This window comes from Tetrahymena thermophila (genome assembly GCF_000189635.1).
Source record: "Tetrahymena thermophila SB210 genomic scaffold scf_8254460, whole genome shotgun sequence".
Lineage (NCBI taxonomy): Eukaryota > Ciliophora > Oligohymenophorea > Hymenostomatida > Tetrahymenidae > Tetrahymena > Tetrahymena thermophila.
The window spans coordinates 1-247,133 of NW_002476237.1; the positions used below are offsets into that span (position 1 = coordinate 1).

Here is a 247,133-nt window from a genome sequence, read left to right on the forward strand (position 1 = left end):
CCCCAACCCCAACCCCAACCCCAACCCCAACCCCAACCCCCCTAAAAATAATGAAAATTTTAATAATGACTTAAAAGTAATTTAATATTACCAATTTTTTGAAGTAAATATTTAATCTGCTTTACTTTGCTAAATAAAATATTAACTTCACATAAAAAGGTAAAAAATTTTAATTTAACTAAATAAAAAAAGAATAATTTATTTATTTCATCTTATCTTTTGCTACATTTATTAATAAAAAATAATTAAATTTTAAATTTTCTATTAGGGAAATATATTATGAATAAAGGATATTCTCATTTAGTAAAATATAGGAAATAATTTCGACTCTTTTTGAATAAAAATATTTTTCAAATTATCAAAAAGCTTTGAAATTTATAAAATATAGTAAAAATTAAAATATTCTACTATCAGAAGAAATATTTTCAAAGAAAAGGTAATTAGAACTAATAAGCAATATCTTAAATTATTAACTACTTGACCATAATAAATAAAATGAATAAAAATGAAATCCAAAAGTAACTCAAGTTGCAGTAAGAAGTTGGTAAGTGGTAAGATATCTGTCTGATCATAATAAAATAAACTAATAAAATTTAACTTTAACTATACAATAAAATAAAGCTATTATGTATGTATTGATAAGGTATTTGTAGTGTGCTAGAAGAAAAATTACAAATTAATTGTTTTTTAAGCAGTGTGAGGATATATTCTTTAGAATCTAACTAAGATTATTGAAATTTATTAAAAATAAAGTAAGTAAGAAAAATTAAGCATCAATCATTTTATCAACTGTATTTAAAATTGAAATGTACTTTGTTATAAAAAGAATTTTTTAAAATAAATTAGAATTGATAGTATTATAATAATTTAATTTGTAAGGCTATAATTAGTATTTAAAAGTATTAAGTTTCTTCAAGATGATTGGTAGTTGGTCGTTTTTCTGAAACATTTGATGAACCAGCAAAATTATTTTTTTTATAACTTAGAAGTAAGGTGATTGATTTTTCAGACTTACTTTTTACTTATGTAGAAAAAACTTAAGAAGTTACCCAAATAGCTGAGTAAGAATAGAGAAAATTGTTAGGAAATTTTTATTAATTTGTAGTAGAAGAAAAATTAAAAAAATTAATGAGATTATATATTAAAATGAAATAGCATTTTAGTTTTGAAATATTATTCAGATTGCTAGCTACCTATTTATATATTAATAAGTTTCTCTTAAAAGTAGTTTAAAAGAGTTAGATAATTAATATTTAAGATGAGAGAAGAATCAGAAATTAATTCAAAAAGGTTAAGAAGGCTCTTTGATTTATTTTTTTAGTTATGAAAATTTTGAATGGGGTAGGGTGATTAAAAAATAAACAGCGAATCGGCTAAATTTTGATATCCTTTGATTTTCTTGTGTTATTTTAAGAATTTTATCATGAATTTTTGAAAGAATTATTTAATACATCAAATTAATCAAAAGAAAAGAGCTTTAAAGAAATCACATTTCTGAAGAATTAAGTTTATAATTAATAATTCAATCAAAAAAATAATTGATATCCAAAAACCCAAATAATTTAAGAAAAAGCTTAGAAATATTCTTAGTCATCAAATATCATTTATTTGATCCATTCAACCTAAATAATTTAAACTCATAAATATCCAAGTACTCCTATTACTACAATTATTTTATTGAAAATCATTGAAAATGTGCCTCTTAGACGCTAGATGTAGATGTGAAAATGGCTAATGCAGCCATATTGGTAACTAAATGCCATTCAACTAATTGTTTAATCCTCAATTCCTTAATCAAGATGCCTTCTAGGTCCTTGATTAAACTAAGAAGTTACTTAGCCAAAAGACCGAAATTATCAATCCTATTGTAAAAAAAGTGAAGCGCGAAAATGACTTTATTCAATAAGGTAAGCATTATTCTTTTAAAAATTTTATTTGTTCTCTTTTTAAGGGAATTTATGAATTGGAATCATTTTTATTTTTATTTGTTTTTTTTACAAGTAAAAAAAATTTTTAATTAATTTACTTGGCTAAATCAAACGACAATCAAAAAAATGATTCTAATTAAACAAACAATTTATATTCAAAATTGAGTGAAAATATTTTAAAATTGAAAATAACATATTCTAATAAATATTTTTTAAAAAATAAATAGCTGAACAAAACGAAAATGTTAACAATCTCAACAGTATGGTTGCTGAAAATGTTGATAATTCCAACTTCTAATTCTAATAGAATTTGCTTCCTTTACTCAATTAATTCTAACCCATCAAGCCTGTTAACTATGGAATTGCAAATACTTCCGCTGTTGCTGCTAACTAAACTCAATAAAACAACAATTCTATCCAAAACAGCTCTTTCCTTATCAAGCCTTCACCTTTCTAGGCTTCTAATAATGGATTACCTACTGTTTCAAATAATTTAGAAACTCTTTTGAAAGATATGTAAGCTAGAGTTATGGGTATGTTCGCTTTCCAAAGCAAAATGTTAACTGAATTGTAAGAAAAGAGCAACATGCAAGCTTAAACAATCAATTTATTGTTCGATGAAGTCAAACAATTAAAGTAATATTTTAAATTCTCTTACTTATTAAACAATTTATGGGATATAATTTGATAACTTTGAATAATTAATTTTTACTAGAGTTTTATGAGAAAAATACTTAAATTTGCAAAAATCAAAAAATGTTGGCTTTCTTATTTTATACAAAAACTTTAATTAGCAAAATGAAAAAAAAAATATGAAAAATTCATGAAAAATATAAATGAAATTTCATAGCAATTTACTTCTTTGTCTTTCAAAATATGAACAATTTCTAGAAAAATAAAATTCCCCAGTTGAATTTCCTTTTTTACTATTCCTTTAATTAATTAATTTTGGGAATAGTTAGGTTGAATTTACTATTTTCTCTTAAATTAATAAAAACTGATTGGATTTTTCACTTATCCATCCCTTTCAAAATATTATTCGCATTAAGCTGGCATTATTTATCATTCAAAGCAAATGGAAAGACAAAATCTTTTGAAGTATGTCTACTCCAAAAATATCAACCCTAAGCTCAATTTAGCATCTAAAACAGCTAATATTGATAGCGAATTAGATGCCAGGGTGTGAATTTTTTAACATATAAAAATGAATCAGCTGAAATTGAAGCATTTTTAAAACGCTACACCCATACATTTTTAAACAATTTTGATTACAATTTACTAACCTTTACTTATTTAAAAAAAGGAATATTGTCCAAAATTAGAAAACTGATTAACCAGCAGAAGTCACTTGCTAGCCTATATATACTTAAATTGCTGCTTCAAGCGATACCTGCTCATTGGGCGGTCCTATTTCACCTTAAGGATTAATTTAATACCTTTTCAAGAAGAAAGAATCTGACTACAAGTACAAGCTTATCTTGAACAATCCTCTTGAATAACCCCTCTATAGAGAAAGAAATTTCAACATTAATGTCAGCTTGGTAGACAGAGACGATAATGCCGTTTCTAATAACAATCGTATTCCTCTCAATATTTCAATATACACCTCTGAAAATCCCCCAAAATTCATTGATACCAACACTTCTGGTAATAAAATATTGAAGGGATTCACTGAAAAGGATTTATAACAAGGCTAAATAACATTTGACAAAATATAGATTAAGGAAGTTACTAGCCACTTCCGTAATGGCTGGGTTTTTATCGTTATATTCCCCAAATAACTTAATTACGAAAGTGGAAAATCTATCCACCGTAAGGACGATATTGATATCAATGAAATTAGACCTCTCATTATTGAAAAAGTTGTTGTCAAAGCCAAAAAGCTTAAAGAAGGAAAGAAATAAAAGGATGGTAACAATAGTAATGACGACTCTAAAGAATAATCAAATGAAAAGATCGAAGATAATTGAAAAATCTGAATAACTGACACAAATATCCCTGAAAAGTCTGCGTGCATGAATGCATGCATCTTTTCAGAACTACTTAACTCTCTTTACTATCTATCAATCTATACTCTTCTAAAAAACTTATTTATAATAATTTCATTTCCGACAAACTCTTCATTAAAAAATTGTCTTAAATTATTCTGAGTTAATTAAATGATTTGAATGAATTTATTCTAAGAAGAAAAAAAAAAAAAAGCTAACTAACTAAACATGATCATTTATTATTTTCAATCTTGCACTGTTATTCTTAAAAGAATTTATCATTCATTTTTCCATTAAAAAATACAAAGAATCTCAATATGAGCTTAACTCTTATTCTATTCTGCAATGAAATTAATTAAAATTAACTAAGTATACAAACAAAAGAGCATTACTTTCTTTCTTTCATGCTTGCTTGTTTACTTGCATGTTTATTTGCTAGCTTGCTTGCTTGAATGAGAGTGAAACTCATTCTTATCAATTAACAAAAATAAATATCTTTAGATAAATATTTTTGAGCTATAAATATATTATAATCAACAACCATAAAACAAATATAAAACTAAAATTCTTCAACCTATAATCTCTATATATTTAAATTAAATATGTCTTTATTATTTATATGTATTGTATAAGAGTCGAATTCTCTTTAAGTTATTATCTTCATAAAAAGCTAATTATAGTTCTATTTACTCTTTTTATATTAATCAATCAAAGAGGTTGCTTTATTTTTTAATTTGATTTTGATTTTATGTATTTTTTACATGCAATATTTTACTCTATATTATCTTAAAAATAGATAGGCTGGTAGATGAAAAGACGATCAATCAATGATGGTATAATTTAACCAATGTACAGAAAATTAAAAAATTGTTAAGTGTGAAGAAATTTCAATTAATTACTAAATAACTTTTTAGTAAACTTAATTAATAATTTATTAGAAATTTCCTATCACAATCAAGAGAAAAATTCTTTATTTATATTTTTTTCATGTTAATTTCACATGCAGAGTTATGAACCATGGAATGGAGCTATCTGAGGCGGAGTTAAATTTTGTTGATTCCTCTAAATTAAATAATTTCTACTGATTTTGAATCCTCATAGGCATATTTATTTAAATTAATTTTAAAATTGATAACTTTTGTATTAAAGGAATGCTTGCTTATTGTAAGTATTTAAAATATCAATAATCGGTCGGAAAGCTCATTAAGAAAATCAATTACAATAAAAAAAGATCCTTAGAATCAAAAAGTCGCATGATATAAATTCTTTATTGATGATACTGGAGTATTTATCGAAATCTTAATTGATTACTACCTTTGAATTTTTTTCAAAAAATTGCAAATAGATTTATAACATTTATATTTGATAGAATTTATTAATACATTAATATTCTATGCAAAATAAAACACAAATAATTTAAGCAATATAATACAGATATTAAAAATTCGCTGTTCATTTTTTATTGTCTTTGAGGAAAATTTTTTCATTTCTGATAAAAGTAAACAAAATTTTGTTTAATAAATATGGTTAATATAATATGTCTAACATAAAACAAATAATATTCCTAGCAAAAAAGCAAGAAGTTTAAAACATAATTTTTTACACTATTTCCATGCTGTGAATAATCAAGTGCGATCTGTTTTGGTAAATTTAGCGTTAAGGAATATCATAATTTTGTGTTGGGAAGAAGGACAAAATATATTTGACATAGATAAGTTTTATTAACTTGGCTTATATGCAAAAAGAGGATAAATTAAATTTTAAAATATTAAATTAAGAATGTAAATAATTATTTATATTGTAAATGTAACATGTTGTTGTGAGACTTTGGGCAATTTAGAAAAAATTTTAAAATGTCCCATTCTTCTCAGTATCGTCTGTATATAAATAAAAAGTCCTTGAAATTACTTAAAAAAAATGAAATAAATGATTATCTGTATAAATAATAATATAAATGTACTGATTTTATTTAATTAACTCTTTGAGGTTTCTGGACTCCTAAATTTTATTTTGCAGAAGATTACCCACTTTTTCCATCCATATAGCGTCATATTCTTTAGCTTTCAATAGACTTGTTAAGGCATAATTTATTGATTAAAATAACAAACCATTTATTTTGGCCATAGAAATGTCTAATAAACTTAAAAGATACATTCTTAGATCTCAAGTTTTCAGATAGTCAATTTCAATTCTTCGCTTTTATTTAACTCTATTTCCCAATAAACTGATGAACGTATTAATAAAATGATTTTATTCTTTCAAAACTTTCTATACAGATTTGACACATGAATTTTCCAAACAATTCTCTTGAAAAAGGAATAAGGAGTACCAGAAATTTATACACATTTATCCCTAATTAAATTGAAAAGAAAATTATATATTTGCTAAGTAGCAGCTTCAAAATTATTTCTAAATTTACTGAAAGAAGCAATATGCTTATCGATAAATCTTCTTGCACAAATGAAAAAACAAAAAAAAATATTTTCAAAATTTGGTTTAAAATAAAGTTTAAAATTTTAAATACTGCAACTAAACTAATTATCTTTGGAGCTAAAAGAATGATTTAAATATTTTTTATCTTTATTTTAGTAATAGAAAGCGCATTTTAGATAATTAATTACCCACTTTTGAATTAAAAAAATCCTACCCGTTTCTATTGATAAATTTAATTATATTCAAAATAAGTTTATACTAAGATCCTAACAAATAAAACGGAATATGTGATTCTGATAAAATCATTTCTACTTTATCTAAAAAAGAAATCTGTAAGTAGGGAAACAGAAATAATTTGAATTCAAAAACAATTGCAGCATTGCAGTATAGTCTTGCAATACAAAATTGAGGAATGAGATGATCTTAAATTAAATGTTTTAGCCAAATGTATTTGTTTATTTATTTATTTATTTGTTAATATTTTGCTTATGCTCCCTAAAAATAAGTAAAAACGAAAGAATATATGCGAATATTACAAATATCACTTTTGCTTAATTTGAGTGATATTTGTAATACAATAACTATTCCAAATATACTTGAATGGAATCTTAAATTACACTACATTTTCATAGCTCTTTGTAAAAGAAAAAAATTATATATAGAACAGAGATAAATAGAAAATTATTAGCACAAAAGCATTAGTAAGTAAATCTTAGCTCAAATAAATTGATTAAGTATAAACAAATACAGCTAGGAAATACATTAAAAAATTATAGAGATCTGCAGAGTTATAAAATATATGCTAAAATAAAATGTTTTTCAAATAAAATGATATTTTTTTATTCAAAAAGCATACCTTTAATAAACTAAATTAAGAAACAGATTGATAAAACCTGATAATAAAACGAATAAGAAAAAACAAAATAAAGTAATCAAGAAAGCTACCAAATAAAATAAAGCAAAATTTATTTATCCATATTAAAAAAGGTTCTTAATTAAAATATAAATTAAATAGTTGTTTTTAGTGAAATTATATTTTATATATAAAAATGATTTATTCTTTAAGCCTATAAAGTTGCATTAAAAAATTAAATGAAGAGTAAATAATTGATTTTGTATATAAAAATGGAATGTCCATCAATTTTAGATAACATGTCTAAATTACTGAATCAATTTAATTTAGTAAAAGAATTAATTATAGTCAACACAAATTTCTTTCAATTAATTAATTAGGTGTAAGTTGTATTCTTTAAGAATTTATCAATTTATATTCTTTGTTGGCATGAATTCTGTGAAAACTGTTTTATTTTATAAATAAGACTCATGAGCTATTTCAATGCTTTCGTTCAACATCGAGTTCTTTTCAGGACTTATCTCATATAAAGTAGGTTTTGATACATTATTTAATCTGGATTCTTCTACTAAGTTGTCTTGAGAAATCCTAAAAAGGCTTTTATTTTATTCAATTTTCAAATTTGATTTCACTTTAGAAACTTACTCTAAATTGTCATTTGATGCTTGTTAAATATTTTAAATAGATGCATCTTTTTACAAATTTTCTATTGGCTGTTAAATGTATTGATTACTGACAGTTTAAAAATTATTATTTTAATCTGCAAGATTACGAAATCCTCCATTTGCAGGAGAATTCTCATTCATCCTTAAATAATACTTTTACTATCTTGTTTTTTCGAAGTAGCTCAATATTTAAGGATCCAGCATACTCAGCAGCTTTTCATCTATTTCAGAGATATCTTTTGAGTCATCCTTTATTTTGTTAAAAGCCAAATAGGCTTCATGGGCTTTCATCAAAGTTGTCTTTTCTAATTTGAGATTATATAATTAAAATAGTTAATAAATTTACTTTCAAAACAAAAATATTATATTATAAATATATTTAAAAGACATTTTATTAATACTAAATTTTATTTATTATGTTGATAATCTTTAGTAAAGCTTCAAAAACCATTTAAAAATGAAAACCAAATTAATAATCTTTTTTGAAAATACTTCTAAAAATCAAAGAAACATTGTAAATTAAATATGAAATTTTTTAGAATTATTTCTTATTGATCTTTGCAAAATAATTTTTTACTGTTTATTTTTCTTTAATTAATATTTAAAAATATAAATTGTTTAGTTGGAACATCACATGATCATCATTTGGTAATTAAAACAATAGATTTTTAATATATAAAAATATTAATTAAAAAAAATAAGTATTTCTTTAATATTTTAAAACTCTTTATTCATGATCAATAAATATTTTGTGGGTGTAAAAATTATAAAAACTTAATATGAAAAAGAAATTAAATAAAGAAGCATTAATTAATTAATTACCTGAGTCTAATATACTCCAAGTTGATTTGAATTTACTCTCTTCTGGTTAATTGGTTGGTTTTAATTTAAGGGAAAGTCCTTTTTAAGTACTCATGTTCATATTTTCTAGCTGTAATTCTTGTTAGGTTTTTAGTTGATGCTGATACTAAGTTTTATTGTTTATAACTGGCTTTGGCATGTAATCAAATAACTTGAGCTAGTTTTCATTTAAAATTAACATCTTTAACTTATCTATTTCTATTAACTTATTGATTATAAATACAGCATCCAATCTATCATTTATTTTGTCTAACGTGTATCGTAACTATTATCTTTTCTTTTTTATTTTACCAAACGGTAAGAAGTATAAGATATATTCATAGGCTTTAAAAATTAAACCACCTGTTTTTGGTGTAAATATTTTCTTGAAAAACCAATCTCCTTACTTTCTCAGCGATTTTCTTTTTTTCAATTTTGCTGAGTCCGGATCTTAGTTTTCTTGGTAAACATGAAGTAAAGAAGAAATGTAATTTTAATCAGCAGTAAAATTTCTCTTCATCTTTTTAGATATTGATTATTTTTTAATAGGACTTTACTCTTAAGGTAAGGTAGAATTGTTCAAATCTTAATTGACATTTTATAAATTAATTAAAGGAGCTTAGTTAGTTTTTACATCTCTTTAACCAATATTATTGATATTATTTTCATTATTTTCTGTATGAGTGACTATCTAGTTATAATTTATTTACTATGTAAAATTATTTAAATTTCCTTTTTAAGTAAGAGTACTGCAATTAAATTTATTTTTTTAGTTTTCTATTTAATCTTCATCATTGTTTGTATTAATTTAAATATTGTTAAAGTTAAATTTAATTTCTTAATTTTCAATAGCTTCTTCATTATTTATATTGTTCTAAATTGTTTCATTTTCGAAATTTTCTTTTTTATTTTATTAAATCTCGTTAATGTTCTCCGTTTAAATCTGCCTATTAGAGCTTATAAGATTATTGCTTCCGTTTAATTTATATGGTGTTTCAAATTCAGCTGGTAATCCTGGAAGATCACTTTTTCTGATTTTATTGATTGAAGCAGATTATGTTGTTTCATTCGGTAATTCTTGAGTATTTACAGTCTATTTTTTTAGCGAAGACCTTTTAATTCCCATAAAATTAAACCCCAACATCTTTTTAAAATCATGAACTGAGTTATTATTTTCTTGTTTTATAATTTAATTCGATGCTAATTAAGCAAATCCCAGTTATTATTTCATGTCATTTATTGAAGGGTTCAGAGATTATAATCTATGGATCTAAGAATTAGGAATGATTATCTATCCTCCAGAGTCTCTTTTTTATCCAAATATTTATGGTATTTGGCTATTAAAAGGAGCAATATAATTTTTTGGATCATTCTATCTATTTTTATGTTTGTTCGAAAGTACTGGTGAAGCTAAGTCAGGCTGCTAGATAATTTATTATTCTTCAGATTCAGACTTTTATTTTTCTAATTCTTCATCGTCTTCAAAGCAAAATATTTCATTCATTAACGATGTTTAAAAGTTAATCTTAGCAAAAGGGGTAACAACCATACCAAAAATATATATAAGAGCTTTTGCTAAACCACCTATTTCAGCAACGACAGCAGACAGTTTAGTATATTATCTTCTATACTAAGATGCTTTTTCTTCTAATTAAAATTGAACTGTTAGTAAAACCTGTCTGCTTTAGTCTATTTCTTCTATGTCAAGAATTTTATTTGTGTTAGTTAATGCTTAATCTAACTAAGTAACTCCATTAAAAAATAAATTATCTTAAGTTTCTATTTCTGTGTATTAAAAATAGAGAGACACTTACTTTTAGTAACCAGATATAAACGAATGAGATTACACTGAAACAGTTTATAGCAAAGGTTTTTCAAAATCTGAAAAATTTTAATTATGATCGAGGAATATAGTATCCAAATTGAGTTAACTAAGTTAGTACTATTTATCAATACAATTAGTAGAGATACAATTCAGAACTTCAATAGTAAAAACACTCTTATTATCTGCTTAACTTTGCAATAAGAAATTACTAGCATAAGAATTATTTTTATCGAACTAAATACAGTACAAATTTTCATATTACATGTTAAGCTAAATATAATCTAAAAAAAATTTTTATTAAAGTGAAAAATTATCTTTGCTTGAGTCTTAGAATAAAGTGCTGCATTCAACAAAACTTACTGGTATATTTTGTTCGTTAATATTATGAGCATTCGAATAAGTACTCTTAATAGACACTTATGCATTAAAAGAAGTACTTAAATCAGATTTTATGTACTGTAAATTACTTTTAGTTCGTAAGCCAAATGCAATAGGTAATTAACCCTCAGCCAGATTTAATATCGGAGACTAAATAGCATTTGTATTAAAATTAATGTTTGGATTATTTTTATAAATAACATCTTGAGCCTCTATCCAAAAAGCAACAGCGAATATAGCAACTAAAAATAAAGTGAAAATACTTCCACAGCATGTCTTATGATGTGTGTCATGCTAAAAGCTCAACTAAACGCTAGTACCAAATATATCTATCTTTTTAAACATGGACTTCATTTCTTATCTTCTAATTTTTATAAATTATCTTTTTTCTAAAAATTAGATAAAAAGTAGAGTGTAATATTTATTACTTGTTACTTTTTGTACAAATATTTATCATTAATTTGCACACTTAAAATGAGAAGATAATAATTAATTTTGAGTGCTTTTAATAATTAAAAGAACTAAATTTTCATAATAATTGAGATGATGTTTATGATTAATTTTTATTATATATTTAGTGTTTTTATATCTTATCTTTTAGGATAAATAAGCTAAATTTATTATAATTTATAAAAAATTCTACCAATTCAACAATTAAATACATCCTTAAAATATGTTTTTAATTATTTTTAGTATTTAAGTAAGAAGATATAGACATCTTCTATACATTTTCAGATATGTTTGAATTTCATTTCGATCCAAATATCTTATTAAGTCTTAATGTAAATAGATTATTTTTTAAATAAATGTTATTAGATTCATATGATGCTCTAAAATATGTGGCAAATAAATTTTACTTAATAAAAATTATAATAATATTGCTAAAAACAAATTTAAAGCCGCTCATTAATATATTTGGTTACTTATTTCTAAATAAATTAGAAATTTTTCTTCAATTTTCCATCATTTAGCTTCATCTATAAATAAAAAATAAATTTCTTACACATTATGTAAAGATAATAAACCAAATTGTTTTCTTCATTAATTTTTTTCATAATTAGAAGTCCAACAACAAATAGAGTCACTTCATTTTAGCAAAGATCAATCCCCATTCCTTTTTTTTATATTTTGAATTTTTTGCTTTTAATTATTAATATTTTATATACCAATTATTAAATAAATAAATAGATTTTGCAAATAATAAATTGATTTTATTTAAAGAAATTTAATGTTTATCTATCATAATATGAAACATATTTAAATATTAAAAAGGCTTATTTTCTTTCAAACTTAAATTAATTTTAATATTAAATTTAATTAATTTTGTAACCACTTTATTAAATTCTTGACTCCGAATATATTTTTATAATTTGAGATATTAATGAGAGAAAAAAAATGAAAAATATAAAGTCTCTCTCTACCCCTCTTTATAAATTTAAAATATTAATCAATAGGACTAAATGATTTATTTAATATAATAGAACTATTGAAACACTACCTATATTATCCTAGTACTCTATCAATTCAGTTGTATCAAAAGATAATCTAAAAATAAATAATTCATTGAATATTAATTAAATCATTCTAATTCATATTAAACTGACACCCAAAATAATTAAGATTTGTGGAATTTACCAAAATAAACAAAAAAAAGAGCCCAAAAATATTAAAGCAATAAATAATAATTTTATAATTTTTGAAGTAAAATTTATACCTCATAAGTTTATGCAATCAAAACTAATAAAACTTCTTGGTACATTGTAGCCTAGCCTAGTTTAGATATGTTTCAGTATATTTAATTAGGAGAGATTTATGAAAAACAATTTTAATAACTCAAATTCCTTAACTATTTGATTAAATAAATTGTTATAAAATATTTTTTTAATTTTTTCTATAAATTGATAAAACCACAAATTAATTAATTGTTTAAAACTATTAATTTGCTTAAATAAGTGAAGAAAAGAAAATAAGAAATGACAAAATTAATTCGAAAAAATACCAAACAAAAAAAATCTAGTTTTAATTTGTTTATTAAGTAATTCATTATTTTATTTTGATTTATTTAGTTATTGTAAAATTGAAAATTATTTAAATTAAAAAACTATTAAAATAGTTCTTAAATTTGGAAATAATTTTATTTAGTTTAAAATAAAAAAAATTACCGTTTTTTAACACACAATAGTAAAGAAAGAAATAAATAAATAAAGTAATTCAAATTATTGTAAAACAAAAGTAAAATAAAAATTTTGTCTATACACTCGATACATTATTTAAAAAGTTTGTTATTTTTTCATGTTTAACATTTTAATTATAAACTCACTCTCATAACATTTTGCATACAAAGAAATTAAGAAAAGTATAAATGACGAAGAAACTAAAAAAGTGAATAAATTATTCTTCGCATTATATATTTCCTTTTTTAATGGTTCTTCCATTAACAGATTACAAAGGCCTGTTGTTTCCAGCTCCTTTAGCAAATTATAAATCTCCCTTAAAGAAAATACTAATATTTGAAAGTTGAGCTGAAGTTATAGGCTACACTGCTGAATAGACATACCAATTTACACTTTCTGTGCAGGGAGGTATTGTGAGAGATCCTTAATATAGATAATAAGAGGATGTTAAGTCCAGAGAACTTAAAGCTTAAGTCATATTTAAACTTATTTATGGAGCACTAGCTGCTTAAGCACTAGCCTTAGTAGGATCATATGATGAAAAAAATGTACTTGTAGATGAATCACTAACAGAAAACATAATTGAAACAATTGCATATTATGTGATAGGTTCAGTACTTGAGCTTGGAGCTGTCTAGGCGAAATTTGGATTTATAGTATGCAATATTTGTAATTCAACATCAGCTTAACTTCCATTTAAGTAATTCTCTGCAGGAGAGTGAATACTAAAATAGTTAGATTAATAACCACTAATAACACCATCCAAATTACTGGCATACAAGTAACTCCAATATTAATTAGCAGGAGCTGTACTGCTCAAAACTTAAGACTTTAATATCTGAGTACTTAAATTCTAATTTGAGAGTTACATTGTCAAATTCATCTATTTAATTAAATTTAATTGCAATAATTCATTTATATTTGAAAATCTTTAGATAAAATTCAAATATGTTCAAATAAAAGCTTTAAGTTTTATAAAATAAATTAATTTTATTTGATTGTAGCTTGAAGATTTTTGTTTTTTAGAAACAAATTTAATTATTTATAGTTGAAACATATATTAAATATAAATTTGTTAATATATTTTACTGTATTATCGCATGATCCTTAAACATCTGAAATATCAATAGGGGATTAAAGACTACCTGATAAACAAGTGCCAGTCCAATCAGAGCCTTTATTTATATAATTGAAGTCTTATGCCTAAATTTAAGCTATTATTAAGATAACTACTAAAGTTAGGTTTTTAAAATTGCTTTTTCTATAATTTTGCATACTTATTATTTATTTCCTACGCTATTCTTTTTTAATTAATTTATTTGTAGATCAAAATATTATTTGTCTTGCTTATAATCGATAAATTTTCTTTTTCTTAACAGAAAGACTCTGACTTGCTTACTTACTTACGTAAAATTGTAATTATTTTTAAAGTATAAATAACTTTTAGAAATTAATATAACTAAATTTAAGAAACAGCAATATTTTAAAAATTATTAAATTTGAAAAGTAGAAGATTAATTTTTTTGGTAATTAAAAAACATTAATTTTTTAAGTTATCTTGAATGCTTTTTTTAAATAAATTTTATAAAGCATACATGACTATTCAAATTCCTAAATCAACTTAATTTATAAATGTAATTTAAAATTTTAGATAATATTTATTAATTTAAGATGCACTTTATTACTTATTTTGATTAAAAACAAATATTAAAATGAAAATAACATGTATATAAAATGCTAAGTTGACATATATTTTAAACAAAAGTATTTAAAAATCTTAAGAATCTCAATTTTTAATTTAATTTTAAATCTATTTTATTATATATAGTTTTTAATTAATAAATTTTAAACTTTTACACATATATTCTTTAATTTAATTTTTATAACTTAATTTTCTGAAAATTAAATATTATCACTTCACTTTGTTAGGAGAAAACAATTTATTTTTTATTAAATTAACCTGCTATTGTAAAAGTTTTATTTTATTTGGTTTTTATTTTACATAAACAGAATAATTCGGAAATAGATTATTATTTATATATATTAAATAGATTATACAGAATTCTAAGACTTATAACTAAAGATATGGAAAAAAAAAACATTTATATTTATAATTATAATGAGATTTATTTTGGAAAATAGAATCATTTTTTAAATGTTTAACTAAGTTTTGTTTTTTTTTGGTTACATTTTATAAATATAATATTATAATTAAACTATTAATTGATGAGTTTAGATATAACATAATATAATTTTTACTTACAAATTTTTTATGAAATTATAGTTTTTTTTTATGTTTTTTTTTTTGTGTTTAATGAATAAAAATAAATCTATTTTCTTTAATTATAATATTTAATTATATAGGATTCAACTAATGCTTTTAGTTTTCACTATGTTTTTGGTTATGATGATTCTTGTTATTGTTGTGGTTGTTGCTATTGTTGTTAAGGGTTATAACAATTATCTTACAGTTCAATTACTGCATCCAAAGCATTTGAAGTGAAAAGATCGATTATGAATTTTTATTTACGGTGGTTGATTAACCTTTCCATAGCTAAAAATGAATCTAAGGGAGATTAGAATTGGCATACAAAGAAGTTAGAGCCTTGTTGAGTGATTTAAAACTTAAAGTTATTTAGTAGCTGTTTAAATGAATCTTAACCTCTATGAGAATTCTTTAAACTTTTAACTATGATATTTGAACTTGAAAATCCTTTCTTGATAATATCTGAAAGGAAACACTGCTAGAATTGTTTGTTGGAAGAACTAAACTTTTCAAATTCTTTGTATTTATTTATAACAAATACATGTTGGTGATATAAATTTACTCTTTCAAGTACATTTTTCTATAGTAACTGAGTTATTTGAGAAGTAAAATTGTTTTTGTTTTTCACATTTTAGAAGCATAGCCATTGGTTGCTCTCCTCAGTATAATAGTCTGTTCCATCAATTACAAGTTTTTTGAAAATTCTCTCTTTTTAGATTAGTTATTTCCAATAATCTCCTGTTATTAGGTAGCTGTAGAGCTTCTCCATCCACTCATATTGCTTTTCTACATAAGAGAGATTAGATGAGTTGTTGTTGTTTACAAAGATAGCGTTTTCTAAATTATTGTTGAGGTTGTTTACACCATATATGTTATTATTAAGAAATCCGGTATTGGTGCTAAGGTTGATATTATTGTTTCCATTACCTCCAAACATAGCATTATTGTATTAATTAGATTTTTTGCTTAATTGTTATTGCTTTTGAGAGTTTTGTTTAATCAAGATATCAGCTTAATCTTTATTTTATTGGTTAGAAGAAAAGGAATCATTAACCTTAAAAAATAAAGTATCATATTTTGCAATACCACACTCAACTTAGCAAGCTCCTATTTGTCTTTCTATTTAATCTCTAAAAGCTTTAGCATTATCAGAATGTTCAAAACCTATAAATTCTATTAAATTATACTTAACAATAGGAATTATTTTACTATCATCTGATAAATTTGAATAGCTTTCTCTTGAATTTGATTTACTAGAAAGATTTTACTAACTTTTTTTCTAATTTTTTTCTTTTATTTATCTCTTTTTAGAATCGTTCAAAATTTTTAATCCTCTCTTTTGTTTGATGTATTCTTAAGTTAAGGGAGGGCTGTTAGAGTTGTTTAATTCTTTTTAGCATTCTTCAACCTTAAAAGTTTCACTAACAATAGAGGAACATTCTTCGTTTAAGTTAGATTCTTTGGTGCACTTTACACTTAAACCTGGAGGGTTTATAGGAGATGCCAAATTAATTTATTATGGAACTTTTGATTGCATTTAATTATTGCTAATGTAAGTAGAAAGTAAGTTGAAAGGTTTTTCTAAACTACTGTTTTGATAATTTGCTGCTTGCTATTACTATTGCTATGCTTACAACTGTTATTACTAAGCAAATGGGCAACTTGCTTACAAGCCTTCTTTATCTGGTTCAGCTAGATTCAGCTTTTATGCCTGAATGCTAGGATTCTAAGCTTTAGAAAGTATCTTATTGAGTAAAGGCTCCCCGTAAATAGGTTTGAAAATTTTTAGCTTTTTGTCATAAATAGCACTAGTGATTTCTTTGTTTTTTATATAAACATATGTTGCATCAAGTTTTTAACCTTAATCTACAAACACTCTAATAATATATTTATCGGGAATCCATTGCTTAGTATCTCCAGAGCACTTTCTTTTGCTATTTTAGCTTGTTTCAAGAGACCAATTTGATGTTTAAAAGTTCCAGCTCTATTAAAATGAAGACTCTGCATTTGAACCAGGTTTATTATTAATATCATTTTAGCCGCCGTAATAAAAATTAGTGCCTGCGTTTGATGCATATATATTCTTTTTAGGGTCTATTGATGAGTAAAATGGAGTAAAAAGAATATCTTGCTCATTTTGACTATCAGAATCAAAGAGAAGAAGAGGAGGATAATTATTACTGCTACTATTGGGGTTTTCACTAAATAAAGAGAAATCAGCTGGGGGAGCTTAATCAAATAGCTTAAAATGAGTAGTTGTATTAGTGGTGGGGGCTTATGGCTTAATATTTTATTGCTAATTAAAGGGAGACTACAAATTTTCTTTTTAATTTGAGTTATTTGTGTTTAAAGGTTAAGGTTGTGAATTTAAACGATAGATGGGAAAGTAAGACACCTTACAAAATAACTGCTTAGAATTATGGATACTATTTTTTATGTTTGTCATAAATTTTATAAAGTCTTACTTTTCTTTTTAACTAAGAGTTATTCCTTGGACTAGCTTATTCTTTCCTAGCCCAAACATTATCAAACCTCCGTAGTTATTTGACATAGTCATGATAATATTGCGCACATTTTCGCAGTGTTGTTCAAAAGATGGACTACGCTCGTTCAAAATCTCATTAAAATCCTCTGTTTTGTAATAGTGAATGCGCTAGCTTGCCATGAAATTAAGCTTCTCTCCCTCCTAAAAACTTTCCCTTTAGCCAACAACATCTAAATTAGAATTATAAGTTTCATCTTCTTCATCATATTCATCATAATCACTCTCATTGATGAATTCTTCATCTTATTAAAGCCCTTTTTCTTCTGAATCATTTTTTTCCAGCTTCTAATTTTCTTCACACTAGATATAATTTTAGAGCTCTGAGTTGAGGTTCGTTTGTAGTTAATTTAATTATGATTAAGTATTAAACTAGCCTGTTTAAGAGATATTTTTTTAATCTGGAGTGTAATTCGATAAAGAATTCTATTAAAATTAAAATTAACGGATGCCTTATCCACTACCAGTTAATTTTGCTCCAAAATTGTCTTCTTATTCTAATTTTTCTACTCCATCATTTTTTAAATCTTCATAATTAAAACCCCCTCCTCCAACGCTAGAGAAACTTATCTTTTGATTGAGTGAATCAAATAATTTTGGATCAAATTAATTGGCTGAATTTGGATTATTTCTTGTTGGGCTTTCTAAAAAGTTAGAGTGTTCATTTACATTGTTGTTGGCTTTTGAGCTTTTCTAATTTTCTTCTATTTTTTGAACTTAAAACATCTTGTCATTACCCTAGTGATTCAATTTCTCACCATTATTATTCCCTGTATCTCCTTAGTGAAAGTATTCTTGGTATTCTTCATACTCTTCTTCGTCTTCGTCCTCATCGTCATTAGTATCGAAGTTACAACAGTTTGTTTTTTTAAGTTAATTTTTTAAATTGTGCATTAGATTCGCTTTTTTTCCTTTTTTAATGTTTGTAATTGAGGAAGAAACTGCGTTATTAGTTGTAATAATTCCTTTCAAAGAATTTGAAGAATAAGTTTTTGTGCCTATTGGAGGCATTTATTAATCATTTTATTCTTCGTCATCATCTTCATCAAAGAATTCTTCTGCTGATGCATCTCCAAAGTTATTAATGGGACTTCTGTCTTTGCTTTAGTAGCCAGCTGAACCATTATTTTGACATATATTTTCAACATTATTTGCAAAAGTAGAAATGATATTATTTTTAGCAATAACTTCACTGTTATTGCCAATCTATCTTTATTCATTAAGGATATCTCCCCATAAACTGTTTTATTAACTGGCACTGAATTAGTTGATGATAGGAAACTGTTTATTTGTGCGATTGTTATTTTAATTAGCCAAATCAATGCTATAGATTTAGTTGTAATTATTACTATATGAATTACTTCCGCTGGTATTTAATTTTTGGTTATAGCTGTCGGAGTTATGCTCATCTTCAAAAAATCCATGAAAAAGATGTTCATCCCCTGTCTCAGCTTTAGCTTCATCATGGAAATAGGAGACCGTGCTTCCTGAATCAAAGGAATGCTTATCTCCCTCCCAAATGTTATTCGAAAATAAATTAAAACTTGCAGAATTATTGTTGCATACCTACTTAGAAGATTATTATGCATTTTAATTAGTGGGATTGCATGTTTGGTAAGGTATCTATTGTTAAATTGCGCTAACTTGTTACGAAATTTCTTAAAACAACTTGAATAAATGGGAATCTACATCCAATTAGCACTAGTTGCTTGAACTGGAAGATCCTACTTAATTTTGAGTTTATTAATTGCTGTAATTGTTATTGTTATTTAGGCGACGGGTTAAAAGAGTCTTAGCTTAAAGTTTGAGTTGTTCAAAAGCTGCTACTACGCAATGGCGAGGAAATTATTAACTCTCTATTTTTTACCTAATCTGAAGCAGTTATTCTTCAAACTGAGACTTCGAAAGAGTTAATTGAATGCTGTCGTTCATCATGATCTAATTTTCCTTTCGAGCCATTTTGAGCTTTTTAAATTTCGCACTTACAATTCTTATCAAAATTAAATTATTATCAAAAGCATTGATATTTTTGTATTCTTAATTAATCATCTCAAGCCCTTCTAAAAATCAATTAGATCAATCAATCAATAATAATAATAATAATCAATGTATGACCTTTGTATCCAAATTTAATATTTTGTTTCTTTCTCTTTAATTTTTGTTAGTAATTTATAATTATTGTGGACCCTTCTTTTTTTAGTTAATGTTGATTATTTTTTTTTCTTTGTGCATTTAGAAATATTTAGATTTTGCTTAAGTTAATATTTTTTTTTCTTTATTTAATGAACTCTTTGTTTTACACTTCCATTTTAATTAATCTATTGATTTCATAATACCTGAATTATACTAAATGCTCTATTTCATTAGTCTTTCTATCAGATACCTTAACTTTTTAATATTATTTTTGCTTCAAATTCCTATGTATTTATTCTACCAACGATTTTTAATTTTTGTCTGATTAAATCATCCTATTTTTGATAATATTTCTTCTTACATTTTAAAGTATTTCTTAATTTTCTTACAAATTTGCTAATAAAAAATTAAAAAAATCTCATAACTTGATTTTTTAATTTTTATTCACTATTATTAATCTTCTGAAAGACCTTCAAAAGGTGTTTATATCAAGTTAAATTTAGCGAAATCTTAGATAAGAACTTAAGTAATAAATATTCATAGGAGATCTTATCTTAATTTATCTATTCTTACTATTCAAATGTAGATAATATATTTTTAAATCATAAAAATTTTTAAGGCTCATTAATTATGTTATATTAAAAATGCTAGCTTGGTCATTTAAACTATTTGAATTTATATTTAGAAAAATATGTTTAATTTTAAATTCTTTTATAAAAATTTCTTGTGATTATAAAAATCTAATGATATTATAATAGAAAAAATGAGTGTAAAATTATCCTTATTATAATTTGATATATAATATTCCAAAATATTTAAATAATTCAAACAAGTTTAAATAGGATTTATTTTATCTAAAAGTTTTTAAAAGTATATTTATTACTATTAATTCATAATTTTATTGCTAATGAAATTATATTAATTAAATTATTAACTTGTATTGTTAAGGTTCGTTTTTTATATCATATTATATGGTTTTAGCAATTTAAATTATTTAGTAAATTAAAGCAGTTAATAAAAATCTAATTATTGTAAAATGATTTTGTCTGCTTACAAATAAATTTAGCAAAAATTTAGATAACGTTTTTAGCAATAAATAAATATTTAATATAAGATTTAATTATATTAAATATAGTACAAATTTAATACAGTCAATCAAAGGTTTTATTGAACAATAATAAGGAGGGAATAATATCCTTATGTCTAGTGGCAGTAATTAAAAAAAAGTAGGTAATTATTAATGGTCTGAGTAAGACTTTTTAGGCAAAGGGGCTTTTGGTTCAGTCTTCAAAGGAAAAAATATTGAAACAGGAGAATAAGTTGCAGTAAAAGTGCTTTAAATGCAACATTTCAAAAATGAATAAGCAAAAATTTAGCTTGATGAAGAAATAAATGTCATGAAAAAACTTGATTCACCCTACATAGTGAAATTATTAGGATTGCAAGAAGAAAATGAGTAGACAGTTATTATTTTGGAGCTATGCCCTGAAGGGGATTTGAATAATTTATTAAAAAGCAAAGGCGGATCACTAAATGAATAAGAAGCAATCAATATATTGTGCCAATTACTTCTTGGATTTAAAAAAATGGTTGAGTAAGGTTATATTCATAGAGATATAAAACCAGCAAATATTTTAATAAAAGACGGATTTTATAAAGTTAGTGACTTTGGATTTGCTACTGGAGTTGATATTAAATCCTAATAACTTTTAAAAGAATGTGTAGGAACACCTTTGTTTATGGCACCTTAGCTTTTAAGAAGTAAAGAGTATTCTTCAAAGTCAGATATATGGTCAATTGGGATGATGTATTATTTAATGCTATTTGGTAAAACGTAATTAAATATTTTTGAGAACTAATTAATTTAAAATTATTTACTTTATCTATTAGAATGTTTTAAATTAATCAGTTATATTGACAAAAATTTATGAATACTTTTTATAAAAATTAAAAAATTTTAAATAGACCATGGCCTGCTAGAGACTTGAACTCATTCATTACTAATATAGAATTACTTCCATTAAGATTCCCTTACGATAAGCCAATATCTTAGGAAAGCAAAGATTTCTTAAGTTAATGTTTACAAGTAGAAGAGGAAAGTAGAATAGACTGGAGTAAACTATTTGAGCATCCTTTAACAAAAAAAGCTTTAGGGCCAGCTTAAGATCCTAATATCAGATTGGACGAAAGAGCTAAACGAATTATTAGAGATATCTAAGAGCTTGTTTAAATTAAAAATCTTGACATTAAACAGTAATTTGGAGAGTTTGCAAAAAATAAAAAATCTCTCAACCTAGATGAATTTCACTCCCTTATATGTAAAATAGATTAAAGATTAACCTCGGTCGATACAGATTATTTGTTCAAATAAATTGATGAAAATGGTGACGGTTCTTTGAGTATTCATGAATTTACTAAATTTTTCCTTGAATACGATTTTTCTGATCTAACTGACAAGGCTGCACATGTAAATCGAATAGTTTTTGATATAAAAATTCATTTTTAATTTATAAAAAATAGATAATAACTGATCTAAAGGAAATCATTAAGGCTAATAAAATGAATTTATTTGAAATATTTGAAAAATATGATGAAAATAAAGGTGGGACACTAGATTTGCAAGAGTTTACAAAAATGCTTAAATAAGTAGCAAACGGATTAAAAGATTATGAGATTCTAGTAATATTCAGGAAGTTTGACAGCAATAATGACTAAAATATTGATTTTTAAGAGTTTGTAAAAGTAATGACATATGGTTTATAGAGTGATGTGGGATAATTTGATTTTTCAGGTGAAAAGGCTTTAAGGGTTATTACTGAATTGAAAAGAGTTATAATAGAAAATAATTTAAACGAATAAAACATTTTTCAAAAATTTGATGTGGATTTCGATAAGCATTTAAATAGAAGAGAGTTTAGAGATTTAATTAGAATTATAGATCATCGTCTTACAAACCAAGAAATTCATTTTATATTTGATATTTTTGATATGGATTCCAAAAATTTGGTAAGCTTAGAAAATTTCGTTTAAACCCTAAAAGAAAAATCATTTAAATTAAGAAAAAATTGATATAATTTATTTATTTGTATTCAAAGTTAATTCTTTGTTATATTTTAAGTTATTTTTTATTTTAAGCCAAAAAGTATTATTTATTTTACTTATATAAAAGGCTGTATCAAATTTGTGTGCAATAAATAGATATTTTCAAATTGAAAATGAGAAAATATAAAATAAAATAATAAAAATTAAAAAAATTTTAATTAATTTAAAATTATATAAATTCTTTGGATAGGATCTAAAGTATCTATAAACATATTCTATTAATAAGAATTATGGGCTATTCAAAATATAATATTAATTTGTTTAATTAACTAAATAAATCTTTCAGATAACTAAATTATAAAATAAAATTGTAAAGATTGTTTAAAAATCTATTAAAATATGACATTATTAATAATTTTGATGGTTTTAAATTTATTTGATTAAATTTTTTATTTTATTTTATAGTATTTTGAATTCTGGATTTTGAATTTTGAAAATAATAAAAACAACATTGATTTAGAATACTTCAAAATGGATATAAAAGTAAATGTTGAATTTACTTTCAACAAATTTAATTATATTTGATATTAATCAAACTAATTATTTTCTTAAGTAAGTAAAAATGATATAAAATGTAATAAAACGATTTGCAATTGAATAAAAAAATTGATATCAAAAAAAGGATAAAAGATTTTCTACTTATTTTAGCAGATATTCTAAATTTAAAACAAAAATTGATTAAATACTTTAGTTTCTGATCTGTTTCTCTTACTAGAATTTTCAGTTGCAGAAATAAATGCCAATCATTTAAATTTAGCTTAAATTATAAAACAATTGTATTAGATAAATTAATGCAAAATAAAATCAATCCCTATATATTAAGTAATAAAATTACCTTTACGAATTAAAGTGACGAAATAATTCTCACAAATTCGCATAATTAAAATCAGATATGTGAATAATTAGAGATTTTTAAATTATTTATTTTGCTTGATTTAAAAAAAAAGAAGATTCTCGTATTTCTATTTCATTTATAGCAAGGAATATTAAACGAAGTGATTGTAGATTCTTAAATTATGATTTCTACTATGGAAAAAAAAAATTATACTTCAGCCTAAGTAGAACTTAAGAATTTGAGGTAGATTTAGTAAGAAAATATCTGCAAATATACTTAAAGACAATAAATTTTATGGATTTGAAAAAACAAATTCAGACAATAAGTAAAATATATAATTAAATATCAAATTTCTTGTAATAGTCATTAAGCTGTCATTTATATACAAAAATTAGAATTATTTAGAAGACAATAATGATGAATGAATGAATGAATTTGATTAAATATGCAGTTATTAAATGTCAATCAATTCTTGCTCATACAAAATAATTAAAAGCAAGCAAACATAAAGCAGACTTATTTTGTTAAAAACAAAAGATAAATAAAAGAATCATTAGGCTTTAATTAAACAACAAAAATTAAAAGAAAAAAAGACTCTCTATTTCTTAGTTTTTTATAGTTTATTCTGAGTAAATACGAAGCAAAAGAAAAAATAAGAAAAGGATTCTAAGGCAAATTAAATATTTAAAAATAAATAATAGCTAGTATATCATGGGTTCTTAGAGTTCAAAGTTAGTTAATGGATAGGAGATGATGCAATAGAGTTCTGGGGTAGTTAGAAACCAGTATATGAATTAATCTGGGTAATATTTTAAAAAAATTATCATCTAATAAAATGCTCTTTTTGCAAATTCTAACTAAAAAATTCTTCTTTAAAAAAGCTATTAAATTGATTTTTTTGTATTAATTTACATTTTATAGGAATTCTATTGGAAGTATGACAGATACTTAATAACGTGGGAATTGTAAAATTAACATTTTAAATATAGATTATTATTTAGCATTAAAATTCAATAACAATTTTTTATTTATTTATTGTTATTTTTTAGCAATATAAATAAATATCAAATGAAAACCAAGTAGTTAAAAAAAAGAGGATACTTAATGATAAAAAAGCATTTATTTTTTTTTATATAAAATTTTAAATATGTTAAAGGATATCTATGAACCTATTTGATTTTATTTTTAATGAAAAGTCATCAATACGATATTTTAGTGGACAAATGGTGCGAATTCTGTATAGTTAACAGGTACATTTAACAATTGGGTTAATCCCATACCATTAGAAAAAGTAGAGAATAACTGTTTTCAAGTGATTCTGGTAATATGAGATTCAATCAATGATTATTTATCAACAAAAAATATTTTTACCTTTATTACAAAGTAATCTTAATAAATAGAAATTAAGACCAGGAGTATACTAGTATAAATATATAGTAGATGGATAGTGGAGATTCTCTCCCGACGATCCTACTTGCAATGATGAAAACGGAAATATTAATAACTTAATTGATACAACAAACATTGAAAGAAGCATTTCCTTAATAGGTTAAAATAATGGTTCCACCAAATTTCTTACAATGGGTTCTCAAAATAACTCAGTTAATTTCATTTAGACAAACGCACGTATAATGAATTCCAACGGAAATGTTGCAATGCAGTAGCAATAAAATGCTTAAAATTAATAAAATATTATGGGAGTTAATGCTAGTAGTAGGAATAACTAACAATTTTAGTATTAAGCTTAGCAATAATAGTTGTTACACTAACTTTAATATTAAAATTTATTATAGCAGCAATAGTAGTAATAACCCTAATAACAATATAATGTATAAAATGCATTTAATTAGTAATAATAAAATCTATAAATGTTTTAGCAATTAGGTAACAATCCATAAAACATTTCACCTAATATTATTGGTTCATAGCAAGGTGGAACTATTCCTTAGCAAGAATTTTAAAAAATGATGCAACAAGGTGGGTAAGGTTAATATGCAAACTCCTTACATCCCTCTTCAAATATTAGCAATATGCAAGCTATGTACATAAGAGCTTCTTAAAATTCCAATTTCGATAAATCTTAGCTACTAATTAAAGCTCATATCACTCAGTAAAATCAAACTAATTTCGAAGTAGCTTTTAAAGATCAAGCTCCTGTTCTTCCTCCACACTTATTAGAAGTACCAACAATCAAAAGGAGAAGTGCTAAATATGTTTCTATGTGGAGAGAGAAAAAACCTAGACTAAAAAGTAATGTAAAATCTGTATTTGGAGGTTAAAATAGTGTGCACAATACTAATAATATGAATATTGAAGAGGAAAATACAGATATAAGTATGAATGGATAATAATTAACTTTGAGTAATACACCTGAAGACGATGCAGAGGTTTTAATGCACGTATTTTAGCCTGGACACGGCATTACACCAGTAGATCATGTTACACTGTATATTTAAAAAAATTTTTTAACTAATTTAAAACGAATTAAATATTTATTTTATGAAATTAGGAACCATGTTGGTATAGACAATTTAAATCATAATGACAAATACAATGTTTACTGCATAACCTAAAGATTTAAAACAAAATACACAACCTATAAATTTTATACATCCAAATATGATACTTAGATTATAATTTGAGTTTATATCTTATTTAGTGCTTGAAATTAATTATCTAATTTATGGAGTGAGCCATAGTAATCAAATAAAAAACTAAAATATATTAAGGCATAATAAGTTTTGAATCTTACCTAAATATAGTAAAAATATAAAATAATTAAGTAAAAGATCAATTCAATTTTAAAGAAATAGCTAATTAAATAAATAAATAAATATCTTTAAAAATATACTAAAATAGTTTTAAAATTAATTAATATGTAATTATATCCTTCTATAAAAATTAAATATAGAATATTATCTATTTATTTATCTATCTATCTGTTAATCGATCTATCTTTCTTTCTTTCTTTCTTTCTATCTATCTATCTATCTATCTATCTATCTATCTATCTATCTATCTATCTATCTATCTATCTATCTATCTATCTATCTATCTATCTATCTATCTATCTATCTATCTATCTATCTATCTATCTATCTTCTTACCTACCTACTTTCCTTCCTTCCTTTTTTTGAATACAAATTAAAAAACTAAATCACTCTCAAATGAACTTATGCTAATTTTGATTAAATTATTCATTTTTATTTAAAATTTTTCAAATATAATTTGCCTCTTTCTTCATCTTCTAAATATTTGCTTAATACTTTTACTAATTGTTTTTCTAATGATATTGATAGTAAATTTATTTTTTAAATTATTTTTTAATGCTAAATTAATTAAAAACGAAATTTATTTTAATGATACAATACATATTAAAAATGAACAAATGAAAGAAATTTTTTATTTTCTAAATATATTAATATTCAAATTCAATTTGCAGTTATTCTCCAAACTAAAATTGAGTTATCTTCTCCTCCAGTAGTGATAAGGTATTTATCATCATATGAGAAGCGGACATTAGTAATGTGTGAGCAATGACCATTTGATTCAATACATTAAGCATTTGAGTTGACACAAGGCCATCTAAATAGATTAACAGTGGAATAATCATCACCATTTGCTAATAAATAATAGCCGTTAATTTTAGTATGAGAGCGGTCACACCAGTTGATATCTGTATAGTCATTGTAAGATTTCTTCCACATTTTTTACACTGGCCAAGAGAATATACAAGAATGAGTATCCCATTCTTCATCTCTCAGTTAGGTAGCACCTGCAGTAAGCTAAGCACCAGTATTAACATCCCAGAAGAGAAGATCATAAGCACCACAAACAGATCTTAAATGACTACCATCTTATGAGAAATCTAAATGAGTAATAAACGAAGTATGCTTGTTTAGTTTATGAACATTTTTAAATTCAGGATAGCTGTAAACATAAATCATATTGTCATGAGAACCAACTGCTACAAGGTTGCCTTTTGGTGAGAATTTGATTGTTGAAACCCATTCTTTTGCATGCTTAAATACCTTCTTTACATGCAAATTAGCATCACAGAAACGAAGGGTGCCGTCTTTGAAACCAACTAAGAAACCCTCTCCATTAGGTGCAGCTGCTACAGCACGAGCCTTTGATGAATCAAAGTAATCATTATTGTTCTTAGTATCTAAAGGTAATTACTCACCTTATTCATTTACATTCAAGCTAGCTCCTTTAAGTTGCTTGTGTTGGGAAATACTCCATACACGAATAGTTGAATCATCAGATACTGTAACAAAGAGATCATGATTATCACGGAAGAGATCAAGACCCCAGACTTCATTAGTCCAAGAGCCATTAGGTGAATAATGACCAGCCATAGATTACTTGAAAGCTTATACTACAAAACCTTCTCCTGCACGCTAAAGTTTTAATTGATAGATTTCAGAACCAAAAGTAGAAACAAATAAGAAAGAGCAATCGCTGTTAAATTAAGCTGAACGAACCTTGGCACAAAGAGATGTATTTAAAAGTTTACCTAAATCAATTTTTTAAATAACTTTGTAGGTCTTTGCATCTAAAATACATAAATTTGAGTCACGACCACCGGTAACTATATAGCCTTCGCTAAATGTAAGAGCATCTAAAATTTTAGCTTCATGAAGTTGAATTACTTTTTCGCAGGTGTTCATCTTGAAAACCTGAAGAGTACCATCTGCAGCACCTACTAGAATATCTTTGTTGAGAGGGTTGATTGCAACACTAATAAGACGAGTTGAGCATTTGTGGGCACCCCAAATACCTCTCTTATAAGTAAAATCAGTAGCATTCCATAATCTAAAGTGCTTTTCACCAGCAGTGACGATAATATTATCATCACGCCACTCGCAAGCAAAGAGTTTATCTTAACCTCCTGAATTGCTTTTAATTACTGCTCCAGTTTTTACATTAATGACAGTAATATCGTGACCATCATTGCATGACAATGAGACTAGCTTAGAACCATCAGGAGAAAAAGATAGTAAACTGCAACCTTTAGTAGCTCCATTTTTTATTTCTTAGACTATCTCAAGGGTTTCAGGATTCCAAATATAAATTGGACAATTCTTTTTTGTATCAGATACTTATCCTGTAGCGACTAAAGTCTAAGTACTGTTCACAGCTATTGCTGTTACATCGTCAGTGTGCTTCAAAAAGAACTTTTGGGTGTTAGTTTAAATATCGAAGACAACAGCAGCACCAGCAGCATTGTATACCATCTTACCTCCTTTTAAATACTTAACATTATTACGGCAGTCTTTTGAACGATATCCGTGAAGATATTCTAATTGGATTTTAACATCAGGCTTCTTGCTAAGGTTTGGATCTTTCTTATACCAAGTAGGAGCCTTGATAGCACCAACCCATGGTCTGCAGCCATTAGCCTGTGTATTATCGTTGAAATTATCTTCTTCTCCTGCCTCTGGAGCGTCTCCATCTTCACCCTTTTTGAGTAATTCATGAGTAGCTTAACTACGTTTTAGCATAGCCTCTGCCTCACCAGGTTTAAGCTTGTATTTAGAAGCTGCATCTTTGGCTTTCTTCTCTTATATTCCTGAATCTTTTACCTTCTTACCATCATCACCTTAGAGCTGTTTAAGCATTTCTTCTTAATCAGCGTCTTGAATTGTATTCCAGTCGTCTCCTCCGTCCATTTATTTATTTAGCTATTTTGCTTTATTTTTCTTTGTTTTCCTTCTACTTTTACCTAATTTTTATAATTAAAATTTGCAAATTTTATTACTTATTTATAAATTTTTGTTAAGCCTGATTTTAAAAAATATATATATGAATGTATATCTTTGTGTTTATCTTCTATAGTCAATTTGTGTAATAATTTATACAAATTTAAACAAAAGATTTGCATACGTTTTTACTAAATATCTATCTATTTTAATTGAAGCGAAAAATCTCCTACTCTCTAATCTCTCAATCAAAAATCTGCTTATCTAAATAAAACCTATAAATTTATAAATTCATCAACAAAAATGCAAAGGCACAAACAAACCTGTCATTTTTAATATATTTTCTCTAAAACAAATCTTTTTAACTGATTTAACTTAACCTAATAAGAAAATATGAGAAGTATTTTTGAAATATGATTGCTATTTGTTTGTTTAAGTGAATTTTTGAGCAAATTTTTGTTGCAATAGAAAATAAATAGCTTATAGACCTACAAGAAAAAAAAATCTTTAACCAATTCTTATTATAAATTTATCAAAAAAATATGATTGGAACTATATTTAGAATTTACTTTACATTTTTTAGAATGTTAGACAAAAAAATGATAAAAAAATAATTAAAATCTATAAAAATATCGTCTTAAAAAATGTATTTTATAATTTTTCTTTACTCAATAACTTGATATTAATTAATAATATTTATTTATTTTCAAATATTATTTTTTTTTTTATGTATCTTATTACATTTTCATTTTTATTGATTCAAATATTTTAAAAAAATTACATAAAATTAAATATTTCAAATAAATTTAGAAGTCTTTTTGTTTACTAAAAATGTTTGGCTAATTACATTTTATTAATTATTTATCTTAATATTTTTTTATAAAAAAATCAAAAAAAATAAAAATAAAAATATTTTTTTCTTATGATAATTTTAAACAATTTTTTGTAATAGAGTTAGTTATTTAAACACATTTTGAATCAAAAAATTAATCTAATTGATGTAACGAATTAATTTCAGTCAATATTTAATTTTATAAAAAATATTATGCAAATTAATTTTAATTTGATAAAAATAGTATTCCCTAAACTGTAGTAGATTACTAGAATATGAATCTGTAAAGATACACAACATTGATCTGTTTTTATATACCTTACTAATCTTTTTGTTCTCCTTTAATATGAATATCTTGATAGCTTTCTGATCTTACCAAAGGAATACGATATCAATAAATAATATTTCAATTAAGGATATATCTTTTGTATAATAATTTCTGTTCAAAAATTTAATAAAAAAAAGTATTTATTGAAAAGCTATAGTTTAAATGTGCATAACTCATAAGGAAGTAGCTGATAGAATAATTCAATGTCTTACTGAAAAATAAGCTTAATTAAGATCCTCTATAGTATTAGCTGGTAGTGTAAACTACCATTTACGTATAAAGCTTCTTAAAGGACCTAACTATTAGGGTTTAATAACTGTTAGGTTCTTCGCATTAAAGCATACTGATGAAGTTTTTCTTGATTTTACTGGAAAAACTATTTTGGGTATGAGTATCAACAATAATTAGGTAGAAAATATAGATTGGGATGGTAACTTCCTAAAGCTTAAAGGAGTAAAGTAGGGAAGAAATGAAATTTTAGTACACTACGAAAATAAATATGACAATGATGGAAACGGCTTGCATAGTTTTATTGATGAAGACAAAAAGCAATATATTTACACAAATCTTGCTGTTATCTACTGTCGTCGTGTTTTCCCTTGCTTTGACTAACCTGACCTTAAGGGTAGCTTCTAGCTTACTGCAATTTCTCCTAAAGATTGGATAGTCCTTTCTAACGAAATACCCTCTGAAAAGCTTGATGTTTCTACTCATTTTAATTAAAAAGAAACTATTTACTCATTAGAATTCATAAAGCAAATTATTGAAGACAACTCAAGCTACGACTTACGCGAATTTCCTGAATCTAAGCCATTAGCTTCTTACTTATTTGGTATTATGGCTGGGCCATATGCCGAAGTAAAGTGCAAATAAACCTATAAAGTAATTAAGTAATTTATATTTTTATTTAATTAAATCTAGGAGATTCGCCTAAAATAAAAAAAATCTTAATATGAACTAAAATTTACTTTTATTTTGAATATTTTATTTAATTCAATATTTACTTTAAACTATTTATAGAATATTCCAATGAGTTTGTTTACAAGAGAGTCTATTATGCCTCATTTACTTAGAATTTCAGATTTTCTTTTTGAAGTAACAAATAAGTCCATGGAAGTATATGAAAGAATATTCGGATATGACTTCCCATTCAACAAATATGATCAAATCTATGTACCTGAATTCAATTGGGGTGCTATGGAAAACGCAGGTATTGTTACTTTTAATGATTTATATGTTTATCGTGAAGAAGTTGACAGTGTTAAGCTAACTAAACTTGCTAACACCACTTCTCATGAACTCTCTCATCATTGGTTCGGAAACCTAGTAACTATGAAATGGTGGAATGATGTTTGGTTGAATGAATCTTTTGCAGACTTTATTTCTCATTATTGTCTCTCTTAATTTTAAACTACCACTCGTCCTATGAGTGACATTTGGGTTGCTTTTAATGCTCGTAAGGCTTGGGGGTAATTATTATTATTATTTTAAACCAATTTAATTTTTCTAACAAAAATTTACAAATTTAGATATAGAACTGACGAGCAAGTTACTACCCATCCTATTGCTGGAAGTGTTCCTGATACCAACACTGCAGAAAATGTTTTTGATGGTATTACTTATGCTAAAGGTGCTGCCACTCTAAGATAGCTATTTTCTCTAGTTTCTGTAGAGAATTTTAGCAAGGCTATGAAAGAATATTTCCATAAGTTTGAATGGAGAAGTGCTACACTTTCTGATTTAATTAATACTGTTGATGAGCAATTCTAGTAATCAGGCTCTTCATTCTCTCTTTCTAGCTGGTAAAAGACATGGATTTGCAAAGCAGGATTAAATAAATGCATACCGTTATTTGATCCTTCTAGTAGAGACGTTAATTCTAAGTTAGTTATTAAGCAAACATACACATTGGAAATGCACCCAACATTAAGAAATCATAAAATGAAAATAGCTTTCTTTGATGAAAATGCTAAAATAGTTCACTAATAAGACATCCTTTTATAAGATTAACCTGAAACAGTTATAACATATGACGGTTCAAAGGGAAACTATAAAGCTCTGCTTTTAAATTACTAAGACGAAACTTTTATTAAAATTGCTTTCGATAGCCACTCTATTTAATTCTTTAAAGAAAATTTAAATAAAGTTGACTGCGAATTATCAAGGACTCTCATTTGGCAAGCTTTTTACAATATGGTAAATACTAAATTGAATAAATATATTATTCTGAATGTGAATATTTAAAATATAGGTTAGGGATGGTGATTTATCTTCTGAAGAGTACATCGAGTTATTTATTAACCACATTAATTTAGAAAAGTCAGATGGCTTAATCAGCAATCAATTATAATTTTTGGAAACAGCCTTCCTTTCTTTTACTCCAGGAAAATACTCAAAAATTTTAGGTAACAAAATCTTTGACTTTTTATGGAGTATGATTGAAGGATCAGATGATAGCTAAGTCAATAAAAAGCTGGCATTGATAGGTTACTTACCCTCATTTGCTAAGAGTGAAGAGAAGGTAAGAAAACTTTTAGAATGGTATAACCGAAAAGCCCTCACTAAGGAAACTATGGGAATAAAAACTCAATGGTAAATAGTGTAGGCTGTTTATAGAATTAAGGATATTTCAAAAGAAGAAAAGGAAGAATTATTTTAAACTTAATCTCAAAAAGATAAATCTGACTAAGTTCCTCTTTATGAGTAATATTGCAAGTCACTATTAGCTTCACCAGAAGAAAAAGAAAAACTATGGTAGAGCTATCTAGACCCTAATAATCCTCTCTCTACAAGACTTTTAGAATACTCATTAATGGGTTTTAAATCTCACTCTACTACAGAGTTAACCTAAAAATACTAACTTTTATGGTTATAGAACTTATCTTATGTTTTCAAGACCTGCAAGAGAGAATTATTTAAAGCATATGTTCTTTATTTATAACCATCATAAGAAACTTTAGATGAAGAATTTAATAATAGCTTGCTAAAAATAAAGTCTGAAATTACTGAAGATGTTTTACATAAGGTGCTCTTGGAGTGTTAAGATAACAATTCAAGAAAGCAAAAGGCTATTTCAACCTTTTTAGCAAATACAAAATTAACTGTATGATAAATATTTTAATATCGTTATTTAAGTTAGATGCTTGTGTTTATTTATGTTAATTCCTTATTTGTTTTGAAAAAATTTGGAAATGAAAATTTATTAAAAAGAGTCAAAATAAAATCAATAATTAAAAAAGTTAGCCCGCCGTGGGGCTCGAACCCACGACCACAAGATTAAGAGTCTTGCGCTCTACCGACTGAGCTAGGCGGGCAGCTCATAGTATTAAATCTCTTAATTAGTAGTTTTGCTAATCTTTTCTTATTTGACTTTTATTTAATGAATAAATTAATTTGATTGTATGCCATAAAGATATAGTATAGTATATTAAATCATTTATCTGCTTTAATTAATTTTTCAAACTAAAAAGAATGGCTAAAAAACCTAGTTTATATCTTTTTATAAAAAATGAGCTTCTCCTTTTATTTTTAAAGGGTATTAGAGGACTATTTGAAAACAAGTCATTCTTAATATTCATAACCTTTATTAGCCCTTTTATTTATTATATGTTTTAAAATTAGGGCTAGGGAGAGATCTTATAATTTTTATCCAAAATTATTCGGATTTGGAGCAACATTTTTTGGTTACTTTTGGCTGAAGCAGCAACTCAAATTTGTAAAAAACAAAAATTTATCGTTATTTTTTATGATTGAGTATTTTTAAAAATAGGAATTTGACTAAAGACCTCAAATAAATATTTTAATTCCTGAATTTATTTATAAATCAAGAAGAGAACATCATGTTTATTGGGAAATGTCAAGGTAGAATAAATAGCTTGATATAGTTTTTATGAATTTATATATTAATGTAATTAAAAAAGATTGGCAAGAGGTAAATCAACAACTTTCACTCATTACATTTGGGATGATGAATCTGTAACTAATTCAAAATTTATCAAAATTATTTTTAAAATTTAAATTATTTTCAAACAAACAAACAAACATATTTACAGAAATTTCTTATTTATGTTAGAATTTTTTATTTAATTTGAATAATTTATAGAAAATGGTGTACTACATAGACAAAAAAGGAAAGCAATCATTTGAAAAAAATATATTTTCAAGAGAAAGATTAGATGTTTCAGATAACCCACTCTTTGAAAAAATACTAAGAGCACCTTCAATAACTCCTGAGCTATTTAAAAGAGGAAACGAACTTATTGCTTATACTAAACATATGGATAATAGATATGACTTAGATGTAAAATATTTTCTCAAAACTTTATTTTAAAAAATTTGAAAAAAAAAAATGAATAGAACTATTTGCACTAGAAGAGTATAACTATAAGTGATTGGATTAGGGCTATATATTACTAAATTTGGCTAACATTCTAAATTTCTAATAGATATCGTTATGACCACTTTATAGGGAAATATGATTTTATTTACGATTTTGAAAAAGTGAAGCTTGCTCTAAATATTCAAGGAAAAAACTAAGTTTCTTAAACCACTGATTACTTAAAAGTTTTCATTAATTTTACTGATTATATTATAAATAGCATATAAGAACATGTTAATTAGAAGGAATAAACTAATAAATCAAATTGAAAAAAAACTAATATTCTAAAAAATATTTACTAAAGTTTAAAACAAAACCAATAATAAATCGATATAAGCTAATCATATCTTCTCAAAATTTTATAAATGTTTACTTTTAATAATAAATAACTTGATTAAAACTTCTTAAAATTAATTTAAGTTAATTATTTATAAAACTTGAACTATTAAATTTATTTTTTATAAGTAAATTTGATGTTTTATAAAAAAATTGTGATATTATTGTAACTATCATTAATATTTTTACTTTTAATATAGTTACCTATTTATTTTATTTTTAATTTAATTAAATTATTATGAATTTCATAAAGATTTTTTAACATAGTTTTTATACTTAAATATATTTTAGTCAAAGAGCATATTTGCAGTATACATTTCTTTTATTTTCTGTTTAAATTGTATTAAAAATACTCAAAATATCTATAAATAAATATGAATTCTAAATTTTAGGCTCTAAATTTTTATTATTTTGGCTTTGATTTAAATATAAAAATTTTCAAATTCATATATTACTTCTTTTACTTAAATTTATGGTTTTATTTTTTTTGTTAACATAAAGGAAAACTTATTTAAACTTTTAGCTTGTTTCAAAAAAAACTAATATCTTGCTTAGTATTTATGATTCAAATGTTTTCAAACCCTTTAAAATATTTAATTCTATCTCTAAAAACTTTAATTTTATTAAAATTCCTAAATATTAAGAGAGGGGAGTTAGAATTGATTAATAATGTCTAGCTGTATTTACCCATCAAGTAAGAAAATTATTTATTCTATGCTCATAAACAGTGTATTAAAATATGAGTCTTAAATTTGTTTATGTGTTTGAAATAATAGATAGTCTTAAAATAATAAATATAAGAGTTTATTAACAAGTTGCAACTTTAATAGTTTCCTCCATCACTCTTAATTAATTTATCTCCTTAAGTATATAAATTAATTTTTTTAAGTTATTTAATGACTTGAAATATTTCAAATTATGTAAGCAGTATTTAACTCATTAGGTTAATTAGTTATCATTTAAATAAGGCAGTTGGGTATATATGTTCTATATTAATTGCTCTTATGCTTGATTTTCAAAATTTTTAAATTTTTTTGAGTTTTATTTTTGTAATTTAATAAGGATGCTCAAATTATCAAAAAATATATTGCCAAAGAAATAATATTTAAATTATTAAATTATTATTTAACAACTTAATTTTTTAGAATATCTATTGTTGAATATTGTTTTAGATAAATTATTACAAATATTTTATTATTTTTTATCAAAATTTATCATAATTAATTCGTTTGTTTTTATTATTAAAACTAACTGAAAAATTTTTGTTATTTTTTAGATTTTTTAAATTAATAGTTTTCCAAAAAAACAATAATAACTTTTGACTATATTTAAAAAAATAATAAAATTTAAAATATTTATTTAAAGCAACTGATAAATTAATTTTCAAATATCTTACAAAATGCAAAGAGATGAAACAAAAATTACAAGGATAGATATTAAGTAGTTAAAATTAATTAATAAGTAAATATTATTCTAAAATGAATCTTAAAAATATACATAAGAATAAGATATTAAAATTGAAGGATTATATAAGGTTAAGTTAGTATTTATTTTTGTTATATTTAGCAAATAAATAAAAAGTGAGATGTAGCTTAATTGTTCATTTAAATACAGGATTTATTAGTACTCCATCCAATTTCCTTTGATTTATAATAACTAAATATTAACATTTCATCATTTTTTACTGAATCTACTACTTACAGCGCTGCTAAAACCGCTTTTATTATCAACTAATTTACAATAAAAAAATATTTTAATAATAAATTAAAAATAAATAAATAAATTATTTAAATTACCTGGTTTTTTAACTTATCCTGCTTATGGTGTTAAACTTCCTTTAGGATTAGTAGAAACAGTTGGTTTTTTAGCTGCACCTGATTTAGTGCTACCACTTCCAGAATTACTTTATGAAATTACATTTTTTGTTCCTACAATTACAGAATTGGTTTTTTAAATAACTGGTTTTTCAATAGGTGTATTAACTTTTGAAGGTTATTTAGTGGAAGCATTATCACTACCAGCCTAAGATTTATTCTCTTCTTCAATAAACTTTATAGTGATGTTTGTTTCTGATATGAAAGGATGATTCATCAAATCTACTGTGCTTATTCTATTTGCTGGATCAACTTAAAGAGTTTTTTCAATTACATCTAAACACTCCTTTGAAAGTTTCTTTTTTATGTCTTTTGGTATTTCATACACGCCTTCTGTAATTTTTTCCATTATTACATTATTATTTGGTCCATTAAAAGGGAACTCACCTACTATCATCATGTATAGGATGACACCCATAGCCCAAACATCTATAGCTGGAGTTATTTGTTTAGTTTTACCATTTAAAACCTCAGGAGCCATGTATCTTAAGCTACCTGCATCTATATTCTCTACGCTTTGCTTAGAAGCTACCCCTGCAATACCAAAGTCTACAACCTTTAAAATAAAATAAATTAATTATTAGCTTTAAAAATAAAATTTATTATCAATTATTGATTAAGATGTTTAAAATGATATTATTATCATTTTTATTTACTATATCTGAATAAAATTAATCTTTGTCTCTTATTAGTTCATTAAGCTAATATATCTCTTGAATATTAATTTAAAAATTAGAGTAGAAAAAACAAATTTGTAAATTTAATCTATGATATAAAACCATTTTATTTTTCTCTGTTGTAAGAAATAATTCAGCTATTAATTGTAGGAGTAATTGAAACTCTTAATTACAGTATTAGGATTTATATAAACTTTTAAGACTATGTCATAGTATATTTTTTTTGAGTATACTTCTCCCATAAAATATATAAAAATAAAAATAATGGCAGAATAACAAAAGAAATAAATTTATTAATTAATTACTTTTATTTGATCGGAACTTTCAGATACAAGGAGAAGATTTTCTAATTTTAAATCTCTATGTATTAATTTGTTCTTATGACAGTAATTCATGGCATCTACAATTTATTTAAAGTAAACTTTGGCTTATTCTTCAGTAAAGTGACCTACTTTATCAACTCTATCTAATAGCTCTCCACCTTCTAAATACTCCATAATAAAAACTACTTTCATATCTGATAATGTATAGCAATTCTTAATCTTAACTATATTTTTATGATTTAAAGACTTTAAAATTTCAGCTTCTCTAAAGACCATATCAATATCTGAGGCGTTTCCTATATTTAATTAAATTTTGGTTATTTAACAGAATTAGTTGTAGAAATTTCAGAGTCCAAAAATGAGAATTAAAAACAAAATTGATGCTTTTCTCATAGTTTTTTTTTAAAATAAGAACACAAAATGTTTAAGTTAAAGAATTATTACCTATAATATTCGTTTTAACTATTTTAATTGCAACCTTTTCTTGAGTTATCTTATGAAGTCCTAATTATACTTATCCAAAACCTCCTTCACCTAACACCTTTACAAGATTATATTCTGAAAAACTTGAGTTGGCATCAAAATCTTCACCTAAATATACCAATATATAATTACTTTTACTTATAAAAAACAAGAATACTTTTAAAAAAAGAATAAATTAGATAAGACAATATGGGGTTAATTAATAATAAAATCAATATTTTACATTCATACTTTTTTTTAAAAATGTATCAAAAGTAAATTTTAATCATATAAATGCTATCAATATATATTTTAGAAAGTTATACCTTTAGAAGCATAAACTATAGCTTTATCTTTCAAATATAAAAGATCATCATCATACAATTCAACCCCTTCTTAGTTAAATAGTCTAATTTCTCTAATATTCTTCATATCTGTCTTTTGTTCTAATGTATTTGCTATCTTATTTAAAGTTAATCCTTTTTGTATCTTGATTTCAATCGGCTTCATCATAGGATCACCATTTTTATAGACTTTCATCTAATAAAAATAGAATATTTTTTATTTTATAATGCAATATTAAGCACTTCTGGCTTTAAAAAATAAAGTCATTCATACAAATTTTTCTTTGACAACAAAATCTTCATCGAATTCCATTTTCTGCTACTACTTACTTACTTATATCTTAATGCAATTTAAAATCTAAATTTTTTGTTCACTATTTGATATACCAAATTTTTTCTTTTTAATGATTTATATTGTGAATTCAAACCAATTAAGTTGTTTTCTTTATTGATTTATTGATCGATTAAATAATTAATTTATTGATAGATAAATTGTAATATTGAGATACATATATATACACACTTAGGAATATAAAAAAGCTATTTATTTGAATTGAATCAATCAATTTTATTATGTGTGTGTGATTAATAAGATTTATCAAATTTAATTTGATATAACAAGCTATCTATATTACTTTATTTACTCACAAAAAATAGGGTACAAAAGCAATATTATTTACTTGTTAATTTTTATTAATTCTCCTGTGTTTTTATTTACACTTATTTAAATATCTTTCTTAAAATTTATAAATAGATACACTAAAAAATCTATAAACTAGTAAATTTTGTAGTAAGATCAAATATATTCATTTCTATAAGAATTATAAGGCTATTAAAAATTGTCGAGTAACAAACATTTTTTTTCTTAAGTGTATTCCAAAGGCTGATCAATATTTAAAATAATTATTAGTGTATTTTACTTCTTAATATAATCATCATATATGATCAGAAAAAAGTATTCAATAGTTATATGGATCATCATCATAGTATTAATTTTATTATTCATATTAATCATAATTATTATTATCGTTTATATGATTTTATGGAGGAATAAAATTTTGCAAATTATTTTAGAATTAATTTTGCTAATTATTATTCTACTATTGATTGTAAATCAATTTAGCTTCTTTTATTATCAATTAATTTCTAATAAAGGATATTAATTAATATGTATCATAGCTAGGATCCATTCCTAAATCGTCAAATAAATATAAGCATGTGTCGTAAATCCTAATTTTATGAGAAATAAATTTATAAATTACATATTTCAATAAACTTATCGATAAATTAGATATGAAAAAAACCTTGTAACATCTCTAATGTTATTATACTCTCTATTGTGTGCATAATCATTTCTAGCCTATTTTAGCTCAAAAAGTCTACTTCTAATTAATCTTTTATCACCCAAATTGAAAAAAACTAAAGTTTTATTTTATAATCTTAAAAAATAAAAAGTAGCTATAATCATTTACCTATTATATCTTCATAATTCTATATAAAAAAGGACAGCATTCCCAAAAGATCTTTATTATAACTCTTAATTATTAAAAATTTATTAAATTATAAATCATATATTTAGAATACCTTTTTCAAATCGTTTAGTGCCTACTAATTTGTAGTTTTTTGCATTTATCCATCAATAAATGCTTACATCGCTTTCTTAATTATATCATATAATTTTTCTAAGCAACCTTCAACCAATTACCTGTTAGTGTAAATATCTAAATTTATATCTTGATTCATTATCTATTTTACTAATATGTTCTAAATAATAATTCAGAATAATTTCTTCTGTTATCAATTCAAGAATTAATCAAATTTATTATACTCTAAAACTCGAAAAAATCTAAGATCTCATCCAAATAATTTCTAATAAAAATTAGCTATAAAAAATGAATTATACCAAATTTAAGTGTTTAAACTAATAGTATCATCAATATTTTATTAAAACTAACTAACTTATAAGAGAGGGGAGTGGGGCATATAAAAGCTATAAAATTTGGTCAGGAAACTTACTTATAATGATTTTAGAAAGGTTTACAAAATTAAAAATTGTTTATTCCTACAACTAAATATTTTAAAATTATTTTTGGCATTATAGATTTTTTTTATTTTTATTAAATTATTTAACCAAACAAAAGATCTGTAAGATTTCATAAAAATTTTGATAAAAAATATACCTTTAAATGATAATTATACTAGTTTAAAAAGTATTATATTATTTATAAAAAGATAGACCCTTTTTTTGTTTCATGATAAGCAAAATATGAAAACCATAAGAAAATATAATTGATAAAAAATTATTAAATTACTTAAAATTTATTTTAAGAAAGTAGAATAAAAAATTAAAAATGAATACTTAATTAAGTACAATAAGTTAAATTACTATCTTAAAACAACCTAATTAAGCCTAATAAGTGGAGATAGATAGATGGTATTTCTGAAATAACTATTTTACGATACAAATTTTATACTGTTTTTAAGATTTTATAAATATATAGGAGTTGTTTGTTGTGTAAAAAATTATTGAGTCAGTCATTGATGAAACAAAATTTAAGATTACCTTTTTTTTAAAATATAGACAAAAAACTTACTATTTTAGCAATTATAAATGTTTTTGATTTTTCAACCTTATAATTTATAATGCTAAAGAAAAAATAAAATACCTTTTTTGAAAAAATTTTATTAGTAATAAATATTAAATATGTAGGGGAAAAAAATGAAATTTAATATTATTAAAATAAAATATATTTATTTTTTAGAGAAATTTAAGATATTTTTTTTTTAAATAATGATTAAAAATACAAATTTTTTCATTAGCATTAAAATAATTAGTTAAAACCTTCTTTAAAAACATGCATAGTAAATTATTTTTTATAAATAATATTTTACATCTAAATACAAAAATAAAATGAAAAACAAATTTTATAATAAATAACTTCAAAACAGAATCCAAAGTTAATAAATTATATACTATATCAGTCATCTTCTTTTGATTTTTCTTTTCTTTTTTTATCTTTTTTAATCTTATTGCTTTTTTTGGATTTTTTATCTGATTTTTCACTGTCATTTTTTTTGTCCTTCTTTTTCTTTTTATCTTTTTTATCTTTTTTATCTTTTTTATCTTTAGTAACTTTTATAATACCTTTGAGTAATTGTTCTTACTCCTTTTTAACATCCTCTAGCTTCTTTTCTAATTTATTATCTTCATTTTCCTCCATAAAGAACTACTCCCACTATATTTAATTTAAATAATATTTTAATAAAAATTTATTCAAAAAATTAAATAAATACTCTTTCATCTTCATCTAAGAAGTATTTTTTATCCTTCATTGTTTAGATATTTTCATAAGCTTTTTCAGTTCTCTCTTAAGCTATTTAAGTTAATCTTTTTTCTTCTTCAATCATTAGTAATTCTTCTTCAGTGAAATCTCTGAATTCCCCCCATCCTCTGCCATCAGGACCTGAAGGTTTATACAAATTATCCTCTAAAAAGTCTGTTCCTTCTTCTTTTAGCTCTAAATATTCTCTAGGAGGTTTATATTTGGATACATGATTTACTCCAATAATTCTACCACAAAGATTTATTTAATTAAAATTTTCTACAGCTAAAATTGTGCTTCTTTAATCTTCATATGCTAGAAAGCAGTAACCCTTACTCCTACCTGTCTTCTTATCTCTAACAAGGCGTAGGTCTACTATCTGACCCCATCTATTTAATATCATAATATTCTAATTTTAAAAAGAATTAAGTTTGTTTATGAAAATAGTAAAATTTAGTTGGAAAATTAATTTATGATAAAACTTTTATTAAAATGAAATTACTGAGAAAAAACTGTTGATATATCTCCTTCATTTAAATCATAGTTTAATCCTCCTATAAAAATATAAGCACTATCTTTATACTTTAAAAAAAATAAATAATTATTTAGAAAACTTAATGTAATAGAGACTAAAATAAGTTATTGAATATTCTATAATTAAATAAACTTACATCATTATGCCATGATTAGCCAGTTTCAACTCCTTGTTTTAATTCCTTTTCTATATATTACTTTACTTTTGTTGAATTGTTCATTTACTAACTAACTAACTAACTAAATAATATTTGTTTATTTTGTATTTCTTCAGATTTATTTTAATAAAAATATAAAAATAATATTTATAATAGATGTCTAACAATTTAATTATTAAGATTTCTTAAGCTTAAAAAACTACTGAAATAGGATTTAGGATTAGAATTAAATAAATCATAGCCAATTTATTGACTAATTGAAGATATTTTATTTTTTTCAGAGGTAATTAAAATTAAAATAAAAAACCATTAAATTTTATAAATCTACAAACACAATCCAGTAAATAAATAGCCTATAAACATTTAATTTAGTAAGAGAATTTAAATTGGAAAAAATGATACATTTTTAAAATAAAATAAAATAAAATTAAGGAAACAATCAATATCCTTTTATAAAATAGAATGATCAAAATAATCTTTCACAATATTTATATGACTCAGATTCATTTTTAGTATTGATTATTTAAAAAACGCTTCCAATAGATTTAGATCTGATGTGCATAGAGTTATTGAATTATTATTTAGGCTAGATAGTTAATTTACTTCTCTTTGGAAATTTATTAAGTTGATTAATAGATTTTTTTTATCCAAATTATGGAAGATCATAATCTTCATCTTCACTTTGATGAAATTGATCATAATTATAATGTTGACTAACAAAACTTAGTTATTCATGGTTTTCATTATTATCAGTTTCACTATTTTAAAAGCTACACATACTGAGAGTGTTTCTTTGATTTTACCTTTTTTTTTCTTAACTGACCTGCTTTTATTTATTTAAATAATTTAGCTATTGAAGTAGTTGATTTTTTTTCTATTCTAGTATTTCTTTTTTTATCAACTCTTCATGCTATCTTTTTAAAATATATTCTTTTTACTAGTTGAAAATGTCCATGAACTTTTGCTCTTTTACCATTTTTTACTATTAAAATATCTATGAAATCTATTGAGGATCAACTATTTTAGGTTTATCTTAATTTTACTGAGAGATTTTAGCTTGGTTTAAGTACTACTTTTGCAATTCTATATTTAATCCTTAAAATAAGGGCATAGGTCTTATTTTATTATGAGAAAAGTGGTAAAATAGTGCTTTGAATAGACTCAGCAGTAAAGAAAGTACTCCAAAAATAAAAGAAAATTTTAGCTTGATTTATCTATTTAGCAATGATTAAATTATCCCAAAATCTTTGTGCCTTTTTATTTTTTCATAGAGAGCATGTTTTTGTTTTAAAATCTAATACAAAGCTTCACTTTCGTTTTCATACCTTAACCTAAACTCATCCAAAGTCTTCTTTTCTATTATGATTTCTTGATACTAGTTCCATAAATTGTATCCAAACATAACTAGTCCTAAAATAAGAAACACCATAATTTGTTTTTGATTTATATATGAATAAACTTCTTTCATTCTAGTTCTTAAATCCTTTTTTTGTAGGCATAAGTTATTTCCCTACACACACTAGCTGAAATCTAACTAGTTTATTTGGCTAAATAGGCAGTGTTTTAAAAATTTAATTGCATTTAAATCATTTTTATATTTGATGTAAAATGCCTTTTCTCTTCCAATAAAAGCTTTTTTATATTCATCTTAGTAGTTTTTGAATTCTTACTGTGAGACTAATTGTTTCTTACTACTGAAGTATGATTTGTTCTTTGAATCAATTTTATGCTTTAAGCAACTCCTGGTGTTTATTGAATCTTCATCAGAGTTATTTAAAGGACTCTGATATTCTTACTTTATGCTTTTACTTTCTCTCTTGAGCTACAGGTATCTTTTAGATACTAAGTTATAAATTGCCTAAAGGTCATTCTAATTTTTTTCCATTTCAATCAAGGAATTTTTTATTGTAATTAAAATTTATTTAAATAGTTTGAAATTAATTAAAAGTGTGCCTGTAATTTAAAAGATTGGAGTAAGAAAGAAAGAAGTTTTTATAATAAATATACAGGCTATATATAATTTGGAATATGAATATAAAAATGAATAAATAAATATTAAATTAAAATTTATTTTCATTTTAACACCATGCTATTATTTTATATTTATAAATCATCAAATTCCTTTTTATAATCCTTTAAGATAGGATTGTCTTCTTTTATTTATAGTAGAAATTCTAAAATTTAGTATTTGTGATTTAAAAATTAATGTAAAAGATTTTCACTACTAATTTTCGGTGAAAAATTTTGAGAGACTATTTTTTTAAGGATATTTAGATCTTTTTTCATATACTTTCCTGAATATTGCACTTTTGATAGCATTTCTATTTCGTTTTCAGAAAATTAAAGTCTATTTTTCTCTTTCTTTTTTTTATTCTATTTATTACTTCTTTTTTCCTCTTTTTCACTGCCACTTTGACTCTGGTTTTCTTAAATTTCTAGTTCCATTTAATCTTAACTACCTTATTATTCAATACTTTGTTACAAATTTTCATCATATTCTTCTTCTTAACCATACTCAATTGATTTTTCTTCATCTACACTATTAACTAATCTCAAGAGTTTTCCCCATAAATAATTATTTCCATAGCTAAACTCAAAAATTTTCAAAATTATTTCCTTTACAAAAGATTTTGAATCATCTATGAAGAACTCTACGTAGCTAATAATTTGCTGAACATATTCCAAATCAAATAAATCAGCGTTAAGTAAATCAAGTATCTCTTCTTTTTCTAGTTGATCACCATTTTCATATGCTAACTAGAAATATTTCTTCTTAATTAAGAAGCTATCAGCTCCATGAAAATCATTTTTATAGTTCTTTAAAATACTTAATACTTCTTCAATAGTCTTATTAAATGGATAAAGTTATATATATTGTCAACAATTTAAAATAAAATATACTTCTTCATTCTAAGTTTATTGTGCTAAATCTAGAATAATGTCTGTTGTAACATTTTTTTCTTTTAATATTTTTTCTTTGTATTATTTCAGCTAAAATTAATCTATTTTTAACAAACAAAAATATTTTAAAATATTCAATAAGTAAAAGTAATATGATTAGAAAGTTAAGGTAATTACTAGGGAGAGTATTGAATGTGTTGAGCAAGAGGGAAAATTTAATATTATTCATGTGATCTGAGTTAGAACTATATTGACTAATTAAAAAATCTGGAATTTATTTTATCTTATTAGTCATAAGCATGAGGCCAACTATTCTTTAAATTTGCATAAATACATTAGCATATTTTTGCTTACGTCTTGAAATTTTAGTTAAATGATTAAAAAACTAAGTGAATATTTCGTCTTCTTGAGTATAAAGGTAAATGATGAAAGTTAAATCCTCTAAATATTAAAGAAGCTAGGACTCAACTTTTTGAGTTTCTGGATTATACGATATCATTAAATAGTTAATAATTCCTATACATAAATCTAAAATTTTTGCATCAGATTCAACACTATACACAAATTTTTTCATTTTTTTCAAGTAGAATGCCAAGATACGTTTCCTCCTTAACTCAATAGGAGTTATGGAGTAATTTGTATGGTATAATAAAAAATTAGAATGAGGTTAAACCTTAGAATATCTATCTAAATATGCGTAACTTTTAGAATTCATTAAGCTCTATCAATCTTTAAATTAAAATTTTTAGATATCTAAATTAAAGAAATTAATAAATAAAAGAATCATTAATTTCATAAAACTTATAAAATATTAGCCCTTTATTTTTGTATATAAAATCTTCGCTCAAAATGAAAATTTAAGACATGCTTCTTAAAATTATATAAAACAAATACTTCTACTTTTTTAATTAATTTAATTACTGTTTATGTCTTACACTGTAAAACCCATTAATTTTGCTATATTTACTCATCAAAATTCATTTTGACAAATTTTATACTAGCTAAATATTTAAATATCAAGAAAAAAATAAATAGTTTTTCATCAAAAATTTAAAAAAACTTTCAAATTAAACCAATAATTCCTCACTTTAAAATAATAATCCTAAATTAAATTTACATAAACTATATATAAATTATATATTTTCAAATTGCATTATTAGATGATTACATATGTTTGAACACAAGAAGTCAGAAATGAAGATATTTTTATTGGTAATTTTTTTAATTATTTCCAAGATTTTTAATATTTATTTTTCTCTTTTTGTAGAAAAGTCAAAAAGGAATTTTACGATATTTTATGCATTTTAATAAAGATTTTACTATTTTAATCATTCAATTATTTGTTAATGTGTGATAGTTTAGCAAAAATTTTTATCTAACTAAAAGAAATCTAGTATCTTGAAAATAGGTAGGACAAAAATTTATTTCTTTGTTTCAAATGATTTATTTTTAAAAATAGTTTAAAGTTAACTACTTATTTAATATGTTTCAATTAAAAGAAATTTCAAAATAATTTAAATTGATTTTTGAGTATTTTTTAAAGAAATAAATTAAGATATTAATAATAAATTGTATTAAATATTTCAGTAAATATTTTACTAAAACAATTAATATCCTAATTAAAATTTAAAATGATTCACGTGTTAAATTTTAATAGTGCTAATTAAGCTTTTTCAATCTGTAAATTAAAAGAAATACAACTAAATAATATATTAAACTTATTATAAGATATAATTTATAGAATAAATAAGATGAAATAAATAATTTAAATAATATTTATTTTTATTCAGTTAATCCTCTTTATTGAATGCAAAAAATATAATTTATTCCTAGATTAGGAAGTACATGATATAGACCCGTTAAGCTTAGCAGATGAAGATATCGGTTAAGAATACAATCATCTAAATATTACAAGAACAAGATAATATTTAGTAGTAGAAAATATTGATGATTCATAGGATATGTGCTGGAGTTTCTTTTTAGAAGATTTTATAGATTTAGATTTAGAAACTGAAAATAGATTTGTCAGAGCACATTTTTAAAAACTGAATAACACTTCTACATTTAATGTTATAGGATTAGAATCTATTGAGCATAACAAATTTAAAAGAATATTTATTAAATAAGATGGATAAATTGGATATGCATATTCCGATGAGAAATTGATTAGCAAATCAGATGAGAAAATACTGATTGCTAATACAATTCCTATAGACTTCACTTTTAAATGGAGTTAAGGTGATACAATTTAAATATTTTATTTTGCAGAAGAAAAGTAAATATTGCTTTACAATTAGAATAAAGACAATTTATTTAAATTCTCAGAAAGCCTTATAGATAAGCTTGGTAGAAAATTTAAAATATTTATTGGTATATCTTCTTTCAATAATTAAGTAATATTAAGTAATTATTTGTCATGACAAAATTTTATATTTGTAATTAATTTTTAAAAAAATAATTTAAAATGGTAAAATAAATATCTATTTTATTTTTGAGAATGGGCATAACGAATGAGTGATAATTAAAATATTTTTTGTTGTATTTTATTATAAAAACGAAGTGAAATTATATTGGTGCAAAACTGCTAGCATTAAATTTTTTGTAACTATTGTTACGTTTCGAGTAAGTTAATATTTGAAAATTAAGATATAAATAAAAATTTCTGATAAAAGGTGAGAGCGATCGATATGATGGTTTGGGATCTTAATGATTTTTAACGGTATTTAATTTGAGAAATTGATTTATTTCCTTTATGGAAGTATTAATTAATTTATTTAGTTATTTAATTAATTAATAAATTGAAAAAGAAAGAATCAAAAGAAGCAATATTATTATTATTATAAATAAAGATGAAATTATCAAAAAAAAAAATAGTGGTGGTGTTTGTTTCATGACTATCTATCTTTCTTTACTTTATACAATAATTTGAATGATAAAAAATAATTAATTAAGTATAAGGTATTTGAGTTATTTAATTTACTAAATGTTTAGAATTTATATTTGTAAATTTCAATTTAGTTAATTTAGTAAATTAATTTAGGCAAGTATTAGTGTTAATAAGGAAACTAACAAATTAATTTATTATTCAACCAATAAGCTTATTGCTTAATAGTTGTAAAGTTAAGAAAAAATATTAAAAACAATATCAAAAGAAATAATTTATTCATAAATTAATCAATAGTTAATAGGAATCTGAGGTGTCTAAGTCTATAAGAAATTAGCAAAAACAACCAACATCTGTTCCTCAACTTTCTTCAAATAGATATAAATTACTTAAAATAGCATTAAAAATTAGCAATTTAACTTAAATATGCAATTTTATAATCCTAACTCATCATCATCTGCATCTAAAAATTCTAACATAAAGGTGCAATAAAACCTCAATAACTCTCAACTGAATAATGCACTGTCTCCAAAGGTAAATCTTAGTTTGTTTCATAAAATCAAAGCTTACATAAAATATTTTAAGTTGCAGATTAATTACTATTAATACTTTATAATAGTTGATCTTATTAGCGGTTGCCTTTTCTTATTAAAGAGGAAATTTTTATCAATAATCGTTAAAATACATTTTAATCTGAAATAGCAAATTAATGCATTGATTTATATGTAATAATTTTTGATTTTTTTTGTTTAAAGAAATATAAATAGAAGAACATATCGTTGGATTTAGGTTCTAGAAAAATATCTCCATTGGATAATAGTTTAAGAAAAAGGATAGAATATTAGCGTGATAGTAAATAAAGCATTAAGCAGCCAAAGTTAACATTAAACACAAGCTCTCATAATAACACATGTAATTTAAGTAATAATTAAAGTTTTGCTTAAAGTACAAAGCACTACTAAGGTAATTCTTCGATTCACATATCTGGTGAAAAGACTCTAACCTAGCCTAATGTGAATCCATCTGGCGGAATAAATACAAATACAGCAAGCAATGTGAATAATAGCAACAGTTTAATCATAAACCATATCCTTGACTCCACTAAAAGTCAAGGTGGGACAATCAATATAAATGCAAACAATATATCGTTTCATAATTAATACAACATAACTAATTTAGTGTCTTAAATGAATAGAAAAAGATAGCCTATTGGAGGAAATGTGATAGTAAATAATAGTGTTGGATAAAATACAATGATTTCGAATAATATAAATTAATTAAGTGCAAATGTATAAAATCTTAACAACATCCTAAATTATTAAAACAGTGGAGCTTCTACTGCAACTAACAGCAACGCACCTAGAAGCATATAATTTCATTAATATGGTGCACCAAATTCTACAAATAAAGTTAATAGCAGTTTTAATTAGTTCAATTAAGGAGGTTAAACAAATAATTTTATGAATTTGAGTTCTGTTTCTACCAGTTAGAATGCTTAAGTAAATAACTCGTAACATATCAACAATAATAATAATGGAAGCAATCCAATAAGAAGATCTAAATATAAAATAAACACTGAAACAATTAATACACAAAATGATTATTCTCTAACGATAGACCACTCTGGAGGTTCTATCCCTCGCTATCCTCAAACGGTAAAAATTAAATTTTTGATTTACAAATAAAAAGCAGCAATTTTTTTTTGCTAATAAGATAGAAAGATATAACTAAAAACTAAATAATTTTATTGGTAATTTTTATAGTACTAAATAAATTTGATTCTTAATATGTTAAGATAGTGTAAAAGAAAAACAAACTAAGAAAATATTACTCTAACGAATAAACTATTTACTTCAATAATCATTATTTATTAAAATAATAAAATATATATAAAAATATTTAAATTAAAAAACTATCAATTAATTTCTATCTGCTGTAAATTTGATATAAGATTATTTATTTTTTTGATTAATTTTAACGAATTTCTCTTATTAATTTAAATAGGAAACTCACAAAACAGGGACAAAAGAAATAATTATCCCTTAATCAAATAAAATAGAGTAAATTTCTAATAGATATAATCTAACTTCTACAAATAAGCCTAACTCTAGAATGCATCTTATGATAGGTACAGAAAACGATCAATCTTAAAATTAAATGGGAGGATTAAAAGGTAGTTTATGATTTAAACATTTTATAGCTATTACTATTCCAAATTAATTTAAAATTTCATTACAAAGATAAGTATTTTTTGATATTTTAAGTGAATTAAATAATACTTTAATTTAATTAAATTAAACAAACAATAAAATTTTAATAAAAAATTATATTATAATATAGACTTCCTTTCTCCACAAGGTGCAGCTTTCATAAAATCAAATGTATCAAGTAAGAGCACTTAAAGAAATTACTCAAATAAAAATAGATACTTAGGTTTAAATAAAATACAAGCTCAATAATAAAACTCATCTCAATCAAGAGTTAGAAGTAATATAAAATAAATGAGCAAAGATAAAGCACTTTCAGTAGATAAAACCTCTAATTACATAAATCGTCGTGACTCTACTTAAAATTAAAATGGAAATTATATTCAAGATAAGTCTTCATTATTGTAAACATTATAGCCTCCAGCATCTCAAAGCTATGACCAAGGAGGAGATAATGCTTACTATAAACATAATACTTTGTAAGATGAGCAACTAGGAAGCACATATTATACAATAGATAATTAAAACTTGCAATAACCTACAATTTAGTCTTCAGGTAGCTCTAAATTAGAAGAAAAGCATTTAACTTGGGAAGATCTTAAACTCCCTGTAGGTCCTGATGATGTCTTAAACAAGTATGGACATGAATTCCTCACAGATTATGAAAAAAAAGAAATATTATAATACATGAATATTTATTATGTAGGTCACAAGGCCAAAAAACCAGCTAGATCAGAAATCTAATAAGCTAATTCATACAATTTCGGATATGATGATGAAAAGTAAAATAAAATAAAATTCAAGTTTTTACTTTTTTACAATAAATTTGTATTTGAATTTCTAATTTATTGTAAATTTATTTTATTAACTTCCAAATAAATAAATGAGCTCAATTACTATTAAAATTGAATTATAAAATTTAAAATATCAACATTTTATTTACTTCATCAAATCGATAATAAAAAATATTTAATTAATTAATTTCGTAAAATTTAGTTTATTTTGTTAGATTAAAAATACTAAAAATATTTGATAAGAGTATGATTTAATAATGAGTCTTTAAAAATATTATTTAATAATAAAAAGAGGAGACTATCTTTATACATTAAATGATCACATTGCTTACAGATATGAGCTGATTGAGGCTTTGGGTAAGGGATCTTTTGGACAGGTTATAAAAGTGTTTGATCATAAAAGAAAAGAATACTCAGCTTTGAAAATTATAAGAAATAAAAAGAATTTTTATAATTAAGCAATTGTAGAACTAAATATATTAAAATATATAAAAGACAACGACCCTTAAAATTAAACGAATATTGTTAAAATTAAAGACTTTGTGATATTTAGGAGCCATGTGGTAATCAATCAATCATTTATTTTATTAAAATTATTTATTTAGAGATTTATTTAGTGACATATATAGATTAATTTTAACTTCTACTTTGAATAAATCTAAATTTTTTATTTTTAAATAAAGTGTATTGTTTTCGAGCTACTTAGTATCAATCTTTATGAATTTTTGAAGAATAATAAATTTAATGGGGTTTCTTTAGAACTGATCAGGAGGTTTGCTATTTAAATTTTATAGGGATTGCTTTTTTTAACAAAAGCGAATATTATTCATTGTGATTTGAAACCAGAAAATATTTTACTTAAGCAGGAAAATAAATCAGGTATTAAGATTGTTGATTTTGGATCAAGCTGCTTTGAGAACTAGAGAGTTTATACTTATATTCAAAGCAGGTTTTATAGAGCTCCCGAAATTATTTTAGGCTTACCCTATGGAAAGGCTATAGACATGTGGAGCTTTGGGTGTATTATGGCTGAGCTGTATATTGGTAATTAAACCATTTAAAAATCAAACCATTTTTTAAATTAAAAAATTAATACTTCAAAAGGTTATCCTTTATTTCCTGGGGAGAACGAAGCTGAATAATTTTAAATGTTTATGGAGATACTAGGAATACCAGAAGAAGAATTTGTTGAAGTAAATTTTTATTTGATAAAAGTCAAGTAAATATATAAGTTATTTAATTAAATAAACATTTTTTAAAAATAAGAATTGTCCTAGGAGAAATGTGTTTTTTGAAAATAATAAAACACCTAAAGTTGTCAAAAATTCTAGAGGTAAAATAAGAACTCCAGCTACTAAGCACATAAATTACTATCTCCGCTGTCCTGATGAAAATTTTATTGATTTTGTTTCAAAGTGCTTTACTTGGAAAAATCACGAAAGAATGTCGCCTGCTGAAGCCCTCGTTCACGATTGGATTTTAGAAGGATTGCCAGAGGAAATCAGGGCTTAGCATCTATAATAAATGCAACAAACATCTCCTGAAATAGACATGAGAGCTAAATTTAAAAAATATAAAATTGCATGGATTCCTCCTCCAAATCTCCAAGTATTTAAAGGAAAAATTCCCTCAGCTCCTCCTTAACAACAATATTCAAATAAAGTAAATATAAAATAATTTTTTATTCAATATTAATGTATTTTCATAACTATATTAGCAAGCAAAATCACAATCCAGTAATAAAGCAAATACGATTGAAGATTAACCTTAAAATAATGAAAATACAAGTGGAGTTGGATAAGGGAGAAATAGCTTTAAAAAGGCTGAAATGAATAACTCAAGCAGCTTTGGACCTTCAGTGGTAAGCGTAAATACTGGCCTTTAAGAGAGAAATAAAAATATAATTAATTCGCAGTCTCATCAAATATAAGATGTAAAGATAAATCCATAATCTTAAGCGAGTAATCCTTCTTCATCTTCTTGCTAAAATGCGATAAATAAATATGGATAAAAATAAAATAATGCAAAAAATTATGTTTTTAAAAATTAAAATCCACTAAATAGTGTTACAAATAATTAACCTCTATCTCAATCTAAGATCGAATAAGCTGAAAACCCTTCTTCAAATAATCTTTCATAAATTCCATTAAATTAAGGAATATCTTTATAAAATAATAAAAAGAAGACAGACATGATACACTTAAGTGATTTTAATCCATATGAATCTGATCAATTTTCAAATACATTTTCTGCAGCGACAACAACAAATGCCAAAAAAAGTAAAATCACTAGTATTATTTATAATTTATCAAATTAAATCTTCCATTTTATTTAAAAGCTTAACAATAATTTGGATTTGTGCAAAATAACACTCCTTAGCATCAAAATTTAAACGGAATTAAAGCAAATAATTTCCTTTAGCAAGGAAATTCTTAGAACCAATCAATTTACCCAAATTAAATTAAAATAAGAAGACCTGATTCTTCCAAAAAAAATAAAATAGAATAAAATTTTGTTGCTAATGAAGATCTGTAAAAAAACTCAAATCTCCAAATACAAAGTGGGGAAAATTGAAAAACGCATTCTAAATATCGTGATAATTGTAATATTTTTTACGAATTTAAAGAATGAAACATATTTAAGCTGTAATTAATTATCTCTGTGCTTTAAATTTTGTTGGTCGAGTAAGAAAATTAAATTTTTTTCTTAAATTAAAAAAGAAAAAAAGCATGAAAAATATCTATTAATAAAGTCTTTAAAAAAATAAATTAACTATCTATTTATATTTAAAAAAACAAAATCTTAATCCTTAAAAATAAAAAAACTCTTGTATTATTTTTTGTAATTATATTTACTTAAGTGTAGATCTTTCCTTTAATTCTAATTAATTAATAAATTAGCAAATGAATCTCGATAGATATAGTAAGATTGAAATTTTTAAAAATATGAAAAAATTTATATTTTTTTAATTAAAATATGATTACTTGACATAAATTGTAATCTGTGCTAATTAAATTCATGTCTATAGATATAAAAAATTAATATTTGATTAATATTGTGGCTTAATATTAAAAATACAAAAAAAAAAAACACATAAAAAAATATTTATTAAATAATTAAATTATTGATTTTAAGACTAATGTCTGACTCAAATAGGTACTAATAATAGCACTCATTCCAAGCCCTAGATACTCGTAATAGCAATACATTTAGTATTGATGGGACTTTTAGGAACTATTATCAAGCTTAATCTTACAACGGTCAAAACAACATAGTAGACATTGGATCTATGTAAAAAAATATATAGCAAAATAAGTAAAAATCATAGATAGACAACAGCTTTGTTGGAGAAGGTTTTAGCAGTTTCAACCCTTATTAGATTCCTCCTAACTGGAAATTAGCTGATATTCATAGAGTACTTTTTTTAAAATGAATTCTAATAAAAAATTTATTAGATAAAAGTAGAAATAATTAAAATATATATTTATTAATTTATTAGGATGCTACATCTGTAGGCAAGCCTAAGAAACAATTCAATCAGCCATTCAAAAACAATTAAGTTTGTCCTTGTTGCGGTTTTTAAATAGTAATTTTTTATATTATTTATTATGAAATTCATTTCACTTATGATAAATAAATAGAACAAGAAATAAATCAATATGATGGATAACTACACTATTCTCTCTTTCTTAGGTTCTGGCTATCCTTTATTTTTTAGTTTTACTAAATATTGTTTGTATATCTTAGCTACAATATTGTTTACTTCTGGAGCATACAATTTATATACCAATTATAAAGGCACTTATTGTCTTACAAAAAAACAGATAAAGTAGGGATTACCTTTATACTGTGAAGCAGATTATGTGTCAACTCTTACTATCATTAATAAAGCAAATGACGAGTAAGCGATGACTATGCAAAATATTTTGAATTTATTTACAACTATTTTACTCATTGTGCTGTGCTTGTTTTACAGAAATGAGTAAAAATAAATTGACTATGATGTCGATGCTGAAGAAATTACACCTGCAGATTACACGATTATGGTAATTATTTTCCAAAGAATTTAAAAATAAATAATGAGGATATATAAATAATGTAGATCAAAGGTATTCCACAAAATATGAGTGAATAGGAATTAAAAGAGTAGCTTGTTTCTTTTAGAGAACACGATGAAGAAAATAATGATCCCCTAGTTGTTTCTGATATTACATATATCTATAATGTGAAGCACGTTAAGGATATAGACAAAAAAGTGCATCTTTTAGTAAAATAGAAATAGGAAGCCCTTAAAAATTTAGATGAATACTCAGAAGAATTCAGGTTAAAAAAATTAATTTACTTTTGATTAAAATTATTAAAAAGTAAGCTGCAAATAAATAACTAAAAATAATTTTTATCAAATTAGAAATATTTAAAATGACTGGGATGATAAAATTTACTATGTCTTGCTTTAAAGTTTAAGTTACTTGAAATGTGTATAAGATGATAAAACTTAATTCACTGGATATGCATTTGTTTCTTTCGAGCAAGAGGATGACAAGCAGTTTGTGTTGTAAAGTATAGATAAGACTTTATGGGAAGCAATAAAAGATTATTTTTTTTCACTTGCTCCAGAATATAAAGAATTAACTCTTAAAAAAACTAATACAGTTGTTTAGTAAATATTTAACATATAAAATAAGAATTTATACTAATCTATTATATTTTTTAAATAAATTAAAGAATGACAGAATCTCCTGAACCTTTAGATATTATTTGGGATAATCTAACAATGAAGGATAGTGAAAAATCAGGAATAAGAAAAATAACTTTTTACTCAACTTTGGCCATTACTATATTTTGTGCATACATCATTTACTTGTTAAATTAATATCAAAATGCAAATAGTAATGAAGGTGATAATAATGCTGATGACCTGTCAATTTATACTTAAATTATGGAATAACTTTCATTTAATAACTTAATCACTTCAACAGCAATTATCTTTATAAACAGTTTTATAATAAATCTCTCTTTCGCTTATTTTGTGAATCTAGAGTGCTACAATACACGTACTATATACAATGTTTAACTTGCAAAAAAACTCACAATAGCTCTGTTTATTAATAGTGCTTTGGTCATTACTTTCATCAGCTTTTTTGTTACAAGTAAATCATATATTTTAATTTGTAAATAATAATTTTTTATTAAAATAATTAAAAAAATTAGAAAATGTCTACAAAAAGGGAGGACTTATTTATACTACTTTTTACTATTTTGTGATAGATATATTTCTTTCTTTTATATCAACTCTCATAGATGAAGAATATTACTATTACCTCGTCAAGAGATGGTGGTATAGCAGAAAAGGTTCTAAAAGTAGATTAACTTAAGAAGAAGCAAACAAGTAATTGATTTACTATTATTAATTGACAATTCTTTTTTATATTTTTTACTTTTGATTATTAAAAGATTTTAATATATTAAATCGTAAATATAATTTAATGAATAAAAAACACAAAATAAAACTTAAAATTTTTTGATTTAAAATTGACAAATAAAAAATATCATCTAAAAATAATAATTTTAAAAAAATATATTTAATTTGCTTAACATATTCTACAGCACAAAATAGAAAATTACTCTTGATAAATCTAGTTTTTTAATAAAAAAAATATTTTTACAATTTTCTAAAAAATTTAATAAAACAAATGTTTTTTTGTTAATAGGATTTATTAATACCCTAAACACGAAGTTGAAATGTGCTATGCTGAATTGATGAATAATATGTATATTTGTGTGTTCTTTTCTTCAGCTATTCCTATTGGTTTAGCTTTCTAACTAGTGAGTATATTCCTTTATTATTGGATTACAAAGGTAAATAAATTTAACTCATAATTTGCTAATTTTATATTGATTTCTTCTTTAGTATATATTAATAAGGTAGAAAAGAGTTGATTATTAAATTAGTGCTGCTCTTTCTCTTGAAATGACTAATTTCTTAGAAATGCTCATTCCTTTGTATGCTATTTCTAATGCTCTCTTTGAGTATTCAGCAACTGGTGAGATTTAAGTAATATAAATGGTCACAATTTTTATTAGTGTCTTATTCTCTGCAGTCCCTGTTTAAGTTATTCTCGAAAATATAGTTAACTTTGATATATAAGTTGAGGAAATTAGCTATTCAAAAGCTATTTTCTAATTCGCTTCTACTTACAAAAAAGAAGACCCTTTTTCTTCATTTGAAAGAAGACACTTTAGTAGAAAATTCAGAAATGAGTCTTTTGTTGAATTAAATTGATGGGAAATACTATTTTTTCTTACTAAAAATATATTAAATTTTAATTTAAAATAAAATTATTTATTTAATAATTAGTTTAAAACTAATTTTTTTATAGTTTATCCATTTATTGTAAATATATAAGTTAAAATATTAATAAAATTCAGGTTGATTAATATGTTTGATTTTTCCAAAGAGAAGAAAAAAACTTTACTTGCACACACACATACAGTTTTATAATATTATAAAATATTCTTTTATAAAAGAAAAAATAAAAAATTGGATAAATTTAATGTACTTTATTTCAAAATACATGTGAAAAATGATATCCTCAACTTCCTAATTTCTGTATTTTTTCTTTTAATTTCTTTGATTTACAGCATTTCAAAAGAATTTAGATTATTAAAAATACGAGCTTTAATAATATTATTAGATTAGGTATGAAAAAAGAAAAACAGACTTTCAAAAATTTAATAATATTATTAAAAAAAAAATCTAATAAAAGCGAAATAAATTAAAAACCAGATTAACAATGAAAAAGTATTTATTTCTATTCATTTTTATGTCACTGACTTTCTGCGCATAAAGTTCTAATTTAAGAAAATTCTTGCTTAGAGCTATACCATGGGAATTCAAGAACTGTGGCTCAGAGAACGATCCTATGGTCGTAACTGCTATTACTTTAGATGCAGTACCTGAGAAAAGTGTCAGTGATGAAATTACTATTGTAATTTATTTTGTAATATTATTTTATGTTATATTAAATATTTAATATTATAGGTTGGTGTTAGCAACGTACATGATAAAATAGTTTAGGCTAAGATCGATGTATTTTTATAAAATGTTAAAATTACATCTCTTAGTTAGCCATTTGCTCAAGAAGCAGATCCTGGTGATTAGTGGATCTTCAAGTATGGTTCCTTCATACCTAACATAGCACCAACAGGAAGATATACAATTTAATTTACTTTTGTAAATTCTCGTTAATAGTAACTAACATGTGCTTCACTTTAAATGGATCTTTGATGAATCCTTTCTAAGTTTAATATGGCAAACATATTTTTACCTTCTCTTACAAATTTCTACTTATAATAAAATTATTAATAATGTTCTTAAATATAAAATTTCAAATTTAAATTATTCTATGTGATATATAAGACTTTGTTTGCATTCTATTTTATTCTAAAATTTAAAATATTTTTTTAATTATTCATAATAAAACACAATAAAAAATTTTATGTATTATAATTTAATAACAAAGTAGTTCAAACTACTTTCTACAAAATAATTTGTAATCCCCTATAGTCTAGCAGGTTAGGATAGAAGGTTTTCACCCTTCAGACCCGGGTTCAAGTCCCGGTGGGGGAATTATTTTTTATTTAAATATTTTTAAAATCTATTATTCTATTTTGCTACATATAAAAATCAATCATTAAAAAAACCATAAATAAATTTAACTGATATTTTTTGAATGATAAAAATAAGAATCTCAGTGAAAAAACTAATAAAAATAACTCTTACTATTTTAAAAGATAAAAATAAAAGCCCTTATTTAATAATCACTGATCACAAACAAAGATACTAAAGAAATGTAATATTTCATAGAAAAAATTTTAATAAAAAGTGCTAAAATATTAAGTATCATAAATGAACATTTTCATTAATTTTTAATATGGCAAATAAATTCACTTTTATAAATTATTAATATAGCTTTCATAGATATTAAATTTCAAATTTATATTTATTCTGTGTGATGTATAAAATGGACTTAGATTTTATAAAGTAATAAATATTTTAAAAAAAACTTAAAAAAATGTTTGATGTAATATCATATTCAATTGATGTTTCTTCTTCATCATTAATTTTCTTATTTCACTATTCAAGTAATTCACGCTGTTTTTGACAAAATAATTTGTAATCCCCTATAGTCTAGCAGGTTAGGATAGAAGGTTTTCACCCTTCAGACCCGGGTTCAAGTCCCGGTGGGGGAATTATTTTTTATTGAACTTTTTTAATTATTTTATATCAAATAATTTAACTAATGAAGAAAATAGATAATTAAGATTAAAAAGATATTTTTGACTTAGAAATAATTTAAAATATAAAATTAATTTATTATTTTATATTTTAACTTTTATTTAATGTTAAAATTTATTTTTTTTTCAGATATTTTTGATAATTAATGAATGCATTTAAAGATTTTAAATAATAAAATACTTCAAAAACTTTTAACAATAACAATTTTTTTTTCCACTAAATATGAAATTTATTTTTGAATGTTTGTTAAATATTAATAACAAAAATAAATTTTAATTTTTTTAAAATAATTATTTTTCATTAAAAAGCATGTTTATTAATGTCTTTAAAGTGTAATTTTATACATTAATAATAAAATAAAATCTTAAATTGAATATATTTATTTTATTACAAAAATAAAAATTAAATTTATTTGTTCCTATTATAAATCTATAATAAATATATTTAAGCCTTAAAAATATATAAAAATAAATAAAAAAGCATTTAGAGATTTAGTTGTTTAGATTTTATTAGTGTATTAAGGAAATAGTTAAGAAAAGTATTTGTTGGTTGCTTTATAAATATTTTGATAATAATTAATAGAAATTTTAAGATATGTATGATTTCAATAAAAAATTGAAATAAAAAAAGAGTTGTTAAATTTTCTTTGATCTTATCAGCTGTAATAACTAATTTATTAAATAATTAATTCGTTTGGTAAATTAAGTTAAACTTCCAAAAATATCAAAGAAAATAATATCAAAAGTTAATTAAGGAAAAGTTAAAATAATAAAAAATGAACTTTAACATTTCGAACATTTAGTTGGCTTCACTTTAACTGTAGAAGCTACAAGAATAATAAATTAATAGTTCTAGATTCAATTCTACATAAAAATACAATTCAAGCTCAAAATATAATAGCAATTCAAAGTAGGCTTATAATTAAGAGTATAATTCAGTATCAAAATATAACTCTGCATCAAATTACAGCAGCTTATTGAGCGATGCCAAATCACCTTGCCCAGCTAGAATGCATACTTTAGAAAATGAAAACAAATAAATTAATGGAATTTATAAAAGAAGAGCTTTTATTAATCATTAAAAAGAGCTTATTTTGAAAGACTTGATTAGAAAGGACTACAACCCATATTAGATTCCTCCTGATTGGAAAGCAGCAGAAAAACATGGAGTAATTAATTCATAGAAATACAAAAAAAAATATATTTTAAAATATACAAATTAAAAAGTAAGCAAGAAAAGTTGGAATAGATAGGAGACCTTCCCCAAATGTCCCTTTAGAATATGATATTTGTCCATGCTGTAAATATCAAATAGTAAAAAAAAATAATAAATATATTAAATAATAAAGTTATTTTTAATTAGTAAAAAGAAATGATTAGCATATGGGAAGACCCTGCAAAATTATCATTTTTAGGTTCAGGATATCCTCTATTTTTTAATTATATGGAATACTGCATTTATATCTTAGTAGTTATCATTATTTCTTCTGGAGCTTTTAACATTTTTACTAATTTTTATGGCCACAGCTGTGATAAAGTAAGCGAAAATAGAGCTTCAAACGACCATACTTGTCAAGCAGATTGGATTTCTATATTTTCTCTTGCTAATAAAAGCTAACAAACTGCAGATATTTAAGAGCTCCTAAACTTCTTTACAATATTCACTTTGATGATACTGCTTATTTTCTTTAGAAAAAATTAAAAAGAGATTGATCTAAAATGTGATGAAAAAGAACTCACACCATCAGATTTTACTATTATGGTAGCATAAAATTATAAACACATAATTTAAAAAGAGCTCATTTAACTATTAAAAAATTAGATTAAAGATATACCTCAAAATGTGAGTAAGGAAGAGTTAATAGAGTTCTTTGAAAGCAATGTCGAAGGCTAAGAAAAAATCGAAGTCATGGAAATCAGCTATGTCTATGATACTAGAGACGTAGATGTTTTAAATGAGGAAATCGATAATATAGTAGAAGAAAAGAAAAAAGCATTATCAAAATTAGATCCATATTCCTAAGAATTCAGGTTTCTTATTTTATTATTTAAAAAATTTTTAAATTAATTAAAATCATTTTTTAAAGATTTAAATTTTAATTTCAAAAAAAATTTCTAATAATTATTTAAAAAATAATTTCTTGAAAAAATTTTAAAAAGTTTTTTGTTATTATTTCTCTAATAATTTATACTATATATAATTAGAGATACTGCTGATAAGTTTGATATGGAGATTAAAATGCAGCACAAAGAAATTTAAGAAAAAATGATGGAACTTTCATAAGATTAAACAAAGTTTAGTGGATATGCTTTTGTTTCATTTTAAACAGAATCTTAAAAATCTTAGATTTTAGATACCGCAGATAAATCATTCTGTGATGAACTTTATGAATCTATATTTTCATAATCATCCGAATTCAAAAATTTACCTTTTAAGGATACAGTCATAAAGTAATTAATTAATTCATATTTCAATTTAATAGATTAATGTAATTTAAAATTTCTATTAAAGAGTTTCTGAAGCTCCAGAACCTCTAGATATAATATGGGAAAATATGAACAAAACAGATAATGAAAAGGCAAATATTAGAATGTTTAGCTTCTTTGTTACAGTTACTTTGCTTATTACTTGTGCTTATGCAATTTACCAACTTACTATTTACTAAGAAAACTAAGCAAATTAATAAGACCAGTCTTAGACTAAGGATTCCACAGAATCATCAGAAATTGAGAAATTTTTACAAGACCAGTATCAAAGTTTAATGATAACTATTGCAATTATGGTTATCAACTCAGGTATCATTGGTTATGTCTTTAGGTATTTAGTTACAATAGAGAGCTACAATACACATACTCTCTATAATATTAATCTTGCCTAGAAGTTATCTCTTGCACTCTTTACAAATAGTGCTTTGATTACATGCCTTATTAGTGTTATTTATACAGGTATGCTTATTTTTTATATGAAATACATGAATTAAATAACTTAATTTTAAAAAATTAGAAAATGTGTTTGGAAAAGGTGGATTAATTTATACAATATTTTATTACTTCACTATTGATACTTTAACTTCTGTAATTTCTTGTTTCCTTGACTACTCAATCATATGGAATAAATTTTTAAAGTGGTGGTATATTAACGTCTAGGGCAAAAAGTGTTTGATGACCTAAAAAGAAGCAAACGAGTAAATAATTATTACATTTTATTAAAAAAAGTTTTTTTTTATTTTTTATATTTATTTATTTATTTTAATAAAGGCTTTGCTAGTTACCTGATCATGAGATAGAAGGTTGTTATGCTGAAATTATGAATACAATGTATATAACTATTTTTTACTCACCTGCAGTTCCTTTGGGCTTATTCTTTTCCCTTATTGGAATTTTCCTTTATTTCTGGGTATAAAAGGTATTTATTTACTCTTTAATATTAATTAATCAAATTTTACTGGACTAAGTTAAAATAAATTATTATTTAAAAATTAAATGTTTAAGCATTGAAAAATCAATAAAATCATTTTTTTTTTCAAATTTACAATAAAAAAAATGAAATAATAAATATTTATTTTGAAGAAATTTACTTTAATAACAAAAACTTACTTTTAGTTTTCATTTTTAAAACGTAAATTAAAAACAATAAATCTATTTATATGTAAAAAATTAATTTGAAATTGAATTTCTTTATAAAAAACTATAGTATATCTTACTCAGAATGAAATCGGTTGAGAAGTAAATTAGTGTAAAGCTCTCTATTGAAATGACTGAATATCTTGAATACGTTATTTCAATTTATGCAGTATCTAATGCTTTATTCAAGTGGTAAACAGTAGGAGGCTTCCCAACTTTACAAATAGTTGGAGCTGTTATTGGATTTGTATACTCAGTCTTGCCCATCTAGTTGTTTGTTGATAAAGTTTTTGACGCTGATAACGATGATGAAGAGTGTCCTTATTATAAAGCTAAGCACTAGTTTGTTACAACTTACTCCAGAACTAATCCCGTTACTGCATATAATTATATTGACAATGATAACGAAGAATTATAAGATTAAAACCTTTGAGAAATACAAACTTTGTGGCATAAATAAATAAATTAATTAATTAAACAGAAATAAATATAAAAATTGCATTTCAAAACAAATAATTAAAATATATAGATAGATAAATAGATAAAACAATTTATATCATGTAAATAAGTTTCTAATTTTAAATTTAAAATAGAAAAGTGATTCTAATTTATATAGATCGTATTTGATATATTATATTTCTAAAAGATAGATCTAATTATAAATCCTAATTTGATATAGAAAATATAAATAAGAAAATTTATTTTAAAGATAAATTGAATATTTATTATACACCAACACTCCATTATTTATGTATTATATATACTATTTAAAAAAGTAACAAAATTATTCTTAATTTAAAACTGTTTTTAAGTATCCATATTAATATATTTATCATCTAATCATTTTAATTTATAGATATTCTTTATTTTAAGGTTGATATTTGCTCTTTTTTCAGAGTTTTAATATAAATTCAGGACTATAAAATTATTAAAGTTGTATGTTTCATACAAAGTAATTTATTTGTTGATCAATTTATTTATCTTTTGAAAAAGATTGCTTAAGGAAAGTAGAGAGGGAAACAAATATTTATTCATAATTAAAAAATAAATATTCATTTTTCCTCTAAATTCCTTTTTTACTTTGACTAAATTATTTTTTTATTTTATTAAACAATAATTTAAAAGTAAGTTGAGCTTTGATTGGACATTATTTCATTCTTTACTTTCATCTACAAACTATGTAAGCATTATGGTATAAAATTTTCTATTACAAATAGGACATATGTCTTCATATAAATTTTCTTAAGTACAAGATTAGCTATTAATAAAAAATGTAAGTAAATAGATTAAAAACAAAAGAAAAATAAATTACCAATATCCTGCATGACCACAAGGCATAAATACTGTATTCACTTAATTTTAGTTGCAAATTAAGCAATAATTTGTGTTTTAAAAATATAAATTTAAATCGTTTTACAAGGCTTAAGAAACAAGATATTCATTTGCTTTTGTGGTAGAGTTTTAAATAGTAATTATCGGCTCCATTTCTTCATTTATTTATTAATCCTATTACTAATTTTATAGTTTCATTTTTTATTAATTTTATTATTTTTTTAAAGCAAATTATTTCTTCTTTTTATTTCTTTTTCTCTTCAAGTCTGAATCTGAACTATCACAATCAGAATCTGATACACTTGTTAATTCTTTGTTTATTTGTTCCTCATCTTATTATTTTTTTTCATTTTAGAAAGCATTTTTTTGGAACAGAAAATTGCTTGTTGATGAGTTTGAGTGGCTTCTTCTAACTTTAATTTGCTAGTTGTAGAATTTTTCTTAAAATAAAATTAAAATATATTTTTAAATTTTGGTAAATGTCTTACATGGGTCGTGCTAAATTTAAATACTTTGAATGAATATTTGTTATACTGAACTGATTTCTTTCTTTTTTCTTTTCATAATCAGATCAAGCTGATTGTTTGCATCCACTTGAAATACTCTTTAACCAACTTTTTCTTTACTTGACATGCTATTTTTTTAAACAGCTTTGTTTACTTTTTAGGGAATAGCTACTCTAGTTGAAAGTTAATTTTTATGGTTGTAATTGTCTTTCATTTCTAATTTTTTTTTTAATTTTAAATCTTCTTTTCTAAGACTTAGCATTTCTATGAATAAATTAAGATCTGGAGCAGGAATATTTTCATATTCAATTAAATAATTCACATTCTCTTCGTCGTACCCTAATTGCAACAATTTTTCTTTGAACTCATCTTTCATAGCAGTTTGCCACTTTTCAGGTATAATTTTAGCTGCTGTGTTTTGTGATTTTTATTTATCTCTTTTTTTATGCTAGTCTATTTTTAAACGCATATACTCAGTTCTAGCTGTTTTGAGATCTCTTTTTGTATCAATTGGGATAATACCTCTTTTATCCATATATTGTAAAAATTGCTAAGGTAGATATCTCATGCATTCTCTAGCTAACTTTAATTAATCCTAACAATATTCACTAAAAGTAAAAAAATGAATGTTGTTTCTTTCAGAAGATTTATTTAATCTTTTAGAATGTATTTTATAATCATTTCCTGTTCCTTTTAGTCTATTTAAAATATATTTATCGTTATATACAACAAATATGTTTCTACAATAATTTTACTCTTGCTGCATCTTAGGAAATGGGTTATCGCCGAGACCAACTATCAAATAACTAATTGGATAGGCACTTGCTTCCACTAACTCGTCTATCATAGAATCTAAATCGTTTGGATCACTATCTGTCACAATAAGCATTACATAATACTTTTAACTTTATTAATTAGTAAATTTAATTTAGAAAATTTTATCTTAAAAAATTACTTTTTTTAACTGACTGCTTCTGCTTTTGCATAATGAGCACCTAGCTTTATAATTTCAGAGAATATCGTTGGTCCATGAAACTAAAGATACATAAATTTTTCTTTATAAGTTTAGACAACTCCATCACTTCCATTAATTAATGGATTAAAGTAATTTCCATTCAGTGCAAAGCAATTAGAAACCACATTATAAAATGGTGGCAATTTTGCACCAAATCCATAAAGAGGAATTAAATTATCATGATCAAACTATTCCAAAATGTCATTCAATTACCTTAAAGCCTTGCAGTACTAATTTTCATCTAAGAAAAATCAACATTAAATAAAGTTTTTAAGAAAAAAAAAGTTTACCATTTGGATTATCAGGGTCTATACTTCGATGAAAAGAATCCTAAGATGTTTAAGGCTTGTTTGAGTTAGTAAAATCAATAGCAGTTAGCAGACATATTTGAGCATTAGAGAGAAGATAATTTATAAAACTCACTCTCTTAAAGCTGACTATATTTTAAAAGATGATTTCTCCTTTAAATAGAGAATTAATTATAATTCTCTGCCTTTTTTTAGTGTTTTCTTTAAAATAGCTGAGAGTATTTTCAAATTCTCCTAGAATCTATTCAGGTTTATCCTTGTAAAATTCCACTACTTCTAATTTGCAATAAGCTTTATCATCCATACCGAATTTAGATAAAGGGATTTCAAACTCATTCCAAAGAACTAAATTTTTTTTATTCTTTAAATTTTCAGTACGGTAAATAGGCTAATAGGTTCTACCGTCAATTTAAGAAGATACTCTAATGAATAATTCATTTTTAGATTAAAATTGTGAGCACCCTAATAATTATTTATTACAAATTAAAGTAAAAAACATTTAATTTAATAATGATTGTTACCAAGGTGAAATAACATCTTTTCTCCACCTGCATCATATTCATTACATCTAATAGTAAGGAAACCTCTGTTATCTTTTTTTTCATGAAAAATGGGTTTCTAGAGTTGGTAATTTGAGCTACACATTACTTCTCTTAATACAAATTCTACTGAACCAATATAATCTTATTTATATCTATTATTGTCATCAATATACTCTTCAATATCATCAAAATTGTCTATATCATAAGCAAGAAGCCTAAACTTTAATTTTATTTAAAAAAATTTGTTTCTAAATAGAATTATTCTTTAATTTTTTTCATTCTTACTGTCTAAACTTTTTCTACGTTGTAAGGAAAGATAAAATATTTAAGGAATTTAGGATTTAAATTTTCAGGAATGACTTCAGTTCTACCTTTAGGAATCCATTAGTCACTTATTTTATAATAAATAAATATTAACTAAGTTTTCTTTTTCATATTTCAAATTGTAAGAGCATTCATTCATTAAATAATAATTTTACCCAACTTTTTCTTCAACATAAATTACTGCATCTGTTTTACCAAGTAGATCCATAGCTGGTAACTGCTCACAAGAAAAATGCATTTCTACATTAATGGATTCATCCTTATTGCAAATAGCTTATTTTTGTGTAAATAAAATTTACTAAATATTCCACATTTAAATTTATTTATTGGATAAAATAAATTACCAATTGCTAAGTTAGCAGCATCATTTGTATCTTCATGGTAATCATCTTTTAGCTAATTTGCTTAGTCGTCTTTTATGTAATAAAAAGTAAGGATTAAATTTATTTATGTATTTAATAATAATATCTATTTAATTTACTAAGCTTATTAATGTTGCTTTTTGTTTTATCCTTCTTTTTCTTTTTACCTATGATAGCTCCCATCTATGATTGCTAAAATCTAAACTATAAAATATTAATTTTTAATTATCTAGTCCTCCTTCCTGCTTCTACTTATTGTAAAACTGCAAAATCACTTAAAGCTAATTTTTTTTGTTGTGATAATTTTTTTAATTAACTTTTACACAAGATTTGTTGTTTGTAACGTTATAATTAAAAAATTAAGCAAATTTGTATAAATTTTAAAGCAATTTCTTAAATTAACTAATAAATTAATGAATAAATTATTTCTTAATTCTACATCAAAAATGCAAGTAAGTATCCATCCAATTAATATTTATAAAAAGAAAGTAAAAAACATTTTTTATGAATTTTAGATGAATTATTTCTAAACACAAAGATTTATTAATTGATTTAATTTTAAGCTATTTTATTAAACTTTAAATCATTTAATTGAGTATTATTTAAAAAATACCATCCATTATATGAGCAAAAAAATGCTTTACAGTTTTTCTAACATATATAATAATAAATCTCTCTTTTTAATACTTATTTACAAATCATTTTAGGATTTTTTAAATACGAATAAATTTGTTTATATTTTAAACGTTTGAAAAAATTGATCATACTCATATAATTTACTCAAAGTAATTATCCTTTTTCAATAGATAATATGTGATATACTATTTAAAACAATTTATGAGCATTTTTGATTGATTAAGAATTTTTTAAATAATCGAATTTTGATAGCTATTTTCATAATTATCAATTAATTACACACTTTAAAAGTTAAAAAAAACAAAGATTACTTCTATTAAAAACAAAGTTACCAAGTATTTTAAAAAGATTAAAAATATTTGAATTCTAAATTGAAAAGAATTCAATGGATCCAATTGCTAAAAAAGAGCCTTAGAACCCTGGCTATGTCCATAGGACGCAAGAAGAAAGATCAAAAAGTTAAAATAAAAAACCTTATTCATAAAGGATAAAAAGCAGTCATCCAGCATTCAGCAGCAAAAAAGAAAATTTGAATTAAGAAGGAATTAGCTAGGAGCTCAGAGAATTAAATAAATTAAAATAGCTAAGTAAAGATGTTAATTAGAGTTCAGCATCAGAAATAATTGAAGTCTCTAGTGTAAAAATAAAAAAGGCAAACCAAAACAGCTAAAGTTATCTAAATGATTTTAACCATAATATGCAAGTCAATAATAGCTTAAATGGGAAAAAAATAAATGAAGATAAAAATAGCATTTAAACAATACAAGAGTAAAAAAATGAAGAAACACAAAAATTATTTGGCAATCAAAAAAAGAATAACTTCCTTAAGAATAATCAAATTTTAGATTAAAGACTGTAAAATGTAAATATTAACAACCAATAAAACAACCCAAACGTAAGCAAAGTGACAAAGTAAATTGCGATCAAGATACGATAAAGAAGTAACAGCCCAACAATCTTGAAAACCTAGGGCTAGCAGCAAAGTCACCAAAATAGAATCATTTCTGCTAATCTTTAATCAAAGGCTATAGCAGCGGCAAATATGCAGAATTTTAATGAATACAAAATAAACATGTAAAGTAATAAAAAGAGAGAATTCGAAGATGTTACAATAAATAGCAATGAAGAAAGTATTAACTCTATCTAGTAAAAAGAAAAGTTTAAATAACTACAAGGAGCTGTTAAACCTATTTCCTAACTCTAATAATAATTGAACAAAAAAAAATTTGATGACTCAATTTTATCTTCAAATAATTCTTCAGATGTTGAGAATAATGGGGATAAAATCTAAGATAAAAGAGTTAAATCGATCAGCCTAACGCCAGGAATAGCTCTCCACAATTAATTTAATCTTAAGGAAAGTCAAAACACTTTCGATCCTTTAGAGGCAACTAACAACTCTAATTTAACATAAAAGAGAAAATCATTGGATAATGAAAATAAACTTCCAAGAATTAATAAAGTGATTGCTAAGACAAAAGAAACAACTCTTTACAACTAATTAAGAGAAAGTAACTAAAAAAACGCATTAGAACTACCATCTATAATTGATAGTAATATATTATTCAATTATTAATTTAAGACATTCATTTTCTTTATCTAATAAATTATTGGATGAATTGATTGATCTAGACTATAATGTTAATAGGAACAAATAAATTTAAGAAATGAATTATTTATTAATTTTATAGAAATTTAATATTTTTATTGAAATAAATAGATATTAAGCAGAATGTCAATTCTTGTGAGAATTTGTTTAAAAATAGATTTAAAGACAAGTAAGGAGGGTTTTAAGGCTAGTTTTAATAGGCAAGTGTAAATCAAATGAGTAATATTAAAGAAACAGAAATTAATTATGATTTTGAAACTGAAAACTAAAATATTCATGAGCAATTTGATAAGGTAATTATGAAGTAAATCAAAATAAAAAATGATTAGGGTTTATTGAAAAAGAATAAACGCTAGGTAGAAAGTGCTAAAAAACGTGATTCAACTGTGATTATATAAAATAAAAACAAAATTAAAGATGACTCATCAATAAGCAAAGAATCTCCAAATCAAATATTCAAATACATAAGATAGTCTTAACACGGTGAATAGAGAGAATCTGTGAATAGGAGAGATTCATCAATCTCTCATAAGCAAAATGGAGCATCTATTTAATAGTTTATATAAGCTAGGAATAGAATTAAATCAGAAAATAATGTAATGCAGAATAACAGTAACAGCAATTACCAAGACAAATCCTTCAAAGATGATAGTGAAGGTGAATCTTTCTCTACTGCAGATAGAAAAAAATTAAAAAAGCTTAATTAAATTTAATCTTATTTAAAAAATAAAATAGAAAGCAATCAAAAATAAAATTTAAATGGCTAAAATTAAGGTTAAAGCTCAAATAGCAACCAAATTAATAATAGTTTAATATCTAATAATAATAATAATAATAACAATAACAATTAAAATAATCCATAAAAATCATAGCCCCACAACAAAATTCAAATGTAAATTCAGTAATAACAACTTTTGTAGATTTCCAAAAATTAGTAGCAAGCTATGTCAAACCAAAAGCAGCAAAACAATCTAGTACTAGAAAGTTATAATGATTAAAAGCAAGGAGCTTCTCCTAAACAATAAGATATGCAAGAGTTGCTGAACTAATAAAATTAAAAAATGTTATAATAAAAAGGAGTAATTGAAGTGTTAGATTAAGCACTTTGCAAAAGGAAAGAGGATAAAATTAGTAAATCAATTTCATAACAGATAGAAAAGGAGATTGATAAATTAAATGTGTTAACATCAAAAAGTTAAAATGCAAGAGATTAGCAGCTTAAAATTTAAGAAGAACTAATTAAATATAATTTAAAGGTAAATCAATAAATTAAAATAAGGTTTTTTAATTTAATTTTTATTATTTAATTAATAGATTAAACTTAACAAAATGAAAGTTGTGGACATAGTATAAGAAAATGAGTAAGAGGAGAATTTTTGAAGTTTATAAAAATAAAAAATTATAATTAGAATAATTATTTTTTCTATAAAATTGAAATTAATTCTATTCAATCAAACAAACATAATAAAAAATACTAAATATAAAATTTTCCTAAAATAAATAAATAAATAATTAATTAATTAATTTTGATTGATAAAATTTAAAAAGTAAAAAGTGTAAATTAAATTATATAAATAAGTAATTAAAATAAAATAAATTTTTTAAGAGTATTGAACAGAATAAAGAAAATCTAATTATCTATTTTTCAATTATTTTGTTTTTAGTAAAAAATTATTTATATTGTACATATTTTAATTCTTACATATTCAAAATTCAAAATTTTTTTGTACATATAATAAATTTATTTTTAAATTAATTTTTTTGAAAAATATTTGTTTGACAATAAAATTACTAACTTATTTAATATCAGTTTTTAAAAGATAATTACTTCATATTTTATTAAATTATAAATTATTTTATAATACATTATTGATTATATTCTTACCAAATGAGTGGTGGGATTTTCAAACAAAGAGAAATATATTATCAAATAAATTATTGATTATATAGATTATTAAAATATCCTATTGCTCTATTAAAATCAAAGTCTTATTATTCTGGGCCATTAATATCCGCCATCATAATTATCTTTGTTTTAGTTAAAAATAGAATAGATTATTAATTGATAAAAAGAAAATAAAAATTATTTTGTCAGCAAAATTATTGTCATCACCTTATCCATTTCTACTATTTAACTATTTATTCAGTTTTTTTAATAATAAAAATATTTTAAAAATTATTAAGACCTTAATATTTCATTTCTTTATATTAAACATTTTGTTAATTTATTAGTTAATTATTTGCTTCAATTTATATACCTGAATTAATTTTAAATTATTATAAATTTTCACAAAAAAACTTATTATTAATTAGTCATAAAAATTTTTTCCTTAAATTAAATTTCTCATTTAGAAAAAATTTAATTAGAATGTTTACAGCATATAATCAATTAAAGAAATATAAGGTAAGTTTCTGAATAGTAAAATATTATCAATTTTAAAATTAAACCATTATTTTTATCAATTTAATTTAATTTATTTTAAGATGCATTTTATTTAGGTTTGATTTTTTTTAACTTCAAATGTTTTAAATTAATGAGTGTGTTTGTTTAAAATTAAATAGTAAATTAACTAAATTACAAATGATTAAACGATTTGCTGATAAAACATATCTTTTTTATTTTTAATATTCATGATACTTCTTATTGCTTTTTCATAAAATAAAATCAAATTTTATAAATCTATCATAATTAATAAATAACAGTTTTGTTATGAAATTGAAATTTTCTGTTTTTTCATTAAAATATTCTACCAACTAACTTCTCAGTAAGTTTTAAAAAAATTTAAGTATTATTAATCCCTTATTTGATTTTTAATAAAAAATTAAATATAAATATTTTTAAAAGATTTGTAAAAATTATTAAATTTTACTATAACATATATAATTATAAAATTGCAAAATTAATAAAAATAAAAAGAGAATTTATATATACTTATTATTTATTTATTTATTTATTTTAATCAATATTCATTTGTAATTAACAGATTTGATGATACCTATTGCAACCACTACTTTCATGTCTCTAATGATGAAACGACCAAGTGGAGCATTGTTGGCAAATGTTTCAACACAAACAGCCTTTCTAGGTTTGAGCTTTACTATTGCACACTCACCATTCTTGATGAAACTGGGATTTTCTTCAATACTTGCTACTGTTTTTCTATCTATCTTTTTCACGATCTCTTCGAATTCGCAAGAAACAGAGGCCTAGTGAACATTCACAACTGGACAATAACCCTTCTTAATACTTCCAGGGTGATTGATCACAATAACTTGAGCTTCGAAGCTTTCACACTCTCTTGGAGCTCTCTCACCAACATAACCACAAACTGATCCTTTAGAGATATCCTTATATTCTAAGTTTTTTACATTGAAGCCGATGTTATCTCCTGGCATTCCTTCACTCAACTTTGTGTGGTGAGCTTCAATAGATCTAACTTCTAATTTAGTGTTTGCCTTTCCTTCATAGGGTGCAAAGCATATTGACTTGTTTGTTTGAAGAACTCCTGATTCAACTCTTCCTGATACAACAATACCAATACCATCAACCTTGTAAATACCTTGAATAGGAATTCTGAGATCCTTTTCAACAGGCCTGGCGGGAGGAGTAACTGAGTCCAAAGCTTCAAGAACAGTGTTACCCTTATACCAAGGCATACTCTCACTCTTCTCAGTAAGGTTGTGACCAATATATCCAGAAATAGGAATGAAAGAGACATTTTTGAGATTGAAACCTATCTTTTAGAGATAGAGAGAGACTTCAGATTTGATGTTTTCAAATCTCTCCTCGCTAAAGTTGACTAACTTGTCATCCATTTTATTGACACAGACTATGATTTGTCTAAGTCCAAGAGTATAAGCGAGAAGGACATGCTCTTTTGTTTGACCTCCTTGACAGAAACCAGCTTCGAATCCTCCCTTTTCTGCTGTGACGATAAGGATACCAACATCAGCTTGAGCTGTACCAGTGATCATATTTTTAACAAAGTCTTTGTGACCTGGAGTATCTATGATGGTGTAGTTGTACTTGTTAGTGTTAAACTTAAGCATGGTAACATCGATAGTGATACCTCTGGATCTTTCTGCCTTTGTACGATCCATGACATAAGCGAATCCGAATGATGACTTACCTTCCTTTTCAGCAAGAGCCTTAAGTTCATCGATTTTTCTTTAGTTGACTTCACCTAATTTGAAGACAAGGTGACCACAGGTAGTTGATTTACCAGAATCAACATCACCAAAAACAGCAACAGATAAATGCTACTTGGTAGTCATTGTTTAATATAGTTATTTTTATTTGCTAATTTTTTTTTAGTAATTTATTGTTAATTAATTTAATTACTTAAATAGAATGAATTGAAAAAATATTTTTAAAGAAACTTAGATGTAATAAATCTATTTGATTTATGAATAAGTTTAAGTATATTTTAAAATAGAATAGAATAAGCTGATGAATCATATAGTTTGAAAAAATTTAAGGATATCTTTATAGAATAATTAAATAATTAAGAAATACTAACAAAATCTGATAATCATTAATAAAAACATTTAATCAATAAGAAAATTTGTCTATTTTTAGGTTAATAGAGTCTATATTAATTTAAAAAAGCTTAAATTTTTTCAAAGCTTGCTTAAACAATAATGAAAGTATTGAAAAAGTTTAAAGAACATTTGAATATCTAAATTTTCAAAAATATATTAAATAAATTTTATTTATTCATTTAATAAAATGTTATAAAAGTATTAAAATATTTTTAAGGATAATTTTTTTAATAAAGCAAATTATTATTTAATAAATCTAATTATATCATTTTTTACTAGTCCATCTTGCATGTAATTTAGATGTAATCCATATTAATTTTTAAAAATGTTTGATATTTTAAAAATACAAAAAGATTATATATTTTATTCTTGATTTTTTCTAAAAAATTTTGATTAAATAAAAAAAAATTGTTTATTTTAAATGCTAATATTAAATTTTAAACCATTTTTAAATAAATGAATTTTATTTTTTTCAAAACTTTAAGAGAGTAATCTCTTCAAATTAAAATTTTAATATTTATTTTTGATGAATAAAAAAAAGAGACAACATTTATTTTTTATTTATTTGATTAACAAAAAAAATCTAGTAAAATTTGATTTCAAGATCTATATTTATTTATATATTTACTCATTTAATTTTGTTTTACTCTTAAAAATGCCCAAACTTGCTAAAAGCAAGAGGTATTTAAGTATATATAAGTTTAAAAACTAGAAATATAGCTATTTTAATCAAACATTTAGTTTTTTTTTAGCAAGCAAGTCCAATTCCACTTGTTGCCATTTTTTAAATAATTTACAAAGTTATCATTTAAATTAAAAAATATTAGCTGACCATTAAAAATTTTTCCGACAATAAAAAATAAGAAAAAGATAACAAAGAAGATGGATTTAGATATTGCAGTATTGATACTCTGTCAGAAACCTTGATTTTGCTGATAATTAGTATTAGAAAACTTGATTTAAATAAGAAGAAAAAGAAAATATCATCCCATTTACACATTTGAATAAGATTGACATTTAAAAAAATAAATTAAAAAAAAATCTAATTATTAAATATTCATCATATATCTATTAGATAAATCATATTTATGTTCAATGCAAAAACATTAAAAGGTTGAATTATTTATTTAAATTAAATTTAGCATTTTATAAATAAGATTTTATTTTTTTTAACATAAGTTTATGTGATCTAAATCTTTTAAAAATATATTAAGTTAGATTTAATAAAATTTAATTGATTTTGAATTATTAATAGTTTTGAAAAATTATAAGAAATTAATAGTTATTTATTAAATAATAATTCATCCTATAACTTTTTAATAACGAATTTTTACATAAAATATACAAATTAAAAACATTAATTAAGCTTAAGATTTATTTTAATTTTTATAATTATTTTATGGAGTTTCAACACCAAAAATAAAATTTAAATCAACTACATCTAGTAAATCTGAAATACAAAAGATTATTCAAAAAAAAATTTTTTTTTTTGCTTTTGATAATTTTTAGTCAAAATTTAAAATAAATTAAAGAATTTTGTTATAATTTTTTTATACTTTTTTAAATAATGTTTATTTATTTATTTTATTTTATCTAAAAATCATTAAAACTTTATTAAAAATATTTATTTATTTATTATTTACTTCCTTAAAATATCCAAAATCAAAACTGTCACTTTTTATCTATATCAGTTAAGATCTTATGAACATTATTTAATGCAGAATCATTTAGCTGCTTTTTCTTTTGTGAATTATAGCTGCTTAAATTTTTCAAAAATTACTAAGCCCTCTGCACTACTTTAATATTGTTTCGAGAAATACAACCAATACGACCTTCAAAATGAACTTCACATATTTTTTCATTCAAAAATTTAAATATCACACAGTCATCCTATTTCAAATTGAATTTTTCTCCTTAGAGTGTTTAGCAGGGCTAAATTATAATTCCAATATAAGAATCTATATTTTAAAAAATAATTAATTGAATATTTGATAATATTATAAAATACCTTAATCATAGATTTCCATTGACTAAGTCACATTTATAGGAGATATATAATTAGACTCATAAAGGAATTATGAAATATTTCTTGAATCTGCATCAGTGAATTCATTTTCAACATAACACTATGAATCTACTCTACTATCTTTCATAATCTTTGAAGAATTTGAATGCTAACTTTGCTGAGACTGATATTTTTTTAAGTTTTCTTTCTTTTTTTGTATCATCTCGTTTTGTTTTTAGGCTCTAAGTTATGCAGATGAAGTCATCTAGGGTTATACAGAATTCTATGGTTATTTAATAAACTAGGCATTTAAGTTTGAAGGAGTTTAAAAATTTCTATTTGATGTATAATCATCTACATATACATTCTATATTCTATTTGATGATTATGATATTTCACGAGTTTAACTTATTTCATGATTGGTATTTTAATATTCTTTACTTTATTAAATATTTTACTTTTATTGTGATTAAACAGTAACTATATTGTTAATATCTTATTATGGCTTCTATTGCTGCTTTTTATCATTTTATTATGATAAATTTATTTGATTTGATTATGTATTTTATTATTATTCTAAAAATTACTTTTTTTCTTCAAATTAGAATTTTTAATCAACTTATTTGACTGTTATTTTTTAATCTAAATTATCATTTGGTTATATCTTAGAAGAGCTTTAATTTTAATGTAAGTTTTGGTGGTTTTTTTAATTTTCTGTTTATTTTGAAGAGTTTTTGTTTTGCTATATTTATAATTAGTTGCTTGACAATTATGAGTTATTAAGATTTAAATTACCTTATGAAATATTTTGTTGTGGTGTATCAAATATTTTTTGTTTTAATAATGAAGCGTTTTACTTATTAATTTTATTTTCATAAAGTATCGGCTACTAATTAATATCCTGCATAACTTATGAATTTAATATTCTACTATTATTTTAGCTATGTGACAATTGATTATTACTGGCAGATTTTATTTAATCTTCTACAATTGCAATATTTAACTTCGAACCTTGGCTTGGTAACTAACCTTAAATTCCCATCTATTCTTAAGCTACTGGAATCTCATCTTCGATTTAATATTAGTCAGATCTTTCGCTTGGAAATATTTCAATATTTTTACTACCTTCTTGATATCTTTCCTTATAAACAGGCAATGGTAATTCTCCTAATTAATTTGAATCATAATTCAAGAAATTATTTTAGTTAACGTCATCCTATTGTTAATTTCCAATGAGCTCACAAGCTTTTTAAAATTCATCTTAATTAAGACGAACTTATTCCAGTCTTTTTTATAGATCTTGTTAAAATTTTAAATCTATCAGCGTTTACTCGTTACTTCTCTAATATTATGTTTTTTGCTTAAATGAGTTATTTTTATGTGAGTCGCGACTAAATTAATTTTGTAGATTATTTGCTGATTAAACATAAGTTTGATTATTTTAGTACTGTTACTTGCTTCCTAAATCTGAATAGGACAAATTAATATTGTTTAAAGATTTTTATTTAGTTGATTCATTTTTCTAGCCTTGCTAATACTAAATTCCATTTGAGTGTTGAACTTCTTGAGGATTGTTAAAACCTTATTAAATATTCTGAAAATCAGTCGTTTTGCATTTAAAATTAGATGCTTTATTTGGAGTTGCTGTATTAGATTTTTAGCTTGAATAGTAACTTAGAGGTTAGTTAACCTTTAGCTAGGAATTTCTTTAAAATGGAGAAGGTGATCTACTTTTTGTTGCTGATTGAATTGTAGAAAGTTAAAGTTATAGGGTTTTAATGCCATTACCAGTTTAAAAGGGGTTTTCTTCATCTTCTATATCTTGGATTATATTGTATGCTGATTCGTTATTTGCTGTTACTGACATTTGTAAAGGAATTTATCTTAAGTCTATTTACTAGTTTTAAGTTATTGCCTATGGATGATAAAGTCCTGATGACTTTTAATTGGTTTTGATATCAGAATAATTCATAGGAGTTATAATTCCTTAATTTGTAACATTTAGCTGATTCATAGCTTTCTGATGAGTTATCAAATTATTATTAAAAGGAATTTGGTTGTTTTATATATTGCCATTGTATGAATTGCTGTTATAATGGTTATTTTATTAAGCAAATTAGTTATACTAATTCTCTATATTTTAATGATTTCTGTTAAATTATTCCACTTGTTCTTGATATAAGAGTTACTAATATTAAGTTCTTTCTGACTCTATTTGTTCGAAAATTTCATTATCCAATTATTATTAATATATAGATGATTAGTCATGATTTATGTTTATACTATTATTTTTATGAGAAAGTTTAGTACTACTTCTTACTCCTTATTTTAAATCTTCTTCCTAGATAATGTGAAGCTATTTCATATTTGACTGAGAAATATTCATATTTTTAGTTTATTAACTGCTGCTTTTTTAATCTACTTAATTGTTATCTTGAGATTATTTTCTAAAAGTCCCTGTTTAATCAAAGTTATTTATAATCAATATTTATTTAGCCTAACTATTGAAATCATCTTAGACATGATTTATTCCTTCCAAAGTGTTAAATTTACCAGTTTCTGGTTAATTTTCATTTAAAACTTTTAATTCAAATAGCTTTTCTTGCTGGCTTTAACCAACAAATTAGTCTTCATATGATAGAGTTGGTTATTTCATAAATTATTTAGTTTATGGAGATTTTTAATGTGTTACAACCCCTCTATCTCTATCAGCATCTAAAGGTTCTAAATTTTAGTCAATTGAATGACTTTAATTAAGTTTTTCAATAATTAAAGAATTATCTTTAGAAATATTTTTTTATTTGATATTTGAATTTATCAACTAATTTTTTACTTGCTCTTCAAAAATTTTTTATTAAAACTCATCGACGTTGATTTTATTTTATGAAACATTAGGAGATTTTTATGGAGATATTGCTATGTGATTTACACTTTTCCTTGGTGACTGAATAGACTAAATTTATAAAGCAAGCAATCCTTTGGGAATCAAAGAATATATAAGGTTTTTAATTTTATTTATAGATTAGTGCTTTTTGATGTAGTCTTACTTTCTAAATATATAATACAAAGATTAAGCACTATCAGATAATTAAGAGTAAGGAATTTAGTTTATCAAATCTGTTTTTTGTAGAGGATCATAGATCACAGAAAGCGACTTTAGTAATGGGTATCTTATTGAATAAACATAATTTTAGTAATTATCTCTCTTTTCGAATGAAAAATTTGGATTATATGGCTCAGCTTACAAGTAGATTAGGGCTGTATAAAAGGTGTTGTATGCCTGTTAGGATGGGAAAGTTAATGCTAAAGCTTTGTTTTACGTTTTTTTGTCTCCTATAGATTAATGCTTTGTCATGTGGTAAACGTAAATTTTTATCATTAGCTTTTCAGGTATGAGCTCATAAGTATAATCGTATTTGCTTATTGACCATATTGATCTAATATTTTAGAATCTAGCAGTTGAGAGCATCAAATCAGCTTTGATTTAATTTATTGTGTCTTAAAATTTTGTTTAAGTTTTATCTTTGTTCACAGAAGAAGTGTCTAAATCCTTCTTTTCTGGTGAATAATTCTCGAATTAATCAAATTAATCTCTTTGGTCTTCTTTGTAAATATACAGCATTTGTGAGTTCATTTTTATTTAGCATTTAGCCATTCCTTGAATTGTAGAAGAAAATTTTTAAACCTAGCCTTGGTAATAAATTCTCTTTCTAAATAAGTATGTGATTTAAGGAGATATTTTTTTAAGTAGTGTGTCATTCTTTTCTGGCTAATACTGTGAATTGTGATGTATTAGCTCCATATATAATTCTGCGAAATCTAAGGTGTTTGTAGCTCCATTTTGATACAATTTCTAAAGTAGCTCACTCATGCAATCAAAATAAGATTTATGAAGTAGCAGCTTTAACCTTAAGCTTAATTTATACTTTAATGACTATTTAAGAAGGAAAAAAAGGTTATCATTCCAATAAAATTGAAGCGTTTTGTTTTGCTTTTATTTTTCCAAATGAGATAAATTTAATTTGTTTTCTTCTATATTAACAAAGTTCTAAGAGTTTTGTTAGGATATAAAACTGGAGTTTAGTGATTTCTTTTTTCGTTATTAGTTAGTTTAATTTTAGTTCTATCCTTCATTTTCGTTAGACTATAAACAAATCAACCTAAACAAATACATTTCAGTAATGGTTTCTGTAATTTACTCTTCAGGCAGATAGAAATAATTTTGTAAGAAGAATCTTAATTTTTCATAGTTAAGTTTTTATCCTTGCAGTGATAAGACTAACCAAATTAAATTACTTCTATTTTTCAGTGAAACTTCCTTTGAGTCTTTTAAATAGTTTTATGAACTGCTTACTGAGAAGTCTTCGTTCAAGCTAATTTATGATTAATTAACTTGATTACTAAAATATTTCTATTTGGGTAATAGAATCATTTAACTTTGTCTTTCAAATAACAAATTAAAAAAAATTGAATTATTTAAATTCATGAAATATAAAGGGCAATCAAAAGGACTTTCAAATATGTTGTCTTCTAAATTTTAAAAATTTTCATTTATTTCAAATGCTGCTACTTATATCTTTGGATCATTTGCCTCTTTAATATTATTGCTTGAAGGCTAATTTTAAAGTATTTAATCTAAATTGTTATCTTGCTATTTATTCGACTTGAGTGACTCGCTCATTTAAGAAATTCTCTTCTTTTCGTAGCTTTAATCTTAATTTTAATTTGTTTAAAAAACAATTATTAAAGCACATTTACACATGGTGTGAAGTAATAACAATATTTTTTGAGGAGTATTGCACTAATATCTTCTAAATAAGTAAATTAAAATGAAGTCTAAGGCCTTTTTTGATTCATTTTCATCTATCTTAACAGTATAAAAGTTTTCGATAGCAGAAATAACAAGCTTCTTCTATTCTTAGAACCCAATTTGGTTAATATTTAATCTTATTGAATTATTTTGAGTAGTAAGTTTATTTATTTACTAATTAAGAAACTCGTTATTTTTGTAGAGCTGTTAGCTTGTTCTTATCATTGGGATTATTTAAGGTTCTAATTATGTATAAGTAGCTATATCTTCATTGATCTCAGTTGGTAAATGGAACCTAAAAGTTCCAATAATTATTATTTTATAACTATTCTAAATGCTTGATTAAATTTTCTGCAATATACTCCAAGACCATTTATCTTAATATTAGAGATCATCTATCATAAAAATAATTAGTTTAGTATTCAAACTCAACAGATATTCTTAAAGCATAGCAAAAATTATTTAAATTATCTCATTCTGCATATTTTCTTGATACAATAATTTTTGTTCTTGCTATAAATCTCCTAAATTCAAGGAAGCATTTTGAAGAACGAGCGATTTTAATTACATTTTAGATGTGTCTCTTGTTAAAAATGTTTATAAAATAAGCGTTTGATTAATCTATTAAGCAATTTACTATTTATAATCTTAATTTTGTAATTGTAAATATGATTCTTCTAATTTTTATATATATTTCTAGCATTGCATAATTAAAATATCGTTAAAAGTATTAAGAAGGATTCTTCTTTAAGGTTATCTGATCACTACTTGGCTTGGCGGAGCATTTCTTTATTTTATTTCATTCATTAGACTTCCTCTTAAAGACTTTGTAAATACTACACACTGTCCTATTTTGAATGAATTAGCTATATCATTGCTTAAAAGTTGCATAAAACTACTTTTTCCAGATCCAAAATCACCTTCAATCAAAATCATTTGATTTTGATAACCATTTGAAGTGTTGATTGGCTAATTCAAATACTCTTTTAATTTAATAATAATTGTACTTCTTTTTTCTAAAAAAATCGAAGCATTTTAGTAGCATTAAGTGTGATTCAAAATAGGATTCCAATGAGTTTTAAAGGAAAGCTAGTTATTTGGGTTTTCACGAAAGTATTAGTTAACTATATCTAAATTATACTGCACTACACCTTCTTATTTCGAAATATATTAAACTTTTTTGTCTCTCAGACTATGATTTGAAAAAGAAGTAAAAAGCAAATCTTTAGAATTACTCTGCTATTCTTGTGAGGGGAATTAATGAAAAAATATAGTATAAAAAAAAGCTAACTAAGAAGAAGCTCTCAATTTTTTTATATTTTAAATCTACAATTGCTATAAAACACTAACGAATAAAGCAGCTCTTGAATAATAATCAATTTTATTTCTTACGATCAATCTAATTGTGAGTAAATTTTAAAACGCGCAGTAGAAAACACTATCATACTATAAGCTTAGTGTTTCAACTAATTCTTATATTTTGTTCATAATTTAATTTAAATTAACAGCCACATTTCTTCTCTCAATATCCCAATTAATTCCTTCTAAGCAACTTTTTCTGTAATGCTTCTCTGTGTTTTAAATTGGCTCTTTCTTAGTTGAGCTTAACTTACTTTAACTAATGTTATTGTCAAAACTATTAGAGTGTAAGTGTTCTGGCTAAATTGAAAAAACCAATTTTATAAAGCTAACTGCCTCAAAGCCTTCTTGATTTTCAGTTAGAATCTTTACTTTTTTCATAATTTTCTCTTAGTCTCCATCATTTATATCAGCAGATTATATAGATTGTATGTATTATTAATCACATGAGAATTAAGTACTCTTGTTATCTTTTATTGACGAGTAGGGCACTATATAAAAAGAACTCAGAATAGTAGCATCAGTAATTTTAACATTTGAAGAGTCTTTCTTTTTCAACATATATTTCATAAGATTTGTTTTATGCTCAAAATTGATAGCGAAATCTTAATGCAAAAGGAGATTTAATTGCAAGTCCAGTGCTTTACTTAATTTGCATCCTCTAATAGATCCATTTATTGCAGACCCAAAAAAGTAATAATCAAATTAATTTTCTTCATTTTCATAAAAGCTAACACATATATTACCGAAATATATGCTTGATAATGTAGCTATTTTATACTTTTATAGTACTTGTTATAAATTTGTAATCATAGATTTCCAAAAAATTATTCCGTTTTGCATTAAAGGCTTATTCTATGTTTTCATCACTAAAGTAAAAGTATCTGATCCATTAAAATCTAAAAGATGCAAAGGTATATCTGAATTAAAATTCACAAAAAACATTGAAAATTTTTGATTAAATTACTCAATGAATATTTATAAAAAGTCATTCACGTATTATAATATCTATCTATGAATCTCATACACTTTTTAAACACTTTCATCTCTCAAAACTATCTTTTCATCCTATTGCTTTGTAGTATTCTCTATGATATTGTTAATATCCTTTAAGTATATACTAAATGATGTACATTCATCTATTGTAAAACCAGTAGGAATTACATTAGCTTCTATTTCTTTAATAGGAGTAAACTTCTGTACAATCAATGGAATATACTTCTTTTTAGCTAATTATTTCTACATTCTTAATAACCTAAAATTTTAATGTAAAAGCTTATTTATTTCTATTTGCTAATAGAATATATTATATCTAATGTTTGCTTTCCCTTTGTAAATATATATATTAAAATAATTAATCTAGTTTTTAATTTGATTAAATTATCCTTACTCTTCACTTTTTTTCGATATATCTATTAAGTTTAACAATCTCTATTATTCAATTTCATTCATCCAAAACAAAAGTATTACTCTTTTTATTTGATTATCAACTTTAAAAAATGTATGTTTAAAAGTAATCTTTTGTTAATGATATTTTAGATAATACAAAAAAACCCTTGCTTTTTATTTAATTAATTACAAAACTTTTTAATCTTTCATTCATGGATAAAAGCATTTGAAGGTTTCTGTAACATTATTTATTTTCATCTTTAGAAAATTAGTAAATAAATACATGCAAACACTTAAAATACTAAACTTAAAATTTATTAATTTATTTATTTTTACTTTTGTTTTACTCACTTACTTATTATATTTATTATGATATTTTACTCATTTTTTTAGAATAAATTTTATGCAATAAAAAAGTATTATTTGTTAAATTTTAAACGATTAATTATTTCATTTAGAATTTAACTTTGTAGAAATAAAAATAAATAGTTTTTACTCAATAAATTTTAATGTTTGTTTCTCAAAAATTAAATATTTTGTAAGAATTATTGAATAAAAGAATTTGACTTTGTAGAAATAATTTTAATGTTTGTTTCTCAAAAATAAAATATTTTTTAAGAATTATTGATCATTTATTTTTTTTACAATGAAAAATGAATAAAAATTTTAATAAATATTAAAAAAATCAGTAATAAATTAAATAAATTTCAAGGATTTTAAACCCACTTGTTAGGTCTTTCTTTTTAATTTGCTGTAGAAGGATATCTTATTGTGTAATTAGTATTTGAAAGGAAAGAGTGAGGAGTAGTAGTAGTACTGTCTTGAAATAAATAAAAGTTTTAGAAAAATGTATTTCTAAAATTATCGTCATTGTTTTTGTTTGGTTGTTATTGCTGTCTGTCTTATTAAATTTAGCTTCTGTATTTAACTTCTGATGTTTTAGCTTATTCACGTCTTACAAGAAAATTCATATTGTTAACAGGTACGGTGCTAAAATTATTTTATTGATTGTATTTTAATTGTTTGTTCTGCTAAAATGCTATGTTTAGAATAGGGTTCTTATGGTGAGCATTTAAAATTAATCTTTGCTGCTTTTCTAACCACATCTGTCTTTCTTTTTCTTGTATTAATAGAGGCTCAGTAAGATAAAAATGTGATAAACTCTTTGTGCTTTATATTTTTTATTCTGTTTTTTCTTTGAAATCTAAATTGCTAAGCAGGTTAGAATCTCTTTTAGCAGGTCTTGCTCCATGAGAAGTCTGAGCTTTAGGTTATATTTTGAGCTTATTTTTTTAATTTTTGTGTTTATTTGACTACTCGAGTAGTTGATCCCAATAATTTTAATTTTATTCTACTCCTAGTCTCTTAATTTAATTCATTTTATCTTCGTGCTCTTCTTCCATTAATTTCATTTATATTTCTTGATTAATTTTCATTACTTTTTGCAGGGTATTTTCTTTTTTTTATTAGGTAGGAGCTATATTTTAAGTAGGACTATTTATGGGTTCTATTTCTTGATTGAAATCAATATCAAAGAAATTAATTGAGTCCATACTTTTGGCTCTTTCTAAATTTTCTATTTTTTTACTGTTTTAATTTGAGTCAAACAATTTGCATTTCTCATCAAAGTCTTTCAAAAATTTTTGCAATCTAGTACCTCCTAAATAGAGTTAGGACAGTTATTTTCTTTCTATTCATAATTAAATAGTTAGTTAATTACTTTGATTAAATATTAAATAGATAAATAAATATGTAAATAACATAATATTACCTTCAAAATATCTATTAATATTCTTGTATTTGTGGTCAAAGTCTACATGAGCTCCTTGAATATTATTAACTTTTTCTACAATCTATTCTACCTTTTATCTTTGATTATCGAATCTAGCAGCAGTTAAAGCAAACTCATTTTTTTATACAATCTCTTAATCCATCTTTAAATATTTCTATTAATCTTATTTGTTAGGTTTTTACTTTAAATCCTACTGAGAGGCTTTTAGGTCTTATTTCTCTTACTGTTCTTTTTCTATATATTTTTATTTTATTTCATTTTCAGCCTTCTCAAAATCAGAGAGAATTTATTATATTTCCATAGACCTTTCATTATCATTTTTGAAATATTGCAATTCTTCAAATTTTATGTCATCATCGTAGGGATATTTTTTCCTGAGTTTCAAATACTCATTTAGAATTTTAGACCTTTCTGCTAACTTTTACTTTTCATAATTTGATTTTTATTTCTATAATAGATGATCTAAGCTATTTCCAATACGAACTTTTTCAAGGCGTTCAGTACTATTTTTTATTTCTTTTAGCAGCTATTTGCTTCTTAGCTATCTTAACTTTTTTAAAAAATCAAAATCCTGGGCAAATAGTTTTTATATCTATGTAATTTAGACACACTCCATAATAGAATATAAATCCTTAAGACTCTATCTAAATTATTTTGCTATTAACAAACCTTCTCTTGTAGATTACAAAGATTTTTTATCAGGCATCTAAAGTCTAGACATCATAGCCTCAGTTTCCTCCATTTGATGTCCAAGGACTTCCTTAAATTTTTTTTATTATTCTGGATTCAAAATTGCTTAATTAGATTGCTGGCTTTTGATTATTTTTGTGAGTTCTTCATGTATTTTATCATATATTTCCTAGAGATCAAGCATCCACTCTTCTTTGTCTTATCTATTTTCCTTTTCTTGTTCAGGATTAAAGACTATTTAGTATGGTTTTTTTTACACTTCATGGATTTTAGCCTTATATCTTTATTCTATTTTTTTTCTTGACTGCTTATCTGCCCTTATAAGCGCAATTCTAGGTCTAATTGGCTAAAAAGGCTTATTTTCTTCTTTTGCTAAATCATTGTAACTTTTGAAATCTTTTATATTTAATTATAAATTAGCTACATTAACCTGATTTCCTATCCTTTTAACAAAATCATTAAACTAAAATTTTTTGTCTAAGTTTTTTTAAGAATTCATTTCGCTAAAATATTTTCGAAGGCCTTTGGAAATAATTATTTTATGCCAAGCCAGTGCAGTTTTTAAGAAAATTTAGATGTTATATTTTTTTGATTAGGATATTTTGCTACTTAAATTTAATGATTAGCAATAATATTAAATGAAATTAATTAAATTTTTAATAATAATGTTAAATGCAATTGATTAAATTATTAGCAATAATAGTGTAATAATATCAAATAGCTTTTTGAATTGGTATATAATATAACACATATAATCAATCATATTAATATATTTAATGATACTTAGCTTTAATCGAATAAGCCATATTTATTTATCACATAAAAAATTATTTAATTTATTTGAAACTGAATATTTATTTTAATACTTTTATTACTATTCATTCATTTTTTCATGAAAAAAATGGTTATTAATTAATAAAAAATCTTATTATTTTGTGAAACTTAAATTAATTTGATTTTTGGAATTACTTTTTTATTCTCAAGGATATTTTTTATTAATATTTTTTGCTATTATAATCTCTTTTCTATTATTTTCTAAAGCTGAGATTGCTTCCATGTATTCTACAACATTAGGGTTCTATTTTTTGTATTGTTCATAGAATTAGATCCCTTAAATCAAAAACAACTCAATTTTTTTTACTACTAAAGGTATGTATTAGATTTTATTTATAAAGTCGAATCTAATTTGTTGCAATTCTTTCTTAAAATAATCAATATCAACTAAATTAAATAATCTCAAAAATTTTCTGATTGTATATTATTTTGTTATCCTTAAAGGAAGAATTACTTTATCTAAAAAGACTTAAACATATCCCATTCTCCAGTCTTAGGAATCAGTAAGCGAGAGATACCTAGGTGTTTTTAAAAGCTGAAATTATATTGTCAGCTTGAACAACAAATTTATAATTGGATAAACATCGCTTTGGCAACATTCATATATGTCATCAGGAGTAATAGAATCGAAATTTTTATATATTTCTATTAGCTCTTGAGGGACTTATAGTATTTCTTCTTCAATAACTTTCTTATCATAAAGATCTTCCAGATCATTTTTCTTCTTCATATAAGGATTAAATTTTGTTTATAATTTAATATGAGATATTATTCCTTAATTCCACATTTTACATGTTAATCTTATTATTAACAAGTCTTAACATGAAAAAAATTAGAAAATACAAGACAAAACATTTTTATTCAACTTATCATTAATGCAAACGATTTTTTATTTTACAACTTTTAAACTACTCTGCTTTGTCACACTAAATTTTTTTATTTATTACTTTTATTATGATGTTTTAATTGCTGTTGTTGTTGTTTTGGATGTTTACTTATTAATCATAGATGTGTATTTATTATTTCTTCTTAAAATTACAAACTATTTAAATTATGAATTTTTAGATTTTATTACACTAATTGACTGATAAATACCAATTTCATTTTTCTACTAAAAAATTTCAACTTCATTTTTATTTTTTACAGACACTATCTAACAGATAGGAATAAAGCATATTCGCTAATAAAATAAAATTAGGTAAGCATTTTTAAGTTAAGTTTAACATTACAAAAATCCAAACATTACTGCAAATAAAAATCTATTTCTCTTTAACAATTTAATTCAATAAATTTTCATTTAAAACTTAAGCTAAAAAAAAGTAAAGAAATGGATTATATTTAATCATACATATTATGTTTTATTTGATCCAAAGAAAATTCTATTGGTTGATAACAAATATGTGGCTAAAATTTGGTATTAATCAATTTGCATTATCAAATAAATGTTTATATAAAAAATGAAGATTTTGTAGGAAAGTATTGCAAAAATAGCTGAAAAAATTTGAATTTATGATGAATAAAAAGAATATTAAAATATAAAAATGATGATTATAGTCTAAACATTTAGGTTTTCAAGTAAACTATTATCACAAAATATAATTTCACCAAAGAATTTAATTAAGCTACAATTAAAACCACTACTTAACAGGTTTGATTAGTGTTATAGATATTAAGCATAAATTATAATAAGCGTATTAAGGTAAGCAAACCAAGTTTTAGATATAATAATTTCTAATTAATAGAAATATCAAACTTCAAAATATTTATCAAAGCAAAGATTTCGATGAGCTCTTTTTATCAAGACTTATTTGGCATAAATAACACTTCTATAGCTCTATTAATAGGATTAGGCATAGGTGTATTTGGTTTTAACTTAAATGAAAAGATCATTAATAAGATAAAAAGCACCAAATAGAAAAAGGCAGCTGAATTATTGAAAAAAAAATATGAAAATTTGAAAGATAAAGAACTATCTTTGGAATTTAAAAATGTACTACATTAATATATCAAGGAATTTGAAGAATCATAAATATTAGAAAAAATTATAGAAAAGAAAGTTGATGATTAAAGCTAGATTAGAAAGCTCTCTAAAGGATTTACCTACACTTAAGAAGACGAGTAATAGCATGATTTGATCAAGGTATGTTCATTTTTAATTTATCCATTTTCATATCTTTACTAAAATATATTTATTTTTTCAAGTGTCTTTCTGAGCCAATATGGGAAATGTTAAAAAGAGGAGGTAAAAGAATTAGACCTATTTTTTGTGCACTAATCGCTGAAGCATATAATCATAAACTAGTAATTTATTTTATTTTAGCATAGCTATTTAAATTTTATAACATTTTTGCACAATTAAAAAAATAAATAGTCAGATGTAATTGAAATTGCAGGATTTATAGAAGTTTTGCACAATTGCTCTCTTATTATAGACGATATAGAAGATGATAGGTAATATATTTAAAATGAATTATTTGATAGTTTAATAAATTGCCAATTTAAAAAGCTTAAAAAGAAGAGAAAAAGACGCAGTACATATTATTTACGGTGTAGATATAAGTATAAACGCTGCTAATTATGGTTACTACGCACCTTTAAATTATTTGTTGAATTTGAAAAAATATAATTAAAAGACAATCAGCTAATTATCTCTTATATACGCCTATGAAATGTCTTAAATTCATCTTGGACAAGGCTGGGATCTTTTGTGGCACAATTAAAAAAAGGAATCGTTAAAAATTCCAACTGAATAGCAATATCTTTAAATGGTAGTTAATAAAACAGGAGCCCTATTTAGAATGATGATCAGAATGTTAGGGGTAGTTCTTAATCTTGAAGAGAGAAATGTTAAGATGCTTTCATTATTTACTGAAAAAGTGGGAGCTGTATTTTAAATATAAGATGATATAATTAACTTAGACTCTCCTGATTATACAACTAAAGGGAAAAGAGGAGAAGACATAACCGAGGTATTCAAAATAGCTTTTTAATTAAATTGAATATTTTATGCTAATAAATAATATAAATAAATAGGGTAAAATTACTGTAATTGCAATTCACGCATTAAACAACAATACTGAGGATAAAAAATAAAGATTATTTGAAATATTATGCATGAAAACTTAAGATTAAACTTTAGTAGATGAAGCAATAGAAATTATGTAATAATCTGGAAGTATTTAATATGCCAAAGAGTTAGCTAGCTAGATAATGGAGTAAGCTTGGCAAGAATTAGATAAATCTTTACCTGAATCAGAATCAAAATACAAATTAAAATTAATTTGCCAATTTATTCTCAAGCGTTAAAGCTGAGTTTTTGCAATAAATATTTTTATATAATAAGTTAACAAATTTAATTAATTATTCTATTAGTATAAAAATTTAAATTAAAAAAATCATTTAAATATTTAATTAAACTATAAAAAATATAATTACTAAATAGAAAAAAATTATTTTTAGCTTGTTTGATAATTGAAAAACGCTAATAATTTTTTTTCTTCTCAATTTGTAAAATTAAATAAAATATTTATGAATTTAAGTAAAAATTTAAAAGTATAAAAAAAGATAAAAATATGTTCCTAATGTAATAAATAGATCTAATAAATTTTGGTTTATTAAATAAAAAATTGTTTAGATTATATAGTGCTTAATTTTTATATTAATTTTAGTGACATTTTTTTATATGGGATAACAAATAAGCTGTGTTTTATTTCATAGATTGGCAACAAATAGGTGATTTATAGTTGTATTTAAACTTTTCTTAAAATAATAATTATATATATTAATAACTGCCAAAAACTAAAAATGTTTTGATCAGAATAATATTTTTTTAAATAGAATTTATGAGTATAGAGAGTAATCAAAAGAATTATTTTGATACCTCTTATTAGGACTAATTATTATTTTCAATCTACTAGAATCAACTATTTGTCCTTAAATTTTGTTAGCATTTCTTGCCTAAAATCTATGTTGTACAAAATACTTGTAACATTTGACATAAATGGAAGGTGGCCATCAATTTAATGAGTAAAATCAAGATTAATTATTTTAGATTGACTGCTTTGATTATTTAAATCTTCTATAGGATTTAAACCTATCGGGACACTCTTAAATTAAACAACTTTTAGCAAGTATTTTAAGACTGAATCTTTTTTTGAGTAGCAATTAAACACTCTATGAGATACTACCTCTGTTAGATAAGTTCTTTTTATGTAGTTGATGTCAACAACTCCCCCCATAAACACAACTGATGCTATCATGCTTGGCTACTAAGAAAAGGTTATCAATTTTTTATATTCATGCAAGCAACTAGCAATTACCTGTGTTCCTAAACTAAATCCAATTAATGAAATGGAACAATTAGGAAATAGATTTCCTTTATGTAAAAAGTGTGCTAAATATTAACCTGAAAGTTCTGCCTGAGAAAATGCTTTACTGAAAGGATTATCCAGCACAGAAGATGCCACAAATTGAAATAATTTTAAAATTTTTCCACCAGGAATAATTAAAGATGAAAAAGCGTTTGATTTTACAGAATCAAATACATATTAAACAGTTAAAGACTCATATTCTAATGCATAAATTTCAGAATCAGGATATAAATCATCTAATTCTTTCCACTTTATCTATTTATCTTCATCTTAAGAAGTAAACCCACTAATTGCAATAATCACATTTCTGCTTCGTTTTTAGCAATGGCTAACTTTTTAAAGTTGGAACATATTCGGTAAAGGTTGCTTTATACACTCTATTTTAAAATATTTCATGGCTGCTTGAAACTTTTGTTAAACTCTTTCATTAAAGTCTTAGCCTTGCTTACTTATCTCAGTTCTTAATAAATGAAGTATTTCATAATCTTGGCTATCGTGACTTAATTTGACTAAATAACCTGAATTTTATGCAATGTTTTCAAATTATGAGTAAGTGCCTAGCTGATAAATCATTTTCTTTTCTAAATAGGAATCAAGGAAATTAAAAAAGAAGGTGATTTTGTGTTATGGAAATTATTTGTTTAAGGGCTTAAGTATTTCATACCTCAATTCATACAAATAACCATAGTAAGGCTAGACTTCAACAATTTTTTTAGAATCGTTAACTTAAATGTTGGAAATTATCATGTAAAACTAAGTGAGTAATAAAAAAAATTCATCTTTGCTGCCTATTGATAAATTAATTTTTTAAATTTTGAATAAAAAAATAAATAAATAATTTTAAAAAAAATAAATTTACTATTTAACATTATCTAAACAAATTTTCCAGCTCCTTCTTTAATTATATTTGCATTGTTTTCTTTAAAATCTTAATAATTATTTAGATTGTTTAGTGCCAACTAAATGCTTTAAGAACTTTCATTATTTACAAGATTGCACAAATAGTCTAAAATTGATTTTATAATATTTAATGGCAAAATACTTTATACATGAGCATAGTAGATAATATAATAAACTACATATATTATTTCTTGCTAATTCTAAAAACTTTTAAAAGGCTTTCCTATTAATAAATTTTTTATATTCTACATTTACTATTCAAATTCTGCATTTCTAATGTTTGTTTATTGCTTTTTCATCTAAATAATTGCTTCACTATATTAGATATCAATTTTGTGTTGAAGATCTTGGAGTTCGTTCTTGTAAAATAAATCACTTATTTCTTCTACTTAATACTCTTTGCACAAAAAAATCTTGATATCTTAAGATAATCCTTTTTAATATTCTAATTTAAGCTTAATAAGAGTTCTTATGTTGTTTTAGCTTTCAATTGTATCTTCTTAAACTTTTTATTTAATATAAGGGGAAATACTATCTATAAAAGCTTTCAATAAATAGCTATTATTTTGATATAAGTTTTTATATTTTTATTTAAATTATTCTAAAACAATATCACTTAGATTATTGTTCAACTCTTCAAGCTCATATTGATAATCATTCTGAAAATTATATTCTCTAAAATCATTCAAAGTATAAAAGTAAATCAGCTTTAATCTTAACGTTTCAATAAATGAGTTTGCCAATTAAAATTGTACTATATCACTCATTTTAAATTATTCTTTCTCTTTTGGTTTTTTATCTAAGGCTGTTAAAATCTGTTTAGTTGTAGGCTAATTATCTTCTTATTATTATGAAATCCAACTCTCTAAATCCATAAAATAGCTAATATTTTTAAGGATATTAGTTAATTGGTTTACCCATTAATCTTTTATCTATTTGATTATACTATTTACCTTCTAATTTATGATCGTTTTTTCAATTACTTCCAGTTTTTCTTTCTGTTTACTATAAATAATATTTTTGCTATTCCTATTTTAAGTTACGTAAGCGGCACATTCCCTAATTATTTACAAATTTATAAATGTTTAAAATCCTATAACCTAATCAAATTCTTTTTAGCAGATTGCTAATTCTTCGTTGAAAAGCTATTCTAGCTTTTCAAGATTTTCCATTTAAGGAGTTTCTTATAAAATTAAAGATTAATTTAGGTTTTATTAATGATTTATTCTTTCCATTTTTTTAATTACAGGCAAATAATTAATTTTTTTTAGATTATTTTTTTGAGAGCTAGCTATTTTTTTAATAAAAAAAAAAATAAATAACATAAAAAATATTTAAATTGATGTAAAAAAGCTTAATATTCTATTTAAGATAATAGTATAATCATATTTATCAATCTATAACATATCAAATAAGTATTTTTTTACTGATATTTTTTTTGTTAAATATCAGGTTTATTTCATTAGAAGAATATTTCTTTATTTATCATTTTCATTTATTTTTATTAATAAAATAAAATTCTTAATTAGAATATTTTTTAATTCATTATGTATAAAACCAAACTTTTAATTCAAAGAAGAATAAATATGAAAAGAAGATCCTAAGAGATGTGACATTTTTAATTTTAAATAATTTAACTAGTATAAAAACATAATAAATATCCATTTTACTTTTAAGCAGTTTTTATCAATTAGTAAGGCATTTAATTAAAAATAAAAATATTTTATTTTAACAAACTTAATAAATGAATTAAATTAAAGTCAATATTGATTAAAGAATTAATGTTTATTCAATAAAAATTATCGCTAATATAACGATAAAACCCATAGACAAAGCAATGAGGAGAGCTTTTTCGCACAGAAGTGATCATGGATAACTTAAATCCAAATTTCTAAAAGTCTTGCAGTTGACTAATTTTAAAAATGCTTGATCACTGGTAATGAGTGATCAAGTGAATAGTTTTTTTAATAAATTTTCTTATAAATTTATATTTAGATTTTAAATAGTGAATGAATTTAAAAAAACTAATAAAAATTACAAAAATTCTACTCAAAATTTTAAATTTGGAAACATTTCCAATATTTAAAAAGAAAAATTTAATTAAACATAGAGTTTACGTTTTTATTCAATAGAATGAAAATCTATCAAATTTTGAAAATTCAGAGAAATATATTATATTTATTTATTTTACTATTACAAACATTTTTAATAAAATAGTTTTTATGATATATCTTCCAGAATTTATAAATTCATATTTGATACTTATTATAATTTATTAGTTCATTTTATTTAAGTTAATTTGAAATATAAGTAAATTAATTTTTTAATATTGCTATACAATTTTTCAAAAAAAATAAATAAATGATTTAATAGAAAAAATATTTTAACAATTAAGAAGAAGTAAATAATTATTTTTTTATTAATATTGTTTAAATATATTTTTATTAATAAAAAAAGTTTTTAAACTCTTCGCTTTTATCTCATTAGGTTCTCCATATAGCTCTGAGGTACATTTAATTTATTAATATTATTATTATCAATGTTTTTTATATATTTAATTTTCAAGTTACTTAGAATATTAGCTTTCTAATAGAAATTCTCATAAATAATCATTCATTTTTATTTACACAAATATTTTTTTAATTATTTAAACTTTTAATTTTTATTTTGATCATTAATTACTCATTTTTTATTATTTGATATATTTTCTTCATTTTGGCATCTATCTATCTAACTAACTAACTAACTAACTAATTAATTAAATATGTTTCTTCAATATATAAAAAGCTTCAAAGAAATTGATAAAGAAGGTGCATCATGTTTAGGTTCTGCATTAGCAAATTGCACTAATCTCACAACTTTGGATTTTGATCTTAGGTAAAAACAGGTTATTTATTTTGATTATTATATTTTTTAATTTTAAAAATAATTTAAAATAATATAACTCTTTTAGTTATTAATTTGCTTTTTATTTAATTTATTTTCCTAATTTTTTAATTTTCATTGTGTGTGTGCTTTTTTTCTTTGCTAATTTAACTTGTTTTTTTCATTTTTAAGTTTTATTTTGATTATCAAATTAATTTGTTTCTTATTATTTCATTTTTTTCTTTTATTTTTTTCCTTCTAACTAACCAATTAATTATTTATTTTTTATTTAATATATAAAAAGTTGTAATTAGATTGGTGTAATCGGTACATAAGACTTAGGTTCTGGATTAGCAAACTGCAAAAATCTCTCAAGTTTGATATTTTATCTTATGTAAAAACAATTTATTTATATAGGATTATGATATTTTGAAATTTAAAAATTAGATTAAAATCATATAACTCTTTTAATTTTTTTATTAGCTTTTAATTTGATTTATTTTTCTTATTTTTATTTTGTTTGTGCATTTCAATATTTCTTTCTTTGTTAATTTAACTTATTTTTAATTTCAACTTTTGCTTTTACTATTAATTACCTATTGTTTCATATTTTTTTTCAAAATTTAAAAAGTGAAAATTAAATTGGTGATGAAGGTTCATTATACTTAGGTTCTGCTTTAGCAAATTGCACTAATCTCTCAAATTTGGCACTTTTCCTTTCGTAAAAAACAGTTTATTTGCTTTGAATTATGATATTTTTTTATAAAAAAATTAATTTAATATATTTATTAGCTTTTGATTTTATTTATTTTCCATTTTTATTATTCTGCTTGTATGTTTTTTTTTTCTCTTAGTTTATTAATTTAATTTATTTTAAACTTTTTAATTTTTTATTATTTGATATTTTTTGTTCATTTTTTCCTTCTAATTAACTAACTATTAATTATATATTTATTCTTCAATATTTAAAAAGTTCCAATCAAATTGGTAATAAAGGTTTGTCAAGCTTAATATCTGCTTTAGCAAATTGCACTAATCTATCAAATTTAACACTTGATTTGAGGTAAAAATAGTTTGTTTATTTTGAATTATTATATTTTTTAATATAAAAAATAATTTAAACAATATTACTATTTTAATTTATTTATTTGCTTTTTAATTCATTTTTTTTATTTTATTCTAAACTTATTTTATTTCTTCTGTTAATTAAACTAATTTTTTATTTTTCAATTTTTGCTTTTATTATTACTTAATTAGATTTTTATTATTTCATATATTTTCTTTCTAAATTTCTTATTAATTCCATATTTTTTTATCAATATTTAAAAAGTTAGAATGAAATTGGTGATGAAGGTGTAATAGGCTTAGGTTCTGCCTTAGCTAATTTCACTAACCTCTCCAATTTAACACTATATTTTAGGTAAATACAGTTTATTTGTTTTGGAGTGTGATATTATTTTAATATAAAAAAGAATTTAAAATAATATTACTCTTTTAATTTAGTTTTTAGTTTTTTTTTATTTAATTATTATTTTTTTTATTCGGCTTATGTTTTTTTTCTTATTTACTTATTTTATATTTTTTTTTCTTCGATATTTAAAAAGTTGCAATAAAATTTATGATGGAGGTCTATCAGGCTTAGATTTTGCTTTAGCAAATCACACTAATCTCTCAAATTTGACACTTGATTTTAGGTAAAAAAAGTTTATTGGTTTTGGATTATGATATTTTTAAAATAAAAATAAATTTAAATCAATATTACTCTTTTAATGTGCTTTTTAGTATGTTTTTTTTTTATTATTTTTTTATACATATAATGCTTTTTTTTTAATTTGACTTATTTTTTTATTTTCAATTTTTGCTTTTATTATTAATTATTTTCTTATTATTTATTTATAATTTTTTCTAAAAGCTAATTAATTATATATTTTATATTTAATAATTAAATAGTTCCAATAAAATTAGCGCAATTGGTGCATCAGGCTTAAGTTTTGCTCTAGCAAATTTTACCAATCTCCTAAATTTAACAATTTATCTCAGGTAAAATATTTTCCATTTTCATTTTCAACTTTAACTTTTATTATTAATTATTTTCTATCTTGTTTTTTTTTATCTTCATTTTTTTCTTCAAACTAACTAATTAACTCTTTATTTTTTCTTCAATATTTAAAAAGTTGTAATAAAATTGGTGATAAATATGAATCCGATTTATGTTTTGGTTTTAAAAATTGCACTAATCTCTCAAATTTGAAACTTTATTTTAGGTAAAAACAAACAGTTTTTTGTTTTGATTATGATATTTTTTAATATAAAAATTAATTTAATACAATATGATTTTTTTATTACCTTTTTATTTTAATTAATTATTTTTTTTATTTTATTCTGTTTGTGTTTTTTTTTCTTTATTTTTAAAATAATTTATTTTTTCATTTTCATCTTTTACTTTTATTATTAATTTCTTATTATTAGATATTTTTTTTTCATCATTTTTTCCTGATAATTAACTAATTTAATGTATATTTTTTCTTTAATATTTAAAAAGCTCCAGTCAAATTGATGATGAATGTGCATCAGCCTTAAGTTATTCTTTAGGAAATTTTACCAATCTCACTAATTTAGAACTTTATCTCAGGTAAAAATAATTTATTTGATTTTGATTTTGATAATTTTAAAATAAATTTAAAATAATATAACTATTTTAATTTATTTGTTAGCTTTATATTTTATTATTATTCTTCTTCTTCTTCTTCTTATGTTTTTGTTTCTTTCCTAAATCATTTATCTCATTTTTCATTTTCAACTAAGTTTTTATTTTTTTATTAATTTTATATTTTTTCTTCATTTTTTTCTATAAAAAACTAGTAAATTATATATTTTTTCTTCAATATTTAAAAGTTACAATAAAATTGGTTCAACAGGTGCATCAGGTTTAGGCTCTGCTTTAAGAAATTTCACTAAGCTTACAAGTTTGTCACTTGATTTATGGTATAAACAGTTTATTTGTTTTTGACTGTGATATATTTAATATAAAAATTAATTTAAAACAATATAACTTATGAATTTTTATTTATAGATATTAATTGATTCATTTTTCTTTTTTTATTTTTTATGTGTTTTTTGTTTGTTTTTTTGTTAATTTAACTTATTTTAACATTAAAAGTTCCAATGAAATTGGTGCAATAGGTGCATCAGACTTAGGTACTGGTTTAGCAAATTGCACTAATCTCTCAAATTTGACAATTGATTTTAGGTAAAATAGTTTAGTTGTTTTGGTTTGTGATTATTTTTTTTATAAAAATCAATTTTAAAACAAAAAAAATATTTTTATTTTTTTGCTTTTTTACTTTATTTATTTTTTTTATTCTAATCATTTTTTTTCTTCCTTTGTTAATTTAAATCATTTTTTATTTTTACTTTTATTATTACTTAATTTCTTTCTTATTATTTCATTTTCTTTCTTCATTTTTTCCTTCTACGAACAATTCAATTAACTATTTTTTCTTCAATATTTCAAAAAGTGGCAATAAAATTGGTGATGAAGGTGTATCAAACTTATGTTATGCTTTAGCAAATTGTACTAATCTTTCAAATTTGAATCTTAATCTTTGGTAAAAATTATTTATTTTAGATTGTGATCATTTTTAAAATATAAAAATGAATTTACAACAATATAACTCTTTTAATTTATTTATTATCTTTTTATTTTATTTATTTATTTATTTATTTTTTTTTTCATTCTTTTTAAGTTTTTTATTACCTTCTTTATTAATTTAGCTCATTTTTATTTTCAATTTTTACTTTTATTAATTTATTTACTATCATTTCATATTTTTTCTTCATTTTTTCCTTCCATGTAAATAACGAATTATTATATAGTTTTTTCTTAAATTTTTAAATATTATTCGTTTTTTCTTCAATATTTAAAAAGTTCCAACGAGATAGCTGATACAGGTGCATCAGGCTTAAGTTCCGGTTTAGTAAATTGCACTAATCTGTCAAATTTAAAACTTAATCTTCGGTAAAACAGTTTATTTGTTATATTGTGATACTTTTTAATATAAAAATGAATTTATTTATTAGCTTTTTTTTGGTTTATTCTTTCTTTTTTTATTATTTTTTCTTCTTCTTCTTACTTTATAAATTTAACTTAAATTTTCATTTCCAACTTTTGCTTTTATTATTAAATATTTTTTCTTCATGTCTTTATTCTATTTAACTATTGAATTCAATATTTTTTGTTCAATATTAAAAAGTGGTAATAAAATTGGTGATAATGGTGGATCAGACTTACTTTTTAATTTAGCAAATTGCACTATTCTTTCAAGTTTGATACTTTATCTTATGTAATAATTGCTAATTTATAATGGATTGTGATATTTTTTAATATAAAAATAAATTTAAAAATATAACTCTTTTAATTAGTTATTTTATTTATTAGATTTTACATGATTTATTTATCTTATTCTTTTTTATTCTGCTTATTATTATTTATTTATTGATTTAAAATATAAATATAATTTAATGATTTAATTTATTTTGGTAATTTAAATTTATTTATATTAATAGAAAAAACGAAATCAATGAATCATAATAATTGAAATTAAAAAGCAGGTGTCTTAAATTAAAAAGATTAGTTGTCTTTAAAATATATTTAAAATGATAATAAAAAAGGTGATAAAGGATGAATAAATATAAAAATGTTTGAATAATAGAAAATAATAAATATGTTTTGTTTGTTTAATAATATTTTGTAATTGGATAATTTAACTCAAAATATTGATATATTTATTATTACTTATATATATAAATATCATAAAACTCTTACAGGTTTTAAAATTCCACTGATTTTGATGCATTTAGATATGGTATTTTTAAAATTTTATTTAAAAATTAAAAATTATTTTATTTATATTTCAAATAAATATTTAGTAGCTACAATATAAATAAATTCAATAAAATTATTAATTGTCTTTTTTAATAAATTTTGAATTCAAAAATCGATTTATCTTCACAATATCTAAAAATCAATAATTAAAATGCAGATGTATGTAGATTTTTGATATTTGCCTATTAAAAGTTAAATAAAATGACACTATGCAGAAGATATTATAAAATACTTAAGTATATTTTTAAAAATATTTTTATTTATTTATTTATTTCAAGTGTTATAAAATTTTCTTAAAAATTTCTTAACAACAAAGACCTAATTTAAAGCTAAGACAATAAGATAAATAAAAAAAATATTCATTAAGTAACTTTTTATAATACAAAACATTATGAAAAACTAGAAAAAGATATGATATGTTTCTAGTTTTTTACTATAAAACAATATGTATTATTCCTTATAATTTTAGAATGAAAATAATAACAATAAACAAATAATAAATATTACCATAATTCAAAATTTAAACAAACTATTATTTACTAGGTCTATAACTATATGATATAAAAGAAATTATTCCTTTTTAACTTCCTCTAAATTATATTTTTCTCGAAACATTACAGAAATAACAATTGTTTAATATAGAGTTTTTTTGATTAGTTGGCAGAACAATTGTTTATTTCTACCTATTTGTCTATAACTTTGATTTTTTATTAAAATACTCCTCTCTTTTATTTAAATTATGTATTTTTGATTATAAAATAGTTAAAAAAAAACTAATTAAAGGTTGATTTTATAATTCAATACTTATATTTTTAATTTTCTTACATTTTAATTCCTTGTTTATTACAATTGTTCAAAAATCTTTTATTAAATCAAATTTGCTTTGTATCTAAATTATTGGCAAAATTGACAAAGAAAATTGTTTTTGATTAATCAAAGTTAAGCTTAAAAATAAAAAACACTCATGCAATATAATTCAATTATGGTTTGTATATTTATAACATTTTAAGATAATGTCTAGAACTATTTTTAGAACAAATCTAGAATTATTTACGCAAAAAGCCAGATTATTACAAATCAATAAATCATGTTATAAAGTTGGAAATACTTTTTGAGAGCTCATTATTTAAAATATATTTTTTATATTATTACATTTGTTTATATACAAACACCTTTTTTAGGTTTAATAAATGGAAATGAAGAACATATTATCAAATGTACGCTTTAATTTTTTGTATATTTTATCATGAAAATTCTTCTTTGCTTAAACTTTTTGGTTTTCTATGCAAATAATGCCACTGAATTAATCAATAATTGTTCATTTTCAGATGTACAGATTTCTTCTTCAAAAATAATTTCAGTATGATGATGAATCAAAAATGATAAAAATCAATACAAATATACAAATTTTGAGTATTTTATTATTTTTTAACATAGAGATTATACTAGGCGCTTAGAGAGTAAAATTGTACAGAAGAAGATTCGATTTTTGGCTTTATAATTTTTAAGAGTAAAAATCAAATTTTTGATCGAACAATTGTCAAAGATTTACCACGTAAATAATTGTTTCAATCTTATGAAATCTTCAAATGTTAGTAAAATAAATTGTAAATTAGAAATTAAAAAGAAAATTTACAGAAAACTCAATCAAACAATTATTAATTTTCAGATAATATATAATAGAAGTTTTGAGGAATATATATCGCTCAAGCCTCTTTCTTCATTCAAAAAAAGCAAAAAAATAAACTCCCCACCCACACAGCTGCTTCTTTAAAAAATTTGTTGTAAACATTTCAAATTATATTGTTTCCAAATCGTAATTACAAACATATGGACTTATTATTGTAAAAAATGTAGAACTTTTAGAATAGATTTAGTCTAAAATATAATATTAGCCATTTCATTTTTTAGGAAGGAATATAAAAATAGTGTCTTTCTGAAAAGATTTGAATTGAAAGGAAACAAATAAATCAATAAATAAAGATAAGACGTATCTTTTATACTCTGCTACTTTTAAAAACAAAAAAAGACGAAACTAAATATTTTTCATGAATAGCTTTAATTTTATTAATAATTGTTTTTTTTAAAAGGGGGTCTCTCTTATGTTTGTATGTTTAAGTTAATCAAAAGTGCTATAAAAAGAAGCAATAATTATCAAATAGTCAAACAAATAATAATTAATTAACAAACAATTTATTAAATTAAAAAAATAAAGCAACAAATAAATACAATAAATAAAGATGAGTCTTTGGGAAGGTAACAGAATTAAGGATATTAACGAAGCTGATTTCGGTAGAAAGGAAATTGAAATCGCTGAAGTTGAAATGCCTGGTTTGATGGCTTGCAGAGAAGAATTCGGACCCAGCCAAATTTTGAAGGGTGCTAGAATTACTGGTTCTTTACATATGACCATCTAAACTGCTGTCCTCATCGAAACCTTACACAAGTTGGGTGCTGACCTCAGATGGTGCTCTTGCAACATTTTCTCCACTCAAGATCACGCTGCTGCCGCTATTGCTAAGGCTGGTTCTGCTAAGGTCTTCGCCTGGAAGGGTGAAAACCTCCAAGAATATTGGGAACTCACCTTTGAAGCTTTGAACTTCCCTAATAACCAAGGTCCTACCATCCTCGTCGATGATGGTGGTGATGCCACTATGATGATCTTAGAAGGTGCTAAGTGGGAAAAGATCTACGAAGAAAGAAAGGAATTACCCGATCCCGCTAGATACGAAACTGAAGATGAAAAGAACCTCTACGCTGTCCTCAAGAGAACCATCCCTGAAGATCCTACCAGATGGAGAAGATGCATCAAGGACTTAGCTGGTGTTTCTGAAGAAACCACCACCGGTGTCCACAGACTCTACCAAATCGCCAAGAAGGGTGAACTCCCCTTCCCCGCCATCAACGTTAACGACTCTGTCACCAAGTCTAAGTTCGATAACGTCTATGGTTGCAGACACTCTCTCCCCGATGGTATCTTCAGAGCCACTGATGTTATGATTGCTGGTAAGAAGGTCGTTATCTGCGGTTTTGGTGATGTCGGTAAAGGTTGCGCTGAAGCTATGGTTGGATGCGGTGCTAGAGTCTACGTTACTGAAATCGATCCCATCTGTGCCTTACAAGCTTGCATGAAGGGTCTCTAAGTCGTTAGACTTGAATCCGTCCTCAAGGAAGCTGATATCTTCATTACCACCACTGGTAACAAGAACATCATCATGGCTGAACACATGGCTTAAATGAAGAACAACGCCATCGTCGGTAACATTGGTCACTTCGATAACGAAATCGACTACCACGGTCTCTGCAACTGGCCTGAAATCAAGAAGGTTGAAATCAAGCCTTAAGTCGAAAGATTCTAATTCCCCGATGGTCACGGTGTTATCATGTTAGCTCAAGGTAGACTCCTCAACTTAGGTTGTGCCACTGGTCACCCTTCTTTCGTTATGTCTAACTCTTTCACTAACTAAACCCTCGCTTAAATCGAACTATGGACCAACAGAAACACTGGTAAATACAAAAACGAAGTTTACAAGCTCCCCAAGGAACTCGACGAAAAGGTCGCTAGACTCCACTTGAAGTCTCTTGGTGCTGAACTCACTGTTCTCTCTAAGGAACAAGCTGACTACATTCACGTTCCCGTTGAAGGTCCTTACAAGAACGAAGACTACAAATATTGATTTAAATAAATCCTTTTCAAAAATTGTCCTTAAAAACAAACATAAATCTTTAAATAAAAAACTCCAATTTGTAATTAGTAAAAATAAATATTAGGAATAAATCTTAGGGAGATAAGCAAGTAAAAAAGCAAGCTCTTAAAAGAGTAAAAAATAGATTTCACAATTTCAATAAAATAAATAAAAGATATTTGTAAATTTATGTTTATTTCTCGTAAAACCCTTAGAATACTAACTAATGTTTTGATTTACACAATTTAATTCTTTCGCATTTCCTATTTCTATTTTATCATTATTTTGTTGGTTGTTAAAATGGATACCAAATTAATTTTAAAAGTCCAAATATATGTGAAACCTTTCTTTGTTTTTTAGATATAAAATTAACAGATAAATTTTTAGATCCCAATTCACAAAAATTAATTCTGTGTTTTACTTTTTATTAAATTTTCTAGAAAACAGAATACAATTAAACATACTTGATTACATTTCACACTAAATGGATAAATAAAAGAAAATTAAAATTCATAAATATTACCCAAAAATAAAAATTAGTTGTACAAGCATAGATCAAAAGTATTTATTAACATTTATTAATTTATAAAAAAGAATATTCTAAATCTTTTTTTACAGTTTTTTAGTATCAAATACTATAAAAAAAGATTTTTCATTTTTATAAAGTTTCATTCATATAAAATCAATTAAGTTACAAATTTTATAAAATATTTTTTCTTAAAGAAATAAAAATTAATTGTACAAGCTTAGATCAAAAGTATTTATTAACATTTATTAATTTTTAAAAAAGAATATTCTAAATCTGTTTTTACAATTTTTCAATATCAAACTTTATTTTTTAAAAGATTTTTCTTTTTATAAAGTTTCATTCTAATTTTATAGCATAAAATCAATTAAGTTACAAATTTTATAAAATATTTTAATTAAAGTAATACAGATGAATCTTGAATTTTATTTAATAAGGAAATTTGAATTATATTTTAAGAGTTTTAATAATTATTTAGTAAAAATCTATTTAGGAAATTAGGAATTTTAATAAGGAAATTTAGATATGCTGTTTATGATTTGATTTCAGATAAATTTTTAATATAATTGGGAATGAATATTTTTTAGTTGAATAATTTTGATATGGTTTATTTTTTTAAAAGGAAAACTCACTCTTAAACTTTTAGCAAAATTGTTTTAATAAAATATAAATATATGTTTTACATTACTCTCAAAATTTTATTGTATTTAAATAGCTTCTTTTCATATTTTTTGGTTGATAAAATAGTTTGTTTTTATTTGGAAAATAAATATTCAATCAAATTTTTCTTTCTGAGTTATTTTCTTTTGTAAATGAGTTATTAGTATTGAATTATTAAACATTTTAATTTAAGTAGCTATTTGAAGAGGAATATATTTAAGGATTAACAAAATAGTTCATATACTACTATTATTACTATTACTAAGAATTGGGTGTTGAGCTTAACACATTTTAATAACTAGGTAACCCACCTTGTTGTTAATAATTAGGAAGAAGATTTATACCATTATTTTTAATTCCATTGTTATTTCCTCCTGAAGTGGTTATTCTTTCATTCATTGCAGAGCTTACAAGATTTTAATAACCACCACTCCCACTACCTCCACCTTTGTTTGTGATTTTGCTTAGATCACATGGGAACTGTTCAAATTCTGTTGAAATTTCTCTTTGCCTGTCACTTTAATAATGAGGATTTAAAATGCTTATACTCCAATTAAAGCTTGTCAGATTATCATCACCCATGAAAGTTCTATCTGTCTAAGTTCTAAATGAATAATTTTCTTCTGTATCTTATAAAATATCTTCCAATAATCCTATATTTTCCTTTATGTCCATTGATGATTATTCCCCTTTTTACCTACTCTTTGAAGGGTTTCTACTGTGAGTAGATTAATATTATGACACATCCACTTAATAGAATGGTGTAAAATACCCGTTATTGCTATTAAATTGTGTTCCATGCTGTTATAAGTATTGTGGATGATGAGGGTGATAATGAAAAATGTGGTTTTAATTATTATTTATATAGTTATTGTTGTTAGTTGGTTAGTTTGTTGTCATGCTTGTATTATTTTATCTAACTGCGCTACCTATAGTTAAATTTGGATTGCTATTAGTGTTTTTGTTATTACTGTGCTAAGAAAGACTTCTTACGTGCTAAGGAGTTTCAGATTATCCAAATGGATTTGTTTGCATATTTGGAGATATCTGAGGATTATTGGGATAAGGTGCATATCCAAAAAGCTAATATTGCTAAGCTAGTTATGTTTAAATATACTGTTATTGTAGAATGCTAGGGTTTTGTAAAAATTGCTGTTATTAGTTAATGAAGAATTGTTATTAAGGAGACTATTAAGGACCAACTTGCATACTATTAAACTGTGTTGGAGGTTAAATAAAATTTGTAGAACTTGTGCTATTATTTGGGTTATTATTACTGTTTTACGAAGAACTTCCATTATTGAATATATTAGAAGCACTCTGAGAAATAGCCATGCTTCTTTTTTTGGCGTTGCTTGTTCCTGTGCTCTGCTGAGTTTAAGCAGATTGCTTTTACTATTGCTACTGTTAAGTCAATTACTAAACTTAGTTATTTCCTCCTTATTTATTCTGCTACAAAAAATTCATCATATTTTAAGATGCTAAGTTCATGTAATTATTTTAAAAATTGATTAGATTTGGATTTTAAGAAAACTCTTAGAAAAATGGAGGATGCTAAAATTGCTGAGCATTTCCAGTCAAGCTATTCATTTAAATCATATGTGCCTAAAAGTTAGTATTGTAGTTTAATTTACTATTATTTGTTGTGTTCGCTGGATTTCCAGTACTTCCATTTATTTTTCCTATTATTCAATTAATTAAATTAATAAAAAATTTTAGCTTAATTCCTTACCTTCCGTTCCAAATCTATGATTTTTTTGGTAAATTACATAGTAATTTTACTTACACTCTATATCAATAATTGATTCAGCATAAGAAGTTAAAAATCCTAAAAAGTCCATTGATCCAAAAAGCCCAAACTAGAAATTTACTCCCATTGATTTACTTAATGCACTGTAAAGATCCTTAATATGTATTCCATTTGGATTCTGTTTAAGGATAGCTTCTATATTTTATTTTACCTTTTCTAAAAGCTCGTTAAGCTTCTCTAATACAATAGCAGCTTATTTTTAGTTTTACTCACTGTTAGAACCACACTGAGTCTAAAGAATTGCATTTTAAAAGTCTTGGCAATATTATTGGCTTTATTGATTTACATATGATTACTGATTATTTTACCCTATTCCACCATAGCCTTAGCTAAATCCAAATACTTGTCTATTTATTTAGTTTGATGCTCCACTTTAATCATTTTATTAAACTAAGTTTCCTTGATTATTTGTTGATAAAGGAGAAGATGTACAAGATTAATCTGATATATTATTTTCTGGTAAAAAAGAAGGAGCACATTTGCTTTTAGAAGCATTACATTTTAAAATAGCATATGAATTGTTTGTACCAGCTAATTCTATTTGAACCTTATCATTCATAGTCTGAATAAAATTTTTTAATTTTGGAAAACCTAGATCTTGCAGATTAAATTAGAAGTATACTTTTTTCTTAAGATACTATGGTATTTACACTAGAGATACACCTTTTGGATATTCTTAAAGAATTTCTAATAAGGCATCTTGTAAGTGTTTAACAGTAACATCTCTTTAAAGTCCATAAGCAGATTTTTCTAAAATATGCACAGAATTTTCTAATGAAAACACAGAGCTGGATTCATTCAAAACACTATTTTCTTCATTGTATGTATGTTTAACTAATAAAGTTCTATGATATCTAATGATTCCTGTATTGATAGCTTCCTAAACAAACAAACTCAATCTACCCAACGAAAGCTCCTACAGTTCTCTTGGTCCACAATACTTTACTTTATTTTTTACAAAAAATTCATAAATTTTAATCTTATAAAATAGTTTCTTTTAAAATATATTACCATATTATACACATCCATATCTTCCACCTGGAATTGCTCTTAACTCTTATTAAGATTGCGTGTTAATTGAAGCATTATTGACATTTGCAATGTTAGCAGAATTCACCTGAGAGTTGAGCTAACTTTATTGATTAGCTGAACTACTTTGGTTATTGGCCTATTACTTTTTACTTGATTTTGTGATTTTTGTAGTAAAATAAGAATTCTTTTTGCTTGAGGCAGAAGAATTTGATTTATTATCATCGCTTCCTTCGTTTTATATAGGTTGTTTAAAGTATTAGTCTAGAAATTCTTTAAAAAGTTTCCACATTTTATCGTTATCAAAATCTATCCTTCCCTTGTCTTCTGGAATCCATTCTTACTCTTTAATATAAATTACAGTAGTATCTGCTCCCATCAACGGATCGTTTACTTTTTGTACTACTAATTAAGGGAGATCTAATCCATTTTATCCATTTTAATAATTTTGAATGTAACTTGGGTGCTACAAGTGATTTAAAATCATATCCCAACTTTTTGGAGTTAGCTTTAATCCAAAACATTCTTTTATACGACTTAAAATGAGTTTATCAGTAGGAGTCATGAGGTCTTACTTAATTGATTTTATAATCCAAATTAGACTTTATAATGAAATATATTCTAGCTTTAAACTAACAAAATGCAATTCGGTGGAATTAGCAAATGTTCTTGTGGTCTGATGTATGATTCCAGCATTTTCTGCTTCATTGAAAATTTCAACACAGTCTTTTTCAGTGCAACCAGGAATATTGTTTTAAACCATCTTCAAGAATACTTCTTTGTGTATCATTAATTCTCCTTTATTTTAAAATAAAAATGAATAAAATAAATAAAATTTTAATATTTTACCTTTCTCAGCTAAGAAAGATAGCTGCTTTTATATGCCAATTGCTATTTGCTAGTTTTTAACTGACACAGTTTTTGGGTTTTAAAATTGCTGGAATGGCATCCCACAAGTGTAAGTGTTATGGCTATTCTTTGACTTTACCTCCAAAGCTCCTGATGAAGCATTTTTGTTTAGACCCTAGTTTAAGCTGTTATTTAATATGTTATTAGTACCTCCATCAATACTTCCTTTACTTGTGTTTAAATTTCTAATACTTCCACTACTTGTGTTTCGTGATAAGCGGTTACAGCTGGTATTACTACTGCCTTTGCTTGCTTTTTTGGATTTTTTTTACTTTTATTAAGTTCCAGCTCCACTACTGCTATTCTTATTATTATTAGCACTTGTATTAGTTTAAGGTTATTTTGTGCTATGTATACTACTTCTGCTTGTGTTTTCTGTATTTTTAGAAAGTACTTGATTTGTTATATTAGTAATTTAATTGGTTAAAATATTGTTATTGTTTGAGTTGTTATGATGAAATTAATTTAAGCTATTGTTTGTATTGTTAATACTGCTATTTATATTGCCATAATCTAGCTAGGGGTTCGTTACATTGTTACTATTTGTTTACTGACTATGTTTATGGTTTGAAGAGTTATTTCTTGGTCTTTAAGACGCCTATTTAGTCATGATATTAGAATTTGGGCTGTTTGTGTTATTGTTTATATTCAAAGTATTGCTATTATTAGTATTTCCTATCGTATTCTAAATGTTTAAATTGCTATTTTATTAGTTATTTCTGAGAAGACTGTTATTGCCAATACCGCTATTATCTCCTATTATATTTTACTAGTTTATTTGTTAAACACTGTTGCTTAAACTTCCTTACTGAATTTAATTATATAAGCTATTCGAATTGCATGCTTTTCCAGTTATAATATTATTGTTATTATTAAATATGTTGTTGTTGCTTAAATTGCTGTTATTTTAGCTATTGTTCATGTTGCTATTATTTATTAACAGGAATTTACTGTTTAAATTAGAAGGTGGATTGCCCTCGTTTGAGTGAGACTCGGAAGAGCTATAAATTTAGAATCCATCGTCAAACGACTAATTTTTATGTTGATATTATGAGTTTTTTTTATCTATATTTTATGAGTTACAAGGATTCAAAATTGTATTTAAACTTTTATTTCCATATTTCTTTTTGCAAATTTAAGATCCATTAACACTTTTAGAATCCACTTTTTGTGCTTATTCATCTATTATTAGTTAAATAAAAAATGTCATTTCATATTTATTAATTTTAAATTACCTTCTATTTGATTATAGACTGCACTGTTATTTTAAGAATTTTTAGATTCCTCGATGTTTGCTTTTACTTAGATTTATATGTTTCCGTTTGAATTTAAATTTGTGTTGTTTTTATCTGCTGTTGAACAATATTAAATAGGCTGATTACATTGAGCTTGCTATTAAGTGAAGGAATTGTTTCCAATAAATTATGTATTTTACTATGGAGCAAGAATGCTTTATGGCTGCTATTGAATTTAAACTAATTACTGTTATTGATCTTGCTAATTCTAGTTACTCCATGTAGCTTGCTAAATTTATTATTACTGTGCCTTTGAATTGATAGAACTTTATTTCATTTAAATTTGATTTATTGGAAAAATGTGCTATATTTGCTATTAAACTTAGTGAAGATGCTAGATTTGCTACTATTTTTGTTATAATATTATTTACTAATCAGTTGACACTGCAGGTGAGGAAATCGGTAGCTTTGTAAATATAACTTGAACGTTAGGAAACAATTATGAGAGAGAAGATTTCTCAGCAGCATAGCTTTCTTATTAAGTTTGAAAGAAAACGCATGTTGCTAACTGAGGCATGAATTTAAGCGTATTAAGAAACTTTTCAGATAGCCCGTTCGAGCGCTCAAATTATTCCCATTAATAATTCAAATCAAAGTTTAAAATTTCTTCACAAGTATTTCTAAAAACTACAACCAAAGAGCTTCTATCGCATTTTATTCTCTTTTTCTGTAATTTATCTATAAATCCATCATAAACCACTTTTTTACTATTAATTACTTCTGCTAAATTCTCATCAATGATAATAATTATTTCAATTAAAAGATCTCTTTGAAGATTCAGCTATTGTCGAGTATGCTTAGCTCTTTTACATTTATTGTGAATTCTTTAGTCGCATTTTGTGCATAGATTTTATCCACAGCTCCCACAGTAAAAAGTTGCTTCTATTTCGACTTCCTCGCATTCTTGACAAAAAATTGCCATCCCTGATGAATGATCTGGGCTTTCTTTCAAGTGTTTTCTGCAACATTATTTACAAAATTGTTTGATTTTTTCTCCTTCGCATGCTCTGCAACTTATTAAATATTCTATTTCATCTCCTCCACATTTACAGACACAACATTATAGATCTTCTTCACTCATTTCAAAGATTTTTAATATTCTATTCTAATAATGTTTTCAGTGATATTCCTTCAATCCAATATAAACCTATTAAACAAAAATGCTTTTGTAAGACTGTTAGAGATACAATTAACTACTAATTTACCTATTATTTAAAGATTGCTGTCTTTAATTCGTTTCTCTAAAGTTCAGCAATATTTAAACTTAACTATATTTTATGAAATTGTATGTTATTAATTAATTATTATTAATAATAAATGATGTCTCAAAAAATGTATTTTATTTAAATAATTTGAAGCATTTGCTTTGAAAATTGCAGATGGATTGAGCAAATATTTGAACTTAGTTAAAATTATATAAAAAATTACTATTTAGTGCTTTTCTATTAGTATGTACTTTATAAATGTTTAGTTTATTATAAATAGTAATGCTTAGAATACTATAAATCAGCTTATAAATTTCAATTGTTATTAGTAATTATTTAATTTGATTATATATCTAGAATCTATAAAAAAAAACAAAAGAAAAACATAAAGCTTCTAAATAATTAACTTTGTAATAGTAAATATAGTTTTTATTAAAATTTAAAATAGAAATAATTTAAAAATATCATGCTATTTATGATGGTCTTATTTGACTTTTAAATTAAGTAACAATTTAGTTATTTCTAATAAAATGTAGTATTTTTATTTAAATAAAAAATTCTGATTATCAATTTTTATCAAAAATTAAATCTTTTATAATAAGTAATAACTCCGAAACAATCATACAAAAATTATCAAATTTACTTTTCAATAAACAAAGTAAATAATTAGTACTTATACTAATTGACTAATTTAATTATAATAAATATTGCTTAAAATTGCGTTAAATTATACTAATTATTATCAATTTAAAAAAAAAAAATTATTTTTTTTTATTTAAAAAGTTAGCTGAATAAAAGAATTAAATAAAATTATTATAAATATTAAAATTGGAAATTAATATTTAAAATCAATCAAATATTTTTATTAATAAAATTTCACTTATTTATATGAGTAAGTTTGAATGAAAATAATTAAAAATAAATAAAACTATTTTAGAAAACAGAAGAAAATAAATTATTCCTTTTTCAATATTTTTATTTATGTAGGTTTTTATTTATAATCCTAAAGCATTGTCACTATAAAAGGATATGGGAGAAGATTTTTAATCAGCAGATATTATAAAATAAAATTTCAAACTTATAAATTGTACTGAGTTTGAAATATTTTTTGATTTAAGATAGATACCGAATTTAATAATAAGAGATAAAATAAAAAGATTTATAATCCAATTGTAAGGTCTATCATTTTAACATATCTTTAAACAATTACTAAGAATTTTACCTCAATAAAGTTCAAAAAAAATTAATATCAATCTAAAGATAATTTAAAATGACTCATACTTTAATATGATTTCTTAAGAAGTTATAGTATTTATTAGGATTATATTTTAAAAGAATAAGAATCAAATAATATCCTTTTAGATTTTTTGGATTTAAGAAAATCAAAAAAGAAACTATTTTTAGACAACATATTTAACATTGAGGATTTAAAATATAAAAAAGATTTGTGCATTGATTATATAAAAATTAAATGTTGTGAAAACTTTTAATTCTCAAATATCCTTTAAAATTGGTCTTTTTAATCTATTCTTTTACTGATGATGAAAATACATTAAAATTATGGTTATAAAAATTAAATGAAGGATAGTTACAAATATCATAAATGAGAATATTAAAAATAACTATAAAAGAAGAAAAAATAAAATTAATAAATTTAATAAGACAGTCAAAAAGACTAATCATATGTTGATTGATTAACTCATCTTTAAAATAAATATTGAAAAATTTCAATATAACTAATGATTTTAATATTAATGAATATTTATTTTATATTATATACGAGTTGATGATATATTATTGGTCTATTAGAAACATAAGAGAATCAGTAAATATAATGTATATATTCTCAATTAGGCTTATCAACTTGTCAAAAACTATTTATTTTGTGGAAAATTAAAAGAAATCAATTCTTTTGTATATTAAAAACATTATAAGATATTAGAATATAAAAAATAGTCAGTATATACTATTCTTCAATCAATAAATATTATTGATGGAAAAAACAATTTAAATTTAGATATTATCAATAAAAGTAGATAAAATTGTTAGTTAAAAATATTTATTTAACACATTTATAATTTCCTTTTTATATTTTTAATCTAAAAAAAGCTTCTTTTTCTCTTTTTTATATGCTTGTATTTTTTGAAACACAAAATATTAGATAATTAAATTAATATATTAGAAATTATATTATCCATAACCCTTTTACAATTATTTTTTTGTTTTAATCAAATGATGGAATAAAACTATTTATTAGATTCATTATTTAAATAAAATTAGAAGTTTGTAATATTCAATTCAAAAAATAAAATACTTTTATTTATACTTAAAAATAAATTACTTTTATTTCTACTTATTTAAGCTCTGGTTTTTGTTTAATTATTTATAATCAATTAATTTTACAAAAAAAATAAAAAAAATGCTTTCAATTTAGAAAAGTAATAACAAACTAATCTATACTCAAAAAGCTTTGGTAATTTTAGACTAAAAGCACTTATAAAATTTTATAAAAGAAATAAATTATAGTGCTACCTCCTTTAAAGAGATCAGTATAAGCTTGGAAGGTGATAACATTAGAAATAAATCTGTTTTAATCAGTTTAATAAACTAGATAAAGTTATTTACTACTGCTTAAAGCCTTGAAATTAATTTCGGCTATTTAAATATATTAGAAGTTGATGATCTTAAAGCGCTTTTTAAAAATATTTTGGAATTGAAGTAATTAAATAAGCTTTCTCTAGTCTTTGATACATATGTTGTTGGCATAAGAAAATTAGAAGAATATTAATTAATATCTTTGCTTTATAACGAAATGCCTCAATTAGATACTTTAGAATTAAAATTATGGAAAGATACTCTAATCGATTTTGGAGATTCTAAAAATTTCGTATCTTTATTTATTTAGTAGACATAAATAAAAACTTTAAAATTAGAACTAAAAGATAATAACTTAAATAATACTTTTATGGCTAATATAACAAACGACTTCTGTAAATTAATCTAACTAAAGTAATTAGATCTAACTCTAAAAGATAGCGAGAGTGCAATTGACCTTAAATCAATTATTTAGAATTTATTTTTGTTGAATTTAGAATATCTTTTTTTAACAGTAGAAAGGTGTTAGATTGACGAAAGTGAAAGTAATATTTGCCTAATAAATAATAAATCGTAAAATTTAATAAAAAGTATTGGCATAAGATTTGTAGAAATTGAAAATATTGGCAATACTATAAAAAGTATTTTAAGCAACATAAATAGCTTTCTTAATTTAGAGAAATTCTATTTTTATTTAGATAAAATTAAAGACTTAGAAAACTTACAAATAGAGAGGCAAACATACAGCGATGAGCTATCTAATTTAAAACATCTTAATGTCGAAATTTTAAATACAATTGTTTCTCAGTCATTAATTAGCCATATTAATAGAACTTTACTAAATGTGTTCTAAGATATTAAATAATTAACAATTTCCTAAAATAAATATAAAATACAATTAGAAAGTTTTGATGAAGATACTAAAAACTATAAATTTGTTTATGATTCTTTTAAAAATGAGAAATTTTTAAATTAAATCTAAGAATTAAGCTTCTACTAAAAATAGAATTAATACTTTAAAAAACTATAATTATCAGAATTAAGTAACATTTAATATGCTCATTTACCAAAAAATATTTCTTTAGATGAAGTTTATATTGAGTAAACTATCAATTAGGATTCTTTAAATGGTTTAGCAAAATACTTGAATTCATTAGATACAATTGGTCTTAAAATGTTTTAACTTGAAATACTCAACAATGAATACTAATAACTCAACGTAGACTAACTTGTAAAAGTTTTAATAAAATTTAGAGACATACTTAATATTACTGAGTTTGAAGTATTTTTTGATTTAAAATAGATGCCGAAAATATTAAAAATAAGTGATAAAGAAAAAAAATTTATTATCTAATTGAATAGTCTATATTATTAATATATTTTTAAACAATTACTAAGAATTTTACCTAAAGAAAGTTAGAAATTCGATATGAATCTAATGATAATTTAAAATGACTCATACTTTAATATGAATACTTAAGAATTTATTAGCATTTAATAAGATAATATTTTAAAAGAATAAGAATCAAATAATATACTTTTTGATTTTTTGCATTTATGGTCATAAAAAAAGGAGCTCCATTTAGGCTAGAAGTTTAGCTTTAACAATTTAAAATATAAAAGTGATATACCAATTAATAATTTAAAAATTAATTGTTGTGAAAACTTTTAACTCTCAAATATCCTTTAAAAATTTACAAATATTTAATGCTTAGTAGTAAGCAAGTAAAGCTATGAGGAAATTTATGATATTTAACTATTTTTATTAGAAATTTTAAATTTGAATTCATTAACTAGCTTCATCTTTTCAATTAATTGCACAACTGATGACAAAGATACATTAAAATTATGGTTAAAACATTTAAATGAAGGAGAGTTACAAATAAAATAAATGAGAATATTAAAAATAACTATAAAAGAAGAAAAAATAAGATTAACAAATTTAATAAAATAGTCAAAAAACCTAATCATATGTTGATTGATTAATTGATTTTTAAAATAAATATTAAAAATTACAACATAATTAATTATACATAATTTTAATTTGTGTGTGTGTATTTTATATTATATAATATATGCAGTTGAGGATAAATTACTATCTTTTTTAATTAATTTTTTCTTAAAAAAAATATTATAACAGCAAATTCTAAAAATTTTCCAATATTTCAGAAAACCTCCCATCTATTTTAGATATTATATTTAACATATTAATAATATCTTTTTTATAAAACTTTTAATCAAAATAAAAGTTTTTTTTTCCCTTTAATTTACTTTTTGAAACTCAAAACATTAGTTAATCAAATTATTAGATTAGAAATTATATTATCTATAATTATTTTATAATTATTTTTTGCCTTAATCGCATCATGGCGTAACATTGTTTGTTTGATTCATTATTTAAAGAAAGCTAAATATTTCAGAAATTGAATACAAAAAATTAAATACTTTTTTATTCAAAAAATAAAACACTTTTATTCTAAAACAAAACACTTTTATTCAAAAAACAAAACACTTTCATTCAAAAAAGAAAACACTTTTATTAAAAAAACAAAACACTTTCAAAAATAAAACCCTTTATTCAAAAAACTTGTTTATACTACCTATTTATGTTTTTATTTTTGTTTAAATTATTTATAATTAATTAATTAATTATACGAAAAATTAAAAAAAATGCTTTCAATTTAAAAAATTAATAAAAAACTAATCTATACACAAAAAGCTTGGGAAATTTTAGACTAAAAGTGCTTATTAGACTTTATATAAAAAATTAAAAATAGTGCTAAATCCTTTTAAGAGATCTGTATAAGCTTGGAAGGTAGTAATATTAGAGATAAATATGTTTTAATTAGTTTAATAAACTAATTAAAATTATTTACTTCTGCTCAAAGTCTTGAAATCAATTTCGGCTACTTAAATATATTAGAAGTTGATGTTCTTAAAGCGCTTTATAAAAATATTTTGGAATTGAAGGAATTAAATAAGCTTTCTCTATTCTTTGACACATAAGTTGTTGGCATAAGAAAATTAGAAGAATATTAATTAATATCTTTGCTTTATTAAGAAATGCCTCAATTAAATATTTTAGAATTAAAATTACAAAAAGATAATCTAATCGATTTTGGAGATTCTAATAATCTCGTATCGTTATTTATTTAGTAGACATAAATAAAAACTTTGAAATTAGAATTAAAAGAAAATAACTTAAAAAATACTTTTATGGTTAATCTAACAAAAAATTTAAATAAATTAATCTAATTAAAGTAATTAGATCTAACTCTAAAGGATAGTGAGAGTGCAATTGACCTTAAATCAATTATTTAGAATTTATTTGTGTTGAATTTAGATGATCTTTCTTTAACAGTAGAAAGGTGTTAGATTGACCAAAATGAAAATAATATTGGTCTAATAAATAATTAATCATAAAACTTTATGAAAAATATTGGTTTAAGATTTGTAGAAATCGAAAATATTGACAATGTTATAAAAGATGTTTTAAGCAACATAAACCGCTTTCTAAATTTAGAAAAATTCTATTTTCATTTAGATAGAATTAAAGGATTAGAAAACTTACAAATAGAAAGGCAAACATGGAGAGATGAAATATCTAATTCAATAAATGTTAATGTCGAAATATTAAAAACAATTGTTTCTCAATCATTAATTGACCATATTAACAACAATTTACTTTAAGATCATAAAAAATTAATAATTTCCTTAAATAAATATACATTTCAAGTAGAAAGATTTGATGAAATTGCTAAAAATTACAATTATAATTATGAGTTTTAATATAGAAATAAGGACTATTAAATCTAAGAATTGATCTTCTAATAAATTTAAAATTAAGACTTTAAAAAACTATAATTATATGAATTAAGTCAAACTTAATTAGCTTATTTACCAAAAAATATCTCTATTGATGAAATTGATATAAAGTAAACTATCAATGAGAATTCTTTAGAAAGCATAACTTAATTTTTGGATTCATTAGATACAGTTACTCTCAAAATATTTTAACTTGAACTATATAATCATGAGCACTAATAACTCAATACAGACTAACTTGTAAAAATTTTAATAAAATTAAGAGACTCTATGAATTGTACAACATTTGAAATATTCATTGATATAAGATCGTTTACGAAAATATTAAAAATAAGTGATTAATCAAAAAGATTTATGATCTAATTGAATTGTCAACTATTTTAATATCTTTTTAAACCATTACTAAGAATTTTACCTCAAGACTAAAAATTCAATATGAATCTAGATATATCGTAAAATGACTCATAAATTAATACCTTTTCTTAAGTAGTTATTAATACTTAATAAGATAATGTTTTAATCGAATAAGAACCAAATATTATACTATTTGATTTTTTGCATTTAAGGAAATCAAAAAAGGAACTACATTTAGTCTAGAAATTTAAGTTTGAGGATTTGCCAGTTCATACTTTAAAAATTAATTGCTATGATTACTTTTAAAACTCAAAACTTACAAATATTCGATACTTAGATGTAAGAAGTAATAGAAGATTTGAAAAAATTAATATTTAACTATTTTTATTGGAAGTTTTAAATTTGAACTCATTAATTAGCTTCATTTATTCAGTATAATGTTCAGAATAAGATTAAAATCAATTAAAATTATGGTTAAAAATTTTAAATGATGAAGATTTACAAATAAAATAAATGAGAATAATAAAATTAATTATTAATAATGAAAAAATAAAATCAGCAAATTTAGTAAGACTAAAAAAAATAATCATATGTTGATTGATTAACTCATTTTTTTAAATAAATATTGAAAAACTATAATATAATTAATAATATTTTATTTTTATGCATACGTGTTTTATATAATATATGAAGTTGAGGATAAATTACTATTATATTTGATTAATTCTTAAAAAAAATATATTCAAACCAAGCAATTTAGATTTAAAATACCAATTTTATAAAATAAGGCAATTTATTGCAATTTTAAAGCAATAAGTTAAATTTTTATATGAAATAAAAATCAAAGTTTTAATTATATATTTACTGTTATAAAAAATGTTTATTTGTAATGATTTTCTTGAATATATACGGAATATTCAAAATATTTTAAAGTTTCGAACTAGAATATTAGAATAATAGTTTTTTTAGAATATTGAAATAATTAGGATAAAGTTAGTTTATTTTTTTTTCTAAGTAGCGTAATGGGTAAAATTGTTTATTAGATTAATTATTTAAATAAAACTAAATTTTTCTGATATTCAATTCAAAAAAAAATACTTTTATATTAAAAAAATAAAATACTTTTATATTAAAAAAATAAAATTCTTTTATATCCAAAAAATAAAATACTTTTATTCTATATATTTAAACTCTAGTTTTTGTTTAAACTATTTATAATTAATTAATCATACAAAAGATAAATAAAAAAATGACTTCAATTTAGAAAATTAGTAACAAGCTAAGCTTTAAACATAATGCTTGGGAAATTTTAGATTAAAAGCATTTATAAAACTTTATTTAAATAATTAAAACTTGTGCTGCCTCCTTTAAAGAGATCAGTATAAGCTTGGATGGTGATAACATTAGAGATAAATCTGTTTTAATCAGTTTAATAAACTAGATAAAATTTTTTACTTCTGCTTAAAATCTTGAAATTAATTTCGGCTATTTAAATATATTAGAAGTTGATGCTTTTAAAACTCTTTTTTCAAATATTTTAGAATTGAAGTAATTAAATAAGCTTTCTCTAGTCTTTGACACAAAAGTTGTTGGTATAAGAAAATTTGAAGAATATTAATTAATATCTTCACTTTTTAAATAATTGCCTCAATTAGATATTTTAGAATTAAAATTACATAAAGATAATTTAATCGATTTTGGAAATTCAGGCAATTTAGTATCTTTATTTATTTAGTAAACATAAATAAAAATTTTGAAATTAGAACTAAAAGATAATAACTTAAAAAATACTTTTATGGTTAATCTAACAAAAGACTTTAGTAAATTATTCTAACTTTAGCAATTAGATCTAACTCTAAAGAATAGCGAGAGTCCAATTGACCTTAAATTAATTATTTAGAATCTATTATTGTTAAATTTAGAAACTCTTTTTTTAACAGTAGAAAGATGTTAGATTTATGAAATTGAAAGTAATATCTGCGAAATAAATAATTAATCATAAAACTTAATAAAATATACTAGCATAAGATTTGTTGAAATCGAAAATATTGACAATGTTATTAAATATGTTTTAAGCAATATAAATCGCTTTGAAAATTTCTATTTTTATTTAGATAAAATTAAGGTCTTAGAAAACTTATAAACAGAGAGTCAAACATGCAGAGATGAACTATCTAATTTAATACATTTTAATTTCGAAATTTTAAATACAATTGTTTCTCAGTCATTTATTAGCAATATTAATAGAACTTTACTAAATGTGTTCAAAGATATTAAATAATTAAAAATTTCTTTAAATAAATATAAAATGCAATTAGAAAATTTTGATGAAAGTACTAAAAACTTCAAATTTGTTTATGATTATTTTAATAATGAGGAATTCTTAAATTAAATCTAAGAATTAAACTTCTACTAAAAATAAAATTAATGTTTTAAAATACTATAAATATCAGAATTAAGTAGCATTTAATTTGCTCATATACCAAAAATTATCTCTTTAGATGAAATTTATATTAAGTAAACTATCAATTAGGAGTGTTTAAATGGATTAGATAAATTCTTGGATTCATTAGATGGAGTTGATCTTAAAATATTTTAACTTGAACTACATAATAATTAATACTAATAATTCAACATAGACTAACTTGTAAAAGTTTTAACAAAATTTAGAGGCGTCACGAATTACACGGTATTTGAAGTATTTTTTGATTTAAGATAGATACCGAAAATATTAGAAATAACAGATAAAACAAAAAGATTTATTATCTAATTGAAAAGTCCAAATGACTTATACTTTAATATGCTTTCTTAAGAAGTTATTAGAATTTAACAAGATAATATTTTAAAAGAATAAGAATCAAATAATACACTCTTTGATTTTTTGCATTTAAGGAAATCAAAAATGGAACAGCAATTAGGCTAAAAATTCAACTTTAATGACTTAAAATATCAAAAAGATATGCAAGTTAATACTTTAAAAATTTATTGTTGTGAAAACTTTTAACGTTCAAATATCCTTTAAAAATTTACAAATATTCAATGCTTAGATATAAGAAATTATAGGTTCAAAACAATTTAAGATATTTAATTATTGTTATTTGAAGTAACAAATTTGAATTCATTAATTAGCTTTATCTTTCAAATCAATTATTTTTATTTTCTTAGAGATGAATTATTCTAATAATTGTTAAAAAGTTTAAATGAAACAGAGTTTAAAATAAAATAAATAAGAATATTCAAAATAATTATTAATAATTATAAAATAAAATTATTAAATTTAATAAGACAGTCAAAGAGGTTAGTCATATGTTGATTCATTGACTCTTTTTAAATAAATATTGTAAAATTAAAATATAATTATTGATATTTAATTTTAATGTATATGTGCTTTATACATCCATTTCTGGTTTTAAAATCCCTCTGAATGGATGGATATATGTAAGTAAATCAACATAATTTGTAAAAATATTGATATATAAATGACTAAATGGAAGATTACATATTTATTTTTTTTAAATCAGAATTTATCTGACAGATATATATACTTTGACTTAAAAACCAATCAGAGTATTTTAATTTTTGGTGCAAAAAATTAAATTTTTACAGTAAAGTGTTATTCTCTGATAATTGAAAAACATAAAAAGATATTAGAATATAAAAAAAAGTCAGTATATATATATATATATACTATTCTTTAATCAATAAATTTTTACAATTATTATTTTTTTTTAATCAAGTGATGGAAAAAATCTATTTATTAGATTCATTATTTAAATAAAATTATACGTTTGTAATATTCAATTCAAAAAATAAAATACTTTTATTTATACTTTTATTTCTACTTTTCAATTCAAAAAATAAAATACTTTTATTTATACTTTTATTTCTACTTATTTAAGCTCTGGTTTTTGTTTAATTATTTATAATCAATTAATTTTACAAAAAAATTAAAAAAATGGTCTCAATTTAGAAAAGTAATAACAAACTAAGCTTTAAACATAATGCTTGGTAAATCTTAGATTAAATAAGCTTATAAAAATTTATAAAAGAAATTTATTATAGTGCTACCTCCTTTAAAGAGATCAGTATAAGCTTGGATGGTGATAACATTAGAGATAAATCTGTTTTAATCAGTTTAATAAACTAGATAAAGTTATTTACTACTGCTTAAAGCCTTGAAATTAATTTCGGCTATTTAAATATATTAGAAATTGATGTCCTTAAAGCGCTTTTTAAAAATATTTTGGAATTGAAGTAATTAAATAAGCTTTCTCTAGTCTTTGATACATAAGTTGTTGGCATAAGTAAATTAGAAGAATATTAATTAATATCTTTGCTTTATAACGAAATACCTCAATTAGATATTTTAGAATTAAAATTATGGAAAGATACTCTAATCGATTTTGGAGATTCTAATAATTTCGTATCTTTATTTCTTTAGTAGACATAAATAAAAACTTTAAAATTAGAACTAAAAGATAATAACTTAAATAATACTTTTATGGATAATATAACAAAAGACTTAGGTAAATTAATCTAATTAAAGTAATTAGATCTATCTCTAAAAGATAGCGAGAGTGCAATTGACCTTACATCAATTATTTAGAATTTATTTTTGTTGAATTTAGAATCTCTTTTTTTAACAGTAGAAGGGTGTTAGATTGACGAAATTTGCCTAATAAATAATAAATCGTAAAATTTAATAAAAAGTATTGGCATAAGATTTGTAGAAATTGAAAATATTGGCAATGCTATAATAAGTATTTTAAGCAACATAAATAGCTTTCTTAATTTAGAGAAATTCTATTTTTATTTAGATAAAATTAAAGGCTTAGAAAACTTTTAAATAGAGAGGCAAACATGCAGTGATGAGCTATCTAATTTAAAACATCTTAATGTCGAAATTTTAAATACAATTATTTCTCAGTCATTAATTAGCCTTATTAATAGAACTTTACTAAATGTGTTCTAAGATGTTAAATAATTAAAAATTTCTTTAAACAAATATAAAATGCAAATAGAAAATTTTGATGAAAGTACTAAAAACTACAAATTTGTTTATGATTATTTTAATCACGAGAAATTTTAAAATTAAATTTATTAATTTAGGTTACCAAAAAATATTTCTTTAGATGAAGTTTATATTGAGTAAACTATCAATTAGGATTATTTAAATGGATTAGCTAAATTCTTGGATTCATTAGATATTTTTGCTCTTAAAATATTTTAACTTAAATTACATAATAATGAATACAAATAACTCAATATAGACTAACTTTTAAAAGTTTTAACAAAATTTAGATGCATCATGAATTGCACGGTATTTGAAGTATTTTTTGATTTAAGATAGATACCGAAAATATTAAAAATAAGAGATAAAACAAAAAGATTTATTATCTAATTTTAAAGTCCAAATTATGTAGATAATATTTTAAAAGAATAAGAATCTAATAATATACTCCTTGATTTTGTTTAGCAATTAGGCTAGAAATTTAACTTTAACGATTTAAAATATCAAAGAGATATGCAAGTTAATACTTTATAAATTAATTGTTCTGAAATCTTTTAACTTTCAAATATCCTTTACAAAATTACAAATATTCAATGCTTTGAAATAAGAAATTATAGGTTCAAGGAAATTTAAGATATTTAATTATTTTTATTTGAAGTTTCAAATTTGAATTCATTATTTAGCTTTATCTTTGAAATCAATTCTTCTTCTTCTCATTTTAATGATTAATTAACATTATTGTTAAAAATTTTAAATAAAACTGAGCTTAAAATAAAATAAATAAGAATATTCAAAATAATATTTAATCATTAAAAATTAAAATTATTAAATTTAATAAGACAGTCAAAGAGGCTAGTCATATATTGATTGATTGACTCTTTATAAATATATATTGTAAAATTAAAATAAAATTATTGATATTTAATTTTAATTCATATGTGCTTTATACAGACTTAATCAACTAGCTCTGAGAGCGAGAGTATATTTCTAAAATTGGTCAGATCTTAACATTTACAATAAATAAATGAGGAGATGATATAATTAAATCAATTATATATTTACTGATATAAAAAATGTTTATTTGTAATGATTTTTCTTGAATATATTATTCAAATAATAAAATACTTTTACATTCAAAAAATAAAAAACTTAAATATCCAAAAAATAAAATACTTTTATTCTTTGTATTTAAACTCTAGTTTTTGTTTAAATTGTTTATAATTAATTAATCATACAAAAAATAAAATAAAAAATGACTTCAATTTAGAAAATTAGTAACAAAATAAGCTTTCAAAAAAAAGCTTGGGAAATTTTAGATTAAAAGCATGTATAAAACTTTATTTAAAATAGTAAAACTTGTGCTGCCTCCTTTAAAGAGATCAGTATAAGCTTGGATGGTGATAATATTAGAGATAAATCTGTTTTAATCAGTTTAATAAACTAGATAAAGTTATTTACTACTGCGTAAAGCCTTGAAATTAATTTCGGCTACTTAAATATATTAGAAGTTGATGCTCTTAAAACGCTCTTTTAAAATATTTTGGAATTGAAGTAATTAAATAAGCTTTCTCTAGTCTTTGACACATGGGTTGTTAGAATAACAAAATTAGAAGAATATTTATTAATATCTTCGCTTTATAACTAAATGCCTCAATTAGATATTTTAGAATTAAAATTACATAAAAATAATCTAATCGATTTTGGAGATTCTAATAATTTCGTATCTTTATTTATTTAGTAGACATAATTAAAAATTTTAAAATTAGAATTAGAAGATAATAACTTAAAAAATACTTTTATGGCTAATATAACAAAAGATTTAGGTAAATTAATCTAACTAAAGTAATTAGATCTAAGTCTAATGGATAATGAGAGTCCAATTGACCTTAAATCAATTATTTAGAATCTATTATTGTTAAATTTAGATTCTCTTTTTTTAACAGTAGAAAGATGTTAGATTTATGAAATTGAAAGTAATATCTGCGAAATAAATAATTAATCATAAAACTTAATAAAAAATACTAGCATAAGATTTGTTGAAATCGAAAATATTGACAATGTTATAAAATATGTTTTAAGCAATATAAATCGCTTTGAAAAATTCTATTTTTATTTAGATAAAATTAAAGTCTTAGAAAACTTACAAATTGAGAGGCAAACATGCAGAGATGAACTATCTAATTTAACACATTTTAATTGCGAAATTTTAAATACAATGAATGTTTCTCAGTCATTAATTAGCCATATTAATAGAATTTTACTAAATGTGTAATTAGATGTTAAATAATTAAAAATTTCTTTAAATAAATACAAAATACAATTTGAAAATTTTGCTAAAAGTACTAAAAACTACAAATTAGTTTATGATTGTTTTAATAACGAAGAATTCTTAAATTAAATCTAATAACTCTAGATAGATTTTGTAAAAGCTATCATGGATTGTAAGGTATTTGAAGTATTTTTTGATTTAAGATAGTTACCGAAAATATTAGAAATAAGAGATAAAACAAAAAGATTTAATCTAGTTGTTAGTATTTAATAAGATAATATTTTAAAAGAATAAGAATTATTTTATATACTCTTAAATTTTATTCATTTAAGGAAATCAAAAATGGAACAGCAATTAGGTTAGAAATTTAACTTTAACGATTTAAAATATCAAAAAGATATGCACATTAATACTTTAAAAATTAATTGTTGTGAAAACTTTTAACTTTCAAAGATCCCTTAAAATTTTACAAATATACAATGTTTAGATATAAGAAATTATAGTCTTGAAGGAATTTAAGATATTTAATTATTTTTATTTGAAATTTTAAATTTGAATTCATTAATTAGCTTCATCTTTTCTATTAATTGTTCAACTTATGATAAAAATATATTAAAATTATGGTTAAAAAGTTTAAATGAAGCAGAGTTACAAATAAAATAAGTAAGAATATTAAAAATAATTATTTAATAAGAAAAAATAAAATTAACAAATTTAATAAGATAGTCAAAAAGGCTAATCATATGTTGATTAATTAACTCATTTTTAAAATAAATATTGAAAAATTAAAATAAATATTTTGATATTTAATTTTAATGCATATGTGCTTTTTTATATTATATAATATATGCAGTTGAGGATAAATTACTATCATTTTTAATTTATTAGTTCTTAAAAAATAAAAATAAATATTCAAACCAAGCATTTTAAATTTAAAATACTAATTTTATAAAATAAGTCCATTTTCGCTTAGTGTGGTTAATATCTGAAACCAATTTTTTTGAAATGGATATATTTTTAATTTAATCTTAAAACTAAAATTTTGTAGTTATAAATTAATAAACTAATTCATTTTTTAAATACTGAAATTCAAGATTAAATATTTTTTATTTTTTTTATCTATCAGGTTAGAAACCTGCTTCAAAGCCTTTTTTTTATTTCTTTTATTTTTTTAAAATATTTATTAAATAATATTTATTATTTTACTAAATGAATATTTCTTACTCAAGAAATAATTATCAGAGAATAGCTTTTATATTTTTATTAGATTAAGATCTTGTTGAATATTAATATCTTTAAACTTTTCAATCAAAAATGAAGAAAACAATCAAAATGAAATTAAATTAATTAATATTTATTTAACTTTGAATCAATAGTAGTATTTTTGAAGAAATAATACTAATATTGAATTTATAATATTTAAAAATTATTTTAAATGAAAATTATTTTGAAATAATGATTATTTTTATATTTCTTTTTGAGCATATATTTTTAAATCAGTAACGTTTTGGTAAGCTAAAATATAATCATTTGATATTTGAGCAAAATGAGATTATGTTATTAATCAAATATTTTTAAAGCGTTATTCAATTAATAATGTTAAACATATTAAGTAATGTGCTATAATTATTAAAATATATTACTTTTAATTGTACTAATCATAAGAAAAATATAAACTACAGTAACTTTTTTAATCTACTTTATAATATCCTATCTATTCTATCTATTTGATAGTAATAACTAAAATAATATTTTCAAAAATTTAATAATTCAGAGTAATCACTGCAATAAAAATCATAACTTTTTGATAGAATTTTATACAAAACATATTTTTATAATACAAATAATATATTTATCATCAAAAAATTAATATTGATTAAATTTGAGAAATCATCAAAAAGTGAGTTCTTTAATATTTTTAAATTCTTTACCTTTTTAATAATTTAATCTTATGGATTTTGATTATAATGCTTTAGATTAATAACTTATTGAATATGTTTGTATTTTTTAACTTCCAAATCAAAAAATGATTAAATAAAAGAAAATTGAATTAAGTAAATATTTAATTAATTCAAAATAAATAAGTATCAATATAATTACTTGCAAATAATACTTAAAAATTATTTAAATCATTTACTAATTTTAAAAAAATCTATTCAGATAAATATCTTTTTATATTTTTATACTATTTTATTTGTAAGAAACAATACCTTTTGAATACTTAATCATTCCATATTTAAATAAAATCAAATTGCATTAATAAAAAAATTCTTATTAAATATAAAATCCCTTTAATCTAAAGATACAATTAATTACTTTACGTTTAGAACAACTCACCAAAAAATTAAATAATATTAAAGATATCAACTAAAGTAATTTTTCAGCTCGCTCTTGTGATAAACAGCAAATCCAAAGAATTTAAAAAGATAAAACAAGCTGTAATGTTTTAAATTTAACAATCAAGTGTAATTCCCACAATAAGAATCATCAATTTTAATTGTAAATATGTTCAAGTACAATTGATTTTAGATAATAAATAAATATTATTTTTATTTAAATATTGATTAAAACTTGAGAAACAAAATCAAAGATAAATAAAATGAATTCATTAATTTCATTTATAAAATTTGCTGACATTTTTGGACAAGGAGTTCAAATGAATTTTTAAAAAAGTCCTGCTTATAAGACAGTGTATGGAGGTTTAGTTACAATTATTATTGGTTGCTGTTTTATTTCAGGCTGCTACTTTTTTGGATCTATCCTTATTAATAGACTTGATCCTACAATTATCACTTAGGAAAGATCAGTTACTTCAGCAGCAAGAATAAATATTACTAATAATAATATTGTTGCAATGTTTGGCGTTTCTAACGGTGCTTCTGAAATTTGGTCAGACCCCACCATATTTAGGATGTATGCTGTTTAGTAAATTATGCAGATATAAAAAAACTCAGACTCAGGAATGGAGTTAAGATAGCTGATTTCCCATAACAAAACTATGAAGATCTGTGAAGAAAAAGATATAGGAATACCAAGTGTTAAGCCTTATTTTAACAAATTAAATTTAACAAACCTATATTGCTTAGATTAAGGTTAAGATATCTACATTGAAGGAGACTTTGATGCTTAGAGTTTTGCTTAAGTTTTTGTTTATGTAGAAAAGTGTTCAAATGGAACTGACCCTAATATTATTTGCAAACCTATGGATGTTATCAATTAGAAATTATAGTTGAGTAAAATACAAATATTTTTATCAAATACAATAGTAGATCCTTTAAATCATGAGGATCCCTTTTCCTCTAAGGGCATGAATTTATATACTTAGACTTCATCGAGCTTTCCAAAAGAAGTTCAACTCTATTTTACAAATCAATATATCTAAGACGATGTTGGATTCATGTTTAGGGAGATTAAAAATAAGCACAGTTTTGTTTTTACAATATAGTAAGAGACATCCTTCTTTAGTAATTATAATGTGCTTGTTCGAGTTTTAATTAGGCTTTAAAAATAAAAAGAAAATCTGATGTAAAGACGCTATTAAAAGTTTTAAGATATTGTGGCTTAAATTGGAGGGCTTATGAAATTATTAACAACCGTTGGCTCTATAATTACATACCGCTTTACTTAGCTTTATCTACATAAAGCTATAGGTGATGAGGTATTAATTTATGATGATAGGAATATTAAAAAATTTGAGACTGAAAAAGTTACAACAAAAAACAAGAAAAACAAAACAAAGCATATTAAACCTAAGCAATCTGTAATCTAAGAAATAATAAACTCAGATAAAATCCTTTCAAACAATAATATATAATAAATAAAAAGCTTTACCAATTATGAAGAAGGTGAATAAAGAAATGGTGGAGATTCTAATTAAGCAGATAATAACTTAGAAACCAAAAAAAACAAGCTTGAAAAAATAGACATATATGAGTAACCCAACTTTTCTTAAATAATTTTTTAAAAATCAAAACATTTATTAACGACAATTTAGTATTAAAAATTCTTTAATATTATTAAAAATAAAATAAAATACAACTTTTATGATTATTTTAAGCAACTTTTTGCTAAGAGTTTGCAAAATAATGATAATCGAGCTAAACTGGTTTAAAAAGGAATGTAAATGATAGAATAATAACTAGATATTACCTATATTATTAATAAACTAAATGAAATAGATAAGCTTAAAGCTGTAATTTTTAATAAAGATTAATTAAAAATATTTGATTGTATCCCAAAACCCATTGTGTCTGATGAATAATTATTCAATAAATAATAAAAGGGGAATATATATTTAGACAAAAATAGAATTAGAGAATAAATTACTGATATTTAAATGTAAAGTCCGAAGTAGTTTGTATATTATGATATTCATACTTAAAGAAGCGAGCAGTCAAAAGTTGATGATGCTATTTAGGGGCTTTAAAATATAATTAATAATAAATATCTAACAAAAATAGATAAAAATTTAATCTAAATTATAGATCCAAATATTTTAAATAGCTACTAATATTAATAATAAAATAAATTACCAAGATTTTAAAATATTGATATTTACTCAAAAAGCTAAAACGATTCTATTTTCATAGATTATTAAGAATGTATTGATGAAAAAATAGTCAGCTAATCACCAGAAACTGTTAAAAATTTAAATATAAATACTCAATAATTAAATCAGTAGTTTACAATATCACTAAGTAATGTTAAATCCCAAAGTAAAACTATTTATTCATAAAATAAACTCAAGTAAATTATTTTATTGTATTTTTCTTTTAGCAATATCTTTATTTAATAAATAGGTAACCTGATAGGACTGAAGAGTGATCAACAACCCAATCATTATCCTAACCCATACTATATACATTTCTTAAGTTTTATATGTTATACAATTTATTTAAAATTGAAGTTTATCTTAATAAAAGTTTTATTCAAGTAACCAAAATATTCTTTCATTTTGTAAAAGATATTTTGTTTAAACTATGATAATTCAAATAAAAAAAATAATTTAGGTAATTGTTTTGAAAAATAATATTATTTTACTATTTATTTTATAAAGTTTCTTATCAAATACAAGTTATTTTTAATTAGTCTCTTTTATTAAATTAAATTGATAGATTTTTCATTTTAAAATATTAAAAAATTAATAATTTAAAATATTTTTAAATAAAATCTCTCATTCAAAAATAAATGAAAAAAAATTATAAAAATTCATCAAATTTTGTTACTTTTTGAATAAAAAATTTTGAAAAGTCCTAAAAGATTATACTAATTAAGGTTTTAAATAAATTAAAATTTAACCAAGTTTTATAAAAACTTTTCTTTTGTTTCTCTTTTATTGTATATAAAAATAAATAATTAATATGATAAAATATTTTGAATAAGAAAATGTTTTTAAATGAATGATAAATTACTAATATCTTCAATTTAAATATGAATAATATCAAAAATAAATTTAGTACACCAGCATGAAAAAATATGAATAAAGGTGAAACTTAAGTGATTCGTATATTAATATATCTAATTTTATATTGGTTAAATTAAAAATTTTTCTTTATATTTTTTGAAGGACAAGTTATAATTTAATGTTTTTAAAGGTTCGTTACTTTACTCCAATTAAAATAGTTTGAATAATTCTACTTTAATAATGACAAATTTTTACAAGAATAAAAAAGCAAAATAAATAACATTTATCTTTACTAGTGATTAGCAAAGATTTAAGATTTGACGTTATAAGTTTTTAATTTATTTATAAATATTCTTTCATACATTTTTATTTAGAATAAATACATGGCTAAATTGTACAAAATACTATCAAAAGTTATTTGATTTAATTAAAATTTAAGAAGAAGATATATTAATATATGAAAGAAATAAATTCCAAGCAATTGATTTTATTTTAAATTAGTTAACTAACATCAAATTATATGAAATTGTTTTACATTTTAAATAATTTGAAAAAAGCCAATTTTATATCTAAAGCTTTAAATAAAGTATTTTAAATTTTTTTATGAAATAATAAAAAGCTTAAAGATGAATCTGATTGATTGTATTTTAGTGAATAAAGAGGCAAAAGTATATAAAAATGAGCTATTTTAAATATAATTAAGGTTTTTTATTGCATAAAAGATTTTTGGAAAGACAAGAAATTTTCTGTTCGTGTTCAAAGAAATACATTGATAAAATATAAATAAGTATGTAGACCTACCTAAATTGACTGTACTATTTTTAATTCTTTTATTATTGTGAATTTTAATTTTGTTCTTTAATATTTAAAATTATGTAAAAACTTAAAGAAAAAATTTTAGGATTGTATGACAACTTTTGTACTTATGAAATAGTGATACATTTTTTAACTTGTTGGATATAAATATGCCCATCAACAAATAGAAATAGAATTTATTAAATTTTTAAAAATTTAATAGAAAATACAGTAGCTTAATTTATTCATAATGGAATTATAACAGTTTTACCTGCAAAAAATTTCAAAATACAAAATAAATTATTTAAAGATTTTATTCATCTTTTAAATACCTTCAATCTTAAATACATAATTATTTTTTAAAAATATTTTTTTAAGGTTTCTTATCTTTATATTAATTCTGATATTTAAAAATGTTTGATAAAGTGTTGAAAATCCAATAATTTCACTAAACCAGATCAAAAAAATACCTTCAGGAAAATGGCAGATATCAAAAACATTAAGAAAATTTAAGTTTTAAATTTTGATAGACTAAAATAAGAATATTAATTCAACTTATAAGAGGGAAAATACAAAATTATTTAGAAGCTTACTTCATGTAACCAAATAAAATTAGATAGAAAAAATTGTTATAATTCTAAAAAGTAAATACCTTTAATTACAATTTTCTGCTCAATTAATTTGTAAGATAAGAATGGTAAAAAGGATAATGTGGTAATTAATAAGTAGCTCATAAAAGTATGTTAATAATTTTTAATTTCTTATCGCACTTACAGTTTTTAATAAATGAAAGATTTAAATCTGTCTTATCTCAAACTAAATTTATAAACATTAGTAATTCGAAAAAATATTTAAAAAAAATTCAAATGATAAAAATTGTTATCTTTGCTTTTTGTTTGGGATTAGTACTTTCAAATACTATCTCACTACCTTTGACATTCAATTCACATGGTCTTGGAATTGAAGTCAGATATGGTACTTAATAGTGTCCAACATTCATGGTTATTGATACTTTTTCCTGTGATTTCCAAGTCTTTGATAAAGAATCTAGTCAATGTGGAATAAATGAGCTGAAAATAAAGGACAAGAACTATTATAACGCTCCTTTCTAAATTGGATAAATTAGTACTGAACTTAATTTCACTATTCCTAATAGTGATAAAGGTCTAAGTTTGTTTTGTCTTGCACCAGTTGCTTAATCATTTAATGTAATTTAAGAATTATATGACTAAAAGCTTATCAACAACAGGACTTTCTTTTTCAATGTGACAAATTTAGACAATTCAATTGCATAAGAAAGTATTGATGTTGGCTTTCTTAATATTGGTGAACCTGATTATTCACTCATTAAATCTGGAACTAAAGCCAATTAATTGAAAAGTTATGATTATGAGCATAGATATTCTATTCGTGGATCTAATAAATTCAGATATGATGGTGAATCTATTCCTCTACATTCAATTTAAACAGACTAATATTTCCCATTTGAGTTTTCCTATATTTAAAATTGCATCACATTAAATAAAAAGTCTATTAAAGCTATGCTCAAAGCATTTGAATTAAAAGCAATCAAATATAGCAAATACAATGAAGGAGATATTTATGTGGATAAAATCGAAGGAATGGGTGATTTTGAATTTGATTTATATTAAGAAGATGGATAAATTTTTACTGTTTCTTTGGCTCCTCAAGAATATTCTGAAAGACAATCTGATGGAACATACTATTTAAGATTTTGTGAACCTTTTGGTAAAGTTGGCTAATAAGTTGTATTAGGATAGTAGATCTTTAATAAATATTATGTAGGATATAACTTAGATCATAACTCTAACTTTATTGCTGAAAAAGCTCAAATTTAAATTGAATAAATTTGATTTAAAAAAGTGATATAGTAATAAAACAAGTATTTTTATATAAATTTAATTCATGTAAAGGTATTAAATAAATGGTTTAATTTGAATACATTTATTTAAGTTTTATTCTCAGTATATGATTGATTAATATATTTTTAGCTTTCTTTATAAATAAGATATTAAAATTATTTTTAAAATTGTTTTTATTAATTTCAACAAAACTATATGTAATAAAATAAATAATCAATTACAATATTTCCAAAGACATACTTTATATAAAAGATACTACAATTCAAATTGTCTTATTTGGGCACTTTTTTCTAGTGGACACCTCTCTACAGTGCTAAATTATTTTATCCAAAAAACTAATTTTTATTTAAATTTGTATATTATGGGTACATTTTTATGTAGGTACGTTTTAAAAGTCTCTCCTTATTGGGCTAATTTTTTGGCCTCAAGATGACAAGTATAGATAGACAAATGGTACTTTATTACCATTTTCTTAATATCTTAATTAAAAACTTTTAGTTTCTTCATTTACACATTATAAATTTTAAAAAACAATTATAAATACTCACTCAATGATTAGGTTCAATTTATTTCAAATACTTATGACAAAATTTATTTAAAAAATTTTTGTTTCTAATAGCACAATACAGACCTCTTTAAAAAAAATAATTTTTTTTAGCAAATGAATTTCTTTGATAAAGAGAGAAAGTAATTAAATTTAATCATATATTAAAATTTTTCTTTAAACAAGAAGGTTTAATTCCATATTTTACCATTTTTTTAATAATTTATTAAATCGCTTATTTATGAAATAAATTATTTAAATTTAATTAAAAACTAGTAAATAGCCATCAAAATTCTTTTTTGGCTAATAGTATTTATACTTTTTTATGAATAAATATCACCAAATATTTGTAAGGAAGCTTTAAAAGCTATTTTTATTGATTAGCTTTTAGTAATTTAATTTTTGTTAATTGTGGATTGATAATTTTTAAGTATTAATTTGAATCATTGCTTATGCGATCTTAATGTACTTTAAGATATTGCTAAATTTTTAAAAATTTATAAAGGTATTTCATTTTTTGATAAGAAAATTAAGTACAAAAAAAAGATTTAATAAGCTAAATAAAATAAAAAACTCTCTTCTCAATTAAATTTGATAATATAAATAATTGAATCTTTTTTTAGTATTCTTAAACGATAGGAAATAAAATTAATAATTTATTTTGCTAAAATTTTATTAAAAATAAAATATTATTTTAATTTGTAATCATATTCTTTTTAAATAAACGAAGTATTTAAAATAAAAAAATACATTCGAAATATCTTTTTTGGGTTTCAAAAGAAAGATTAATTAAGTACTTTAGATAGAAATTAAAATTTTAAACGAATAATTACTCATTTTTTGACGAGAGTACGCCAAATTAAATACTCTGAATTAAAAAGATCCGAATATTTTATTAAAATCAATTAAAAAATTATAAATTGTTAAATCAAAAACTTTGAAAAATATCTTTTATTAGCAAGGAACAAAAGTTAAAATGGAAATTGAGAAACCCAATTTTATGACTTAAGAACAAGCTGAAAAGCGTTATAGTATGATCAAGTAAGGATCTATTAACTATAACCTTCATTTGGCATTAGAAAAAGGAACAACTTTTAGAGGATTAGGTAATATGATAGTTTCTTAGTTCATAATTAAAAGATTAGAAAAACATTTAATATTCGCTTTGGCAAAAAATTGAGCATAGTTAAATTAACAATATTTGTAACTATGTAAATGAACTAATTTATTTTAATAAAAAAGTTGAGGCAAGCTTCGAAACTTTGAATCTCACTGAAGATTTATTCATCGATTTCAGAGGAAACGATTTGTTTAAAATAGTCATCAATGGAAACGAGATCAGCTAAGACAAGCCTAATTTTGCTCACGTTTTTGATGGGTTATTCATTAAGCTCCCACTCAATCACCTTAAAAGCAACGAAAAGAACACTGTCACTATTGTATATTAAAATAAATATGCTGATGATGGTCTAGGCTTACACTCTTTCACAGATACTGATGGAAAACAATATATCTATTCTTAATGTGAGTCTTTCTGGTGTAATCGTATCTTCCCTAATTTTGACTAACCTAATCTCAAAGCAACTATGAAATTAACTGCAGTTTATCCAAATGATTGGATTATGCTTTCTAACTAATTTGCTGAATAATAAGGGGCTTTTAATAAGGAAAGTTTCACTTCTGCTGGAAGCAATGCAGATATACTTCTCTAAGGAATGTCATTAGAAAATAAGAATATTTCTTACTTCAAGACCACTTAAATTCTTCCTACTTATCTTTTCGGCTTCGCTGCTGGTCCTTATGTGGTCATCAAAGGACCTAATTCATATAACGTAAAAAAAAATATTTTTTTTTTATAAACTTATTGAGGTTTTTAAATATAATTATTTGGAAGTTAAATATTATAAAAAAAAGATAATATTTATATGCTTATTAAATATATTTAAATTAGAATATCCCTATGAATGTCTACTGCAGAGAATCATCACTTCCTTATTTGTAGAAATATTCTGATTTCATTTTCGAAATTACTAATGAATGCATGAGATTCTTTGTTGAATTTTTCGGATACCCTTATCCATTTGAAAAATATGACTAAATTTTCTGTCCTGAATTCAATTGTGGTGCAATGGGTAAATAAATAAATAAATAAATAAATAAATAAAGATATTTTGATTTTTTTTAAATATCCATCAAAAATAAAAAAGTTTTTACTTAGATTAATTGCAAATTTGCTATTTTAATTATAGATGTTTACTAGTATTTTATTAGAATTTAGTGTTTTATAAATTAAAAATAAATTAATTAATTAATGAATGTAAATGTATTTAATTAATTATTCAATTTTCATATAAATTAGAAAACGCTGGTTTGGTTACTTTTAATGATACTAGATTCGTATTCAAAGAGGAAATTTCAGACACAAGAATGACTGTTTTCTTGAATGTTATTGCCCATGAATTATGTCACCATTGGTTTGGTAATCTTGTTACCATGAAGTGGTGGAATGACTTGTGGCTTAATGAATCATTCGCCGATTTTATGGGTCACTTTGTTTTGACTAAAATTTCATCAAAAATTAGACGTATTGCTGATGGTTTTGTGCTATTCAATAACAGAAAAGTTTGGGGGTAAAAAGAATCTTTTTTAATTCTTTAATTAAAATTAAATTTTTTTGATATCTAATTAGTTATAACACTGATCAACAAATAACAACACATCCAATTGCTGGTGATGTTCCAAACACAGAAGTAGCTGAAAATATCTTCGATGGTATTACCTATGCCAAGGGTGCTTCCACTCTTAGATAACTTCTTTCATTAATCGGAGAATAAAACTTTTCTTCTGCTATGAAGCGTTACTTCAATAAGTTTGCTTTCAAAAACGCAGACTTAAATGATTTCATTGAAAACCTTGATGTCGAATTCCAAACATTGAATTTAGGTTTCAGTTTGAAGGAATGGTAATAAGAATGGATTTCCACTGCTGGTTTGAATGAATGCTAGCCTGAATTCGATCCTAACAACTAGAATTCACACGCTTGTCTCTGCATCCACTAAACATGTGCCCTTGAAATGCATCCTACTCTCAGAAGACACAATATGAAGGTTGCATTCTTCGATGAAAATTGCAATATCACTGAATAGACTGTTATCTTAAAGCCTGCTGAAAAGACAACCATTGAATACGATGGCTCAAAGAATTTCAAAGCTGTCCTCTTGAACTATGGAGACTATGCTTTCATAAAGACAATTTTAGATCCTGTTTCTCTTACTTTCTTATAACACAATCTTCACAAAATATCTGATGTTCTTACTCGTACTCTTATATGGAAGGCTTTCTATGATATGGTAAAAATAAAAAAAACAAAATTTCTTCATAAATTTTTTAATATTAATTGTAATAAAGGCTAGAGATGGCAAGATATCTTCTGAATAATATGTTGATATCTTTATTAGCTGTATCAAAAACGAAGTAAGTGAAGAAATAGTAGCTCCTTAATTTACTTACTTATCTAATATTGTTAGCTTATTTACTCCTCTTAAATATAAATCAATTTTGAAATAAAAATTATTTTCTTTCTGTTACAATTTCCTCTTATCTACTTCTAAGGAACAAAAGAATAAAATTATTACAATCAAGACTGCTCTTATTTAATATGCTGATTCTTAAGAATAAATATCTTCACTAGTCTAATGGTTTAAAGGATAAAATAAAGAGCTTGAAGGATTCGAAATTGGAAATGAAGGCGAATGGCAAATTGTATGCCTTGCTCACTAATCTTCACAATATACCTTATAAGAAAAGAAGCAAGTAAATTTTTATACAATTATTATAATTACTTAACTTAATTACTAAATTTAATAGATCTTTGATGAATAACTGAAGAAAGATTCTTCTGATACCTCTAAGAATATGGAACAAAAATGCAGAGCAATTGTAGCTTCTGCTGAAGAGAGATAAGTTTTATGGAATTAATATATTAATAAGCTAGAATTCTCTTAAAGAATTCTTTAAAATTCTATGGAAGGATTTGTTAGCACCAAGGATTCTGATTTAATCAAACCTTACAATGAAAAATTCTTCGCAGACATTAAAGTTGTTTATGCAAACCAAATTCCTGAATATGCAAGTATTGTATATGATAGCTTACAACCTCAAAGCGATGATCTTGATTGGCTTATTGCTTAATACACTAATGTGTTATCTAGTGTCCCCTCCACTCAAGTATTCTTTACTCGTCGTCTTAAAGAAACCCTTGACTTACTCCAAAGAAAGAAGAGAGCATTTACATGTTTCTACTAAAGAACTCAACTTCAAGTATGATTAAGAAAAATACAATTTATTTTTTAAACTCAATCCTTGTATTCAAAATCTATTAATAAAAAAGTGTTGTTTTTTTAATGTTTTAAATGTATAGTTAGTTATTAAATAAGCTTGATAATAAAGTTGGAATCATACTTTTTTTTTATTTTTGTTTTGTACCAAGAATTAATATATTAATATATTTTAATGTAAGTTCTAAAATTTATTTTAAATTTTTAACTAATTTAACCATTAATAATAAATATTATTAGATTTGAAAATGAAATACTTAAATATATAGCCGTTCCTAGTTTTAAAATTCTGCTGATAGGATATATGTAATAAGCGGAGTTTGTAAAAATAATAAAAAATTTGTTAAAATTTGATAAAAAATGTATGATATAATTAATGAAAATATTGCATTAATAAAATTAATTTAAAAACATAAAAATTAAATGAAATATTGCCTTCTGCACCTACACAGTTAGCAATATTTTAATTCTAGGATTAATTATATAATGGACTTTTTTTTAATTTTACAAAATTGAAACAAAATAAAATAAATAAATAAATTTATTTTAAGTTGAAGCTTAATTATTTATTTGAAAGGTCAAAAAATTTAGTTTAAATTAAGAAAAATTAATTTCCAACTCAAAAATAGTTTGTTAAAATAAAATCTAATTATTTTATTAATTAATTTATTTTAATTGTTTTTTAACAAAAATTTAATTTTTTAGAAGTTAAATTTAATTACTAATTATATAATAAAAATACCAAAAAAGGTTTAATTTAGAATTTAAATGATTATAAAATAATTATTATTAGAATATTTTAATCTTAAAACATATTTTATTTATTTCACAAAAGAATAAACTAGTATTAATTTAAATGTTATAATAAATACATGATTAAGTTAAAAATAATTATATTTTCATAGAATTCAGTTCTTCTTGTAAATATATCCAACAGCTTTGGTAATTGGAACAAGTTCATAGAAATTCGAAAGCCTAAATCTTAGAAAATCGTAGGCCATAACTGTATTGTTTTAAGCAAAATCAATAAATTCTTTTGTTTATCCTTCTTCATGTATTTTCAAGAGTTTATGTCTCTTTGAGATATGAGTCAAGAGAATATTTTTTGATAGTGACTGCAATGCTACATCAATAGCCTCAGTAACTGTGCTATGCAAAGCCTTTTCAGCTAAATCAACTTCATCATGTTAGTAAGTAGATTCGTGAATAATAAGCGATGAGTTATTAGCTGCTTCTATGAACTTTTTGCAAGGACGAGTATCTCCTGTATAAGAAATTTTAGTTTGATAAGGATCATCTGCCTCTAAAACATATCCATAAGCTTACTAGCAATGAATAACTGGTATCATTTTCAAAGAAGAATACCCTACTTCTTTAAGTTTTAATTTCAACCCTTCAATATTTTAATTAAGGCGTTCTGCGTTAGAAGTTAAGATTTCTCCTATTCTTTTATTTCTAATTATAGCTTTATCTTCCTCATATGTGTTGTATTGTGCTTTTTGGCAATCAAATTCTAACTTTTTAAATCCATGAGTGGCATATTCAGAGAAATCATCATTATTATATGATTAAATATAAACTTCATTAAATAAAATATCTCCTTCCATGTGTCTTAAAGCATCTACCCATGTAGCCATGTCCCAAGGTAATACTATATAAATAGGATCATCACTATATTTGATACCTCTCTTTCTTTAAACCTCTTGCCTTCTCCAAATTACCTCTTAAAACCCCATGTAGTGGTCAGCATGGAAATGAGAAATCAAAATAATTTTAATTTTTAAAAGTTCTTCATCTATTTTTTTATTTCCGTATATTCCTAATAATTAGAAATAGGTTCCATCACCTGCATCTAACATTATACCTATTTTTTTAAATATTTTAGAGTTATATAGATTTGTCTATTAATATTATATATAACTTTTCTTTTTTTGATATAAAAATTTGAAGAAAAAAAAATTACTTGTATCATTTTTTTCATTTTTAACAAGGATAGAGCTGTTGTTTCTATATTTTGATGGCAAAGCACATGTTGTGCCTAAAAGAATTATTTCAGGATCAAATCTTTTATCGTCAATTTGTTTTTTTTAAGCTTCCATATTTTATTATGCATTTAGTGAGTTTTGTTTGAGCTCATTCACTAAATTTAAATAATTTTAATTATAGACAATAGTTTTATTTAACTCATTAGAAACTACAGCGTCTAAAGGAATGTAATCATTATTTGAACCACTTACAGTAAATTCAAAATTTCTTTTAGATAATTAAAGATTCTTTATATCAGGAAACAATTGATTCAAAGTAAGAAGCTAATTATCCTGTTTATTGTCTTACTACTTAATAAACTGGCTTTAAACAGTTGAAATATTTAAGAAATGTTCACTAAAGTCTTCATAAAGTTTAGATACTACCTTTTGATGTCTGTAAGGAACATTTATAATATCATAATGATTATCTTGAATTACTTCTTAAAAGCCTGGACTAATAAAAATGTGCTGGACATTAGCCTCAAATTTGCTTAAGAATTCTTTGTATTTTGGTAAAGAAACAACTTCTTAAGGAGCCATATGAACAACAAGAATTAATTGATTATCTTAAGAAGGTGCATATAAAATCTTATTGTTAGAAATAGCTTCATCTAAAATCGATTCTTTTTAGCAGTCAAACAAAAGTACACTATTACCTCTTTTATCCTCACTTTTAACATCATCTAGCTTGACTGTTTCTCCTGTTTCTAACTAAACTTCTCCATTTTACATTAGATTTTTCATTTAATTTTTAGGAATTTTAAACTTATCAAGTTTTTCTTTATCTAATTTTCCTTTAACTGGAGGAAGATTTATTTAGTAAGCAAGACATTTTTAATCATCAAAGGCTATGTAATCAAGTGTAATTTATTCTTGGCCTTTAATTACTCTATTGTGAGCATCAACAATAGAAGCGGGATCAGTGATGAGTTTTTCATTAAGGTTTTGTTTTATAAATTCATTCCATTTTTCAACATAATAATGCTAATTGAATTCTTAAGGCTTTCCATACTTTAACTTCCTAGAAGCAGTTATATCATTAACTCCTACAATTTTTTCATTAGTTGAAAGATCATAGAAGCTATAACTTACAAATCTAGTATAAGGGCATCTAAATTTGTCAAATATTTTTACTAAATTTTTTGGCCCAAAAATTTTAGTCCCAAAGGAGGCATCACTTCCATACATAGACGTTATTAAGTTTTAAATACCATTCATACAATCAAAAGTATTTCTAGTGAAAAAAATGTTCATATTAGTAACTAACTTAACATTGTGCTATTTGTAATATCTCAGAAACGGTTCTCCCATATTAAACAAGAACTTATGTTTCCCATGAGAAATAATAATGCAGGGGTTTCTTTCATCACTATAATTCTAGAGGATTTGCAAGGTTACGCGAGTCATTTTTTAAATCTTTATTGTATTATTTGAAAGCAATTTTATTTGTTTTAATTTTAATTCAATAAAAATCAGTAATTTAATAGCAAATAAATCTTATGAATACTAATTATTTATACTTAAAAGAATTTTTTTTATTTTATAGATAGATACTTTAAGAAACTTATAATTTATCTATCATCAATTCTTTTGTTTGATCTTTCTTTCTTATTTCGAAGACACTTTAATTCTACTTTGATAATTATTAAACTAAAAAATATAATGAAGAATGATTTATTTGTTAACTTGAATACAATTAACTTTTTTATCCAAATATAAAATGGTTTTTTAAAAAGATAATTTTGAAAATAATTACTTAAAACTAAGAATAATTTATTAAATATTTTGAATAATTAATTTATTTATAATCAAATTAATTTAGAATTATTTTTGTTACATTCCTAAAAAATGAAATATTTTAATAATGATTGATTTATTTAATATTTTTATGAGATTTGATTTACTTATTATTTTAATTCTAATTTTTAAAATGAAAAAATTTATTATAAAAAGATTAGAGTTTCTTTCTTTCTTTATAAAAAAATTTAGGATTAAATTTTTTAAAAAAATTTTTAATAATAATTTTATTTTAGGTTTTTAATTATTATGAAATAAATATGTTTTTATCAAAATATTTCAATAATTAAAATTTATTTGCTTACAATTACCATTATTCCTGTCATAAAGTTAATAATTCTTAATAGTTCTCCTTAAACGTGTAATCTCAATTTTTCTAAAAAAAACATTCTAGATCTGTTAAGAATTTAAGAAATATATAGACCTAAATTAAATCTTTTATTAATCTTAATTTTCTTCTAGAACTAAAATTTATATTTTGCTATGTACTCTGGTTGAAATTATAAATATAATTTTTTATAAATTTAAAGCTTATAAATTAATCAAGATTCCGCTAACTTAAGCTAACTTAAGCCTTTTAAAAAATTAAAATAATAAAAATTTTATGGTTATTCAAAAAGAAGCAATTTAATGGCTGAGATATTTTATTTTCAGCTAAATATTTACAAATTTCAAACATATGAAATTAAAAAAATATTTAATTTTTAATTTTAGTTTTATTTTAAAATTAACTCTTTAATATCAAGTGAAATGAAATTTATCAATTAGATATTTTTAGATAAATTTAAAAATTAATAGATTAAAGTATTACACATTGCTAATAAATAATGTGTAAGTTTTTAAAAGCAAAATTAGCATATCAATATTAAAAACAAAAATTTATGGTAATATCTTCTTTTTATTTAAAGTAAACTGAATACTTACATATAATAAAAGGAAAAAAATTTAAGAAGATGAAATCCATTTATATATTTTATTTAATTTTAAAAGTGCAAGTTTACTTTATCAAACATAAACAATCTACCCTACTTACTAATGTAAAAATAAATATGTATTTATTTTTAGTTCATTTTAATTAGAGATCTATCTATCATTTTATTATTGAAATCATACTAGCCTTTGTTAATTAAATATATTTCAAAAACATTTAAGTTACTTATTGAAAAGAAATTCTGACTTTTTAAAATAAAAATTAGTATTTTTTTAACTTCGCTTTATAATATAAGATAAATGTTAGTAAAAGAAATATCTGGCTTTGGTTGAGGTAAAATTGGTTATTGGTGTGAAATTTACAGTGTTTAATGCTTATCTATGGTGGTAGTGGACTTAACTTAATCTTTAATTTGTAAAGGTGGAAGCTTATTATCTATATTACGTCAAATGAATACTTATTGAGATATTGAAATTTTTTATAAAACAGGTATTTTCATTTCGATATTACAAATCTTTACAAAATCAATAAGTGTTTTAAAAGTTTTTATCAAGCAATCCTTTATTTTAATTTAATATTACAGATAATAAATACAATATCGCAAAAAAGAAGTATATTCAAAATGTTAGATACTAAATAAATTGCTTTTATAGCATTAACTGCTATTACTATTGCTGGGCTTAGCACATAAGCATATTACTTATATACAACACCTTCTTTCGATCCTTAGCTAGCAATCGATATCGATTACTACTCAAAGGTATCTTATTGTGATGTTGATGCTATTTAAAAATGGAATTGCGGTGACTCTTGTAATTATCACTCTGGAATGACTGATGTCTAAGCTTTCAATAAAAAAACTAAAGAAGCATAAGGTTACTGTGGGTATGATGCCTCAAATAAGCGTATTGTTGTTGCTTACCGTGGTAGCAGTAATATATAAAACTGGATAGCTAACTTCTAAGCAATTCCTGTTAAATATGCTGGATGTTAAGGATGTCTCGTTCATGATGGTTTCTAATTAACTCTTAAGGAAATCTCTGATAATATAAATACCTGTGTTTAAGGTTTAGCTAACAAATATTAAGACGCACAAGTATTTGTCACTGGTCACTCTCTTGGTGGTGCTCTTGCTACACTCTCCGTTCTTGAAATAGCTAAGATTGTCGATCCTTCTAAAATTGTCTTTATGAATTTCGGCTCTCCTCGTGTTGGTAATCAATAATTCGTTGAATATTTCGACTCAGTAATCACAAACGGAATTAGAGTTGTGAACTTTAAAGATATTGTTCCTCACTTACCATTAAAAATAATGGATTTTAAGCACGTAAATACTGAAGTATGGATGCTTTCAAATGGTGCTGTTAATGATTATAAGGTATGTCCAACTGAAGAAGACCCCTAATGCTCTGACTCAGTCAAGCTTCCTAATGCTGCTGACCACACTAATTACTTTGGATTCTATACAGGATGTTGATTAATTGAGAATACATTAAATTAATTTAACAAAATGGTTTTTCATATAAAAAATAAATTTAACTAATAAATATAAGAAATCACATTTAGTATATATTAATTCAATAAATTTTCTTTTATAAAAGTAAAAAATTTTTAATGAATCTTTAACTTTCTTTGTTAATTAAAATTGCAAGAAAGAGAGATACATAAATAGTTATTAATAACTATAAATTCCATTTCATTATTTATACTTTTTTTTACTGAATTAAATGACATATAAAAAATTAAATGGATTAATTACTAAATAGCCTTCTTTTTATTAAATTTAAATTTACGAAATCTAACAAAAAAGAATATAATATGTATGTTAGTCTGCAAAAATTTAAAAACACAATTAGATTTTTTTCAATCATATCAAAAACTTTAGTTTAAATCTATTTACAAAAAAAAAATAATTATTTATTATTGTTGAAAAGTAATTTAGTTTAAAAAATAAAAATTTTTAATCAATTCACTTTAATAATAACTCTTCAAAATTTTAAATTAGAATTATTCATATTTATTTTTTAACAATAAAGTTTATATTAAAAAATAGAAATTGCTGCACATAAAATACGCTAAAAAAGATAGAACAATATTATTTGTTTAATTCTTAGCTTATTTATTATCAATATATATTAAAAAGGATAATGAATGCAAAGTGTTCAAAAAAATGAAGCTAATTATAATAAATATATTTATTTGCATAATTAGCTAATGCTTCGATTAAAATACCAAAAAAATAAAATTTAACAAAATTTAAAATGATAAAATAATTATTACAATAACATTAGCTATTATTTTTATTAAAAATGTTATTTATTTTTTGATATAAATAATATATATGATTGCTTTATAAATATATGTGTTTATGATTGGTTATTTCTATATTCATAAACAAATAATTAATATTTATATCATAGCAATTAATAAAAATTTCAAATAAGTTAGCAAATACAAGAAACAAGTTAGGATTTTGTTTTAGAATTAATTTAAAAATAATTTATATTCTTAAAAATAGAGTGTAAATAAGGTTATAAATGCAATTCAAAGAGGACACTCCTTTATCAAAAAAAGGGAGTTTGAATAAGATGTATATAAGTTAAAGAAGCATGATTTAAGTAAACACATTTTCATTCTAATTAAAGCTAATTATGATTGATTCCTATTCTAAATAAAATGTTGAAAATAGCAAAGCATAGCAGATAAAATAAATAATTAAAAATCATAATTTGTTTTATTATATGATGAGAATATTTATTAATTTTACAAACAATTAGTCATGCACAATTGAATCACCGCGTAACTAGGAAGGTAGAATTCTTAGAAAAAATATAGATAACTCTATGGTCTACTCAGATATAGTAATTATTTTACAATGACTTTAAATTAGAATTATAAAATTAGTATGTAATTTGTTCATATCTGATTATTTAAATAATTAGTTTAAAATTAACCATAATGATTATTCTACAATCACTATGGAGGGAATCGCATCAAATCAAAGAGACATTCCTTAGATAAACTTTAAGACAGACTTATAAAATAACAATCCTCTCTCGCAAAGAGAAGCTGAATAGTAAAAAAAAATTTTTTGGTTCAACAATAAAATTATTTCAAATTGCATTAAAAAATAAGAATTATTTTAGCTCATCAAGTATATAAACACTATTTCATGTTAAAAGATAATTTGTCAGCTAGAATATGATGATTATGATGATGAATAGCTCTGATAACAGCAAGTTAGCAAATAATATTCTTTACTCTTAAGGAGTTTTAGATAACAACTAGCAACCTCCTAAAATAACTAAAAGTATTTCTCTTAGATAAAAAATGGATTTTACCTTTAATGTATCTCTTTCTATAAACTCAAAACAGATACAAGACGCATTCTTTGCTCTTGCAAGAAAAAAGTAATTATTCAAACAATTTTTAGTTCTATATATAGAAATATTGGGCTAGTATATTTATTTAGTTTAGAGCAATGGAATTTTTTATTAAAAAGTGAAGAACTTAAAATTTATTTAATGAATTTAATAATATTAATAGAGGATTTGAAGTTCTTGAAAGTGGTACAGACGAAGGGTTAGTAATAAAGAGAGAAAAGGTATCTATTATTTCTTAGATATGTAGAGAGTTATTTAACAGATAAAATAAGTCCATCAACTATGCTAAAGAAGAGAATCCTCCTTTAATTATAAAAATAAAAATAGAAAATAATACAAGAAAGTGTCTAAAGGTTGTTTATCTGCAGAGACTTTGTGGTGTAAAATTATTTTATTATTTTAAACATTTAGAAAATAAATAAATTATTTTGTAAAATAAGTATCTGAAATAGGGAGATAACTTAATAGCTAGTTTTTAATAACAGATTTAAAAAATCATTAAAAAAGAAAGTAAATTGGAGTAAATAGATGAAGAAATAGTTTTCGATGCAGCTTTTTCAAAACCCAAAACAACAAATTAAAGTATTTAAAATGCAGAAACTCCCTTTGAGTTAGAACCCACCTCTTACTTTATGTTTTATAGAATACTCTCTGCAGATAATTACAGCGTAGGATAGAAAATAAAAGAATTCATTTCTTCATTTAAAAATTGCTACTCCTAAATGAATAAAAAAATGAGGCATTTAACTGACCCAGTGAGTTAATTAATTAACATATTTAATCATATTCGAATAAAAGCTTGATTAATAAAGAAATAATTTTATTTTTAAATTAAAATAGATCCAGAATATTTAGATGTTTACAAATGAAATAGTTTTAAGCTTATTTAACGAGTTTAATTATGGGAAAAACGATACAAAGAAAGTCATGCCATTTTGTAGAATAGCTGTAGAGACCTATCTTTACTCCAAACTATACTATTTAATTTTTAACATTTATAAAATAGCTGTAAGCATAGAATAAGAAAAATTTAATAACATAAATACTAAGTTAAAAAAATAACATCCAACAATTTAATCGTTAGTAGAAAGAACAGAATTCAAAAAATATTAAAAATTAGATATTTCCTAGATGGTTTTCTACTTAGATCAAATAAATATTGTTAATAGCCCTAGTGAGGCATTAAAATATGTTAGTATGTGCTTTAATGCAGCTAAAATAGCTTTAATGGAAAATTAATAAGGTAACATGATAACATTTTTTATTTATAACTTTTAAATATAAATCATAATAAATGTCAGAACGCAAACCAGAAGATGAATTTTCATTAGATCAGTAAGACGCGTTATTGCTTATTATTCTTGCAATAACATAAACTGAATGTAAGGATTTCGTTGTCAAGATTTACTTACTTTTTGATATAGTGCTAAATGACTCTTACTATACATCAAGAGAACACAAATGCATAAACTAATTAAAAGTAAAAATTATTATAATTCAGTCTTATTCAATATTAATTTATTATTTAAAAAACAGTTTTGCTTGTAATATATGCTAAAAAATTATTGAATTAAAGGTAAAATCATAAAAATCAAATATTATAACAATAATCAAATACTAATTTAAATAAAAGAATCACAATTCAGCAGAAAACTAAATAAATAAATATATAATCAAATATCTAATTAATTTAAAATTATTTATTATAAAGTAATTACACTATAGTATATGTAGAAATATGATAAGTATGCTTTAATCCTTCAAAAATACTCAAAATTTCTTCTTTGCTTGATTGATTTACTATTATTGAATAAAATTAATTAATCTTTGTATTTCATCAATAGAATACTGTTTACACAAAAAAAATAATATAGAAATAGCTTATTACCTTTAACTTATTGATAATATAACTGTTTAATAAATTGACAAAAAAAAAAAATATTAATTTTTAAAATTTAATAAAATTTCTTAATTAATTAATTTAAGAATTATCTTCTATTTTAATACATTTTTAAAGATTTATAAAATAAATTACTTTTTTTTATATTTTCACAAAAAAATATTAATGAATTAATTGAAGTTTAAATTAAAATATATTCATTTAATATTTTAGTTTAGATTTAATTTATTAAATTAAGAAATTTTTAGATTAATTTTTTTCGTTTTTGCTTTAAAGAAACTATTTAATTTAATAAATATTTAATAAAATATAAAATTAAATAATTAATACATTCATTTAAGATGTGGTACATTAAATTTGAATTGTTAATTGATTCAAAAGTTTTATTTTTTTCACTAATTTAAAAACATCCTTTTTTTTACTTTTTACTAAAAATCAAACATAACTAAAAATGTGAAATATCTTATTTGAAACAATTTTTTATTAAATTTTTTATCTAGTTAAAATAATTTTTATTCTTTAGATAAATTTAAAATGAAATTGTTCTTATTGCTTTTTATAAATTATTTAAATGAGTAAATATTTTATAAAAATATAAAATTAAATATTAACTATTTATTATGTTAATTATTTATTTTCAAGATTCATTTCTATAAATCTAAATTAAAATAAATCAAAGTGCATGGAAAGGATTTTTAACTCCATTTGAAATTTATCTAATAATGTGGTCTCTATATTTTTGAAGTGCCCATCTTACATCAGTGGGATTGCTTTCTGCTAATCCTGTTATAAATTTTTGAGGTTAAATTAATTTTAATAAGAGTTTAGTAAATTACTTATAAGAACCTTCTTTAAATCAAAAAGTTCAGTGTCTGACATATCACTGTACCATGTAGTTACAAATATAGCATTTTCTTATTGATATTGAAAATTATATTAATTATTATCCAGTATTATAGTTTTTGACAAATCTCTCCCCAGATTATTTAAGTCCTATAAATATATTTTTGTCTCTCTTAAGAATGTTTAAAATAAATAAAATAATTTACTTTTATATGAACTAGACCTTAAAGATTACAATGCTATCTATACAAGCGATAACTAATTAATCCCTTTTAGTCAAATGTCGGAATTATTGAATCAGCATACTTTTTATTTTTATAAATTTTATGTGTTTGTTTGGATTTTATAATTTAAATTTACATCTTTCAATCCTGCTGTAAATATGACTAACTCATAATAATTATACATAGATTCTAAAAACTCATTTAAACCTGGTCTTTATAAGAAGCATTATTTATCTTAATCCTATTCATAAAAAATTATATAAAATACATTTTCTATCAATCAAACTTTTACATAATGTCCTAATGTTTCATCTAAATCAAGAACTAAGGTGTAAGGCTTGTTTTTAATATCTTATTAATTTCTAGGTGGCAAAAAAGGAATATCTAAAACGGGCTCTTCTCCAGGAGGTAAGCCAATGAGATCTATGGGAGAAAAGGGTTAAGCAGGTTCTAGGGGATGATAAATTGTTTTCATTATAGAGTCTTCGTGCTAATTTTATTATCTAATCTGTTATTTTATTCATAAAATCTATTTTAAAATTATTAATATTGTAGAAAATGATTACTGATAAAAATGTTCCATTGATGATGTTTTCTCTTAACTTCGTTACTTTGTAGTTTCATATTAATAATTAATGTAATTTTTTCATTTTTTAATAAGTCTATTTTACATTGTATATTATTTCTTTCTCTCAAGCAAAAGCTAATGACTGAGAAAATTGGTTTTATTCTTTCGATTTCACTATTTTCTAGTAAAAATTGCTTCTAAAATTCCCTGTTTTTTCATTTAATATGATAAATTATTTTGAAGAATCTTAATGCAAATCTAAAAATACCTTAAAACTGACTTTAAATAAGATTCAACAAGTTAATTATTTTTTTTAATGTCAAACAAATCATCCTTTTTTATATTTCTTATTTTTTTAATCTTAATAGTTTTTTCTATGCTTTGATACCACATCTTATTTTTTAATTTGAAAATAATTTTTAATTTTAATATCTTTTTAAATAACTTACATTGCCTCTGTTTTCTTAGGGAACTTTGCCTAAAATTTAGCTCATAAGGATTAGGAGAGTTTAATAAATTTGCTCTAAGATGTTTCTCATATCACTCAATACTTTCGAGAAGAGAACAGTTTAAATAAGCATAGGATTTTCGTGAAGTTTTAAAGAAATACATTAGAAAAATGCAATGCTCGAAATCTAATTTTATATGAAATTCATTTGTTAAATTTAGAAAACCCTAAGTTTTTACATTAAGGAGTAATGCAAAATCTATATTTTCTTTCCACTCTGGGTTACTGAATAATGTCTAAATATAAATTTAAAATTTATTTTAATTGAATTTGTCATAATCATTTTTAAAGCAGCTCTTACATGAAGTTTTTCAAGTTTTAATTCAAAGAGGATTTCCCAATAACTTTAAAAACTAGGATAACCTACTTCATCTCCCTTAAATGCAAACTTTTTTATTAAATTTATAAATTATTTAACACTTTTAAGTGAAATTTTAATAATTCATTTATATAATTAAGCAGTACATCAACTATCCATAAAAGCTTCTCTTCAAGTTCAGAGAGTTTTATCAAATCTATCTTAATTTTTTTAAAAAAACATTAATTTTTCTTTCCATCTGTATTGATTATTTACAAGAAAAGGTTCATAGTTCATGTCTTATCCTTCATATATGCTAGAAGTTTGAAATGAGCCTTCAGTATCCTAAAATTTAAAATATTTAGCAAATTAAATAAACATCTAATAAAAAAGAGACCTTTATTGTGTTTAAATAGTGGTTTGTTTTCATTGAGATGCTAGCTTTTGTTTGATTTCTTTTTAAACTTTATCCAGCTAAATTAGAATCAGATTAATTTTTGCCACTTCTTAATTCTTATTCCACAATGAATCTTAAACTTTTTTGAGCATTGATAAAAGGAGTATTTACTTATTCTTTTTCGTATTATATTTATTTTATTAGTGGAAGCGAGTCATTATATTTCTACGAGAAATGCTCTTTTTTAAAATTAATTTATAATAAGAATTGCTAAATAATATATTCAATTTTATTTTATTTTAATTTGCAATTTACTGTTAAATCTATGTTCAGGATCAGGGTCATTTTTTTAAAAATTATTTACAAACTTAGGAAGTTATCCAGGTTTATTGCTAGCCTAACTTGTAACTGATTAATTATCTTTTTAATTGTCTTTTTTTGACTAAGCTCTTGGTTTCTTCATAGTTAAACTTTATATTTTAAGCTTACTTTGCTAATGCAAAAAAAAAAAGATTATATAAAATTAATGATACTTATTACAATAAAAATAATACTTATTATTAATTAGATAAACAAGCTTTTTATAGTTATCTTTTTTGATAACCACTAGTAACTAGCTAAGTTATAATTTTAAGCTTAAAATATTTATTTGTTATAAATCAGTTTTAAACTACCTAAACAAAAAAAGTTAATATGAATATTCTACTTTTATTTTTTTATAAAAAAATTCATTCATTCATAATTAATTTGTTATTATTTATTATTTTATTTATAAATATTTACAAGATAAAAATATCTTATTCTAAATAAAACTTTCTCTTAAATAGAAAAATTAAAGTTTAAGTTGTTGGATATTTGATTAAGTTTTATGGAAATTCATTAGTAATTTAAATAATATTTTTATATTTGTTTATAAAATTAGAAAATAAAAAATATTTTATTTATTTTAGACATTATATTTTTATTTCTTTATTAATTAATTAAATGAATTAATATAAATTTTATTGATAGAATAAAAGATAGATTTCAATGAATTTAACTTTTAGATTAATAAAATAAATTACATTTTAAATACATTTAATTAATTCAAAAATTATTATCTAAAATGAATCAAAGCATTCTATCTTCATTATCAAATTACGTATTCATTTCTTCTTCATATCTTTGTAGATTATAACGTATTTTATCCATTACTTGCAAGAAATCTTATCTTTGAATCTATCTTGTATTGTTACGATCATAGAAATTAATAAGAAGTTCTTAAAAACCTTTGATTGTTGAGTCTTTAAATTCAAGTTGAAGAAGAACAGCATCTATTTCAGTAGCATCAATAATGTTATTCTAGTCTACATCTAATATTTTGAAAATATTGTCGCAAATAATTTGCCATCTTGTTGTATCTCCCAAAACCCATAACAAAAATTTATTAGTTTCTTTTTTGTCTGAACATTTTTCATTAAATTCTGCATCTAAATCTTATCCTTACTTTGCTTTACGGTGACAGTCGTTATACAAGTCCATTTCAAAAGCTACATAATTATAAATAGATCTACCTGTTTTTAAATCTGATTTTCCTACTACTGTTGAAGTAAACACTTTTTACAAGAATTAATTAAATTCATCCATACCCTTTTTATACTAAGCTAGTGTTATAGTGTCTGAACCTTTGTTAGCTATTTTAGAAAATATTAATTTTTGGTCTTTTATTGCCTTTTGTCTATCTGCTTCTGATAAAGAATAAGAGAAGTATTCTATAGTGTCTTCCCACTCTTTTTTAGTCAAAACATCTCCACCAGTTTTGCTTCTCAGACGGAAGGAGATAGTAACTAATGCATCCCAAATTCTTTTTTCATTAATTATATGGCTAACTGAATTTAATCCTTCTTCAGATAAGTCTTCAATTACCTCAGAGTGATATTTTTGAGTTTCAACAAGCATTAAAGAAAGAAATGTATCTCTCATAGATAATGCCTTTCTTAAATTATATTCTAAATTGATTTTCTCTGTAATCAATTTTTTTGATAATTCTTCTTCATTCCACTATTAAATATCTTCTTTTACTCTTTTAACTGTTGTTTCACCAAAATAAATAATAGTTAAGGTAAACATAAGTAGAATGCATGAAGAGCATATCTTAAATTTTCTTCCTTCTTTTCCCATACGAGATGTCGTATGATATGTATTTAAAAATTCCTTAATTTCCTAAAATAACTTTTGATTGCTCTTGTTGGATTTTAGTTTACTAAAAACCTAAAACAAAAATTTTCTTTTTTTAAATTAATTAATTAATTACAAATATTTTAAAATTCAATAATTCAATAAAAACTACACGCTTAAATATTCATATTATTTTCAAAACTAATATTTTCCTATAGCATTTTTTTTGAAAACAAATCAATTATATTTATTGGATAAAACCATCAATTTTATTTTAAAATTAAATGAATATATATCTATAATAAGAATACTTTTAAGCTAATTTTAAATTTTAAGAAAAATTGTTGAAATAAAAATGTAAATTTATAGCAAAATTTAGAAATTTTAAAAATATTTTATAAACAAATTCAATATAATTTTAATAAAAATTGAAAAGATTATAATATATTTTCTAACAAAGGGCATTTATTTTTTTCTAAAATTTAATATCCTATGTTATAATTGAGTAGTAAGTTGTATAAAAAATTAAACTTTTAAGAAGAATAAAGAACATTAATTGAGAAATTATAGTTTGTGTTTGTCAACAAAAAATAAAATCCTCTAAATATAAAATTAAATCCAAAAAAAGAGCATTTTCAAATTGAATTAATTTAATTTACAAAATTAATAAGTAAAAAATAAAAATATTTTATGTTAATTGAGGAAATAAAAACTTATTATAATATTTAAAATAATAAATTTTAAATGTTAAATTATATCTTATAAAGATTGAAAGTATGTTGTATTCTATAATATTAATAATTTATCAAGAATTTTAGATATGAACTACATTAAAATCAATATATTAATTAATTTAAAATTAGATATTTTATATATTTTAAAAAGAAAAACTGAATTATTTTGTTAAGCTATTAAAATGATAATTTTAGATTTGAGATTTGTGTAAAATAGCAAATTTAATTTTTTTAAATCTACTAAAATATCTCTCAATTAATTCAGAGTAAGAAAAAAAAGATTTTAGCAATTGAATGAAAGAAATTATGGATAAATAATAAATCATTTAGTAAAAAAGTAAACTAAATTGTATTATTTAAAAGAATAGAATTTAAATAATAATATTTTGATTTTATTTGATAAAATTATGATTAATTTTAATTGCTAATATTAAAAAAATTATACTTTTAACTAAGGCAAGAGTGTTAATTTTTAAATTGCTATTTATTTGTGATTATTATAAATTTATAAATTATAAATAAATCAATACAAAATATTTTAATTAAAAAAATAATATTTTTATACTAGAAACATTTATTTAAAACCTTTATAGGCTTTTAAATTTTAGAAGATAAATTTTTTGAATACTTAAAAAATAAATAATGATAAAAATTGTAAAGAAGTATTAAATCAAATTAATTTTTTCATGTCATAAAGCTAATATTTAAGTTTAAAACTTATCCTAAATGATTAATATATTGTTTTGATAATAAAATGTTTTAATTAAAATTTAACATTTCAAATTTTAAATTAAAGATGAAGTAAAGAAAAAAAAAATTTGGTTTACAGAAATTTATTTAGAGATAATGAGTAAAGCTAAATAAGTAAGACTATTTCAAAATTTATAGATAGAAGAAAGAAATGATAATGTCGATGAAAATTCTTAAAAGAACTAAAAATAATTAGTTTTATAAATAGCGAGCAAGAAGAACCACAAATTAACTGTCGAGAACATGAATTTATAAAGTATACGAAATGTGATTAACGAAGAGATAAAAAGGAACAGTATTTTTATTATATTATTAATTTACTCAATTAATATGCAAATTTTGAAAATTCAAGGTTATTCCAATCAATTATATATTAGCATTGCTATAATTCAATTATTCAGTGAGCACTTTAATTTATGATTGAATATAAGAGATAGAAATTTAGGTGAATATAATAAATGATTGCAATATTAAATAATAATTTAACTAAAATCAATAAATAATAATTATTATTATTATTTAGTATATTTTACAATTTATTAGTCACAAAGCATAATAAATAAGTAAGAAAAAGGACCAAGCAAAAACAATAAAAAAAAAACTAATATTATTAAATTTCTAAAGGATTAATCACTAACTTAAAATAATACAAAATAGTAATAAATAAATAAAATAAGTCTGTTTAGTTTTTGACAAAATATCAGATCTACTTTTTATTTAGTATAGCAGAGCAATTTTACATTAGTCAATTAAAATTTTTGCAACCTCCGCACTTATTCTCAAACACTTTAGAGAAAAACTTTCAGCTATTTTATATTACTCGAGACCTATTTTCGCAGTTAAAAAATGGGTAATTGTTTTGTTTCTAAAGCTAAGGGCAAAACAGAAAAGTAGTCTACAGTAGATGGCGAAAATGATGCATAAAATGAAAATAATCAAAATAAAGATTAATAAAATAAAGAAGCTGAAGAATTTAAGAAAGCGCCAAAGACTGATGTTTCTGAAACGCCTTAAAAGGATTTAGGAGGGCAAGCTAATCCTAATGAAAATAAAAAAAAGGAAGAATATCCTAAAGAAGATCCTGAAGAAAAAAAGAATATAGAAAATTAAAGAAGCTCGTTGAAAGAGTTTTAAGGTTTACAAAATAATGGAATTTAGTTAAAAGTCGATGATAAAGATGAATCTAGTATGAATCATATGTCAAATAGACAAATAGATACTTATGATTTAGAATCGCGCATGGATTCTGTAATAATTTAGATTTTATTAGATTCATAAGCATTTAACTAATTAAATTAAATTAACTTAAATATAAATAAATATGAGAGATATGATTAAAATATTTTTTATTATTTCATAGGAGCAATATAGATTGCGCAAGCGTTTTGGTAACAAAAAAGTCAAAAAGGTTAGAGCAGAAACAGTTGATGATAAGATTGTTATAAGCGAAAAGATTACTTAGAGATAAAGGCAAATGACTCCTGCCGATTAGCAATTTATTATAAAATCGTTGGGGAAACACTTTGTTTTTTCTTTGCTTAATGAGGTGAATAGGTAGGATTGTTTTTTTGCTAAAATATTCATTTTTTTGCTTAATAATCGATTTAGCGAACCAAATATTTTTGTAATTCTTTTTTGCATTCATTAATTAATAGGGATAAAGTTATAGGCAAAATGTTTTATTGCGAAAACTCAGAAGAATATATATTTAAGCAAGGCGATGCAGCATCTACTTATTTTATTATTGGTATTTATAGTTCTTTTGCAGAAATTATTGCTAAAATTTTGATTATTTAATTCCTTTCTTTGAAAACTTCTCTCAAGATTTTTAAAATTAAAAACAGAGAAAGGTGAATGCTTTGTAGAAATAAATGGCGAAGTAAAGAAAAAGCTTAATATGGGTGATGCTTTTGGTGAGCTTGCACTTCTGTATGGAGCTCCTAGAAGTGCTTCCGTCAAGGCTGATGGAATCTGTGGTCTTTGGGGTATTGATAGAAGCACATTTAGGAAGGCCGTTGAGGAGATAGTGAGAACTGAATTTGAAGAAAATAGAAATTTTATTGAAAAAGTAAAATTCTTCAGTAAGCTAATTTGAAATTGAAATATTTTTTAATTTAAAAATAATCATTTCATTAATAATTAAACTTATTTATAATAAAAAGCTACAATGACAACTGCTCAAAAAGATGCCATTACTAACGTTCTAATTACTCAAGTATTTAAAAAAGGAGATTGTATAGTAAACGAAGGCGATATGGCCTCATCTTATTACATCATTAAAAAAGGAAAAGTTGGAATTTTTTAGGGCAATAATGAAAAACCAATTCGTACAATGGGACCAGAAGATTCTTTTGGAGAACAAGCTTTATACGAAAATTCTAAAAGAGGAGCTACAGTAAAGGCTTTAGATGATGAAGTTAGGTGCATTGCATTAGGTAGAGATACAATATAAAAAGTTCTTGGAGATAAAATATAAGTAGTCATGTATAACAATGTTATGAGATGGGCATTTGAAAAAAATAATATCTTAGCTAGGTTTACAAAAATATAAATTGAGAAGATAATAAATGCTTCTTCACAAATTTAGTATAAAAAGGGTGATCTTATCTTTAAAAAAGAGTAGCCTTGCAAAAAGCTAATTTTCGTACTTGAAAGTTGTTTGGTCAATAAAGTAATTAAGAAATAAAATTCAAATAAAATTAATTTATTTACAAATTTATAATAAAGAGCAATCAGAAAAAAGTTGTTGATAAAGGTCATGCTTTCGGTGAATAGTGGCTATTTGAATAAAATAAAAATAAAGTGCTTGACGATGACTTAATTATGGAAGATAAAGGTTTGTTGGGAGAAATCAGTCACGAATAATTAGTCGAATGCATAGGAGGACCAATAGAAGCTATTTTAAAGAAAAATTTACAATCTCACGAAGTAAGATACATGAAAAAATACGATGCATCATCAAATTCAAAGTATGCCGAATTAAAGCTTGAAGAAATGATTTACATAAAAAAACTAGGTAAATAAATAAATAAATTTTTTTTCTCTTTTTGATAATTGAATCTTTTTTTAAATTAGGTTTTGGATAGTTTGGTAGTGTTTACTTGGTTAAAAACAAGCATGATAGCTAATTTTATGCTTTAAAGGTTATTTAGAAAGCTTAGGTCATACAACAAAATTTAGAAAAGCACTTGATAGTATTTATTTATTTATTATTTAATTAATTTATTTATTTTCTATGTTATTCATATCTATTTTCTAATATTCAAAATTTAAATATTTTTCATTATCAATCAATTAAAAGTAAGAGAAAAAAGTATTAGAAGTTGCTTAATTCCCTTTTATGATGAAATTTATCAAAACTTTTAAAGATAATTAAAATGTCTATTTTCTTCTTGAGTACGTGAAGGGTATGGAGCTTTTCGATGTTATCAGAGAAATAGGTAAAATTTTGTATGTTCTAATTTGAAATTTAAAATGTTTTAATAAAAAATATAGGATTGCTAAATACATATGATTCTTAATTTTATATTGCGTCTTTATTGCTAAATATTGAGTATTTGCATACGAATTCTATCATTTACAGAGATATAAAACCAGAGAATATTATAATTGATTACAAGGTAAAATTCACTCCTATAATTCTATAATCCAATTATTATTTTCTATCATAGGGATATATGAAATTAATAGATATGGGTACTGCTAAATTCTTGAAGGGATCAAGCGGAAAGACATTCACAATTATTGGTAATAATTTTATTAATTCAGTTTAATATTTAAAAATCATTTTAATAAATTTAGGAACCCCTCATTATATGGCGCCTGAAATCTTGACAGGAGCTGGTTATACTTATAGTGTGGATCTGTGGTCAATAGGTATATGCTTATATGAATTTATGTGCGGTGGTGTTCCATTTGCTGAAGATGTTGAAGATCCTTATGAAATATATGAAGATATTATCCATAAAAATCTTGATTTTCCAAGTTTCTTGAAAGATAAGCTCGCTAAAAATATAATGAATCAGCTTCTAAACAAGTAACCTTAATTGAGATTAGGAGGGTCCTTTGCCGCTCTTAAAGCTAATTAATGGTTTACTACTTTTGATTGGGTAATATTTAATCAACTTAAAATCATTTTATCAATTAAAATGTCTTTTAATTAATAGGATAAATTAATTGATAGAGAATTAAAAGCTCCATATATTCCTCCAAAAGATAAATTAATTTCAGATTAAGAAATTATGAAAATGGAAAATGCTGCCAAATCTGTAATCTAAGAAATCAAAGTAAATTTAAATTTTATTGATTCCAAAATTAACACAAACTTAAACACAATCAGATTGAGCAAGGAAATGTAAAATACGATAAAGATAAAGCTAAAGACCCTGAATGGGATAGAGATTTCTGAAGAAGTAAATCAAAGCATAAACTCGAAAAAATTAACAGATTTTTTAACATCAACCAACCTATTTGGCAAATAATTACAGAAATAAAATAAAACCATAGGCAAAAACAAATATAAAATATAATAACACCACATATACATACATATAAATAATAGATAGATAGATAAAAGTAATCTTAATTTCATTTATTCTCAATTTATAAATAATAAACAAATAAATTAATATAAACACAAACCATCACCATCTAAAAATAACACATAAAACACTCACTAACCAAATAACTCACTAACTAACTATTTATCTATAAAAAAATATTTTAGATGACATTATTGTCTAATGTCACTTCATATCTAGTTCACTTGATCAACAAGAATAATAAATATAAAAAATTAATGATAATAAAATAATAATAGTAATAATAATAATCTCTTCATAAATTCTTATTTTTGATTTTGTAAATATATTGTTTATTAGCTCTATAAAAGATTAAAATAAAAGAGGTAAAATTTATTACTTTGAAAAAAAATAACAATAAGAAATATCTCTCAATTTAAAAAATTATTTGGTTGCAAAAAGATGTTAATTATGATGTTTTTATTTATTTATTTATAGTTAAACTTTCTTACATAAAAATAAATAAATAAATATCTAATATTAAAAATAATACTTGTTTCTTCTGCAAATAAAAATTATAATCAGCATTTTTATCCAACATTTTTATGATAAAAAAAATATTTTTATAGATTTTTTTTGTGTATTCAATATCATTTATATTTTCTTATTTTATTGATTCTAATAACTGAAAACTTAGGCAGCAATTTTATCGACCTAACTCACTAATTAATTAATTTCTTTTTCTAAAAACTTACAGTCTCTCTAATTTAGGCAAAAAGCAAAAGTTAAATAGCAAAAAAAACTAGTAACAACGCATTTTTCTCTTAAATTTAAACACCTTGATTTGGCAAATAACATTTATGCTAATAATCTATCTTTTAATGCTTGTTATTGTATTACGCAAATAAGGAGTGAAGAAGAAAGAAATATTTTTATAAGTAACTGCGAATAATTTTTTTAACAGAAAACTTTTTTTTATTCAGCTTCTATTTATAATAGATTGATATTGAATTTAATTTTAATGATAAATATTTTAGTATTTTTATAGTAAGTATAGAATAAGAAATAGAAATTTATTATATAAAATATAGATAAATACATTAATTAAATTAGAAATTGTTTCAATCAATTTATTTTATTAGATATTATTTAATATTGCGACTTAGGTTTGAAGGTAAAATTTTATTCAGATTATGAAAAAGTCATCAAAACTAAGTTTAATTTAACTATTTAGGTATAGAAAAGGAAAAAAAATAAGTAAATAAACAAATTATTTATTATCTATCTATCTATCTATCTATCTATCTATCAAGCATATAGAACAATAAAATTTCAAGATTTGGATTTTTCAATCAATTGATTGTATAAGTGAAAATTTTTTCTGCAAAACTTATGAAAGCTTATAATTTCTGTAGCTGTTTGTGTAGCAAGTTTATAAATGTGCTTCGTCTTAATTCTACTCACTTGTGTGAGATCTGTAAGTATTTTGAGGTGATTTATCATTAAGTGTGGGCTTTTTAAAGTAAGCAACTATGCAAGTTCTTTTAAGTTATCCTTCTTGGATAAGAGTTTCAGTTCTTTTACTTATACTTTTTTTTCTAGCATCAAGTAATACTTTATTACTGCTCTTTAGAAATGGAGCTAACTTTGCCTACATCTCTTTAATTTTTTTAAGACTTTATTTTAGATTTGTGAAGGTTTATTAGTACAATTCCTCACTATATATTTCTTTCATTTCTTTAAGCCTCTCAAACAAAAGATTTTCATCTATATTTACACAGGAGAGTTCTTGTTGCTCATCAATTAAATGAGGGATTTCTAAATCATCATAAAGTTTAAATCTTATTTTGTATATTTCTTCATAGTATATATCAAACTACTCTACTAAATGTTAGAGTATTGCATCATTTATTTATATTTTTTTTTTGTTAGTATTACAAGAATTAGTGCATCCCATTATGTTAATTGCTTTTTTGCAATTATTTATTGGGAAATCTTTTTTTTAAATTTTTTTTTTTCCAAAGATTATTTTATTTAGTAATTATGATTATGAGTTAAATGAAATAAATATATTTCAAACCAAAGACTAATCTCAAAGAATAAATAAATAAATGTTAGTCTATTGTAAATTTTTTAATGAACAAAAATTTTTTGTATCAGAAAGTTAAGGTGAATTTAAAAATACAAAAATTGTAAGCCTATAAGTCAGTCTTTATTATTTAATTATAACTAAGGTTTATTCAATCCTAGCTAGTAAATAACAAAAAAAAATAGATAAATAATTCCTTATTTAATCTCTACTTTAATTATTAAGTAGAAAATGTACCAAAAGAATTAAAATTTAACAAATTTCTGACAAATATTTTTTAATTGCTGGTTAAATTTTAAGAACATAGTCATTTGTTTTTCAAAATTTATGTTTATTTAATCTCAATAATGCTAAGATCAAATAAATAAATAAATACTTAATCAATAATTTGTTTTTAATCACTTGAAGCATAATAAATATTATTTATTAAATGTTTAAATATTTTAGAAAATAAAAATACCTCTTATCATAAATTAAATTAACTAATTTTTTATAAAAAAAATAATAGATAAATATAATTAATTGATTATCTAATATTAAAAAATATATTTATATTTATCACTTTTAATAAATAATAAAGCAAAAATTTTTAAAAACTAATGCTTAAGGTATATTTATTTATTAATTTATTAGTTTTTGTTTGCCTTTTTAATTAACATGTAAGTAATTATAATATTTAAAAATAAAAAAATGTATTAATTTTGTTTTTGAAATATTTTTTCATTCAATATTTTGTTAAATATCGTAAAAAGAATAATTTAATTTGCTTATTGATTGTTTAAATTTTAACATAAATATTTCCTAATAGATAGATTTGAGTAATTTTTGATCAAATAAATTATTAATTGAGCTAAATTTATTAATTCAAACAATATAAAAGAATATTTAAATTTGATTGAGATATAGAAGAAATAAATTAGCTAAAAATTGGTATCCTCTATAATTTTTAACGTGTATTAATCTGCTTAATCCAAAAAATAGTTTAAATTATGCACGTATAATAAATATCTATATTTTTAATAATTTATACTTAAAAAGAATATAATATTCAATTTAATTCAAACATATAAATATGAACTCTAAATTACTATTTTTGACAATTATAATTCTATAATTTTATTTCATAAATTCATAGGATTTAAAAGATAATATTATTAATTATAATATTTAAAAATAAAAAAATGTATTAATTTTGTTTTTGAAATATTTTTTCATTCAATATTTTGTTAAATATCGTAAAAAGAATAATTTAATTTGCTTATTGATTGTTTAAATTTTAACATTAATATTTCCTAATAGATAGATAGATTTGAATAATTTTTGATCAAACAAATTATTAATTGAGCTAAATTTATTAATTCAAACAATATAAAAGAATATTTAAATTTGATTAAGATATAGAAGAAATAAATTTGCTAAAAATTGGTATCCTCTATAATTTTCAACGTGTATTAATCTGCTTAATCCAAAAAATAGTTTAAATTATGCACGTATAATAAATATCTATATTTTTAATAATTTATACTTAAAAAGAAAATAATATTCAATTTAATTCAAACATATAAATATGAACTCTAAATTACTATTTTTGACAATTATAATTCTATAATTTTATTTCATAAATTCATTGGATTTAAAAGATAATATTATTGGGATAGACTTTGGCAATACATATTCTTCTGTAGCTATTGTATAAGAAGGTTAATTAATAATCATTCCAAATGAATATGGTAATTATTTATTCTCATTTATAATTCTAAAATGAAACAAATTTAATTGATATATCTAGCTTATGATTCTGATTCATTATTTTTATTCTAATTATTAAATTAATTTTATTCTTCTAATTTATAATCTTAATAACAAAAGGTAATACAGAAACTCCCTCTGTTGTGTCCTTTGCAGAAGATAAAATATTTGTTGGAGAATAAGCTATTCATTAATATTAAAATAATCCATCTAGATCAGTTTAAAAAATTAAGAAACTGATAGCACAGGATTAAAAAGATATTGTTCTACAAAATAGTCAGGATTTTCTGTCTTAAAACATAACTAAAAATAATACAATTTCTGAAATCATAGATAAAGAAGGAAGTGAAGCCCATACAACTGAAGAAGTTACTGCTAAGATACTATCTAAGATGAAGGTAATTAAATTAAGTGTTGCAATAATATAAATTAAAATAAAAGTAAACCCCCCAAAATAAAAAACAATTAAAAATTTATTTTGGATACCCCATATTAAATATAGAGTGGGTAAGAAACAGTGTAACTAGAGAGAGTTCAATTAATTTACTAAAAAAAAATTAGCAAATTAATTATTTTTTCAAAATCAAACTAAATAATTAATTAATATATAAATTTTAGGAAAGTTTAATTCTTTAAAATAAATTTAATAAAGCTTATTTTTTGAATTAATTATTATTTTTAAGTAAATAGCAGAAAATTTCTTAGGAACTGAAATTAAGTATGCTATTTTATCTATTCCTGCTTATTTAAGCTATTCCCAAAAATAATCTATAGTTAATGCTGCTTCAATAGCTGGCTTAGAAGTTTAATTTGTTTTAAATGATTATAAAGCAGCTATTCACTCTTATGATCTTGAAGACTAAAATGATAAAAATGCTTTGGTTTTTCATTTGGGTGGAGCTACAATGGAAGTTTCAATTTTAAATATTGATGAAGGTGTTATTGATAATATTGCTTCTTGTAGTGACATAAACTTCGGTGGTGAAGTTTTTGATCAAAGAGTTGTAGAATATTTCATTAAGCTTATTCTTTAGAAATATGGCAAAGATATTTCTATTGATTAAATAGCTCTCTAAAAATTAAGAATAGAAGTTGAAGCTGCAAAAAAATAGCTTTCTTCTTTATTAAAATCTTAAATAAAAATTTAAAATTTAGTTGATGGTTTAGATTTTAGTGAAGAACTGACTAGAGAAAAATTTGAAGAAATAAATACAGATTTATTTTAGAAAGTGACGAATACGATATAAGAAGTTTTGAATCAATCAGGTCTCAATAAGATCGATATAGATAACATCATCTTGATAGGTGGTTCTACTTATATTCCGAAAATTAGAAAATCTATTTAAGAATTTTTTGGTAAAGAACCCAAAGTAAGTATTAAACCAAATGAAGTTGTTGCAATAGGCTTAGCCAGTAAAATTAACTCAATTTACAATCGAGATAATTATTTGTGCAGCATGTGTCTTTATAACAGTCATATCTCTCTAGGTATTGAAATGGATGATGGTGTTATGTCTATACTAATCCCAAGAGACTCATATTTACCTAGCTAAAGAACAAAAAAATTTATATTTAATCAAGACAACCAATAGCAGAAACTTAGATTAAAATTTTTCTAAGGTGAAAGATTACTTACTAAGGATAATTTTTTCATAGATGAATTAGAACTTAAAATTCCTTAGATACAGCAAGGTAAAATCGAAGTTGAAATTACAGCTTAAATGATTTGTGATGGTACAGTACAAGTAACAGCAGTAGAAAAATCTACAAATGTAATGAATTCAATAACATTTGAATCTATTCCTATAGAATTTGGAACTTTAGATTTTGAGGAGAGTAATTTTTTAATTAGATATTATAACTTGAATTTAAAGTAATTAAAAAATTATAAAATATATTTTTAACAAATAGATATCAATTATGAAGCTATGCTTTTTTAATTTAAAGATTAGATCACTAAAGAAAATATCTAATCAAAAAAATCCTTGAAAACTTATCTGAACTTTGTAAAAAGTATATTAGATACAGAAGAGTAGAAGCATGTTTATAAAATCAGTAATTGTGATAAAAAAATTATCAATTAGACAATAAAAGAAATTTAGAACTGGCTAACTACTAATCCTGAAGCTGATAAAACAGAATATGAATTAAGAAAAAAAAATCTAGAAAAGTAATTAATTAATTAGAAATTTAATATCTTTATACTGATTATTTTAAAATTATATAGTATTTTTAAGCCTATATTTAGTAAGAAATAGCAAAATAATGAGGATTTGTAATACAAATTAGAATATTAAAGGTTTTTGATCTCTGAATATGATTATAATTTATATTATTGAATTTCTTCAAATAATTATAAAATAAAATTAAATATTTAATTAAATATTCATCATTGATTTTCTCAATAAAAAATAAATGCTATTTAGCTTATTTTATTTAGAATAATACTATTATCTTTTAATGTATTTTAATATAATATTTATATTTAGTAATTAACTTTTATTAAAACATAACCTAATTCATTAGACTTTTCATTAATATACCTTAAATTTTTATATATATTGTGGAATATTAGATTAGTTTTTTTAAAATTAATAATAAACATAACACTTTTAATAAATAAATAAATAAATAATTCAAAAATTTTTAAAAAATAATAAATAAGGTATATTTATTTATTTATTTATTAATTTATTACTTTTTGTTTACCATTTTAATTAATATATAAGTAATTAGAATATTTAAAATTAAAAAAACTACTATTTTGTTTTTGAAATATTTTTTCATCTCAATATTTTGTTAAACATTTGAAAAAGAATAATTTTATTTTCTAATAGCTTGTTTAAATTTTAACATAAATATTTCCTAATAGATCAGTTTTAACAATTTTTTGATGAATTTATTAATTTAAACAATATAAAAGAATGTTTAAATTTATTGGGATATAGAACAAATAAATTTGCCTAAAATTAGTAATATTTTTTATTAATTTAAAAACTTCTATAATTTTCAACGTGTCGATTGTCTGCTAAATCCAAAAAACTGTTTTAATTTATGCACGTGTAATAAATATCTATATTTTTAAGAATTTAGACTTAAATTGGTAGCCTATATAATTCATATAAAAATTTCTATAATTTTCAATTTGTCTATAGTCTGCTAAATCCAAAAACTGTGCACGTGTAATAAATATCCATATTTTTATGAATTTAGATTTAAATAAAAAAAAAGAATAAAAAAGTAATAAATTAATATAATACAATATCCAATTTAATTCAAACATAAAAATGAACTCTAAATTGCTATTTTTGACAATTATAATCCTATAATTTTATTTTATAAATTCAGAGGATTTAAAAGATCATATTGCGATAGACTTTGGCAATACATATTCTTCTGTAGTTATTGTATAAGGAGGTAAAGTAATAATCATTCCAAATGAATTTGGTAATTATTTATAAAATGATAAATATTTTTTTATTTAATTCTATTTATAATTCTAAAACTTAACAAATTTAATTGATATATCTAGCTTATGATTCATTATTTAACAATTAAGGTTTTATATTTTATGTTTTATTCTAATTATTTGATTAATTTTATTCTTCTTATTTAAAACTAATCTAATTTATAATTTTAACTATAAAAGGTAATACAGAAACTCCCTCTGTTGTGTCCTTTGCAGAGGATAAAATATTTGTTGGAGAATAAGCTATTCATTAATATAAAAATAATCCATCTAGATCAGTTTAAAAAATTAAGAAACTGATAGCACAGGATTAAAAAGATATTGTTCTACAAAATAGTCAGGATTTTCTGTCTTAAAACATAACTAAAAATAATCGAATTTATGATATCATAGATATAGAAGGAAGTGAAGTCCATAAAACTGAAGAAGTCACTGCTATGATACTATCAAAGATGAAGGTAATTAAATTAAGTGCTGCAATAAAATAAATTAAGATAAAAAAGTAAATCCCCAAAATAAAAAAACAATTTAATAATTTAGTTTTGATTAAAAAAATTTATGGAATAGTTTCTCAAAAATTTTACTCTTTCATAAAACTCAAACTAAATTATGAATATAATGTAATATAACTTAGAGTTTCAAAAGTTATTTTTATTAATAACTTAATTTTTATTTTAATTTTCAATCAACAATATTTTTTAATTTTATGGACTTTTTGATCCCCGTAGTAAAATATATAGTGAGTAAGTAACAGTGTTACTAGAGTTCAATTAATTTACTAAAAAAAAGTTAACAAATTAATTATTTTTTCATATTCAAACTAAATAATTAATTAAAATATAAATTTTAGCAAAGTTTAATTCTTTAAAACCTTTAATCAATTTAATATAGCTTATTGTAGAATAAATTTTATTATTTTAAGTAAATAGCAGAAAATTTCCTAGGAAATGAAATTAAGTATGCAATTTTATCTTTTCCTACTTATTTAAGCGATGCCCAAAAATAAACTATGGTTAATGCCGCTTCAATAGCTGGCTTGGAAGTTAAAAGATTTTTTAATGATTATAAAGCAGCTATTCACTCTTATGATCTTGAAGACTAAAATGATAAAAATGCTTTGGTTTTTCATTTGGGTGGAGCTACAATGGAAGTTTCAATTTTAAATATTGATTATGGTGTTATTGATAATATTGCTTCTTGTAGTGACATAAACTTCGGTGGTGAAGTTTTTGATCAAAGAGTTGTAGAATATTTCATTAAGCTTATTCTTTAGAAATATGGCAAAGATATTTCTATTGATTAAATAGCTATCTAAAAATTAAGAATAGAAGTTGAAGCTGCAAAAAAATAGCTTTCTTCTTTATTAAAAACTTAAATAAAAATATAAAATTTAGTTGATGGTTTAGATTTTAGTGAAGAACTGACTAGAGAAAAATTTGAAGAAATAAATACAGATTTATTTTAGAAAGTGACGAATACGATATAAGATGTTTTGAATAAATCTGGTCTCAATAAGATCGATATCGATAATATCATCTTGATTGGTGGTTCTACGTATATTCCGAAAATCAGAAAATCTATTTAAGAATTTTTTGGTAAAGAACCCAAAGTAAGTATTAAACCAAATGAAGCTGTTGCAATAGGCTTAGCTAGTTAATTTGATGTAATTTAGTATAAAAATGATTTAGAAATTTTACTTTAATTTGAAGTCAATCCTATTTCTCTAGGTATTGAAACGGATGATGGCATTATGTCTATACTAATCCCAAAACAATCATATTTACCTTACAAAAAAACAGAAAAATTCATATTTAATCAAGACAACCAATAGTAGAAGCTTAGATTAAAAATTTTTTAAGGTGAAAGATTACTTACTAAGGATAATTTTTTCATAGATGAATTAGAACTTAAAATTCCTTAGATACAGCAAGGTAAAATCGAAGTTGAAATTACAGCTTAAATTGAATGGATGGGAGGACTTGTAAATATAACAGCAGTAGAAAAATCTACAAATGTAATGAATTCAATAACATTTCAATCAAATCCTATAAAACCTGAAATTTAAGCTTTTGAGGGTATATTTTTAATTAGATATTATAGCTTTAATTTAAAGTAATAAAAATCTTATAAAATTTATTTTTAACAAAAAGATCTAAATTATGAGGCTATGCTTTTTTAATTTAAAGATTAGATCACTAAAGAAAAAATCAATTCAAAAAACTCCTTGAAATCTTATCTCGACTTTGTGGTGGGTCTATTAGATACCGAAGAGTACAAGGATGTTGATAAAATAAGTAATTATGATAAATAAAATATCTAGTAGACCATAAAAGAAATTTAGAACTGGCTTTCTACTAATCCTGAAGCTGATAAAACAGAATATGAATTAAGAAAAAGCAATCTAGAAAAGTAATTAATTAATTAGCAATTTAAAATCTTTATACTAAACTGATTATATTAATATTATATAGTATTTTTAAGCCTATATTTAGTAAGACTTAGCAAAATAATGAGGATTTGGAATACTAGTTATAATAATAAAAGATTTTTGATCTCTGAATATAATTTGTATTAAATCAAATGAATTTCTTCAAATCTATATAAATTAAAAATAAATATTAATAATTAATCAATTATTTATTATTGATTATCTCAATAAAAAATAAATGTATTTAGCTTATTTTATTTAGAATAATATTTTTAATTTCGTATGCATTCTAATATTATATTTATATTAAGTAGTTAATTTTAATTAAAACATGATCTAATACATTATATTTTTCATTAAAATACCTTAAATGCTTATATTTTAAAGAACTTTAATGTCTTGAAAATCCTTTGTAAGGACTATAAGATAGTCTTCTTTCTGGCTATTGAAATATATAAAAAACAGTTATTTAAAACAACTTATATAATATATTAATATTAATTTTATTAATTTAGTTTTTAACTAATTTGAGACAAAAATAATACCTTTTGGAATGTAAGTAAAATATATGTTGTATAATTAACCATAAATTTGCTAAACAACCTAATTTAATTATAATTAATTGAATGCATTTTTTGTAAATTAAATCATAAACCAAGTTTTAATAATAAAAAAACAATATTAAAAGAAACTTTATAAATCATCTTAAATCATCAAATAAATAATTGTCCATTTATTTATTAATTTGATTATTATAAAAATAAAAATGTCTTTACTAAATTATTAAAATTATTTTTTTTACATGAAAAATCATTCTTAATTTTGTTCTTAATACATGAAATTAGAAAAATAAAAGTATTTCATAAATTTATTAACTTTTAATTTAATAAAATTAAATTTTTAGAAAGTGAGATATTCAAATAAATATCCTTCTTTCTTTCTTTGGCTAATAAAAATAATTATTATTTAGCTTTATCTACACAAATAATAAATTTTTATTACTCTGTAATCACTTTTATTTTACTGATTAATTTTGAGATGGTTGAGTTTCATATTATTGAATTAACAATTCCAGCAATAAATACCTTAAATTATTTAAATTCATCATAAAAAAATTTCTAATCATTATAAATTAGATAAACTCTAGATCTAATTAGATTACAACCTAAATAAAACCAATATAAGTCATTAATCTTAAGATTAGAAGATATTAATGATTAAAAACAAATTTAAGATTAATTTTAGCGTTAAGCTTTTTTAAGATATAAAATACAAGTAAAGTGGGAAAATCCAAGAGGTAACAATCAAGTGACTTTTAATTTGATCTAATATTTCAAACAAAACTAAATTCACAAGCAGCTTGTAAATTTTGGATTTATCCTATTCTTAATTTTAAATTACAGTTTGTATTAATGAATTCAATGAGGCTAATTAGAGTAGAAAGATTTAAAGTGATAACACTTATTTTTCTTTAAAGGGAAGCTATATCAATAAGTTAAATTTATTTCTTTTATAGATAAAAATAGGGACTTTATTTAATTTTTATTCCTAATCTTCAAAAATTTTTATAAATCTTGAGCTATTATATTATCACCATTGCAAATTCAATATGCTAAATGTAATTTATAATAAAATCTGATGGGATAATTTAATTAGGATTGTCTATTTATGACGAGCAAAATAGGATTATTAAAAATAGAAAACAAAATTATTATGAATACTATTATTTTTGGTAAACAAAAAATTTTTATGAATAATTCAAAACTTCTGATTTAAGTTAATAAAATATGTTTAGATTCATACGATTTTCAAAGGAGATCACTCCTTAAAATGTTAAGCAATTATTGATTTAATTATTGCAAGGGAATTATTCAAGATATAAAATTTGTCATTTTATTTAAAGATTATAATTATAAAGGTATTTCCAAATAGTAAAAAAAATGAATATTCTATACTTTAATTTTCAAAGTAAAGATATTTTTATCTTACAATCAAATATTTATTAGCAAATTAGAAAACAAGTCAATCTATTAATTAATAATATAAACTTATTAAAGGAGGTAAACTTCACTATTTATAAGAAAATTGCTTGGATATTATTTAATTAATAATATTATTCTGATGTTGTCTAGTGTTTAAGGTTTATGCGATAAGTAATTACAGCCTATAATTATAAATTATTTCTAAATGATGTTAAATTTATTACAAAAGTTAAGCAAATAAATACTGTTTGTTATGTATTAGGGAAAATTTAATTCCCTAATGAATCTATTTTATGAAGTTATCAAAATATAATGAATCTAATTTTGTTTGATTCCTTTTTTAAAAGAAGTAATTAATTTATAAAGATATTTTAACTGCATCTGCTAGCTGTAAATTCAGGTTAGATATTTATTTATCTAGAAAAATTATAGTTAATTAAAAAATGATTGTTTACAGTACGGGTTTCAAGTTTTTAGCCAGAAAGATTTACTTGAAAGGAAAGATGTATTGTCTCTTTTTAAATAATAAAATTAGTTCGTTGATCTCTGAAGAAAGCTTTTCCAAAATAATCAAGAAAAGTGTAAAATTAGATTAGAGTTGCAAATGTAAAGTAAAATAGACCTAATTAAATTGATCGCATTATTGTATGTAAATTAGAAAGTTATAATATATGAAAAGAAGCAAGTAGTAAACTACATATAGCTATTTCAATATTTATTAAAAGAATCAAGGAAGCTGGGTGGGGATCAATCCTTTCTTATATTTTAAAATGCATAATAATTAATTAAAACAGAAAAAAAAATATAAACTCATAAATTAATTAATTAAAAAAGAAATATTATCCAATAAATTTTGCTCCTAATAATTTACTGCTTCCCTTTAAAAAAGTAAAGAATCAAAAATAATACTCACTAGGCACATATTATTATTACATAAAAATGTTATCCTCATAATCTGATTTATTTTAAGAGCCTTCTTGTGATGATAGCAATCAAGGGATATTTAATGAGAATTCTGTTTAATATTTGTGTAATCACAATTAATCTTTCTTTTCATAGCAATCAAGCACATCTTCTTAGGATAAATGTCCTTCTTACTTACTTTGTGATGAAACAATTCCAATAAGAAAGGATCAAGCAACTAACGGCTAATAGAATTTAAAGATTCCTTAGTAGCTATTCATTAAGAACCCATAAAATAAAATGGTCATACTCAGTAAAAAGAATATGAAAAAACAAGTCGAAATCAACAGTAATACTTCTTTGACACATTTCGGTTGCAACCTCGGTACTTCAGAAACAGTTGAATCTGATGATAACAAATCTGAGAGTGCAGACGAAAGTGTTAAGAGATCATCCTGGGAAAATTTATAAATATCTTAACAAGCAGAAGATGATGATGATTCAAACTGTTTTTAGCTTAAAAAGAAATTTATTAGCCCCCGTTCAGTTGAAAAATTAAATGCTGAAAAGAATTAAAAAAAACAAAGTTAATTAGATTTAGCTCTCTCATCTTACATTCCTAAAAACTATCAAAACAATAATAAATTAGCATCTTTAAACCGTAACCCTAGGCTGAATCGCCTAAAAAAAATGAATAATTAATAAGATGTAAATTTCTAGGCTAATGTTGTTAGAAACCATTCTTTAAATGAAAGAGTCAATACTGAACCAGTAGCTTCTAGGTCTAATACTCCAATTAGAGAAAAAGTATCAGGTCCAAAGAATTAAATTTATGTTTAAGGTAAACTATTCTAGAATCGTAGCAATTCAATAAACGGTGCCTATTTAAAATAAAATCCACAATAGATTTAGTAATAATTTGAAAACGAAAAAAGAAGGATATAAAGTCACAACTTTCGTTCTAATTCCTTAGCTATTTAAGAAAAGATACCTGCTAGTCTTTTGCAAAAAGAAATTGATAATCTCTTCTAAACACCATCTTCTTAAAAACTAAAGACCGAGAGTAGTCTTAATACACGTAAAAATTCTCATAATGCTCCTTTTATGATAAATCGTTAAATGATGTCACCTATGAGAAAAAGACCTCTTCTATAACCTGTTAAGATTCAAAGTAAAATAGAATACGAAAGAGAAGCTATGGAATTAATAAAGTACTACGATTGCAAATCAAGCTAATAATAATCATTTTCAGAGTCTCCTGTCAAATCTAAAATGATCTCTCCAGTAAAGCCTAATAAAAAATTTACAGATTCCCTTTTCAAGCTTTCTAACTAAATAACTGAACTAGAAAAATCAATGCTTTCATCATATTACAAAGACTTTATTCGCATAACTCCTATGTGAAATAAATAAAGTTTACTTACTTTATGAGTAAAAAATAAAATCAAATGACTTATAAAAATGAACAAATATTGAATTCAAATATGATTTTATTAATAAAAAATATTTAAAATTTAATAATTAATTTTCCAAACACAACTAAGCATTAAAAAAAATTATAACTAATATGAAAAAGTAATAACAAATAAATAACAAACATTTGAAAATATATAAATTATATACATAAAAAAATTAACAAAAATCATAATAACTGTAAAGAAACTAACAAAATTGAAAACTAACAAAATTAATAAATATTTAATTAATAAATTCAGTAACAAATTATATTTAATATCTATATTAGATTGTAACAACATTTTCCTTTAAAATATTCCTATTAATTTTATCAAAATTTAATTTCCTTTTTACAATCAATCAATCAATCTTATTTTCTATTATGATAAAATCTTCCATAAAATATTTATAATTCTTTAATATCTCTATCAGAATATTTGTTAATAATAAAAATGATAAATTTTTATTTATTTATTTATTCATTTTAGCAATTTTAAATTTCATTTGGAGTTTTTCTTTTTTTTAATTTAAAAATTTAAATATCAAAATCAGTAAGACTCATAGGATTATTAATTTTCCTTTCTAGAATTGTGTAGTACCATCTAATATCTATAAGAAATAAAGTAATCAGCTTAACTATAAAATAGATAAATATAGAGGGCTGCTTTTCTTAAAATTTTAATCAAATTCATTTTTATTTTGAATAAATTTTCAAAAATGGGGTCTAAATTAGCAAAGGATTAAATTAGTGAGAACTGATAGTATATTATATATTTTTGCTAATTGTAAAATTTAAGATTGATAAAAATTTTAAGTAAGTAAAAATAATAAGTAAATTTGATTACAAATTAAAGTTTTAGATATTAAAATGCTTACATAAAATTGAATTAAAAAAGGAAGGTCTCTAAATTAAATGAAGTTACTTCTTTTTTAAATATAATTTAAAATTAAAGAAAATTTTTTAAATTAATTCGAACTAATAAAGATTTTAAAAATTTTATTATGTAAATTTTATTTACATTCATAAACCTGATTACTTCATAAGAAGTATTTAGAATATTTTTAGATTAAAGTAAGTAAGTAATTCATTCATTTATTAATTGATATATTAGAATTTTATTTCCTAAATTGAACTAACAAGATAGATATTGATTTTTTTACAATGAATTAAAAAATTCTTAAATTTTTTATTTTTTATAATATATTAAGAAATTATTTTTGAAATATTGTAATAGTAAGATTTTATTTTAATTTTTTATTTAATTTTAAGATAATAATAAATAAATACTCAATTTATTTATATAAAACAAATTAATAAATTTAATAATTTAGGGTAAAATGAATTAATTTTTAAATATTTAAAATTTGTTAATAATTAATTGATTTATTGGATAAAATTAAATCAATAAAATTTTATTTAATTTCAAGCAATATGGTTAGTTAATTCTACTTCGTTGTAAACTTCAGTTAGTATATCTTTAAATTTCTTTTTGGCATCAGGTCTCTTTATTTTCAAAGTATTAGTGGTAACACCATGTAAAACTAGTGGTTTAGGATCAAGCTTTATACCTCTAACTTATTCAAAGCCATTTAAGTTAGCTTTTTTACCTTCTTCAATTATATTTTTAAAGATATGATCTCTAATTTCCTTGTTATTACATAGTTCATTTAAGTCTCCAGGAAGATTGTTTTATTTAGCATATGGAATAATATATTCAGGATCAATGATTACTAATGCAACTAAATAGCTTCTTAAAGCTTCACCATAAACGTAAGCTTCAATTACACCTTTAGCCCTTGAGTAAATATTTTCTATTTTTTCTGGAGCAACAAACTCACCTTATGAAAGTTTGAAGAGATTACCCTTTCTATCAATAATTTTCAATGATAAGTCGCTATTAAGTTATCCTACATCTCCTGTATGTAACCATCCTTCTTCATCTATAGCTTATCTTGTTCTTTCTGGGTCCTAAGATTTAAATATTATAATTAGTAAGGTAAAAAAAATAAAAACTAAAAATAAATAACTTACTTTGTAGTAACCACCGCAAACTTATTAACCTCTAATGCATATTTCACCTCTAGGAATTGGATTACCTTTTGCATCTACATCATCTGCACTATATCCCATATCAGGAATATCTATTAATTTAAATTCAACACTGGAATTAACACCCCCAACATCACCATACTTTCCATCGAAAGGAGCATTCTAGAAGCATCCACCAAAGCTTTCAGTTTGGCCATAACCTAATAAAAATTATAATTTTTAAAATAAATTAAAATTTAAATATATTTACCTTCAAAGAAGCAACAGCTAAAGCAGACCTTTAAGAATTCACATATTTCTCCTGATAAGGCAGCTCCTCCTGTAACAAATCCTCTAACTTTACCACCAAGAAGTTTTCTAATATCCTTAAAAACAAGCTCATCCCATTTTTCATGGTGAACAATATCAGGTCTCTTATGGATATTAGCCAATTTTTCCTTAAAAGCTAAATCTATAATAGCCTTCTTTTCAGGTGAGGCAGCATCAAATCCTTCTTTTATCTTGCTATAGTATCTATTGAAAATTCTAGGAACTGAGCAGAATAAGGTAGGTTAAAGAATGTAAAGATCTTCTGTCATTTTAGAAATATCACCACTATAAAAACCTGATTTTTTAAAATGAAATTTTAGACTAAAAAAAAAAAATTTGGAAAGTCCTTTAATTAAATTTTAAAAATATATTAGTATATCATTTACCTAAGGAAGCGCCATGAAGGACCAAAGATAAAAATATTTGTTTCTCGTAGATGTGAGGAAGAGGCAAGTAGCTGTAATGGACATCAGTTTCTCTAGTCTTATAGACACCGATTGATCTTTCACAAGTAGCTAAAAATGCTAAGGCATTTTGGTGATAGTGAATAACACCTTTAGGGTTTCCAGTTGTTCCTGATGTATAGCAGAATTGGTAAACGTCTTTTTTATCTATCTTGGCAAATGGAAGAGGAACTTTATCTTTAAATTCTTCCATCAAGTCCTTCAAGTAAATAAGATTGAATTGTCTTTCTTTGACTTTTCCTTCTAATTCTTCAGAGAGCTTATCGAAACAAACTATGTTCTTAATTTGGTAGGTGTTAGCTAGCTTTAAGATTTTAGGAACATTCTCGCCACTGATATAAATAGTATTCATGTTAGTTTAGTTGACTATGTACATCATTGAATCAGCTCCAAGTGTATCTTTATTAAAGATAATATTTTTAAGTTTTTTGAGATTATTTTGGGGGCAAAAAAAAATTTAAAAATAATTTATTGATTGATTAAATTTTTTATCATTTAGAAAACAAATATGATGTCATTTAAAATTTGATAATAATTTAAATTTTGTTTATTTTGCAACATTAAAATATAGCTAGCTAATTAATTATATATCTAAAATTTTTTCCTTTTGTTATTTTTATAAAGAAGTTTTGTTTCTTATGAACTCAAAAAAATGAAGTCTGACTTGAGAAGTAAAAATTAATTGCTTACCATAAAGAGGAACGATGCTAAAGTTATAATAGTAACCAGCTATTTCGAGCATAATCCATTCTTCTCTGTTCTTTGAATATACACCAAAAAGATTGATGTTAGTATTGAGACCTTCACTGCTTGTGTTGTAAAATAGATTGTTATTCTAAATGGAGCTACCTAATTCTATTGAAAGCTTATTAACTTCCTAGTATGTCTTCCATTCATATACTTTCTTTTCTTTGTTAAGAGTACCAAGGAATTAGTTATTTCCAAAATCGCGGACAATCTTCTTGAAAAAATCTTGCATATTTTAGACATCAGGGTATGGAGTCCATTCTAAATCACCAACTAAATCCTAAAGTAGAAGTAATTAGTTAGAATCAATTTGAGAAAATGACAAAAGTAGTCAAAATATAATGAAAGAAAAAGTAATTTTACAATATGTCTGTAAATTGGAGTTTCTCCTTATTTTTTTTCTGTCACTGCTTTAGCATATACGTACTCAGCACCTGTTTCAATCATTTCTATACAATTTTATAATCTATTTAAATTTTTTGTTGAGTATTTTTTTATTTATTTTAGTTTTTTTAAAATTTTTTTATAAATTATTAGAACCGTGTCTGTTTTAAATAAGGGAGATTATCTCTTCTTAGTACTTATGATTATACACAATAATTTTTTTTTCTAAATTGAGTAATCATAAAAGTCCTATTCTAAACACTTACATTATTTTTATTCCATCTAATTTCTCTGGCTCATATATTAATTATTATAAAAGATATGCCTTTTAAATAAATTTTCTTGTTTTGTTCTAAAAAATCTAACCTTCATCAAAAATCCCTACAATTTATATAAGAATTTTTACATCAATGACTGGCTGTATGCCTTTTGATGATTTTCGCATAAATAATCATTAATCTTACAACTTTAAATTGGTCAACTACTATAAAAATTTCTATTCAAACACGCCCGCTTCTATTAAATAGATACAACATATTTTATTTTAAGTTAAACTAAAAATGGTTTTAGGTTTTTAGCCTGTTTCAAGTAATTGTGATCTAATCTGATAAATTTTATTCAAAGTGAGAAAATAAATAAAATAAATCAAAATTAATTTGATTGGTATATTAATATCTATGTTTTTAATAACTAATTTTTCATTAGAAAAAAATTCTTTGATTAACCAATTTTAAATATCTTTTAGGTTGGTTTAAATGCTAAGAAAATTAAATCTTATTTGTTATTATAATTCTTTATAAAAAATTAAAATATGTTTAAATTTTATTGATAAAATTATTGTCAAATAGCTAATAGCTCTGCTTTATTGAAGACGAGATAACAATTTATTTCTTAATCTATTGCTTAAGGTTGGTTGAGTACTTTTATTAGAAGTATCGTCGTAAATGAAATTTATCAGACAATTTTAGCTTTATCATGTAAAAATAGATATTTTGATTTTCCTTATTTTACTTTTTTGTTAAATTATCCAAATTATTTTGTAAATTAATTTGGTAAGTATTGAATAGAAATACAATTAAAAGCTTAACTTGATAATTAGCTATTTTGTGGTTTAAGCACAGGTATATCTTTAAAGCTTTAATTGAATGATTACATATAACTGTAAATTAAAATAGAACTAAAAAATGGACTTTATCTTTTATAAAAATAAATAAATTGAAAAATAGAAATATTTAATAAGAAATAAATTTAAATGTTGATATTATTATTATTATTTTATTTAGGTATTATAAATTTAAACAGATAATTCTGAATTATTTAAAAATATTCATTCACTTTTCATTATATTATTTAATGAGAAAAGTTAGTTTTGTTAAAACTTGTAATAAGGCATTATTATAAAATAAATGCAATTAACATAAAATTGCTTAGATTACTATTCTCAAAGAAAATCTTGTTTTTTTTTTCCTTTCAATTTTCTTTAAACTGTACAGTTTACATAGATTTAATAATATATAAATTATATTTCTTCTTCATTAGTTAGAACTATTATACGAAATTACTTTATTTTTCTCAAGTTTTTTTGGAAAATATATTATTGTCTAACAAATGACATAAAAATTTAAGTTAATACTTTCAAAAATTATGCCTCATTCATAGAAATATTCGTTTTATTTAAACTAAAGGAGTAAATATTGACAATTTTTATGAGATTTTTGAAAAATTTAAATAGTATTCTTCATTGATTATTTGATATTTTTATACTAAAACTTTAAATTTATATCAAGTTGTAAGACATATTTTATTTTTTTATTTTGATTGAATGTAAAAAATAAATTTTTCTATGAGGGTTATTAAATTAAAAGTACTTCTTACATTTAGAATTACTGCATAATGCTAATAAAATTAATTAAATTTAGTTTTTACTTAAATTAAAAACTCTCCCTTTTAGATTTATTTATTAAATTTTAGATAAATTTTTATGTTTAAAAAAACAAAGTATTAATTTTTGGAAGAAATGAATACTAAAATGTGTTTGTTTTTTATTAAATATTTAACTAAAAATTAGATTTTTATAGTAGAAATAATTCTATTTTTTTATTTCCTTTAATAAAGATTTTGAGGATTATTAATTTTTAATTGAATAATGTAATTAATTTTATACTTATTAAAATAAATAAATTTTTAAAAAGAAATAAATGATGATCAAGAAATGCAATATTTTCTTTTGTAACAAAAATATTTTTTAGATTAAAAATTAAATTTATATTTGGCTAAAAATTAACTCTAATTTCGATAATAAATTAATTTAATTTATAGACTCTACTAGCATTCTTTACATTTTTATAATTTGTTTTTTTTCGTTGAGTTTTTTAGTAAATCTTTTCAATAAAATCTTGGTTTTAAAAATATTTAGTTTTTATGTTTTCATGAATATTTTAAAATAAAAAGTTGTAAAATAGTTTAATAAATTGAATGATAGTAGTAGAAAAACTTTAAACAACTATTTTGTTCGTTAGTAACTATTTTAAATACTAAAATATACTTATCTATCTAAAAATTCCAAATCTTATTTTTTCATTTGAGATGAAATAAAGTATTGATTGCTATTTGATCTCAAAGGAAATATAATAATAAATTTCGAGTTAATTTATGAATTGATTTATCTCATAGAGGATGAGGAGGTTCTTGAAAAGTAATATTTATTTGCGCTGAAACACTATACTAATTTAAAATGGTAGAAATTATTTAAAAAAATTAGGATTTTGAAAAGCAAAGAGCAAATTAGAAGAAATTAGAAAAAAAAATAGCTTGCTCTAAAATCCTTGATGACAATTACAACATTGAGATACTTTATCTCTACTAATTATGGAGTGGAGCAAATAAATTTTTTTGTTAAGGAAGAGTAATTACTGGACCTAAATACAAGCCTTTTTTGATTGCAATACTCTTGATATTGATACCAACTATTATGGTTATAGTATTCTTCTAGGAGCATAGATTAATTGTAATAATTCTTGCTAGTGTTGTGTTTTTTTTTAAGTTTAAGGCTTCGTTCAATGATCCAGGTATAGTTGATAGATTAAACAACACTTTCCAAGATGATGAAGAAATAAAAATGATTCCTTCAAAATCTTACTCAACTCAGTTACATGGAGTGTATATAAATGATACAAATGGTCACTTATAGCAGTATAGATTATGTGAAACTTGTTAAATTTATAAAAACAAAAATATGAAGCACTGTAGAACATGTGATAATTGCGTTTCTTAATTTGACCATCATTGTATATTTAATTATTTTATTTTTTCTATATTTTTTTGGCAATTATTAAAAATAGCAAAAGCAATTTCCAATAAAAGCTTAAAATTAAATAAATTTACTTTTTTTGAAATTGAAATATTTGATTTTAAAATGATTTAGGTATTTGGTTGAATAACTGCATAGGAAAAAGAAACTACACAGATTTCATAATGTATTTGATATTTTTATAGTCTCTAATAGCATATACTATCTATTTATGCATATAATATATAATTGATGAGACCAATTTAATAGCAACTAGCCAATTTATCACTCGAAGTATAGCTTTGAATAAAGTACTCTCACATCAGCCTCTTTCTATCATTCTTATAATATATGGAACCATATTTCTATTTTTAGTATCGACTCTATTTTTTTTTCATGTATATTTGCTATTCAAAAGCTTAACTACAGTCGAATTTACCAAAATCTAGAAGGGAGTTAAAAATTATTTCAGTTTGTCCCTTATTGAAACTTTTAAATAAAAATTCAGCTTATTTAACAATTCGTCTTCTTTGGATTTCAGAAAGAAAATAATAATTAAAACAAAAAAAGAACCAAAACAAAATACTTAAGTTTCAAATAATTTAGTTTAGGCAGCAACTTTCAGATAATAGAGTTAAAGTTAGGACAATAAAAACGAGATTAATTATTGTTCGAAGAGCAAAGAAACTCCTTAACCTGTAATGCTAGAATAAAGCTTAGCATTAAACATAAATGCAAATTAAAGTTAAATAGAATTATAAGGCAAAAAATAAGATGATTAACAAGATGATAATGTATAAAATGGTAATACTGAATAATTTTAAACAATTTATATAAACCAAAAAAATTAGCTTAAAAAGATCAAGCTTCCTTCTATAGGTGTAAGAAAACTAAATAAAAATTAAAGCTAATTTAAATATTCCAATTTTTCTAAAAATCAGAAACATAATTAGAGTTTAAAGCAGTTGTCAGAAATTTAAGGCTCAGAAAATTACATAAAAAATTTTATTGAAGGATCAGGAATTTGTTAAACAAATTTAATAAATCAAAAAAATCAATAGAATCTCCCTTCCCCTAGTGATGCAAATAAGGCATCTCAATAATAATTAAATTAGGAAGATATAGAAGCAAGCAATATTAATAACAATGAGATTTCTATACAAAAAAGCTAAATTTATGAAGAAAATGATGCTGTGTAAATCAGCTATTATTCTGACACTATTTATAATTGATTAAATTAGATTACTTTTAATTATCCATAAAATAAAGAGAAAAAGAAATAAATTTATCATACAAATAAAGATAAAGAATTAAATTTGTACAAATTTCTAATTAGGATAAATCTTATGAGTAAATATCAATTTAATAATAAGGAAGCAAACGAACAAAGTCATAACTTAAAATAATTTAAGATCCTTCCTTTGAAAAATCTTAATTAAAAGATATTGTAAATTAATAACCCAGCTATAACAAAAATTTCATCAAATAAATAAATAAATAAATCAAACATTCAATCTAAAAAAATATTATAATGTAAATTATCAAATGTAAAAAAAAATCAACTTTAATTATAAATAAGTAAATAAGATAATTAATACAGTTTTCCTACCACTAAATTTGTTCACTTTAACTCATTATAATCATTTGATGAGATCATAAATGTTCATTATAACTTATATAATCATGTTAATAATAATATATAATTTCTCAATTACTTTTTTCTTAAAATTAAGATTTTTTCATTTTATTTGATCAAAAATAATTTATTGTATTCATTTATTCAATTCAATAGATACTTTTACAATAACTTTGCTAATTTTCTAAAATACCAATTTATACTATTAATTTTAATAATTTAATTTGTTATTAATTGCTTCACTTTTGCCTTCCCGTATCTGATTGTTGCTTAACTTAACAAAATAATATCTTCTTCATTCTCAAAAAATTGAATAGTGATTTTATTTTTAAGTATAATCTTCTAGGGGTGTTTACTGCTCGTCTTACTAGTAAAATATTAATATAGATTTTTTCATTCAATATATTGTATACTGATATGATTTACATTTTCCGTTTTAATAGTAACTTATTGAAAAATGTCCAACAAAAATGAAATTTAGATAAATATTTGATCAACAAAATTTACGAGTATCCCAAATACTTAATTTATACTTAAAAAGCTATGCTAATTTAGATAGATTCGCACTTAAAAGAAATTAATTTAGTGTTGTGAGATTTGAAGGGCGTATTCGATATAGAAATCGATGCTTAATTATTAAATCTTATGACAAAAGTTGCCAGATAGAAGATAAAGAGGATGAGAAAAAATTGAATTCCTTGTAAATTCTTAGTAGGGTTTGTAAAATAAAGTGAATGAAAAGAAAGAATTACATAAAGCACAAATAAATTAATAAATAATAAAAACAATATTGAATAATATATTAGCTCTATTTTTGATAATTTGCATAATCTTTTTTGATTTTATAATAATAACTTTTAATTTTTGTTACATTTGATTCCTTTTTCAATATAAAGCAAAAGAAAATATTAAACAGTCTTTGAATTATCATAAAAAAAATATTGCTGATCTTTGTAAAAGAAAAAGAAAATAAACAAAAAAACAAAGAAACAAAAGCAAAGAATAAAAGGTGGTTTTCTTAATAATTTAATTAATATTAATTTTATAAAAACAAAAACTTACTAATATCTATTGCAAATTAAAATAAATAGCTATCCTTCTCAAAAATCTAAATAAATAAACACTATATTTATTAGCAAAAAGCGTGTGTATAAAAAGCTCAAAAATTAATAATACTAATAAAATTATTTCAAGAACAAATTATCCTTTAAATAATGTCTTCTATTGATTAGACTAAACCGCGACGTGACTTAGATTTTCTGGAAGGACCAGATAACAATTTAAGTAATTTTCATGACTTTGACAATATTAATTTAAGACTAGAAGATAATGTCAATGACAATTTCGATGCCGATAGCTTATAAGGATACAAAATAGGCTCTGGTGCTTAGAATTATCGTATGCAATAAGGAGCAAATGATTTGATCTAGTCTTCGGCTGGCTAACCTATGAAATATTCTGAATTTTACAACTAGCAAGCAGGAGTGAACTAAGGAAATGATTCTTCCTTTGCATACTAGACAAACTATGATTAAAATTAAATAAAAAAGCAAGGTAGTGGAAATAATGGAAAAGTGTAGAATTAACAGAATGGACCTAATTAATTTAACAATTTTTAAGGTGTTTAAAATGGAGGGAGTTATTAAAACTACTCCTAAGATTAATTAGGAATCAAAGGAAATGGAATTAGAGAATAAAGCACAAGCATTGGATCTTAAAAGCAGATTCAAAAAGTACCAAGTAGTAATGGTTTAGACTAAGAGCAACAAAAAAATATAAAGTTGATTACAGCATTAAAGTCAAATCCATAAGATTTGGAACACATACTAGAAGAGTAAGAGAAGCAGTAAATACAGAAAAAAATGAAAGTTGAAGCAGACCAAAAAAGCAATTTACAAAGACATGCTTCATCTATTTAGCTGACAAACTATTCCCCAACAAGGGAAACACTCAAAAGAGTTGAGTCTAACACCTCATTGAATGGAGAAAAGACTACTAGCTCCAAAAATCTATCTAAAATAAAAGGAAATGTGAAAAACGCTTACATTAAGAAGATTACATCCCTGCTTAACCTTTAAAATCCACCAAACGTTGATTAATAAGACAAGTAAGTATTTTATTATTGCCATCTTTTATATCAAAGCTTTCAATTAAAAACTACTAGTAATAATAATACTTTTAAAGCACAATTGCTAATTTAAATAATACCTCAAACAAATAACTCTCTAATTTGAAAATATTTAAAAATTCTAATATAATATTATGCCAATTTATTAAATATTTTATTTGGAGTTTTACAACATTAGTGTATTATGCAAAGAAAGCAATTACTTTCAATCAAGAATATTCCACTATTCCAATATAAATATATGTATAAGAAAATTTTATTTTATAAATTAAGCTTCTAAGAGCCTAGAAGACCTGATAATTCTGATGATTCGGATGATTCAAGATCAAATTCTTTTGATAAAACTAAGTAAGAAGAAGGTAAAAAAGTGATGAAGAATAGAGAATCAGCAAGAAACTCTCGTCAAAGAAAGAAAATCTATATTGAACTCTTAGAGAAGAAAGTAAAATTTAATAAATTATCTTTGTATAAAAATATTATAAACTTACGCAATAAAAATAAATATATTTTAAATAATTCATTATTTTTAAAGATTTCAGAATTAACAAATTAAATCGAAGAGCAATGCGTTAACATAGAAAAATCATAAAAAGAAATTTGTAAAATACTAGACAACTACACCCACGTAAATATATTCATTTTTTTGTGATGTTTAATGATAACTTTTATAACATTAACAGATTAAAGCATTCGTTTAAACGAGGCACGATTACTTGCAAAAGATAGGTGAAATGGCATATACAGAAAAGCCAAACAATGAGCAGCTAGGATACATTTTAGATTCTCTAAGGGTAATTTTAGTGATTTAAAAAGCATTAAAGAATACAGCAAATTTCTCTTTACATCAATAACTTCTTTTAATTTATAAAGCTTAGAATAGGAGCATAAGGAACTTGTAGACAAAAAGCTATCTCACTCTACTTTAGAACAATAATGAAGCAATTCATGCAATCTACCTTTCCTTATCTAATTTACGGATACTAGCCTAATATGGGAGGTATTAAAATACTTTTTTAAGCAATGAAATTAATATTTTAATATAATTAGAGGATCAAGAGTTCAATAGATGTGTTGAAATTTTCAAAAAAATTTGTACTATATCAGATGAAACTCAAGTATTTAAGTTCCTTCCATATCTAAAGAAATTTTTAGAAATTAGATAGAATTTTAAGGAGTAAAATTTTTGAATAAATAATTAAAAATTAATAATTCTTTTTATAATTTAAAACAGTTGCTTTTAAAGAATGAAAAAAATCAGAAAAAATGTTTTTAAGAGAGAAGAATCGATTGAAAAGCTCTTAGATGGTCTTTCATTACTTCATCCTACATAAATGGGTAAATTCTTAAAAGGACTAGATAAGGTAAATTTAATGATAAGATATATTTTATTGATAATAATATTTGTTTAATATTATTTATTTAGTTTAGAAAATTACGTGAAATCCGTTTACAAAGAAAGATGAATAGCGGTAGTTAAGAAGATTTCGAAGTTGATTAAACTTAATTGTAAAAATAATATACAGCTAATCCAGATAGATAACTCAACAAGTTACGTCAGCAAACTGTTTAAAATTAATATATAAATAATAACTAAAGCAATAACTATGCTTAGTTCCATTCCTAGCAATAATTCTATTAGCCAATTTCTCATCCTCCTTAAAATTTAGAAATATTAGAGGAAAATGAATTACCTTAGCAATAAAAGCCTTTAGGAGTTCCATAAAATTATTATTATCAAAAATAGCAATAACCTTAGTAATACTTAGCAGGACCAATGGCGTTCTCTAGCATTAAATAAGACTCAGCACAATAAAACGGATAAAATTATATATACCCATCTTAGCCCAGTAACATGAATAGTTAAAATATAAATTTAAAAAATCCAATAGACTATGATTAATATTATCACTAGCAGCCTTATAAAAAGTAATTCCCCTCAAATTAACAATACTGACTACTAATAAAACAATAATAATTACCTTAATAAAATAAAAGTTATTGATATATAAAGAAAAATAAACTTATAAACCAATGTGATAGATATACTTACTTATCACACAAAACAAAACAAATTTTAAAATAATAAGTATGTTAATAAGATATAATTATAATAATAATAAAAATTAATTTTATTTAATTCTCAATAATTTTGTTTATTATTTGATTTTATGTCCAACATTTCAAAAAATATATAAAATAAATAAACTACTTTATTTAGTATTTCATTACATTTTAATTAAATCTTTTTTAAATAATTACTTTATTTTAATTTTTAAGTCTCATTCATTCATTTATGAAGATTATTCCAATTAAGTAAACTATCAAATGAATAGCAAAATGTTCTCATATACTATTTTAATAATAATATTTTAAATTTGTGTAGCTAATTAAATCTAAAATTTTTGAAAATGAAGAAAAACAAATTTTTTTTAAATAAGGAAATTTATTTAATTTTCAATAAATTGATTTTCTCATTTTGTATCAAAATTTCCATTTTTTAATAAAAAAAAGAATCAGTCAACACAATTTTTATTTTATTTTATATGAAAAATTGAATATGATTCTTTTAAATCTTACAACCTTTAAAATTTTAAATATAATATGATGAAGAATAAATAATTTAAATTTTATTAAGAATAAACAAGTAAATACAAAGATAATATAATATATGTGTAGATGTTAGTATCCTAAAGTTTATTTTGCACATAATATAAATCCTAAGATGCTTACTCTTAAAGATAAGTTGAATATACTCATAACTCAAAGATTAAGTTGCAAATAAATAAAATGGAAATTTGTATGAAAAATACACACTAAAAAATTTTTTTTAATTCTTAAGAAAAATTTATTTAAGATTTAAAGATATGAAAAAAATTAATGAGTGAGTGAGTGTCTATATAAAAATATGATAAATAAATAAATATTTTTATTTTACGAACCAAAATTTATTTATTCAAAATGTAATAATTAAGAGCAAGATACTTGTCATTTTAATATAATAATTGCTAAACAAATTGAATTAAGTCTGCTTAATTAAATCCCCCTCCTGCATATTTAGAAAAAATAATGTGGCATTATTTTAGGGCTTAGATTTAGTTTATTAGGAGGGCGACAAATATAATTGATTGATAGGTTTGAGTTTATAAATTATAAATTTTAGAATGTAAGAAAGAATTGATATAAATTGAAAAGTAAGTTAGACAAATATGTAAAAGTGAAATAGAAAATATTACAATGATTTACTTTTTAATATAAATTGAAGATTAATAAATATATTATTAACAATTTATTTTTATCTCAAGAGCTTGCTTGAATCAATTAATAAATTTTTAAATCAATTTTGATAAGAATTGTTTCCATCCTATTTTGGAGTAAATAGGTTAGGATTAGAATTGCCAGAAGTTTTATAGAATAAATTTTTGCCATCAACAAAGTCATCTCTTTAAGATGAAGGTAGATTTGGAAGCTTGCTATCAGAAGGGATTCTATTATTTGATAAAGCCTTCTTTGAACTTGAAGTATTTATCATCTTTTTATCAGAATTCTTTGAATAAGATTACCCATACTATTTATTCAATATAAATAATTAATTAAGACAATTATTAAAAAAATTTTTTATTTTTACTCTTCCCATCTTTTCAGGTGAAGTCTCTTTAGGAGGGAATATTGCCCAATTATGATAGTTTCCTAATTTTCCCTTGTATTAGTTTAAGCTTTTGTCACATGAAATACAACTCCACTTATTAAGAGGTCTCTTGACAATTAATCCATCATCACCTTCGTCTTTGCTGAAGAAAATATTATATATATTTGTAATCTATTTTATATTAATTTATCTACTTAAAACAAACATTTTCTAAAATATTTTTTAAATACCTTCTTTTCAAGTTCTGAGAACTTCTTAGCTGTTTCAGGACCACTTGCACTTGTTTTAAGTTTATTTAGCACTGCACCAGCTACTTCGTCAAGCTTTCCAAGAAGCATTTGCTCTAATCCATATAAATCTTCCTTGTCTGCTTTTCTGTCAATTAAATCCTTTAACTAATTGATTAGAATTAATAACTCATTTCTAACCTCATCAATAGCCTATCCCCAGTCTACGTTATTGTTATTATTATTTGCATTTTAATTATGTGTGTTGCTATTTGATCCATCTCCACCATATATGTGAATATTTCTATCACCTGAATTATTGTTACCATTATTATTATTGTTGTTATTATTATTACTGCTATCATTATTTTTATTCTTGTTATTATTGCTATCTTTATTATTATTGCTTCCTTCATGAAGAGAATTTAATTTACTATTTTTTCCACTTTGGCTATCTTTCTTGTTCATATTTTAATTGTTGTTATTGTTTTAATCTGAATTTTGATTGATTCCATCTTTACCATATCCATCTAATGCATTGGTTGGGCTTAAAAGATTAACATCTAACTCACCTCCGTTTTGACTAGCTATTAAATTTCTTAGTTTATTTAATTGCCTTCTTAATTCGTTAATGAGAACTTCTAATTAATTAGTCTAAAAGAAAAGAAAATTATTTTTAAGTCATAAAATATCAATTATTTTAGTTTTACCTTATCAACATTTTTATCTAAGCTTTCTCTTAAACTCTTAACTTCAGATCTTAGTCTTTTTAAGTCGTCTTATTTAGCAGTTTGGAGCATATTTTTTTCTAGTTCATCAAGACGGCTGTCAGTATTTTGCTTATTTAAATCATAATTTTCGATGTGATTGTGTAATTCCTCACGCAAGGCATTTAAAAAGCCTTCTAAGTCTTCCATTTTTTCTTGCAAATTATTTAATAGATTTTTATCTTTAGTAGATAAACCTCCACTAGCCTGATTTAATTCATCTAATTCTTCAGGTTTAATTTATTTACCATCATTCAATCTAATTATTTTAATTAAAAAATAAAAAGGATTATTAATTAATTAATAGCCAGCATTAAAAAAATTTTAGTATATTTTTAGAATTTATTAATTTTAACTACCTGCTTTATATGAAAAGGTAGAGTTTATCAAAATCATCACATTTCACTCTATCGTCAATTTATTTTTGCAATTTTTGTACAATTTTGTTTATTTCATCCATTAATTCTTTGCTTTATTTATCTTAATCCTTCTTTAATTCTTCTTTGGTTACCTTTTTATTTATTTATTGTAATTTAATTAGAATTAAGTAAGTTTCATTTGTTTATTAAATTTTGAAAGAATCTAATATAAAATTAGAAATATATTTTTACAAATTGGCTCTTCATCTTGGCTATATCTTGGAGTATCTTATCAATCATTTCATCTTTTTATAATAGTTATAGAATTAATATTAAAAATATAAATGATATGTAAATGTTTTACTGCTAAAATTGTTGTTACCATCATTTAAATTGCTTTGTGAATTTCCGTTTCTATTAGTATTAGAGTTAGCACCTTCATTCTATCTATCTGATAAACTACCTTATTTACCAAGGTTGTTTTGACTGTTACCGCTGTTATTATTGTTGTTATTTTTATCATTGAGATTGTTGAGAATCACTTATAGATAGTCCTACTTACTATTTAGTTATTCTAACTTTTCTTTTATTTTTTGGATTTCTTCAGAAAACTCTTTGCTCATTTGATTAAAATGATTGACTTCTTTTTGTAGAGAAGGGAAAGCCTTTTGTATTTCTTTCAGTTCATCCTAAAATTTTGAAAAATGATATTAATTTATATTAATCAATTAATTTTAAATTTACGAAATCAACATTTTTGAGTTTTTCTTTTAAACTATCAATTTCATATTGATGCTAATTGAGAGTTTCACCATGTTTTTAAAGCTTTTTCTATAATTAATAAATAACTGTTAATCTGAAATGCGTTTGATTTTAGTTGATTTACTTATATTTCAGAGATATCATTGGTGTTCTTTTCTGTCTTCTCTTATTAATTTTGAAGGTTTTTAATTATTTCTTTTTCATTGTCCTTGATTTAATCAACATCATCCTTTATTCCAGTTACTTAAGCATTAATTTATGAGCATTAGTTTTCAACATTCATTATCTTTGTGCTATATGAGCCAACTTCGTTTTTAAGAGCAGAAAGTATCTTTATAATTGTATCAAAATTATTTTTTAAAGTGTTCTCATTTAATGTGACTTGCATCAGGTTATCAATTTAGATACCTTTTAGTAAGTCTTGTGATACAGAACTCATGAATTATGAATTGGTCTTTTATAAATAATTATTTATATTTGTTTTTTATTAATTATTATAAAAATTTACCAAATCTCTAAACATCTAAAGATATATAAAATTCATATAAGCAAATAAGAGCATGAATCAATAAAATTTGCTGACTAAAAATCTTCCTTTAAATTTACAACCACTAAATAATTCCTTTTTTAATATAATTCTGAATAGCATATAGCTTTTTACAAACTTTTTTAGGTAATATCCATAAAACAATATCAAATATTTACAAATAAATCGCATTGATTAAATTAGGTTGAATTGATATTGAGAAATCTCAAACTAAACACGTTTATTATGCACATTATCAGCATTTAGTAGTTTATTAATAGATTCTTAAGAAATATTATTTAATATATTAATCTATACATAACTAATTTTCTACTGACCTCAAAAATAAACAAATATATATATAACATCAAAAAGGTATAACTAACTCAATCTAATTAACTGATAAATAAATAGATAATGTATTGACACAGAGAGAGATAAGCATTTTTAAAATTATTCAGTATTTTCAAGATAGAATAATTTTCTAGAAAATTAAATCTTACTAAGACAGTTAAAGAAGGAAAATCATATTTTTATCAAGCTCTGCTTGGTAAACAAAACCTAAATACTGATAGAAATATTCAATAAAGAAAAATAAACATTTTTTTCAATTTATGATTTCATATATTTATAGAACTTATAATTATTTATTGCTAATGGCCATATTTTATTATTAATCATTTATATAAAAATTATTATCATTAATAATGACTTCAATAATAAAAATTACAATTTCATTCAAATTATAAACATTACTGAAACACAAAATTTAAGAAATATTATTTAATAATTTAAGCAATTATATGGTTTTTTTTTTGGCAAATTTACTATTATATTCACTGGTTAGAATTAGTTTTTTGCTTAGGTTAACTATTTTTATCAATTTTTTTAATTATTGTCTGATAGAGTTTTGATGAGCTCAGTCAATATGCTCTTTTATGTTTCAAAATCAATAGTTGTGAAATGGGGCACATGAATAAATAAAGATGGACAATTGGGAAATTCAATTTTTGTCTTGAAATATACGTAGTTGCATAAAAATCTGCCTGGATCAGTACTTAAAGTACATTTTTCCTTTAAATATAAATTATTCTCTAATAGATATTTGCAATCAATTATGGTATAATTGCACTAATCTAGCTCTTAGTCCTCGCTAATTTTTGTATCTTTTGGTTGCTCATTTTAACGATCACGCATTCTAAAATTGGCATTATTATATGAACATTATTCTAGATAAATTTTTTAAATATCTCTTCTCACTCCGAAATGTAAAAATATACAACTTTCATCCATATTTAAATCAAGATTTTTAAGTCTATTGTGATATTATTAAACCCCTTTCATTGAAACTTCAAGGGTATCTACATCAATAATATTAAGTTGTTTTTTCTCAACATCTGAAATGCTCTTCATTAATTAAGAAGATGGATTATCATCTACATCTCCAAAAGGACCAAATCCTGTAACAAAAAATTTTTTAGCTTTGTTTTCCATTTTTTAAACTTTTATTTTTGTAAATTTAAGGTTATTTTGATTTTTATGCTTGAATATATCTTTCTGCGGAAAAAAATAGATAAGTGGGAAATTTTAAGGTTATTTTGTTATTTTCTATGATCAACAAAATATTTTTTTAGTGATTGTAAGAATAAATCGTCAAAACAAAGGAACAATTAATTTATCACTTACTTTTAGAATAAGAAGGAATCAACATCATTTTGATAAACAAGATAAAATTATCTACTTTTCAAATAAATTTCTTCTATAAAATAAATAAATAAATAAATTCATTGCAATTGCAATTGCAGGTAAATTATTATTTAGAAATGTAAACTAAAATTCTTTATAATATTTTGATATATAGATAGATAGATAATTCATCTTAAGTAGAATTTAATTATGAATGCAGTAAGTAAAACCAAGTATCTATCTTTCATTCAAATAAAATATTAGGATTTTACTACAATTCATTTAATCACTCAATTTAATTATTCCACTTCAAATAATATTTTTTATCAAATTAATTTACAAAAATATTAAAAAAACAAACTCATAAAAAAAGATAAATAAAAAGCTTTTAAGAAATGGGACAAACTTGTGACAAACTTTAATCTCAATAAAAGGATATTGAAGATATGAAAGAAGCCATTAAATAGCTTAAGGAATTAATGGATGTAATAAATACATATTTTACATTTTATCATATGGCATATGTTAATTATTTTACTCTAATTTAATAAAAGCAAACTAGAGGAGTTTAGGATACTTTGAAGCAAAGTTTAGAATAAATTACTACTACCACAACTGATGTAGTTAACAAATATTAGTCTATTGTTTCTAAAGTTGATACATTTGAATAAACTATAAAAGATGTAATCATTTTTAAATTCTCTACCACTTTTTATCCTCACTATTTTTAATAAAATGTAAACGAATAGTTGGAAGTAAAAATGCAAAAAACAGTAGAACAAGCAGTCAAATCAGGTGCTTCAAGTGCAATGAAGAACTTCTTCTGAAGAATATTATAAACAGATTATCAATATCTAATCTACTTTTTGTTTTATAGAATTAATTTAATTATTTTATATAAATTTAAGATTATGTGCTTTCTTTCTATAAATAATCTTGAGTATAAAAGTAAGTATTTTTTCAAAAAAATGCAAATTATTCATTGGCATTTATGTAGTAAATGATTTTAATTAGATCAATATAATCATTTAAATCAATTATTATCGAATCACATCTGTTTTTATGAACTAGCTTAATTTAGCTCATATATTTTTTTGATTCTTAAGAAATATAGTTTTTGGTAGATATTTATTTTATCATTAAATAGTCTGGTTATATTTCGTATTAATAAATATAATTTATTATGGATTGTATAAATAATTTAATGTCATACAGAATAAAAATTGTTCAAATAAAATTAATATCTAGGAATAAAATAAAACTCTTAATATTTACTTTTAAAATTAATAGTTCAATTTAATTATTTGTAATATTATTTTTATTCAAAACTTAATAGTAATAGCTTTAAACTATTTTACTATGTTTCCAAATACTCTCTTGCTTGTAATATTAAAAATAATCTATTAGAAATAATAATTAAAGAAAGCATAATAAATAATTTAAGAATATTGAGTTATTTTGAAGTTAAATAAATAAAAAAAGATATTTTATAAAAAATGAAAATGTAAAAATAATTTTATAAAAAGTTAATTAATTTTAAAAAGAATGAAATTTGAAATATAAATGAATAAATAGATTATTATTTCTTTATTATTTAGCTAATTAATTATGCTTTTATTTGAGAGTAATTAATATTGTTTATTTTCGATCAACCAATTTAATTTCAAAGATTTTTTATTCATTTTGCAAAGATTTATTTACTTTTGAAAAAATTTAAATATCAAAAATTAAATTAACAATAAAAGTTTGATTTGAAAAAGTACTGAATAAGAATTACATTAAGAATAAACTAATTTTAACTTTTAAATTAATGGAAGAAGCTGAGGCTGTAGAATTTTCTCCCTCTTACAGAATTTTAGAGGTAACTGAAGAATCTGATGAAGAATCAAATCATAATCACTTGAAAAATGAATTTTCTAATTCTTAGCATGAAAGTCATTAAGATACTGCTTAATCAGCCAAAAATTAATATCAAACCCAGAAATAGCCATAAGAAATAATAGAGATAGATGAAAATTTAGATGATGGTGAAGAATAGTCCTTCCAGTATAGTAAAAAAAAAGTGGATAGCAGTGGAAAGGAAATCGAAGAATTTTATTAAAATATGTCCTTTTAAAACTCTCCAAATTAGCCTTAAGTTTTATAAATAAATAACACTAGCAATATTCAGCCTTCTTAAAAGATAAATCAAAATGTAATTAAAATTAAATAAAATATTCCATATTTAATAGCTTTATTATTTATTATTTTTAAACTTTAAAGGTATAGAATGCTTATGGATACATAAACTAATAATAATAATTATAATAGTAATAATAATAACAATAATAATTTTAGAATGGAGTTCCTTCTTTTAATATTTAAATTCAAAGAAATGGAGAAAAATATGAATTAAAAAGCGCAAGCAAAAATTTAATGTAAACTTTTTCAAATACACAAAATCAATAGAATAACTAACCAATTGCTTAAAACGCTCCGATCCAAGTCTTTAAACCTTAACCTAATTTCAATAATAAATTACAATAAAATCAAAATTTACCACCTTAAGAGGAAGAAACTAGAGAGAGAAAGCTTAGTGTTTAGCCTGTAAGGCTGATAGATTAAGAAGCTTTTTTAATGAAAGCCTCTCCTTAGAATTAAAATAATGGTAATAATGCAAATGTTAATTATAGTAGTAGCAATAATAATATAAATACTAATACAAGTGTAAATACTAGTTAAAATTCTCGCAACAATTAGAGAGCTTAGACAAATTCTTCTGATAAGAAAAGACACGAAAAAAATCCTTAGCAGAACGACTAGCAATTTTCAAACTAAGTGTAATATTTAATAAATAAAAGAACACAGGCCTAGCTAAAAAAAGAGTAAGCTCTTTCATCCTAAAAAAAGTAGATGCTAAACTAATAACTTCTTAATGCAAGTGATGACGAAATGGAAAATATTGTTCCTATGAGCTCTAATCCAAATAAACTCCCTTTAACTCTAGTGCAATAAGAAAACTTAGAAAGATAATACAAAGAAGTGCTACTTGAGCTTGAGTCTACTTAAAAGCAACTAGATGAGGTTGAAAAATCTCTAAGAATAGAAACATTAAATTTCGAGGAATCGAAGAGACATGTATTGATATTAAAGATGGCTCTTTAATAAAAAGTTGAAGAGGAAACTCTTAAACAAATTTTAGCAGAAGTTATTCATGATGCAAGAATAAATAAAGTAGATTTGTATACTTATTTAGCAAGGTAAATGAATCAATAGTAGTTAGAAGGAGATAAAAATAAGCATAGAGTAGTAGATTTAGAAAGGTAAGTTAAAAAGCTAAAGTAAATTAATGAGGAACAATCGAAGCAGATGAAGCAGCTCTAGGAATTTAATGAAAGCATAAATGTAGAGTTAAAAAATGCAATTTATGCTTTATAAATGGCAGAAGATGAAAAAGAAAGAATGCTGGCTGAGTAAAGACAATAAATTTTAGATTAAAACTCTCATGAAAAGGATTAGCTTTTGGATTACTTGACTGATTGCAAAAACTAAATAAATGTTTTATAGCAAGAGATAATTAATCTTAAACATCAAGTAAATTCTAAAGCATTAAATTATTCTATAGCTTCTGATCATTCAAATCCAAACAAAAATAGCTAAGTACAACAACAAATTACTGCTGGAGATGTAAATAATATCTCAAATGGCTTTTCTAATAATAAATAGCAATTATCTGCAAACTAACATTAATCTCCTGAACAATTATTTAATAATTTAAGCAATAACAAATTGCATAACTAAGATAATTCTTTTAGCCATTAAAATAATTAAAATAGTTTAAATTTTAGTAAGAACATAAACAATGATTCTGCTGAAGGAAAAAATAGTTTACTTGATCATCACTAAGAAGGAAATCTAGGAACAAATATGTAATAATATATTCATCATCCTGATGATTCATAGAGAGACGATTAGTCTCATACATAAAACTATAACTTAATACATCAGCATGAAGAACAATAAAATTATCATGAGAACTCATAAAACTCTATACATTAACCTTAAAATCTGTAAAAAAAATTCTAAGATGAAGAACTAGAAGAATTGCTAAAAGAAATAGAAGAAATTAATATAGATGATATGCAACCAGAAGTAGTTGTAGAAAAGCTTAAAAAATTAGGTGGAGAAGCCAAGAGATTAAAATAGGAAATAGAATAAAATAATTTAGTTATCTAAGATTATAAAATGCGTTAAGAAAATGAAAGATCAAGATATTCTGATTAAATAAAAGAATTGTTTGAGTAGTTATCTTAAACAAGATAAGAACTTCGTTCCAAAAAAGATTAATTTGAATAACTAGTAATAAAATTAAAATTTAAACAAAGTAAAAATATTTATTTTTTAAATAGGAATCTAACTAAATAGGGTTAGAAGAGCAAATAGAATCTTATGATTAAATTCTATAGTAGAAACAAGAGGAATATGAAAAGGTGAATGAAGAATTAAGATAGCTTCGTTAAATTGCAGGTGATAGACTCTAAGAAATGAATGAAATAAAGTTAAAGTATGAAATAGAAAACAATGCTCTTTAATAAGAGGTAGAGCAGCTGAATGTCATAGTTTAAGAATATGAAAGTTCTATCAACTAAGATAAAAATTCAAGTGAAGAAAGATCTTCTTCTATGTAATTTAACTCTTAAAGAAGTGGATAACAAACAGCAATCAGATAAAGTAACTCTCCTAAGAATTATAGCACCTTCTAAACAGGAAACTTAGCCAAATAAGGCAACGAATAAAATTAATTACAATCCAGATAAACTTAAGAACAAGAATCTAACTAACATTACAACGTTTCTACACTTAATAACTAGGTTGAAAGACTGTAGAGCGAAATATACTCCAAAGAATAACAAATCTAACAATTAATTGAGGATATAAAATAAAAAGACTTGCATATTCTCCACATTACAGATGATTTTTAAAAATAGATTTAACACCTAAATCAATAGTAAATATTAAAATTCACAGCAAATTTACATTATGATTTATTTGCTTAATTATCGAAATATAATTTAAAATAAAAAGGATTGAAGACATTCAAAACGAGAAAGAAACAATAATTCATGAAAATGAATATTGTAAAAAAGAGGTTTAGAAGCTAATGGAGAAAGACCTAATTAACACAAATAAGCTTAAAGATAAAAAAGAAGTCAAACAGCTTTAATAATAACTTGACACAAAGCAATTAGAAGTTGAAAAATTAATTTTAGAAAAAGAAAACTTAAACTATTTTGTTGAAGCATACAGAAAGTTTATTTTTAATGAAAATATTAAAAGAGCAATTTAAGAGTATATAGGAGTAATAGAGAATATATCTTCTTTAGAGTATAAAAGAAGAGAAAATGTTCATAAAATAAATTCTCTTGAAATGCAACAAACATTAGAAGAATACTAAAATGACATTATCAAAATTAAAGAAGAAATTATCTCTTTGAAAGAAAGTTAATTTACACTAGATGACCAAAAAAAGGTTCTTCTAACACGTAAAATTTAGCTAGACAAAGAGCTTGAAAGTATAACAATATCACAATCAGACAGATATGAAAGTTGGTAAACCCTCGAAGAAGATTATCAAGAAGTAATTATTAAAATAAATTTTAGTTTTCTTTTCAAGTAAATCATAAATAAATAAATAAACAAATTGAGTGCAATTACTTATAAATAGAAAAATATTTTAATAAATGTTTAGTTTTATTAAACAAATTAAGTAAAAAAATAATAAAATTTGTAATTAAATTTAAATTGATTGTTTAATTAACTTATCTGAATAGTTAGATAGATAGATAAATTTATCATTTTTATTAAATTTAAATTGATTTGTGATTTAATAAAATTTTTTGTTTAAATTATAAAATTTAATGGAAAAAAATTTTTAATTTATTTTAAAAAATATATTAATAACTTTTCAGTTATTTTTTATTTATTAATTAATATTAGATAAATGTTTATTTGATTTTAATTTATTTTTTTAAAGATAAAGAAAAAAGTTGAAAGACAAGTTAGAGAATTTACTTTAAAAGAAATTACATATAATAATGTATAAACTGCATATAATGATTTATTGAAGGAATATGGGTAATCTATTTATTTCATATTTATTTTTAAAAGCTTAGTTTTAAAATATTAATAGGCGTCTCTTAAGCTAAAGCATTACTTAGCAGAAGAAACCATTAATGAGAAATTAGTCTGCTTAAGGTGGATAAACATTCATACTGAATAAAAGCTTACAATCTAATTTATCTTAAAATCGTAAAGTTTATTTATTAATTGGGATTTCAGTAATAATTATTTTAATTTAGAATTTAGTCCAAATAAAAAATCAACCATTTAAGAAGTATCAGCAGAAGAAAACTCTTAAATAACAAATAATGTAAATCAAAAATTATTAATATAAATAATAAATCAATATTATTAAACTAGTATACTATTAAAATATCTTCTGATGAGGTTTAGGGTAAAAAATCAAGATACGACAGCAGCCATCATAATAATGACATAACTTCTTCTAATTATTACGACAATATGCTAATAATAGATAATGAAGAAGATGTTTACAATTAATAAGCTAGTTAAAATATTAATAATTTTATATAAAATAAAGAAATTCAATAAAATCTCGAATGAAATTCTCTTTATGTGTAAAAAAACATTTTCCATTTTATATTAAAATAAAAGTTTATTTAGCTTAATATTACTAAAATAATTTCTATCTTTTCATTAATTTGGTATTAATATTTGTTTAATTTAAAATATCAATAATTTTGTTTTATTAATTTTATTCATTCATCTCTTAATTTAAATTTTTAATGAAGTCAGGAATAGAAAATTGATAAGACAATATAATAAAATTATTATAATTGTGTTTTATATAAAAATTATTTCATTTAAAACATTTAACAATCAAAAATAAAAATTATTAAAAACTATGCATAGATAGATACTAAAATAATTAATTGGTTTACTTTAACCAAATAAAAGTGAGAAATAAATAAATAAATAAAAATATTTATATAAAATATATATAAATTCTAATAGAAAGATATATATAAAATATAATAAAAAAATGGACTAATAAATAATTATTTATTGGTTTATAAATGTATTTATAAGATAAAGATATAAATATAAAATAAAAATGACTGGACTGATAAATGATATATAATTATTTATTCGTTTATGCTTTTATGTATGCATGTATTTTTAAAGACTTCAAAATTAATCTATGACCATTCTATCTATATACAAATAATTCAGCAAATAAATTTTATTAATAAATAAATTTATTGATTATATTTTTACTCTTCTTATTAGTGATTAATAGTTTAAATTAACAAAATTCTATTTCTTTATTTACTTTCTTTCTCATAGAGTACTATCATCAGCGATAAGAAACAGTAGAAAAATTAATATATGGCGACTATAATGCTTATTTTTTCTATGGAGCAGCTTCTTAAACGCCCTTAATGTATGGATTTTAGTGATATGTTGAAGCATCGTAAAAAATGTTCTATTTTTTTCTATTGGTAAGGAGAGCTGATTAGCTATATCCTAAGTCTATTGATCTATTCATGCTTAAGTTGTTATTGATATTAGATACTCCATACATAGATTAGTTTGTTTGCTATTGTTAGCCACGAATTGCTAGTCCATTTGGTTAAGGCTATCTAGCATTATTTGCAAATTGTATTGTATTTGGTCTATTAGAATTGTCATTTTCATCTCTTTACCAAGGACTATCATCATAATATTTTTTAATATCTTCATAAAACATAAAGTCATTTCCAAGTCTTTCAAAATCTATCTTCTTTTTTGGATTAGCAGCTGGGATCTAAGAACTCCCATTTACATAATCGCTAGCTTTGTAGTTATAATCCTAGTATCTATTTTAAACAACATCACTTCTATATTCCTCGTTTTCTTTTATGTTAAACTATTGATTTTAAGCAAACTATCCATGATTAGCTACTGGTTTTGTTCCATCATCCTAAATACCAGCCTAAGGCTTATTATCCATACAATTACCCATCTATTTACTATAACTATATTTGACTTTCCTAATCTATTATTTATTGATAATTTTTTTATTAATAACTTATGTTTTATATAAAAAATTAATTAGAATTAAATCCAAAGATTCTGAGGATAAGAGTTTTTTAATTTAAGCATAATTTATTCATCAAATTTTAATGTATTTTTATGAAAGGGTTTTATAAGTTTGATATTATTTGAATCATCAAAATATCATTTTTTTACAAATTAATTCTTTATTTATCCAATAAAATGAAGGAAAAGAAGAGATCTTAGTTACATCATATAAATATTCAAGCTACATTGACAATTAAAATAATATTAACTTTTAGGATTAGAATAATTTATTAATAATATTATTGCTAGAACTTTAGTAAAATTAATTAATTGGTTTTAAAAAGTATTTTATTATTATGTATTTTTTTAATAAAACTTAGATGAGAATCTTTAAATTTTAATATTAATTTTGATTAAATTGAATAAGATTTTAAATAATTAATAGCTTATCCATTTGATATCAAATTTATATTTATTTTTAATAATTATAAATCATTAGGAATATAAATATTACTTTAAATTCTTATGTATTAACAATCATTTATTTGATTTTATTAAACCAAAAAAAATAAAAACTATTACTTAATTAGGATACAAATTTCTATAAATTTAAATAGATTTAATTCAAACTATTCTTGAATAATTATTTCTCTGGTAGGAAATAAATATTGGTTAGAATAGTAAATATTATTAAACAAATGAAAAAATATATATAAAATAATTAAAAAGGTATCGAAATAGGTTTGGAACCTAAAGAAACAAAAAAATAAAAATTAAAAATAATATTTTTAAATAATTTGATTCTTATTCAATAATGTTGATTATTGCTTTTAAACAACGATAGATAAAAATTAAATTTGCAAATTGTTTCATTTATAAAAGATAGATCTAATTTTATATTAGTAATAGATGAAAAGTTATTTTTGAAAATAAATTAATTATTTTTATTATTAAAAAAAACCTATTTTAATTTTTTTACTAAAAGTTATATTTTAATTCTATATAAAAAACATTTAAATATGATAAATTTTTAGGTTTAAATATATGGGATACAAGTATAAATAAATAAAGCTTTAAATAACTCAAAGGAATAGTATTTTATCATCTAAATTATAAAATTGATATAAATATAAAACTTTATTTTTTGTTATTCATTGTTAAAGCAACTTAAAAAATACCATTTAAGTACAAAATAATAATTATTATTTGCTAAAAAATAAAATAAACTTTTAATAATAAAAACTATTTAAATTAATTAAAATCATAAAAGCTTAAATATGTAATCATATGTAACTATAATACAAAAATGTTATAAATTAAAAATTTTTTTAAATAAAAATAAATATTTCAACTTATATAATAAAAATGCTTAAAAAGAATTTTAAAAAAATATATTTAATCAATCTTTTGATTTTGATTATATCAGTAATTAAAAATATATTGAAAGAAAGATGATGATGATAATAGATTTATGTTAGGTATATGACAATAAATAATATTACTCAATTTTTGACTAGGATAAAACATAAGTTTAGTAAATAGAATTTATCTAAATAGTTTGAAATCATTTTAAAATCAAATTTTAAAAAAATAACTGGCCTGGCATATTTTAGTTAATTTTATTTTTTAAATGTGATATTTTATAGTGTAGAAAAAAATATATTCTATTATCAAATTATCTTATTTTATAAATAAGAAATACTATTATGTATATTTATTTCTAAATCAAATCAACTAATTAATTTATACAATATCGTTTTTTAAAATAATTTTTATTTTTAGCAATTATATTTAAAAATATTTTAAGCTACTTTAATTCAATTTATTTAGAATATGAAAGTGCTTCTTTTTCTGAAATAAGTGTGAAATAAGTGGATGTAAAAAAAAAGTTAAGTCATTATTTTATATTATTCTTATTATAAAAATATCGTAGTTAGAACATCATGATTTAACTAATGACGCTATAAGCAAAAATCTGTAAAGAAAATTTGATATTTTCCTTAAAATTAATAAATTAGATGCTTTTTACTTATGTTATTCAATAAAAATGCTTAAATTACTTTTCTATTTGATACGCTTGAAACACAAAGATATTTTTAGATTTTTAAATTGAAAAACTTTAATTCATGTGAATATTAGTATGAAGTCTATGAATCTTTTATTTTTAAAAAAAATTGTTGGTTTCATTATTTTATTATTGAACCTTTTTTTACTTACTCTGTAAAATATGGTAATATCTAATTATGAAAAATTTCTTAAATTATGAATCTAAAAAAGCTGTTTACTGGATATAATTAAGGTAGTAGTTTTATTTGAAATATTTTCGTTAAGAGTCTGAAAGGTTGAATTTCTAAAAGATACTTTATGAAGAATTTTATAATTTGATTATTTTCTATTTTAACAGATAAACAAATAGGTTTTTTTAAAAACTGAAACAATATAAAAATATTTTTAAAATTCAGCATACTAATTATAGTAGATAAATCATGTTTTTCAATAAGTTAACAAAGAAAGAGTTGTAAATAAATATTGTTTGCTAGTATTTTTAAATTGTTTTATTTTATACTTTATTATAGACAAATTTTCTTTTTTCAAATAATTTAAATATTCAAATATGTATTCGAGTTAAGCAAATTTACTGAGTCTATTACATAATTAAATTAAAGCCTACTTATTACTTGAATCTATTAAAGTTGAAGTTTCTATAGCAACTATATAAACGAAATGTAGCTAATGAATAATATTTGAAATTTTATAAAGCAGTATCTTTCTTTGTTTTTTGAATGCTAAATTCAATTTAAATTAAAATGTATTATGAAAAATGAGTTATAAAATTAAAATGATTGATTATAAATAGAATAAATATACAGAATAAATAAATAGATAAAGAAATAAATAAATGAATTAATTAATTAATTTGATTTTAGATTAGTATATTAGTAAATTATTTTTTTTTATTAGTAATAGATATTTTTGTTGTATTTCTCTTAGAGATTTTAATTGAGAATGTAAATTTTGTTTTGGTTTATTTTGGTTAGTGAATTATTCAAGCAAATCTTCTGTGTATTTTGAAAATCAATCTGCTTAAACATCTTACTAATTAATTTCTGGTAAATTTTAATCAGTTTGATTCTAAATATTAATGATTACAGCACCTTCGATTTAATTTTAAGGCACTTAGGGAGCTTCTATTTTATTAAAGTTAGATGCTTCATCAATGTTATGGCAAGAATTAATTGCTGTTTTTGGAAGAACTTGATTATGTTATGTTGCTTATGAGTGGTTGTCTGATTAATTATCTGGTTATTTATTTTCGTGTTGTTCATTAATAGTGTGAGAAGCTTGCATTTTCAATTTATAGTCGAAGACTTCTTTTTCTCCATCTTATAAACTTCTTCTGCAAACAGGGCAGCAGAAAGATTTACCTCTATGAGCGAAGCTGTTGAAGCAGTCATTGTGGAAAATATGGAAGCAAGGAGTCAAACGTACTTCGCTTTGATCACTAAACTCATCCAAACAGACAACACATTCAGTTACTTCTCTAATATTAGGATATTTGCTCACAATTTCAGAGTATTTTTAGTTTGGGATTTTTGTATCTATTTGAATTGTCTTTTATTCTTTTTAAAATTAGGCAATCTTCTTTTATTGATAATGTCTCAGTATACTTCTTGTAACACAGAAAACCAAGATTAAGAGTACTAAACTTATTAGTGAGATGATAGTTATAATAATTACACCAAATTGAGTGCTGAAATCAATCAAAAATGTATCATATCCTGAACTGATTTGTTAGAACTTTAACTCGAAGCTAGCTGCAAAGTGGTTAGTATTTTTAAACTAAATAATATTTTGGTATTTGGAGACTTAGCTGCTCATTTGAATTTTAATGTTAGTAGGGCTGTCAATAAAAGTGCATATATGTCCTGAATTAGCTACTTTCAATTCAAATACACCTCCATAAATGGTATAATCAATACACTGACTTGATTTTACATAGATGCTGAGATAAACATCTTAATTCTATTTTAATTAAAAAAGGATTAGTTAATTTGCTATTTAAATTGAAAAAATCAATCAATCGATTGAATAGTAGTAATTAGCTTTTCGAATTTTTTTTAATTAATGTAAATTACATTCAAAAAAATTTAAATTCTTATAAAACCCTACAGATGTTCATAGTAGAGTTCCTCAAAAATGAAATTAAAACTCTTTTTAGAAATTTAGAAATAATTATAAAGAGATAAAATTAGATTTTTATAATTATTTAATCTTTTTATTAATGATTATCTAATTATCTTTATTTGGGAAAATAATTGTATTGTGTCAAATTAGATTGATTGATTTGCTTCGTTTTTTTAGCCAAATTACCTAAAAATAATATTCAAAATAAATATATTACGGATTATGAAGAGATATCATTGTTAATGTAAAACACAGAGGATTCATTTTCTTTCAATTCATAAATTTTGTACTCTTGATCAAGTAAATTAGTTAAGGGTTATCCCTCTAAACCACAGTCAATTCCTTTGAAATCTTTTTTTTAGAATATTTGTTTAGATTATTAAAAAACATATCTAAATTAATATTTAAATTTTAAATTGAATGAGCTTATCAGTTTAAAATGAAATAACTGACTGAGCTAAATATAAAATAAAAAGAATCATTACTTTGTAAGCAGGAGCATTGACCATCAAATTAGCTGCAAACACCATTGATACCACTGCAGTTAAAAGGACAAGGGTAGCTTTAAATTGAATTTAATAGAATACCTTGAAGATTAAGATTGAATTTGAAAGTAGAACTTGTTGGGAATAAAGAGTTTGAAATATAGGAAAATATCAGACTTTTGCTGTTGAATTATGAGTTAATAGGTATGTTAAAAATAGCTCTATTGCCTTTAATTAGAGATTAAGATGGTGAAGCTAGTAGCAATTACATTTAGTCTTACAAAATCTAGAGAGATGAGCCAATAGGAATATTTGAGCTCTCTAATTCTACTTCAAGGACTAAGCTTTAGTATTTAGTAAAATCAATATTAGAAAAGCTATATTAACAAGCAAAGCTCAAGCTGCAGTCTAATTAGTTCATTTGAAGGGTTTCATAATCTGCTAAACAGAATTATAATGCAATTAAGTAAATAATTACGCTAGTCAGTAGCTTAGAAATAGCCATTTTCACTTCTTTTTTTTATTTGAATATATCGTGTTTATATATATATGAATGTATGTATTGATTATTTTTAATTTTAATTTTGTTTTTGCTTTATTAAAGATTATATTTTTCCCCCACTTCTTAGCTTTTAATATTGTTTGTTCCTTTTCTTTGTTTCTTGAAAAGTGATAGATTAAAACTTGAATATTTAATTAAATCATACAGTAAAAAATATTGGCAAATTTTCTGTAAGGAATTAAAATAAAATTAATTGAATTTAATATTGTGTAATTGAGTGCAGAAAAATTATAACATACAATAATTTTTGTTTTTTAAATAGAATTTAAGAAGATTGCTCGCAAAATTAACAAACTATTTTAATCCTGAAATTACTATGAAGCCTAATTAATCCTTAATTCATCATTTGTGTTGACCAAAAAAAAATTTAAATTCTTAAAAAATAACTTACAAACAATATAAAGAGTCATGAAGTTTCTATTTTTTTGTAATTTCATTAAGTAATCTAAAGATTTTGGCTAATTTATGATGAAATCCAAATAAATTATTTCAAATAATCTTGAAGGTGTCTAAATATTTGTTTACATAACAAATAAAAATAATAAATAAATCTGTAAGGATAACTAAGCAGTGCTATGTAAATGTTCTTTTAAAAGTTATAGACTTATCTGTAACATATAAATACATGTCTTAATTCGGTGATTTGCATTTTTGGTACTACTTTGCTTAATAAAATAATAAATGATTAATTTTTTAGATACCTCATTAAGGTATTGCGTCAGTCAGTCAAATACCAATTTACTAAATAATTTATGCTATGTAAACCAATTATATTTGCTATGTTAGAATGAATTTATCAGAAGTAAAAGATTCAAAATATACTTTTTATACATTTTTAACATTATTTCGAAAAATTTCTTTAGACTTTTTAATGAAAGACTGCTAAAAAAAATTAAGATAGATTTAATCATATACACAAATAGATTGCGTCATAAACAAAATCAGATAGATAAATAAATGAATGCATGAGGTAATAATGTTTTTATCTAAAATCTAAGTTAATTACGGATCATGCTTAGTTATTTGATAATTAAATTATTATTATTAATTTGGATATATATTTTTAACCAATTTTACATATTTATTGCCAAATTGCTTACAAGCATTTAACTTATTAACTTAACATTAAATTCTTCTTTAATTCTTAAATTTAATTTTTAAATGAATGTAAATATTTTTTAATTACGATATAAATCGTAATCATTATTTGAGTAAATCTTCACATTCTGTCTAATTCTAATTAATTCAATTGTCTATTTTTCCATAGGATTTTTTAAAGAGTATTCTATCATTCTATTAGAAATCTTTGAAAGTAACTTTGGACAGTTTTCCAAATTTGTTTTTTTTAACATTATTACAATGATTCTCTTTTATTCTTAGAAATATTCATTTACCCTCACCAAATAAATGATAATATAATTTATAGTTTATATCTAAATATACTATTATATTTTATGAGTCAAAGTTTAAATATTCTTATTAATTTTTTCCTTAAAAGTTTTTAGGTTAAATTTTAATTAGAAGAATTTATCTTGTTTTATAATTCTTTACTTTAAAATAATCATATTTGTTTACTTAGTCATGTTGAATTCTAGTATAAGAATATTTTAGATCAGTTTAATTTAATTTTTAAACATTTAATTATATTTTTTAATCATATAAAATAAAGTAAATTCTAGAAAAAAAAAAATACTTCAAAGTATTTAAATTGAATTTTTTCTAAATTTAAATTATATTTAATACCAATAAAAATCTTACTTTTAAGTATCCCTACTTAATCAGAGTTTTTTTAAAGCATTATTGACATACATTTTAGTATTTGGATTTAAAATATTTTAAGAATGAATCATTTCAGCAGCACATACTTCACATTATTTTAAAGTAAAATTAATAAGAAAAATAAATAGATAGCTCCATTTTATTTACTTAAAATAAATATTTCTTGTTTTAATTTAAGGATAAAATAAATAAATTAATTAATTTTCTTTATTAACAATTTAAATTAATGGTAAATTTTAATTTAAAATGGCGAATATCTTTTACTCGTTTAAAAATAACCTTTTTATATTTATTTGTAGTTTTGATTAAATTGTGTAAGATTTTCCAAACTATCTGAGTAAATTACTAAATCAAAAGTCAATAAATGAATCAGTCATAATATTATACAGCTTATTTACTATATTTAAAATTTTTATTAAAGATTTGCATAACTTTAGTTAGTGGGTAAGCAAATAATTAATTGACGTCAAGCAAATTGCATTAGTTAACGTCACTAAAAAAAACATACATAGGAGTGATGGATTTAATTTATTAAATATAACTATTGAGTGAATTAATTAGAAGGATCTTGAATAAATTTACTTCAAAAGGGCTAAAAATTAGCTTTAAAATAAAACAGTTGGAATATTAAGTCTTAGATATGATGAATTTAAATAATATTTGGAGTGATTTAATGTATGTTTAAAAATTTTTTAAATTAGATAATTATAGGAAATCAAAAGTTATAATTTTATATCTATATTTTATTTAAAGAAAAAACAATATTTATTTATTTTTTGCTTGTTTTTAAGTAGCTAACTAGATCCAATTAATTACTCTTGAATTATTCTATAAAATATTACAATAAATAAGATGCATTTAAATTTTATTTTAATAAATTATTCATTAGTATTTTGCGTGTTTGAATACAAGAAACTGGTTTTACTGGACTTCTTTACAACCCAAAAATATTTACTTCATTAATCCAACAATAGCTGATGTTTTGTATATAGCTATTTCTAATTTCGACTAATCAATAAATTAGTCAATCATTTTAGAGGTTAATTGCTATTTTATTTTTAGCTAGAAACTAGTTTTACTGGATTGCTTTGTAATCCATAAATATTAATTCCTTGAGATTAATCAAAAATAGATTATTTAGTATCAGTAATTTCGTAATTCTGATTAAGTAAATGTTAGCGAGATGCTTCAGAACTTTTAAAGATCTAAGAAAAGAAATCATTTTTAGCTTTTTTTGTAGTATAGTGAATATTCATCCCTTGAGTATACATCTATTGTTTTGGGTTGTTCTTACTTGTATTTAGGTTTTTATTTTATTTATTTATGGTTTGTACATTGATTGCTGAAGAAGTGCTTTAACTTTGAGATATTTAGATCTTGCTCTAATTTGGCTATATTGTTGGGACTAGGGAATTATTAAATGCAGGGTTTATATTTGATTCTGTTTAATGTATCGAAGGCAAGGTATTGTTATTTTCTTTTTTTAGCTTTTGAATGATTTCGTCTGCTTTATACTTATTCTGTGTATTCTTCTTGCTCAGTATCTCAAATTTTATTGTAGAAGACATTACAAGACTTTCTATCTGCTGCTGCTGAGGAATTATTCTTTCTGTAGATATATTTTATTTTGTCGCATTACTGGATTAATTCTTTTTACAGGCTAATTTATTTAAGAGACTGTATTACTTCAAGTAGTAAATTTAATTTTATAATCCGCTATCGCGAATTGAAAGAGGCTGACTAAAATCTGGTGTAGATTACTTTTAACTACCTAGGATATTTCTTTGTGTAAAACTCTAAAATATATAATTTTCTTCATCATTCTTAGTTATCTTGCTCAGTGGTAGTATTAATTACTATTTTTTTAATTTTAATTTCATATCTTCTTGACTTGCTCTTCTCTGAAAATTATTTGGTTTCTCTGTACTTTATCGACTCAAATTCGTCTCATTTTCATTCAGTTTAGTATCTTCCTAATGTCTAAAATTAATAAATAAATATTTTAGGGCTTTTAAAAAAAATAATTAAATGAATCAAACAAAACTTACTGATTCTAAATTTAGTCGTGAGTGTTTAATGCTATGTCACTAATATCGGAGTTATTCTAAAAGATTAAATCTTCCCCTTGTTTATTCATAGCTAATTCACCAGTGTTGTATTCTATGAACGAAGGTTTTTCTAAATCTAGATTTGTCTCTACTATGATATCAACTCCTTTTTTATTTTAAGTTTTTTAACTATTCATAGTATCAGTAAATGATTAATTGATTGAGCTTAGCATTATTTCTTCCAGTTGACTGGTATTTTGCTTTTGAATTTTATTTGAAGTTTTGCCTCTTTTATCTTCATATTTGTCTAGATGTTTGAGATAGTTCTTGAGACTGTTTTTTTAGTTACTGCCACCTTTAAATTCCAAATAAAAATAATTTAATTTAAACATTAAATAAATTAAAAAATGCTATTTACCATTAATGAGTTAATTTGAATCAATTTTTTGCAAATTATTAAATAAATAGGATTTATTTTTTAATTATTTCTAAGTATTGTTACTGACTTCCGTAATTTGATTACAACTTAATCCATTTTATGTGTTAGAGCAATAACTACTTAAATCTCTATTAAAGAATTTTTGCTTAATTAACTAATACTTTTAACGAAGATGACTTAAATTATTTTTACTGCTACCATTTTAAAGAACCGATGATGTCTTGTCGCTTTTAGGATAAATTTAGCTACTAGAGTTAATTGCGTTAAACCTTTATTAAATTTACTCGTCAGATATCGAAAATATATTAAATGGATTGGTGATAATGCCGTTCTTTTGTTTTGCTTAGCTTTCAATTTCATTGCTTACTATATTGAATATGTTATGCTTTTTTGAAGAATTTGGATTTTTATCTTCAATGTATTTCAGCAAATTCTCATTAAAATTTTACTTACTTTGCAATTCTTCAATCTGATTTCCAAGCAATCCGTTCTTTTCTAACAATTAAAAGACTTTTTAATCAGATTCTCTTCTAGTATAATAATTATTTGAGTCTAAATTTGGTATTGTTTATTTTTTAGAAGTTAAATAATTTCTATCCTCCGAGAGTGGTTGCATTTGATTATTCTACCATTTTATTTAGTTGCTAAAAGCATTTACTTCTGGTTAATCATTTACAGCAGCAATAGTGCTAGGTTTTTCAGGAGATATTTTTCTAGATTGGTGAATAGCCTTCTTACCCCTAGGCGAAATATTAACCACTTACAGAGTGTCTAATTCGTAAGGTTAAATATATATGTTTTCATTATTTTTACTCTTATTAACTAAACTATTGGTTGTAGAACGTCTTTTTTAATTTTCTATGATAAATTAATTGGTAGCATACTTTTAATCTTAATGAAATATGCTGTTTTATTACTTAACAAATTCTTTAGAATCGTTTAACCTAGGTGATTAGCTTTATCCACTATTATGGAAAATGCTGTTATACTACACTGACTATTCTTTTGAATTGTTAAGTCTGGGTGATTAACAAATTGAGTATCTTTATTGGCTATCAATACACTATTGAAAGTAATCAAAGGAATCAATTTGGTTGTTTTAGGTCTTTGATGTAGGAGAATCAATAAATCCCCGAATATGCTATAAAACAGACTTTCTAGGAGTGAACTGTCCATTATTTAATTTATTTTTTGGCTGTTATTTTTACGAGGGACTCAGACTCTCAGATTCTTTTGTTTTAATTTTATTTGATTGACTAAAATCCTAATCTTCATCTTAATCTTATAGAGGCAAAACATTTTCGTTTGTCAAGTTTTTGCTTTCCATTTTGAGTTTATTTAACATATTTTCTGTTTCAATATTTTGTTTAATTAATATTTTTGCCTTTTATTCTAAATCCAATGTTTAAATCATCATGGATTATCTTTCAGAAGTAAATTTCGATCTGTTTTAAATCGTCTTTAAAAAAATGTCTAAAGTATTATTTAATTTCAGGCAATCTATTAATTTCTTTAAAAAAATATCCTATTAATAACCAACCAACCAACCAATCAAAATCATTATTAATTTTTTACTAAAAAAATACAAAAAATAATTGAATTTTTTTGAAATAACTCTTACATCTTTTCTTATAATAAAAAGAGTTGCTTCTATAGAGTAAACTATTGCTTCACATTTCCTTTTATTTATATTTAGTTAGATTTCTTCCTCTCCAAAAAGATTATTTGGTCCTAAAATAGAGATCGGTATTTTCTTTTTTAGTTTCTTTGAGATTTTATTTTAATCAACAATGTTATATTTGATTTACTTTTTTGGAGAGAAAGACTTATTATTTTCTTCGTCTTAGGCTAAGGAATCCAAACATATATTTGTGAATAACTCTATTTCTCCCGATTTAATGAAGTAAACATAATCAATATCATCTCCTTACTTATAAATAACATTTTTCTACTCAAACTTTTCTATCTATTGTTATTTATTTTAAATTAGGATTAAAATCTAATGCTATTATTTAAATTTACATTCATAAAGAGAAGAATTGAGAGTAGCTTAGAAGGGTGTATTTCTTTGAAAAAACTAAATCTCTATAAAAAGGCTAATCTTTCTCTAACTATGTATTCATGGTAAGCTCCTACTATTTTTTCGAATCCTTGCTTATTTAAAGTCATGAGGTAGGTGTCTTCTCTGCAAACCATAGTAGCAGTTCTTTTTCAAATTTAATTAACTGAATTTATTTCTTGAACATATAATTTCACTTCATAAAGTTAAATATAGCAAATATATAAAAATCAAAGCTTGATTTAAAATAAAATAATTTTTACCTTGATGAGTTGGTCATTAAGGAAATCTCACCAAAAGCCTCTCCAGCCTTATAAATTTTTACACATTCAAGGTTAGGATAAATTTTTTTAATTTAATAAAGATCTTCTTATTCTTCCTCTGTATAAACGCTTGCATCTCTATTTAAATTAAATAAATGAGTATATATATACAAATGAAATAAGGATTTTATTTACTTAGCACTTTATTTTTTATTTACTTGTGGTAATACTTCACGACTCTTCATTCTTTTTATATTATTAATGTCCTATGAAATCGTTTTAGGATCATTACTATGAGCATTTTCATTTTAATATGAGTCGCCTTAAGGTTATTACTGCGTAGCTTCTCGTAATAAACAAAAAACTGACCCTAATAAGATTATAAAATAAGTCGAGCCATGATCACCTAATTTTTTATTTTAATTAAAAAAAAATTTAATTTCCTTAAAATATGTTAATAATCAATCAATCAAAACGCTTGCAAAAAGATAAACTAACGCGCTCTCTCTTAAATAGAATTAAAAAAAACAAAATAAGCAAGCAAACTCCTACCAATATTAAAAATGACTTCGTTCTTTTTGAAGCACTTTAGCTGAATCTCCTTAAATAGCTAGTGATTCATCTGGTCTTCTGAAAATATGTCTTTGTATTCTTAGAAAAGTTGTAGTCCCTGAATGCCTTTCATTAAAAAGTTTTTTTCTTGTTTGGTTTTAACTGGTCTAGTAAGTATATTGATGGCAATCTAAAATAATTAAATGATTCAAATACAAAAAAATTATGAAAAGAAATAGAAATTTCTACCATAGAGACATCTCTTTCTCTAAAATCAATAATCTTCGATTAAATTATGTTTTTTGTTTTTTGTGGGTCCCAATTATTAATATTAAGAATAGGATTATTTATTATTAAAATACTCTACTTTTTTAATGCTACTTTATCAGTTTTAGTTATTACTGATCTTTTACTGAGCATTTCATAATTGATAATCTAATCATTGAATATCTATATCTTTTTATCAGTTGTTGGTGGCGTTTATTATTTATTTTCACATTCTTGGTTTTCTTCATCAATGATATCGTTGTTATCATCTTGATATTCCATTTTCTCAATATAATAAACGAGAGAAATTAATTTGTTATTAAGCAAGCAACTTCTACTTAACGAAAATTAGTTTTAATTACTTTTATTTAAATGTATTATAAGCTTTAGAAGCAAATAAAGATAATTTAATTTATATAATAAAAAGATATATTGCTTAATTAAAAAGTAAAAGTTATTTTCATTAAAGACAGACAGACAGACGCATGGTTGATAATGAATTGATTATTTTATAATAAATATATATTAGTTTAAATTTTAATTATTTATTTATTTTCTTTTTTTATGCAAAAATATAAAATACTTATAATTATAATTATTTTTTTTTAATTTGAAAATTAAATCTCACCATTCATTCATGTTTTAACAAGTATTCTTTGTTTTAAAGATAAGAGCTATCAAACTTAGCCTCTTCTGTATTTTCAGATTAGTGCTTTTGTGTAGTTATTTAATCTAATTATTCTGAATTAGTTTTTAAGTTTACTTGTGAAGAAAAAAGATTCTATAAATTATTTTATTAATTTTGAAAATAATTTTTTTATTATTAGACTAACTTGCTAAGCATCTATTTGTCTTAAAAATTCCGAAAAACTTTTTATAAATTAAACACTTTTGCATATTTTCCAAAATCTTTAATATTTTAATTTGTTGTTTGAAAGGCATTTTAAGTTTTGTCAGCAGAGCTTTCTAAGTGTTAGTTAAATGTATTTAACTATTTTTAATTTAAATAAGATTGGTTTTTGTCAAATTAAGAATTGCTATTTAAATAGAAGGATTGGTCTTTACTAGAGTTTATCAGGTTGTATAGAGCAAGTTATGGTTTTTTAAATTTATCACAACTTTTATTTTTTTTTTCTAGTTAAGGAAAGGCGATTTAGATATTATATTTGGTTTCTAATTTATTATTAAGACTTGAATTCAAAGCTTTGTTGTTAATTTGGATGTGATTTGTTTATAATATTTAGCTAAAGTTTATATTGTCATTAGAATCTCTATTTTGCTGTGATTTATTCAAAGAAACATTATTATTTTATACCTATGATTAATTCATTCCAGCATTATTGAATTATTTATTTTTCAAAGATTTACCAGCTCCTCCTTAATCAATAAATTTATCAAAAGATTCTTTTTTTTGTATTTAATCCTTCACATTCAAGTATTCTTGAAAAACTCTATGATTCTATGATAATAAACTGTCTTGAGAAAAGTTTCTCATGAATGAAATGACATTATGTGGTTATTAATTTACTGAAAAAGAAGTGTTAGATAGATCTTAGGCAGTTTTTTTTATTTAATTTTAATTATTAAAAATAGAGTTATTTAAATTTTGTTATGATAACTTATTTGAAGAACTTACATATGTTTAGAACATCAAATTTTATTATTGTTGTTGTTGTTATTTTTATTGTTATTAAGAAGGAATATAAACTAAGCTTGAATTGCTAATTTCTTATTATTTTTTAAGTACTTAAACATTTTTATTAAATTTATTTAATATTAACTGACTTTGATGTATTTTAAAATCCTTGTTGTCTTTTGGTATTTGCAATTTTATTTTTGATTAAAAATTTGATTTATTTGAATTATTTTGAACATTTTTCTTTGATGTTTACCTAAATGCTTGCTAATGTTTTTATTTATCTATTTCTAAAAATAGCATGTGAAAGCTATTGGTATTGGAAGTCTTTTCTGGAGAAGAATTCTAAGCATTAGTTTAATTTTAACCAAAAGTGCTGAAGAATTAATATTATTATAATTAATTAAGATTATCCTTTTTAGCCAACAAACCTTAGTGTATCTTTTTAAGGTAGCTCAAATGGATTGAGTTATAAGGGTTGACATTATCATTTACAGATACAACTGATGAAATCGGAGAATTCCTTTTATTAAAATAAATATTTTTAATTTATCTTCTTTAATTTATAAATTATATTTACCCGTTTTAAATTAAACTCTGTTTGTTTTGTGGAATATAAAAAAATAAATTCCTATTCTGGATATTATATCTTGCTTGATTAGAATTGCTAGAATTAAATGTTTTTTAAATAATATTTGGGTCTTCAGCCTGAAATGTATTTTAAAAATAGCCATTTTATTCTATTTTTATTTCTTTTGGTGAATTCTACCTGCTTAAAAAGTTTATTTACAATTCTTATTTACTTTTTTATTAATTTTAGTCCTGAAAATTAACTCCATATTAAGTCTCAGTTTATATTTAAGTAAATTGGATGTTTTTAGATATTTAGTTTGAATCAAATTGACTTTAATTTTTTGGACTTAAAAATGGTTTTGGCTTTATACTTGAGTCAGGTTAATTTTAATTTAATCCAAAACTATATTATGTTTTATAATTATTATTTTTTTTATTAATATTAGCTTCTGAGCTTTCTTCATATTAAAAACTATCCTTTGAACTAGTGAATTTAGATACTTCATCTGGTTCTTATGAATATATAGTGTTAAATTTTTATATATTTTTATTTTATGTATTTTGAAAAATATTAGTTTTGTTTAAGTTTTTATTCCTTGTTTAGGCATAAAACTATCGCTTTCTTTAAGAACTAACGCTATTATTCTTTTCTACTACATTATCACTTTCTAAGAATTACTAAAATTTTGACTATACTACAATATCGTCACTCGAACAATAAAAGCTATTACCTTTGCTAGAAGTTTACTATGTAATATAATTATTGCTGCTCTTACTGCTAGAAGGACTTTATGATTCTTCAATAGCATTTCTATCAGAACCATTATTATTGTTATTACTATTATTATTATCATTATTACTATTGTTGTTTTTTTATAATTAAATGTTATAAGTCTATTGAACTTAATTTAGTCTATTTTATATCCAATCACCTCTCATTTACTCTTCTTTTCTGATAATTTAGATAGAACCATGATTCATTTTTATCATATCATAAAATTTCTAATTATAGTAAAAAAAATAAATTTAATTAAAATAACTGCAACTAATTAACTAACTAACTAACCAATGATTTGTTAGAGATTTTTTTTTAATTTCATTTTTATTTTATTTTGCATTTGTGATTTTGCAACAAAAATGAAATTATTAAATTTAAAAAATATCTAAAAGTGTTTTGTTAAAAAATTTTTAATAATTAATCAAAATCAATAATTTATTTAATACATTTTTTGGCAATATATAAACATGGGCAGTCTAAGATATGCATAGAGCTGATTGCTATCTTTTTTGAATATTGTTCAACAATTCGATTTGACCAAAATACTGATTAGAGCCTAAAATTAAAAGTTGAAGTCGTTTTGTCTTTTATTTATTCACTTTTTTCATAAGTGACAGATTTAATTATAAAATTTTATTTTCTTTGCTGACCTACTTTGAAGATGGAGAATCAGACTATTCCTAAGCTTCTTAATTTTCATTTATTTCATGATCCTGAAATATTTCTATTTCTCCTGATCTTATAAAAATAACAGAGTTACTAATTTCTCCTTATTTGTAAATAATGTTTTTTTTGAAATAGATTTGTTCTTTCATCCAACAAAGAATTTAAAGTAATCTAGATCTAACAATATTTTTAAAATAATGAAACGATCTTAAAAATTTTATTGTTTCGTCCAATATTCTAGTCTCATATACACCTATTATTTACTCATATCCTTCTTTTGTAAGAGTTAAAAAATGAGTGTCTTCCTTGCAAATCAAAGTTGCAGTTCTTTTTTTAAATAAAAATTATATTTAAAAAATTTAATTTAACATTCAAAATTACCTTCTTTCATTCGTAATAAGAGCTATATCTCCAAAACTTTCTCCTGAATTAAATGTATGAACTAACTTCAACGTAGGAAAACACTCAATTAAAAGTTATATTTGCTCCTTCTCAGTTTTTTTACTACTCTAATCACTTTCAAAGTTTGCTTAACTTTTCAAAAATTAAATAGTTATAATTTTTTTTAAGCAAAAATAAAAGTAAATAAATAAATAAATTACTTGTTAATTACTTCTGAAACCCTAAAATTTTTATTATAAGGGTTGGTAGTAAAATATTATTTCCTCTTATTTAGCTAATCATTTAAATATTTTTCTTTTGTATTATTGTAGTCTGGATCAGGAATCATGCAAAACACTTACCCTTTGTTTATAAATTTATAAATTTATTTATTTATTTTTTGATTCTTTAAAAATAAAAATTTTATATCATTAAGTAAATTAGCTTAATAATGATTTTCCAAATCTTTTTACTAAAATAAATTTAATAATTCAAAAATTAAATTTATTTTTTATTTATTTTTTTAATAAAGAATTAATTATATTTTTAATTTTTTTAATAAAGAATTGAGAAGTAATAATAGTTTACCTTATAGAACGATGTAATAAGTATTTCCATACTCACCTTTATTTATAAATATCAATTAATTATTTTAAAAAATAAGATTTTCAAAATACCTTGGTTAAATACAATAGTATTTTTTGGCATATACTAATAAGAGAACCATTCTGTTATGTTTAAAGATGAAGCATTATCACTAATCAAGTTTTTATTTTTTTGAAAAATGCTACAACATTTTAAAATATTTAAAATAAACTATTTTTCTTGCTTTGTTTTAGCCTTTTTCTTATTTAATATTTATATGACAAGCTTTTTTTAATAAAATTTAAAATGTTTAAAATCTTTTAGTTAATAAATTTTAATTACTTCACAATGTTCGCTATCTTTAATATCTATGTTTTAACTATTGAAAATTTAATTTGCCGTAGCTTGACTTATTTTTCTTTATCTATTTTTTTTTTCTTTAAAATCGATGTTGGACTTTTAATTCTAATTATCTTATATAGTACTCTAGAGTAGTTATTAGTGTTTTGCCTTTCTAATAGAAAAATAATTTATTTTAATTTAAATTTTTATATGATATAAATAAGTAAGTAGAGGTTTTAACAATATATTTAATAAATGTATTTACTTATTCTCATTTTCTATTCCTAACTAAAATCGCTTTTAATCCTATGATTTTAATGAACTTTAATCGCTCTATCTTTTATTTTATTAATTTTATTCATCTTAATTATTTTAGTTCATCTATTTTTCTCCATCATAGTCACTACCACTACTATCGCTGTTAGAGTCTTCATAATCTATAGTTATTAAATCATTCTACTATTTTGATTATTAAGAATCTCTACGAATCATAATAGCTTAGTTTTTTTGAAGCTAAGACCCTACAGTTTAGCATCTTTTTCTGTTAAAATCATCACTTTATTGCTATAAATTTACATCAGAGTACTTACGGGCTGTATATAAGTTGTTTGAAAATATAGATTTCCTTTAATGAAGTTATTAATTTTATTCTTCATATAGATTTATGGAGCTATCTTGATCAGATTGTTTAGAATTTTGTTTAATCTTTGAAATGCTACTTAATGAAGGAGAACTTATATTTTGGGATTCATGTAAAGTCTAATATAAACTTGTTTAAGATGGCATCTAAGAACTAGATGTTATTTTAATATTCTTATCATTCATTAATAAATAAATATATAGTATTCTTTTTTATTAATTAAATAGGAATATATATAAAAGTTTTTACCCTAAAACTCACCTTATATTATTAATAGGTTTTGTTAGAAAAATAAAATTAAAAGTTCTACCATCAAACAAAGAATTATCAAAGGTAAAAAGACATCTTCTAATATAGTTTAATTTTTACAGAAATGTAAACCTTTAAAAATAAAAATAGTCTTGGTGTATTTTAAAATTTTCAAAAATACTTGCTTTTAAAATAAATATTTCTTTTTCTTTTGCTACTTTAAATACTATTCCCAATTATCTACTTGAATATAAATGGATTTTTAGATTGCTTTTACTAATCATAATAATATCTATGCTCTAACTAAACTATGTTAATTAACATTTACTTTGAATCAAGTTAATATTAATATATGTATTAACAAACTTTTTTTATTTTATTTTCGATTTTTCTTCTTCTATTATTATAGCCACAATAAATAGAGAAATTCAAAATTTATACAGCCAAATTATTTTAATATAAATTGCAAGGTAAAGACAGTAAATCATTTAGTTACCTCTTGATTTTATAATTGATACCAAAGCAGTCTATTCTGATATTAATTAAATTTGATTCAATTATAGAAATGAATTTATTTTTCTTTTTTCAATTATGAATTATGGAATATAAAAATTATTTATTTTTAAAGGCTTTGAATATTTAAATAAATTTTTATTTAAAAATAAGATAAATTCTTCAATTGATATTTCAAGTTTTATTAGATAATAAAAAAATAAATATAAATTAATAATTTGAATGTTTTTTTTATTTAAAATATTTAAAATTAACTTTAAATTGATTTTAAGAAAAGTAATGTTGAGTTTAACAGCAAAATAATTAATTGTATATCAATAAACTATTTTATTTAATAAAAATTTATACTTTTATTTGTTTAATTTTTAAGTTAAAATTACAGTTTGTTTTATAACATATAGAATTAAATTTGAGTAAAGAAGATGTTTTATTTTAAAGAATAACAAACACACACACACAATTTAGTAATATATAAATATTTTGGTTATATAGTTTGAATAAGATTTTAATTATAAATAAATTACATTTTTCCAAATTAAGATAAATTTTATTTTTAAATCAAATTATTGTATAATATTGAGTATAAAAGCTATGTTTGTTTATAATGATGATCTATTGTATATGGTGCTCAGCAATTTACAAAAAAAAATAAAATGTTTATCTATTCTAACAAAATTTTATAATGAGAGGAGATTTAAATATCAAAAATATAATTTAGAATGACAAGTCTATTTCTGACTTCTTATCACCTATATCTAGCAGCTTTAGAATTCCACATTACGAAATCTTCTATATCTAATTTATTGTCTTCCTTTTTATTGAAAACCTTACTATGTTCTTAATTACCTTTTATTAAATCTTTATAAATATCATCAGTGTCTGAGTTGGCTGCACTAGGTCTGTTTATTTCTGTGAGTGAGGAATTTTTATAAATCTTAGAGAAGTTATTATTATTTTCAGAAAGACTATCGGCATTTGTTGAATAATTTTAGTAGATTGTACTTAGCGATTTTGGCTATTCTAAATTGCCTAAACCCATATTTTTAAGCCTTTCTTCTATTTTTTACTATTAGTTGCTTAGGATTTCATTAGTTGTTTTCTGAAATCCATCATCGTAAGTGACATAATTGACTTTATTGATACCTCCATCATTATAGTGGATTTATATTTTCTGAGAAGGTAATTCACCTTCTCTTAATATTCTTCCTATGTCTTAGTTAATTCTGTCTGGCTCGTAGTTATACTAATCATCAAACTCGAAGAAAACTTTCTTTTAATTTTATAAATCATATCTTGTAAAGCCTGGGTTTTCTAACAAGTTTTTAGAAATCTCATCCTCTATTTTTTCTCTTTCACTTCTTTCTTTTTCCAGCATTCTTTGTTCAAGTTCTCTTCTCCTAATTTCGTCAACAAGTCTTGTTTTGTTAATTTCGTTATAAAGAATGTTTTGCTTTTATTCTTGCTCACCCTTTTACTAATTTATTACATTTATATCTTTTTTAATAGTACTCAATTCATTCTATATAAATCCTTGAGATGCCCTCATTTCTGATCTCAATTTAGATAATTCCCCACTAATTGCATCACCTACTTGTTCTTTAACCTTTAAATATTTTATAAATGAATGTGAAAATTTAGTTAATTAAATCTCAAAATAAATAATTTTACTTTAAAAGGAATTTCTTGAATAATTATTTGATTGCTTGAAGATGATGTTTAGGTGTTAAATTTTTCTTTTTCTTAAAACGGATTAATAGCATCTTCAATTGGAGTTCTTGGCCTTTTTCCTTTTTTGCCTCCTAGAGTATGTTAAACTTCGTAATTTGAGAAAGAAGTATTAAAATTCTTTCCTCTTTGACTAAATTTTTAATTATTGATATCAGGAACAAACGATTCTTTTAAATTTCTTCTGTCAACAGGAACACTAGAAAATTCTTGTGAGAATTTTTCATTAAGCTACTACTACTCTCTCATCACTCTTAAATCATCTAAATCCCTTTCTCTCTTTTCTTATATTTTATTAAGTTCTTTTTACCTTTTCTTCTCCTCCATTTGGTTCATTTACTCATTTTATAGTTAAATATACTGTTCTCTCTTTCTCATTTTATCAATATCATTAGCATATTTATAATCACCTTTTAAATATTCAGTAAACCTTACAGATGAAGGATGAATACCTAAAAGCTAACCAGAGGAAGGAATTCTATTATATCCAGTTTGTATTCTTGATTGTGTAGGTATCTCAGCCAATGATGAATTTCTCAATAAGTTAGGATACAGATCTCCAATTTATTAATTTTATAACTAATTAAGTTCGTCTGGGAGATGAGGTGTCTATGTTCCCCTATTTGCCCTTTTATATTTAGTTGGTGTTACTATTCTTACCCTATGATTACCATTATCATTTTCTTAATCTTCATCATCATCCTCATATTAATTTTAAAATCGATTATTGTATTATTGTCCATTATCTTGGTATTAAAGGTCTTACTAACTATTGAATCTTTGGTTATAGTTATTATCAAATGTAATTTATTGCTTTTATTATCCATTAGAAAAACTAAACTGTAATGGTCTCTTATTCTTGTTTTCAAAATTAATTAAGTTTTACTATTATCTATAGAACGCATCAACTTAATGTGAATGAGGATTTGCAAGGTTTTATTTTAAAGCAGATGTTGCTTGTTCAACTATAGGAATGTCTTCTTCTTATATGTATTTTTGATTTATATTTGGCACAAAAGTAAACCAATCTTATAGCTAATAATTTCTATTACCAGGTTAACCTCTAGATTACAAAATATTACCATATTGATCTCTTATCGGCATATTATAGCTGATCATATCATTTTTTTGTCTCTCTAAGTGTAATTACAAATTATGTTTATTATCAAGTATCTTTTTTTCATGATCTAACTCTTTCTTTATTTATATTTATTACTAAAGAAGCTAAGCATATTGATTCTTTTTTTATTTATCAACTACAAGCTCATTCATAGATTTAGGATTAAAATGGCTTGAATGGTTTCCAGGTTTGAAAATGTTTGGTTATATTTACTGAGAAGATCCTTAATTCAAAAAATCTCCTTTTTTATTCATATTTTTTACTGAATCAAATTTAAATTTCTCTTTGTCTAATATGTCTTCAAAATCCAGATCATTTTAGCTTTAAGCCCTTTTCCTATCAGCTCCTGAACTATTATAATTACCATTCATTTAATCATTTTAATTGTTTGCCAAAGATTAATTTGCATTGTTAAATTAATTAGGCATCATCATCATCTATGGTGTCCCTTAAGGGATAGTTGGCACAGGGACCATAGGATAATAATAAGGCATCGGAACAAACGGCTATTAAGGAATCATAACAACTAAAATAACCAACTAGTTTACTCACTAAATATACCTTTTTACTTTAAATTTAAACAAAAAAGTTATCTCAGCAATCTGTAATGATATTTGTGTTAACTTATTCTACAGCAAATAATTTATAATTTGGATGATTTTGTGGGAATTATTATAAACTAAGATATATTGAAATTTTATTAAAAGCAAAAGCCAGTCATAATCACAGAAATAAATAATATTAATAATTCATTTGCAACAAATAGAATGCATTTTTTATCTATCCAATAATTATTAGAATTAAAGGTAAAAGGAACATTCAGCCTATCATTTGCTAAAAAAATATGATAAATAAATAAATAAATTTTAGTCATTTTCATTTCTTATTTAGCCATTCTTAAATAAAATTATTTTTATCACATCATTTATTTATGACTAAATTAATAAATTAAAACAATTAATTTAATATTTAAAATTAATTTATTTTTTTAAATAATGCTTTTAAATTTTAAATTAAGAAATTAAGATTTTATTATTAAGGAAGTGGAATATAGAAATATTAATTAATCTTTTATGTTTAAATTAGATTGTTAAGAATTCAAAATTAGATAAAAATTTAGAATAGAAATGCATGCAAAAATACAAAAGTTGTAATACGAAAAATAAATAAGTGATTTATGGAATGATGAATTCATTAATTAATAATTATAAGTTGTATTCATAATAACATGAGAAAATTTTGCTTGTTTGATTAATCTTAAGAAATGAAATCAAATGGATTGAAAGATTCTAACAAATACTTTGATTAAATCAAAAAAAACAAGAGAAATAATTTAAAAATCAATTAATGAATTTAATGTGAAGAGAGAGGTTATCAGCTAGCTCAAAAGCTATTAAACAAACAACTATTATAGTTTTGAAAGAAGAACTCTGTTAATTATTGAATATATACAAAATATTATTGATTTGATTTTTGTAATAAAAATTATCAGTAGAAAGTTTTATTGATATATAAAAAATGAAATCAGCCAAGCCAGCTATTATAATCCCTCCTGTGTCTTAAAGAAAAACAAATAAGTCAGGAAAAAGGGTCTAAAGTTCAGATAACAAGAAAAAATTCACTGCTAGTGGGTCATAGTTTGCTAATAATAATTCATTTTTATCATAAAACTCAAATTCATCTAAAAATGGTTAAAAGGATAAATTAAACACTTCGCTACAAGAGAAAAAGAAAAGACTCGAAAAGCTCTAAACATTGCTAAAAGGAGAAAAAGTTAATCTTAAATAGGAATATGATAGCGAAGAAGAGGAAGATTTTGAGTTTATTATGAAAGAGACTGCATTAAAGGAATTTTAAAAATAAGTCAATAAATAAGCTTTACTTGAAGATGGAACATAAGTTGATCAACTTTAAAATTCTACAACTATAAAAAAAGAATAGCTACCAGCGTACTTGCTTTTAGCAAATTAAAGCTTGTAAGAGACTATAAATTTAAAATAAGATCATCTAAATAAAGAAAATATACAATCATCTAATGATGATAAGCATAGCGGATATGTAGCTAAGAATCCTAGACCTCAAAGAGAAAGTAGCAATGCACTTGTTAATAATTTTATCTAAGAAGAAGATGAAGAAAAGCCAACAGAATAAAAATAGACTGCTGCTCCTTCAGCTGTTTAACCAAAGAGGGATTTTTCTAAAAAAAGAATTTACACTGCCTAGCAAAGAATCTTCATGTGCGTACTAATTCAAGCAACATTTAGGATGTATATATAAAGAAAAAAGTATTTAAAAGAAAAGTAACGTTTAGAATAACTACTTTAAGAGCATAAAAAGGAACTTATTAGAAAAAGGGAAGAAAATGAAAAAGAATAAGTAGAAATTGAGTAGGGAAAAACACCTCTCCAAGGAAGACATATTATTTAATTTTAAGGAATAGATAAGCTATTACAAAATAGTCAGGTTATAAAAAATTAAACCTTTTAAAGGGCAAACAAAAAAAGAACTCATTCAGAAGGACCATTTTCTATGTATGAGCATATGAAATAAAATGAAGAAGAAGGTATTATAGATCAAGAAAATGAAGAAAATAGACGCTATAAGCTTTACCATTCGAAATTTAACCCTTTAAGAAAATCAAGACCTCCTCTTCCAGCTAAAGTACCTCTTAACAACAACTTTTTTAGTGATAAGGGTATAGTTGATTGCTTTGTGAAGAAAAATAGAGCCAATCTTCCTAATTCATTAAAAAAGAGCTCATCCAGTGGTGAATCTTTCAATTTATCTACTTTGCCAGAGTATAATGAGCTCCTTTAAAAAAGTAAGTAAGCTATTAGATAGCCATTAATTCAGTAAAAATAACCAAAGCAAGAAGAAGATTCAGTAATTTATTCAGATACTTTCGAAAAAGAAAGTATTGATGCTTCCCCAGTGCAAAAGAAATTTTAATTCAATAAATCTACTCCTTAGAAAAGAAACTCAATTCATTCTGTTTCAGAAGAAGACTACTTAAGAGAATCATTTGACATTGATACTCCAAAAGAAAGTATTAAGGAATCAATTAGAGAATCTTTCAATAAAGAATCAAGCAGGTTTTAATCATCATTTAGCATGTCAGCCAAAATAAAAGAGGATATTCCAGAAGAAAGTATGATAGGTAAATTTAGAGTTAAATTTGTTTATATTTTAAATATTCTTTCTAATCAAATTAAGGTGAATCTATAAATGAATCTTCAATAGTTGATGAGACTGAATAGCCAAAGAATAAAAAGAAAAACACTTCAATTTAAGAAGATATCATTTAAACGAGCATTGAAGATGATTATTAAAATGAAAAATTTGAAAGTATATCTGAGGATTTAAATAACAGTGAATAAAAGAGTATGATGAAGGAATCAATCGGTGAAGATATTGCAGGCATGAGCTTTGAAAGCAGAGGTAAAAGGGGAAAGAAAAAATCAGTCACTTTCAGTAAAGAGAAATCAGAATAGATACAAAAATAGCTTGTGGGTTAATCTCAAACTGCTGCAGCTGCTGTTTCTTAGTTTTCAAAAGATAATATACAAAATAATAATAGTGGTATTTTAAGAAGATCGACTGACTCTCTAAGTGCTGATCAAATGGTTTAAATCAGTCAAAAAAGTAACTATTCTAGTTAAAAACTTAAAGAGAGCAGTAATTAAGCTACTATGCAGTAAATTCATGAAATGTATTTTGGCAAAGATGGCGTTTCTGATACTTGGAAGAAATTTGAAAAAATTAGAAATAACTATGATGATGAATCCCATCTAAAAGAACTAAATAAGGAATAGATGGAGCTTGGAAAATTGCAAAAAGACATTTATTCTATGTTGTAAAATACTAAGAGTCTAGCTGACAAATGGTAGGAAGAGCGTGATAGCTTGTTACACTCTGATAAGAATGCTTCTTAAAAGGCTGAAATGGTTTACTAAAGATATTAGTCTGAATTTAACAGAATTTTACAATCAGCTCCTATGCTAAACAGATTCTCACTCTTAAAGAATTATTTAGAATATCGTGATCGTTAAATGAAAAATATTAATCTTTTTAAAGATAATAATATTTAACGTCTACCTACTTAGGCTGACACAGCTGCTATGATATAAAAAGAAGTTCAATCTTAAATTGAGGGTATGGTGAAAAATTTGGAATAAAAGTAAGAAATTATGTATAAAGTTTTAGTTCAGGTTGTAGAAAATCTTTAAAATTTAAGAAATCCTGGTTTTGAATTTGAAGATATGAAGAGAATCTAAGGTATGATAGATGGCAAGATTGATCAAGTTTTTGCCAATTAAGAAAAAATCCTTAAGTTCTAATTTGAATAAGAAATGGTATTTAGACAAGACTAACTGAAACTTCTTTATTCAGGCAAGCCAATAACTGAAGAGGAGCTAAAACTAATTCGTATTAGATAATTGCTAGCATAAAATAGATAAGAATAAATTATTCCTTTCTTATAGCTTGATAAAGCAAACATAGTACCTAATATAGTAGTTTAGTCTGGCTAATAATAAAATGTATAAGCAGATGATAAAAATCGCTTAAAAGATGTAAGTTTGTCAAGTAGTATCGATATGGAAGCTATGTCAGATAGTAAAATAAGTTGGTAGAGTGGATAGGAAATTTGGGATAATTTAAATGAACTCGAAAAAGAAAAATTAAATGACTTCAACACTGAATAAGTAGTTAATTTCTTAAGTGAAATGCTAATGCAAGAAATTCAGGATGATTTATTCCCTATGCGTATGACTACTAGCCACTTACAACTCAAGAAAAACGAGAAATAAATATAAGAGAGAGCTATGGAAAAGATAAGCCCTCCTAAGCAACATTCTCATTAATAAGCTGATAAGAAATCAAAAATTTAGTCATCAATCTAAAGTACTATGAGTCCTGTTATTAATAAATCAAACAGTTAATAAAAACTTAAAAGCGATAGGACCTTAACTGAAGAAAGTTAATAATACGAATTAGATTTTGATGAAGATTCAGAAGATAAATTTGGATAATCTCTGCAATCAAACCGCTCCAATAATAAATCTTTCTTTGAAGATAGTGACGTCAGTGCAACCAAAAATAAGCTATAAAAAAAAGATAGTTAAGAAAGATTAAATAATAAAAACGCTAAAGAAGATACTGAGGATAAAGTTTCTGAACATTAAGATGAAGAAGAGCAAGAGTATGAAAATGACTTTGAAGATAGCGTTGAGAAATCAACAGGTTAAGTCTCTAAGAGTGCGTAACTATCTTCACTATAATAGTAGAAGAACAGCAGTTAAAAGTAAGATAATGACTTTGATGATCCAATGGGAATAGCAAACAAAGCTATGGATAGAAATGCTATCCTTGCTGAAATAAGTGAAAATGAAAAGAAAAATCCCCCAAATGCTCCTCTTCCTAAATTATAAGGCCAGGCCAAAAAAGGAAAATCAAAATAATTAGATGATGAAGACTACAAGGGTGACAATGATTTCTTTAAGCCTAGCTCTGAAGATTTGGATGGAAACGTTCAAAAGAACCCAAACAAAGACTTATATAAAAATGAATAGACATATGAAAAAACAAGTAGAGTGTTAAATAACTTGAAAACAATATTAAAAAAGAAAAAGAAATTGAAAATAATTAAGGATGTCCTTGAGGCTATAGCTCAAAATAATGTTAAAGGAAAGAAATTAGATTAATTCATAGGAAATGTTCTAATGGAAAAGGCTTAATTCCAACTTTTTGAAAGTCATGATTGCAAAAAAGAGGATGAAAAAGTTATAGGATTAGCCTTATAAGAACACTTCTATAATAACTTAATTAAAAATATATAAGACTTAGAATAATTCCACTTTAAGTAAGCTTTCAATCGCAAGGAAATTTAGCCTGAAATAGTTGTCCGTTGGGATCACATTTGTGAAGTAGCAGCTCAATAGACACTATAAATCCTAGAAAAAGTAGTTCCTGTAGACTATTACTCTGATGTATAAATAGATAAATACACTAATTTTAAAAGAGTAAAACGTTTCTGTACAATCAACAAAGTAGCTAAAGAAGACAATGAGTTGTTTGAGTTACAAAACTATGAATTGTACAAAGAAGAAGTAAATTACTAGAATGAACTTTCAGATTAAGTTTTATAAAAGATAGTTAACCAACTAGCCAAAGACCTTATTTCTATATAAAATAAGCAAAAACAAAAAATTTGAAAGCTTCCAAATAAATATTTTTTTTGTTCATAACCAAAATTTCAAAGAAAGAAAATAATTCTTATTTCATACTGTAAATCATAATTTATAAATAAATAAATATTCATTAAATTCAATTTCATATAATTTAATTTTTACTTTTTATTATTTGTAAAGTAATTGTTTGTGTTTTAAATGATTAGAAATAAAAGAAACATTTATATTTTTTAGCAATAAGTTGAAAGTAGTTTATTACTCAATGAATATTATTTTTATTGATATATAAACACATCAACTTTTATAAATAACTATTAGTCAGATAAATATTTTTATCTATACTATTTGAAAATAAATAAGTAGCTAAATATGTAAATAAATAAGTTATTTGACTTATAAAACTATCAATCGCAAATAGGTGAGTTAAATTAATATTTTGTCCCCTCATATTAGATTTTATAAAATATAACTAATAAAATTTCAAAAAAATCATATTTTTTTTATAGTAAGCTAAAATAAGTTTGAAAAATTTTTAATTAATAACCGAAATTAATTTGTATTACTTAACAATCTTGCAATATTAACTGAAGATATATTTTATCAGTAAATTCTATTTCATATAAATTAGTCTTTTCATCTTATTCTTGATCAATTTATTAATTGTTTGAATTTGTGTGATTTTAGATTAAATAAACATTTTTATAACTAACAACGAATTAAAATATTTACTATCTCTTAAATGAAAATATTAACTATTACTAACATCATTTTTAAATTACCAAATTTTAAAGGGTGAGTTATAAATTTTGTAAATTTAATATTAAAGTGTATTAAGCTAAAGCTGTAAAGAGATTTTCCATTAGTTTTTTATAATTTTTTAGCTCTCATTACTTATTATAGTATTATACTTACCAAAATCAGATATTTATTCGTTAATTAATATTAAATATTAATTTAGAGAGATAGAGAGCATAAACATTAAATATTAAAATTCGGAAATTAAATACACACATACATACATATTTAGCTATATTTCAGTTGTCTCATTTTTTATTACGAAATGAATTAAATTAATGATAGTACTGAAATCCTCCATGACAGACCTCATTAAATTTCAGATGCTTATATATTGGAAACAGGCGAATAAAAAGACGCTTAATAGCTCAGTAAATTAAGGTAATCAAAATTCATAATATGATATTATGTTAAATAATTTATTTAACTATAAAGAAAATAACTATAGGATATTTACGAGCAGAGTGAAGTTAATAAAAGTTAAAGTTAAATTAAATAAAAAGGAAGGTCTGAATCTTTGAACAATTCTTACAAAAAGGCATAACCGCTTGTAGAATTCTAAGGATTTAAAAGTAATTATTATGTAAAAGATATATTTTAATTTAGCTTACATAATGATTAAAGAATGAAAGAATAAATTCATAAGATTTCATTTTCTAAAAAAGGTACACAGAAAAAGAAGAAAACTTGTAGAGTTTTATAAGAAACTGGCAATAATTTTTATGGGCCTATCTAGCAAACGTAAGTGAATCAGAAAATATCTTCTATAAAAGATAGTATTGCAAGCGCATACCTTTAAAAGGAAAGCTCTTTATCTCCATTCATTCAAATATACTTGAAATAGGCTTTGAAATTATAGAGTAATCCCAAAAAAATAAAACAATAAGGATTGCTTGTGAAAAATTACACATTTGAAAGTGAAGAATCAATGAGTGAAAATAACTCAGAAAATAGAGATATTTAATTAGCAGATTTTCCTTTAAAAAAATCTAATTTTTTAACATAGACTAATAATTTAGTTGAATCCGAAGCTGGTTAATAAGAAAATAACTTACAAATCTAGCAATAAATGGATCCAAATTAAAAAAGTTATTCGCCGTTGAAAAACAAATCTTAGTTTATTAAGGTAAAATATTACTGCATTTAAAATTAATAATTTATTTTTTTACTATTAGGATAAACTTGAGAGAATGCACTCATTATCAGGAGATTATTTAATTGAACCAGGTTTGAAAAAAGTAAAAGAAAATATTTTAAATGCACTAAATAATTAGTAAAACTCAATTGAAGATAATACTATGGAGATTATTGGTGAATTTAGTACTTCATAAGAAAAACTAAGGAATAACTTGAAGAAAAAATATTAAAGAAATAATTAAAGGATTAAAACAGCTACTGATGAAGATTTTTATAGTAAAGGTCACCCCAATAATTTGAGCTTTTATGATAATAACAATACAAAAACACATACTCGTTACACGATAGATTCAAATCGCTTAAAAACAGATATATCTGATTAAGGAAATTTGAAAAAATAAAATAACTTTTGGCCTACAAATACTCATGATTTATAAAAAAAAGGGAATTAGGTAAGTGAATACAATAGAGTTAAAAGTAAAGATACTGATTTGACTATGTAAGAATCATTTTAAGAGTAAGTAAGCAGAATTAATAAACCTCAGAGAGCTCAGTCTTAAGGTCCTAAAAGCGGCTAGGCCGTTTAATGCATATTTTACAACGCTGATCCAAATAATACTATGCTTAAGGTAATAATAATATATAATTTTTTATTTTGAAATATAATTATTTTATTATATTTAATACAAGGATTTTTTTGGAGAAGTTGATTGTATTAATTTGAATAATATATTTGTGAATTAATTGGGAATTACAGATGAATAAAAAAATTAAATGCTTGAAAAAATGGATCCTGAAACAAAGTAATAGATACTCAGAAAATTTGCTGTTTAAGATAGAATTTTCAAGTTTAGCAAGTTTTCTAACTTTCATCACGATGAATTTTACGATTCATTTAAGAACAATTATTAATTTATACAGGAAGAAATATAAAAAAATAACTACCCTGTTTCATGTATGCATATTAGATAACTTTAAAAAAGTGTAAACTCTCATGTAAATACAGAGTAAGAGAATAATAGAAGTTCATCAAATCAAAGAAAGAGAGTTACAATATCCAATAAAGCAGATCCTGAGATATTGTAAAGATTTCAGACACCAATAAATCTAAGTAGGCTAGTTGGTCATTCCCGAGTCAGAACAGAGACTGATGTACTTGCTGACATTGGATATCTGTAAACATCTAAAGCAAAAAAAGAAAATCCCCTTTACATAAATAGAATAAACAGAGTAAGATTGTAAAGCTACAGCTCTTCGAAGGCTCAAAGAAACGAAAATAGTAGCCTTGAACATCATAAATAGGAAAGAATCAACACAGCTTCATAAGAAGATAATTAAAATAAGAATATCAAATCTTTCATAGACCCAAGAAAAGTATATCGATAAAATCTTGAGATTTACTCTCAACAAAATCAAAATCTCAAATCTTTAAATACTTAATTTACAGAGTAATATTTAGCTGCAACCTAAATAAAAAAATAAAACTAAAATGAAGAATCTAAGTAGAAAGTTTTTTTCTAAAATTAAGATTTGAAAAGAAGGCTTTAGATATCTAATCTAAACATAAATATTTGAGTGTTTAATTAATTTATTTATTGTATGTGTGTTGTTATAATTGAGCCATATAATAAAAAACTATTTGCAGGTTGCTTAGATTTCTTTCTTTTTTAAAAGGTCAAAAATAAAATTTATAAAAGATTTGATTTGTTTAATTTTTTTTCTTAAAAAATTTACAAAAAGTAAATTTTATTTTTTTAGAAAATAGATCTTTAACAATTACAAAAAGCTAAAATAAAAAATATGTTAAATTGTTTATAGTTGAGATTCTTTTATAAATCCTTTGTTAAAAGTATAAAATTAAATTAAAATTTAGAATTTAAACCCAATAAAAAAAATCATAATTTCATAATTCAATAAAAATTTATTAGATTTGAGAATACGATACTTAATTTTATTTATTTTTATCATAAAATTTTATAAAAGATAATTGATTTTTCTTTTCCTTTTTTTTCACAATTTTTATGTAACAAAACAAAATAATTAAATAATTCAAAACTAGAAAGAAACCTTCTATTTTTTTTCTAATGCTTATTGCATATAAAAGAAATAACCTGAAAGTTTTTTGAAAATTCTTTTTTAATACTTTAAACAGAATCTTAGGTTTATAGTGATCGATTTTTCTCTACAATCTTTGATACAGATTTTGCGGATTGTTAATTAAAAAAAAAAATTTAATTAAATTGAAAATTTAGAAAAGTTAATAATATTACACGATTTATCAAAAGCACTATAATATGTAGAGTAAGTAGAGAAAGAAAAACTTTAATGATTGTTACGAAGACTAAATTCAAATAGACAACGAACTATCTGATGAAGATGAACAAATAGGAAAATCTAGCAAAGCTACTTAGGACACACCAAAGTAGAAGGAAAAGGAGAGAAGAAATAGTGATTTGGACCAAGAATAAATTCAAATGGACGATAAACTAACTGAAGAAGTAGAACAAATAGGAAAATCTAACGAAGCTACTTCTTAGGTTTATCTAAAGAATGGATTTAATAAGAGTTAAATCCCTGTGTAGCAATTAGAGAAATCGAAGTAGAAGTAACCTATAGTGATTGACCTTTAAAAAGCATAAAATAATGGAAGATATGTTTAAGAAAATAATAAAGTAGGCAATTAAGGTTAACAGTAAGCAACTTAGCATGAATCAGTTACTTTGAAAGACAAGTTGTTGAACATATTCACAAATGTAAATGCAAAAAGTAATCCACCAAAAAATGTAAGCCAAAGTAAATCATATGCTCTTCAGCTAGAAGAAAATTTTGTAGAAAACAGAAATAAAAAAGGCGAAATACACCATTTCAAAATAGATAATGATATGGATATCTTTGAGGATGATATTAATGATAAAGAAAATTAATAGAATCGAGAAGAGGAATAAAAATAGAATGGAATACTGCTCTTTGGTCATGAAGATGTTGAGAATCACCCAGAAATTGAAATTGGAAACAACAGCAGAAAAACATCTGAAGATTATATTCAGCTACCCGATTCTAAATAATAAAATTTCGATTTGCTTGGAAGGTAGTTGACTGAGTATGAGCTCTAAATGAAGAACGCTTAGGAAGAACAAAAAAAATAAGAGGTTGACTATAAGCAAATATAAGAATTACTAAGTCAGTATGATAATGTAAAAATAATTAAAATTGAGAACTTCAAATAGTCTGATATGAAAGAAATTCACGATCACCACTTAAATATATAAAAAGGAAACACCTTAAGTTTTGATGAAAACTAATTGTATAAAGGTAGCAAAATTCCAGTAAAGAAGAAAGGATTTTTTGATTTTATAACTAACAAAGTTACTAGATATGCCCTTCTACATAATGAAAATTTAGTTTTCTGTGAAAGAATCAAGAAAAATGAGTTTAAAGTCCATAGCATCAATCCTCTTTCAAATTTATTCTAGATTTATAATGATAAAAACAGTACACAAATAAGAATGTACTTCATCAACAAATAAAGAAACTAGTATAGCTTACCAATAAATAAAATGTATAATATTGATAAAAAAGAATAGTTTTTAATCCAACTTAGAAAAACCATCAATAAAATAGGTTTAGATTATTAATTATCGTGATTTAAACAAAAGTAAATAATATAAAAATAGTTAGTTATAATTTATAATTACTCTCAAATGATTCTAAAAACCTTAATGCGTATTTTAATTTAACAATATTACTTTCCATTTATTTGTTTGTTTCTTTATTTTAATATATGTAGTAAATTATACCATATTTATTAAAAATCTTTAATAATTGTAGAATTTTTTAAAATTATTGTTTAAATATTTTGTACTTGTTCAATACAGCATTTATATGTTATGATAAATTAAATTCATTTAATTACTTTTTAAATTATAATATTTATTTCTCTTACTTTTAACTTACTTTTAAGACTTAAAAGATTATATTTAATAAAAAATTATTATTTAAATCTCAAATAAATAATAAATTTTCATCATTTTTTATTTGATTATAGGTTTGAATTATTTAATAAATATCTAAACTTAGCATAATTACCACAATTTATTTGTTTTAATTGAGTAAAAAATTTTATAAACTCATGATAGGTTCATATAATAAAGCCTTTATTTTAAAATTTGAAAATTCATTTAATAAAAGCATGATTTTAGATCAAAAAAGTGATTTTAAGTAGACATTTTAAGATCTAAAATTACTTTTACTGAGTTTTCCATATTTAATCTATATAATTTTTAATATTTTAAACTTTTAAAGTATTTATTGCTTTCAGTAAAGTTAATATCCATTTATTATCTATTACACTGGTTGCATATATTAATAATTATTATTAAAATTATTATTATACGATTCTAAATTAACTAATCAAATAAATGAATAATGATTTTCTCATCAGTAGATTTTATATTTTTACTTTTTTATAATTATTAGTGTAAAAAAATAATTTATGTGATTACAGAAGCAAAAAATACACTCAATAGCTTATTTATTTTTATGGAATATAAAGAAATTTAAAAACTAAAAATAGAGATTTAATTAAAAAAGATAAGTACCATATTCATAATATATTGATATTAAATATATTTTTAAGGATTTGAATGGAAATATAAATAATTAAAATTTACGTTTTTTCACACAAAAAAAGTTGTGTTTTATTTAATAAATTAAAAGTTTATATTCTATTCTTAATAAGTAAAATATATCCTTAAGGTTAAGCATTTCCTCAATTTTTTGAGAAGTAAAATTTGCAAACATAATTAATCGTAAAATACTCAATATTTAAAATGACCTCTTTTATTTAATAAATAAATAAATAAAATAAACGATAAATTAGTAAACAATTAAATTTATCTAAAAAGTTTTTGTTTCAAGAGATTTTAGTTAATTTTCATAAATTTTAGTTCATTATAATATGATAATAAAAGATAAGTGATTATAATCTTTTCTAAATAGTTATTTCTAATCTAAGTTACTGACACGTTTAATAATATTTATAATATAAATTTTAATAATTTGCTACTAATCGATATTTTTAAATTTTATTTTTATTCTAATAATTAATGAATAAATTCTATTTCATATTGATAATTAATTACCTCTTCATTTTTTAAATATGAAATAAATAGCTTAGAATTTGAAATATTATGCTTAATAAACTATATCATCAATTTATTTAGCTTTCTTTGAATAATTTTATTTTAGAATATAAAGAAATCAAAAAATACTTTGATATTTTCAAATCAAATTTTTAAATAAATCTTTTTTACTAAATTTGCAGAGTAAAGAAGTTAAAAAGAATTTAATATTTAATTAATTGATTATTTTAAAGTAACAAATCCTCTTTATTTCTTGATATTAAAAAAAAGATTTTTGAAAAATTATTAAATTTATTAGTTATAGAGGTGAAAGTATTATTTATCTAAACGTTTAATAAAATATTAACAATATAAGAATTTAGTGATGTATGTATATATACATGTAGAGTATAAAACAGAGAGTAAATAATTTAATGAGATTATATGTTATGATATTTATTATACACATTTTCAGAGCTTTAAGCAAGCGCGCTTTGTTATTTGTTATGTTTTTGGGGATAAATGAAGAAGATATTCTTATGAATTTCCCAACAAGGTATTTTAAGATTTATTACTTTGTTTACATATATATTATAAAGATTTTTAAGATTGCTAAGGGGATTGAAATGAGTTTTTTTTAGCACTAATATTTCTAGTTGCACTCAAAGGTAATTAAGGTTTTGAGGATTGTTTTTAGAGGTATTTTCTTTCTGTAGATTGACTTCTGTCATTATTCATTATTTTATACTATAAGTTAATGATTTTATTTTTAGAAGGAGTAAGTCCACCTTTAGGAAGGACTTAATTTTACTTATTTAAAAATGTAGAATTAGGTATATTTGTTAGTGAATTACTCTCACTTATATTTAATTCTAAATTACTTAATGAGCTTACATAGTTCAAACTTTTATGCGAGCTGCTATTGTCTTATGTTAAAAGGTCAGTGATGCTAAAGGTTTTAACTGGGACAGAACTTTTTGGAGTCACTGACATATTTAATGATACTAACTTAGTGTGACTTATTGAATTAATTTATTTTGCACCTTTGGTTAATAAATTTTATTGGCTCTTTTAAGAAGTCTAAATTGGAGTAGTCAGCATTTATATATCAATAGTCTTCACTTAAATCTATTTACGAGTTTGGCATATCATATTCTGATTTTCCTCCTTTTGTTCAAATGACTAAACAAATGACTAATCAAAATCTTCATTTTATAGCTACTATTTAGGTGTTTCAGCCAATTTATTAGTAGGAGTTTAATTCTAACTCAAAGAAGGCAACTATTAAAAGAGCTTACAAGTATTATCTAAGTATGTTTATTAATTCATCATTTCTGTTAACTTAATAGGCTTTTCATAAAATTTAGAGATATTGCTAACTTCCTAGATAGTTGTGCTTCTTAAAACTCTATTGCGCTAGTAGAGTTAAGACCTTATACTATATAATTAGTAAAAAGTAAAAGGATCTCCATCTTAATTTAAGAAATTTTTAGTGTCGATACCAAATTCTTAAGCGTCAGAATTATCCCAAATGCAGTGTTCCTCTTCATCACTATCATCACTATAGCTTTCGTTGTTTAATTCACTTATTTCATGACAGTTATCTTCTTTTTCTTGCTAAAAGTTTTGCATAAAATCAGAGAAGCTCTGTAAAGATTTTTACCCATTATCTTAAGGGGTTTTTTACTTATCAACATCGCTAAAAGACCCAATATGTCTAAGGGAAGGTGAAGGAAATCTAGAAGATCCTTAAGAGTCTAATGTAGAAAAGCTAGTACCACTTAGATCCTTAATTTTCTTATCTAGCCAGGAGTATGAATTTTATTTGAGATTATTCTTAAATGCCATAGATAAATTCTTATGTTTAGTTTGGTTTGGTTTTGTTTTGTTTGGTTTTTGTTTAGCCAAATAATTATTATGATTTTTGAATTATTATTTTTTTATTTGTTGATAATTCGATAATAAATTAATTAATAACTTTAGAAAGTGGTATTTTAAATTATTTAGTTTTATGATAAAGCAAGCAAGCAAGAAAGCACTTATGTAGCGTTAGCAATTAATGATAATAAAAAATCAATCAAATTAATTTTTTAAAAGTTTATTCATTGATTTATCATCGGAGACTAATAGATCCTCTCAGCTTAGCATATTACAATAAATTAAATAAATGAATACAAAAATTTTAAAATTAAAGTAAGCCGTTTTTTATTGAAAATATGATATTGTCTATAATAAAATATAGCAAATAAGTATACATTTCGAAATAAATAATAGAAAGCAAAATTATAAGTAATCTATCATTCTGATAAAATTGAAATAGCAATTATGATTTACTTTTATTATATTCTATTAATTATTTAATTGCTTGAATCCAAAATTTAAAGAAAAAAAAAAACAAAATTTACCAGATTCAAATTGTAACATAGGGCTTAAAGATTTTGATTATTGTATTTATTAAAATATAATAAATCAATAAATTAATCTATCTAATTTTAGATCATTATTTTTATATTAATCTTACAATAGCAACATTTCTTTTCACAACATAAAAGCATGAATGGGTAGGTAGGTAGCTGAATTAATTAATAAAAGAAACAAAGAAACCAAATTCTGTTCTTTACATATTTTTTTATATTATGATATCTATATTTTTTAAATTATATTATTATATTCTATTTCCAAAATAAAAGCAAAAATAGTAATAATTTGATATTTTGTAAATTCCCTTATTAACCTTTAAATTATCTTAATTATAAAAAAAATAAATTCTTTTACACTTAAATAAAAAAAAAATTTTATGCTCTATTGTATTAAACATATCGATTGCATTTTATATCAATTTTATATAATATTAGTTATATTTATATATTTATTAAATTTATTGAAATATACTGTAATAAATGTAAACATTAAACATTTTCAATAATTAATTATATAAAAAATAAAAATTTTTTATTTTATTAAAAAAATTTAGTATAAAATAAATACATTAGGCATATGAAGAGAAAAAAATACAATAAGGTGTTAGAGTGAAAATTTAAAATATGTAGGTGCTGTGAATTTATAGCATTTTATTGTTAGTGAGAAATAAATACAATATATAAGAGGAGTTAAATAGAATAAGCAAGTTAAAGAGTTAAATAAATAAAGGTTAACCTAATTCTCTAGTATATTGAAATGTATATATTATTTTAATATTACCCAGGTTTAAAATTTCCTCTAATCAACATAAATTGCTGAAATGATTGATTTGATATCATATAGAAGATATATATAATTCATGAATTAGTTAATAAATGAATAAACTTTTTTTTAAAGTAATTTGATTATGTATGTATATATATAAATAAATAAAATATTTTACAAATTTCAAATTAAAAATTTTCTTAATATATTCACTTGAATTTAAATTTTTTTTGAGTTTGTTTTTTATCTTTTATTGACTTTGAGCTGATAATGTTTTATTAGAATGATTTAGTTGCTCTTAAATACGATGGCTAGTTAAAATTAAAAGTTTATATTTATTACTATTTGCTTTATTTTTGTTAAGGTAACTCTCTATTTGAAGGATAATCTAAACTTTCAACATAGTTGTCACTTAATATGTTTGTGATATGTAAATCTTCTTCAACATATTCTATTTCTTCTATATCTTGCCCATCTACAGATTTTACTGAAACTCTTTTAGGCGATTTAAATTTACCATCTCCTTTGTATTATATATCTTTTTAATAGTACATAGCTCTCATAACCTCTTTTTTGAGAGCAACTGCTATTGGAGATATTTAATTAGGTTTTTGTACCATTTATTTTTAAATTCGAGAATTTATTTTTTCTTGTAAATTATTGGTGTTTTATGATGCTTTTGAAGACTTTCTTTAGTTACCATTAAGATTTTATTATAAATTTAAATCATTACTGAGCGTAAATATTTCTGATCCTAATAAATCTCCAAAAGATTTAGCATTATATTAAGTAGGATTAGAAAAATAACCTTGCTAGCTGATAGCTGCCATTCTAGGCGATGGATTAATTGAATTCAAAATACTCTTATAATTTGTATCTAGCTCTAATCTTGCCTCTATTAGCTAATTTTATAGCTAAAGTCTTTTTTCTTCTTCTTGTCTGTATTGTATATCTTACAAAAATACTTGGAGATCTACTTCACTTCCAAAACTGTTAAATCCTTACTAAGGAATTGTTTTTTCATTCTTGTTTATTTATTTCAACTAATTTTAAAGCAACTTTTAACTTATCTGTTCTAAGTTATTAGAGTTCTAGCTGTTTCTCGTTATTTTTTCATTTTTTATCTCTGGAGATTATTACATATTATACTCTTTGTTATTCTAGCTTTTCTAATTTTAATCTTAGTCTTGATCCTTATTTTATAGGTTATTCACTTATATAGGTGAATATTCATGAATATTAAATTATTAATTTTACTGTTTAAGTAGCATATTATACTAATTTTCATTCGTCTTTCGATCACTCTCTAATGGTTAAATATCACTTATGGTAATTGGGTTAAAGAAATTCTATCCCCCATTCCCTGTTTTATCATTTTTAAGGGATACTATAGACGATTATAAAGATTTTTCTTTATTTACTAAGTTATATTCTTTGGTTTATTTTTGATCTGGAGTAAGCATTAAATTTTAATTTTAACTATTTTATATCTAATTAGCTTTTTATAATCTTTTTTATTAGTCTTGCTATTACTCATTTGAGCTACCTACTTATTTTTGACTATCTTTTTATTACGTTATTTGCTATTAGTTTATCTTATTATTATTATTATTTTATTTGGTTGATGTTTCTTTGCTTTTAAATTGCTCATGTTTAATCTCCTACAACTATTCACTCTTTTCTTGCTAATCTTTCCTATTTGCTTTCTAAGTTTTATTCTCAATTTTATTTGTTATAGGAAAATAATTTCTAATCATATTCAATGAACTTTCTTCCTTTTAATTGGGAGATTCTTATGAATCTTCACTTGAACTAAATGTTTCAACTGAAGATAAATTTTAGCCCTATTACTATTCTTTTTGGCTGTTTGATTAAGCAAACTGAGGGGATGGTAAAATTTTACTATCTTAATCTTGTAGCACTTCGTTGACACAATCTAAAGATCGTTTTAAAAACACATTATTCTACAAATTTATCTGTTTAATTTATGGAATATCCACTTTATCTATTTTATTTATTTTTATTTAAGGAAGAGGACTATCTGATTTGCTGTCTGATAGATAATCCTGTAAAGAAGATTCTAACTTTTTTCTTCTTGGGGACGATTAATTAGAGAGTGAGTTTCCCTAACTATTTTATATAACATAATCTTTGTTCTCTTCTTCTAAATCATCTAAATGCTCTAAAGAACCTCTAGTTTTTACTTAACGAGTATTTAACGATTTTTTATCACTGCCCATTTCTGATTAACTATGAAATCCATATGAAATATCTGGAAGAGATATTGTTTACATTTTCGAGCTAGCAATAGCATTTTCGTTTTTATTAGTATTTTCTTGCTTGGTTAATAGTGCTTCTTTTAAGCGAGCTCTATCTTCATTAAAACGGTTACTTGTGATAGAGTTTCTTCCGTATTGTTGATACTTACTTTTTAATAATCTATTTGCTTCTGTTGAAAGATTTTACTTGTCTAAAGATGTAAGACTCTAAATATTTGTTTGATTTTTTGGAATTACTTATAATTTATGGAAATGTTAATCCTTTAGGCTTGCCAAGCTTCCGTTTTAGCTTAACATTATATTATTTAGTGTAGATATTGTGTTTCTTTTAATTGCGACATTTGCAGAATCTATTCTTACCTGCTACTAAATACTATTAAGGTCTTAAACTATTTAATGAGACTTTAACTAAAACATTTCTAGTGCTGATAATCTTCGCTTTTCAACAGAATCCTTGATTGAATCTTTATTTAAATTGCTACTGTTGTTGCTAATTGTTCCTTCATTTTTAATATTGTTTGCAACTAAACATCCTAAGGCGAATTCTGAACTATCATTTGTTTATATCATCTGCTTTTACTTCATATCTTCAATTACTTTTTATATTTCTGGACTGAAAGCAGAAGTTGGAGTTAATAGTTTGCTTTCTCTATGTATTGCTTTAACTTGTTTGTAGCTTTTAATTTCAGGTTAATTTATTTATTATTTAGGATGAGGTTTCCCATTTGATCCTTATCCATGCTAACTATTTACAGTTGAGTGCTAATGTGATTAATTATTACCAAAAGCCTATAAATTGTGACTGCTTAACTAGTTTTAGCTCTAAGAGTTCGAAATCTAAGTTTGGCTACCATATTTACTTCCAGGTAGAGAAGAAATAAATAAATAATTTTGTGGGTTTTTTGGATCTTCAGAATAAGGGGGAGACTGTAAATTTTATGTATCCTAAAAATTCTTAAACATTTCAAGTTTTTGGTAAACTTACTAACAATTAGTTTGATTTATATTTAAATTTTAGTTTGTTCCTATGGATTGCTAATTTAATTATTACTATTATTGATCTTGATGCTGCTACTACTAATTTTATTTTAGGATTGGAGATGTAACAATATCAGAAGAGCTATCTTTAATTTAAATCTTGATATTAGCTTTCTTTTCTTGACTTAAATGATCTTAGTTGAAAACATCAAAATGTTTACTATCGCCTTGCTGTGATGGTAAATATGATACTGTATTATAATTTTAAACTGCGCTCATTTTTTTGTAAATAAATAAATGCTATCAATTATTACTTCAATTAATAATAATAATAGTTATTTTTTACTGAATTTTTAAAAAAAGAATAAGATTAATCTTATATATTTATTTAAAAAAGATAATCTTTAAAGATTAATTAAAAAGTAAAATTTCATTTCAGTAATATTTTCACCTGCATTTCTTTATTTATTTCAGAATTAATGAAGATTTGTTTTCATTAAATTACTTATTAACAACAAACATATATGTTTATTAATTACCTTAATTAGTTAGTGGTGTGTTTAAATTACAAGCAAAATAAACAATTATTCAATTAAAATAAAAAATTTAAAATAGATTTAAGCATTCTTTTAATTTACTCCATCCACACACAAATCATTTAATTCATTAACTAAATAAATAAATATCACACTTTATTAATTAATTAAGAAATTTGTCATTTAAAGCTTAAAATAAATATATTTGTAAGAAAATTAATCAATCAATCAATTTTTTTATCTCTTTTTAAGAAAATCTTGACACTCCTAATTTTTTATTAGTAGATTATTATTTTAATATAAAGAAATGAAATTAATAAAAATTACATTTAAGAAAAGATTAAGATTGTTGCTCTTTTCAGAAGCTTAAAAGAACCCTTGAAGTGTAATTATTTCTGAGTTATCGAAATTTTTCAAAATGATTTCAATGTGACTCTTTAAAACTACATCAAATGGTAAACTATTTAAATCAACATCCGCTTTTTTGAGTTGAGGACCTCTTTGACATGTTTTTAAAATATTGTAAACTTATTCAAGCGCTTCTTATTCTTATTCTGTAATTTATCCTCTCATTTTACTTTAAAACAATTAAGATTAAGACTGACTCAACTACAATCCATTAGAATTAAATTGAGGTAAGTTAACTTTTTTGTTGTCTTTATCATACTTTTTTTATGGAATTTCATTTCTGGGTGACACAGAATGCTATATATTTTAAGAATTTTTATCAATTCTTGGGCTGACTGATCTTATTGATGATATAGTAATATCAGGCTTTTATGCTATTTACATTTCTTAAGGTTTTTAAAAATTACTTTTATGAAGATTCTGTCTAAAATCATCAAGCCCTGAGTCTTTCTTCTAAATATCATTATTCAAATTTTATTACTATTTTTAAGAGTTAGTCATAAATGGATCATCTGTTTAGAGTGCTGCTGGCTCTTCATCACAGTAAAAGATACTTCCATTTAGTTTATAATTTTTATTTTAATCTTAATTTGAAATGCTACTCTTCATGCTACTGTTTTTATTCTAGTTAGAGGGAGAAGGAGGCTACTGATAAAACTTTTGTGACCTCTTTAAAGGCGAGTTACTCTTTTCAGGGAATTACTTTGTTTAAGGGTTTGACTAGAGTTATTAATCTTGCTTTTAAGAATTCGCTGATTAATTCAAACTATTTTAATCTTGCATAGCTAAATATTTAAAATAATTTTAATTTAAATGAGGGTCAAATGGAACTGTCTGCTTTGGGGTTTCTTCTTCATATTTTTTTGTATTGATATGATCAACGCTTTAAAGTGAAGAAAGTCTGTCATCAATTGATTGCTTAGATTTTTTTTAAGAATTTGGTATGAATTATTATTTTAAAATATCATCATCCCTTTATTTTTCCTCTTCCATTTATAGAAATTTAAAATAGTTCTTATTTAAATTTGGATCGAATGGCACAAATTGTTTTGGAGTTTCTTCATGTGAGTATTCTCCATATAGCTTATTTTCTTTATAATTACCATCTTGGTTTGACTAAGATTAGCTTTTCAAGTACATCAAATAATCAGATGTCTAAAGACTAACATTATTTTTCTCAATCTAAGCTTGCTTTGGCGATAACTGCTGAGATATATTAGGAAAAACCTTCGATTAAACCACAGACTATTACTAAGACGCAAAGTGAGGCAATAAGCCTTTTTCCTTTTCTATTTCATCTTGCATTTATAGAAATTTAAAATAATTTTTGTTTAAATTTGGATCAAATTCAATAGGAGCACGTTCACTTTACATTTCTGATGATTTTATGCTTGTAGATTTATTGAATTTGCTTTACTGAATTTATTCTGAAGTTTACATACCAAAGGATTTTTTGATTGGTGCAGCTGGTTATTCTTAGGGCTAATTAGAAAACGATTAAAGGATAGGAGGATTTTCAGCTATTTAAGCTCCTTCTTACTCGATGTCTTCTCTCATTTAAAGATATTTGAAATAGTTTTTATTAAGATTTGGGTCAAATGGAACAGGATTTGTATTTTCAGGAACATCATTGCTTGCATTAATAAACTCTGAAGTTTAAACGGAGTGCTCTTACAATTATTTTAACTTTGATATTCTTTAAGGTTAGTATCTTTGATCATTATTATTTGGATGTTAATAGATAATTTCTTCTCTAATATTAATTTATTTTTCATAAACAGGTGCAGCTGCTTTTTATGGGGCAAAATTATAAGGGGTTAATGGATTTTGGTTATAATCGTTTCTTGGAGAAAGGTTAACTTATCTTTAATATTCAAGGTAATTTTACTAATTTTAATTTGGTGTCATATTGTTAGCATAAATAGTTTCTTCAAAAGGAATATTTTCATTAGCTTTTCTTCCTTAGCTAGCTGTACTAGATTTTAACTGGCTTGAATTTACAACAGTATAAATTGTTGCATCTTCACTTTTACTATTCTCATCACCATCTCCATGGTTATTTTGGTGATTTTTCTTACCTTTGGATTTAGATCGGAGGCGCTGATACAGATCTTTTTCTATTTATAAAAAAAAATAATATAAAATAAATTCAATAAATTGATGTGAAATTAATAAATATATATAAAATTTACGCCTCACCATTTTCTTATCCTGGATGGATCTTTTGATTCTTTGCACTCTGTTTTTAGTGGTATATTTTAGACAGGTTTCGAGAATTTTCATTAATTTGCGGTTTAAAAGTGCATTCCTTTTCAGATAAATCCTTCTTTGGCTCATATTTTGGACAAGGAGGCTCTTTCTTCTATTTATGGAGCCTTTCACTAACTTCGATTGGGTCTACTAGCTCTCCTGTATGATTAAAGAATTGTTTTTTTCTCTCATTTTTATCTTTATAGCTTTCTTCATTTGGATATTTTAAAGGTGATACTGGGTTCATGGGCGAATTAGATTTCTCTTTATGATTTTTAACAAATTTAAGCTATTATATAGGCTTTTATCTAACCTACTATTTTGAGTGTGGAGGAGAGAGTGATGGATTTGACTTTTTAGTTTTTTATATGTTTTCATTTACTTTTTGTGATTTGGGAGTAGCACTCCTTTGTTTTTAAAATTAGTTTTGATTATAAATGTTGTGAGAATGTATTTATTAGGGATTATTCAAATGATCATAATAAATTTTAAGAGGCTATTTCTCTTCACTAAAGTAATTGTCTGAATTTTCATGCTAATTTTCTTATTCTTAATCTTGATCTAAGTTTTGGTTGATGTGATTTTATTCGTTATGAATGCTGTCATTAATTTCTTTATTCTATTAAGCACTATGAGGAAAAGAAGATACCTCTTAGTAAGGAGAGGGCTGAGTCATAGATCTAGTGCTGTTTTTGTATGAACTAGGGTCTTAATAGTATTCTTCAAATCCCTTTTAATTAGGAGATAAAAAAGAATTATTGCCTTTTTTTTCAGATAAACTTTAGTCGTTAATTCTTGATAATTTCATTTGTAGCAGGTCTTAGCCTCTCTTTTTTTCTTGCTAAATTATTTCTTTGATATTTTGCAATTCTTAGCAAAGTTGCTACTGTTTTTTCATTAAAATTTAGTAATATTTGTCTTCTCTCAAATTATTGAAACACATATCTTTTTAATTTTCTACGTCTTTCATTTTTTCTAATACTAACATCAATATAGGACTAAATGATTGAGGATGCATCTTATTATAAATTATAAAC

The 247,133-nt window shown here is 22.9% G+C and overlaps 68 protein-coding genes across 68 annotated transcripts; 37 read left to right on the top strand and 31 right to left on the bottom strand. All coding sequences in view use genetic code 6, as the record gives it.

Annotated features, from left to right (window-relative positions):
• Nucleotides 1-1,693: 1,693 nt before the first annotated feature.
• Nucleotides 1,694-3,898, top strand: TTHERM_00353560 (hypothetical protein; the record flags this gene model as incomplete). The annotated part of the gene is made up of 3 exons (XM_001023112.2): nucleotides 1,694-1,907; nucleotides 2,156-2,564; nucleotides 3,232-3,898. 3 exons carry the CDS (start codon nucleotides 1,694-1,696, stop codon nucleotides 3,896-3,898), a joined length of 1,290 nt encoding a protein of 429 aa, XP_001023112.2.
• Nucleotides 3,899-5,368: 1,470 nt separating this feature from the next.
• Nucleotides 5,369-5,967, bottom strand: TTHERM_000353539 (hypothetical protein; the record flags this gene model as incomplete). The annotated part of the gene is made up of 2 exons (XM_012799513.1): nucleotides 5,369-5,823; nucleotides 5,877-5,967. The coding sequence occupies 2 exons, from the start codon at nucleotides 5,965-5,967 to the stop codon at nucleotides 5,369-5,371; spliced, it is 546 nt and encodes a 181-aa protein (XP_012654967.1).
• A 234-nt stretch (nucleotides 5,968-6,201) lies between these two features.
• On the top strand, nucleotides 6,202-6,758 carry TTHERM_00353540 (hypothetical protein; the record flags this gene model as incomplete). Its single annotated transcript, XM_001023110.1, has 2 exons — nucleotides 6,202-6,422; nucleotides 6,512-6,758. The coding sequence occupies 2 exons, from the start codon at nucleotides 6,202-6,204 to the stop codon at nucleotides 6,756-6,758; spliced, it is 468 nt and encodes a 155-aa protein (XP_001023110.1).
• Nucleotides 6,759-6,890: 132 nt separating this feature from the next.
• Nucleotides 6,891-7,487, bottom strand: TTHERM_000353529 (transmembrane protein, putative; the record flags this gene model as incomplete). Its single annotated transcript, XM_012799514.1, has 1 exon — nucleotides 6,891-7,487. The coding sequence occupies one exon, from the start codon at nucleotides 7,485-7,487 to the stop codon at nucleotides 6,891-6,893; it is 597 nt and encodes a 198-aa protein (XP_012654968.1).
• Nucleotides 7,488-7,609: 122 nt separating this feature from the next.
• Nucleotides 7,610-11,264, bottom strand: TTHERM_00353530 (transmembrane protein, putative; the record flags this gene model as incomplete). Its single annotated transcript, XM_001023109.2, has 2 exons — nucleotides 7,610-8,172; nucleotides 8,690-11,264. 2 exons carry the CDS (start codon nucleotides 11,262-11,264, stop codon nucleotides 7,610-7,612), a joined length of 3,138 nt encoding a protein of 1,045 aa, XP_001023109.2.
• A 1,968-nt stretch (nucleotides 11,265-13,232) lies between these two features.
• TTHERM_00353510 (eukaryotic-type carbonate dehydratase) lies at nucleotides 13,233-14,359 on the bottom strand (the record flags this gene model as incomplete). Its single annotated transcript, XM_001023107.3, has 2 exons — nucleotides 13,233-13,967; nucleotides 14,174-14,359. 2 exons carry the CDS (start codon nucleotides 14,357-14,359, stop codon nucleotides 13,233-13,235), a joined length of 921 nt encoding a protein of 306 aa, XP_001023107.1.
• Nucleotides 14,360-15,471: 1,112 nt separating this feature from the next.
• On the bottom strand, nucleotides 15,472-19,851 carry TTHERM_00353500 (hypothetical protein; the record flags this gene model as incomplete). Its single annotated transcript, XM_001023106.1, has 1 exon — nucleotides 15,472-19,851. The coding sequence occupies one exon, from the start codon at nucleotides 19,849-19,851 to the stop codon at nucleotides 15,472-15,474; it is 4,380 nt and encodes a 1,459-aa protein (XP_001023106.1).
• Nucleotides 19,852-21,224: 1,373 nt separating this feature from the next.
• On the top strand, nucleotides 21,225-23,094 carry TTHERM_00353490 (Serine/Threonine kinase domain protein; the record flags this gene model as incomplete). Its single annotated transcript, XM_001023105.3, has 3 exons — nucleotides 21,225-21,859; nucleotides 21,991-22,492; nucleotides 22,546-23,094. The coding sequence occupies 3 exons, from the start codon at nucleotides 21,225-21,227 to the stop codon at nucleotides 23,092-23,094; spliced, it is 1,686 nt and encodes a 561-aa protein (XP_001023105.3).
• Nucleotides 23,095-24,454: 1,360 nt separating this feature from the next.
• TTHERM_000353479 (5'-AMP-activated kinase protein) lies at nucleotides 24,455-26,604 on the top strand (the record flags this gene model as incomplete). The annotated part of the gene is made up of 5 exons (XM_012799515.1): nucleotides 24,455-24,765; nucleotides 24,884-24,927; nucleotides 25,159-25,283; nucleotides 25,363-26,408; nucleotides 26,472-26,604. Exons 1-5 carry the CDS (start codon nucleotides 24,674-24,676, stop codon nucleotides 26,602-26,604), a joined length of 1,440 nt encoding a protein of 479 aa, XP_012654969.1. The 5' UTR covers nucleotides 24,455-24,673.
• A 789-nt stretch (nucleotides 26,605-27,393) lies between these two features.
• Nucleotides 27,394-29,637, bottom strand: TTHERM_00353480 (HELP domain protein; the record flags this gene model as incomplete). Its single annotated transcript, XM_001023104.3, has 1 exon — nucleotides 27,394-29,637. One exon carries the CDS (start codon nucleotides 29,635-29,637, stop codon nucleotides 27,394-27,396), a length of 2,244 nt encoding a protein of 747 aa, XP_001023104.1.
• Nucleotides 29,638-30,989: 1,352 nt separating this feature from the next.
• On the top strand, nucleotides 30,990-33,936 carry TTHERM_00353460 (peptidase M1 family aminopeptidase; the record flags this gene model as incomplete). Its single annotated transcript, XM_001023103.3, has 4 exons — nucleotides 30,990-31,709; nucleotides 31,848-32,296; nucleotides 32,357-33,023; nucleotides 33,079-33,936. The coding sequence occupies 4 exons, from the start codon at nucleotides 30,990-30,992 to the stop codon at nucleotides 33,934-33,936; spliced, it is 2,694 nt and encodes an 897-aa protein (XP_001023103.2).
• A 263-nt stretch (nucleotides 33,937-34,199) lies between these two features.
• TTHERM_000353449 (peptidase family M1 containing protein) lies at nucleotides 34,200-35,590 on the top strand. Its single transcript, XM_012799516.1, has 6 exons — nucleotides 34,200-34,387; nucleotides 34,449-34,542; nucleotides 34,597-34,688; nucleotides 34,748-34,802; nucleotides 34,930-35,127; nucleotides 35,184-35,590. Exons 1-6 carry the CDS (start codon nucleotides 34,299-34,301, stop codon nucleotides 35,472-35,474), a joined length of 819 nt encoding a protein of 272 aa, XP_012654970.1. The 5' UTR covers nucleotides 34,200-34,298; the 3' UTR covers nucleotides 35,475-35,590.
• Nucleotides 35,591-37,215: 1,625 nt separating this feature from the next.
• TTHERM_00353450 (Serine/Threonine kinase domain protein) lies at nucleotides 37,216-39,732 on the bottom strand (the record flags this gene model as incomplete). The annotated part of the gene is made up of 6 exons (XM_001023102.3): nucleotides 37,216-37,271; nucleotides 37,338-37,971; nucleotides 38,398-38,711; nucleotides 38,860-39,006; nucleotides 39,204-39,417; nucleotides 39,496-39,732. The coding sequence occupies 6 exons, from the start codon at nucleotides 39,730-39,732 to the stop codon at nucleotides 37,216-37,218; spliced, it is 1,602 nt and encodes a 533-aa protein (XP_001023102.2).
• A 1,132-nt stretch (nucleotides 39,733-40,864) lies between these two features.
• TTHERM_000353438 (hypothetical protein) lies at nucleotides 40,865-41,514 on the top strand (the record flags this gene model as incomplete). The annotated part of the gene is made up of 2 exons (XM_012799517.1): nucleotides 40,865-41,256; nucleotides 41,454-41,514. 2 exons carry the CDS (start codon nucleotides 40,865-40,867, stop codon nucleotides 41,512-41,514), a joined length of 453 nt encoding a protein of 150 aa, XP_012654971.1.
• Nucleotides 41,515-42,199: 685 nt separating this feature from the next.
• On the bottom strand, nucleotides 42,200-43,299 carry TTHERM_000353439 (RNA recognition motif protein; the record flags this gene model as incomplete). The annotated part of the gene is made up of 4 exons (XM_012799518.1): nucleotides 42,200-42,457; nucleotides 42,516-42,933; nucleotides 43,047-43,126; nucleotides 43,216-43,299. The coding sequence occupies 4 exons, from the start codon at nucleotides 43,297-43,299 to the stop codon at nucleotides 42,200-42,202; spliced, it is 840 nt and encodes a 279-aa protein (XP_012654972.1).
• A 403-nt stretch (nucleotides 43,300-43,702) lies between these two features.
• On the bottom strand, nucleotides 43,703-45,313 carry TTHERM_00353440 (transmembrane protein, putative; the record flags this gene model as incomplete). The annotated part of the gene is made up of 1 exon (XM_001023101.2): nucleotides 43,703-45,313. One exon carries the CDS (start codon nucleotides 45,311-45,313, stop codon nucleotides 43,703-43,705), a length of 1,611 nt encoding a protein of 536 aa, XP_001023101.2.
• A 673-nt stretch (nucleotides 45,314-45,986) lies between these two features.
• Nucleotides 45,987-46,370, top strand: TTHERM_000353429 (transmembrane protein, putative; the record flags this gene model as incomplete). The annotated part of the gene is made up of 1 exon (XM_012799519.1): nucleotides 45,987-46,370. One exon carries the CDS (start codon nucleotides 45,987-45,989, stop codon nucleotides 46,368-46,370), a length of 384 nt encoding a protein of 127 aa, XP_012654973.1.
• Nucleotides 46,371-47,768: 1,398 nt separating this feature from the next.
• TTHERM_00353430 (hypothetical protein) lies at nucleotides 47,769-48,557 on the top strand (the record flags this gene model as incomplete). The annotated part of the gene is made up of 1 exon (XM_001023100.2): nucleotides 47,769-48,557. One exon carries the CDS (start codon nucleotides 47,769-47,771, stop codon nucleotides 48,555-48,557), a length of 789 nt encoding a protein of 262 aa, XP_001023100.2.
• An 890-nt stretch (nucleotides 48,558-49,447) lies between these two features.
• Nucleotides 49,448-54,596, top strand: TTHERM_00353420 (Serine/Threonine kinase domain protein; the record flags this gene model as incomplete). The annotated part of the gene is made up of 10 exons (XM_001023099.2): nucleotides 49,448-49,555; nucleotides 49,777-50,676; nucleotides 51,026-51,194; nucleotides 51,362-52,010; nucleotides 52,315-52,585; nucleotides 52,706-53,066; nucleotides 53,127-53,215; nucleotides 53,289-53,684; nucleotides 53,740-54,301; nucleotides 54,361-54,596. 10 exons carry the CDS (start codon nucleotides 49,448-49,450, stop codon nucleotides 54,594-54,596), a joined length of 3,741 nt encoding a protein of 1,246 aa, XP_001023099.2.
• Nucleotides 54,597-55,161: 565 nt separating this feature from the next.
• Nucleotides 55,162-58,305, top strand: TTHERM_00353410 (transmembrane protein, putative; the record flags this gene model as incomplete). The annotated part of the gene is made up of 9 exons (XM_001023098.3): nucleotides 55,162-55,437; nucleotides 55,522-55,608; nucleotides 55,664-56,068; nucleotides 56,125-56,345; nucleotides 56,431-56,682; nucleotides 56,748-57,172; nucleotides 57,234-57,411; nucleotides 57,734-57,881; nucleotides 57,934-58,305. 9 exons carry the CDS (start codon nucleotides 55,162-55,164, stop codon nucleotides 58,303-58,305), a joined length of 2,364 nt encoding a protein of 787 aa, XP_001023098.3.
• A 451-nt stretch (nucleotides 58,306-58,756) lies between these two features.
• TTHERM_00353379 (ML domain protein) lies at nucleotides 58,757-59,310 on the top strand (the record flags this gene model as incomplete). Its single annotated transcript, XM_001470922.2, has 2 exons — nucleotides 58,757-59,011; nucleotides 59,065-59,310. The coding sequence occupies exons 1-2, from the start codon at nucleotides 58,817-58,819 to the stop codon at nucleotides 59,308-59,310; spliced, it is 441 nt and encodes a 146-aa protein (XP_001470972.1). The 5' UTR covers nucleotides 58,757-58,816.
• A 1,786-nt stretch (nucleotides 59,311-61,096) lies between these two features.
• On the top strand, nucleotides 61,097-64,377 carry TTHERM_00353380 (transmembrane protein, putative; the record flags this gene model as incomplete). The annotated part of the gene is made up of 9 exons (XM_001023097.3): nucleotides 61,097-61,489; nucleotides 61,548-61,634; nucleotides 61,684-62,082; nucleotides 62,143-62,351; nucleotides 62,526-62,771; nucleotides 62,833-63,266; nucleotides 63,325-63,505; nucleotides 63,579-63,726; nucleotides 64,015-64,377. The coding sequence occupies 9 exons, from the start codon at nucleotides 61,097-61,099 to the stop codon at nucleotides 64,375-64,377; spliced, it is 2,460 nt and encodes an 819-aa protein (XP_001023097.2).
• A 719-nt stretch (nucleotides 64,378-65,096) lies between these two features.
• Nucleotides 65,097-68,516, bottom strand: TTHERM_00353370 (copine protein; the record flags this gene model as incomplete). Its single annotated transcript, XM_001023096.3, has 11 exons — nucleotides 65,097-65,202; nucleotides 65,257-65,716; nucleotides 65,765-66,480; nucleotides 66,538-66,687; nucleotides 66,738-67,038; nucleotides 67,088-67,567; nucleotides 67,627-67,867; nucleotides 67,933-68,038; nucleotides 68,127-68,244; nucleotides 68,316-68,384; nucleotides 68,453-68,516. The coding sequence occupies 11 exons, from the start codon at nucleotides 68,514-68,516 to the stop codon at nucleotides 65,097-65,099; spliced, it is 2,811 nt and encodes a 936-aa protein (XP_001023096.3).
• A 721-nt stretch (nucleotides 68,517-69,237) lies between these two features.
• TTHERM_00353360 (hypothetical protein) lies at nucleotides 69,238-71,958 on the top strand (the record flags this gene model as incomplete). Its single annotated transcript, XM_001023095.2, has 3 exons — nucleotides 69,238-70,522; nucleotides 70,690-71,834; nucleotides 71,893-71,958. Exons 1-3 carry the CDS (start codon nucleotides 69,355-69,357, stop codon nucleotides 71,956-71,958), a joined length of 2,379 nt encoding a protein of 792 aa, XP_001023095.1. The 5' UTR covers nucleotides 69,238-69,354.
• A 1,587-nt stretch (nucleotides 71,959-73,545) lies between these two features.
• Nucleotides 73,546-74,853, bottom strand: TTHERM_00353350 (translation elongation factor EF-1alpha; the record flags this gene model as incomplete). Its single annotated transcript, XM_001023094.1, has 1 exon — nucleotides 73,546-74,853. One exon carries the CDS (start codon nucleotides 74,851-74,853, stop codon nucleotides 73,546-73,548), a length of 1,308 nt encoding a protein of 435 aa, XP_001023094.1.
• Nucleotides 74,854-76,791: 1,938 nt separating this feature from the next.
• On the bottom strand, nucleotides 76,792-84,539 carry TTHERM_00353340 (hypothetical protein; the record flags this gene model as incomplete). The annotated part of the gene is made up of 2 exons (XM_001023093.1): nucleotides 76,792-77,078; nucleotides 77,129-84,539. The coding sequence occupies 2 exons, from the start codon at nucleotides 84,537-84,539 to the stop codon at nucleotides 76,792-76,794; spliced, it is 7,698 nt and encodes a 2,565-aa protein (XP_001023093.1).
• An 851-nt stretch (nucleotides 84,540-85,390) lies between these two features.
• TTHERM_00353330 (hypothetical protein) lies at nucleotides 85,391-87,682 on the bottom strand (the record flags this gene model as incomplete). Its single annotated transcript, XM_001023092.2, has 2 exons — nucleotides 86,455-87,682; nucleotides 85,391-86,373 (listed from the first exon to the last, which is right to left on the bottom strand). Exons 1-2 carry the CDS (start codon nucleotides 87,662-87,664, stop codon nucleotides 85,391-85,393), a joined length of 2,193 nt encoding a protein of 730 aa, XP_001023092.2. The 5' UTR covers nucleotides 87,665-87,682.
• Nucleotides 87,683-88,144: 462 nt separating this feature from the next.
• Nucleotides 88,145-88,729, bottom strand: TTHERM_00353320 (hypothetical protein; the record flags this gene model as incomplete). Its single annotated transcript, XM_001023091.2, has 1 exon — nucleotides 88,145-88,729. The coding sequence occupies one exon, from the start codon at nucleotides 88,727-88,729 to the stop codon at nucleotides 88,145-88,147; it is 585 nt and encodes a 194-aa protein (XP_001023091.2).
• Nucleotides 88,730-89,540: 811 nt separating this feature from the next.
• Nucleotides 89,541-91,311, top strand: TTHERM_00353310 (polyprenyl synthetase protein; the record flags this gene model as incomplete). The annotated part of the gene is made up of 6 exons (XM_001023090.3): nucleotides 89,541-89,574; nucleotides 89,742-90,139; nucleotides 90,202-90,300; nucleotides 90,371-90,450; nucleotides 90,506-90,968; nucleotides 91,033-91,311. The coding sequence occupies 6 exons, from the start codon at nucleotides 89,541-89,543 to the stop codon at nucleotides 91,309-91,311; spliced, it is 1,353 nt and encodes a 450-aa protein (XP_001023090.2).
• A 593-nt stretch (nucleotides 91,312-91,904) lies between these two features.
• On the bottom strand, nucleotides 91,905-94,504 carry TTHERM_00353300 (hypothetical protein; the record flags this gene model as incomplete). The annotated part of the gene is made up of 2 exons (XM_001023089.2): nucleotides 91,905-93,157; nucleotides 93,229-94,504. The coding sequence occupies 2 exons, from the start codon at nucleotides 94,502-94,504 to the stop codon at nucleotides 91,905-91,907; spliced, it is 2,529 nt and encodes an 842-aa protein (XP_001023089.2).
• A 1,126-nt stretch (nucleotides 94,505-95,630) lies between these two features.
• TTHERM_000353279 (cyclic nucleotide-binding domain protein) lies at nucleotides 95,631-100,794 on the top strand (the record flags this gene model as incomplete). The annotated part of the gene is made up of 17 exons (XM_012799520.1): nucleotides 95,631-95,669; nucleotides 95,727-95,776; nucleotides 96,057-96,146; nucleotides 96,439-96,528; nucleotides 96,766-96,855; nucleotides 97,108-97,197; nucleotides 97,465-97,554; nucleotides 97,739-97,828; nucleotides 98,085-98,174; nucleotides 98,309-98,398; nucleotides 98,677-98,766; nucleotides 99,030-99,119; nucleotides 99,295-99,384; nucleotides 99,653-99,742; nucleotides 100,063-100,152; nucleotides 100,388-100,477; nucleotides 100,701-100,794. 17 exons carry the CDS (start codon nucleotides 95,631-95,633, stop codon nucleotides 100,792-100,794), a joined length of 1,443 nt encoding a protein of 480 aa, XP_012654974.1.
• Nucleotides 100,795-103,259: 2,465 nt separating this feature from the next.
• Nucleotides 103,260-104,696, top strand: TTHERM_00353280 (S-adenosyl-L-homocysteine hydrolase; the record flags this gene model as incomplete). The annotated part of the gene is made up of 1 exon (XM_001023087.3): nucleotides 103,260-104,696. One exon carries the CDS (start codon nucleotides 103,260-103,262, stop codon nucleotides 104,694-104,696), a length of 1,437 nt encoding a protein of 478 aa, XP_001023087.1.
• Nucleotides 104,697-106,008: 1,312 nt separating this feature from the next.
• TTHERM_00353270 (B-box zinc finger protein) lies at nucleotides 106,009-112,015 on the bottom strand (the record flags this gene model as incomplete). The annotated part of the gene is made up of 5 exons (XM_001023086.2): nucleotides 106,009-107,573; nucleotides 107,624-108,646; nucleotides 108,713-109,528; nucleotides 109,580-110,821; nucleotides 110,875-112,015. The coding sequence occupies 5 exons, from the start codon at nucleotides 112,013-112,015 to the stop codon at nucleotides 106,009-106,011; spliced, it is 5,787 nt and encodes a 1,928-aa protein (XP_001023086.2).
• Nucleotides 112,016-115,483: 3,468 nt separating this feature from the next.
• TTHERM_000353259 (hypothetical protein) lies at nucleotides 115,484-115,882 on the top strand (the record flags this gene model as incomplete). The annotated part of the gene is made up of 1 exon (XM_012799521.1): nucleotides 115,484-115,882. The coding sequence occupies one exon, from the start codon at nucleotides 115,484-115,486 to the stop codon at nucleotides 115,880-115,882; it is 399 nt and encodes a 132-aa protein (XP_012654975.1).
• A 1,688-nt stretch (nucleotides 115,883-117,570) lies between these two features.
• TTHERM_00353260 (hypothetical protein) lies at nucleotides 117,571-118,557 on the top strand (the record flags this gene model as incomplete). The annotated part of the gene is made up of 3 exons (XM_001023085.2): nucleotides 117,571-117,621; nucleotides 117,705-118,469; nucleotides 118,552-118,557. 3 exons carry the CDS (start codon nucleotides 117,571-117,573, stop codon nucleotides 118,555-118,557), a joined length of 822 nt encoding a protein of 273 aa, XP_001023085.2.
• A 1,605-nt stretch (nucleotides 118,558-120,162) lies between these two features.
• TTHERM_00353250 (hypothetical protein) lies at nucleotides 120,163-121,700 on the top strand (the record flags this gene model as incomplete). Its single annotated transcript, XM_001023084.1, has 2 exons — nucleotides 120,163-121,602; nucleotides 121,629-121,700. 2 exons carry the CDS (start codon nucleotides 120,163-120,165, stop codon nucleotides 121,698-121,700), a joined length of 1,512 nt encoding a protein of 503 aa, XP_001023084.1.
• A 1,168-nt stretch (nucleotides 121,701-122,868) lies between these two features.
• Nucleotides 122,869-123,782, top strand: TTHERM_00353240 (hypothetical protein; the record flags this gene model as incomplete). Its single annotated transcript, XM_001023083.1, has 2 exons — nucleotides 122,869-123,605; nucleotides 123,731-123,782. 2 exons carry the CDS (start codon nucleotides 122,869-122,871, stop codon nucleotides 123,780-123,782), a joined length of 789 nt encoding a protein of 262 aa, XP_001023083.1.
• Nucleotides 123,783-128,792: 5,010 nt separating this feature from the next.
• TTHERM_000352229 (transmembrane protein, putative) lies at nucleotides 128,793-131,017 on the top strand (the record flags this gene model as incomplete). The annotated part of the gene is made up of 2 exons (XM_012799522.1): nucleotides 128,793-130,939; nucleotides 130,993-131,017. 2 exons carry the CDS (start codon nucleotides 128,793-128,795, stop codon nucleotides 131,015-131,017), a joined length of 2,172 nt encoding a protein of 723 aa, XP_012654976.1.
• A 2,232-nt stretch (nucleotides 131,018-133,249) lies between these two features.
• TTHERM_00352230 (hypothetical protein) lies at nucleotides 133,250-134,266 on the top strand (the record flags this gene model as incomplete). Its single annotated transcript, XM_001023081.2, has 1 exon — nucleotides 133,250-134,266. Exon 1 carries the CDS (start codon nucleotides 133,259-133,261, stop codon nucleotides 134,264-134,266), a length of 1,008 nt encoding a protein of 335 aa, XP_001023081.1. The 5' UTR covers nucleotides 133,250-133,258.
• A 1,529-nt stretch (nucleotides 134,267-135,795) lies between these two features.
• TTHERM_00352220 (peptidase M1 family aminopeptidase) lies at nucleotides 135,796-139,145 on the top strand (the record flags this gene model as incomplete). The annotated part of the gene is made up of 7 exons (XM_001023080.3): nucleotides 135,796-135,925; nucleotides 136,062-136,651; nucleotides 136,771-136,951; nucleotides 137,179-137,449; nucleotides 137,509-138,169; nucleotides 138,228-138,632; nucleotides 138,687-139,145. The coding sequence occupies 7 exons, from the start codon at nucleotides 135,796-135,798 to the stop codon at nucleotides 139,143-139,145; spliced, it is 2,697 nt and encodes an 898-aa protein (XP_001023080.3).
• A 919-nt stretch (nucleotides 139,146-140,064) lies between these two features.
• Nucleotides 140,065-142,590, bottom strand: TTHERM_00352210 (metallo-beta-lactamase domain protein; the record flags this gene model as incomplete). The annotated part of the gene is made up of 2 exons (XM_001023079.1): nucleotides 140,065-141,020; nucleotides 141,120-142,590. The coding sequence occupies 2 exons, from the start codon at nucleotides 142,588-142,590 to the stop codon at nucleotides 140,065-140,067; spliced, it is 2,427 nt and encodes an 808-aa protein (XP_001023079.1).
• Nucleotides 142,591-142,991: 401 nt separating this feature from the next.
• On the bottom strand, nucleotides 142,992-143,944 carry TTHERM_00352200 (transmembrane protein, putative; the record flags this gene model as incomplete). The annotated part of the gene is made up of 3 exons (XM_001023078.1): nucleotides 142,992-143,024; nucleotides 143,286-143,404; nucleotides 143,905-143,944. 3 exons carry the CDS (start codon nucleotides 143,942-143,944, stop codon nucleotides 142,992-142,994), a joined length of 192 nt encoding a protein of 63 aa, XP_001023078.1.
• Nucleotides 143,945-144,533: 589 nt separating this feature from the next.
• On the top strand, nucleotides 144,534-145,388 carry TTHERM_00352190 (lipase family protein; the record flags this gene model as incomplete). The annotated part of the gene is made up of 1 exon (XM_001023077.3): nucleotides 144,534-145,388. One exon carries the CDS (start codon nucleotides 144,534-144,536, stop codon nucleotides 145,386-145,388), a length of 855 nt encoding a protein of 284 aa, XP_001023077.1.
• A 1,060-nt stretch (nucleotides 145,389-146,448) lies between these two features.
• TTHERM_00352180 (hypothetical protein) lies at nucleotides 146,449-148,863 on the top strand (the record flags this gene model as incomplete). The annotated part of the gene is made up of 9 exons (XM_001023076.3): nucleotides 146,449-146,529; nucleotides 146,689-146,772; nucleotides 146,854-146,987; nucleotides 147,094-147,321; nucleotides 147,458-147,674; nucleotides 147,735-148,049; nucleotides 148,135-148,537; nucleotides 148,596-148,774; nucleotides 148,831-148,863. The coding sequence occupies 9 exons, from the start codon at nucleotides 146,449-146,451 to the stop codon at nucleotides 148,861-148,863; spliced, it is 1,674 nt and encodes a 557-aa protein (XP_001023076.2).
• A 1,004-nt stretch (nucleotides 148,864-149,867) lies between these two features.
• Nucleotides 149,868-152,377, bottom strand: TTHERM_00351169 (NLI interacting factor-like phosphatase; the record flags this gene model as incomplete). Its single annotated transcript, XM_001470923.2, has 16 exons — nucleotides 149,868-149,977; nucleotides 150,031-150,187; nucleotides 150,244-150,342; nucleotides 150,398-150,502; nucleotides 150,554-150,769; nucleotides 150,828-150,871; nucleotides 150,933-151,036; nucleotides 151,098-151,222; nucleotides 151,279-151,464; nucleotides 151,517-151,573; nucleotides 151,639-151,725; nucleotides 151,803-151,856; nucleotides 151,912-151,980; nucleotides 152,033-152,165; nucleotides 152,204-152,271; nucleotides 152,348-152,377. The coding sequence occupies 16 exons, from the start codon at nucleotides 152,375-152,377 to the stop codon at nucleotides 149,868-149,870; spliced, it is 1,644 nt and encodes a 547-aa protein (XP_001470973.2).
• A 765-nt stretch (nucleotides 152,378-153,142) lies between these two features.
• On the bottom strand, nucleotides 153,143-154,192 carry TTHERM_00351170 (EF hand protein; the record flags this gene model as incomplete). Its single annotated transcript, XM_001023074.1, has 1 exon — nucleotides 153,143-154,192. The coding sequence occupies one exon, from the start codon at nucleotides 154,190-154,192 to the stop codon at nucleotides 153,143-153,145; it is 1,050 nt and encodes a 349-aa protein (XP_001023074.1).
• Nucleotides 154,193-156,519: 2,327 nt separating this feature from the next.
• On the top strand, nucleotides 156,520-160,403 carry TTHERM_00351160 (CGMP-dependent kinase 5-1; the record flags this gene model as incomplete). Its single annotated transcript, XM_001023073.3, has 12 exons — nucleotides 156,520-156,921; nucleotides 157,034-157,227; nucleotides 157,329-157,420; nucleotides 157,518-157,754; nucleotides 157,836-158,344; nucleotides 158,401-158,689; nucleotides 158,749-158,867; nucleotides 158,975-159,113; nucleotides 159,169-159,293; nucleotides 159,345-159,420; nucleotides 159,475-159,782; nucleotides 159,840-160,403. The coding sequence occupies 12 exons, from the start codon at nucleotides 156,520-156,522 to the stop codon at nucleotides 160,401-160,403; spliced, it is 3,054 nt and encodes a 1,017-aa protein (XP_001023073.3).
• Nucleotides 160,404-161,214: 811 nt separating this feature from the next.
• Nucleotides 161,215-161,553, top strand: TTHERM_000351138 (transmembrane protein, putative; the record flags this gene model as incomplete). The annotated part of the gene is made up of 2 exons (XM_012799523.1): nucleotides 161,215-161,367; nucleotides 161,428-161,553. 2 exons carry the CDS (start codon nucleotides 161,215-161,217, stop codon nucleotides 161,551-161,553), a joined length of 279 nt encoding a protein of 92 aa, XP_012654977.1.
• Nucleotides 161,554-163,849: 2,296 nt separating this feature from the next.
• TTHERM_000351139 (heat shock-binding protein 70, ER luminal protein) lies at nucleotides 163,850-166,370 on the top strand (the record flags this gene model as incomplete). The annotated part of the gene is made up of 5 exons (XM_012799524.1): nucleotides 163,850-164,012; nucleotides 164,152-164,429; nucleotides 164,715-165,867; nucleotides 165,943-166,201; nucleotides 166,259-166,370. 5 exons carry the CDS (start codon nucleotides 163,850-163,852, stop codon nucleotides 166,368-166,370), a joined length of 1,965 nt encoding a protein of 654 aa, XP_012654978.1.
• A 585-nt stretch (nucleotides 166,371-166,955) lies between these two features.
• On the top strand, nucleotides 166,956-170,059 carry TTHERM_00351140 (heat shock-binding protein 70, ER luminal protein; the record flags this gene model as incomplete). Its single annotated transcript, XM_001023071.2, has 5 exons — nucleotides 166,956-167,478; nucleotides 167,681-167,958; nucleotides 168,423-169,575; nucleotides 169,651-169,909; nucleotides 169,972-170,059. The coding sequence occupies 5 exons, from the start codon at nucleotides 166,956-166,958 to the stop codon at nucleotides 170,057-170,059; spliced, it is 2,301 nt and encodes a 766-aa protein (XP_001023071.2).
• Nucleotides 170,060-172,693: 2,634 nt separating this feature from the next.
• On the top strand, nucleotides 172,694-174,217 carry TTHERM_00351130 (hypothetical protein; the record flags this gene model as incomplete). The annotated part of the gene is made up of 1 exon (XM_001023070.2): nucleotides 172,694-174,217. Exon 1 carries the CDS (start codon nucleotides 172,850-172,852, stop codon nucleotides 174,215-174,217), a length of 1,368 nt encoding a protein of 455 aa, XP_001023070.1. The 5' UTR covers nucleotides 172,694-172,849.
• Nucleotides 174,218-175,691: 1,474 nt separating this feature from the next.
• TTHERM_00349120 (AMP-binding enzyme family protein) lies at nucleotides 175,692-178,285 on the bottom strand (the record flags this gene model as incomplete). Its single annotated transcript, XM_001023067.1, has 6 exons — nucleotides 175,692-176,237; nucleotides 176,301-176,518; nucleotides 176,569-176,922; nucleotides 177,014-177,490; nucleotides 177,782-178,118; nucleotides 178,202-178,285. 6 exons carry the CDS (start codon nucleotides 178,283-178,285, stop codon nucleotides 175,692-175,694), a joined length of 2,016 nt encoding a protein of 671 aa, XP_001023067.1.
• Nucleotides 178,286-180,898: 2,613 nt separating this feature from the next.
• On the top strand, nucleotides 180,899-182,743 carry TTHERM_00349110 (DHHC zinc finger protein; the record flags this gene model as incomplete). Its single annotated transcript, XM_001023066.2, has 3 exons — nucleotides 180,899-180,917; nucleotides 180,964-181,509; nucleotides 181,647-182,743. The coding sequence occupies 3 exons, from the start codon at nucleotides 180,899-180,901 to the stop codon at nucleotides 182,741-182,743; spliced, it is 1,662 nt and encodes a 553-aa protein (XP_001023066.2).
• A 1,618-nt stretch (nucleotides 182,744-184,361) lies between these two features.
• TTHERM_00349090 (bZIP transcription factor) lies at nucleotides 184,362-187,229 on the top strand (the record flags this gene model as incomplete). The annotated part of the gene is made up of 8 exons (XM_001023064.2): nucleotides 184,362-185,254; nucleotides 185,549-185,717; nucleotides 185,808-185,900; nucleotides 185,956-186,066; nucleotides 186,146-186,272; nucleotides 186,323-186,449; nucleotides 186,507-186,636; nucleotides 186,699-187,229. 8 exons carry the CDS (start codon nucleotides 184,362-184,364, stop codon nucleotides 187,227-187,229), a joined length of 2,181 nt encoding a protein of 726 aa, XP_001023064.2.
• A 1,380-nt stretch (nucleotides 187,230-188,609) lies between these two features.
• On the bottom strand, nucleotides 188,610-191,475 carry TTHERM_00349080 (hypothetical protein; the record flags this gene model as incomplete). Its single annotated transcript, XM_001023063.1, has 9 exons — nucleotides 188,610-188,840; nucleotides 188,901-189,092; nucleotides 189,152-189,802; nucleotides 189,859-190,174; nucleotides 190,275-190,426; nucleotides 190,527-190,579; nucleotides 190,639-190,963; nucleotides 191,019-191,105; nucleotides 191,161-191,475. The coding sequence occupies 9 exons, from the start codon at nucleotides 191,473-191,475 to the stop codon at nucleotides 188,610-188,612; spliced, it is 2,322 nt and encodes a 773-aa protein (XP_001023063.1).
• A 966-nt stretch (nucleotides 191,476-192,441) lies between these two features.
• Nucleotides 192,442-193,056, bottom strand: TTHERM_00349070 (pyroglutamyl-peptidase I; the record flags this gene model as incomplete). The annotated part of the gene is made up of 1 exon (XM_001023062.1): nucleotides 192,442-193,056. One exon carries the CDS (start codon nucleotides 193,054-193,056, stop codon nucleotides 192,442-192,444), a length of 615 nt encoding a protein of 204 aa, XP_001023062.1.
• A 587-nt stretch (nucleotides 193,057-193,643) lies between these two features.
• TTHERM_00349060 (hypothetical protein) lies at nucleotides 193,644-194,075 on the top strand (the record flags this gene model as incomplete). The annotated part of the gene is made up of 3 exons (XM_001023061.2): nucleotides 193,644-193,733; nucleotides 193,803-193,931; nucleotides 193,998-194,075. The coding sequence occupies 3 exons, from the start codon at nucleotides 193,644-193,646 to the stop codon at nucleotides 194,073-194,075; spliced, it is 297 nt and encodes a 98-aa protein (XP_001023061.2).
• Nucleotides 194,076-195,058: 983 nt separating this feature from the next.
• On the top strand, nucleotides 195,059-200,776 carry TTHERM_00349050 (transmembrane protein, putative; the record flags this gene model as incomplete). Its single annotated transcript, XM_001023060.2, has 7 exons — nucleotides 195,059-195,442; nucleotides 195,511-197,586; nucleotides 197,637-198,235; nucleotides 198,313-198,865; nucleotides 199,262-199,362; nucleotides 199,418-199,536; nucleotides 199,587-200,776. The coding sequence occupies 7 exons, from the start codon at nucleotides 195,059-195,061 to the stop codon at nucleotides 200,774-200,776; spliced, it is 5,022 nt and encodes a 1,673-aa protein (XP_001023060.2).
• A 3,671-nt stretch (nucleotides 200,777-204,447) lies between these two features.
• On the bottom strand, nucleotides 204,448-206,547 carry TTHERM_00349030 (C3HC4 type (RING finger) zinc finger protein; the record flags this gene model as incomplete). Its single annotated transcript, XM_001023058.1, has 3 exons — nucleotides 204,448-205,395; nucleotides 205,775-205,908; nucleotides 206,043-206,547. The coding sequence occupies 3 exons, from the start codon at nucleotides 206,545-206,547 to the stop codon at nucleotides 204,448-204,450; spliced, it is 1,587 nt and encodes a 528-aa protein (XP_001023058.1).
• Nucleotides 206,548-209,411: 2,864 nt separating this feature from the next.
• Nucleotides 209,412-214,293, bottom strand: TTHERM_00349020 (cyclic nucleotide-binding domain protein; the record flags this gene model as incomplete). The annotated part of the gene is made up of 9 exons (XM_001023057.2): nucleotides 209,412-210,363; nucleotides 210,432-210,786; nucleotides 210,850-212,329; nucleotides 212,492-212,836; nucleotides 212,893-213,076; nucleotides 213,193-213,330; nucleotides 213,388-213,598; nucleotides 213,745-213,934; nucleotides 213,994-214,293. 9 exons carry the CDS (start codon nucleotides 214,291-214,293, stop codon nucleotides 209,412-209,414), a joined length of 4,155 nt encoding a protein of 1,384 aa, XP_001023057.2.
• Nucleotides 214,294-214,642: 349 nt separating this feature from the next.
• Nucleotides 214,643-219,797, bottom strand: TTHERM_00349010 (cyclic nucleotide-binding domain protein; the record flags this gene model as incomplete). Its single annotated transcript, XM_001023056.2, has 10 exons — nucleotides 214,643-214,792; nucleotides 214,901-216,170; nucleotides 216,228-217,222; nucleotides 217,445-217,991; nucleotides 218,046-218,198; nucleotides 218,267-218,408; nucleotides 218,634-218,669; nucleotides 218,723-218,915; nucleotides 218,973-219,144; nucleotides 219,238-219,797. 10 exons carry the CDS (start codon nucleotides 219,795-219,797, stop codon nucleotides 214,643-214,645), a joined length of 4,218 nt encoding a protein of 1,405 aa, XP_001023056.2.
• A 1,322-nt stretch (nucleotides 219,798-221,119) lies between these two features.
• TTHERM_00349000 (hypothetical protein) lies at nucleotides 221,120-223,740 on the bottom strand (the record flags this gene model as incomplete). The annotated part of the gene is made up of 2 exons (XM_001023055.2): nucleotides 221,120-221,977; nucleotides 222,043-223,740. The coding sequence occupies 2 exons, from the start codon at nucleotides 223,738-223,740 to the stop codon at nucleotides 221,120-221,122; spliced, it is 2,556 nt and encodes an 851-aa protein (XP_001023055.2).
• Nucleotides 223,741-224,737: 997 nt separating this feature from the next.
• TTHERM_00348990 (IQ calmodulin-binding motif protein) lies at nucleotides 224,738-229,431 on the top strand (the record flags this gene model as incomplete). The annotated part of the gene is made up of 2 exons (XM_001023054.1): nucleotides 224,738-226,376; nucleotides 226,433-229,431. The coding sequence occupies 2 exons, from the start codon at nucleotides 224,738-224,740 to the stop codon at nucleotides 229,429-229,431; spliced, it is 4,638 nt and encodes a 1,545-aa protein (XP_001023054.1).
• A 919-nt stretch (nucleotides 229,432-230,350) lies between these two features.
• TTHERM_00348980 (hypothetical protein) lies at nucleotides 230,351-232,914 on the top strand (the record flags this gene model as incomplete). The annotated part of the gene is made up of 5 exons (XM_001023053.2): nucleotides 230,351-230,583; nucleotides 230,638-230,774; nucleotides 230,868-231,328; nucleotides 231,378-231,968; nucleotides 232,030-232,914. The coding sequence occupies exons 1-5, from the start codon at nucleotides 230,468-230,470 to the stop codon at nucleotides 232,912-232,914; spliced, it is 2,190 nt and encodes a 729-aa protein (XP_001023053.1). The 5' UTR covers nucleotides 230,351-230,467.
• Nucleotides 232,915-234,137: 1,223 nt separating this feature from the next.
• On the bottom strand, nucleotides 234,138-234,782 carry TTHERM_000348959 (transmembrane protein, putative; the record flags this gene model as incomplete). Its single annotated transcript, XM_012799525.1, has 1 exon — nucleotides 234,138-234,782. The coding sequence occupies one exon, from the start codon at nucleotides 234,780-234,782 to the stop codon at nucleotides 234,138-234,140; it is 645 nt and encodes a 214-aa protein (XP_012654979.1).
• Nucleotides 234,783-236,930: 2,148 nt separating this feature from the next.
• Nucleotides 236,931-238,430, bottom strand: TTHERM_00348960 (hypothetical protein; the record flags this gene model as incomplete). Its single annotated transcript, XM_001023051.2, has 1 exon — nucleotides 236,931-238,430. Exon 1 carries the CDS (start codon nucleotides 238,305-238,307, stop codon nucleotides 236,931-236,933), a length of 1,377 nt encoding a protein of 458 aa, XP_001023051.1. The 5' UTR covers nucleotides 238,308-238,430.
• A 1,424-nt stretch (nucleotides 238,431-239,854) lies between these two features.
• On the bottom strand, nucleotides 239,855-243,181 carry TTHERM_00348950 (hypothetical protein; the record flags this gene model as incomplete). Its single annotated transcript, XM_001023050.2, has 1 exon — nucleotides 239,855-243,181. The coding sequence occupies one exon, from the start codon at nucleotides 243,179-243,181 to the stop codon at nucleotides 239,855-239,857; it is 3,327 nt and encodes a 1,108-aa protein (XP_001023050.2).
• A 485-nt stretch (nucleotides 243,182-243,666) lies between these two features.
• TTHERM_000348939 (hypothetical protein) lies at nucleotides 243,667-246,312 on the bottom strand (the record flags this gene model as incomplete). The annotated part of the gene is made up of 3 exons (XM_012799526.1): nucleotides 243,667-243,705; nucleotides 243,766-245,963; nucleotides 246,039-246,312. The coding sequence occupies 3 exons, from the start codon at nucleotides 246,310-246,312 to the stop codon at nucleotides 243,667-243,669; spliced, it is 2,511 nt and encodes an 836-aa protein (XP_012654980.1).
• Between the last annotated feature and the right edge of the window lie 821 nt (nucleotides 246,313-247,133).